At 48.9% G+C, this 237,895-nt stretch overlaps 9 protein-coding genes across 23 annotated transcripts; 5 read left to right on the top strand and 4 right to left on the bottom strand.

The window, feature by feature from the left end:
• Positions 1-35,782: 35,782 nt before the first annotated feature.
• Positions 35,783-53,128, top strand: LOC102456152 (epoxide hydrolase 1-like). Its single transcript, XM_014577631.3, has 9 exons — positions 35,783-35,940; positions 37,409-37,619; positions 39,704-39,884; positions 40,571-40,798; positions 43,353-43,482; positions 47,427-47,641; positions 48,749-48,857; positions 49,592-49,717; positions 52,807-53,128. Exons 1-9 carry the CDS (start codon positions 35,912-35,914, stop codon positions 53,006-53,008), a joined length of 1,431 nt encoding a protein of 476 aa, XP_014433117.2. The 5' UTR covers positions 35,783-35,911; the 3' UTR covers positions 53,009-53,128.
• Positions 53,129-55,698: 2,570 nt separating this feature from the next.
• MAD2L1BP (MAD2L1 binding protein) lies at positions 55,699-60,069 on the bottom strand. The gene is made up of 2 exons (XM_075925022.1): positions 59,491-60,069; positions 55,699-58,183 (listed from the first exon to the last, which is right to left on the bottom strand). The coding sequence occupies exons 1-2, from the start codon at positions 59,884-59,886 to the stop codon at positions 57,647-57,649; spliced, it is 933 nt and encodes a 310-aa protein (XP_075781137.1). The 5' UTR covers positions 59,887-60,069; the 3' UTR covers positions 55,699-57,646.
• Positions 60,070-64,307: 4,238 nt separating this feature from the next.
• Positions 64,308-79,621, top strand: GTPBP2 (GTP binding protein 2). Its single transcript, XM_075925017.1, has 12 exons — positions 64,308-64,534; positions 69,993-70,019; positions 70,757-70,941; positions 71,365-71,473; positions 72,055-72,252; positions 72,737-72,911; positions 73,574-73,793; positions 74,531-74,666; positions 75,134-75,192; positions 75,993-76,164; positions 76,495-76,659; positions 77,115-79,621. The coding sequence occupies exons 1-12, from the start codon at positions 64,364-64,366 to the stop codon at positions 77,310-77,312; spliced, it is 1,815 nt and encodes a 604-aa protein (XP_075781132.1). The 5' UTR covers positions 64,308-64,363; the 3' UTR covers positions 77,313-79,621.
• A 3,480-nt stretch (positions 79,622-83,101) lies between these two features.
• On the bottom strand, positions 83,102-96,680 carry POLH (DNA polymerase eta). The gene is made up of 10 exons (XM_075925018.1): positions 96,167-96,680; positions 95,952-96,086; positions 94,658-94,884; positions 92,244-92,413; positions 90,963-91,066; positions 89,576-89,695; positions 88,511-88,634; positions 86,234-86,299; positions 85,646-85,818; positions 83,102-84,038 (listed from the first exon to the last, which is right to left on the bottom strand). Exons 1-10 carry the CDS (start codon positions 96,301-96,303, stop codon positions 83,207-83,209), a joined length of 2,088 nt encoding a protein of 695 aa, XP_075781133.1. The 5' UTR covers positions 96,304-96,680; the 3' UTR covers positions 83,102-83,206.
• A 123-nt stretch (positions 96,681-96,803) lies between these two features.
• XPO5 (exportin 5) lies at positions 96,804-139,723 on the top strand. Of its 4 annotated transcripts, none has more exons than XM_075925015.1 (33): positions 96,804-96,996; positions 98,450-98,571; positions 99,239-99,311; positions 100,919-101,056; positions 101,321-101,503; positions 103,512-103,553; positions 104,582-104,608; positions 105,054-105,239; positions 105,907-105,983; positions 108,558-108,657; positions 109,430-109,513; positions 114,231-114,356; positions 114,606-114,696; positions 115,277-115,405; positions 116,557-116,672; positions 117,537-117,692; positions 118,361-118,402; positions 119,175-119,264; positions 120,913-121,046; positions 122,166-122,265; positions 123,435-123,616; positions 129,397-129,497; positions 130,977-131,073; positions 131,494-131,630; positions 132,447-132,544; positions 133,439-133,485; positions 134,120-134,214; positions 135,104-135,169; positions 135,773-135,855; positions 136,595-136,702; positions 136,900-137,037; positions 137,232-137,396; positions 137,977-139,723. In XM_075925015.1, the coding sequence occupies exons 1-33, from the start codon at positions 96,892-96,894 to the stop codon at positions 138,118-138,120; spliced, it is 3,582 nt and encodes a 1,193-aa protein (XP_075781130.1). In that variant the 5' UTR covers positions 96,804-96,891; the 3' UTR covers positions 138,121-139,723. The 4 variants fall into 4 exon arrangements, with proteins under 4 accessions (XP_075781130.1, XP_075781131.1, XP_075781128.1 ...); XM_075925016.1 differs by lacking the exon at positions 123,435-123,616 and adding an exon at positions 122,397-122,464 and having other exon boundaries at positions 120,847-121,046; XM_075925013.1 differs by having other exon boundaries at positions 96,805-96,996; positions 120,847-121,046.
• A 1,588-nt stretch (positions 139,724-141,311) lies between these two features.
• Positions 141,312-148,979, bottom strand: POLR1C (RNA polymerase I and III subunit C). 2 transcript variants are annotated; one of them, XM_075925020.1, is made up of 9 exons: positions 148,696-148,979; positions 147,914-147,985; positions 146,591-146,698; positions 145,587-145,719; positions 145,302-145,421; positions 144,722-144,874; positions 143,894-144,043; positions 143,242-143,358; positions 141,312-142,172 (listed from the first exon to the last, which is right to left on the bottom strand). In XM_075925020.1, the coding sequence occupies exons 3-9, from the start codon at positions 146,672-146,674 to the stop codon at positions 142,054-142,056; spliced, it is 876 nt and encodes a 291-aa protein (XP_075781135.1). In that variant the 5' UTR covers positions 146,675-146,698; positions 147,914-147,985; positions 148,696-148,979; the 3' UTR covers positions 141,312-142,053. The 2 variants fall into 2 exon arrangements, with proteins under 2 accessions (XP_075781135.1, XP_006131388.4); XM_006131326.4 differs by having other exon boundaries at positions 148,700-148,800.
• A 165-nt stretch (positions 148,980-149,144) lies between these two features.
• YIPF3 (Yip1 domain family member 3) lies at positions 149,145-158,235 on the top strand. Its single transcript, XM_075925019.1, has 9 exons — positions 149,145-149,345; positions 149,577-149,777; positions 150,136-150,242; positions 151,082-151,127; positions 151,931-152,023; positions 153,069-153,200; positions 154,122-154,235; positions 155,161-155,284; positions 157,779-158,235. The coding sequence occupies exons 1-9, from the start codon at positions 149,262-149,264 to the stop codon at positions 157,898-157,900; spliced, it is 1,023 nt and encodes a 340-aa protein (XP_075781134.1). The 5' UTR covers positions 149,145-149,261; the 3' UTR covers positions 157,901-158,235.
• Positions 158,236-167,494: 9,259 nt separating this feature from the next.
• On the top strand, positions 167,495-174,789 carry LRRC73 (leucine rich repeat containing 73). 4 transcript variants are annotated; one of them, XM_075925011.1, is made up of 6 exons: positions 167,499-169,029; positions 169,775-169,950; positions 170,976-171,098; positions 173,043-173,143; positions 173,851-173,962; positions 174,526-174,789. In XM_075925011.1, exons 1-6 carry the CDS (start codon positions 168,758-168,760, stop codon positions 174,594-174,596), a joined length of 855 nt encoding a protein of 284 aa, XP_075781126.1. In that variant the 5' UTR covers positions 167,499-168,757; the 3' UTR covers positions 174,597-174,789. The 4 variants fall into 4 exon arrangements, with proteins under 4 accessions (XP_075781127.1, XP_075781126.1, XP_075781124.1 ...); XM_075925009.1 differs by having other exon boundaries at positions 167,501-169,029; positions 173,851-174,034; XM_006131325.4 differs by having other exon boundaries at positions 167,513-169,029; positions 169,790-169,950; positions 173,851-174,034.
• Positions 174,790-182,525: 7,736 nt separating this feature from the next.
• Positions 182,526-236,736, bottom strand: TJAP1 (tight junction associated protein 1). 8 transcript variants are annotated; one of them, XM_075925007.1, is made up of 13 exons: positions 236,618-236,736; positions 235,292-235,372; positions 225,969-226,124; positions 206,942-207,035; positions 202,470-202,522; positions 201,163-201,321; positions 197,526-197,554; positions 195,285-195,446; positions 194,597-194,663; positions 194,119-194,148; positions 192,705-192,812; positions 191,071-191,154; positions 182,526-186,751 (listed from the first exon to the last, which is right to left on the bottom strand). In XM_075925007.1, the coding sequence occupies exons 6-13, from the start codon at positions 201,286-201,288 to the stop codon at positions 185,435-185,437; spliced, it is 1,923 nt and encodes a 640-aa protein (XP_075781122.1). In that variant the 5' UTR covers positions 201,289-201,321; positions 202,470-202,522; positions 206,942-207,035; positions 225,969-226,124; positions 235,292-235,372; positions 236,618-236,736; the 3' UTR covers positions 182,526-185,434. The 8 variants fall into 8 exon arrangements, with proteins under 8 accessions (XP_075781122.1, XP_075781119.1, XP_075781118.1 ...); XM_075925004.1 differs by lacking the exon at positions 225,969-226,124 and adding an exon at positions 230,478-231,874 and having other exon boundaries at positions 236,517-236,733; XM_075925003.1 differs by having other exon boundaries at positions 236,517-236,733.
• Between the last annotated feature and the right edge of the window lie 1,159 nt (positions 236,737-237,895).

Genomic DNA, 237,895 nt, shown 5'->3' with positions numbered 1-237,895 from the left:
TTCAGTCCCATGGAAACAGTGTAGAGGCAGATGTGGCACCATGGCAACAGCAAAGCTCATGATGCCATGGCAACAGCAACAACCATGGGACTAAGGGACACCTGGACAATGGCAACACCCCATCACAGCCCCATTTCCTCTCCAAAATAGCTGACTTGAAGACACATACATACAGGATATATTGTGGCTTCCTGCCTTCATCTCAGCCAGGGGCAGCCCACACCTCACCCACAAGAGACTGTTATACCTAGTCCTGACACCCCTCCACTCTAGCCTTCTGACTTGGAGCATTCATAGTGTGGAAATGGGCATTTCTATGTAGTGTGAAATGCTCTAGGGACAGCCTCTGTCATCCTACAATAAGGGACAAAATGGCCAATTTGCTTAATAGCACTAACAAGCATAACTAGCCTGGGGATTCACAGGTCCACATGCAAGAGCTAGGGTCCAAGACCCAAAGGATGGCAGGGAGGTTGGGAAAACTCAGAGGCTGTGTCTAGACTGGCCAGTTTTTCTGGAAAATCAGCCGCTTTTCCGGAAAAACTTGCCAACTGTCTACGCTGGCCACTTGAATTTCCGCAAAAGCACTGACTTCTTACTGTAAGAAATCAGTGCTTCTTGCGGAAATACTATTCTTCTCCTGTTCGGGCAAAAGTCCCTTTTGCGCAAAGCTTTTGCACAAAAGGGCCAGTGTAGACAGCTCAGATTTGTTTTCTGCAAAAAAGCCCCGATCGCGAAAATCGCAATTGGGGCTTTTTTGCGGAAAAGCGCATCTAGATTGGCCACAGACACTTTTCAACAAAAGCACTTTTTGTGGAAAAGCGTCTGTGCCAATCTAGACACGCTTTTTCACAAAAAAGCCCTGATCGCCATTTTCGCGATCGGGCTTTTTTGCAGAAAACATATCTGAGCTGTCTACACTGGCCCTTTTGCGCAAAAGCTTTGCGCAAAAGGGACTTTTGCCCGAACAGGAGAAGAATAGTATTTCCGAAGAAGCATTGATTTCTTACAGTAAGAAGTCAGTGCTTTTGCGGAAATTCAAGTGGCCAGTGTAGACAGCTGGCAAGTTTTTCCGGAAAAGCGGCTGATTTTCCAGAAAAACTGGCCAGTCTAGACACAGCCCTGTAGTAAAGGCTCCCAAGTACTGGCTATACTAGCACCTTCGTGTCTTGTGTGGGTGAGTCCTTCATTCCACTGGCAGGACTGGAATTCTCTCCAGCCTCAACTCCCACTCCCATTATCAGGCAGGGAATGAAATCCAGACATCACTTAATCATCTGTAATCATAGCAGGGAGTTGCATAGAGACCTGTTAATAGGCAGCCCTGTGATTCTCCTGTAGCTCCACCTTTTGATGAAGGAGACAGCAAGGATTGTGAGATAGTCTACAGATGGCAGCCTGGCAGACCTCTGTGTGCTGTTCCTGTGTAAAGTGGCGCACTCCCTGAGCCATGGGGGGCAAACAGTCTCAAGAATGTGGTTGGAGCAGATTGCCTTGCATGGATATACAAGATCTCCTCCTCAGACAGTTGTACACCTACCTACAAGGTAAGTCTGCAAACATGCAAGATAGCTAACTCTACAGTCAGAATGATAACCCTGGAGTCTAACAGCCTCTGTTTACCTTCAGAGCACTAACACTAGCAACTCAAGTTTTTCATATGTGTTGTGTGTCTTGTTTGGGGTACTACTAAGGACACCTACCTTCCCATTTCATAAGAACAGCTATATTGGGTCAGATCAAAGGTCCCTGTAGCTCAGTATCTTGTCTTCTGATAGTAGCCAATGCCAGGTGCACCAGGGGGAATGAACAGAACAGGTACTCATCAAGTGGCCCCGTTGCTCATTCCAGCTTTTGGCAAACAGAGGCTAGGTAACACTATCGATATCCATCCTGGCTAACAGCCATTGATGGACCCTATCCTCCATGAATTTGTCTAGTCTCTTTTAAGCCCTGTTATAGACTTGGCCTTCACAACATCCTCTGGCAAAAAGTTTCACAGGTTGACTAAGTATTGTGTGAAGAAATACTTCCTTTTGTGTTTTTTTTTAAACATGCTTTCTGCCTTTTCATTTGGTATTTTTAGTTTTTAATGTTATGAGAAGGCTTAAATAGCACTTTCTTATTTACTTTCTCCACACCAGTCATGATTTCAGAGACCTCAGTCATAACCTCCTCTTAGTCATCTCTTTTCCAAGCTGAAAAGTCACAGTCTCCCCTCATATGGAAGCCATTCCATACCATAAATCATCCCCTATATAAACCAATAAAACCCTGTGAATCCCACCCACTGTGGTGTAATTTTTATTGATTTTGTTATTTATCTTGGCTAGTAGGGGAACATTTGAGTGAAGCAGTCAAGTTTGGATGCCCATTGTATTGGACACTCTACAGACAGAAGATGCCCATTAAGCTTACATTGTAGTTTTAAGACAAGAAGCAATAAGTGAGTGAAAGATGAGAGTAAAGGTAATGAGATCCTGTGCTGCATATGGATTTATATCCACAGACTGACAACTCAAAATTACTTAGAGAATTTTTAATTATATGTAAAAATTCCTTACCAAATATAACTTCCTGGATTCCCTGCACATGTCCTCTCCCACTCATGCCTGGGTAAAAAATGAACCTGGGATTGCTGCCTATCACTGTTATATTTGGTTGGTCTGTCCCTTCTATACAAATAAACTATTCTCAATTGTCCCTCTACCAAGCATTATTAAATGTAGCATTAGCCCTGGGATGCACTGTCTGGTGAAAGGAATCAGATTGATAACCCTGGACACTAACAGCCTCTACTTAACTTGAGATCATCACAGGCAGTAGCAACTCACATTTTTCATATGCATTGTCATCTCATTCTGAGCTTACCTGTAGGAGTAAGAGAGACATTCAATAGCCATAGTACATTTAGTCTTTGGTTTCTCTGCTGAGACTGCTAGCTACACCAATTGTTATGGTGATTTTTATTATGTGGCCACCTGTCCACTGGGAATTGGACTGAGACCTCCAACTCAATTCACAAGTCAGTCACCCGAACGTGGTAATGACATTCTGTCTCTATCCTCCACAACTGGATTCAAACCAGATGCCAAAAGCTGAAAGACTCTTTAGCCTATTACTGATCCTCTAAGTTACCTAGTCTCCCATCGCGGCCTGTCTTGACTGAAGATTATCGAAAAGGAAATCTATAGCTTAAGAAAATTCTTCCAAGTTCAATAAAGCCTGATGGGTAACTGTACTCTGCCTTCCTTTGTCCTGACCCCAATTACTAAACACTGATAAGGATCAGGAAGTAAGTGGCTGTATTATTTAACAAATGAAAGGTCAAAAGCACTGCCATTCAGCAAGGCCAAAGGTTACCATCACTGTTATTAAACAATTTGAAAGCATCAGTTGCTGTTCCAGGATAAAGCAGCTGAGCAGCCAGGCAGGCTGGGGGAAAGCATGGACATCCAACATAGTTCAGTCCAACACTTGATTGCAGGCTTAATTTCTAATACTTCTTCAAAGAGGGGAAGTTAAGTGTTCCAGGAACACACACACATCTGTTATCAGTGCAGCTAGCTCTCTTAGCTCTACCCCAAATGAGATTTCAGATCCTACCACAGGTTAACAGGATGGCTATCCTGTTAGAGTTACCGTTCATTGTCTGGTAAGATATTAAACTGAGGTCTCTTCTATCCATCTCTGGTGGGATATTAAATATCCTATGGAGGTTTTCAATAAAAAGTGCAAGGAAGATGTCAGTGTCAGGTCAAACATTTCCTCTTTGATTAGCTCAGTTCTAATGCTGAAGACTGTGTGCGGGCTATTGATGGATGCAGAATAGGCACTGCAAGCTTTACACTGCCAGTATCACTTGACTGTATAAAGTGCTTTAAGATACCTTAAATGTTAAAGGTGTTAGAGGAAAAAGGGTTTCACTTGTATGGTGTTTACTTAGGGCATCACAACTCAAGAGGAAAGAATAGATGTTGACCTCATGGGAACCAGCTGGAGAGATCATTTTCATGGTGGCCAGGTCAATGTCTCCTCACCTCCTGGAATAACTTTGACCGCATTTTATGCCTCCTCTGCCCTTTGCTGAGGTGACAGATATACACCCCCTGCTCAAGGAAAATCCCACTCAGGTTGGGTGGCCAAGAAGAGAGTCTGAGTCTTTCAGAGCTCTAGAAAGGCCAGGAGGAAATACTGGCAAATCTAGAAACAGCAGGCCAGTTAAAAAAAGGCAGAGCTGAGTAAGAGTGGGACAGACTAGAGGTTCCCCAGGCAGAACCCTGAGACCTTATATTTTGAAGATTTTTTTTCTCTCTTTGTTTAAAGGTACAACCAAATCTTGAGTTGCTATTTTGCTACCTGACTGATAAAAGACTGATGTCAAACTTATGTCACAGGCTATCCTGCCCCATGCTGGTGGCCAGTTGACAGACAAAAGCAGGGAGTGGCTTCAGTACCATGCATGGCCAGGAAGGGGGCACTGCAGAGCAGGCAAAGCTATCACAGTTGCCTATGGAGGCCTGCTCTAAAATGGACTATGGGGGACATTTCAGCCCAGTCCAGTGTGTCTAGTAGGCCATCATTACTCTCAGATTATACAATTAACAGAGGCAGGATCCGAATAATTGGCATGCCATGGGTTATTTCCTGGAGATGAGACTGAAGCTGGACTTAGTGGAGTGAGATGCAGGCTGAAGTTACTCATCCCAGAGTATAATGCCAGGCCTTCCTCTTGGCTGTCTCAGGAACCTAGGATTGTCATGGAAGTTTAACAAACATCCATGACTTTTAGGAATGTTTATGCATAAGTAAGCATTGGAAAGGATGAATGGGGCTGTGCATGTTAGTAAGCAGGAGAGAAGGGTACATGGCATTCTAATTAACTGGTGGTGGATGGATGAATAAGGGGGTTCATGATTGGATGGACTAATGTGGGAGGTCTATGTGAATGATGAACAATTGCACATCATCAAGAGCTTCAAAGCCAGATCCTGAGCTATGCTGAAGATGAACAGGGAACTGACAGCATAGTAATGACAGCAACAAGTGGAGATGATCCTTCTTATCACAACACAGAAGTTCTGCTCTGGCCTGGAGTTTGAATTAAATACAGGAAAACACAAGTTACTTTGTGTGCAGAGTGAGTATTGCCAGAGATTGGCTGTTTCTTTTAACTCTTTGCATGACTGTTGCCTGTATGGCTGTGAAAATTCCGCACACCTTCCAGCCATTTAAGTTTCCTCATAGATGAGACTGGAGCCTGTTCACTGATCTGTTTCTAGAATTGGAAAAGAAGGGGAGAGAAATTAAAAGTGTTCCAGAGTCTGGTATTCATTTCACATGTTTCACATCTGGAATCCTGTAGTAGCATTTTCTGTAACAAGATAGGAAAAAAACCAGGCCAGTAGGTCATGATAGGAACAGCTGTGCTGAAATAGAGGAAATCTGTGGGATAACTGTGGTCATCTTTCCCTGGAGACTCTCTTTGGCATGATATTGATAACTAATGTGCCAAGACAGCATGGTTCTCCTGGCCCAATCAGGAAGAAGACAGGCACCAGGGCCAAAGAGCTGTTTTCGTTATATCACTTAGTTACATATAGTTTTCTGTCTTTTGGCTTCATTCCACATTTTTCAGCACTTCTGTAGTGGTGTCCTTCTTCCTGCCTCCTGCTGGATCAGAGGGATGGTGAAGAATTTGCGAAAGAAGTGCCAGTGTGTTGTTTGTATTGTCCTGAAGAGGGCATCACATGAACAGGGCAGTCTCCATTACCCTGAGAACAGACCCATTGCCAGCCAGTGTCCTCTGTAAGCTGTGTGCTTATGCAGCTGCTCAGGAGAGATTCAAATGCTGCCCCGCTGATTAGCAGAGCGCCCACAGTTAGGTTTTTTGTTTCTACTGGTGGTGCATATCCCCGCGTGTCTTGTAACATATAACATTTTATTCTACACATGGATGGAAAGATTAGAGGGAACATTGGTGCAGACTCCTTCCCCTGTGCTCTCCATGCGCCCAGAGCAAGAAACATAGGCTTCTGTGGGATGCACTACCCATCACACTGCCAACCAAGCTGCCCACAGTATGTGGGAGAGTGTATTTGTTAAAGTGCTTCAGGGTGGGTAAATATCAAAAAGAAAGTCTTTTGTGGAATCACAGTCAGGATTCCCAAATTAAGCTTGTGGGAGGACTCAACATCTGTATTTATTTATCTGACACATTTCTAAGGAGCCCATCACCCTGGTATCTTGGGACTTTTAATACATATAATTTGAGAAAATACATTTTTTTTCTTGAATTAGGAAATAATATTCTGCTTTTCCTCATGTCACCCAATGCTACTTTCTTAAAGGATACTACAATCAAAAGAGAAGCAGCCAGGGGGAATCTGTTGTTAAGCTTTATCTTACACAAGGAGATGCGTCTCCCATCATGTCCTAACAGTGGCAAGATGTGAATTTCAGAAGATTTCTGTGTGGCGGCGCGAATTCCTGATTGAAGAACCTGCTGTCAGTAATGTGTGACCCTCCCTCGCTCGCGCCAACGACCAAAAAATCAACCCTAGGAACTGAACAACAGCCAAATCATTTCTGTGGGCTGCAACTGCTGCAGTGGGATGCAGAAAGATAAGTACTCTCTTAAGATTGTCAGCGTACTGGACAAATTAGGGCTTTAAATATCATGATCAATTGCATCCAGAAGTGAACGGGCAGCCAATGGAAAGCATAGCACTGCTCTGACGTGTCTCATCAGCCTGTCCTAGAGAAAGCAGGCCAACACATTCTGTATCTTCCAGTTGGCTCCAGGTAGAATACATTGTAATAGCTTAGCATGGAAGACAGAAGTCTGGAGGACTGTTGCTATCCACACAGCTGAAAGGAAAGCACACGATCATTTGGCCAGTTGAAGAGGATAAGGGTATTTCTGGCCTACCTTTGGAGAATCCTGAGGAGAAATGAGTCTACAAAAATGCTGGGGATCACAGGGCAAATTCCATTAACTCAAAGTGATGTGATGCTTTCTCAGAATGCTTCTTCTAGCTAACTGTTTTGACACCCTTCATCTTTCTCAGGAAAACTCTTTCTAACCTGCTCAGTCTCTGATATCTGGTGATAAAAGTTTAGGCGACACTGGAACTAAGAGTTAAAGGGAGCTCTGATACATCAGTCTGCACTGCCCTTCTAATTATGTGTTTGTTTCTGTCACTGAGGGAGCACTGACAGACTGACAATGTGTTTCACCCCCAATTGTGGTACACCCCGCCCTCCCCCAGTAACCATGCAAGGTTTGTGTGGTTTCATCATTGTCACCAAATGCCTCATAACAACATGTTCAACCAACCCAGTTATCTTGTATTGTGTGGCTTCTTCTTCTGTCTGTCTTCCAATGGTACAGTCAGTTCAGGTAAATGATTGCAAGACAGGAATGGATAGATTGATAGATAAGAATATTCATTGTTCTCTGAACATCTGCTGCTGAGCAGAACCCTGCAAATCCACAAATATCCACTTTATATTCATGGCTATATGCATCCATGGATGTGGTTGTGGATATCCATGGCTCATTTGTGAGGATACAAATGAGTATCTTGCAGGACTCTACTGATGAGCCCATTCCTTCTTGTTTCTCTCATATATTTACAAATATACTGCACAGGCCTTCGTCAGTGTAGCCTTAAATTTGCATTAACGGAAGGGTTATCTTTGTTGTTGCTATGGCTATGTCTAGACTACATCCCTCTTTCGAAAGAGGGATGTAAATTAGACATATTGAAATTGCAAACGAAGTTGGGATTTGAATTTCCTGTGCTTAATTTGCATAATGGTGGCCACACATTCTTTCAAAAACAGGTATTTCAAAAGTGAAACTGCCGTCTAGACGGGGTTCTTTCGGGGGAAAAAACTTTTTCAAAAGATCCTGTAAACCTCATTTTTTGAGGAGTACAGGATCTTTTGAAAAAGGGGGTTGTTTTCGAAAGAACCCCATCTAGACAGCGGTTTCACTTTCAAAATACGCATTTTTGAAAGAATGTGTAGCCGCCATTATGCAAATGAAGCACGGAAAATTAAAATCCCGGCTTCGTTTGCAATTTCAATATGTCTAATTTACATCCCTCTTTTGAAAAAGGGATGTAGTTTAGATATGCCCTGTGGAATTGGGGGAAGTGCTTTCTCTGGTTCTAGAGAAAGTTTTGCCCTTCTGAAATCCTCAGTCTCTCTTCTCTGCCTCCATTCAGAGCTGAGCTGTGACTGAAGAAACCTGAGATGGCCCAGGAGAGATCAGCAGTCTGCCTAATCTGTTTGAAGAGTTAATACTCTTTCCAAATGCTGGCACCTGGGAATCCTTTAATGACGCCTTAGGTACTTTGAGCAGACTGAATATCTCCTTTCAGCAACAAAGGCCTTCAAAATATTATTTATTTATCTGACTTAAATACTTAAAGTATTCCTTTGTAGTGTCCCACCTCCTGCCTTTCTTCAGGACATCATGAGACCAAATTCTGGTCTCAGTGATACTAGTTTTATACCTGGGTAATTTATGTTGATTGACTTTAATAGAGATAGTTTTATATCTGCTTCTGAGAGCAGAATTTATCCCAGGATGCATCCTATATCATGAAAGTTTAAACAATCATGCTCTCTGCTGAGGAGGAGGGTATTCTATATGAAATATTTAAAATATTTAATGGATTTCTACCCCCAGCATAGCTATTGAAAATATAAGTAGACACTTGTAGCTGGGACAGAGGTGTCACATAGAGGGGTGATGAACCACCATGCTGTGTTTCACATCTTGTGTAGGGAAACTGTGTTAATCAAGTGAGCTTTTATTAACAGGGCTCTGTTAGGTTGCATTTTTGTTTCCTCTCATTATCAGTATCCCACTGGTCCCAGACAGGGACATAGGCTGAGATTTCATGAGTGTAAGAGAAGCCTCACACCACCTTTTTAATCCCCAGATCTAGACTTATACTCCTCTGAAAATTATTTTCATCTCTCTCCTTCCCTCCTCAACTTGTCTGTCCTCTCTCTGAATCTCTCCCAAGTCTATGTTAACCCTATAAAGCACTGATCCATAGGAAACCCCTAAGCCACCCTTTCCTGGTTTGATACATTTTCCTATGCCAGTTTCTAAAAGACTGAAAAAATTACAGCCCCCCCCCCAAAAAAAAGGCAAGCAAATGCTGCCCCTTCAGAAATCTCAGCCCCAGGGAACCCAGTTTAATCTGTTTCATTGTATGACTAGTCTCTCGCTGTGAGTTTGTACAGCATCTAGCACAAAGGGGCCCCAATCTCAGTGGGAACCTCTGGGCACTGCTGAAATACAAATAATAAATCATATATTATAATTAATGAATGAATACAGATTTGCTTCTGGAGACTCCTCTGTGGTGCACCTCGCTTCTTCCCCTCTGCCTGCTCCACCCTCAAAGTCACTTGAATTGCAATAACAATAAAGACCTCTGTGGCACCTTAAAGACTAACAAATTTATTAGGGCATAAGTAACAGACTCCCCTTTCCCAAAACCTCAAATTCAGATGGTCTCTGCAGCAGAACAAAATGCTTACACTAGACAGCTGGCTAGGCCCTATATACAGCACTCTTATGGCTTTGCATAGCAGCTTCAGGGCTTTTAAATTTTGTCATATACATTTTTGGGACATAGACCGGTCATGATAGATTACAAGCATATAGTGCCATAGACTTACCCTACGATCAGCTGTGGCATCTATGACAAGTAACTCATGTTGCCAGCATATGAAAACATGAAGCATCAGGGCTTAGTCTGGTACAATGCTCTTGAATGGAGGTACAGGTTGGACCTCCCTGGTCCAGCATTGTTGGGACCTGACCTGTCCTAAACAAGAGAATTTGCCAAACCAGTGGAGGTTCCCTGCCATCAGCATACAATCTCATTGTCTGCTGCTGGCAGGCTGCCCCAGCAGGCACCCTGCCTCATTTCACCCCTTTCCTCCAACATGGCTAGACATCTTGTCCAGCTGCTGCCAACTCTCTGGATGGTCCAGGCTCTGGTTCCTACTGCAGGGCTCTGGCCCTACACTCCTGGGGGCTACCAGCTGGACCACAGATATTGCTGGACCAAAGAGTGCCAGTTTTCGGAGGTGCAACCTGGACTGCTCTCACAGTCACCATTGTCTTTCAGAGACATAGGTGTGACATTTCATTGGTATGAGCCATACTTCTGGTTGTATGGGGAGCCTGTCTCAGCACAGAACTCCAGTAAGATTTCTGGCGCTGCTGAGCTGATTGACCTGGAGCTTCCATAGCTATGTGCTTGCAAAAAAACAGACACTTTGATTTCAAAATGTGGAACCATTTAGAGTTTCCTTTTCATTTGACCCTAGCTTCACTTCTGCCCTAATGAACCCATTATGACATCTTGCAGCATGAGTCTATGTATCTTTGGAGTAATCAGATGCTGGTCACTGCTTTATGAACTTCACTGGAGATAAGCCAAAGCTGCAGCATTGCGCAAAACATGATCCATTTGGTATCTGCATCTTACCAGAAACAGGAGCTCAAGAGCCTGTTTATATGCGGTAAAATCCTGGTGCTACTGAAATCTATGGCAATACCCCTCCCATTGACTTCAGTGGAGCCAGAATTTCATCCATGGAGTGGGAACATTAAGTGGTAATGAAACTATTTAACAGGCATGTGCCAGTCATGAATTGACTGACAAATACAGTTGTGCATTACTGTCTCTACATTACCTTAGTTTAAAATTCGCTTTAAATATTTCATTAGTTTGTTGCTGAAGATTATAAAATCACATCTCTAAAATATTCTTGCATGCTTTGGGCTCTTGCAGGGGTAAGAGGTATAGAAGAGGGGGGCACAAAGGGAGAGGTTGAGGGCTAAGCCTCCCTGGGTGGCCAGGTTACTGGCCAGCCATGCGCTATGGTAACTCTAATAGTACCATCCTTGCACTGAGACTCTAAAGGAAGCTGTCTGCCAGGTTACTTCCTGTGAGAGCACAGAACGGTGCAGGGCACGTGTAGTTACAATTATACAACTATGCTATTGTCTATTGAACTGATTGCTCAAGCAAGTGGTAATCTTAGCTGATGACTAGATACCTTTATGTCCTTTAATTCCTGGCTTGTCAACATTTCTAGATTTTCTACTCCACTGAGCAGCTGTCTCATCTATGTAAGAATGTCAAGCAGGAAATTCCTGCCAGTCATTAGGAATCTGATTTTGGAAACGGTGTTTTGCAAGAGATATTAGCTTTTGATATAATGCAGTATTAAAAAGCACCTCTCGGGTGCTATAAACCAAACCTAATGTTTTCATTTCTCCTCTCCTCTCGCCCCACATTGCTTTTAGACTGTGTGATTCAATCCAGTACAACCCTCAAGGAAGGAGGGGCTGTTACTAGAATAAGAATAAGCTTGCTTTTAAAAAAAAAAAAAAAAAAAAAAAAAAAAAAAAAAAGCTGTCTTTTCTTGAAAGTTCATTATATTTTGTAGGGTTTTGACCTTCTAGAACACATCTGGGCTGGACAGAGAGTTTTCTTGCTCATTCTCAGTCACTGGGGATGGTGAACAGCTGTGTACTGTGTATGAGGGACAATTTATGTGCACTGAATGTTTCATTGTTATGGAGGCTGGATCATAATTTAAGGGACTGGTGGAGGGAGATGAAGGAGGCAAAAGTCCTGTGAACCAAGAGAGGAAGATTTCTGAGCGGTCTCAAATTGGGAAAACTTGGTAAACACTGCCCTCTTTGTACCACAAACAAGATTGCAGCTTCTGTACCCTCACCACTGCTAATCTCACCTGACAAGAGATGCTGAGCAGATTCCAGCAATTCAGCATTGACTCTTCTAGCTAATCTTTGTGCATGTGGAAGTCCTGTGCAAGTCAGAGATCTTAACAGCCACAAAACAAAGGATAGCAAATATTAATTCAGGGGTATTTGTTTATTTGAGGGCATTTGTGCTCATACTGGAAAGCCCTGCAAACATGAGCACAGGAGGATCCCTTGTGTCTCTGAAAACATCTGTGCAGGATCCTCTCACCTTCCACAAGTCTATTAGAATTACATCCACTTTAAGCTCTACCTCCTTTGAGGCAGGTAGCCAAGGGGAGCACCTCTGGTTATAGCAGAGTATGGAAGGCACTGAACATGTAAATTCGGTCACACAGACCCCCATTCAGTCACCCTGTTCCTTCATAAACATTTCAGTGCACACATGAACTTTGTCACTGGAAGCACTATCACAGGATTCCACATTCCTCCTCAAAGAGCCACTCTTTGGAGCGGCATTGGAGCATCCTCTGAAATCCCTCTGAATCCCAGAGAGGGGGCAATAAGGACACAGTTGCCTGTCAGCACATTTCTTGCAGAGTTGCCTCAGTACTGAAATTACCAATGGGAATAGAGAGAACAATGGTGTCGGATGTTGACAGGAGAGTTTTCATATGTAGCAGAAGACACTGAGATGGGTTCCGTGCTTGGAAATGAACATGGCTGAAGCAGAGCTTAATGAGACACCTGTTTGCATGCTGGAGCCTGGAGACAAGTATGGCTGATGGAACACATTCAACAATGGGGAATCATGCAGCTGCTCTGCCTGGCTTACGCACATAGGTGCCTCAAAGGTCCAGAGACCTTCTCAGTTCCAGGAATAAGGCACAGAGGCAGCCAAATAGGAGCAATGAACATACAAATTAAATAATAAGGGAAAGAAATAAACTGTTCTGAGTGGCAGCTGGTCTTCAACGGGTGAGCTGTGTAAATATCACAGGGGTCTTGTGAATAGGCCCTGGGAATCCAGTCCCTGGAGAGGGACTCACTTGTGTCAGAATATTGTCCTCACAGGAGGTATGTTTACTGCTGCACAGTACTGGGTGTCTGCTGTGAAAACATTCCACTGCTGATCTCCAGTACACTCTGACCACTCAGCCAAGAGACGTTTCCTCCCTGTGTCTGAGCACATCTGTCTGTGCAAATTTCTCTGTGCCAGAGAAAAAACCTGCATTGGAAATACGCAGCTCAGACCCCAGACAGGAGTGCACTCCAGCCCCACTCTTGTCATGGAATGACCCAGAACCAAATATGGATATTTTCCATTTTGTCACTATTCCATCTGTTTGGTACTTGTATGGTACTGCCTTTGTACCTGCATGCTGGAAGTTCTTTGAGGCAAAAGCCCATTATTTGTTTGGCACAGTTCTCCTACTGTGCAGCATCAAGTACACTGAAAATACCCTAAAGAGATACCATCATATCCCATATAGAAGGACCTGCCAGAGTGGATGACCTCCTCTGCAGAAGATTCCAAGAGCTTGCCAGCCCCATGAGGTCTCCATTGCTAGTGCTATTGAAACCCAGGCACCTAGCATGAGTCACTGTCTCATGTAGTGGCACTTAGCCCACTTACAGAAAGTGATAAGAACAAGGGAGCTCTTCAGCCTAAGCTGCGAGTCAGCTGGTTTTTATCTCAAGCAGTAGAGGCTCCTGCACTAAGCTCCAGAGGTCCCATGTTCAAATCCACCAGTTACATTATCACTGCTCTAGAGTGATGCTGTATGAACAGTCATTCAGTAAGTAACCAATCAACCAAAGGTGTTATCAGTCAGTCTGTCTCATTAGTGTTCTTCCTTTCTGCCCTTCTACTTTCTATCTATACACTTTGTCTTCCTCTTTTTATTCTTTCCTTGTCTCTCTTATGTCTACACTACAAAGTTAATTCGAACTAACAAACGTTAGTTCGAATTAACTTTGATAGGCACTATACATACAAACCGCTAATTCGAACTTAATTCGAACTAGCGGAGCGCTTAATTCGAACTAGGTAAACCTCATTCTACGAGGACTAACACCTAGTTCGAATTAGGCAGTTCGAATTAAGGGCTGTGTAGCCACTTAATTCGAACTAGTGGGAGGCTAGCCCTCTCCAGCTTTCCCTGGTGGCCACTCTGGGCACCACCAGGGAAACTTGTCTGCCCCCCTCCCGGCCCCGGAGCCCTTAAAGGGGCACAGTCTGGCTACGGTGCCCATGCCAGGTACAAGCCTGCCAGCACCCAGCCAGCATACCCTGCACCTGGCACAGCACGAACCAGCTACCCGCTGCCACCAAGCCCTCCGCCTCTTCCCGGGACCAGGCTGGCGGCTCCTGGGAGCCTGCCCGGGGCGCCCACCTGGTCTAGTGCAGAGATCGTGGACCTCATCCACGACGTCCGCACTAGGCACAGGAAAGTGGCCGTCTAGGGCAGGATAGCTGCCAGCCTGGCCACCCAGGAGCAGGTTTGCATGAAAATCAGGGTGGTCCAGTGAGACCCCCGACCCTGAGCACTGAGCTTAGAATGGCCGTACTGGGTCAGACCAAAGGTCCATCTAGCCCAGTAGCCTGTCTGCCAACAGTGGCCAACACTAGGGACCCTGGAGGGGATGGACCGAAACAATGACCAAGCCATTTGTCTCGTGCCATCCATCTCCAGCCTTCCACAAACAGAGGCCAGGGACACCATTTCTACCCCCTGGCTAATACCACTCCATGGACCCAACCTCCATGACTTTATCTAAATTCTCTTTAAACTCTGTTATAGTTCTAGCCATCACAGCCTCCTGCAGCAAGGAGTTCCACAGGTTGACTATTTGCTTTGTGAAGAAGAACTTTCGCTTATTAGTTTGAAGCCTGCTACCCATTCATTTCATTTGGTGTCCTCTAGTCCTTCTATTATGGGAACTAATGAAGAACTTTTCTTTATGCACCCTCTCCACACTACTCATGCTTTTATAGACCTCTATCATATCCCCCCTCAGTCTCCTCTTTTCTAAGCTGAAAAGTCCCAGTCTCCTTAGCCTCTCTTCATATGGGACCTGTTCCAAACCCCTGATCATTTTAGTTGCCCTCCCCTCTCCCACCCTCTCTCTTCCCCTCTCCCATCTCCTTTTCCCAGTCTCCCCCAGTTTTGTTCAATAAAGAGAGTTTCTATTTTTGAACACGTGTCCTTTATTTTGTACATCAGGAAGGGGGACTAGGGAGGGGTAAGTGGATGGAGGTGAGGGAGGAATGGGGTACGAGCCCCCGATGGGGAGGACTGGGGTGGCTCTGCGGGCTCCTCGGGGTGGAAGCTCTCCTGCAGCCTCCCAATTGATCCCCCCCCCCCCCGTATGGCAGCCTGGGGCAAGTGCAGCTGGGCTGATGGCCAAGTGCTGTGATGTGTCGAGTGTGGGCACTCAGGGCACTCTACGCCAGGACTGCTTTGCAAGCGGGGAACCCCTGAGAACTGTCTGTCCGGGGTGGGGGTCGGGTCCCTTTAAGCACAGCCCTCGGCTAGCCTGAGACAGCAGCTCCACGGTCTAAGTCCTAATCTGATGCCCTGCTGGCACTGCTTCCAGCCAGCCTTAACCTCGGTTCAGGGTCCACTCAATGTGGATATGCTAGTTCGAATTAGCAAAATGCTAATTCGAACTAGTTTTTAGGTCTAGATGCACTAATTCGAATTAAGTTAGTTCGAATCAGTGCTGTAGTGTAGACATACCCTCTCTGGCCCCTCCCACTCTTCAGTTCTGTGGCAATGTGCCTCGTTATTCTTATTCTCTGTAACTCTGTTGGGATGGCAGATGTATCTTAGCAGGAGGCCCACAGCCACTTTGGCACTGGTTCCTATGCAGGATCCAATAATCTTAGCAGAAGAATTGGTGTGAGCCTAGAACCACTGGAAGGTGCCAGAGGTTTCTATTATAGGGTCCTGGAGAGATGCCGCAATGCAGACAGAACAGAGAGAGAAGCAACTGAGATGTTTTAGGGTTAATCAGGTTTCCTTGTAGAAACTCAGGTTTAAGTCAGAAAACTAATATTTTTTAACAATGGGCACTTTGGTAGCTTCCAGTTCTGCTCCCTGTATCTTGTAGCTGTAGTAGCATTGTGACATTTGACATTGTAACACTGGCCAAGGCATTGTGCCTCGCCACACCTATAGCAGCTCTATATCTTGTCCCCATGCTATGGCTCTGCTGTTATTCACAATTTGCAAAGTCTGGGGTGGCAGGGTGGAGGACTTTCAGCCCTCATTTTAAAAATTAAGCAGCTTGTAAGGGTAGCCTAACTGGGGGGCAGGGAAAGCTAACACCCCTGTAATGGAAGCATCATTGGAACTGAAATATGTTTCTACCTGGTATATCAAGGCCACTCAGGTTGGCTGTGGCCCTGTGGCTGCTGAGGGCAGAGGTAAGAGTGAGACCCAAAGAAGGGGCTGGAGCAGCCACCACAGTGCCCTCAGCAGGTGATCAGGACAGGAGCAGCTATTCCGGGTGAGAGGCCCACACTCCATCCCACCCCCATTTCAAGTGAGCGTCTGCCAACTCTGGTGGTGTGTTTCCTGTGAGTAAGGATACAGCATTGGGCAGGGGCCACACACCATTACAATTGCTGTTATAGTGCTGTAAGTGTGCATGGAGCTATGGAAGACGTCACCAACACCGCCCCAGGGAACTGATAGTCTGAATTTGAGTGATAACTCTGAAAAAAGGACAACAGAGCACAGAGATGTAAGGGGACCATCTGGCTTCAGGGTAGGGAGCTGCTCTCAGGAGAGCTGTCTTTGCAAAGTGCTTGCAACAGTCAGTGTGTTTGTTTCCTTCATACACGGGGTAGGGAACAGGTAGCTTTGTCTTTATCTGCAGGGAGCGAGGGAAGCGGGCAGTGGGCCAAACTGAAGGGTGGGAAGCTGTTTGGAAGAAGGAATTTTGAGGACATTAAAGAAGGAAAAGGAGGCAGGCTGCCATGAGCCACCCCCCAAGTTGGTAGCTCTGCTTCTTGCCCTTTCATCTGAGATCACTTTAGCATCTGATCCATGCTCTTACCATTCTTTATTGTTTGGTGGCAGTGCATGGGGCCTCAACCAAGAACAGGTTATGATTTATTATTTGTATGTCCATAGTACCTAGGAATCCCATTCATGAACCAGGACCCCACCATGCTGGCTGCCGCACAGACATAGAACAAAACCTAAGTAAGCAAGACAGACAAAGCGCAGGAAAAAGGAAGTATTTTTGTCCCTGTTTTATAAATATAGACCTGGAGCACCAAGAGATCTAGTAATTTATTTACATCACCTCCGTCCTGATCCAATATCTCAACCATAATTCCATCTGGTCCTCAGTGGGAGAGTCTGTGCAGTCTTTGCAGAGGAGTGGGGTTCCTTATCAAACCGGAAATAGTCTGAAAAACCCTCCTGCTCTAGGTCATAAGTCAACCTCTATTTGCCAGGGATTAGGAAGACGCTTCCCCTAAGTGCACATTATTCCATAATGGTTCACATTAGAATTTCTGAAGTAACTGATATTGGCTACTTACAGAGACAGGATACTGAACAGGATGGACCACGGGGCTGAATCAGTCTGACTTTTCATATGGCCTTACACACTTCCTTTGGTAACCTGGGACAGGGAACCTGGAAGTCAAGATTGCTGGTGACTGAGGGTGAGACTCAAAGCTGCGCAGGGTATTTGCTGGGGCAATTGTATATTGCACATACTCTTCCAACAAGGCCTAACCTCTGTCAGTGGTTGGAAATAGCCGTTTGATGGACTCAGCTGGGAGAGACAGAAACACAGTTTGTTTTTCCAGAGGCTGAAGTGGTTGCAGCCACTTGTTGTGCTGCAGGTGGGCAATGGGCACCCAACTGGTGACTCACATGAACCCATCAATTTGCTGTTGTCATCACAGCTGCTGGAAACCCATTCCTCCATCCATCTACTCTGTAAACAGAGGCTCATCACTACAAAGCAAGAAGCTTCCCCCGCCCCACATCAGCCTAGGGAGCCCGAAAGCTGCTTGCTGAAAGCTGCCTTCTCTTTGCTTTCAGACTTGTCAATATTTACTTTTGCCCAGTTGGAGCGTGACAGCTTTGCCACTCTTGCACTCAGGGCCTGGACAGTGCAGCATTAGCATTAGGAGGTGATGAGTGACTGGACTGGCATGATAAATGAGAATAGATCTGTAAACAGAGAACAGCAAACACTTCCTGGGGGGGCTCAGGACACCTGCTGGGAAAGATGTTCCTTTTGCTGGAATCAGGTGGCATATGAGGCTGTATTAAATCTCCAAGAACTTGCAGTCCTGGAACTGCCTAATGGGGAAGGTACAGACTCAGATGGGGGAAAACAGTGAAGTGATAAGGTGGCACTGAGAGGAAAGGTGGGTGGCCCTGAGGCTGAGGTAACAGGAAGGTTGCAGTACAATCCTGTGGGTGTGCTGACATGGAAAATACTTTGGCATGACTCCCAGGATGCTACAGTGACACTACAGTAAAGCTAGATGGAGTGGATTAGACAGAATTTGGCCTAGCTGCTCTGACCCATGAAAACCCATTTATGTTCATTGATTCCAATGGCAGAATGGGAGAGTGAAGGAACAAGTGAGAAGTGAGTAAGTTGTTCGGTTTGGGCTCAGTTTTGTAGTTTTGCTTTTTAATTTCCACCACCTCCAATAATTTCTACTTCTTTCAGTGGGAGGTTCCAACTGAAAGGAGGGGTTTTCAAAAGCCTCTCCATGACTTAGAGGCACAGGTCCCATTAAAAGTCACTTCAGTGCTTTTGAAAAGCCCACCTGCAATGCACACATGGGAGGCAGCATTATCAGGAGGAATTAGAGGGAGGAGAAAGTGGGTGACAGGCATATGAGGGGAAGGAGTTTTTCTTTTGTACAGGCAAGGGGCAGCATGGAGCACACCTGAAGCTGCGAGTGGGAGAAGGGTAGAGGGAAAATGAAGAGGGAAGGCCTGAGTGAAGTAGAAGAGGGGGAGGGAAGAACAGGCAGAACGCATGCAGAAGATGAGACGAAGCCAGGACAGGGATTTGACTAAAGGACTGACAGGGCCGGGCAATGAGGGAGGAGACCAATTTTGGCAGTTGAACTCTGCATAGCATGAAATGAGGTGAGACTTGGGGAGACCAGATCAGTCAGGAGGCTGTTTCAACAAGATCCAGGAGAAACATGGGCAAGGCTTGGACAAGGGTTTGGGCAGTCAGCATGCAGAAGGGAAGGTTATTTTAGAGAGCTGGTAAAGGAGGACACCGCAGAAACATTTTGCAGATCAACTGGCTTTAGGGCTATTTCATTTTGTACCAGTAACCAGGCTCTAGGAACCCAATAGAAAAGTCTACTTCAATTCACTACAAATCCAAATGTCAAACAAGTCGGAGGGCCGAGGCATTAAGAAGTGTAAAGGCTGCTGGTCCACTTTCTCTAGAGTTATTGTGTGCCTGGCTTTTGGTGGAGGAAGGCTCGAACCTCTCAGTCATAGTACCAAAATCCCTTTCTTCTCTCGCCACCTCTCTACAATGAGGAAATGTTCCCTTGCCTGGTTGCAGAGGTTTCTCATGTGGGACAAGTGGCAGCTATACGTTCAAGATCATTGTCAGGTTATTGTAAACCAAAAATACCTGCCAGCTAATAAAACTCCACTGGTGATGACCAGATAACTCAAACATCCAGACTGTCTGCAGGGTGATCAGCAGGAACTAAATCTGCTGATTTACGGGCTAGAGCAGTGTTTCTTAAACTGTGTTCCGGGGCACACCAGTGTGCCACGAGGCAATTGGAGGTGTGCCGCAGAGAACAACAGAGTTCAAAATGGCGTCCCTTAAAGGTGTAGGCAACCTTTATTTTTGCTCAATAACTTTCCCCCCAAAAAATGCTTGGTGTTCCTCATAAAAAAAAATTGTTTGGTGTTCCTTGGTCTTAAAAAATTTAAGAAACACTTGGCTAGAGACAGATGCCTACAGGCCACCAAATGGCTTCCTGATGGCAACAGGTTTCAGCCACATTTGCCCTAGGCTGGATTGGAGCCGGTGATGTGGTCATACAAGGCCCCTCTCCTGGAACAGATCAGAAGGCTTCTCATCAGTGGGAGTCTATGTCCTGGTTTTCAGTGTGTCAGCAGGAGGCCAGGGTTCTACAGCACATATCTTATGGTTGGAGATTATTTAAATGTAATGTTGATAAAATGAGTCCTCAGAAAACAAGCTACCAAAGGAAGGAAACCCTTTAACCAAGGGCCCCAAACAGCAAAGCTCTCTGGAAGAACAGACTGTCTGAGAAGGTCCCACCCCGGCTGGCCTGAGCTGACAGAGCCCCAGGCGGACACCAGCTGCAAAGAGCTGCCTCCCAGGAGCAGAATGGGGAGTCTCAGCCAACATCTGTTCCCCTTTAATCTCTTGTTCCTTTGTGTTTTGATTTGGAGCTCTTCTACATAATGAGCTACACTCCCTGGCTCACCCACAGCCATCACCCTGAACTGCAGCTCTCTGGGACTCTGCTAGGACAGAAGAGCTCTTCCAGCACTCACCGTCAGACCTGGGATGCTTTCAGAGGCTTCCTGGGGTACCCTGCTGCAGGTGCACTTCTGCTGGTCGTACCTCTTCCTATCCTACCAGAATTCAGCAGTGTTCCCTGGCCATTTCAAAATTGCTCACATGCAAGAGACTGGAGAGTTGTTTCCATTTCACTTCTCTGACCTCACCGTTTCCAGTTCTGTTTATAAGAGACTCATGTCAGGACAACCTCCTGGGCTTCCTTTTATTCACACCCACTTACGCAGTCTATGTCTGCTACTCCCACATCTGCAAGGCCCCTGCCTTCAGGACACTGGTTCTTTTAATTTCTTGTGTGTGCTGTTTAGTATACTCCTTTACTATAGCTGACAGGTTTTTAGTATACTCCTTTACTATATCTGTACATTGAGTATAATGAATCCTAAAGATCAACAAAGGCCGTGTGCTTGCTCATCTTCTCTCCTGGCTGTGGGAGCTCAGTGAGGCACTGGGAGACTAATCAAGGATGATGTTCCGCTGAGAGGAGACAGTTAATTTGTCACATCTAGTCCTTCCCCATTCAATTCCCCACCAAGGTGGCTCACAAAGGAGCGCACAAGGCTAGGATTTGAAAAATGAAGGTCTCCCAGTGATGCTGAGACTTTCTACAGGACCTAGAGGGGGCCTGGGAGAGGGTCTCTTCCCCAGATAATATGAGAAACCTCAGCTAATACTATCATTTCCTACTTGGCACTTCATGCTGTCCCTTCTGATCCTCTGGGATCAGGAAGCAGAGAAGGATGAAATAGCTCTGCCTTCCACCTCCAGTCCTTCCCCAGAGTGATGCACTAGCATCATTGCTAACCCTCAGCAGTACCCCAGGAGCTAAAGTATGCAGGGACACTGAACTCTGCAATGATGCAGCGAAGTGCCTTCCTCATGCACAACGCCATACTGCAGTCAGAAGCAGTAACACCTGGCAAAACCCTGGATGGGGAAACCATTTCAGATGGGAAGGGAATGTGAGCAATACACAGTGGGATGGATTTCAGAGGCCAATGAACCCAGAGCAGCTCCAAAGAATTGTGAAATTACCTCTTCCCATCCAGCTGTACAACAAAGCTGTCAGGATCCAGAGTCCCAAGTCCCAGAGCAGGGGAGGAGGAACAAAATATGGGGCCCCACCCAGAGCAGGGGTTCTAATCTCTAGATGCACCACAACAACACCATCTCTTGTGGACCTGGTTCTCCGCTTTGGTGAATGTACTCTAATCCTCCCTAAGAAGAGAAGGAAAAGGAGAAGGGCAGCTTGCAGCTTGACAGGGTTGGGGAGAGATCTAATGGAAAGCTAGGCTGCTGTCCTGAGAAGCAGAGATTTCCTTCTGGTAGGGTGGCAGCATTTCCTCAACCTGGACTAGCTATGGATCTTCAGTTAAGAACTAGCAGATACTTCTGACAACTTTCTCTGCCTAACCAGAGGACACTGCTTCTGCAGAGCTCTTTGTTACCCAGCAGAAGCTACTCCCTCAGAGCTTCCAAAACTCAAAGGAGGCTGGTGCTGCTGTTGAGTGAATATGTGAGAATTTTTCCCTTTTTCTCTCACACTCTCAATAGCTTAATTTTTAAGAGGCCGGTAAAAACAGGATGTGTTGAGTTCAAGTGATTTTTTTAACTGCTTTCTCCCAAGAAAATGGCCTGTGGGCAGAGACCCTGCACAGCTAGGAAAAATAAACAGGCACCCAGCTGTGGCTGCCCCTTCTGCATCTCTCTCCTCTCCAGTTGTGCATCACCTCTGTACTCCTGAAGCAAAATGCAGGACAATGTAGCACTTTAAAGACTAACAAGATGGTTTATTAGATGATGAGCTTTCGTGGGCCAGACCCACTTCCTCAGATCCACTTCCTCTGTACTCCTGTGATCTCTATTCAGGTTGGGTAGATGAGTCCCACTAGGCATAGCTCTGTAGCAGTGGAATGGGGAGGGGCGCGCGAAGTGCTGGAACCCTATACAAAGCTGTGAAGAACCTCTTCCTCAGCCCAGTTCCCTTCAGTTCCTTTCCTCCCCTTGCTTGTCTCTGTAATACCTACTGCTGAAGAGCCTGGAACCAATGGAAATAGAGATGCTAGTAAATAACAACCAGAATCATTCCAAACACATTAGAAAGGCAGAGGCTTGTGAGAGGGGTTATGTCACATCTGTTTGTGTGTAGCAGCTCCCTCTTTCTGGGCTGAAAGAACTGCTATTAAGCTTGGATGCTAGAAACCCGAATTGTGGGATTAAAGGCTTGGATTCCATCTATGTAAGGGCCGGAAGACCTTGAGGCTCATACCTGCCACAGAAACCATCCAGAAGCTGAAAGGAGAGAGGGGTTTGTTTCCTTTACTCAGAACCAGCAGTTCCCACAAAGAAAAGTGCCCCTACTTGTTTTGTTCTTGCTCAAACATGTATCCAGGCTAGAATTAGTCTTAAAACAAAGCCTTCTGAATTTTACTTAGTAACCTACTCTGTTAATTCTGGGCAGTGGATCTTACTCTTAAGGTGTTTATGGTATGGATCCTGCTGCATTCAGAGACTGAGATGGATTAATACCCTTAGCATGGATCTGACTTGTCCTCACTATGAAGAAATGTGGCAGCAAACAGAATGAGGGGTTAGAGTTAAACCCATATGCACCTGGCATAGGGGTAGGTCTTAGTGCTCAACCTGTCCCCTCTTCCTATCTCTATTCTGATCATCTCTGTTGCTTCTTTCAGACTGGTGACTCTTCCCCTGAAGTGGATCTGCTAACTTAAAAGTGAAAAGCCTTCCAGCTTGCCACATCTAGTTTCATAACATTGGACCTGTAAAAGAGCCATTAAGTGGTAATGAAACCATTTAACAGGCATGTGCCAACCCTGAATGTATTGACAAAAACAATTGTGCATTACTATCTCTACAGGACCTTAGTTTAAAATTTGCTTTAAATGTTTCACTAGTTTGTTGCTGAAGATTATAAAATCACATCTCTAAAAATCCTTGCATAGATATTTCAATGTGCAATCTGATTAGTCAGCTTTAGCCTTAAATGCTTAGATCTTCAGACATAATTTTTTTAATAAATTCTTCAAAAGTCCACCCTTCTCTAAAACATGCATTTTAATATTAATTACTATAGTATAAAAACTCGCTTTCGAAATCTTCCTGTCCTTTTTATCTATGCCAGTGTTTCTCAAAGTGGTCCACAGACCCACTCTGAGAAAACTGCTACCAGGCTGCTCCAGTTTGTTTACTTACCGGCTCTGCAGCCACGGAGCCTCATAGCTCCCATTGGCTGCAGTTCGCCATTTGCACCCAAGGGGAGCTGTGAGACTGTGAGCCATTGGCGAACTGCAACCAATGGGAGCCACAAGGCTCCATGGCTATGGAGCGGATAAGTAAACAAACCAGAGTGGCCTGGTAGCAGCTTTCTCAGAGTGGGTCTGCGGACCACTTTGAGAAACACTGATCTATGCCTACTCCCCTTTCACCTCCTGTTGAAGACAGCCCTTAATGCATGGATTCCCAAACTGGGGGGCGTGAAGAAATTCCAGGGGGTGTGAGGTGGCCCAACACCCCTCTCCCCACCCCGGTCAATCCCCTCCCCTTAAGTTTTGCTGCTATTTTTGTTTTTCAGTCCCAGTCAGTTCCTTTTTTTTTTTTTTTGCTCAACAAGTTTTGCTGCTATTGGGGAGGTGGGGAGGGAGAGGGTTTCTCAAAAATAAAAAAGGGGGCATGATGCCAAAAAGTTTGGGAACCCCAGCCTTAGTGGGACAACATTCCTTTTCTTCCAGGTTGCTGGACAAATGAGTTTCCCTTTTACTTCTGACTATTTGATGAATTAGTTGTAAGAGAACCCTTCACCAATAAAATCCTTTATTATGCCTAAAATCTTTGGAAACATTTTTAACGTAAACACATAGAGAAATTTCATTCACGTCTTGTTATGAAAATCAAACAAAATAAGTTAATGTTCCCTTTTTCTAAAAGCAATGAATTTTGTTATGAACACACTAAACCACTCTGATTAATTTAAAATAATGTCTTTGTTTCTTTGAGTTTTAATATATAGTAATCAGGAATGATTGTTTTATGAAGGCTTAAGTGTATATTTAAAATATAAAATCAGCTTAGAAATACTGGTGAAGGAAATGTAAAACAGAGAAGGGCTGCACCATGAATGCCATAATATTGAATGTTGTATTCAGCAGGACAACTCACTTGCCTTTACTACAAAGTTTTTGAAAATAAATCTTTGACAAACTTCAGGGTATATCAAAAAACCTGTGACTGGTATTTTTTAATTCCCAAATTTAGTGCTTTTAATTAGCAAATTAAACAAAACAAATACATTGTAGATTTTTTTAAACAAAATAATGTTCAGCTTTTCAAATAACCTTCATCCAACATCCCCGGACGCCTCGCCTCCAGCTTTCCCCGCCTCCCTGCAAAGCAGCCGAGGGTTCTCCACTCACCACACCATTCCCCACCAACCCCCCCCCCCCATCGCAGGACGCAGCGCAGGTCCTGGCAGACCCGTCACAGTCGCCTTATAGTACCTTCCAGTACGCCGGATTATCAGAAGTCTACTGTATTACTGCTGTTTTCACAATTTATACTGCCACACAAAGTAGTCCACCACTTGATTTTTTTCGTGTTATTTCGGGGATGGTCATTTTATTCAAAAAAACGTTCCCTAAAAATAATAGTGCTATTGCTCACTTCTCCCCAAAACACTGACCAAAATGTCATTCTGAATCTAGCTGCCATCCATGGCCCACTGCCACCTATAAACCTGTACAAGGCTCAGTTGAACCAGATTCTCCTATATGCTCTGAGGGAGAGAAGGTGGAAGGGAGGAGGCAAGTCACCTTGTCAGTATTGGGGGAAGAGGTTACCATTCTGAGGGACAGCTGTGAAAGTAACTTACAATGTCTTACAGGTACTGTCCTATTGCAACCCAGGTCCCTGCCAGCTCTTTAAATAGCTCCCTGCTGGCTTTTGCCACAGCTCAGCCAGCTCTTGCAGGAGCTGTGCACCAGGGTGCACCCTCTTACTCTCATCTCTGCTGGGGGAGGAAAGGTGCTAACTGGGTGAAAGTGTCACAGCTTTAGCCGTGCAGCTTAGGTCAGCCTTCAGTGCTGATGAGGTATAATCCTGCCAACTATGTGAGTTCCTAAGCTACTGAATCCACTCTTTGTCTCAAGGACTCAACTGTGAGGCTAAGGTTTAGTTAGCCAGGGCTAATATTCTGGGCTTCTGAGACACTGCCATGCTAGCCTGACCCCACACAGCACATTAGCCTCTGAGCCTTCCCATTCTATCTCATCTTCCACATCTGCATGGGCTCTGGGGTTCAAGGTGAATGCCAGAGAGGCAGGGAGATCATCAAGGCAGATGATATTCAGATTTAGATCAGAAGTTTAAGAGTTAAACAGGGCAGCAAAACTATAGTGTAACATAGCACGAGGTGGGGTGTCTACATGTAAGAATGGAGTTTTAGCATGATGCTAGACACCAAGCTTAGGGGAAGAATGAGAGGGCAACACAAGAGCTTACTGTGATCAGCAGGGTGTGTAGGTCCTGGTGCATTCAGAAGCTGGGAGTGTGAATTCTGGTGCTAGTCTCCTGAGCTAAGGATCCCATCATGTTTAGAGGGTGGAAGAACTGATGTTGGCACTAGTGCCCTGGGCTGTGGACCATGCAACCCTGGAGCCGTTGCTTATGTGCTCAGAGGATGGAGGATTTAGCACAGTGTTTCTTAAACTGTGTTCAGGGGCACACCGGTGTGCTACGAGGCAGTTGGAGGTGTGCCGCAGAGAACAACAAAGTTCAAAATGGCTGCCCTTAAAGGGGTAGGCAACCTTTATTTTTGCTCAATAACTTTTCCCCAAAAAAATCCTTGGTGTTCCTCATAGAAAAAAATTATTGTTTGGTGTTCCTCGGTCTTAAAAAGTTTAAGAAACACTGATCTAGCACTTGTACCACACAAATTAGAGTAGAAGACTCCTATTATGTCATGCAGGCCAATGCTGAGAGAAATTTTCCTTTGTTTTGTCCAATCTTTGAAATGTCCCAGGTGACAGGGCTTCTGTCATGTTCCTTGGGAACATGGCTGACTTCTGCTTTTCTCTAAACTCTTTGTTTTATCATTCCCTCCTCCTGCTCCCTCCCTCCCACTACATTTCATGCACATTCTGCATCTTATCTGTCATGCAGATTGGGAGATCTCGTTCTCTCTCAGGCTGGGCTGTTGGTCACTGGTCTGTAGCATGCTTCCCACACTGGAGCCTTGTTCTTTGACTGGGGTTCCTAGTTAAATAATATTAAAACTCAACATGAAGAGGAGGAACATTTTCCTGTCTTATTTCCTCTAATTACTCATAGCTGTACTCCTTTCATTACACAAAATAATCTCCCTCCAGAAGGGCTATTTGCACATTACAGCTATCTGGGGACTGTTATTGTGTCATTCCTAGGAAACTAGACAGATTTTGATACTTTTAATGTTTTCCTCATCAGTTCCTCCAGCCTTATGGTCATTTTTGGAACTGTTCTTTGAACCCCTTCCTATTTATCAATACTTTTCTGGTTATCGGGATGCCTGGAACTAAATGCAATTCCAGTCATGTGGGCGTTGTGTGCATGACCCTGAGTACGTGAAATTGCCATCAAGTGGGTAGTACAAAGAGTATGTGAGTTAGGTAAGAATTATAATACATCTGTAGCATATAGATTTACTGGTGTGCCAGAGCTGTGGTGAGAATGATGATTACTATTTATTATTTGTATTACCATAATGCCTAGGTATCCAGGACTCCACTGTGGTATGTGCTGTACAAACACCAAAAAAGCGGGGGGGCAGCTCCTGCCTCTCTGCCTTTTTGTATGAAACCCAGTTCTTGCTGTCTATTCTGATCTCCAAGTCTGTGCATTGTGCCTTTTCAGTTTCTTCTTCCTACTGAATAATTTGTGAAACCTGTTTTACTTAGATGGTAGGAGAGTGAATCTTGTTTCTAGTGCCCCTAGTGTATGTTATCATGGTGGCGTCAGAGACTGAGTTTATGAATCTTAGACTAGCAACATTGGAATTACCAGACTAGAACAGACCAACAATGGTTGGTTGCACAAAAAATAAAGCCTAGCAAGGGAGGTGCTGCATGGAGGTGCTATGAAGGCAGGAAATGAGGAGCAGATGGGGTTGAGGTAGGAACTATGTAGTTACTTGTTTGTCTGTAAAGTATGGAGACACCTGTGGGGAACTGGAAGGCTCTTTCAGGCTAGGATGGTGCCAGGGGAGGGAATATATTTTAGACACAGTATTTAAGCAAACTTCTGTGGCTGATCCTGAGACAAGGAGTAGAAACTAAATCTTTGGGCAGAAGCCCTGGCAGGTGAGGCTCATTACAAAGAGCCCAGCAAGGGTCTGGGGAAAAGGACTGAGGAAAGGAGTCCAGAAAGCAGTGGCTATGTGTCTGACCAAGCAGACCAGGGCTGCTTATCCTACAGTCCCCGGACAGGTACCTGGAGTAGAAGTTTGGACCTGAGTTCTTTTCTCAACCAATTGGGAAAGTAGTTGAAAGCCCCCCTGACCTGAAGAGATGAGGGTGATTTTTAAAAGAGTGAAAAAGGGTCATAAGGATCACTGAGCTCAGAGTCTGAACCTGGAAATCTGAAACAAAGCCTTGAAATGATTTGTTGGACTTTCTGGCACCCTGGAAAGGGTGGGACTAAAAAGCTGAAGTGCTGAGTTATGAGATGAGGCAGACCACCAGAGCAACTGCTGGCAGGGAGTGTTAGACAGGAAGGAACTGCTACAGTACACCCAGCCACCTGCAGTGAGTCAGCCCTTCTAGCCAATTGTTAAATGTTTTCTTGTTATTAACCAAGTGCCCCCTAGTTCCTGCATTATATTTCTAGCAGATGGTGCAGCACCTGGCCCCCTGGCAGCAGTGCTGGCTGCCCCACTGCATATTCATGTTTTGCCCATGTCCCCTCTGTCATGATGGGACCAAAACTGAGTGAGCAGGGTTGCATCCTGGTACTGGTGAGTTGCAGTGCAGCTGAGACTTGGCCCTGTGCCGCTGCCCCCCATCAAAACAGGAGCTGTGGGGCTAAATGTGCATGGGGCTGTGACAACCCCATGCACCATTCACTCAATTGTGGCCCCATGCTCCTCCAGTCATGATGTAAGGGCCACAAGGCCAAACCTAAATAGGCAGTGGGGTGGCCAATACTACTGCTCCTTGTCACTGCCATTGGGAGGGCCTCGTGCTGCTGACTTGGCATCTCCCTGCCAATGGTACACGTAGTGCTTAGTGAGCACACAGCTGTGTATATAACTGCTTTCAGCATGCTTTAACTTGAATTGGGCTGTGTAGAATTTCATCTGCTATCATGTTATCCAAACACCTAGCTCTATGCTCAGTACTGCTCTCATTGAAGAAAATGCCAAAATACCCATTGACTTCAGTAGGAACAGAAGTCAAAAGTCTTATTAGGACCTTTGGAAATTCTTCATGACCCTCCTCCATCTTGAATAACTTAATAACGTTCTGCCATAAACAAATCAGGCTACCTCACTAATCTCTCGCTCTTCTGGATCATTCATAGGAAGCCAAATCTTCATCCCACTGAAGTCCTGGTCAGCTGTGCCATTGAATTCAAAGGGGCTGTATTTGACTTATCTTGTGGTGATTCTTGGGAACACCACACAATTAACCTCTTCTTTTTGTTGAGAATTGATAATTTATTCCCATTCTTTCCCTCTCTCTCATTCCTCCAGCAAGATGGCAGTTGCACTAGTGTGATGTACAATGTTCTTCTATCCAGCCCATCACTGTGGTATCTGAAGGCAAGATCAGGAGTGAGGATTAAGTGAAAGGAGCTTGGGATCTGATGCGTGTTAGCTGTTGTTGTTTTTATTATTATTTTATTAGAGGTTTAGTCGCAGAGACTGAGGATGCTGTCCAGAGACGGTTTCTTTGCTGTGGTCATTGTTACTGAGAATGATTGAGAGGGTGGAGGGGGGAGATTTCCTGCCATTTCACTTTGGCTCTGCAGGCCTCACACTTGATGGCTGGGTTTTTTGTTTGTTGTTTTGTTTTTTATAGTTTGGCCTGAATGTTGGCTTGCCCATTAGCCATATTAATTTATACTGAACTCTGTTCTTACCTCTGACTCTTCTACAGGGTGACTCCACAACACCCTCAAGAATTGAGTCATCCAAAGCACTCTATTCCAGGAGACATTTGTTTGTTTGTTTATTTATTTATATCTATATAGTTTTGCAAATAACCCCACCACCACCTTCTTCCATCCTATGCCCCCAGCCTTCGGCCAATTGTGTAGGGAAGGTTCCTTTGCTCTGGTCATTGTTCCTGAGCACGATGGGAGATCCCCTCTTATTTCTACCCCACTGTTGTGTTGCTTCTCATGCGTCGGTGAAATGATATTGTAAGAGCTTTGGGGCAGGGGCCATGTGAGATGCCCAGTAAGTTTTGGAGGCAGAGAAACAATAAACACAGTAAGTGAGAAGAAGCTACTGCAAAAACCTTATTGAAATTCTAAAACCATTCTTTAGAAAAGCCCTTTCAGTGTGGTGCCCAGCTGTGATGTTCTCTCTCACTGAAGGTGAGTGCAGAGTTTACCCATGTCTAGGTGCCGGGGTACAGATCCCTGTATTAGCCTATTCTGCCTGCCTCAGCCACTCTCACTTCCTGACTCTGAGCTGATGTCTTACAGTGCAGTAGCATCTAGTCTCGTGTTCCCAGCATCTGAGAACAGGACTCCAGAATGCTAGCCCTGATTTTGCATCGCCGTCCCCAAGCACTCCAGGATCCATGCAGTCTCTTGAGCTCCATAAAATCCACCCCTGAAGGGCAATAGTGCCAGGACTCTCACACTCAGACTCTGAGTATGAGATTCCAGCCCTTACCACCCCTGGCTAGCAGTGACCCAAATAAACAGTCTTGGATCTGAATGTTGCTTTTGTTTTTTCAATGTTGCTGAATCTCTGAAACCAGCACATGTATCAACAAATCATCTGGTTCCACGTAGCTGTTGTGTAATTTCTCTCCCCCTCGACCCCATCACAATCCCACTGCCTACTGTTCATGAAATGGTCTCATTTTCATTGGGAAGTGCCCTGAGGACCCTCTTAGCTTCCTAATTAGCAACAAAAGAGGCCAATCCTTGCTGGAGGTAGCAGGGAAACATATGTGAATTCTCCTGAGAATGAAAAAGGCAGAGAAGGGGCCATCTCCAGCTGGGAAAACATAAACTTTTATTCCCATACTTGCTACAGCAGAGCATGGGAATGAAGTGTACGTGGGCAGAGAGGGGGAGAGTGCTGTGTAGAAGGGGTCTGGAGCTCTGATGACAGGATGTTGAGACAGTAGGTGTGGAGGAAGGAGCTCCTGAACTACCTGAACTTAAGTTTTATATGAGACATTTTGAGGCCTCAGCCATTGTGGAGGCCTCGTGCACAGACTTCCCATGGGACAAGGGAGGTGATGCCTCAAGCCACTCTCATATGTAATGATTTGTTTGCTGTTAATAAGATTCAGGAATTAACGGCTTGGAAGTGCTTAGGAATTCAATAATAATCAAGGCTGAGTACAGAGGCCACCATTCATCTTTGAGGCAGAATAAATCTCCTCTATACCAGCTGAATCCCTTGAGACCGCTATTTCCTTTGAGACAGGGACATCTTTTCCTGCCCATTGTTTGTGGGTCTTGAGGAGCAAACAGAGCTCTTCCTTGGGCCCCAGAACCCACCGAAAGGCCATAGACTCGCTGCTCAGTCACATGTGCAGTGCAAGAGAGATTAATTCTTGGTCTGATTTAAGCAATAACAAATGAGTTGTGGGGCATTTTGTTGGGATAGGGCCCAAGACAGAGCCAACAGGTCCCTGGGAAATATACTTTGCAGAGGCCCTTAGTGGTATTTGAAGGTGAGCGTGTGATATGTGGATTTTTCCTGTGTGAAGCCATTTCTGGGCAATGGTGTATTCAGGGCATATGAACTATGAATATGAACTATGTGTCAGACCTGTCTCCATTCCCCCTTATAATTATCTCTAGGCTTGGACAGATTTGGTCCTTGAAAGCAACTGGGAGACGATCAACAGATTCAGCCCTAGAGGGTGAAAAAATGCTTCCAAGACTTCTCTAGTGACGAGCATTGGATAGCCCAGGGAGCTTTTTAAATGAATGGAGATTGGAAGCAGGGGAGGGGGAAATGCTACGGTTCTAATGACAAAATGAATATAGAAGCCAAAACAAAAAGGCACGTACAAGGAAACTCCCAGGAACCTGCCAGAACATGCAGGACAGTGCCCCATGCTGCACAAATATACTAACCAGCAAGCCGTGAAGTGTCCATGTGAAGATGAGATAGTCTGGTCCTCAGCATGTCAGTGAATAAGGGCTCCTTACAATGTTGTTACACACATGAGAGAGATGTCCCCTTAGACTGTCTAAGATGCTGAGGCTGACTTAGTTCCTGGCTAATAGCCATCGATGGACCTTGTCCTCCATTAACTTCTCTATTTCTTTTTTGAACCTTGTGATATCTTGGCCTAAGGAGAAGGACCAAGCATGACAGTCACCTTCCCAAACTCAATCCAGAGGCTCACAGTGACTCTGAAATCACAATGATTGTTTTAGGTTTTACATAAGTTACTGTCTGACCCTGAGATGTAAAAGCACAAGGCTCTAGTCACTGACTCAGTGGGTAACCATGAAGAAGTCACCAGTTTCCCTTTCAGTGTCTGTTTTCTTTCCTCTGTAAAACAGGAATAAGGCATAAGGACTTGTGAGGCTTAAGTCACTGACGTGTAAAGGCCTTTGCCATCCTTTGATAAAGGCGCTAGAACAGAGGAAAGTACTATTTCTACTGACATTATGTCCTTATGTCCACCAGAGGGAGCCCAATACACACTAAATTATTGCAAAGTCTCAGAGGGGTAGCCGTGTTGGTCTGTATCTGCAAAAACAATGAGGAGTCCTGTGGCACCTTGATCAATTAGGGCATAAGCTTTCATGGGTAAACCCACTTCATCAGATGAATTGGAGTGGAAGTTACAAAAGCAGCCTGCAAGTAGGGATACATATAAGGAAGAAGTTGCTCATGTTAATTAAGCTAATCAAGTCACGGTGGAAGTGGGTCATGCATAGCATTTGGTCTGAGTATGTGAATATTCAGAGAGGGGAAATTGCCTTTGTAGTGTATTAACCAGATGAGGTCCTTATTCAGTCCTAGATTGATAGTGTTGAATTTGCAAATGAACTCCAGTTCAGATGCCTTCCTTTGAAACCAGTTTATGAAATTCTTTTGTAGAAGGATAGCTACTTTCAAATCCATTATAGAATACCCAGGGAGGTTAAATGCTCCTCTACAGGTTTAGCTGTGTTACCCTTCCTGATGTCTGATTTGTTTGATTGCAGTTTATCTGGCTGCTTTTTGGCCAATAGCATAGGAGTTACTTTTATAGAAAAATCCAGTGCTTAATTTGTGCCAGGGCTTACCAGGGCTGAGCCCCAGCTCCTCTGGGTTTGCTGTAACCAGTTATGAATGTAAAAAGAATTGCTTGAGCTCCAGCGCCTCTTTCATTACAAACTGAGCACTGGACAAACTCAAGGTATGACCAGGTGCCTTTTCAATCAGCAAGGCTCTGAACTGAACTGAAGCTAAAATACATTCAAATGTTTACTATTACTTTGCCACGCAAGTGTTTGCTACTGTCACTGCTGTATAAAAGTGTGAATAAAATCAGTAGGAGCAAAGTCCGATAGCAAATGGGAGGGAGATGTCCAAGAAACTCTATTAAAATGTGGTTTGTGTTCTTAAGAGGTTTGTGATCCTCTGTAATAGATGCTGGCTGTGAAATGTCTACAGGCTGCCAGCACCTCTTAAGCCCTGGAGTTATATCTGTGCAGCTAGACTGAAATATAGTAGCGCAAATTTCTTTGCCACCCTTTCCTCCCACCTCCGAAAGATATAAAAGCAGCTGGATCAAAGGAAGTGTGACAAAGTCACAGAGCAGCAAGTCTTTTGCTGCACGCAAATAGGTATGGTTATCAGACAGCTTTAAAAAGAAAGCATTGTTAGTGGAAGCCTACCTGCTATGAAGATTATGAATTCCACAGCTAAAGTAGTCAGAGCCACTTGGGGATTGTCAGCAGGGTGAGTGGGGAGTTAATGTTCTTGTTAATGAGCACTGGGTGAGTTACTTGCCTGTCCTCTCCTCTGCATATTCCATCCGATCAAGTATGGCTTTAATAACACTCACATTTTTTATCCCCTTAAACACCAGATTGAGAAGGGAATAGGAGCTCCAGGGCTTCTCTTGAGTTCCTCTTGCAGCTCCTGAGTGGAATATTATCCTGAGAATGTATGTACCTGTGTGTATGCCCTAGAAAGATGGAGACAATTCCCTTCTCTTTGCTCCAGGACATGTATTGTGCCTGAGAATCAATGGGACAAGTTCTGTACCTCTCATTAATGAAAAGCAATGACATTAACAGGCTATTGTAAAGCCATGCTATTAATAGCCACCTATCCTGCTCTTCCTTATGTCACTAATGATTCCTGGGAGCACTGAAATAATTGTAAAGACAGAAATGACTTTTCTCTATGGATACAGCTTGTTTGCATGCTGCTTGTCATTCAGTTTGAACAATGAAACTGGAGAGTTTTGCTTTAGAGTCTTGTCAATTTCCTGTTTGTTCCTACTAGTTCCTACTACAATCATGGTCATGGAAGATTTCCCATTTGTAAGTAGTGGAGGATAATAATCCATTGTCCCTTTCCTTGGCATCCTCTCCAAATGAATGAGTTAATGTTTGCAAAGTGTATTTAAGATGAGAAATCTAATACTGCTTAATTTAATTTTGTTCCAAATCAAGGCAAATTGTTTTGTTAAATGTTCATCATTCAAACTCAAAAGTGCTTTCCCTCTTACAAAGGGGTTATTCTTCAGTAATCTAAGCAGGCATTACAACTGATGGTGTTTAAACCCACAACTCTACAGAACAGTAGCATTGTCATTGTTAGAAGGACTGGTCAGCAGTAAAGCTCTCCAGTAAAAGTACAGAGAAGTCTGCCAGTAGCTGAATTAATTTGTAGCTTATCTGGAGAAAATCAGCATATTTCATGTTGTCAACCTCTGTTCATTTCAGATGTATCCAGAAAAATGGGAATAAAATATCTAGTAAAGAATTTTATAGTTAGGGCCAGACATCTCTCTGAGAAAATGAGAGGACTTAGGGCACACATTAAAATATGAAAATCTTGTTGAATTCCTATAGCAACTCCTGCCAGATGTTCTGCATTTTGACCACTAGAGGTAGGAATATGACAAAAAATCATTCTTGTTTGCTGAGCTGATACTGCTGCAGTCCAAGAGCAAATGATTTCCCAGGATTCCCTTGCACTCTCTTTCCCTTCAGGGTTTCCTCTTTTCCTCACATACAAAACTTCAGTGTTTATTAGAGCCCTATTTAAAATGCAGTTTTGGTATCTCAGCCATACCAGAATCATCACTTATTTATCTCTTTTTGCCTCCATTTTATGAATGGCTCAACTGTCTCCCTATATCTTATCTGAAGTCCATATGATTCCCCTTAGAAATTTGACAGCAGTAACTCATTCATGTCTTATGTCTGCCTCTTTGCAGCCATAATTATCTGTGCTGGTTCTTTTCCAGCTTTCTTTGTACAGAGGATTTTACCTTGAGATCTTTGCGCCTTTTCCTCATCAAACTGCACAAGCCACTTCAATTGTATCTACTGCTAAGTAAGAAATAATAAAGATTTCAAGTACAAGGTGTTGCTTGAACTCTCCTTCATTTCAGAGAGAACACAGTCTGTTGCACTTTAATTAGTGTTCTTGCCAGATTTCCCAGCTGCCTTCCACACTGTCGGGTTCTAATTCTTTGTTCTGTTGCTCTTCATTCCTTAATACCGTCTCTGCTTATGAACCCAAATTCCCAGCTCTGTTTTTTAATGCCCTAGTTCAAACAAGAATTATTTCAAAGGAGGTCTCTGGCCTGTGTTACATAGGAGGTGATCACAAGTGGTCACAAGGTGATCACAGTGGTCCCTTTTTGGCCTTGAAATGTATGGATTGTTCCATTTCACATTGAACACTGTTTAGACACAGGAATTTTCTTCCTTCTTTGCCGAAGCACCAGCATCTCAAGGAAGTGAAATACAGCAGCCATTCTGGACCAATGATACTACAGGGCAGTTTAGGACAGGAAGTGAAGGAGAATCCTTTATCCGAATGAGACCTCAACAGAATGTTAGGGAAGCAAAATATGATTCCCAAGGCTAGAATGCAACTAGAACACCCTATTGCTTAGGACAGAGCTTGGCTTTTTGGTCTCCTCCAAAAGCACAGGTGAATTGCAGAGGTGCCCAGGCCATCTGCAATTCTAGACTAACGCAGCAGGTGGCATTATCAGACTATATATAGGTTGTTTGCATCGTCACTGAGAAAGCAGAGAAGGAGGTAGCAGCAGTTGGGGCCTCTGGTTTTCTTAGTGCAGCACTACAGTTGGGCTGAGTTGGATTCAAGTCACAGGCATCGGCACAGACATGTGGCAGCAAATCCTTCAGAGTGTCCGGTGAGTGCGGCAGGTGCAGGAGAGCCCTCGGAGGGTGCGGGGGGGGGGGGGGGAGAGGAGTGCTATGGGATTATACTGTTAGTCATCTAGAAACATGGCCGAGGGGTGAAGTCCAATATGGCCCTTGGTCCAAGCTCCGGCACGAACTTAACTCTGGGGACAGAGCATTATGCAGGGTAGCCATTCCAGTCCTTTTGGAAGGGTCACCTGGGGGGTGGCTGACTATGTACCCTCTGGACTGTGGTCACAGAAAAAGCTTTGCTGGTGAACCCTGCTTTAGGACAGCCAAGGGGCCGCTGCTCTGAGCCACTTGATGTGGATTAGTGGCATTAAAGCTGCTCAGTGCTGAATTGGTACCATAACCTGCCACGATACTCTGTGTTTCAGGACTCCTGGCAGCTAAACCCTTTCGGATTTAAACACAGAGAGAGGGATTCAGTTACCTGTTGCATAAACTGCTCAGCACCCAAAGAGCACTGTGAAGGGGTCTGCTTAGGCTATTTGTTCTCAGGAGCCCTGCTCCATCTCAGCAGTCAGGAGCTTCCTGCCCAAGAACTTGGCTGGGGCTCTTTCCAAGGATGCTTCCCCATTTCAGACACAGGGGTCTCCAGTAACTAAGGATACCATCTGTCTAGGTTTTCCCAGCACTGTCCCTTTTTTGAGGTAGCTGTCCTGGGAAATCTGTCAGGATGCTCGGGACACACTGACAGCTGGCCAGTCTTATTCCTGATTTTAAAAGGAATAAGGGACCTTTCGGAAAAGGCTTTATTTTCCGAAAGATCCCCGTCTAGACTGGCTCTTTTTTCTGGCAAAGCCCCGAGCTGGAAAAAAGCGGCAGCCATGTTCATGCAAATGCAGCGGGGAAAATTTAAATCCCCGCTGCATTTGCAATTCCGACTTGTCTCATCTGCATCCCTTTTCTGGAAAAGGGGTGCAGTGTAGACACAGCCAAGTACTCCCCACTGCAGTGCTGCTAATGTCTGAACATTAGGCCCCAGTCTCACTGATATTTTTTCTGCTGTTGAGAATATAGGATTGCTGGTCACCACACGGAGAGGGCCTGGGTAGGCTTGTGACCAGTGACTAGTGGCCAGGCAGGTGGTGATCCAGGCTTCTCAAATCATGTTTCATTAGTTGCAGGTGTGGTTGTTGGTGGACCTCTATGGAACCTTAGAAGCTTGTCTCCAGCTGGTGCAGTTCAGTTCAGTTCTTGCCAAAACTGATATTCTGTTTCTAACCTGCTTCCAGGTTCTTAGGTCGACACCTTAAGAGCTGGACACTCATTCTGGGAGAGACACCTAGGGCCTGATCTCCTAAGATGATGGGAACTCATGACTCCTGTTTACTGAATTATGGGAGTTGTGGGTGTTCATCTCCACTCAAAATCACCATATATGTATACAGGTCTTGGAGAATTCTGTGTCTTGATGCTTTTGTTCCTGAATTTGGGTATCTTGTCCCTTCCTAGGTCCCTTGACTATCCCCGGAGGAGTACAGTTCTGGCCCCTGCTGCTCTGGGAGCTGGAGGGCTCCTGGTTTGTTGGCTCCTGTCTAGACGGAAGATCAAGACTCTAGAAATGGGAGATGGATGGTGGGGCTCAGGTGAAAGGCCTTCAAGAGAGAAAGAAGATGAGAGAATCCGATCCTTCCAAATTGAAACCTCGGACAGGGAAATTCAGGTATCACTGGCTGAGGAAAAGGGAACCAGGAGAGGTATCTAAGGAGGGACAGCTGGTGGGGAGTAGAAACAAGAGAGGTAGAGCTAGCCAATCAGGTCCATCTAACTGCTTCAAAGTGATGTCCTTAGTACTGTACTCAAATAGCTCAGCACAGCTGTCTGGCACAGTGGGAAGATGTACTGATTATCCATGCCTATAGACTTGAGTTTTAGTCCAAATTAGATCACAGACCAATTGAGTTTTCTGGGTCCCAGTCTAAGGAAAATGTATCAAAATCTCAACAGAGTCCAAGACCGTTTCTGCTGAGAAGCCTATACCTAGAACAGCAGAAACTGCTAGTGGACACTGAGATGTACTGAATAGTGGAGACAACAAGAAGTCCTATGGCACCTTATAGACTTATAGACTTCTCGTTATTTATGCAGATTCAGACTAATACAGCTACCCCTCTGATACTTGAATAGTAAAGCTGTCTGTCTGGGTTTAAGAATAGCAAGTACTGCAGATCAGGATTGAGGGCTGTGTGTGGGGAGCCCAGGTCTGGGATAGTAGGGGGCTGCAGGGCAGGGGGAGGGGCACTGGCAGAGCTGTGTGTGGGGAGCCCAGGTCTGGGATAGTAGGGGGCTGCAGGGCAGGGGGAGGGGCACTGCAGAGCTGTATGTGGGGAGCCCAGGGCTGGGATAGCAGGAGGCTGCAGGGCAGGGGGAGGGGCACTGGCACAGCTGTGTGTGGGGAGCCCAGGGCTGGGATAGCAGGGGGCTGCAGGGCAGGGGGAGGGGCACTGGCACCACTGTGTGTAGGGAGCCCAGGGCTGGGATAGCAGGGGGGGCTGCAGGGCAGGGGGAGGGGCACTGGCAGAGCTGTGTGTGGGGAGCCCAGGGCTGGGATAGCGGGGGGCTGCAGGGCAGGGGGAGGGGCACTGGCAGAGCTGTGTGTGGGGAGCCCAGGGCTGGGATAGCAGGGGGGGCTGCAGGGCAGGGGGAGGGGCACTGGCAGAGCTGTGTGTGGGGAGCCCAGGGCTGGGATAGCAGGGGGGGCTGCAGGGCAGGGGGAGGGGCACTGGCACAGCTGTGTGTGGGGAGCCCAGGGCTGGGATAGCAGGGGGGGCTGCAGGGCAGGAGGAGGGGCACTGGCACCGCTGTGTGTAGGGAGCCCAGGGCTGGGATAGCAGGGGGGGCTGCAGGGCAGGGGGAGGGGCACTGGCACAGCTGTGTGTGGGGAGCCCAGGGCTGGGATAGCAGGGGGGGCTGCAGGGCAGGGGGAGGGGCACTGGCAGAGCTGTGTGTGGGGAGCCCAGGGCTGGGATAGCAGGGGGCTGCAGGGCAGGGGGAGGGGCACTGGCAGAGCTGTGTGTGGGGAGCCCAGGGCTGGGATAGCAGGGGGCTGCAGGGCAGGGGGAGGGGCACTGGCACCGCTGTGTGTAGGGAGCTCAGGGCTGGGATAACAGTGGGATCACTGATCACTGTGAGGGATGCTGACAGCTATTATGGGAATGCACAGACTGTGCCTACCACTGTTTCTAATTGACTAACAGTGGGTTGAGCAGGTGATAGGATTGAGCAATGGAGACTTTAGGTCACCAGTTCCACTCTAAACCCTGGCATTTCCATGCAGCAGCCCTTTCTACACCACCATCCCTGCTTTTCCTCCAAGTAGCTTAGAGCCCTTTACAGTCATTAACATCCCAACCCATATTCTCCATTAGGGCAGTAGGATAACCCCACTGTATACACAAGGGAAACTGAGATACGGAGAAGGGAAGTGTTTTGAACAAGGCCACGTAGCAGGTCAGAGCCACAGCCAGGAATAGAACCCAGTTCTGTCCTCAGTTTCCAATTCTAACCAGTAACATGCAAAACATATTTTCACTGTGTATCGGATCCTGGAGGCATGTGGCTTGCTGGACAGTGCCCTTTGAGCCCCAGGGAAGGATAGAGAAAGAAGGGATACAGAAAGAAGGCTCCTTAAGAGCCTGGGCATGCAGGAGACTTTATTCTTGGCTTCTCTGTGGAGTGATGGGCAGGGAAAGCAGCCTCTGAGAGCCAGGCCTGAGATGGAGCAGTGTGGGAACTCTCCTTCTGCAGGAACTGCATCAGCGCCTAGACCAGGCCCGCTACACACCACCCCTGGAGGGAGCCGCCTTCCAGTACGGTTTCAACTCCACCTACCTGCAGAGAGTTGTTGCCTACTGGAGGAACGAGTTTGACTGGCGGAAGCAGCTGGAATTTGTGAACCAATATCCACATTTCAAAACAACCATTGAAGGTGCCACTCAGTTGCCCCTGAACGCTCTCTTTTTCTCCTCTTGCAATCCTGGTGCCTCCTCCTCCGTGGAGCCCCATTTACTGCTCCTCTAGCAGCCATAGTGCTCCCAGCAAATTACCGCTATTTCCTTTGTCTAGCTGCCCCATTCTCCTGTCCCTTCACTCATGAATCACCCCCTCTCTTCTTTACCGTCCCAGCATTTCACCCGTGGAGTACCCACATTTTTCTGCTTTGCTGCCTCTCATTTGCCTTCCTCTGCTGGGAGTATGTCAAAGTTTCTCTGGAACCCACAATGATGCAGCTTGTTCCATGCTGAGCTCAGCATTGCACTAAGATACAGGAAAGCAGGCTGAAGTATCCAAGGCATCCATTGTCTGCTAGGGCCTCCACCTCACGGACATCAGATTCACAAAGACAAATTTAGGGTGCCTTGCCCAACAGATGTAGTGCTGGGGGGGTCTGGGTCTCTCTCACCGTGGCATTATCCCTCATCCACAAAGAAGCAAACAAAACTCTTAGGGGTACAGGGCATCTCCCTCCCAACTCCAGCTGGGAAACTTCCTCTCTATGCTATGCTGTGGGTCTCTGTAAACACTGGCTAGGATTTTGCCTCTCTCCTTTAGGGTCTGGGCCAGGAGCAGAGAAGCAACTGGAGCATTAACTTGTTTCTCTTGGATTCATGGCAGGGATTGAAGTCCATTTTGTCCATGTGAAGCCCCCTCACATCCCCAGGGGCCAGGCAGCCAGGCCTTTGTTGATGGTGCATGGCTGGCCTGGCTCCTTCTACGAGTTCTATAAGATCATCCCACTGCTCACTGACCCAGCTGGGCATGGCCTGAATGAGGATGTGGTGTTTGAGGTCATCTGCCCATCCATCCCAGGCTATGGCTTCTCCGAGGCACCTCACCAACAAGGTGAGTAATGGGCAGGAGAGAGTTAATTAGAATCCCAGTGCTTTCTGGAATAGAATCTGGGAAACATCCCTGGACCCATGGGTCAATTTCTGAACACTGGGAGTTGGATTCTGTACCCATTCTTTTTATAAAACAAATCTGGGGGTGGATTGACAGCCCTGGAGACTGGTATCCACAGAATAAGTGTGGCAGGGGCAAGGCTAGGGCAGACTTTTCTCAGCCTGCATCCCCTGACCTCTAGGGATCACACCTTACTACGTGAGGGCAATTCATGGTTCAGAAACGGATCAGTCCTCGGCATTTCTGCTGGGCTGGAGAGGAGCGGTCATTTATTATGATGATCGTGTTGTTGATGTTGTGGCAGGGTGCGGTCACAGATGACCCCTCGGGGGTGGCTCCCAGGGTGCTGATACGAGCACTGCCACTCGCATTCCCGCTCTCTGGGGCTCCTCGTTTCCTGGTCCTGCTGGGCCAGCTCCACTGGTCTCCCCCAGCCAAGACCCTGAGCTGAGATCCCTGTCCCCCTCCCCCTCCGAGAAGCAGTACAGACACTGAACCTCTTCAGGTCCAAGGAGAGTGCAGTTTAGGGCCCAGCTTCCTGTAGGTACAGCTAGACTGGGGGAAGGGAGTTCGGGATACCAGAGGTATCCCGAAAATACTCCGCTGCGTCCAGGGAACGCGTTTGCTTTTCTGCTTTTTTTATAGGGAAATAATTTGCTCAAAGCACCTTTGAGTTATATACATTCATGTCCATAAGTCCATTCATTAAGTATGGGGGGGGGGGTCCATCACAGACTTGTTCAGTGGGAACTGGACTCACAGCTCAAGTCACACAGACCACTAAATGGTCTGAAAGTAAAAAGCTCTGTGTCCCAGTCCTGTGAGACAGGTCATTATTGCCTAGGTAAAAGGCTCCCTAGCTCATTTTCTACACACGCCCCCAAGACAGCCAGTCACCCCAGTCTTGGGCTGAAGTAGAGCTGATGTCCCATAGACAATAGGCCCCACAGTCCATTTCCCATTTCCCTGAGACTCCCAACAACCTGGAACCAGAAAGGAACCAGGGTCCTAGAGGTGAAAGACTCTGTATCCTATTCTGTGACACGCCCCTCCCCAATCTTCTATGCCAGTGTGAACACCATGCCGTACAATGGGGTGATGTAGATCAAACAGCTCCCTTCCCCAAAGGAATAAGAGTGCAATAGAACATGGGGCAACATGAGATGGGTGGTCATGAGAGCCAGGACACTTCATTGATTGGGGGAGGGGGTTCCAGTGGTTGTCGGAGGAGACAAGGAAAGGTGCTGTGAACTTTGGTTGGGAGGCTGTTACAGGCCTATGGCCTGTCCTGAGAGAAGATGCAGATAAATGAAGGAGGCAGTGGGAGCAGAGAATAGGGAGCAGAAGGGGAAATGAGGAGGGTGGGCCTGGAGACTGAACAACCTTAAAGGGGAAGAGCGGGGATGTGAACCTGATGCTGGAGAGTGGGAGCCCGTGGAGGGATCTGAGGATGGAGGGTGCCCATATGGGGAGAAAGATTAATTTGGATGAACTACAAGGTGGAGAAGGCAAAGGTGAAGAGGGGAGGAGTCTGTGCCCTATGTTGTATCCAGGAAAACACCCTGCATGCTCAAAGTGCTTCTTAATGACCTAACAGATTGGCTGTTTACAGCTTGGGACCCAATCCCCCATATTAAGGATGAAGGCAGCTGGTATCCATTTCATTGTAGGCTCCTGGTGCCTTCAGTGCTTGTCTTCCATGGGCCATTGAAATGGTTGCAGTGCACTCATTTCTTGGCCTTTTTATCACAGTGTGTGCTAGCTGCTTTGTGATAATGAATCAGCTCCATCTGCCAGATAGCAGGTAGTCTTTTGCAGAGATATCGGGAAAGTCATGGGGATGAGATCACAAAGCTCTAGGGCTAAGTGTAATATAGAGATTTGTAATATAGAGGTAATTAGAAGCCTCCCAAATCCCCAACTCTCCCTTTCTTGTGACCCAGAGGACCAGTACCAGGCAATACCCAGAAGAACACTGACCTGCATCTTCTTTGGCATCAGTGATGCCTGGCTGGGGGAGAAGAGGGCTGTTTCTAGACTGGCCAGTTTTTCCGGAAAATCAGCCACTTTTCCAGAAAAACTTGCCAGCTGTCTACACTGGCCGCTTGAATTTCCGCAAAAGCACTGACTTCCTACTGTAAGAAATCAATGCTTTTTGCGGAAATACTATGCTGCTCCCGTTCGGGCAAAAGTCCCTTTTATGCAAAACTTTTGCGCAAAAGGGCCAGTGTAGACAGCTGAGATTTGTTTTGCACAAAAAAGCCCCGATCGCGAAAATGGCGATCGGGGCTTTTTTGCGCAAAAGCGTGTCTAGGTTGGCCACAGACACTTTTCCGCAAAAAGTGCTTTTGCGGAAAAGCGTCCGTGCCAATCTAGATGCTCTTTTCCGAAAATGCTTTTAATGGAAAACTTTTCCATTAAAAGCATTTCCGGAAAATCATGCCAGTCTAGACGTAGCCGAGGTGTTTAGTGATAAGTTTCTCCTTATGCACAGGTTTTGACACGCTGGCTGCTGCTCGGATATTTCACAAGCTGATGCAAAGATTGGGCTTCCAGGAGTTCTATGTACAGGGAGGCGACTGGGGCTCTCGGATCACCACTAACATGGCCCAGATGCTGCCAAAGTGAGTGGCAAAGGGGGTTTGGAGAGGAATAGTTGTCTGGTCTGGTTCCCACAACACTCCCTGCCCTCCCCCCTTGCATTGTTGCTAACTCTTGTAGTTTTATCCTGAGCCTTGTGATATTTGTGCTCCACTACTCCTACAGTCATGTGACTGTGCGAGACTCTCATCATTCATTTGAAAAATTAAAAAAAAATTCTAGTCCTTGTTGTTGAAGAGAGAAACTGAAAAACATGGACCCTAAAGGCTCAGAAATCAAAAGGCAAATGGAAAGAATCCCTATAGTATTGATTTTTTAAAAACCATGCTTTGTAGGGCCTGACTCCTGATTCTGGAATGTTTGGGGTTGGCAGTAGACACATTGCTAACCAGACTGTGACGCCTCATCACATTCCTCTTTAACAGGAATGAGATAGGGTGCCTGCAGACTGCACATCCAAGCAAGCAGCTAGGCTACCCAGGATGAGATGGAACATTACACTCCAGGAGTTGTCTCCTCTGCAAACTGCGCCTTTGTATTAAAGATTCAGATACTGGCCATCTTCTTCAATGAAAAGGGATTAACTTCAACCATTGGACTCCTGCCAAGTTATCTGTACAACCCTTTTTGGATAGCCATGGCCCACAGAAACTTTACCAAAATACAGATAATGAAGGATAGGTCCATCAACAGCTATTAGATAGGATGGGCAGGAATGGTGTTCATAGCCTCTGTCAGAGGTTGGGAATGGGTGACAGACATAATTCCCTGTTCTGTTCATTCCCTCTGGGCCATCTGGTATTGGCCACTGTCAGAAGACAGGATATTGGACTGCTGGACCTTTGGTCTGATCCAATATGGCTGTTCTTAAGTTCCTAATGAGCTCTCTCCATGGGAACAGGAGTCAGAAGCATTCTGAAACTATTTCTCTTGACTTTTCTGCATCCTTGTTAGACAGTGGTCTGGATTCTAGAGCAATTGGCAAAGCTGCAGTCCTTTCAGCTTCCTGACCTAGCATAATGTGCCAATTAGAAGCATAAACTGGCCCAAGAACAAGCACCAAACTGGAGCCAGTGAAGCTGAATGAGAATTGGTCCCAGTCCTCTTTGCCTTTGTATTGTCTCCTTGTCATTTTGAGTCAAGGGCTCTGCTTTCCTCTGATCTGGCCATACTTGCCTCTATGTACACTGCTGTCAATTGAACTCTCTCCAGGGAGTATCTTTTAAAAAAAAAGAAATAGCATAGATTCACATTTTTTAAAAGCCCATTCATGTTGGGTGTCCCAGTTTTTGTATTCCTCTAGTTTGGCACCCAAAATTAATGGCCAATTTTTAAAATATTTGCCCCAGTGAGTGCCCAAGCTGAAAATAAGGCTACAGCTGTAGAATCATAGAACTGGAAGAGACCTCAGAAGGTCATCAAGTCCAGCCCCCTGCAATAGGCAGGACCAATTCCAACTAAATCAACCCGGCCAGGGCTTTGTCAAGCCGAGACTTCAACACCTCTAGGGATGGAGACTCCACTACTTCCCTAGGTAACCCATTCCAGTGCTTCACCACCCTCCTAGTGAAATAGTTTTTCCTAATATCCAACCTGGACCTCTCCTACCATAACTTGAGACCACTGTTCCTTGTTCTGCCATCTGTCACTACTGAGAACAGCTTCTCTCCATCCTCTTTGGAACCTCCCTTCAGGAAGTTGAAGGCTGCTATCAAATCCCCCCTCACTCTTCACTTCTGCAGACTAAACAGACCCAAGTCCCTCAGCCTCTCCTCATAAGTCATATGCTCCAGCCCCCTAATCATTTTGGTTGCCCTCCACTGGACCCTCTCCAATGCGTCCACATCCTTTTTGTAGTGGGGGGCCCAGAACTGGACAATACTCCAGATGCGGCCTCACCAAAGCCAAATAAAGGGGAATGATGACATCTCTGGATCTGCTGGCAATGCTCCTCTTAATGCAACCTAATATGCCATTAGCCTTCTAGGCTACAAGGGCACACTGTTGACTCATATCTGTCACGTTGTAGCTTCACCACTGATCAACACAGCAACCCTGATAATGCAAAACAGTACAGGCATGCATTGCTGACTCCTGTTGAGTTTATTCTGCATTCTACCCCCAATTCCAGATCATTTTTGTGGGTGCCCTTCTGCTGTCTAGCTCCTCTTTTCCATTCTAGCTTTGTGTATTGGATTTTTCCCTCTGATATATCTCCCCAATTTTTTTTGCATTCATCTTTATTAATTTCAGTTTCATAGTTCTCAGCCTTTTTCTCAAGCTTATTCTGTTTCATTCATATTTCCATATTATCTAAAGTTTTTGTGATCACTCCCAGCTTTCAGACGATTGTGAATGTGAACTGTGCCCTCTACATTCCATCATCTCAGGGAGCCTTAAGGATTAGAATAGGCCCACCTGATGATCTCTTTGGCTGCATCTAAACTACGATCCTCTTGTGGAAGAGGAAATACAAATGGAGCACTCATTTGCATATGTTGCACTCTCATTTGCATTTCCTCTTCCTTTCCCTTTTGCGCAAGGTTTTTGTGCAAAAAAGCGGTGTGTAGACAGCACCTTTTTGTGCAAAAGCCCCCTTTTGCACAAGAGCGGTTCTTCCTCATTTGAAGAATGGCTCTTGTGCAAAAGGGAAGGGAAGAGGAAATGCAAATGAGAGCGTGACATATACAAATGAACATTCTATTTGCATTTCCTCTTCTGCAAGAGGATCGTAGTTTAGATGTAGCTTTCCGTATCAGAAAGGAGATAATGGTGAGATTGAATTCTGGTTGGGAAACCTATGAGAGGCTAAAAGGCAACATGATATATAAACTCCTTCATTGCCTAAAATGGAGGTTTAGAACATATTAGATGGAAGAAAAACATGCAGCTACTTTTAGCAGATGTAGTTAAATGTTAGTGAATTATTGTAAAACACATGCTCCATGTTAGCCCCTTAGGTGAAAAGGTGAGCTTGGTATTGTCCCCATTGCAGGAGGCCGATGGGACCAAATGCTCCCATTGGCTTTCCTTATTCCTCGCATCTGTGAAGAGTACAGACACCGGCCAGAGCTGCCTTCAGCATTCAATTTATGGGTCTATACTAGACCCGCTAAATTGAACGCCAGAATATCGTTCTCCAGTGCAGCAAGTGAAGACGTGCTCTGAGAGTATCTTGGCCCCTGTAGAAGAAGAGCTGTGAGGTGCAACTAGCATCCAGGGCAGGGAGTCTCTGGAAAGCTTATGATCATGTGTAATCCACCACAGGCTTCTCAGCCAATGCACAATGAAGCCCTCATTACAAAAGGGTCAAAATGAAGCTCTGAGGAGAACAGCCCATCCCACAGTAATGAATCTGTCATGCCAAGTCAAATAGGAGTCTAAGGATATGTCTACACAGCGCCGTTATTTCAAAGTAACAAAATGCACATCTACACAGCAAGCCATTATTCCAAAATAATGTCAGACTGGAGGACTTTTTACTCCGACTGCTGTAAGCCTCATTTCACAAGGAGTAAGGGAAGTCAAAGGAAGAGTTTTCTTATTTCAACTTCTTGTTGCATAGACAGCCCCAAAAGCTGAATTAAGCTATTTCAACTTCAGCTACACAATTGACGTAGCTGAAGTTGTGTATCTTAATTCAATTTTTGCTCTGCAGCATAGACTTACCCTAATACTGCTATAGTTCTTCTGTCCTCCCCAGCCTGTGCTAGTGCTTGTATCAGCTAATTTCTAGGCTATTTGCTACATGTCATCACACAAGGAAATTGTGAATACACATGCCTGAAGAGCTATGTATGGTTAGGAGAGAGACTTTTTCCAGAAGTACCAATGGGTCTAGTGCAGTGTAAGTGTCCTCACAGTTCTGTATATCAGAGGAAAGCTGGAGACGGGACCCCTTTTCTTTTGATAGTGTTAATCCACTAATGCTGTTCCTTATTCTATTCCTTAATACCATTGATTCCAGGTCCGTGAAAGGGCTTCATCTGAATTTCGTCTTCATCTTCTCAGGAGGGTTGGGGAGGCTGATTTCTTTACTGCTTGGGGCCTACGTACCATGGCTGGTGGGCCTCACCAGGGAAGATTCCCGCCGCTTATTCCCATATTTTGAGAAGAACGTGTATGAGCTTCTGCGGGAGACAGGGTATTTGCACATCCAGGCCACCAAGCCAGACACAGCAGGTAGGTCTCTGCGGGCATGTCTAGACTACATTGTTTTTTTCGAAAAAACTGCCCTTTTTAAAAAAAAAAAACTTCACCTGCATCCACACTGTAATCACATTCTTTCAAAATTAAATTAAAAGAATGCAGGGGGTTTTTCGTCATTGGTAAACCTCAAATTATGAGGAAGAACACCTTTTTCCAAAGAACTCTTTTGAAAAAAGGCACATATGGATACAGAACAGGGACAGTTTTCGAAAGAAGAGGCAATCAAAAAAAGCATAGGTTCCCTAGTGGCCATTCTGTGAATAGCAATCAGGACTTTCTTTCAAGAGCGTGTCCATGCAGTCTGGACACTCTTGAAAAAGCAAGTTGCTTTTTCGATCCGGTTTTGAGGTGTGGATGCTCTCTTTCAAAAGAAGCTTGCAGTCTAGCCATACCCTGCATGACTAAGGAACTCATATTATAGACATGTGTGATCCATGAGATACCCATCCTATCTGGACTGAGGCCTAGAATGTTTGAGGAGCAATGTGAACTGAGCAAGGGCTGAGAAACAGGAACTCCAGCATTCTAGTCAAGTTCTAACAATGATTTATTGCACGTGACTTTCAGCAAGTAACTTTATCTCCATTTCCTCAATTGCCAAATATTTACTTATTCCATGAGGTGAACAGATAATCCTTTGTAAGTACTGTATTTATTATGTTTTGGTTTGCAAAGCATGGGTAAGTACAGGCTAGCCGGTGCACAGAATTCTCATCCTTCCACTTCATAAACATATTCTAGGACCTGTTTCATCCACACCGTTTGAGAATGCTATTCCCTTTCCCTGCCTCCTTTACAGTTTAGTTTCTTTGGACACTTTCCTACCATTCCATTGCTGCCACCACCAGGCCTGTCCTACTCTTGGTTTCTGTCTGCATTAAAAAAGTAGCAGACAGGGTCTTTTGTTAACTGGGCTCTGTTAGTACTAAACTGTCTCAAAAGGAATAGCACAAAGGTGGTAATATCCAAAGTTTCTACTTGATCCTTAAACTGGATTTCAAGGAAATCTCCCATATCCTTAGTGGAGGTAATACAATCCTATGTGAACCTGAGAACAGTTTTCTTCCTTTCCTGAATTAGGCTGTGGACTAAATGATTCCCCTGTGGGACTTGCTGCATACATTCTGGAGAAGTTCTCTACCTGGACTGACAGATCATTCCGGGACATGGACAATGGAGGTCTGGAGAGGTATGGAATAGCAGCATGCCAATGCATAGGTATGAGGGAGAAACGCAACTGAAGGAAGGGATGCTCACAAGTAGGGAGGTGAGACCATCTACTACTGAGACCAAATGTAAGTAGAGGGCAAGGGAACATACACAAGGCAATTTGCAGTTTAGAATTGTAATGAATTGGCTGCAGTGCCGCTGTGCCAACACTCAGTACAGTGCACAGGGTTGCCAGGTGTCCTGTATTGACCCGGACAGTCTGGTATTTTCGCCTCCTGTACGGTAAAAAAATTCAGAACATACCAGATACCTAAAATGTCTGGTATTTTCTGATTTTTTTCCCCCCGTCAGGAGGCAAAAACACCAGGTGCTTACCAGATTCTGCAGGGGAGCTGTCTGGCCCGGAGCGGGAGACAAGATGGCAGATAGCCACCGGCAGCCTGTTAGGGCCAAAAAGCCTCAAAGACATTTCTTAAAGGGGCCATGCTGGGTTTGGTTTTATTTTAAGTCTCGGGGTCCTTGCCCCCCCCCCCAACAACTTTGGTCTCCCCCTTTCTTTTTCCTCAACAGAATTTTTTCCCGGGTGGGTTTTTTGGGATGGGTGGGGGGGTTGTTCAGTATTTTTAGTTAAATCATCTGGCAACCCTATCAATGTGCCGCAGCTTAGCTGCGCACACTTCAGGGCATGTCTCTGATAACGTGCAGAGAGCAGCCCCTGCGACAGTGATGCTTCTCTGGTTTATCCCTCGCTAGGAAATTCTCTCTGGATGACCTTTTGACATATGTGATGATTTACTGGGTAACTTCGTCCATTGTGCCTTCAATGCGTTTCTACAAGGAGAATATTTCCAAGAACCCCAGTACTGCTCCCGATGCCAGGTAAAGAGGGGCGGGGTGAGATGCAGGCTAGATAACATTGCAGACATCTAGGTGCTTATATGGCTCCCATCATTGTAGCAGCTACCTCCTCCCACATATTTCAAAAATAAATCAGATTTTTATCTAGGTTCTATCATGGTAACAAAAAAGGTACCTTCTCTCTTCCCCCTCCCCAAAAAAAACTATAGGAAAAATAGCTTAAACTAATTTTTGTGTTGAATTTCTTGAAGGAAAGTGAAGTCACAGCAACGAATTTTGTATGCCAGTTAAAAACAGAAACATGTAGTCATTCTTAGTTTCTGCTGGGAGTAAGTTTAGTCTGAGGCTAGGTCCTGGAAGAGTTCTGTCTCCTACACTCATAAGCTGCTCTCCACCTTTTGGGCAACAGTTTCACTGCATAAGTAAAGCAGCAATCACTTTTAGTCAGACAACAACTAGAAGTCCCCGATATAACTAAACATACACACAAGAAGAATTTAGAGACAATATTGCAAAGGGCCTCGAGGAAAGAAAATAGTCATCCACATATTGCTGAAATACATTATCTGGAATTTGATACACTGAACAGGGATTAACTTTGGTTAGTGAAGAGCTTACTGCTACTGATGAGGCTAAGCAGGGAACACTTTGCTGAGCAGGATTCCTTTCCCTTCTCCCTTCCCTCCCCCCCCAAGACTGACTACCATTCATTCCATGCACTACTGGGAATCAGAAAATCGTCCTTTGAGATGGAATTGATTGTTTTATATTTGTATATGAGGCCTCTGTACAACAGCAATAGGGGCTTAAAAAGCCAGTCACTTATTGAGAGGGATCGATTGCATGGGAGAATAGTCAGCTCAATTCAGTTTATGAAATCAATTTACCACAAAGAGATGACCGCACACACATGGAAAGGCAAAACGTATCAAACTAGAGTGTCTGCACACACTGAGCCCATTGGATTTATGATCTACACAGGGTTTGTTCATTTTCTAACAAATTATTTTAATTTGCTGCTAGTTCAATTTCAAATGACCCTAAGATAGACAGGTAACGGTTAGACTGTTATATCACTATTACCTTGTAAATTTCCAACTACAGACAATCAAACAGCTTTAACCTACTTGAGAGTTTAGTTTGGGTTCAAACACTATTCTCAGACATCCCATTTGTCCTTTGTGGCTGACTACAAGATGGGTGACTGTACCATAGGACAAAACCATTGGGCCACAGTATGTATTTCTAAAAAGGGTTTATAGCTAAATACTGTGTATTGATACTAGCCAGTGGTAGCCATACAACTTTCTGATGTTCATCTGAACATTACAGTGCAGTATATCACTGCAACCCTCAACTTGATCACCAACATCTTGGCTGCTGTTGCACATTGCTCCCCCAACCGTTCACCATGATGCCACAACGCTTTGGGAATACGGATGTCAGCGTATAGTTGTTTAAAAAATTAACCGATAAGTCTGGGTTTATCAGTTAATCCAAATGACTACACACACACACCCTCTTGCTGCCTCTTTATTAGAAGCAGCAATGGGGAGGTGGGAGCCAGTGTCCTTGGGGAGCCGGCTGCAGGCAGGAGGTGGTGTTTGGTGGGAGCCAGCTTAAAAGTCAGCTCCCCACAAGTGCTGAATCCCGCAGAGCCACCTGCCACCACACACACTCTCCCCTCCCCCCACCATGCTGCTGCCTCTCTATTAGAGGAGGCAGTGTAGAGGGTGATGGGGCAAGTGGGAGCCAATACACACACGGAATCAGCTTTTAAGCTGGCTCTCCACATATGCCAGCTCTGCAGAGCTACCTGCCGCCACCTTGCCGCCTCCCACAAAGGCAGCAGTTTGAGGAGCAGGCAGGAGCCTGTGCTTGGGGTGAGCCAGCTTAAAAGCTGACTTCCTACCCCCACAAGCACTAGCCTTCCACCCTGCTGCCTCTGTATTAGAAGCAGCAGCATGGGGGGCAGGGCAAGCTGCTGCAAAGCAGCCTCCATCTGTGGCAGGAGCTACTGCCACCCCACACAGCCTCTGAATCAAAGACAAAAGAGCAGGGCAGCAGGCAGGAGCCAATCTGCACGGGGAGCCTATTTTTAAACCAACTACCCCTGCAAACCCACTCTAGAGGCAGCAGCGCAGGGTGGCAGGGAGCTCCCGCACTTGCTGCCAGTCCCACCCCAAGGAGTATTTTAGTAACCGTGTAACCAATAAAATTGTTTGCAGCTACACGATTACTAAAATAAGCCTTATCCCAATTTAGGAACTCTAGTGGATTATGAAAAATGAATGTCTCCCGCTGCAGCTGAACCTTCCTTCCTTCCTTCCCATCACTCAGTCTTGTTAGCGCTTTTAGACCCACACATTTAACCTTCACTAATGCAACTTCAACTCTGAAGCTTGGAAGGCTGAGTGGAGCTCACAGAAGTCAAACACCTCATGAAAGGGCTGTTGCAAATCCCTGGTTTTGATCTCCTGTGAAGTTCATGGGCAACCTTAAACCACACCTACACATACCATAGCAAATGAAGATACTTGCAGCACAAATGTAGTCACCCCAAAGAGGCCATGGAACAACTCAATGTCCAATTCACAGATACAAAGAAGGTGTCACAGAAACACACCCTCTGCTATTCCTGGCTTAACTATCAATGTAAAATTAGAGTAGGATAGTGTTAGTCAACTATTTTCCCCAATATGTTGTATTGAAATATATTAAACTGCAAGATTGACCTTTTTTTCCTGGGTAGGGATTGCCAAGATTCAAATAACTGTTCTGCTGAGGTCTGTGAAACTAATATGCAAACTGGCTGAACTGTTGCATCAAACTGCATACACATTTCTAGTAACCTTGAACAACTAGTACAAACTGCATTGGAAGAGAAATACAAGTGTACTCCAGATACAAATAAATGTAGAGAGAGTTTTCTGTCATGGTAACATACTAAGATATCCATGCTACCTAGTAGTGAGTATATTTCCAGAACATTTTACACTGATTTTCTGACATTTTATTGATAAGAGAAACAAATGCTTTAAACAACCTGCCTCCACAAAGATTATGCACTGATTAAAAAACTGCTAACTTTTTGTTTTTGTTTTTTTAAGGATTGGAGTTTATGTACCCACTGGCCTTGCTGCTTTCCCCAACGAACTTGCACATACCCCACGTTCCTGGGCAAAGAATTTGTTCAAGAACATAGTTGTCTACACCTACATGCCACGTGGGGGGCATTTTGCTGCCTTTGAGGAACCAGAGCTCCTGGCACAGGATATCAGGCAGTTGGTCAGAAAGGTGGAACATCTGTGAGTCATGAGCTAGGGGCACTATGCACAGATAATGGGAGCACATTGCTAGACTTCCAGTCTGAGGTAATTAATAACTGCATTTCTGTTAACACTTTATAAAGCCAAATAACCATTTGCTTAATAGCTGCAGTCACTGGCCTCCTTTAAAAAAAAAAAAAAAAAAAAAAAAAAAGATGAAGGTTAAATCAATTACTAAAGCTTTTAATTAAAAAATTACATCTCCACTGAAAGTTAGGGATATTTTGTCCTGTTTCATTGTAGGAGCATTTGAGAGAGCAGACTCCTGCTGCATGTGGACTTTGGCCATTACAGCAGAGAATGGATAGTTGCTGTTTAATGTGTGACAACATTGCACTACACTTTGGCTTTTTAATGACCAATAGTCACCTATTTCTGAGCAAGGGCAGCAGCTTCCACAGAAAAGCCCACTCAAGTTGTCTTCATCGCTGGAGTGACTTGATTTAGGTTCACTAGTTGAGGTAGAAGTGACAGGTGTCAAGTTCTCATTCTTCCAGGCATTGTGTCAAAGAGCCTTCTGGATGGCTACAGAGTATCACATGGCAAAATGTGCCACAAAGGTCAGAGATCACAGCATGTTAGAGTGCACCATTCAATCTCAAAGTCTGGATAGCCCTGCACAAGATTGCAGCTTTCCAACCTGATTTACAGTAATTGTGCCTCACTGTAGATTAGTGCATTTTGTTGTACATTACAGCACTCACCATTGTCTCTACATCAGCTAAAGCACTCACTCAGCACATGGAGAAGGAATTAAAGCTGGGTCTCCCACCTAATACGAATAGGCAGAGAGGTTACTGAACCCAGGGTTCTCACATGGCAGCAGTCCCCAAACTTTTCAGGGTCATGCCCACTCATCCTCAAGTCATTCCCAGCTGTGGCTCCCAGGGAAGGGGGGAGGGAGGTAAAGGCGGCCAAAGGGAACAGTTTGAGGCCACAGCGAGGAATGGAGCTGCAGGGAGGGCTAGAATGCAGAGCCACAACTAGACCTCAGTCTGGCAGCACCAGAGCAAAGCTGGGAGAGTAACAGGGCTTGGTGGCATTCCCTACTCACTTCTGGTGAGGGTTGGCACAAGCCCTGCCATGCCCACCAGTACATTCATTCCCTACCCCACAATTTGGGGACCTGTCATATAGGATATGGTATACCTAACCAGTGGGCTAAACAGATGATGGAAGCCACCTCTCTAGCCCTCTGCTATTTTGTGGAGTCTGGTATGGTCCAAGGACATGTACTAATTGAGGGTCCATAGCGGAGAGGTGCCAGTCACCAGGAATGAGGCAGCAGCGCACATACCCAGCAACAGAAACTTAGCTGACTTAGAGACTTTAATAGTAGACATTTAGATGACTTAAATTAAGTAGCTGCTGAGCGGAGATTAAGGATCTCAGTAGTGCCTAAAGTGTTGGATTTAGACACCTGCTTTAGGATATTTGACCTTAAATGACTTTGCCCACAAGAGTTCACTTAGTTCTCTATACAGAGATTAGGAGGCATTTGTACAGCTCCAGGACATACTCCAAAATTGGGTAACAAGACCCCACCTGGTTGCATTACAATAGGATCAACCCACCCACTGACTTCAGAACTAGCTTGAGTGCTTTGGATCCAATAGGGCTTGCTTTCATAGAGTATTCAAAGTCAGGTAGTGGCTTTCCATTTCTCTACCCTCTGTTACTCCCAGATAAGAGAGAGCCATTTAAGTCACAACACAAGTAATCAAGAATCAGGAGAGCTTTGCTGCTGTACAAGGTCACAGAATTGGAAGGGACCTTGAGAAGTCTTCAAGTCCAGTCCCTTGTACTCAAGGAAAGGACTAAGCACTATCTAAACTAGGTGGCCAACCCATTAAACTAAGAGCTGAAACAGTGGTGGAAAAAATGCAACGAGGCACACCAGAATTTTTTTTAGCAGTTTTTGTTGGGGTGAGGGAAAGGATACTGCCCCTTTAAGAGAAGGCTTTTTGGCCACATCAGGCTCCCATCAGCCACTGCCATCTTGGTGATGCCATTCTGAATCACTGCACCGGATAGCTCCCCGGTCCTGGTGAGCACAGGGAGCTGGGGGTCAGGAACCATTTCTAGGGGCGCAGGGGCAGCTTCTCAAGTTACACTTCAAGGGGGCTGGGGGGGGGGGAGGGAGAGAGAAGAGCTGCATGCGGCTCACGAGCCACAGCTTGGCCATCCCTGAGAGGTGTTGGTCTAACCTGATAAATTTTCAATGATAGAGCTTCCACAACCTCCCTAGGCAATTTATTCCAGTGCTTTAACTATTGAGATAATTAGGAAGTTTTTCCTAATGTTTAACTGAAACTGCCTTTGCTGCAATTTAAGTCCATTACATCTTGTCCTATCCTCAGAGGTTAGAGAACAATTGTTACTCCTGCTCATTGTAACAACCTTTTATGTACTTTTAAAAGTATCAGGTCCCCTCTCACTCCAGATTAAAACTCAGTTTTTTCAGCCTTCCCATATACATCCTGTTTTCTAGACCTTTAATCATTTTTTGTAGCTTTTCTCTGACCTACCTCAAATTTGACCACATCTTTTCTGAATTGTAGAGAACAGAATTAGATACACTATTCCAGTTAAGGTGTAATCAGCACAGATTAGAGCAGAAGAATTACTTCTTGTGTCTTGCTTACAACACCATCGCTAATATATCCCAGAACATTTGCTTTTTTTTTTTTTGCAAGTTTCATGTTGTTGACTCTCATTGAATTTGTGGTCCACTAGAACCCCCACCTCCTTTTCCACAGTATTCATTCCTGCACTATCACTTCCTCTTTTGTACAGGTTTAATTCACTACCCCTTCTTAAACAAAGTACTTTGCATTTGTCCTTATTGAATTTCATCCCATTTACTGCAAACCATTTCTCCACATCAGTCTGAGTTTAAATCCTATCTTCCAGAACACTTACAGGACCTCCCAGCTTGATATCATTTGCAAACATAATAGATGTTTGACACCATTATCTAAATCACTGAAGTGTACCAGACCCAGAACTGATCCCTACAGGACTCTGTTCCCACAGTAATCATCAGTGGTTCAAAGTCATGCTGGAAATGTATCTTAAGCAATTTTCCAACCAGTTGTGTACCCATCTTGTAACAGCTCTAAGTTGTAATATCCCTTGTTTAGGAAGTCATGGAAAACCATATCAAAAGCATTACTAAAATAAAGATGTCTTGCATCTACCTCTTTTCCCCCATCCAGAAGGCTTTTCGCTCTGTCAAAGACACCTATTAGGTTATTTTGACACTATTTGTTCTTGACAAATCCATGCCATTATTTACCAATTTATCTTGCAGGTGTCTGCAAACCAAACTGCTTAATTATTTGTGCCATTATCTTTCTGGGACTGAAGTTAAGCTTACTAGACTGTAGTCACCTGGGTTGTCCTTATTTACCTTTTTATAGATGGCCACTATTGTTTACCCTTTTCCCATCTTCTTGAATCTCACCAGTCTTCTGACTCCTCCTTCTATTCCTTGCTCAGAAGTCACATACAAGAAATTACCAAATCTAGGGCTCTTTAATTACTGAGACTCTGGAAGTAGGGACATGAGATTCAAATTTGTGCTGTTGCCTTACGGAATCTATGGGTTAAGGAATGGAATTTATCTCCTTAGACCAAAGCAGGAAGGTTATGAATAGATATGCTAGTTCTAGAATGTACATCTTTGACAAATTGTGTCTAGGGAAAGAAGAGTAGCATAAATAAAGTGAAAAACTTCTGGACCTTTACAACCCATGGATTTCTACTGAATTTTGGGGAGAAGGAAGAGAGGAACAGGCAGGGCTGTGAAGCATGAAGATCTTTATATATCTAGTTTAAACTAGGCATCAGATCATATGCAATTTAAGAGATAGGGAAGCAGCCCTAGAAGAAATGAAACACATCATTTGATTTTTTCCAACTATCAGTGAAACAATACAAGATATTCAGAGCCTTCCCCCCATAAGTGCAAGTGGCATTGCTCAGACAGATTCTCACAAGCATAGAAAACAGTCCTGAGCAAAAGACTCTTGTTTAGAGGTCTTCTTTAGAGCATCCTTTGTATAAGGGATGCTAAGTGGATTTTCTTATAGCTAAGCAACTTCTCAGCTCTCTCTCTAATCTTTATGATATTGCCAGACTGTAAAGGAGATGAGAGACCAAGTTGCTTAGTAAAACCTGCTATATAATCTTTGCCACACCCATATTAAGCATAAATTTAGATTATTCAAGTCCCAATCCATTCATTAACATTGCACATTGCTCTTGCAGCAGCTAGAGAACAGCTGTATGAATACCTTGATATTCTTGGGGGTGAGTGGGCATGCTGCACATAAATTGAATTACTCCCACCAACTCTCTAGGGTTCCTGACTCAGTTTCACCAAGAAATTGACATCTGTGAACAAAACTGCATTAGTGCTTATCCCTTGCATGGGGCCATTTAAAGCTTTGTTTTATGGACAGTGAAATACACCCCAGCTGCACGTAGGTAGCACATTCCCTGGATATAGGATTCTGAGGAGAGAATGTATAGTTACAGATCATAAAAACATTCTTACGTATTAACTAAAGTAGCACCAGATTATAAAATGCCCTATTAAAATGCTAGAGAGCATGAGTCATTCATGGAAGCCCTTAAGTGTCACTGGTGCTTGGAACCATATGTAGCTGTCCCAGGCAGAAGTCATTCCCTGCTGATTAGATGGATTTGTACTGCTGTTTCCACCACAGGACAAGTTGACAGTCAGCTTCCTCCCTCGTGTTGGCACTTTGTAGTTGAGCTTTGGTCGGAACCAGTCAATGCCACAGTCACGGTGCCCCTGTACCATGACAATGGTGCCCATAGCAGGAACAACCTGTAACTCACTGAAGACATCTGCAAGGAAGAGTGAATGGAAAAGCTTACGAACACAGGTCGGTGTTTGCAGGCTCTCCTCAGCATTGCCCACAGAGATGCCCTCCAAATTGATCTCATAGAGCTCCTTAGGGCTCATGGCATTTCCTCCAAGCAGAATAAGGATCCGGGGAACCAAGGTCAGATTGAATATGGCTTCCAAATGCCGGAACACTCCCTCCAGCTCCATTAGCACTTGCTGACATTTCCTGCTGCTCCCTCGGTCTGTAGGCTGTGGCTTCTTCTTAATTGCATCACCATCCTGCCAAGGAAAAAGTATATTCTGAAATATTAGGCAAGTGGTGGTGTATTTGACTGCATTTAGCATCTTGAACCACCAGACCCAACAGAAGAAAGAACAGATATTTTAAGAAAAACTAAGGGTTTTTTTTCCTTAAAAACCTGAAAAAAGGAATCTTGGTGTCTTGGTGGGACCCAACATTGAATGAGTTCATTACTAGTGTTTCCTGAATTTAAGGTCAGTAGAAATAAAAGATATCAAGATGGATATAATGAAGCTAGAAACCTCTCACAGCTTGGCATAGCTCAATGAGCATTTTAGTCAACATTCAGCCTCTCTGGATTTTCTTAGGAGGCCGATGTTCTGCTGTGCTCTAAGATCTGTAGATAAAACTACTTGACCAGCCAGAGAGAAGTGTATTCTCTTTAGGATATTGTGTCACATTAAATATAAACACTGACTGCATTGAGAAAAACAATGCATGCAACTGGAAATACAGAAGGTATGTTGATAGAGGCTACAAATCAAGACAACAGCTATCCAGTAGATTAGCTATCCAATTCTTGGAAAAGGCTGACTTGCCTTGGGAGCCAGTGCCACTTTATTCAGTGAGAAAGATTATGAGCCACCTGATCTTTTTTCAAAGTTTTATTGCCCAACAGACTAAATAGCTCTGAAACGCTGTCCATATACCCTGTGTTGCTATCCTGATGAGTTTAATAATCATCTCCATAACACATGGAAGTTTCTATTACCAATAGCCTATTTCAGTTACATGATGGACTTCCCCTTCTCCCTGTTTCTGAGACGTCTGAAGGTCTATCCTAGTTGTGCAAACTTGGGAGCTTAGACACTTTCATGTCCCATCTCCCACTGGTTCCTAAAGATAGCCAGTCCAGCCAAGACCCTGCAGCCAGTCACTGCTGGGCCTGAACCAACCAGAAACCTTACTACTTTGATCTGTAACTGCTGTCTCTTGAACCAGTGTATCAGATCATCCTACCTCGGGAGGGTGCGGCTGGGAAGGCCTATCTGGCCTGGCACAGTAGGCTGACTTTTGCAGAACATGCAGGGAACGGTCTCCAGCCCTCCTCAGCCCAAGGCAAAGTCACTACAGCGCTGGGGCTGGAGGCAGAGATTCCCGGAAGGCAAAAGCACCCGCAGAGATTGACCTGTTGCGCAGGCAGAGGAATGAAGCAGATTTGCTGGAGGGGAGGTAGCGGCCAGCAGCCAGCCCAGGAAAACAGCGTCTCACCGGGCAAGCGCGGAACGCACCCGGCTGCCAGGATCCAGGGCTGGCTCTCGCTCGGCCGGCGGCCCAGGCTTACCTGCGGCGGGCGGGGCAGCGCCCGCCGGTAGAAGTAGGCCAGCTGCTCGTAGGGCAGGGGCAGCTGGTGCCGCTGGTGCAGCACGTGCTTGAGGAGCTCGCAGGCGAAGTGGCAGCAGCCCTGCCGGGTCACGGGGCCGGGGAACACCACCGAGACCGAGCGGCAGCCCGGGGCGCGGCCGGCCGGGCCCTGCGTGGGGAGAAGCGGCGCCGCTGCCGCCCCGCTGCCGCCCCATCCCGCGGCGGGGTCCGGAGTCAGCGTCGGGGCCTCCAGGGGCTCGGTCTGGAGCAGGTCAGCTGCGTGGAGAGGGGAGAGGTCGCTCGGCGCGGGTGGGGAGGGGAGAGGAGCCCGGGCCCGCCCCTCACCTGCGCGCTCCTGGCGGCCCATCCCCGCCATCTTCGGCCTCACGCTCAGCTGCCCACTCCCGGCCCCAAGTTGAATGGCCGCCGCCCCGGGGCATCACGGGACATTCACGTCCCTGCTCCTTCCGGTGGCCGTGACCCCGCCGGCGCCATCTTTTCTTAGGGCACATTAGTGTTCCCTCCGCCCGCCTTGTGGGGACATTTTATTTTTGCACAAAAACCGCTTTTTTCGCAGGATCGGTAAACCTCCTTTTTTCGGGCGTAAGAATCTTGCGCAAAAAGAAAACGTAACGTCCACACTGTTTGTTTTTGCGCAAAAATGGATTGGCAGAAAATATGCAAATGAGATTGTAACTCATGCAAATGAGTCTCTCATTAGCATATTTTTTGCCAAGCAAACTGATCGTGTAGACGTAGCCACAGTGATGTTGTTGTAGAGTGGGAAGTAAATTCCAGGAGCCCTGCATTTCAATCTCTCCTCTGTGCTAATCACTAGACAATGCTGCCTATAGCAAACCAGCTGGAAATGCACATTAAAAACAGGGAAATGGTGTGTTATGGAAGATTAATCCCCTTCTTCTCACAAGTTAGTTTCATCAATAGTATGAGAAAAATAAGTCATTGTCTTTGGTCCACACCCAAGGGTCCATTGACAAGATCCTGTTCCACTCAAGCGGATCTCAACACAGAACAAAAATAAAAAAGACCCTGTAGCTGACATCTCTTCCTGTTTTCAGTGAGCGATCACTAGAAAGACCTCTACCTGGCCTTTAGTTTGTGGCATGATGGTAGCCAAGATCGGTTTGTTCTCCTAGCCAAGTTAAAAGGTGTCAGAATAAATCTATCTGCCTTGATACTATGGTATACAAAAATGCAAGGGGGGGATCCAATTTATAAGGAACCCATTTAATTCCCTCCCTTGCTTTTCCCCAGGGGCTGCATCTAGACTGGCATGATTTTGCACAAATACTTTTAACGGAAAAGTTTTTCCGTTAAAAGTATTTGCGCAAGAGAGCGTCTACCCTGGCACGGATGCTTTTGCGCAAAAAAGATGTCTTTTGCGCAAAAGTATCCGTGCCAGTGTAGACGCTCTCTTGCGCAAGAAATTAACTTGCCTGTCTACACTAGGCCTCTTGTGCAAGAATACCTGTAGGCTGTGTCTACATTGGCACCCTTTTCCGGAAAAGGGATGCTAATGAGACCAGTCAGAATTACAAATGCCGCGGGGGATTTAAATATCCCCCACGGCATTTGCATGAACATGGCTGCCACTTTTTTCCGGCTCGAGGTTTTGCCGGAGAAAAGCGCCAGTGTAGACGGGATCTTGCAGAAAATAAACCCTTTTCCGGAAGATCCCTTATTCCTACTTGCAAGTAGGTTTATTTTCCGCAAGATCCCATCTAGACTGGCACTTTTCTCTGGCAAAACCCCGAGCCAGATAAAAGCGGCAGCCATGTTCATGCAAATGCCGCGGGGGATATTTAAATCCCCCGCGGCATTTGCAATTCCAGCTGGTCTCATTAGCATCCCTTTTCCGGAAAAGGGTGCCAATGTAGACACAGCCGATCTGTACAAAATCAGTGGTTCTTGCGCAAATACTTGCGGCCAGTGTTGACAGGCGGCAAGATTTTGTGCAAAAGCAAATGCTTTTGCGCAAAATCTTGCCAGTCTAGACGCACCCAGGGTGTTTCAGGTTCACCTATATATATAGATTCAGAAGGACTGCCATATTAGTCTGTAACTTCAAAAATGACGAGTAGTTGGCACCGTAGAGATTAACTAAAATATATACAGTATCATGAGGTTTGTTGAGCAAAACCCACAGTAGACACACACTAAATAGTCAGGATTCCTGAGTTCTAGTTCAGAGAGCTTTTTCATCTTCCTTTCATTGCCTTTTATATAAATTCCATTTTTATAATTAGTTATAGTAATCATCGTACTGGTAATATATTAGTCATGGCTAAAATATTATCATCACAGTGATTAAATACCACATTTTGTGTCCGTATCATCCACAACAGATATCATACCACAATTGTGCAGAGGCAGTAGTATACACTGCTATTCTAGCTGAATGAACTGCTCTGACCTGGTTTTCTGTTCTCAGCTATTTGTAGTACATGATGCAATTTGTTTCCTTTGGAGGTCAGCCCTGAAGGAGGAGGCGCCCTGAAGCACTGAGAGTGTGTGGCTACAGCTAGTTTTTGAAAACAAAGCATCCCTGATTTATCATTGGCTGCAATTTTAAAAATCAACATGGGGGGGGGAGGAGTCCAATTTGTATATTTCAAATGCATGATGGGATCTGTAGTTCTGTGGCTTTGCATAGTCTTGTGTGTAATATGGTTAGTGTGTCAATGTAATATATTTAGATTGCCTGTTAGTCTTTAAAGTGCTACCAGACTATTTGTTGTTTTTTAAGTTTATCCTAAGTCTTCTATTAGTTTCAGAGGAGTAGCCATGTGGTCTGTAACTTTAAAAACAATGTGGCCCCTTAGAGACTAACAAATATAGATATAGATATATATAAACAGAGAGAGAGAGAGAGAGAGAGTGTGCATCACATGAGCTTTCATGAGGAAAACCCACTTCTTCACTCAAGATTATCTCATATGAAGAAGTGGGTTTTGCCCACAAAGGCTCATGATAGTGTGTGTGTGTGTGTGTGTGTGTGTGTGTGTGTATATATATATATATATATATATATATATATATATATATATATATAAAGTGCCACAGGACTAAGTCTAAGTCTTCTATAGCACTTTTCATCAAAGAGTTTCAAAGTGCTTTACAAATGTCAATAATACATCCTCAATAGAGACAAAGTGACTTGGTCAAAACTATACAATTAGTGGGGAAACTGGAAATAGTACTCAGGAGTTTTTTCAGTCCAAAATTCTTGCTTTATTGTTAACATGTGACAGTATGTTTGATATAAATATATTTTAGCATATTGTCCTTATAGAAATGTATTTATTATATGGTAACTTGCTGAAACTATACAATGTACTGTTTTGAAGTGCTTTATCAAATAACATTGCTCTTTATTATTTTCCATTAAACTTCTATTATGTGTGTCTTGATATATATTGGTTTGAATGTATTATATGGTGGTAGCACCTGTATTTCTCTCTTATGGTACATAGGACCAGGATATCCAGAGGATGGGAGGGGTTTTATGCACATATATAGCACCATACACACAAGCACTGTGTGCAGCATGTAAATCTATAGATTTTAGAAATTGGGTTTCAATGTTGTTGCCCAAACTACACCCAACCATGAAACTGCATCAGCAGCTTCCTGGGTTTTGGTTGACATAGAATGATGTCAATCACCGCTATAGTACAGAGAAACAGCCCGGGGAGGCAACAGGCCCCACCATCAAATGTTACCTTGGAAGCACTTTAAGTAGTCTGGGAAGAGAATGGTACAGGTGTAGGGTTGCCAGGTAGACCCCACCAAAAAAACGGACACACTTGATCGTGGGCGGGCAGGGGAGGGGGAAAGAACCTGCTGGGACAGGGGTGAGGCTGGCCGGGAGGTGGGCGGGGTGGGAAGCAGAGCTGGTGGGGGGAAGCCAGGGGTCGTGGGGCTGGCCGGGCGGAGAGGGGGGCCCGGAGGAAGGGGGGTGGGAAGCAGACTTGGCGGGGGGGGAGGGGTGCAGGCACTGGCTACAGCCAGAGTCCTTTGGGCCATGCCCCCAGCAGGCACTCCCTTTAGTTGCGAGCAAAAGCCAGGCAGGGGCGGGGGAGGGGCTGGGAGCCACTCCCACCACCCGGCTTTTGCACACGAACAAAGGGTTCCCAGCGCCAATCGCAGCCCCGCCTCCCAGTCACTCCCCCGCCCCCAACCAGGCTTCCGTCCAGCGCCCAGTTGGAAATTCAGAAAATACCTGAAAGTCTGAATTTTTCTACTGGACAGACGGTGCAAATACCAGACTGTCCAGTAGAAAACCCGACACCTGGCAACCCTACACAAGTGATGCTATTCTGTCTCTCTCCAGGGGCCCCAGTTCCACTCATGAAGACAGGCTGGTGAAAAAGCATACACAAGAAATGGGCCTGTCCTGAAACCATCGCAAAATGGTAAGCTAGCAGGGAACCAACAACCTCAATAAACTGGAAAACCACAACTCCCGGGAGTCCCTGCTCAGCAGCTCCGGAAGGAAAGGACGCTTTTTTCTTTCGTGCATGCTGGGAGCTGTAGTCCTTTCTAAGTGCGGTAATTCTGCGTGTAGAGACTGCTGCGCCCGTGGGCCTTTGCGAGTCAGTGTGACTGGCGCGGTGCATCATGGGAAGTGCAGTTTTCCGAGCTGCGTGTGCTGTGCAGCGTGGTGCTTGCTGGGGGTTGTAGTCCTGGGCAGCTGTCCGGACTCGGTTTCCCGTGAAGCCCCGCGGGTGTTTCTGACGCCAGAGGCCGGAGGGAGCTGGAAGGGCTGGAGCCGGGAGCGGGGCCGGGGGCGGCGGCAGCCGGGGAGGGAGGCGGGGGCGCGCGGGGCCGGGATGGACTCGCGGGTGTCGGAGCTGTTCGGGGGCTGCTGCCGGCCCGTGGGAGGCGGGGGGGCGCTGCGCGGCCGCGGGGGGGCGGGGGCCGGCGGGGGCTCCAAGGGGAAGAAGAAGAGCGGGCGGAACCGGGGCGGCAAGGCCAACAACCCGCCCTACCTGCCGCCGGAGGTGAGCGCGCCGGGGGGCACGGCGGGGGGCGTGGCGGAGGAGGGGCACGACAGGGGCTGGGGGCATGGCAAGGACTGGGAGGGGATGGAGGTTTGCTGGGGGCACGGTGGGGAGGAGGTGGGGGGCTGGGTCGGTGATGGGGGGCACGGTGGGGAGGAGGTGGGGGGCTGGGTCGGTGATGGGGGGCACGGTGGGGAGGAGGTGGGGGGCTGGGTCGGTGATGGGGGGCACGGTGGGGAGGAGGTGGGGGGCTGGGTCGGTGATGGGGGGCACGGTGGGGAGGAGGTGGGGGGCTGGGTCGGTGATGGGGGGCACGGTGGGGAGGCTGGTGGGGGGCATGGCAGGGAGGAGGTGGGAGGCTGGTGGGGGAACGGCGGGGAGCAGGGGAAAGGTAACCTGTCTCACAAGAGCTTTGATTACTTAAAGGGGTTTCCAGTGCTCAGGGATGTTGTTGGGTCTAACGCAGGTGTCTCCAACCTTTTTGAGCAAGAGATCACTTTTTGCATTTAAGTGCAATTCAAAATCTACCTCAAATGTAAATACCCTTGCCCCACCTCCTTCCCGCCCCTTCTCTGAGACCCTGCCCCTGCTCACTCTATCTTCCCTCTTTTGCCCTTCCTCACTCACTTTCATCAGGCTGGGGCAGAGGGTTGGGGTGCAGGCTCTGATCTTGGATTAAGGGATTTGGATTGTGAGCAGGGCTCTCAGCTGCCCTTGGGGCAGGCAGTTGGGGTGTAGCGGGGTTTTAGGTGCAGGCTCTGGGAGGGTGTTTGGATTCAGGGATGCTCAGGGCTAGGATAGGAGCTTGGGGCACAGCAGGGTATTCATGACTGGGGTAGGAGTTTGGGATGTGAGCTCCAGCTGGGCACTGCTGGTGGTTCCTGGTTGGCGGTGCAGTGGGGCTAAGACAGGCTCACCTCTGCCCTGACCCTGCACCACTCCCTAAAGCAGCCAGCAAATTCCATCCCAAGTCCTGTTGTGCCCCCTTTCTGCTCTGTGGAGAAAGGATACAGAGTGGGAGGGGGCACCTTGACATGAGTTCCCTGCACTTTCTCCCCTTCCCTGCACAGAAAGCAGGAAGCTGCCCAGTGGGGGAGAGAGTTCCAAGGCAAAGAGCAGGAGAGGCGCAGCAGTGGGGAGGAGCAACTGAAGTGCTGGCACTTGATAATAGCCTCTTGGCCAAACCAGTCAGGATCACCTGTCAGAGGCTCCAAGATCTACTAGTAGATTCCCCCCGATCTACTAGTAGATTCCCCCCGATCTACTAGTAGATTCCCCCCGATCTACTAGTAGATTCCCCCCGATCTACTAGTAGATTCCCCCCGATCTACTGGTTGGTGACCACTGGTCTAAAGGGCCCTTGTAGCTGTGAACTGGTGTGGGGTGGATCAGTAGGACCAATGTGGGGCCACAGGGCTAGAGTGTCACCATCTCTGCATAGAGAGTTGTGGGTTCTTGATCTCTGCGTGCAGCTGTCTTGTGCACTGTATCCTGGAGTCACAGAAAGGCCTTATCTCACTCCAGTGCCACTGGCCTGATGATATATCAGCCTCTGGCTAGTAGATGCCTGTACTTGAGGCTTTCAACCTTCTCCACCTCACGTTGACATAGAATTCCAGTTCCTGCCTTGGCTCATGCTATAATTTGCCAAGGAGCAAGAGAGTTCTAGGTCCTTGTTTATTTCAGGGTTTCTAGTAGAAGTAGGGGGAACAGAAAAAGGCTGTATTAGTTTCTCACTTTTTTTGAGCTCTGAGCTATGATAATCACTGAAGCTGGCTGCCTGCCTTTGTTAAAACCAGTTCACATTTGGAAAGGCCTTTGCAATTGTAAGGCTAGGGAAGCTTTTTAATTGACAGGTTAGATTCTCTGTAAGTTGAATGCTTCATTTCCTGCCATGGAAAGCTTCCAATAGCCACAGGCAAGTGAAATTTTCAAGCCTCAGTGATGTAAGACAGTAACAACAAAATAATATGATGCAGAAAGAGCTGAGACTTGGAAAAGCTAGGGGGAAGAGCTTTTCATCCCATAAAAGAAGCTTGTTCTGCCCCTCTTTGTAACCCTAGTCTCTTGCTGTTTCTTTCCTAGCCCTCATTCTTGTAGGTGTGGAAAAATATAATAGGTTTTCATGATGATTAACTAGGCTAGAAACAGTTCTAGAGGGTGGATCCTGTGTTGGGTCAACTGAGAAGATTGTGTTTGTGTGTACTTGTTGTTAAGGCATAGGGTATTAGTGTAGCTGTTGGTTAATGAGGCCATATTAAAACCTTTCCCCCACCCTGGCCACATCCTTAGTATGTTGTTAGTACATTTTTCCTTCTCTACCTTTCTCTCTGATAAATGAATACTAGTAGCTTCTCCTCTGTGGGGGAGAGACACCTGGATAATCCCTCCTTAGAGCTCTTATGTGGTAGTGCTCCACTTGTGCTGTGGAGGTACTCAGCTCCATTGGTGTTGAGTGAGATGGCATTGTTGGTACACAGTCTGACTGCCTGGCATGGCATTTGGGTGCTCCTTGCTGTCTTATAGCTACAGTCTTGGGAATAAGTTCTGACATACAGCTCAGCACCCAGCACAAGATGCTCCATTCCCTTCCATTTCTGAGATCTGATTGGACATATTCTCTGAAAACACATTCTCAGCAGGCCCAGTGACACCCCCGTCTTTCATGAACTGTTAATTTGATCTGGGAGATATTTGCTGAGTTTGGAGTTCTGGTCTGTAGAGCAGGGGTGGGCAATAATTTTCACAGTGGGGCCACTTAATGAATTTTGGTACATGACCACGGGCCAGCTCCTCCCCAGAAGGGTCCTGGCTGGAAGGGGCAGGGCTGGGGACTAGGCACTCCCAGAGTTGTCTGGGACTGGAGACTTTCAACTAAAAACACAGCAAAGGGCTTGTAGCTCCCGATCTCACCACTACCGTATTGCCTGGCAGCCGCCTGGGGTTCCTGCCACTATTTAAAGGGCTCATAGTTCTGACTCCTTCCTGAGCCATTTAAATAAGATCCTGCTGCCTGAGTCACCACCTGGAAATTCAGTGGCACAGGCAACAGGATATAAATAGGAAGTGCCCAGATGCAGTACACAGGCCAGATCAAAGTGTTAGGCTGGCTGGATTTGGCCCCTGGTCCGCATCTTGCCCAGCCCTGCTGAAGAGAGTCCATACCAAATCCTGGGTAAAGTGAAGGGCAGTTCCTAAGCAGTGGTGCCATGCGTGGTAGGGTTTGCCTGCTGTGTTGTGAAAATAAGCTTGATAAGTGGCCACGTTAATTGCTGGAGCTCAGACAATTCCCACGGGCATAGGGCTGATGGATACGATGGCTTGAAGAGCGCGTAGATTGCTATGACCATTTATAGTCTAGCCCTGTGTTTCATTACAGGATGTTTACAGCATCCTCAAAAACATCAGAGTGTTAACTCCCATTTGAGAGTTCGGGACAGATATTTCTGTCCAAGGCAGGATGCCTTGCTTTTGGGGATGAGGACTTGAGAAGCTAGAACAGGCTAATCCCAATTGAGTCCTAAATAGTCCATCCTCAGGATTGTTCCCTGCGGTGACTTGGGCCTTGTACCTTTCAGCTGCAGGAGAGAGAGTCCTCTAAAGCAGAGGTTCTCAAGATTCATTGCACCATGACTCCCTTCTGACAACAAACATTATTTCATGACCCCAGAAGGAGGAACTGAAGCTTGAGCCTGCCAAAACCCCACTGCGGTGTGTGAGGGGGCCAAAGCCTGAGCCCCACTGCTCAAAGGCTTCAGCCCCAGGCAGGGGGCCTATAACCTAATCCCCAGAAAGTCTAAGCCAGCCCTGGTGATCCCACTCAAAGGGGGTTGCAACCCACACTTTGAGAACCACTGCTTTAAGGCTTCGGTGTCAGTTTCTTCCTGTCCTCTGACATCCTGCCTGTACCACTGTCCTGCAAGTCTAGACTTGTCACTGTCCTTGTACTGTTTGCACTAGAGTCTCAGTTATTGCCATGAGATGGGCACAAACGCTTTCTTCAGCGGTCAGGGGACAACATGGATACTGACAGTCTCTGGAGCTGAAGGCTGGATGGGAGGGGTTACCCTTGCTAAGCAGGACTTTTAAGAGTAGAGCTACTAATCCCAAAGCTTGGCTACTATGGCCCTTTGCCACCACGAGCCATTTATTGTGGGTTGGGGCTGAGTTAGAATTCAAGGATGGGATTTACCTTTCCTTGCTGGGCAGAGCCATGTGCTAGCAGAGGGAGCTGTGTATATCTAGAGAAACCAGCTGGCAAGAAGAGGTGAAATCCAAGCAGGTCAGTTTTCACCCTGCTGTCAGTCTGATTTATTGTGCTTTCCACTGGAGTTCCTGGCTCCCTGCAAGGCCTGGCCCTGGCTCTGTAACCTTTGGACAGAGATCAGTGGGAGATCCAGTTTAGTATTGGACACGTCTTCTCTCTGGAGGCAGGATCCTGCCTTGGATGGAATGGAATTAATAAACTAATGGGTCTTTTTGTTTCTGCCTACAATGAGCTGGCCTAGGGAAACCCTTTTGTGCCAGGGAAATTTCTGGTGCTATTTCTTGGAACTGTCAGGCCAGTGAGTAATATCAATAGCACTCCCTTCCTCGTGGCTATGAGGAGAATCCCCAGGGGAGGGGGAGGCAGCCTTGCATGCTTATGGAGCCAGATCAAGGAGAGGAACACTTAGCAGTGTGTGAAATCACTGTCAAGAAAGGTGAGAGAGTCTCTAACAGACCAGCTCATTGCTGGAGCGATTCTCAGGCTCACTTGTTTTGAATGCAGGTTTTAGAGCAGTATAATGTACATAGGGTTGGAGGGCCCTAGATGGCTTAGGCTTAACAGAGTAAAGAGCCTTTTCCTTTTGCATTCCCCTACCAGGGCTGTCTCTGTTGTGGACAAAGAGGTCTTTAGGACATTTAACTGGGCACTTTCTTTTGCTAGCACTAAAAATATTATCTGACTCCAATATAACCCCTTTTAGCTTCCAAGCATTCATACTAGAGTGTTCCAGCTGCTTGGTAAACAGTAAGATTCCAGTACGGCATGAGAATATGGCCTGCAGCTCTCGCTGGGGAGTCTATGACTTAATGTATATGTTGATTCCCCTGCCGCTTCCTCCTTGCGAAGCTGGCAGCACACCGGATTATCCATGTGACGTTTAGGGATATTAAAATTGCTAACCTGTTAAATGATAGCACATAACTATTTTAACTTAGGCCCCGCCGCGCGGCCTGTTTCTTGGATGTACCGCTGTGGTGGGAATTGCTTCAGCCTGGCATGGCTGGTTGCTGCCAGAGTTAATTGGCAAGGGCTGGTTAACATGCCTAGTGTCGTTCCAGCCTATCCAGAATGGTGTGTGGGCTCCATGGTGTTAGGGAAGCCATGTAGAGTGTGCAAGGGTCACCTGGGAAAAGTGCCTGGGTGTTATGTGTTGGTCGCTAACCCATGTTTCTTGTGGCTTTCAATCAGGCAGAAGATGGGAACATAGAATACAAGGTGAGTCCTTAGGGGATTGCAGAGGGGGCTCCTCTTCTTGGAGAGTTACCCTGAAACCTTGGGCCCTAGGGGTTGAATTGAGCAAAAGGGTAAATGGGGCCCATGCCCAGGGGTATACCCCAACAGGAATCGTCCAAGCCTTGCCTGTGGGAGGGGGAACTGATTAGGGCACTAACCATCTCACTTTGGGTTCTCTGAGTCCAGTGGGAGAAACCGGATGCCAGAGAACATGCAGTGTAGAATCCCTTGGAACTGTATCTGGTGGGGACCTCCCAGCCCCTCAGGTATGTTTCATCTCCCATGTGCATCTACCAGTGTAGAGGAGAGTGTACACCCGTCTAAGGCCCCTCTCCTCACCCCGCTCACTCCTTCCTTAGGACCCTTTCCCGCTGTATTTTGGAGGCAGTCCTGCCATTCTTAGTTATTCGAGCCAGAGGACCAATGGTTTGGGCCCCAGTGGCTCCATGACCCTGGCTCCCTAATCTAGTGCATCCCTCCTACGAGTTCTCAGATACCATCTGTAAGATGCAGGAATGTTCTGCTGCAGAAGTTCTTGTCTCCATGTAACCAGCTCTCTCCTATCCCACTGGCTCCTCTGCAGGTGCTCACTTGGAGCGTGTTTCCCAGAGGTGGGTCTGCTGTGGGGGGCATTGGAGTGTTAGGGAGTCACTGCCCCAGGGAGATGGGATTCTCTCTGCCCCCAGGCAGCAATTGTAACTGCTCCCTCCTTCGAGCAGCTGAAGCTGGTGAATCCCTCGCAGTATCGCTTTGAACACCTGGTGACGCAGATGAAGTGGCGGCTGCAGGAAGGCCGGGGTGAGGCTGTCTACCAGATTGGTGTGGAGGACAATGGGCTACTGGTGGGCCTCTCCGAGGAGGAGATGCGTGCCTCCCTCAAGACATTGCGCCGGATGGCTGAAAAGTACGTGTCTCAGGATCTCTCACCCATGCTGGACCAGAGAAACCCAGCTTTGTCCCATTCTCCCCACAACCCCCCAAAAGATCCTGGGAGCTCCTTCTTCCTCTTCACCCCTCCTCTGAAAGGCCTGTCGATCAAGGAAGCTCATTTCCTAACCAAGTGCATAGGACCTCTTCTAGCTCACTCTCAGAGAGGCCCCCGGCCATGGAAACCAGCCATGCCAAGGCTCTGGGGTTTTTGCTGCTAGAGAGTCTCCTGTCTGAAGATCTGAGGCTTCTGCCCTATGGCTCTCAGAGCCTACAGCCTACCCTGCAGTTTGAATCCTGTTCCTAGCTCCTCTGTGGTGCTCTGGCCAGGTGATCCCCTGGATAAGTGACCAATCATGCACTCGCTCAGGCAGACTATTCCCTCTTGCACCCCTTGCAGGGTCGGAGCTGACATCACCATCCTGCGAGAGCGTGAGGTGGATTATGACAGCGATGTTCCCAGAAAGATAACAGAGGTTCTTGTCCGGAAAGTACCTGATAACCAGCAGGTAGGGAACCCTTGGCTGCATCGTTCTCCTTGACCTGGGAGCCCTGTGGTACCAGCAATTCTCAGACCACATTCCTCTGAAAGGGAAACTTCTTGAGATGGGAACCCCTACCCTGGAGTCACTTCACAGTAGAATGCTTCACAGGGCACCCTTTGAAGAGCTGTAGGGCAGTAAGGGAAAAGAGCCTTTCATATTCAGGTACCAGCTACAACCCACTACAGACAAGGGAGACTGGGTAGTTCAGGGGTCAGGGACTGAAATCTGAAGCAGCCTTTCGCCTCCACAGCACCAGTTCTAATCCAGCCCGATGTAGCAGTAAGTGTGTAGATGACCTTTATTGCGACGTGCTAGGCCTGGCATAGGACATCATACTTGCCATGGTGACGGCATAAACCCTGGTCTGTGACATCCTGGGAAGGGCAGAATCTAATAAAAAGTTGAGCTGCATGGCGATCCCTGCCTTTCCCAGCCCAGTCTGGAGGGAACAGGGTGAGCAAGTGCCAACCACAGCTGTGGGGTGTTGTCCTTGCGCCAGGAGCAGGCTGCCCCATGGTTTTTCTGTTCTGACTCGTTTTCTTTAGTTCCTAGACCTGCGAGTGGCTGTGCTGGGGAATGTGGATTCGGGCAAGTCTACGCTGCTGGGTGTCTTGACTCAGGGAGAGTTGGATAACGGGCGGGGCAGAGCTCGCCTCAATCTCTTCCGGCACCTCCATGAGATCCAGTCAGGGAGAACATCCAGCATCAGCTTTGAGATCCTTGGCTTCAATAGCAAGGGAGAGGTATGGCGTGAGTGCTGTTGCGGCAGTGTGGAGGGAGTGACAGGCCCTGCTCCCTGTGAGGAGTGGGAGGAACACGTCTGCCCCCCGGCTCTGTGCTACCTGTCGCGGCAGAGGGCAGAGCAGGCCTGCCTCAGAAACAGGAAAGGAGTTCTGTGCCCCCCACTGCAGCAGCAGAGAGCCTAGGAGAGATCAAGTTGTACTTGGAGGTTTTAGGAAAAGGTGCTGCTTGTCCACTTGGAACAGGCATCTGCTCTGGTGTCCTGCTTTTTGCCTCCAGATTAGTGTCCTACAGGGTTGGCATTAGAATACAGCCAGAGCAGTCTACAGGCTCTATAAGGCATAATCCCTTTCCAGGCACAGAGTCTGATGCTCTTTGGCACTTGTTTCTGTTTAGATGGAGTTGGTCTGGTCGAGGTTGTCTTTTCTGCCCTCTGCCACCTCTTTTGCATATGCCATCCCTGTCTCTGGGTCCTCTTCTTCCTAGGTGGTGAACTACAGTGACTCGCGAACAGCAGAGGAGATCTGTGAGAGCTCCTCCAAGATGATCACCTTCATTGACCTTGCTGGCCACCACAAGTACCTAAAAACCACCATCTTTGGCCTCACCAGCTACTGCCCAGACTTTGCCATGCTGGTGGTGAGTGCCAACACTGGCATTGGTAAGTGTGCTCTGACCTTCCCTGGGGAACGCATGGAGAGTCTGGCAGGATGCTTTGGAGCACTGGAGTGGTAGATGCTAGCTAGTGGGTGGTAATAGTCAGAAAAAATGATCCTGACTCCACTTCCCTCCTGACACCCAGTGATTCCAATGCAGCAGTGAGCACAGCAGATGAGCTGGGAGTTTGGCTGCCTTGTACACCTTGATTACTTAAGAGATGACTATCTTACTGAGTGTGGTGTCCATGGCAGGAAAGTTTTGAGTAGCATTTGAGGGCACTTTGAGCATGTCAGGGAGAAATCCCCTTGATATATTAGCGGGGTATCTTGGATCCCAAAGTAAACTATAACCTTTCCCCGTGCCATTTGGACAGCCACTTTTTTGACTAATCTCTTAGCTCTTGGAGAGATACTCCTGGGTCCTAATGGAGCAGAAGCATGTGCCTTGGCCCTGAAAAGCCCTGATGTGTCTTTCTGGAATGATAATTATAAAGCTGTGTCCCTTGCCATTGCCTGACATGCTGAGCAAAAGCGTGACACAGCACCCTCATCTGTATGATGGCCTCCTTGGGCACTTCTTGAGCTGGGAGATGGTCACATCCTGTGAGCATTTGTCTTTTGTGCCCATGCTCCTTTTAGCTGAGCTCTCTCTTGTCTCTTGTAGCAGGTACCACGCGGGAGCACCTGGGTCTGGCCATGGCCCTCAAGGTTCCCTTCTTCATCGTCATCAGCAAAGTGGACTTGTGTTCCAAAGCCACCGTGGAACGGACAGTGAAGCAGCTGGAGCGGATCCTGAAGCAGCCAGGCTGCAACAAGCTGCCCCTATTAGTCAACTCGGATGATGACGCTGTCACGGCAGCACAGCAGTTTGCACAGTCTCCCAAGTAAGAAGCCTTCATCCTTTCTGCAGGGGGAGTCAGCTGAGCTTAGGGTGTGTCCACACTGCACCCTAGAATCAAAATAAGAGACTCAATTTGGTATCTTATTTTGAATCTATTTTGAAATTTGGCTATCTACACGGTGCCAAATTTCAAAATCATGTGCTATTTCAAGACATCCCTTAACCCTCATGGAATGAGGGTTAACGGACATGCTATGTTGGCATCCCAGTATTTCAAAAAATATTTCAAAATAACGGGCGGCTTGCGTAGATGCGGGGTAGCTATTTCAGGATGCCTCCAGTATCCCGAAATAGCTGTGCAGTGTAGACATACCCGTAGTCTGTTGGGATTTTACTAGCTCCATTCACATGGGGGGAGACCATATCTTTAGGAGGCATTAGCTGTCTTCTCCCCAGGTTTCACTCCCACTCCTTTCTTGCGTGGCCTCCTCTCCCAGGCCTTTTCTGGGCACCAGGAACAAGTGCCAGTGACTGATTCGAGGGTGAATGTGTTCCTGGCTTACCTTGAAGACACAGCTCCAGGGAGGAGGCCTGGATTGGCTGGGTACAGATGGTGTGGGCCAAGCTCTGGAAAGGCACTCATAGTGCTGTCTCTGCTAGGTCCCATCTAGCTCATGTATTGTCCCTTTGGGAGCCAATTCCTTGCAGTACTTTCCCCAGGATGGGTTTTGCAGCTGTATTGTGGCCCCCTGCTCATTCCTTTCTGTATGTGTTTGGCAGCATCACCCCGATCTTCACTCTATCCAGTGTTTCAGGGGAGAACTTGGATCTCTTAAAAGTTTTCCTCAACATCCTTCCTCCTCTGACCAACAGCAAAGAGCAGGAGGAGCTCATGCAGCAGCTTACAGAGTTCCAGGTACGTGCGAACATTGGACTGAGGTTCTTTCACTGAACCCATTACCATGGCATTATCTGAGCACCTACCTGAGGGAAAGCTGCACGAGGGTCCCTGTGTCTGGTGAGGGGAGTAATGTGCTGAACCACGGGAGTAATGAGGAGGTTGGGGAGCTGGAATACAGAGGGGAACCAGCCCCATATCCGTGTGCTGCTTCTGAAAGGGCCTGCCAGGTAGCTGAGTGTCCAGCTTAGTTCAACCCAAGAGAAGTGCTGGACACATCGCTGACCTGTATGGTGTCGGCTTTGCTCTGGGACCCTTCAGAACTGCCAACAGTGGGAGCAGGAAACAGGTCTGTTATGGCCCAGGGCAGAGAAGGCTCGTCTTTAGCCTTTGGTGGGTGGCTGGTGGCTCGTTCCAGCTCTGAGGCGCTAGTCTCCCAGGTGCACAATGAATCTAAAGAGCTTGCTCCTGTTGCCCTGCTGCAGGTGGATGAAATCTATACCGTGCCTGAAGTGGGGACTGTTGTTGGAGGAACTCTGTCCAGGTGAATGCTGCTGTGAGCGCAGTGACTTGGATGAGCTCAGAGGGATCAGGGTTTGGGGGGAGAGAACGTGGGCTGAGCATTGCCAGATCTCGCAGAGAATTGAGTTCTCTTGTATGGGCAGGGCAATATTGGGGAAAAAAAACTGCATGTGAATGGGAGTGGGGAATGTGGAGGCTGAATTTACCCTTCTCCTAGGTGGGGTGGGGAGCAGGGTAGGGGGAATCTCCACCAAGAGGCTGGGCTGTCTCCAGAGCAGGGCTCTAATGTGTTGGTGGCAACCCGAGGCAGCTGCTTTGCCCTCTGATAGGGCTGTGGTTAGAGCGTGGCTGGCCTCATGAAGGGTGTGTCTTTCATTAGACTTTCAGAAACCCTTCATCAAGCAGCAGCTGAGTAGTTTGGGAGGAGGGACAGCAGGTCAGCACTCCTGGGTCTGCTCAGGACAGTGCATACTCCCCAACGTGTGGGACAGCTTTTGTAGTTGGTGAGGAATCCAGGGCTAGTCTAGTGCATCCCGTCTCTTGGGGATTCCAGGCAGTGCTAGCACTGACGCAGATCACCTCTCTGCTGCTTCTGCTGGAACAGACAGAGTGGAAGAGCAAGTGGACACTGGCTGGTCAGGCTCCTGGGGATCTCAGAGGGTTGCATTAGACAGCTGAGTTCGTTGGCCAGACACTGGGGAGGGAGAGTCCTGGTAGACCCTTTTTCCAGTGGGATTCAGAGAAGCTATGCAGGCTAATCTCATTGGGCATCTTCTCCTGTGGCTCTGATTAAATTTGGTCCTGCTCTCGTGCCCCTGGCAGTGGGATCTGCAGGGAGGGGGAGAGCCTTGTGGTTGGCCCCACGGATGATGGCAAGTTCCTCCGGCTGAAGGTGTGCAGCATCCAGCGGAACCGCTCCGCGTGCCGTGTGCTCCGCGCAGGACAAGCTGCCACACTGGCCCTTGGGCCCTTTGACCGCTCCCTGCTGCGCAAGGTAAGACTTGCTCCCATCTGCAGGGAGCTGCTGCTTGCCTTGACTGCATTGGCTGATCAGCCCCTGGGATCCTGAGCAAGGAAGGAAGGGACTAGTGTGCTTACTCTGAGGTGCCTACTTGAGGGGATCCCCAATAGAAACTCCACCCCACTCCTGTCCTACTGCCAGTGGTGGGGTAGCTGGCCTCAAGGCTTGAGATGGGTGCATGGAGCTTTAAATGGGGTTCAGATGATGGGATGGAAGCAACTGGGGGGGAAGGCCTGTGGGGCTCAAAAACAACAAAGGGCTGTTCTTGATGGTCTGTGTTTTGAGCTTGAAGTTGTTGTGCAGGGCATGGTGATGGTGAGCCCGGAGATGAACCCCACCATCTGCTCAGTATTTGAAGCTGAGATTGTGCTGCTCTTCCATGCCACAACTTTCCGGAAGGGATTCCAGGTGACAGTGCATGTGGGGAACGTGCGGCAGACGGCCATTGTGGAGAAGATCCATGGAAAGGTGAGATTCTTACCACTCTGGCAGCCTCTCAGACCCCAGCCTGCTCTGGCTCATTAGATTTCCTTAGCTTCATTAGAAATCACAGGAAGTCTCACTTCACTCCTTCCTGCTAATGCCACTCGACTTGTATTGGGTCCTGCCTTTCCTCTCTTCCCAGCAAGCTCCCTTTGTCCCACAGGTTTCTGGTGTCACTAGAGCAGGGCACAGGAGTAGCCCCCTGGTTTCCAGAGCTCTTTGCTGGAAGTCAGAGTTCCTTTCCCACAGTCTCATGACTGTAGTGAGGGGGCCTCAAGCTGTGCCACCTTAAATGGTGGCTTCTGGAAGAGACTGAGGGGATCTTGTTTTGCATCCTTCCTATCTTCTCTGCCTTGGACTTTCCACGGCTCCTGGATATGGAGGCAGAGGACTGGGTGGGCATGCTCCTGTTTGTGAGACTGTTCGCTCCTCTCCCTCAGGACAAGCTGCGGACAGGGGAGAAGGCTGTTGTGCGTTTCCGGTTCATCAAACACCCTGAATACTTAAAGACTGGTGCCAAGCTGCTATTCCGTGAAGGAGTCACCAAAGGTATTGGGCACGTCACTGACCTCCAAGCTATCAGTGCTGAAGAGAATAGCCTGGAGGAGACTCTGGGGCCTGGGCATTTGACCTTCTGACTCCCACTTAGTCTGTGGGAATCTCCAGACACCAGCAATGAAGGAGGAGAAAGATGGGAGAAGTTTGGCCCTTCACATGACTGGAACTGCTGCTGTCCGGGTCTGGCATGGGCTTCTCCTCACACTGTGTGATGGAGCCCAGGAGAGCTCCCTGTGTTCAGTACCCCTCCTGGGGCAAGTTAAGCATGTTGTCTCTGCATCGTCTGCTGCTTTCATTATCCTGCCCTCCACAATAGACCAGAGGCAGCCTCGGTCTGGGCGGGTGAGTCCTGGCTTTGTTTACTGTACTGGTGGGAAGTTATTGGCTGACGCAAAGCTCCTGAGGTGCTGAGCAGCAGTGAAGGGATCCTGCCACCTCTGATCCAGAATCAGTTCGTTGCATCTCTGGCAGTATTGAGCCTGACCCAACTGTGTGTGCCCATTTCCCAGCCTCAGGCTTTCCCTCCAGAGCAGAGACCTTTGGACCAGCAAAGGAGGCCTAGCAACCCAGAATGCAGGGGCTTGGTTAAACTCGGGTTCACAGGAACCCATCAAGAGTTCAGGACACTTTTAGCCCTTTTAATCTTGATTTTAATCCCACGTGTGCCCCATCAAAGGCTCCTACGCACCTCCCCAAACCAGTGCAAACAGGGACCTCCTCTCTGGACTAGACCTTGCCAGATGGTGACGAGGCATGTGCCCCTCCTAGTGGTCATGTCTTGTGTGTGAGTGGGGCTGCCCCACTCTCGCTAGTGCAATCAGCATCTTCAGGAACCTGCCTGAAGCCAGAGTCTGTGCTCCTAGCCCTCTGCTCACTGTAGCAGCCGAGCTGCTCCAAGCAGGAGGCCATTTGGGGTAACAGAGGTGGCCCCACAGCTGGGCTTGTCTGCTGTTTGCTTCAACTGAGCAGGAAGTCCCCTTTATCGAGTTTGTGGCAGTACTTTTGTGATGATTTCCCTGTGGCAATCAGTCTGTGCTGCAGCCCAGCTTGCTCCTCGGGGACCTGCCTTAATTCTCGAGGAGAGGCAGAGGGGGCTGCCGTACTGGCCAGGGAGGAAGATTACCTGTTGGGTGCAATCCGACAAAGTTATTGCAGTGATTTTTTTTTCTCACATTCTACTTAAGGGAAACTTCCTGTTTTGTCTATGAGGTTTCATTGGCCATGGGGAGCTGGTGGGTACCAGCACAGCCAGAGGCTCTGTAGGTGCATGGGGAGATGGAACACTTGCTGCTCTGTTTCCCCAGCTGTCCCCTTCAAGTATCAAGTGTTGAGTACTGGCCTGTACAGCTGCTGCTGTGCTCTTCAGCTGGAAACGGGGGACAGGGGAGGCTGCATAGCTGCACACAAGGCTTCTGATTGCACTGGTGATATCGAATGGAGCTGGTCACGCACTGCTGCCTGAGCAGGGTAGTGTTCTGTCTGGACAGGGAAGTGACTGTGCTCTCTGCTCCAGGTGTGGTGATGTCAGTAATGCTCAGTCTATGCTGCCTTCCACGCGGTGTCTTGTGCTAGGGTGATCGGCATCCATAGTGCATGCAAGACTGAGCTTCTCACATCAGTTTGGTGACATTGTCACAGCAGCTCTCCTCACCATAGGCCATGCCCTTTGCTGTAGTGGAGAACCTTGTGTGGGGGTGGGAATCCCTGCCTGCAGACTGTTAAAATGCACCAAGCTGATCTGCAGGGAGAGAATTGTTCCTCCCCTGTGAAGGGTTAGCTCCTTTGCTTTCCCTCCACCATGTTTTGTGCTTGAATCCTTCTGGCTTAGACTAAGAACTGTAGGTCAAGCCCATCTTGTTATTGCTGTTAATAGCAGCTGTGAGCAGGTTTTGCCTCTTCCCAGGGTGTGGTAATGTATCCACTCTCCTGGCAGTACCTTGTGGGGAGGCTTGGTCTGTTTGTTTTCCCTTTCAGTCACTGCACACATCATCTTAGAAAAGGGGACCCTTCCCCTTTCAGCTCTGGCACGTAGTACTGGGTTCCATTACAGTGTGTGCCCCTGCAGGGAGGACAGAGTCCCAGCAAGCACTTCCTCTCCTGTGTTATCCTAAGTACAAATAATGGTGCCCTGGGAGAAGGCATCTCCTCCTGCTGTTTGCAGTGATCTTGGAGTAATCTTCAGCAGTGACACACATTTAAGGTGCTGCTCCCTTCCCTGGGAGAGCTGATGGGACTGAGCGCTTCCTCCCACCTTCTGTGGCGTGACTTTTCTCAGTGTCATGCTCTTTGTGCTCACTGTTGTCCTGGAGTCTCTAATGCAGAGGGACGGGTTCCATCTCCTTGGCATCTATATATAATGTACAGAATAAAGATGTTTTATTGAGAGAGACCTTTGGTTGAGTTGTGACAGGGGATGTTTGAGCGGAGCCCTCTAGCCTCTCCCAGCTGCTCTCTATTTCCTGGTAAACAAACTGTGCTGGGCCCTGTAAGTACTGTGGAGGACTGTACACGTCACTGCTTATAAGCACATATTGCCTGCTGAGCTGGGCCTGATCCAATGTGTGGCTAAGGTAGCTGACAGCCACGTCACTCTGAGCACTGTGTTTATTGCAGTGGGTGGGGCTGACTTTCATGTGTCTGAAGCCACATTCCTGCTACCCTGGAGTTTGATTATAGAGAGACGCCATGTGACCTTCACTGGTGCTTTGACCTAGCTCAGGTTAATTTAAAAGCCGTATGTAAAGTTGGGGGGGAGGGGGAGCAGCTGACTGCAAACAGACAATTGCAGCACTAGACTTGGCAGAATGATTCTTTAATTCAGATGGATAATATCAATGTAAGCATTTTTTATTGATCTATATTTTTACAGTGGTGAGCGTGTGGGGCACACTAACTATTTCATGACAGATGTTGTGATTCTTAAATCCTCAAGTAGCATTCTGACTTGCTTATCACTGAACCAATGTTTTCATTTTATAGTGATGTGGATGTTTGAAATTTTACTTGCTCAAGCAATCTAATCCAAACCTATACACAGGAGACTAAACAAAACTGGAAATGCTCCAGTGCTGCTCCTTGAAGGGACTGAAGTACAGGACAAATTTCTGCACTCTGCATCACTGAGGGTGGCTTGCTGGACTTGTCTCCACCCTTTATTATTTGACAACCTGTCAGCTGATCCCAGCTTAGATGTAGCTTTTCATTTATTCAGTTTTCTGTTTTATAGACTTGGCCACCACCTGAGTCATTTTCATTTCCTGATGGCCCTGTAGGACAGCAAAGTGATGCAATCCCACCAAACAGGTTGTAATGTCTGTGGGGAGGGGGCACGTTTCTTTCTAAAGGGCAAACCTAACTTTAGTGGGAATGTCATTTTAATTCTGTCCCTCCCAAATGACTACAGGCAGTTCTATGAGGCAGAATCCCTTCCTCCAACATCTTCAGAAAAGCTACATGAGTGAGATATGCTGGAAGGTACTGGAACTGCACTAGCAAAGGAGTAGCCCAGAGCAGATCAAAGCAGCAGGCTCTGGTTAAGGCAGAACTAGCAGCTGATGCAAGAACTTGCTGCTGTAGTTGAGCTGGAGGGGGAAGGGAAAGGAAATAGTCGTGCTAATACAGCTATAATGGCTCCCTACTATCTACAGCCAGCAGTAGGAGCTTGAGGCTGTCCCTCTGCTCACTCTAAAGGGGGAGGGACGGGGGGGAGGGGGGGAATCTTACAACTGATGAAACTGCCTGCAAGGCTAGAATTTCCAAACCACACCCAGAGCTGCTTTTCCTACACAGTGCTCAGTTCAGTTGTGTGGCAGTGACTAGTGCTTTGACACGAACCCAAACCTCAAGGAATCACCCAGTGGGAGGGTTAGTTCCCTCTGAACTGAACTCTGTGCAGACTGGAGGCTCTTCAGTGACTGAATGCAGTTCGGCTCCATTCAGACTTGTTCTCTATACACACCAATGCTACCTGCAAAGGTAGTAAATGCCAGGGCAGCCTATTCCATCCCCGCAAGGTGAGCTATCATTCTCTAGGCAGGCAGCAAGAATCACAAAGACCATTGTCATACCTGTGTCACAGAGAATTGGTCCAGTGACAAGGGGAAGTAGAGCACATGACATTGTTTGCATGTGTGGGTAGAAGACAAACCATTAGAATCAAAATGCAGGACAATGTAGCACTTTAAAGACTAACAAGATGGTTTATTAGATGATGAGCTTTCGTGGGCCAGACCCACTTCCTCAGATCAAATAGTGGAAGCTTTATGGTTGATGGATTTCCATTCCAAACGGCTAAATGTAGTGCCTTGCATGTAGAATAGTGATAGAAATGTAGCCGTGTTTGTCCTGCATTTTGCTTCAACTACCCCAGACTAACACGGCTACATTTCTATCACTATTCTACATGCAAGGCACTACATTTAGCCGTTTGGAATGGAAATCCATCAACCATAAAGCTTCCCCTATTTGATCTGAGGAAGTGGGTCTGGCCCACGAAAGCTCATCATCTAATAAACCATCTTGTTAGTCTTTAAAGTGCTACATTGTCCTGCATTTTGCTTCAACTACCCCAGACTAACACGGCTACATTTCTATCACCATTAGAATCAAAGTAGACTGGGTGATGGGGACTCCATTAGCCCAGTCTCCTCTTCCCTTGCAACCCCCTAGGATTGATTCTGGGAGACAGGATTCCCAAGGCCTGTAGGGCTAGACTTTAACTATACCCACTTCATTACCAAGGCAATAGAACAGAGACCCATTGAGCTGTGACCTTGCTACTTAAGGCACCTGGGAGGAAGCACAAGTTTGTTACACATGAGGGTTGCATCTAGACTGGTGTGATTTTGCAGAAATACTTTTAACAGAAAAGTTTTTCCATTAAAAGTATTTCTGCAAAAGAAAGTCTAGATTGGCAGATGCTTTTGCGCAAAAGCATCTGTGCCCAATATAGACACGCTTTTGCGCAAGAAAGCTCCGATGGCCATTTTAGCCATCAGGCTTTCTTGTGCAAGAGGGCTTATCCCTGAGCAGGAGTGTCAAAGTATTTGCACAAGCAGCACTGAATTCTTACACTAGAATGTCAGTGCTCTTGTGCAAATTCCAGCGGCCAGTGTAGACAGCTGGCAAAATCTAGACACACCTGAGGGCTACAGCAGTCTGCTGTGTGTGCACTAAAGCCCAGTTCTGAGCCAGTACTAGATTCTGCAGGTGCAGTTTGATCCTCTTCACCTGTAGTGTTCAGCCATAACTCTGCCACAGCCATGCACTCTCCCAGGCCTTGATCTCTCTGCCCCAGGAGGAAGAAAAACCGGCTCAGTATTATGGCAGGCCTTGGGTTCAGAGAACCTCCCTAAAGGGGGCTAGAGCTAATAAAATCATCTCTCAGTGCATGAGACCAGGACAGCAGAACAAAGCTGCAGAGACACACCTTAGCAGTGATGGTAGCTTCTCTGCCTTATCTCAGACAAAGACTGATCAGAGGAATTCTGTCCCTGCTGTAGGACTAAGCTACCCAGGCAGCAGCAAGGAGTATTAGACAGGAAGGAAGATCCTGTGGTTAAGACAGTGCAGGGGTTAGGGCTCACTCCTAGACTGTACTTGAGCCTCCTGTGACATCAGGCAGTCACCATCATGCTATACCCTAGCCCCGCAGCTGTAAAATGGGGGTGACATCACTCCCCAACTCTCCAGCACATTGCATGTGCAATATCCATTACTGTTTGTGGCGCTCAAATGCCCAGGGATGGGACATGGGAACTTGCTGAGCATTACCCAGGATACACTATCCTGACACTGTTTCTGGAGGAACAGTACTAGGCAGTGTCAAGTGTTAAGCTGGATGCATTTCTCTGCCATGTTTCCCCAAAAGTCTCACTCACTGCAGACATTTATTATGCAATCTTTGGATAAGTTCACAGGAAGGATAAAAACTTCAGAAATCACTCAACTTCACACTAAAATGGTCCTGGGGGTCCTAAGGAGGGAGCCGTTTAAAGAAGAATTCTAGAGTCCTGGTCACTCCTTGCCTGGGGCGCTTTGCATTGGAGCCTCCAGGGGTCTTGGCTTTGCTTTTACCCTTGGCAGGAGAACTAGAAGTAGCTACAGGAGTCCTGATGGGGCTGGGTTCTGAGAAGGAGCTCTGCAGCTCCACAGCAAAGTGATAGTCCATGTGCTCCAGGAGCTCCCACACTGGCACCAGCTGCCCACACTTCTCACAGTGCAGCTTGTCAGCTGATGAGCTGGCAGGGCCTGGTGCAAACTCAGCAGATGGTGGCAGACTCTGCTGCTTCCACTCAGGTAGCTCTGAAGCAGCTGGTTCTGCTTCTAGGATGCTCCCAAAGGGTGGACCAGCAGAAGGGGTTTCTGCATGGTCAGCGAGCATCTCCTCAGGGGGAAGCCATCTGCAAGGGGAGGGAGAGCTGCAACGCGTGGGACTGTGCCTCACAAACATTTCCAGACTCTTGCCAAGGATGGCACCGTCTCTCGCACTGTGGACACAGGGCTCAGGCACTGACAATTCTGCCCCTGCACTAGGGACGTCAGGCAGGCAGGGGCCTATAACCACATGAGCTTGTTGCCTTTCTGCTGCCTTCCGGAAAAAGGACTCAATAGCATTTGTGGACTTCTTGCTGGGATCTTTTCTTGGGCTCCCAGTGCCTTTGGCATTTGGGCTGGATGGACCGGTGCCCACTGGTAGCGTACACTGGGTGTCACTAGTCAGGAAGGCAGCAATGCCTGCAGGAGAGAGCGTTGGAGCCTCCGAAAACTTGCTCACAGTGAGATGCAGAAAGGTGAGAGGAGGGGACCTGTCAAGAAAGCAGATTAGCAGCAATTCAGACTCAGCCCATGAAGTGAGAAGCCTTTCAAGGCACAATTTAAATAAGTGTGTCTAGTTTCACTGGGCATGGGGACAGTGTAGCAGCTGACAGCTGGGACAGGACACTTGTGGGCTGGGAGAGCAGTGTGTCTTAGTCATGCCTGTTGGCAAAATGCTAATACCCCTCCTCCCCCTCTCACTGCACTAAGCGGCCTGGGCAGTGCAGACTGCCTGTGTCACTGACCGGAGCAAAGCGGTGCTTCCTTGAGGAAGCTAGGCCAGGCCCCTTTGATAATGGCAGGGAGCCTGAATAGCTCCCTACCCATGGTACAAGGGCCCAGCCCTCCAGGGTTAACTGGTTACACATACTGTGTAACCAGTTAACTTTTTAAATGGCATCTTACAGCCCTAGCAACTCTCAGGCTCCCAGTCAGGAGGAGTTGCTGCTCTGAGCCCAGTATACTGCATCCTCCTGCCTGAGCTAGGAGATAAGGGTTGAAAGAAAACTTGTTGTGGTTAAAATGCATTTATTTCCCTCAAAGCCTCTCTGCTCAATTAACATCTTGTCCCCATACAACCAGAGCACAGCCACTCTCTTCTGGTTGGCCCAGGGATGGCACCCTGAGCTCAAGCCAGTCAGGTACTCATGCTGCAGCAGGTACAGCTCAGTTCATTCCAACTCTACAGGAGCACAGTCTTGGGTGCAGCCTTGCCCCCTTTTCTACTGGCACCCCCGCATGCTGAATGTGGAAGCTGGCACTGCATGGCAGGAGATGGGGGAGGATAATGCTCCTTCTTGATAGGTAGTGCTCTCCTGCTGCTAAGCACAGGATAACATGCACCTTGGCTCTGCTAGGGATGTTAGATATTTTATTTAATAACAGTGTTAACTGCACCAAATCTCAGTGGTTACTCCATTATCTGATGTCCCCCCAGGGGGAGCCAGTTTGTGAAGGGACCCCCAAGCACCAGCTCCCACCTGCCCTCCCCGCCTCTGAGAGGTAGCAAGGTGGTGGCAGGTGGCTCCGCAAGAGCAATAGGCATGGGGAGCCAGCTCATACCAGCTCCTGACTGCCCCCCTCACCCTCCATGCTACTGCCTCTATTAAAAGCAGCAAGGATGTGGAGCAGTGTGTATAGCTGTTTCGATTAACCAATAAGGCCAGGCTCATCAGTTAATGGTTAACACCAGTAGCACACAACCCATGGGTCACAACCCCCAAAGGGGTCACGGATGTCTTCCTGGGGGGTGGGGTCGCTGCATAGCCGCCAACAGCCAGCCCCAGTCTCCAGCTGCCCGGATCTGAGCCCTGCACTGCGCAGTTGCCAATAGCTGGGCCCAGCCATGGGGGTTGCGGTGGAAAAGAGGTTGCGCACCACTGGTTTACACAACTATATGCTAACATCCCTACTTTCTTCCGACTCCAGGGGCCCTCAACTCCCTCTGCCAAATCAAGCTCCTTCTTAAGAATTCAATCCCTTTTCCTGTCTGTACTCAGCACCTCCCCTTTGCCCTGCATGTGTCACCTCCCAGGGCACAGCCCAACCCCCCTCCTCCAGCACACCAACCCTGACGCCAGAAAGAGAACTTGCTCACCATGCAGCCTGTTGAGATCCTGCCATGTTGCAGTTTCGGATGATCGCGAAGGCATCACTGCTGATCTTATGGGCATCATAGCGTGACAGGGCACAGTGGCGTGACAGGGCACTGGCTCGCTGATTGCCCTGCATGCGGATACTCACACTCAGCTGTTTGGCCACCCGGCAGTTCTGCAGAGAGAAGACAGCTGCTGTACAGGACAAAGCAATAAATGCCAGGATCATGCTCAGCCTGAGCACTACATGGCCAATCAGTAACTTTTCAATCCAATGCCACAATCTGTCCTGGTAGGACAAACTGCCATTCCATCACTATCACAGTCAGGTAAATACAGTATGTGAGGGCTCACAGACCTAGTGCATGTGTGTGCTTCTAGCCCTACAGGTGAATCTTTCCTTCTCTGGGTCCTTCCGCACCTCTCAACTCAAAGTCAGCCAGCAGATGTGCATTTAAATGCAGGGCAACTTCCTCTGCCATTCACCACCTCCCTGAGGCTGGTGTCAGCTCAGTGAGCCAAGACCCTGTAGGCTCTGTCCCAGCCCCACAGCAAGAGAAGGCAGAATACCCTCTCAAGCCCCTCCTTACTTGAACTCTGTCCTTGTTCAGTCTCCCCGCCAGCTCCAAGGCCATCTGCAGGAGCCAGTGCTGCACCTGCAAGAAGAGCACATAGCAACAACTGATACACTCTCACACACATCCAAGCAGCTGCCTTTACAGAATCTGGCAAACAACCCTGAACAGTACCACACTCAGTAAGCTGCAGACATCCAGAACCCAAGGCAATGAGGAACACTGAAGGGGCACTTGGCTTTGGCGAGGACCAACAGGTCAGTTTCACACAAATCCCAAGATACCACAAAAGCTTCCAGGGAATCATTAAACCCTGGGGAGACAAGAGTTTGGATTTAATCTGAGAAGCCATCCATGCCTCGGAAGCTAGAGCATGCCAGGCACTGCCGCACATGCCAGTGCTGGGAATCCAAAAAGAATAAGGCATCTTCTAGTAGCATTGTCCCAAGCCCAGGGAAATGCAGCAAGTGCAGAAATCCTATGGATTTTTAGAGCCCTCATCACTCCTGCCCTCTCACTTGTTAGTAACACAAGGAAAGGTAGAATTTCTAACATGAGAATGTCGACATAAACCTAATCTGAACTCAGGCTGGTAGATTAAGAGTTCAGCTTTGTACTGCTCTATCATATGGGTGCTTAGAAAACCCTCTCCCACCCTGCCCAAAAACAGGTATTCCCCAGTAGGGGCCCAGCTGACTTTGATGGCATTTGTGTTAGCAGATTTACCATCACTTGCACTGCTGCAGTCACACAAGGACTTTCACTCCATCCAGGCATTTAAAGGCTCTTTTCCAGAAGGAAGCTGGATTCTCGTTGAAGAAGAGGCTTAGTAGTAACAAATAAAGGCCAGCAACTGTGACAGAGGCAGCCAGATGACAGAGGGAATCTGCCTCCAAGCTCCTGCCCAGTCTGCCTTGGTTAAGTGCAGCTCAAGGTAGAAGAAACAGTCTGATGATGAAGATGCTCTAGCATATCTGACAGCAAAGGCAAAATATAGTGCACAGGACATGTTCCTCCTGAAACACCCAGTACCATGGTGCTCCCTCAGGCACAGCAAGAATAGGATTTAAAATTAATCAGTGCCAGGAAGGTATTGGGTATGCAGCTGAGGAGAGGGCAGGACAAAGGAACATCCCTGACCCTCTCTTCACACTGGTCAGCACGCTCCAGTGTATGAAGGGCTGAGAGGCTTCTGTTCTCTGCTGACTGAGGCTGTGTCCAGACTCCATGCCTCCGTCGACGGAGGCATGTAGATTAGCCAGATCGGAAGAGGGAAATGAAGCCGCGATTAAAATAATCGCGGCTTCATTTAAATTTAAATGGCTGCCCCGATCTGCCGATCAGCTGTTTGTCGGCAGATCGGGAGAGTCTGGACGCGATGCCCCGACAAAGAAGCCTTTCTTCATCGACACAGGTAAGCCTCGTGAAACCAGGTTTACCTGTGTCGATGAAGAAAGGCTTCTTTGTCGGGGCATCGCGTCCAGACTCTCCCGATCTGCCGACAAACAGCTGATCGGCAGATCGGGGCAGCCATTTAAATTTAAATGAAGCCGCGATTATTTTAATCGCGGCTTCATTTCCCTCTTCCGATCTGGCTAATCTACATGCCTCCGTCGACGGAGGCATGGAGTCTGGACACAGCCAGAGGGAGAGGTTTCTCTGCTGAGTTACATAGCTGCTGTTGAACAGAGCCTACAAAGCCTGAGAGCTTGATATCAGGGCACTACATTCAGCACGGTGAGATGGAGCAGCTCCTGAGCCCAAGGAGAGGAGGCTGTAACCTATAGAGTGGTTCAGCAGCCATCCCATTGTCGAAGCAAAAACACGCTCCTCTGTGTTTAGGCAGCTAACAAACAGCTTTATTAATTAATAAAGCACAGCATGAGCCAAACGTGGTCACAGCAGAGCCGGGCCCAGTAAGGCTGCTAATACAATTAATCCTAGTATCTTTATACCCTTAGCCAAACAGTCTGACGTCAGGGCATCCAATTACAGAAATCCTTAATTAAATTTGGAAAAACAAAGCCTTATCAACAAGATGGCGGACAGGTACAAGGGAGTACATCTCCTGTCCCAACCAGCCCAATTAACACATACCAATAGCGCATCCTGTAGGCCTCTTCTCACAGGGTGACAGAAAGTTCACTCTGGTCTACGTGCTTGAGAGAAAAGCTGAAATGGTTTCTGATATACAAGATGGCTTCTAGCTAAATATGAAAATGGTTTCTACAGCTTCTACAACATATACTAGGTCTAAACCAGTTCCGCTGCGGCAATCTATCACACTCCTACCTGTTCCTGAGTGGCCAAGGCTGCTTTCCCAGGGAAGTTCTTGCTGCAACCAATGGACTTAGGCAACTGCCGTGGTTTCACAGGTTCCTGTTCGATTCCTCTGCACATATCATAGAGCCAGGACCTGAAAGTCCCCAGGGGAGGTCTGAGATTAAGACTGATAATGTTCCATCTCGCCTCCTCACCTCATTTAGGATCACTGAGTATTTAGCCTCAGGAATGCAGCAGCACAGGGGGGAGGAGAAGGCAAGTAGCTCCACAGGAGACAGTCTGCATAAAAACTGGTCCCCCCCCCCCCCCCCATGAGCACCAGCTCCTGCCTGCTTCTCCTCCCCCTCTACCTCTGATACAGATGCAGTAGTGTGTGGGGAGGGGAGTGGGGGGAGGTCTTGCATGTAACCATGAAGGCTCACTCAGTTAACCATTTAATCAAGCTACTAACGTATCCCTCTCTCATACTGGCTATGTCTGGGGCTCCATAGTTAGGTGACCTCAGCTAGCTGAAGCAATGGACTGCTTCTCAATTTGACAAGGATAACTATACTCAGATGATGGTTTTACCTCCCCAGACAGCTGATTTCATTCAGCTACAGTCACTGCTCAGGTTCCCCAGCTGGCTCCCTCCCTTCAACAGCAGCTTTCTCTAGAGGTTCCCAGCCACTGCTCTGGGCACTTGGCATTTCAGGCTTGGGACTGCTATTCTAAGCTCCCAACACCTAGGTGATCAGCCAGTGCTATGCCTGAGCACTGCCTGCCTCCCAATCCATTCCATATTCTCTAACCTGCTTGAGAGCTTGAGTTGCATCTCTAGAACAGCAAACAAGGGCTTAATCTTGGGAGGATGGACAAATACCTGGAAAGATCAGAAGCCACAGCATGGGCCTAACAGACCATTATAGCTCACTGCTCATGACAATGAAACCCTCAAAAGGGCCTTAGCAAATTGTCCAGAGCAGCAACCTGAGCACTAAGGATGGCCTAAGGATCTACTGCTGAAAAGGAGAACACAAGCCTAGCTTCTTATGGAGATCTAGAAGACCTGAGGGAACCCAGTGCATCACTTACCCAGTCTTGTCTCCAAAGTGAGTTTGGAGCTGACACTCACTGAATAGGGTCAGCTGTCCCATGTACTCCACTCCCAGTATATCCGTGATAGAGGCACCCAGCTTCCCTCCCAGGTTCCGGCTGCAGAAGGAGGAAACATAGAAGAGATCCCTCACATGCATTGTTCAACACATCCTAGCTTTCATTCACTGGCTAGGTCAGCAGGAAAGGTTAGGGAGCAGTGCTGGCTGGCCAGACTTCTTGACAGAAGAGCAAAGCATGACGATTCCAGTGAGGATGGGACAGCTCATCAGTCCCTAGCCAGAGACATGGTTGCATAAGAACAGAAAGAGACAAGACAAATGCACAAAAATGACACCCACCTTTGTTTAAAATATCTATTTGCTTACCCAGGCTCCCAGCCCAACCTTGAAGACTTTTGCTGCCCCTTTACATGGGCAGGAAACCTCTCCCGTGTTAGTGATCTGAAGGCAGGTGCTAACTTTGCACCTCCCGAGTACAGGCTCAGACTGGAAAAGAATGTGATGGTACATTTTCCAAGCTCCACTCAAAATATACTTTGAAAAACATTGTTCATAGCAGACTGTGCAGATATTCAGAATATGACTGTGTTCTCCAGGTGCTCAGCTCCCCATCACTGAGGTCTGAATACACAAAGCACAGGAAGTCTATGTTTCTACTTACTGAGCCTTGCACATTGTCCCACTGTGCTTCTTGAATTAAATTTAGGGGAGAGGTGCAAATGACACCCACTGGACTTTGGTAGACCATTTGGGTTTGCCTCCTTCATTGGGGCAGAAGGAAGTGGCAGCATTTCCCAAATCTACTGACTCATGTCAGAATGGAGCTGTCACTCTCAGTAAATCGCACAGATCTTCTCAATAGAATCCCTCTTCTCCCTTTTTGCATGTTTTAACAATAAGTATTTAACGTTTTCAGGGCCTGTCTCCTAACAATTACTTCTTAGCATACCAGAGGGGGGGGAACTGACCCTACAATTAGCTTTCCATGCACTAACTGTCCATTAATATGCTTTGAGCTAGTCCCATTTCAAAGTGCACTACAGAACTGTGAGTGTAAACAGGACAGCCAGCTGCAAACTGAATGTTCATGTAGATAAGACCAAAATGTCTACGTCATCACTGAATATCTGAATTAGCCCTCATTCGGATAAATGGGGCAGTTCATACTTCTCCAAGTATTCAAGTTCTGCCTGCAGGGCGAGCCTGAACTAACACAGCCATCTCAGCAACAGACCAGTTAGAGATTTTTTTTTTAAATGAACGCTTAGATTCTAGTGAACAAAGCAGCAGCATGAAAGAGGGGATGATGCACTCTACTGCCAGATCCCAGGGTCAAGAAAAGCACACAACTCCCCAATACTTACATGCTGCTGATGGGCATGTGGCTGAAGAGCTGTGGGACAGATCCCTGGGATACCAGCGTCTGGCGGTTGGGCTTGTTCAGCCCACAGGCCAGTTTTGCCAGTACCTGGAATATGGAAGAGTGTGGAAACCCCATTACTGCAAACCCCATATGCTCAGAGGACCATAGGCTTCTAAAAAACTCTGCCTCCTAGGTTCTGCAATACAGCCCGCAGCTAAAGGCTGCAGGACTTTGGGATTTCACAGTGTTTTCCATGGGCAGAGCATTGCTGAGAACAAGATTCATGTTTCATCACTCTTTATTCCCAGTTATTAACTACCTCAGTATCTGAACAGTGCTGGCTAAACTGTCCTTAAACACAATGTTGTGTGAAAGTCCAACTCTGAGAAAGAAGTCAGAGCCCCATTTTAGATAGTCTAGAAGACTTAGGGTGTTTAGCATGGATATGTTGGCTCAGTTTTGGTCAGAAAACTTTGCTAGAGCCTCAAGAGCAGCCATCACATTCCTGCCCTATTAACTATCCCTGCCTCCTTTCTGTCTGATCTTCTCTTCCATCCTCTCTGCTCCTGTCTTGCTCTGTCTTCTCTCTGCAAGGTCAGCAGCAACAGAGTGCTACAGAAGGAAACCCACAAAATGCGAGTCAGTAAAAAGTCACATAGTTGATGCAGCAAAAAAAACCCAGAGCCGCAGTATCAGAGTGAGTCAGTTCCCCTTCACAGCTGGCTGCACGAGTGTGGTTATGGTTGCTGCAAGCAGCTGGTTGTACATTATTCAAAGCACATCCACCAGACTGCAAGATAGTGAGTCTCAGAGTGCCAACCTAATCCATCTCACATCCAGCATTGATGGAGGGAGGGGACCACAATGACCTAGGGTATGACAAATTAAAGAAGAGTTTACACCAGTAAATACCTTCTACAGGCATAGAACATGCCTCCTCACTGTAGGAAAGAAACACTAAGATCAGTCATTTCTAGAGAGGACTCTCTCCTGAGCACTAGATCTTTTCCACAGTAAGTTGACTGCTCAAAGTGTCAGAAAAATCAGAGTCCTGGCCAGTAAGTGAATCCAGGTCCAGATAGTTTACATCTCCATGGTACTGGGCAAATATTATAACCCATTCCTATATTTAATGTTATTTTCAACTACATATTTAAATGTGACCATGATATTCCATTCTACTCAGATGCTATCAGACAGGGACTCTGACAGTTTCCTTTATTTTCCTGCATAATCAGAGTTCACCATTTGAAATAAAATCACCCCATTGTGTTACACACACCTTGTTGTGTGAAATCCCAGCTGAACACCTCAATCCTGTAACTGCTTCTACTGCTGCCCTCATTTCCTCCACAATTACTGCTCCGACTGTCAGCTGCAGGTCTGGACAGCTGATGTCACCAAAAGGCAGTGATTCAAGCCACTGGCGCAAGCCACGCTGCCGCAGCGCCTCTGAAAAAAAGAGCACAAAGGAGATTAAAACCCAACACAGCAAGGAGTGTGGGGGTTCTAGCAAGCCAGAATGAATGGTGGCCATATGCTTGTCACTGCACCTTTACTCCATGGTCAAAAGTTAAGCACCCTGCACCAGTGCATTTATAAAAGAAAAAAATCCTCTTTACTAAACATATCCTTTGGAAAAAGGAAAGCAAGTCTCTTTGCTATCATATTACTAAAACAGACACAACTATTCTCCCAACTGCACCCTGGGCACCCAAGGTGAACAAGATGAAGTAAGGTTTCAGAGAGCTAGCTGTATTAGTCTGTTTCAACAAAAAACAAAGAGTCTGGTGGTACTTTAAAGACTAACAAATTTATTAGGGTATTAGAGCATAAGCTTTCATGAGCTACAACTCACTTCCTTAGATGCTAACAAGAAGACAGGCAGAAAGAGAAAAAAACCACACTTCCACACACAGATCTGTGCTGCAGAATATCTTGAAATCAGGGGTGTAGCCACGAATGGGCCTGGGTGGGCTGCAGTCCATCTACCCCCAGTCCTACCTCTGCTCTTGCCAGTGCTTGTCTGGCTCCACCCAGTGCTCCAGCTGGGGCAAGAGACAGGTCGGAGCCCGGTCCCACTCCATTGCTCCTGACAGGGAGAGGAGTTGGGGGCTTGCAAGCCCCTTGTGCCCTGACCTCACTCCCTGACTGGAGTGCTGGGTGGGCAGGGGAAGCGAGGCAAGCCCATGATCCTCATCAGTAGCAGAAGTGCCCAGCAAGGCAAACCCAGAGCACCCATCGCTGCTCAGCCCCACCCCCCAGACCGAGTCCCTGTGAGTGCAAAGCCCCAAAGGATCCTGAGCCTCCACCTGCCTCCTGTGTGTGCAAGGTCCTCAGCCCCAGCGTTGCCGCCTCCTCACTACTGCGGTTGGAGCACAGCCCAACCTGCTGCCAGGATAGCGATGGGGCTGCTCACACACCACGAGAGCCCACCCTGCCGAACTCCACACAGCCCAACCTGCTGCCTGCCCCACAGAACTAACTGAGGGACATGCCCTCTTACCATGGCAGCGGCACTCCTCCACGTATAGCTCTGAGGCCCGTGCACCTGGGGGCGGGGGTTGCTTTCTTTACCGCCCTGCCTGCTCGCTGGAGCTGGTGCTACAGCCTTGAGGCTGCACACCAACCACAAGGCTGCAATGGCAGCATGGGCTCCCCGCTGCATGGGGGAGGGTGGGAAGAGAAAGCTCCCGCGATGGACCACCTGGGAGGCAGCCACAGACCACATTTTGAAAAACACTGCTCTAAATAGACCACAGTCGGTACATACTTTTGTCTCAGTCTGCAAAGTGCTCAAGTACGTGCACAACAGCGCTCCCGAGTGGTTGTTTGTGAATGTTTGGACTAGATCTTAGTGGATTTTGAAACTGTCTGAATTTGACCTTCAGCCCATGGATATCAGCGACCTGGGTGCAGGCATTCTGCATGGCAAGTAGGGATGAAAGATTGGTAAGGGCCAAGCAGGGAAAGGAGATGCTAGAATTCTTCCCCAGACTCTATTTGCAATGCTGGCCTTTCACAGTCACAAGTAAGTTGCCTTTCACCTGTTACTAAGGAAGCCTTGTTTCCCTTGTGTTTCCACACTGAGGCTATGTCTAGACTGCAAGCCTCTTTCGAAAGAGTGCATCTAGACTGCACGCGGAATTTCGAAAAAGCAAGCCGCTTTTTCGAAAGAAAGCACCCAGTGAGTCTGGATGCTCTCTTTCTAAAAAGCCTGTTTGCTGTCAAGAACGCCTTCTTTTGAAAGTGATAGAGATGTAGCCGTGTTAGTCTGGTGTAGCTGAAACAAAATACAGGACTATGTAGCACTTTAAAGTGCTACATAGTCCTGTATTTTCTTTCGAAAGAGCACTTTTGAAAGAAGGCGTTCTTCCTCGTGGAATTAGGTTTACCACCGTCGAAAGAAAAGCCGCATTCTTTCGATTTAATTTCGAAAGAACGCGGCTGCAGTCTAGACGCAGGTGAAGGTTTTCGAAAAAAGGCTACTTTTTTCGGAAAAAACCCCTGAGTCTGGACACAGCCTGAGAGGCCTCCTTTTTTCCTCTTTCTTTGATTTAGACTGCAGTGTAGGGCAATTACATTGTAACCTCACTTTCTTTAGAGATGAAGGAAAATAAACTAAAATGAAGAGCAAAAAGAAACTGTTTAACACCAGGAACAGGAAGCAGCATCTGCCTGGTGGCTTGGCATTACCTTTGTGATCCATATTCTCTTTCTCTGCTGCTGTTGTAGAGATGTTGGGCAGTCCCTGGACGTAGGTAGTTGGCAGCAGCTCTGCTAAGATAGGTTTCCCTTGCATCTTCTTGAGCCTCTCTTGTACAGCACTAGTCAGGTCCATGTAAGCTTCATCAATGCTGGCACGCTCAATCACAGCAAAGCGCGACATCACTTTCATCACCTCTACACTGGCCTCTCGGTACCTGCAGTGAAAAGACACAAGCAGTTTAGTCTTTGTCATGAACATGGGGACTCAAGGGCCTCTCAGCCTACGGTCTCTTTCCTTTCATCTCTCCATACAACTCCTCTACTGGATGGGAGCCTAGTAGCAGGACGGCAGGTGACAGCAGGGCCCAGGCCAGCATCCAAAAGCCCACCCAGGGCTGGAGCTGGTGGCTGCAGGACCAGCCGGGGTAGAAGTGGAATCGGTAGCAGGGAGGGTGGCAGACTGAGGGGCTGGTGACAGGGGACCTCTTCTGATCCAGCAAATTCCCAGCAAAAAACCTGTAGTTTGACCCTCCTGTGGATAAACTCAGAGGCTGAAAGGCAAGGCAACACACATTAGTCACCTTTTCTGAATCTGTGTAGTGCTAGGGAAGGGTCTGGCTTGACAGAACCAGACACTTAAGGCTAAGCTACAGATGGCTAAGCTACATAACTGCCTTAAGGCTAAGCTACATAACTGCCTCTCTCTCAGATGATACTATGTCAATCTAATACTTGGTGTAGACATGACCAGTTGATGGAAGGATTCTCCCAGCAACTTAGCTACTACTTCCTGCGGAGGTGGATAAGGACACTGATGGAAAAACTTCTTCCATCAATACAGGAAGCAGCTAGAGCAAGACTATGATCACCTTTGCTATGGCTACGCTACAGAGCTTACAGAGACAGGGACACATCAAGCCCATAGGAAAGAGCTCTCCTATCAACTTCATTACTCCAGCCCCAGTGATCAGCTAGATTAGCAAGAGAAGTGCCCCTGCACATATAATGTTGTCCACACGGCCCTTAGCTTGGTGCCTTTTATGCGGCTCACGAGGGTGGCTTATTCACATCCCAGAGGAACACAGATGATACCAAGCCATCCGGGGCTACCACTCTGTGCCTAGGCCCTTGCACAGACCTGGCCTGCAGGCTGGTGAGGGGCAGGTTTCCCGCTCCCCCCTCGCAGTTCTCCTCGGGGCCGGCGCAGAAAGGTGGCTCCTCAGTCCCTGTCCCGGGCGGGACGGAGCCGGGCGCTGCAGACACCCAGCGGGGCTCGCCTCACCTGCTCAGATCCGCCTTCCCGTAGGCCTGGGGGATCCGCGCCAGCACCAGCTCCGGGCAGCGCTTCTTGGCCTCGTCCGCCCGCATGCCGCGGCAGACCCCGAAGGCGCGCGCCTCGTAGCTGACGGCGATGACCCTGCGGGGAGAGAGCGCGGCGCGTGAGGCGGGCGGGGGGCGCGGGAGGAGGGAAGGGGGTGGGGAGGGGGCAGCACGTACCCGCCGCCCCGCCACGCGTCGTACTGCACCACCGCGCAGGGCCGGCCCCGCAGCCGCGGCTCCCGGCGCTGCTCCACCTGCGCGAAGAAGCAGTCCATGTCCGCCAGCGCCACCACGCGCTCCCGCCCGCGCGACATGCCGCCGCCGCTGCAACCGTCAACCAACGGTCGCAGCTCCCAAGCCCAGCAAGCCGCGGGCGAGCGCGCGCCGCCCAACGTTGTTTCGCTGCCCCGCCCACCGCTGAGGCGCCGCGCTGCGCCGGCTGGGAGCTGTAGGCGCAAGATAAGACCCGGAGGCCCGCGGTGCACGCTGGGAGTTGTAGTGCCCGCGGAAGGGGCTGCGGGTGGGTCGGTGTTAAAAGCCCCCTTTTTCCGGTTCAAAGAACTGGCGCGGAACGTGCGGCTACTTCCATTGGATCTCCGGGTATTAAGGAAACGGGACGTGGGCTAGCGCATGCGCGTCGTCATGTCCTCGGACTCGCCGGCGCCGTTACCCTCCCTTTGCGCATGCGGTTTTCCTCCTTCAAGCGTCGCGCGGGTCCACTGGCTCATGCGCAGTCGCCTCCCGAGCCTCGTGGCACATGCGTACTACGTAGAGCCATCTTGGTCCCGGGAGCGCCTGCGCACTGCTTCTTCCTTTCCCCGCCCCCCTGGTGCGGTTGCCCCCGGCCCTCGCCTGCTCCGGTCGCCCCGCGCGGCTCCTCCCCCCCCCCGCCCGCTACCGCCATGTCCACGGAGCAGGTGAGCAGCCTGTGCGAGCAGCTGGTGAAGGCGGTGACGGTGATCATGGACCCGGCCTCCACCCAGCGCTACCGCCTGGAGGCGCTCAAGGTACCGGGGCAGCGGGGTCCGCGTGGCCCGAGGGATGCTGGGCCCCCGGTCCCGGGAGGGCGGTGACATCCCCCAACCCCTCACCCCCGCTGCGCCCTGCGCGGGGGTTCAGCCCGGAGAGCTGCTCCGGGGTCCTCTGGGCTCTGCCCCGCCTGCGCCGGGTTCCCCAGTCTCCTGCCCGGCGGGACGGAGAGCGGGCAGCCAGCCCTGCCTCTCGTCCCCTGCGGCTCTTCGGGGCTCCAGAGAGACGCTGCAGTAAAGGTCTAGACCAGGGCTACTCAACTTTGGAAACCCTGGGGCTACAATGATCCTCACAGCACGTGCCCAGGGCCGCAACTTAAGTGTGGTTGCATGTACATGCAAATAGCGTCTTTCACACTGACGGGCATGAATACAAAGATGAAGGTAAGTACACATTTAAGTCAGGCCTGCTGATATTAATAAAATGCAATATTTACCCGATTTCCACCCAGATGACAGCACTTTCAATGAGCAATGACAGTCCAGGAGTTTAACTACTAAAATGCACATCAACAGAAGACCATTAGATTGATTCCATTTTTGTTTAGGCTCCCACCTGCAGGCTACATGTTGAGCCCCACGTAAACCCAGACTGCACTGTGGGCCACAAACAAATGGACTGTGGGCTGCATGCGGCCCACAGGCCACCTGTTGAGTAGCCCTGGTCTAGAGAGAGGCAATCCCCAGGGCTGGGCTTTACTGCAGCACTTTTCCCAGACTGAATAGGAATGACTGGGAAATTGGTGTCTTTTCGCATGGTTGGGGTGGGAGATCTGAAGTGCATCAGAGACTCATTCTGCTGCTCAGGAGTCTCAGAGCAGCATCAGAGTGGCTCCTGTAGTCTGCAGTCTCAGGAAGGCACCTGGTGGTATTGAGCCTCATTGGGAAAGTACTCCCAAGTGGTGAGGATCTGAGCTACTAGGTAAAGTTTAAATTCTACAGAAATTAGTGCAGAGCCGCCTGTGCTTTCCATAGAAATTTCCCTACTGGCATTGATAAATTAGCCACAGGGCCAGTGGGGTCCATGCCCAGGAATCCTGGCCTGTTGGGAAGGGCTTAGAAAAATGGGTGCCTGACCGGCTCCGCCTGACCATCCAGCGCTCCTGCCAGTGTGGTGGCTTCCCGCATCCCAGCAGAAGTGCCAGGCAGGCAGAGTGGGCAAGCCCCCACTTCTATGGTAGGAGCACAGGGGATGGGGAGGCTGTAGGCAGAAGTGTTGGGGCTTTTGTGGGGCTCGCAGTAGCCCCCCAAAAAGCCTGTGGAGCACACATGGCCCCATACAAGCTTCCATCTGTGTCTGGCCACTTGCAATGGGTAGCTTTGGAGCTCCGTTTTTCTTCTTATCTGCAAATAGCCCTAATGTTTCACTTTTCCCATGTTCGTTTCCATGCTACCACAGTTTTTGGCTCATGTTTTCCTTGCTTCTTTTCAGTTCTGTGAGGAGTTTAAGGAGAAGTGTCCCATCTGTGTCCCCTGTGGTCTGAAACTGGCAGAGAAAACCCAGACAGCCATTGTCAGGCATTTTGGTCTTCAGATCTTGGAGCATGTGGTCAAGTAAGGGAGCTCATTTAGACTGCATGGATGTAGTGATATCCCACACTCTGGAGAGCTTTTTATGGAGAGAGAACAGGACTCCCCTGTTGTCAGTTCTGACTATTTTTTCCCAGATGTTTGTTGGTTACAGCAGTGGGCTGAGTATCAGGATATTGGGTTCTATACTGAGCCCTGTCACTGACTCAGTAGAGGACTGAAGGGAGCAAGTCACTTCCCATTGCTGTCCTTTCTCCTTGTCTCTAAAATGGGGCTAATAGCAAAACACTGCAAGAGAGGCATGCAGATTAATTTCTGGCATAGATCTTGGACAAAAGACAGATACATGAAAGTACCTCTCCACTATATAGCTTGGGGATTCTGCTCTGTTGGCGCCACAAACCCAGTATTCTGTGTTTTTGCTCCTTTTCCTGTAGATGTTAATGAAGCCTGCCCATTCCCTGAACTGTGCTGTTCTCAATGGTGCAGATGATCTAACTGGGCAATAATTGTACCTTTGACCCATGACGTTGCTCAGTCTTTTCACTAAGGGCTTGGGTACTGGCAGACCAAGTGAGCAATGCAGCTCCAGCCTCCCTAGCCTGGGAAAAGAGCTGATGGTTTACTAAGACAAGTCAGTGATCTGTCCCAAAATGTTGACTTGGTGTCCTCTATGTGTATTGTTGGCCAGGTTTCGCTGGAATGGCATGCCTCGTCTCGAAAAGGTCTATTTGAAGAACAATGTCATGGGGCTCATATCCAATGTAAGTGCTAGCTGCATTCAGGTAGCATATGGAGCACGCTCATAGACATTAAAACCAGAAGGGATCAGCATGATCATCTACTATGACCTCCTGCACGCTGCAGGCCACAGATGATCACCCACCTGCTCCTGTAATACACCCATCATCTGTGGTAGAGTTCTGTCACTTCGTAGAGGTGACACATGGCGGTGAGGAGGAAGAATGGCCATTGTTAAAGTACAGAAGGCCCAACTTCAGTTTCAGGCTATCCCATAAACTTGCTGTATGACCCTGGGGTAGACACCATTTCCTTCTGCACCCCAGCATACTGCTCTGTAAAACGTGGCTAGCTTAATCACCTCACAAGAGCTGGGGGTTGTGAGGTTTGCTTCAGATCTACAAAGTGCTTATGCAGTCCTTGGATGGACGGTTCTATAAATGCAGAGATTGTCACTTGTTCAGGTGACGTATAGTGCTCAGTGCTACAAAATGCATCTCTGAAGTGAGGATTTCCTCCGCTCTTCTCATGAATGCTAGATATTGGCATCAAAGCCATATCCTTGAATCCTGTAGAGAATGCGGTTTGGTCTGGTACTGTAAATTATAGTTTATGGAAAAGGAGAATTGTGGCTTGAACCCAAAAGTGCTGTTGAGTTCTAGACTTCCCATTTTGCCACTGTAGGCAATTTCCTGGAACTTTCCACCCCCAACTGTCAATCCATCCCATGGAGGCAATGGTCCTCAAAGACCCACTTCTCTTCAGCTGACAGTTGTCTGGTGCACAATCTGCCAGCTGTGAATGCCTGGAAAGGTGGGAGTTCCAATCAGGACAGGGACAGCTGGGATGAAAGCTTTGTTGTTTTTTAACTGTCCAGTGGGTCTGCAGCCAGACTTAGGGAAGTTAGCAGGTAATAGAATAGTCGACTAACTGCATGAATTCTTAATGGTTATTTGACTAGTTTATAGTCCCCTGGGGGCAAGGCTGGCAGCCAGTGCATTCCTTCCCACTCCTGGGGAGCCCCCCCACCCTGTGTTTCTGCCTCTGTATCAGGCAGCAGCGTGGAGTGCCAGACGGGAGCCAATCCAGGAGGGGAGCCAGTTTAAAAACCAGCTCCCCTTGTGAACCAGCTGCCTGCTGCCCCACGCTGCTGCCTCTCATACAGAGATAGCAGCACGGGTGGCAGCAGCCTCTGCCCATGAGGGGTCCAAGCTCCCCGTGGACAGAGGTTGTTGTGTGGGGAGAGGAGGTGGAGGAGGCTACCAGAAAGCAACCTCTGTCTGCGTTGACCTGGGCTGGCCGCAGACAGAGGCTGCTCCATGGGATGCAGAGCAGCCTCTGTCCGCAAGGAACTAGGACCTTCTGTGGACGAGGCGAGGGGGAAGCAGCACCGCAGAGCCAGTGTAGGGGGAGCCTGCTTTCCCTACCCTCGCTGCTTCTGACAGAGAAGCAGCAAGGTGGGGGGGAAATGGGAGTAGTCAACTAGATTAACCGATAAGCCTAGGTTTATTGGTTAATCGTCTAGTCAAATAACTTGTTTGCATCCCTCACCAGACTTACCCATGGTGTTAGCGACTGTTCTTGGGGCACCTGACTCTATTTTATATGATGATTCTTCTTTCTCTCATAGGGAACACAGAATATTTTAGAGGAGGAAAGTCACATTAAGGATGTTCTGTCTCGCATTGTGGTGGAGATGATCAAGCGTGAATGGCCTCAGCACTGGCCAGATATGTTGAAGGAGCTGGACACACTGTCTAAACAAGGGGTATGAAGCACACCTACCTGACATACTTGTCTTTGCTCTTCCAGTGGCTCATAGATCTCCTTTCCTTGTTTCTTGGTCAAACAAGTTGGCATTACAGTCAATCACAAGCTGTTACCGTGATCTAGAATAATGACAACAGAGGTTAAATCGCCCTAGATACTTCTCTCAGCCTGTTCCCCAGAACGTGATTTGTGTCTCTAAACACTTTAGCGAGCAGCTCAGTGTTACGGCAAGACTGATGGGTTTGTTTATCTGGGATGCTAGGAGACACAGACAGAACTGGTGATGTTCATCCTCCTGCGTCTGGCGGAGGACGTGGTGACCTTCCAGACGCTGCCCACCCAGCGACGACGAGACATCCAACAAACACTTACCCAGAACATGGAGAAGATCTTCAGCTTCCTGCTCACTACCCTGCAGCAGAATGTCAACAAGTATAGGCGCATGGTAAGAGGCTCTTTCCTGGGAGCCCAGTCAGCACTGGGTTCATGGACATGATTCACACATTTTGGGTGAGTCAGAGGAGAATCAGTCTGAAATCAATTGCTGTAGTTAGACCACAGAGCTCTGCTATGAGCATGGGAACCCCTGATGGCTGATAAGAAAGTCTCAGGGTTCAGGAGACAACATTGGTGTCAGCAGTTGGATTTGTTAGTGTTGATTACCTGTGATAGATGAGAAGTTGGTGCTGGGAGGTTCATTTAGTTGGACTAAGGCATCAGTTTGCATGATGCACTGTGAGCTATACCAGGAACTATTTATGCTCAGTTCAGAAACTCCTCCCTTCCTAGATATGTTATGGGGTACTGCTATCTTCCACTTGCAGATGCCCCATCTCCTCCGATAAACAGAGCAACATGGGCTATAGTTTATTACCATATGATACCGGAGATGTGCAGGTTGCTCAACACACATCATAATGGCAGATCTTTGCCCCAAGGAGCTTGTGGTCTGATCCAATGAAAGTGAAGTGGGGTTGTGAAAGTGAGGGACACATCAGTGACCAATCCAGAGACAAGCTTCATATCTGCACATCTTGTTCCCTTTTTATGCTGTGTTAACATCTAAAGCCATGCTTAGCATGACAACCGCATGGTGGAGGTAGGGCAGCGATGGGCTGGATCCTATTCACCAAGAGCAGTGGTCTCCAACCTTTTTAACCACAAGATCATTTTTTCAATTTAAGTGCAATTAAGATCTACCTCAAACCCAAATACTCTTGCCCCACTTCCTTCCCGCCTCTTCTTTGAGGCCCTGCCCCTGCTCCACCCCTTCTCCGAGGCCTCCCCCTGCTCATTCTATCTCCCTTCCTCCCCCACCCTCACTCACTTTCACCAGGCTGGGGTCTTATGCCAAAGGGGTTTGGCATGTGGGAGGGGCTCCAGGCTTAGCCCAGGATGGGGAATTGGAGTCCAGGAGCGGTTTCAGGGTACAAGCTCTGGGAAGGAGTTTGGGTGCAGAAGGAGGTTCAGGGCTGGAACAGGGGTTCAGGAAGCAGGCTTTGGCTAGGCACTGTATAACTGAGATGGCTTCCAGGTGGTAGAGCAGTGAGATTAAGGCAGGCTTTTTCCTGCCCTGTCCCTGCACCATCCCTGAAAGCAGCTGGCATGTACAGCAATGGCTCCATGGCACCATGTGCTGCCCCTCATCTACAGGTACTGAGCCCATGGCTTCTACTGGCCACGGTTGCCCATTATTGGTCAATGGGAGCTGCACAACAAGCAGGAGGCTCCTAAGGGGGCAACTCAGGATCACCTGTCAGAGGCTCCAAGATCTACTGGTTGGTGACCATTGACCAAGAGGGACATTTCAACCAATTTCCTTGGCATGTACACTGGCGCATAGCCCATTCTGTAGAGCTGTGTATTTTTGAACCATTTATAGTTGAGCTCTGGTGGGTGGGAACCCTTGGCTGTGTCTAGACTGGCCAGTTTTTCCAGAAAATCAGCCGCTTTTCCGGAAAAACTTGCCAGCTGTCTACACTGGCCTCTTGAATTTCCACAAAATCACTGACGATCTCATGTAAGATTGTCAGTGTTCTTGCTGAAATACTATGCTGCTCCCGTTCGGGCAAAAGTCCTTTTGCGCAAAACTTTTGCGCAAAAGGGCCAGTGTAGACAGCTTAGATTTGTTTTGCGCAAAAAAGCCCCGATCGCAAAAATGGCGATCGGGGCTTTTTTGCAGAAAAGCACGTCTAGATTGGCACGGACGCTTTTCCGCAAAAAGTGCTTTTGCGGAAAAGCGTCCTGCCAATCTAGATGCTCTGTTCCGAAAATGCTTTTAACGGAAAACTTTTCTGTTAAAAGCATTTCCGGAAAATCATGCCAGTCTAGACGTAGTCCTTGTGTTTTGTCGTTCGTCTGAATACATTTCTTGGTGAGGTATGAATTACAATGCTGAGACCCTGACAGGGTGGGTTTCTTCTGCTAATGGTGGAATCCTTCTGCTTGGCTAGGTTGGAGCACCCCAGGAGCATGATGCCCTCACCATTCTACAGGTTAGCAGATCTTTGAGCTGTTTGTGCACAGGCTGGATTCTAGGGATTGGGTGTCCAGCGACTAGTCTGCGCACTGTGTATTGAGAGGAAGGGAATTTCTAGGCCTGGCAGCTGTACTCTGCAGAGTGGTTAGATATTCAGCTGTGGTGTGGTGGGTCAGTACTTAGGCATTTGGGGTACAACTGGCTGACCTGAGTCATTGCCTTCTAAATGTCGACAGAATGAAGCTTCCAAAGCAAAGCCTTGCAGTGGAAAGTGATGCTTGCAACCTCCTTGCATGCAGAAAAACAGAACATCTGCTCCGATCAGATGCAGCTGTCAGATATAATTTAGGCAATAAGTTGGCCCACACAGCGCATTGTTGCTGTCAAGTAGTTAGAGTTGGGGACTAGAAGTCAGGACTCCAGTGTGCCATTTCTAACTCTGCCACTGGCTTGCTTTGTGATCTTGGTCAAATCACTTCTCCTTTCTGAACATTAGTTCCAGAATGATGTGGTCATGTGCTTTGACCTTCCCAGAGGTTGTGATCCTTGAATGTAAGATTCTTTTAAAAATGCTTCCTGGGAGTTTCAAGGAAATATTGGAACCCACCCACACCCATGCAGAGGAACCTGCTGCCTGGAACGTCGTCTTTTCAGTGGCTTAACTTCCAATGGAAAGGAAGCAGTAATGATAGCTGGAGTAATATCCTGAGCTGGAAACCTTCTCCCTGGGTTTATTCTTAGTTTATCTGGTTGAACAATGGTAATGTCAATCCTTTATCTAAGGAATTAAAAGTCATCTGCCTCTTTGGCTGCCCGGGCACCTGAGTGACTTTTGGGGGTTGCTGCCCCAGGGCAATTGGCAGAACAGTTTCTGGAACCCACCTAGGCCCCATTTTCTCTGTATGCTTTTGTCACTGGATGTCTGTTCACTTGAGGTTTCTCTTGGCTGTTCCGTCTTGAATGTGCCAGGGCCTACCCAGCAGTGGCTGGGAGGAGAAGTGCACCAGAGCAGCTCACTTACTGTCTCTTGTTCTCTTTTTCCAGAAGACTGACCTGGCTCAAGAACCAAAGGTGGGTATGGCTGGGGAAGCTGTGCAGACAGAGGCTGTTTAGAACCAGACTCGGGTTTCCATGCCCCAGCCTATCACCAGCCAACAAGTTGCTTTTATACTTTGGTTAAATACCTTACTATTTAGAAAGGAGGAAACTGCTCATTTCAAGCAGCCCTGCTATCAGAAGGAAAAAGTCAGAAATATTAGGGGGGCAGGCAGAGCATTACCCCATTCAGAACTGATAGTTTTAGCCCAAGGACTTTGCCTCACTTCTCCCCACAACTACCAGTTACTTTCTCCGAGAAAGGTATTTCAGAAAGCAGCTGCTGCCATATAATGCATGTGCAGTTCCTCAATGGAGAAGTCTGCTGTGGATGAGGCTGCATTTGGCAAAGTTCTGCCCTAAGATTTTTTCCATATAAATCCATTCTCGCTCTGAACTGTTGGTTATGGTCTGTTCACAGGCCCAGGCGAACTGCCGTGTTGGAGTAGCTGCACTTAACACCCTAGCAGGCTACATTGACTGGGTGGCTATGAGCCACATCACAGCAGATAACTGCAAGCTCCTGGAGATGTTGTGTTTGCTCCTGAATGAACCTGAACTACAAGTAGGAGCAGCAGAGTGTCTTTTGATCGCTGTCAGCAGGAAAGTGAGTTCTTCTTCATGAGCTTTACTGATGCCTCCTACCCTCCACATTCCCTTCCTTCCTCTGGGTTTATTCTTAGTTTATCATAAAGTTGATCAATGGTAAGGTTTCTCCTTTATCTGTCTCTGGCTGCCCAGGCACCTGAGTGACTTTAGGGCAGATGCTTCCCAAGGGCAATGGATAGAGCAGCGTTGGAACCCATTCAGGCCCCATTTCCTCTGTATGCTCCTTCAGACAGCTTGAAATCCCTGCTTGAACAAAAATCACAATTCATTCCTGACCCTTACAGTACCCAATGCTCTGCCACGGAGGAGAGTTGAATTATTACTATCCAGTTGTAAAACCCAGTATATTCTGCTGCCATGTCCACCCTGGGTGTATTTATTACTGATCAATGGCACAAGCACAGTATTCATATTCAACCCTACAATAATAAACCAGTACAGCTGCCTTGCAGTGACAAACCAATAGAGTTTTTTGGGTTAAGGCTCCCCATGGGGTTACTGGAAAAAAACACTTCAATCACCAAGAGTGTGTTTTTTAGTTTCTCTTGCTGTATTTGATTCTGCTTAGTGGTGGAATGCCTGCCCCAAAATGGTAGCACAGCTTCCCCTTGCTGGTGGGATGTGGTGCTGTCATGTGCTTTGACCATTGTTTCCTTTATGTTTAGGGAAAGCTAGAGGATCGGAAGCCCCTGATGGTCTTGTTTGGAGATGTTGCTATGCACTACATACTCTCTGCTGCCCAGTGAGTACTGTCCAGCTGCTGTGGGAGCATGTCATGGCTTTAAGTGGAAACTGTCTGCTGGTGACCTATATTAATAAGTAACTCCCTGACCCAAGGTGTAAAACTAAAACTGGGCTGTTGAAAATGACCTTAGCAACTGTTCCCATCATGGCCTTGGCTCAGGTGTGGATAGAGTTCTTAGCTTTGTACCACTGCATATTAAACCACTGCTATACGTAAATCCCAAGCATGCACACTAAGAATATGAAAATGCATTTAAGTAAGTAACTATGTAACTTCTGAAAACTTCAGCGGTTACACACGGGGCAGCAGTTGGCTCGATGGGAGCCAGTGCACATGGTGGACTGACTTTTAAGCTGGCTCCCTTGTGCATGCTTGCTCCCACCTTCCCGTCCCTCCCCCACACCAGTGTTCCCTCTAAGATTTTCCACCAATATTGAGGTCATGTGCACTTGTTCGGATGTGTGCCACTGTTGCACCCACCAGTTACTAACAAATATATAGATAGATATTAAATGATATGGAAGAGAGAATACTAAACCAGCCCTTTCCCAGTCACATTCCTACCCATCCTGGCTAATAAGTATTGTTGGACCTAACCTCCATGAATTTATCTAGTTCTTTTTTGAACCCTGTTTAAGTCCTGGTCTTCACAACATCCTCTGGCAATGTTATTTGTGTTCTGATTTTCTATTACCAGCTATGCCTTCCCCTTCCAAAGTCTGAGATTTTTCAACAGCTGGGGCAATAATTTTGCATGCCTACAATGCCTATACTCCCAGTTCCATCAAACTGGAAAGATTGCACTTTAAATGCATTAATGTATCATTTGTAAATTGGATTTCCTTTACCTAGCTATGCTGTACTGATATGGCCAAGATGGAATTGGGTTTTGTGTTAATATAGCCTCACTGCCTACATTGGAAAAACATGGCTTACAGAGAGATCTACTGTTCTCCTAACCCTGATCAGCTTTTTTCTTCCTGTCCACATGTTTTAAGTATGGCAGTGTATGATAGGGCATATTACTGCTTTGTTTATAACATTAAAATGGTGCTAACGAAATTAGCATTCCCACCTCCTTCCAACAATACATTATTTTTTATATAGTTCCTAGCTAGATGTTAGATGACCACAAACAGTCTAGAGATCTTAAAAAAACCACAAGCAATTCATAACCAGGATCAAGTCAATAGTGGTTATTTGGAAACCTCTATCTTATCTTCCAAGGTCCCTATCATCCTGCAGCCCACCTATCATATTAACCTGCATTTACGAACATGCTGAGCCCCCAAATTGGAAAGGTGTAGGCTTCACATCAGGGTAAGCCAGAAGCGACCTAGAAGCTTATTTAAAAGCAGATGAGTGTTTCCAGCCCTTCCCCTCTGTGGGGATTCACCTGTGAGCAATGACAACCTAAGCAGCACCAGCATTACTCACCCTCCAGACAGGTGCCCTGAGCAAAGCACAGTTCAGATGGGGGTGCAATGCCAGCCACGTCCAACCCAGTCAGGTGACCAGAAACCTCCAGCTGCACATCACTAGCCCCCAGTCTATGGAGCCCCACCCCTGCAGCCAAGACCTCCTGGGGCCTCTAAGCCCCATGGGGGGCACCACACCCATCCATTGGCTGTGGAAGGAGTGCACCAGCCTGGGCCTCGCCCACCCACTGTCTCACCTAGAGAGCGAGGTTGAGGACCGTTTTGGAGGAGGTGATTTTGCACTGCCCCAAAGCTCTGGCTCTTGCGCTCTGCTGCTGCCTCTGCTCTGCCGCCGCCTGTGGCTTTTTCCTCCCGGGGCTGCTGGAGGAGCAGCTGTCACTCACGGCACAGCTCCCGCTCTCGCTCCAGCTGGGGCCACCAGAAGAGCAGCTACTGCCAGCCACCCACAACATGCCACCAGCGCTGGCCCCGGCCAGGGAAGCCGCCACACGGCCCGCAGCTCCAGCTCTGGGCAAGGGCTGAAGCTGGGGCCAGGGTCACTGATGGCTGCCCAGCTACTCCTGAGGTGGGCCAGCTGCCTGCCTTGGAACAGCTGAGCAGCTCTGTGTGGCTCTGCTGACAAGGTGGGTGGGCCTCAAATTCTTGGTGCACACATGCAGGCATGTACCTTAAAGGGAACACTGCCCCACACACAATGCTGTGTCTCCTACAGAGACAGCAGCACATGGGGATGGGAGGGGCACGCAGCATACCAGGAGCCTGCATGTAACCATGAGCGTTAACTGAGGCATCCTGGCTCATCAGTTAACTGTGTACACACCATCCAGATCTGGCCTGGCAGTAGCAAGAGGCACTGAATTAGGAAAAGCCAACTATTTTCCTAAGTCCCACGTCTTCAAAAGAAGCTGTTCAGGCTAACTTTGAATGTCCTGAACCTTTTTCTTTTGGCCTGAGCCTGATCAGGAGATATTCGGGGAAAGTCCAAAGGGTTTAGACTAGAAATACTTCTAATCATAATGGGATTCCCTCATAGCAGTAACGTTAGTAATGGTGAAGGGAACCAAACCATGCTTATGTAAAATTGTCTTCCCAGCTTACTACTCTGACCTGCCCTTTCTCATCTCTCTTCCAGGACAGCAGATGGAGAAGGCCTAGTAGAGAAACATTATGTTTTCTTGAAGAGACTTTGCCAGGTCTTGTGTGCTTTGGGCAGTCAGCTGTGTGCATTAGTGGTGAGTCCTCTACAAACATTAGAATCAGTCCTGACAGGACTGGATGATTGGGGTTATAGATGCCATGATTCTTGTTTGTACCAGTGATGTGGAGTAAGGATGTTAAGGACTAGTCAACTATCTGATAAGCAAGACCTTATCAGATGGTCAGTCAACTAGTCGATCTCCCCACGCCCCCACCCCGCTGCCTTTATTAAATAGAGGCAGCAAGGTGGGAGGGAGGGAAGTGGGTACTTGAAAGGGACAGCCCTGCACAGCTGAGTCTAGGCTCAGCTGTGTGGTGCTGGTTTCAAAGTCCCCAGCTGATCCTGGATCCCACTGAAATGCCATGGGGAGCCCAGGGTCAGCTGGGGAGTCCCCAGTTGACCCCTGCTCCGTGCAGCATTTCAAATCCGCAGCACAGCATGGAGCCTGGAGTCAGTGGGGGATTCTGAGTCGCCTGCTCACTCCAGGCTCTGTGTTGTGCTGTGGCTTTGAAATGCACAAGAGCCCCAACTGGGGACTCTCGTACATTTCAAAGCTGGTACCCTATGTGCAGCCCGGAGTCAGTGGGACTTCCTGCTGGCCCCAGGCTGCATGTGGAGTTCCGCATTCCTCCTTCGAAATGTACAAGAGCCCCCATGGTGCATTCAAAGGAGGAATTCGGAACTCCGCATGCAGCCTCTTGACTAGTCGAGTAGTCGATAGAAATTCCATCAACTACTTGACTAGTCAATTAATGAATATTTAACATCCTTATTGTGTTTGAAATTACTTGCCCTTCTGTTGACAGGGCTCGGATTCTGATGTAGACACACCAGCCAACCTTGGGAAATACCTGGACTCGTTTCTAGCTTTCACAACCCATCCCAGCCAGGTGAGTGGAAGGGAGAGGAGGCTCTGAGTGTAGCATTGTGTAGTTAAAGTACAACGTAGGAGGGTCATGTCACTCCCGTTACAGAGGGGATCTGCTCGTGCCTGTTAGGTTTTTGAGAGCCAGCTGCCATTTTTCAACCACTGTCTCCTCTGAAGATGTGGAAGGTAATGCAGTCTGTGCTGCGTAGCCATCCAGTGTCCCATAAAACCCACACAGCATTGAAAGCACATGTTTCAGGGGCTGGAGCAAGCCCTGGTATTTCCTTGGTGGGATAACCCCCTTTGCCAGTGTAGCTTGGCAGTTTTAGCTGGGCCTGGACTGGAACTTCATTGTAGCTTGCCGGTCTTCGAGTGATGTCCCCGTGGGTGTTCCACTGTTGGTGTTGAGTTCATCCCAGAGCTGCAGATCGGAGTTTTTCTAGCAGTATCTGGCCAGGCTGCACATGCATGGCAGGGAGCTGGTGCCATTTATGCCTTTGCAATTCACGCACATGACCCAACCGCCCTCCCCCGCCTCAGTTCTTTCATTACCGCCCTCAGTCACAGACTTTAAAAAAAAAAAAGACTAACTACGAACAACAGGGGAAAAACTTTTAAATAAACTCAATTTCTAGCTATCGGTAACGGAAGAGGAGGAGCCGGATCGCCCGTTCCTCCTCTTCAGTTACCGATAGCTAGAAATTGAGTTCATTAAAAAGTTTTTCTCCTATTGTTCGCAGTTAGTCTTAAAAAAAAAAAAAAAAAAAAAAGTTCTCTCTGTATGTAAATAGTTTAACGTGGCTGAGGGACAGCGCACCGTGGTAGGCCTGGTGGTAGAACCAAAAATTTGAGCTGCACAGACTGCTGCACTGATGCCAATGACACTGAAGACGACCGAGGTCCAGGAACCTGACAAATCTGCAGCACCACCAGCACCGAACAAGGCCTCAGTGCTGACAAAGGCAAGAACTAAATCCACTGGGCCCTTGCCTTCACGCTGAGCCCGGAACCAGCACCCTTACAACCGGCACCGATATCTCCATCAGTACCGTGCTCAACAGCACTTCAGGAAACTTCCTTGAGCTGTCACTGTTCTTCCACATGCAGGCAGGACTACAATGTGCTGGTGCCGTCTCTGGAGCCGCGATCTAGATCTCTGCGCGATGCCTCTGTGAGACACCCATCTCACTCTCTTTTATCAGCCCATGGTTCTCCCCAGTTACCCGTGCTGTCTCAGTATAGCGACTATGACGATGATTGCAGGAGTGTATTCTCATCTCTACACTCCTCTCCTGTCAGAGCACATGCATCTTATGACAGACATAGACCACGATGCTCACAACACCCTCCGTGGTATCAGGGCTGATCCTACCGCTCTCATCCACCTCGCTAGTCTCCATATTGTCACTAGTCTCCCCCATGGCACCGTTTGACAGCCCTGTCAACACTGGCTCATAGATCGGTACCTGCTTCTTGTCCTCATAGTTCTCCGTTGGAGGAGGGGGACCTAGAGATTGAAGAGGGACAGATTACTGAGGATATTGATGCTGAACAACTAGACATTTCGCCAACCAATAAATCATTTTTCCTCACCCAATGAGGCGGTTATCCCAGACGATCCATCACCAATGAATGATCTGAACATTTCAGGACTTATTCAAGAGGGTTGCCATGAATCATGAGGTAGTTTTATCTGAGGTGCAAGAGAAACAGCTTAGGCTATTAAAGAACCTCCCAACTGTCTGCAAAATCGAAGATCGCGCTTCCAATTGATGAAGCAATCCATGAGGCAGTGGATGAGGTTTTGCAAACACCAGCCTCAGCCCCTCCGACCAACAAGAGGACCGATAGAAAATATTTTGTCCTCTCAAAGGGCATGGTCTTTTTATTCCTCCGTGCATAACCAAATTCTCTAGTGGTGGACGCAGCACAACATAGGTCTAAGATCCCCGATTTCCCCCCCCCCCCCCACACACACACCCAATATAAGTCCTCCACCCATGATAAGGGCCATAAGTGTTTGGACTTGTTCAGTAGGAAAATGTATTCCTCCTCGACACTGCAGCTTCAAATTACACTGCACTGTTTGCCAACTACGACTTCGATAATTAAGCTAAACTGACAGAATTAATGCAACATCTGCCAGACGAGAAACAGCCTATCCTGAAATCCATAGTACTGGAGGGTTACACCACACCCCATGCAGCATTGCAGATGGTGCTCGATTCTGCTGTTTCAGCTGTAAGCAACAGCGACATCCATAGGGATGAGATGGTCCTTGTGGTTACAAGTGTCAGGCATTCAGAAAGAACTGCAAACCAAGGTCAAGGATCTACCACTTGATACGGACAAACTCTTTGTCGCAAAGATGGATGAGGTCCTTCATTCCAGTAAAGACTCGCACCACCCTACTCACTTTAGAGATGTACACGCCTCCTTACCTCTGGAGGCATTGCACCCCCTATCAGAGGCAGAGATTTTTCTTACTTCAGACAACAACAAAGACCTTTTGACCAGAATCGCTCCAGGGCAAGAAACCAATGCCGACAGGCTCCCAACACCCGTTCATCCACGCAGCACTCCTCCAAACAGCAGGTCGAGGGCCTGCATGCAAGGTGATGGGAGATTGGGTTTTAGTTGATGTTTACCTATTTTTGGGGGGAGGGGAGTAGGATTAAAAATATATCTAACTCAAATGTCTGATATCCAGGACAAGTAATGTGTGTGTTTAATATTTAACACACCTATCATTTCAGTTAAAGTTTGAGCTTTCAGCCTGTATCTGAAACCTCCAACAAGTCTTGTCCTAAAAGCAGAAAAAGCTCATCTAACATTCTAGATTTCTTAAGATGATAAACAGGCACAAGTACTTGAGAGAGAACATATATTACCCATTAGATCCTCAGAAGAGAAACCTACATTTCTATTTGCTTTACATGATAGTTCTACTTAATGCATTAACATTTAGTAAGAGATTTAACTGTGTGCAATGTATGGGTATTCATGCAGGTTTGACTGAAGTCTGAACGTTCAGTCCAGCATGCACTGAGCTGAGAGTGAAACGGGGGGGGGGTGTTTTAAAGTCCTTGCGGTACATTTTCATGATATTACAAATAAGGATAGCAAAAATGTCTTTACCCTTAAGTAGCACCTAACATACTATTTTATTAAACATTATTATATTCTTTCAGAAGTTTTGCAGGCTAGTTTAAGAAATCAAGCATAACACTTGACTCGCTTGCTCAGTGTCAAGGATTCTCATTTTTAGTGTCATTGGAATGATTTTCTGAGAGCCCAAATTACCACTTTTTTTTTCTTCTAAATGGAGACTTGTTTTGTTGCAAGATTATCTTTACAGTAAAATGTTTTGTTTTCACACTTTTTCCAAAATATTGCCCCACAAACAAAACCCCACATACTTCTATATAAAAATCCAGTAAGAGTCTGTCAACAAAAGACCAAAATCACAAACAGGCAAGGCATAGAAGCCTATTAAAAATTCTTTATAATTTAAGAGAGGCCCAAATTAAGAGTCTAAAACCAAACACCTTTTACATTGGTCTAGGGGCCGCATGGTGACTTCCCAGCAGCTCCTCCTGCCCCGGTCCCCCAAACAGGCCCTGGCCCCATTACTATGCAGTTGCAGCAGGCCCTGCCCCCACCACACAGCCGCAAGAGGTTCTGGTCCCCAGCCACGCAGCAGGTCCTGGCCCCCCACTGGAGCAGGGCCTGGTCTCCGGAGTAGGCTCCTCACCATGGGGCCTCAGCTGCTCCCACTCCCCTGCGGTCACCCCACCATGCCGCCTCGGCAGGCCCCAGCCTGGAGGAGCCACCTGCTGCACCATTCGCCTTCCAGCAGGAAACTCTGCAAACAAGGTGGCTGGGCAGATAATTTTTTGTGCACGCTGCACAGGCGCCTGCCTGATGGAACTATGGACACGACCCTTCCGCAGATCACAAACGTTCTTTGTTCCAGTTGCTGAGCGCTCTCGGGGAACGCCATTTTCATCGCAACGTATTTCCAACTTGATAACATCTTGCATCATCCAATACTGCTTCCTTCAAAGTAGACCATTCCCTACACCCCCAGGGTGATGTCCACGTGGGCTGTAGCTACATCAGCAGCTGTCCTGAAGGGAGTCCCACTTAAGAACATCTGCACAGCCACTTGGTCATCCAGCCACACTTTCATGAGACATTATGCAATCTCCACATGAATGGAGACAAGTTAGTCTGTTGCCATTGTGGTACTTTCAGCTGCGCATAAGTGTTAATTCAAAGCCTGCCTACCATTTATTGGGTACCGCTATGTAGCACCCACAGGGACGTCACCCTCTTTCTTCTCAAAGAAGAAAAGGAAGTTACTAACCCTGTGCAGTAACAACGGTTCTTCGAGATGTGTGTCCCCATGGGTGCTCCATGACCCACCCTTCCTATCCTCTTCTTCAGCTTGACATTCATGCAATAGGACATACACAAAGAAACTGAGGGGAGTCAGGCTGTGCGTGTGACGTGCCCTCTACCGTGCATGTGCAGCCTGACCAGATATTAGTAGAAAAACTCTGATCTGTGGCATCGGGATGAGCCCAACACCAGCAGTGGAGCACCCACTGGGATACATATCTCGAACAACTGTCGTTACTGCACAAGGTGAGTAACTTTCTTTTACCACAGAGGTTCGAACTTCTGTGCCAGAGAGCCAACCCTGCTGAAACTTTGGTTCTTTCTTTTCCTCCCAGTTCCTGCGCTCCTCCACTCAGATCACCTGGGGAGCTCTCTTTCGACATGAAATCCTGTCCCGGGACCCTCTGCTGTTGGCTATGATCCCAAAGTACCTTCGTGCATCTATGACTAACTTAGTCAAGGTATGAAGAAGTGCTGCTCTGCTGGGTGTGAGCTGGTGGTGCCTTGGTGAATGTTTCATAGTGGTAATGCTGCAGGGTATTTGGCAGAGCAGTGCAGAGCAGTCTTTCCAGGCTGCAGGTTAGTAGTCCTAAGCTAAAGATGATGGTTCTTTAGCTCTTACCCTAGTGTGAATCCCCTTGGAGCAGGTGCTCAGGCAGAGGTGAGTGACTGCTCCACTTGCTCCTTCACCACATCCCTTCTGTTTCCAGGTGGGCTTCCCCTCTAAAACAGACAGCCCCAGTTGTGAATACTCTCGCTTCGACTTCGACAGTGATGAGGACTTCAATACCTTCTTCAACTGTAAGTCATCCAGGGGCCTCCTAGCAAGTCCTTCTACCTCTGTCTGAGATTTTCAGTCTTCCCCTCACTCTGACAGGGCTTGGGGTTCCTGACCTCGTATAGTGCCCCCTTGTCAGCTCAGCAGTGGGCTTCAGTTGCTCACCTTGCTGCTACAGCTCTTCCTGCTTGCCTTGTGCCTGGTGAACTTCTTGGCATTCACCTGTGGCAGCCCAGACATTCAGTTCAGTTTCCTCCTGGCCAAAAGTGGCAACTAAGGCTTTGTCGAGCCTTCATCAATCAGTCATCCAGAGTAGCAAGGGGAATGAAACTGTTTGTACCCCATGACTTGGACAGGAACCAGGTCTGGAGGCAAGGATCCAAAAAAGAGAGGGTTTGGCCAAAGAATTCAATTGTATTTTCCCAAAACAAAGCTGGAAGGCTCCTGCCTGATACTGCAAGCTAATCTACTAGCAGACTCTGCAGAACTCCACTGCCAGAGCAGCCACCACAGATGTTCCCAGCTGTGGAAAGGTGAAGAGTAAAACTGAGGGGGAGCCATTTCCAATATCTGAACCTGACTCATGTCCAATTCCCTTGGCAGCTTTCCGTGCCCAGCAGGGAGAAGTGATGAGGATGGCCTGTCGCCTTGACCCAAGGACTGGCTTCCAGATGGCCGGGGAGTGGCTGAGGTACCAGCTGGCAGCTCCTGTTGATATTGGAGCCATGAACTGTAAGTTGCCTGAAGAGCAGGAGAGACAAAGAGACTCATTCTCCTGCAGGAGCCCATAACAAGCTTTTGCGTGGGTCTCTTGAAACCACACCTCTTAAAATCAACCAGGTTCCAAGTCAGGCTTTCTCAGGTCCCTGCAGGAGAAATCCCTCATGGCTTTCTTAAATAGCCACTGGTGCAGAGCCTTTGACAGGAAAGCTTCCCTAGTTCCTCTCACTTGTATCTTTCCTAGGGATATTAACGGGTGATACATACTGAGTGTAACAGTTAACCAGTACCTGGGAGCAGCCCACGGCCCATCTCAGTCGGAGGGCTTCTCCAGCCCTGCCAGCCTCCCATGTGGGGCTGCTGGCTCTCGGCACACATGGTGCCAGAAGCAGCAGCAGCCCTATTTTGGCTCCAGCAGCCTCCACTGGCCACAGCACTCCACTACCGATCATTGGGAGCTGCAGGAGCAGCGTCTAGAAGCAGCCAGGTTGGAGTGGTTCCACGCCCACCTCTGTTTAATCAGTTATCCAGTTAAATTTAACATTTCACCAGTTAGCTAATTAAACAGCACTTTATATCCTTAATCTTTTTCCCATAAAACACAATTTTCAAACTGAAAGGCCGGACCTGTCTGAATTTGTCCTCCCTGTACAATGCGGCCAATCTCGGTTCTGAAAAATCCAGACGTATCTGCCTCTCCAAGGCCTTTGTCACTCACATCATTCCTCCTCCACACAGGCCACTTTCTGCCTTAAACGACCGATTTAGTTGAGTCCTTTTTCCAGGTGCCATTGCTGCCGAGATTGAGCAGTCAGCCCTTTTGTTTTCCCTTCTGCTGTGGTTTGTTGGAAGCACTTCCTCTTATCTCAGGGGTATTGTTTGTGATCCAAGAGCTTCCACCTCAATGACAAAGCAAACAGCCTTTGAGCACCATCTAGTACCTATCTCCCATGCCGGAAACCTTCCTACTGGCCAATGGAATAGAGGGAAAGGATAAGAGCACTTGTGAGGGGGTGATTCAGAGGTCCAGCAAGGTTTCCCTGAGCATGGGACTTTGCAGAGGACTTTCCAGGGTGGCATTGTGCTTAAGAGAAAAGGGAAAGCTAGATAGACCTCTCCAATGTCACAGGAGCTCCAATCTTCTCTTCTCTTCCCACTCACAGCTAAGACTGGAGAAGGTCTCTGCTCCATCTTCTCTCCTTCCTTTGTACAGTGGGATGCTATGACCTTCTTCTCAGAGAGTGTCATCAGCCAGATGTTCCGGACCCTGGATAAGGAAGTACATACCCCTAACTGCTGTTTTCATGATTTCTCTGTCTTGGGTTGGCATGGAAATTTGTTGGCTGTGTTGTCTTTCAGACAACGTGTTGCAAAAACACTAGCTTGCAGCCGCAAAATACAATAGTGTTGAAACTCCGGCTGCCAGGGGAGGTCATAGTTGCAGTGGGGAGTGATGATCCCTTAGGTCAGTAGATAGGGCCTCTTCCACTGAGGACTCTGAACATCAGAAAAGTGCTTTAGATTTGGAAGCTATTCAGTGGGGAGGCAATACAGAGACTAGAGGGTTTTTTTTTTTTTTTTTTTTTTTTTTTGAGGCAAACTTGTGCACACAATGGAAGAGAAGTGAAGAACAAAAAATGAGAATTGCATTTTTCTCTGCCATTTGCAGTGCATTAGCTGGGAAATCACAAGCACTGTGATTGCCATTTAGGACCTGGTTAACTTTTAATCGGGGTGGGGCTGCTTGGACATGTCATTCTGGTCACAACAACACATTGCAGTGGTTGTTAAGCCTGAAACTTTTAGTCTGGAGGCAAAAGGAGAACTAGAGAAGAGGTGGGAGGAAGCGGACGTGCTAGAGAATCAGTAAGAGTTGGAATCTCCGGTTGTTTCCAGACATCCATAGAGATCTCAATGCTGTCTGCTCCCTCTTTCTTCCAACAGCAATTGCACATAACATGCACATAGACTAAATGAGTTTTGCCACTTTTAACCCGCTTTGTGGAGACGTCACCAAAGGGTGCTGTTCAGCACAGCAGCTCCTTGCTTAGGCCCTGGGAGGAGACATTGGAGGTGTTGGCTTCATGTTGCGTCTCTAACTGTTGTTTTCTTTCCTTTTTCCCGTCCCCTTTTGTCCTTGCAGGAGATCCCAGTGAATGATGGCATAGAACTGCTGCAACTTGTCCTGAACTTTGAAACAAAGGATCCTCTCATCTTGTCCTGTGTGCTCACCAATGTCTCTGCACTCTTCCCGTTTGTCACCTACAGGCCAGACTATCTACCGCAAGTCCTTTCCAAGGTAGACCAGTTTTTAAGTCAAAGGTGTACACAGAGAGGTCTTGCAGGGGATATACAAACTCATTTAGAGATTGGCCTAGTTTTACAACAGACTACATAAAAACACTAGTAAACTTAGTATAAACTAAAATTTCATATCAACAAAATGAGGAAGTAAGCAATTTTTCAGTACTAGTGTGCTGTGACACTTCTGGATTTCTATGTTTTGTAAACAAGTAATTTTTAAATGAGGTGAAATTTGGACCACGTAAGACAAATTAGACTCCAGAGTGGGGTACAGTGGACTGGAAAGGTTGAGAACTCCTATTAGCCTCCGAGTATTAGTACTACACAGCCCTTACATATTGTATCTAATCCTTGTGAGACCCCCATCAGAGGAATTACCCTTCCTGTTAGAAATGAAATTAAAATTGAGGCACTGAAATGAAGTGATTTGCCTAGATAACCTGGATTTCTTGCTTCCAGCCCTGAACTTCCACCTTTAAATGACATCCCCTATCTCAATAAAAGCCTTATCTTATATGAAGGCCTCAGTGTAGTGGGAATTCACCCCTTCCCAAATAAAGGTGTTTCCACTGGCTAGATGAAGTCACACCAATATCCTGTTCCTAGTGTTTTGGAGTGAATGCCAGATATTGACAAGTGACTGACTATTCCCTTGTCCCACAGCTATTCTCCTCTGTCACTTTTGAAGTTATAGAAGAGAGTAAGGTAAGTCTATACTCCTTGGCCACAAAATGCAATAATAGCATTTTCATCAGCTGTACCCTTTTTAGGAGCATACTAATGCCTGAGACAAAGTCTAAAGACATGCTGCAAGTAACTTTTGAATCAGATCTGTCTTTGAGAAGGGAACATCTAGACCAGCAATTCCCAACCTTTTCCAGATGGGGACACATTTTGACAATTCAGGAATATTTGGTGACCCAGGGCAATTCAAAAATGGGGGGAGGAAAGGGGGCAGAGCCACCTGGGGAGACACTTGGCAACACTTTTGAAATATAATGGCGACCCATAGGTTGGGAAACCCTGATCTAGACACTTAAATCCCCTTTTCACTGTCGTAGCCAATAAGCCTTGGCTGATGGAAGCATGGGAGGCATTTAGGGTGAAATTCACCACCATCCCCCACTTGAAATAGTCTAGAGTATAGCTATTTGGGTATTTATGCAGCAACCTTTATTTGTGAGTGAATTTCACTTTTAGCTGCCACGCATGTGCTTCAGTGGTTGGTGCTTTTGTGGTTGGTGTTTGTATGGCTGCTATACCTGTGTACATGTAGGAACTGTAACGCGGTAGATATTCTCATCCCAGCAGTTGAATTGGTGCCCAGAGGCTTGGGCTTGCAGTGACTCCTTTGGGAACTGGCTTGTTAACTGAACTCTTGGAATGCATGAATTGAAGTGTCAGTTTCCCCTGGACTCTTGGGATGCTTTGGGTCTGTCTGGGTTTTGTAGCTTGACCCTGAATTTTATTGGTCCAGGCCCCAAGAACTCGGGCAGTGAAGAATGTGAGAAGACACGCATGCTCCTCAATCATAAAGATGTGCCGGGACTACCCGCAGCTCGTCCTGGTATGTATGTGCAGCTCTGTTCCAGAGCGCCACTATCCCATCTTCAGCAGCTTTCCTGAGAATTGGGGACTTTCAGCTCTTGTGCATCAATCCCTTTTTTTTTCTCAGATGAGTCTTCCTGTTTTTACTTTGATGTGACTAGAGCAGAGAGATTTCTGCTGTATAGACAGCCAAGCAACTTATTTTCTTTCTCAGCTCTTGAGGGATACTGACTTTTAAAAAATATATATATATATACATATAGCAGTAGCATCCAAAGGTCCTGATCAGGACCTGGACCCTGTTGTGGTGGGGCCAGTACAGATATGTAATAAGGCACATTCCCTTCCCCACAATTCACAATCGAAGATGCTGATCAACCTGTAAAATGGGAGAAGGAAATAGTCAAGTTTATAATCACTTTATAGGAACATTTGCTATATTTTATTTATTGGTGATGTCAGTTATACCCTTAGTTGAAGCCATTTGCCCTCTTTGCGTCAGAAGCGGGTCAGAAAAAGGGATGTGAAGGAACAGGGCTTTCTGAATCAGTCCAGGGGGAGTCAAAGAGAATATAGACACTGGTCATTCTGTTTGATCTACCAGGTCTGTCTCTTCTATTAGCCTTGCTTAACCAGTAAGCCCACAAACTCATTTTTGAGCTCTTGGCTTTAGCAGCCCTGGTATTTGATTGCTAGAGGACCTGCGGAGCTGTAGTTAGAGGGCATTGTGTTAACAGCCTGTTTAAGGAAGGGAGCCATTAAGGCTTGAAGGATAATGAATGGCATTCTACTCCTCTTGATGCTCCCTTCATTTGGTGGAGGCGTAGCAGCTGTCACTCACTTTGTGACTATAGATTAGTCTTCATGTTGTGGCAAAACACAAGCTGCTGCTTTGAAGGTGCTAACTTAGGTCATTTAGGATTCTAGCTTGTATTTCAGTACAGCTGCCAGGAAGGAGTGAGTTTGTCATCATCTATCCCAAAAGTAGCGAATGTTCCCTGATGCTTGTACAAACGTCTGTGCTTGTTCCTCAACACTTGGCTTAGGAGTAGAGTGGGCAAGCAAAAACTGAACCTCTCCAGTGAGGCTAGCCCATTTGCTTGGACAGTCAGGTTTTCCTGATTAGACTCAACGGTGGGAGCAGAGAGATGGAAAGTCCTGAACTCTGACATTTGAATGCCCATGGATGGAAGGAAGTAGCTGGTCTTGGAAGGACTAGAGCAATTTGGGATTTAGACCATGCTGTGATGGGGCAGCCTGCTGGAGCAGCAGTGTCTCCCCAGATCTCAAACATTATTTGCCATGGAAAGTGGAGGTCCTTGGAGTATCTGGGGGAGGAAGGGAGATGGATTGGCAGGGTAGAAATGAGGCTATGCCAGGCTTAAGGAAGAAGCTTGGAAGATCCGGGTAGAGAAGTAAGCCCTTGGGGGGGGGGGGGGGGGTAGGGAAGAGCAAAACAGGCCCCAGCTATTTCCTGTGTCTTTTGTGGGAATACGATGCATACCGGTCTCCCTACCCCCCCTCCCAAAAGTGAGTGCAGCAGCCTCAGTCAGGTACCCCTTGCCAAGTGAGTGAGGGTCCTGCTTGGCATTTTGTTGCAGCCTAATTTTGAGATGCTGTATAACCACGTGAAGCAGCTGCTGTCCAACGAGCTGCTTCTGACACAGATGGAGAAATGTGCCCTCATGGAGGCCCTCGTCCTCATCAGCAACCAGTTCAAGGACTATCAGCGGCAGAAGGTTTTCCTGGAGGAACTCATGTCTCCCGTTGCCAACCTGTGGCTCTCTGAAGAAATGCAGAGGTACAGACTCGACATTAACCATTCCTGAGCTGCAGCTAAGATAGTGCAGAGAAACCGGGGTTGGCACGTTCCTCCCTCTAGCAAATGTGTGCCCAGAGGAGTGTGGCTCTGTGGTGTCTGCTAGCCACAAGCCCTCTGTACTGTTTTAAGAAATTTGGCCACCATTTGAGTCCCTGCTAATAAGCCAGAGATGGAAAAGCTGCTTGGCATGGAGTATGCTTGTCTGGTAGCAGGTTAACCAGAGGGCCGGGCAGGAGCAGTCCCTCCTTCCCCCAAACTGCGGTGGCCTAACCAGCAAGACCCTAGCCATGGCAGGCACCACCAGCCTGGCTGGAGCAGCCCTACCTATGGAGGGCCGGGCTGGAGGAGCCCCCTTGCCTGTGGCAGGCTGGCCAGCAGGACCCCAGATGCAGCACCAGCCTTCCATGGTTAACCAGTTAAACAATTAAAATTCTGTCTTGTAACTAGTTAGCTTTTAATAGGTATTTACATCCCCAACCTGAACAGCACATGCTAAGAGCTGAGAAGGGTTATGGGGCCACAGCACTCTCCAGACCTCTGGCAAAAATGGGAGTCAAAACAACCACTTTGCTGACCTCTGGGAAAAGACCTGTCAGAAGACCACACCTGTCCTTTGCCAACATCTAGCAAAGCTGCCATCCAGCAGCTAGCAGAGAACCTACTGAGCTTTGGAAGATATACAAGGGCTTCTCTGGAATATTCCTTAACTGATTTGAAGAGGTGCTGGGCTCGGATGATTGGGGCACACTTTGCATGGGCAATTTGGAGAGGGGTTTATTGGCTTCTGCAATTCTGTGCCAAGTCAGCAGAGCTCAGCACAGAGAAGCAGACTAGGGCTCAGGGATTGAGCTTGTCCTGATCTCAGATCACTTGGCATTGATGAGGCCCCAAGAGCAGTGAGGGAGTTAATTTAATTAAACTTGAAGGGAAAGTTGTTCAGGGCAGCCACCTCCCGGCATCCCCCTGCGTTCATCTTCAAGGCGAATTGACTGATTGTGGGGAATGGAGTTTTGACCCTCTGTGCAGGGACGGCATTTCTCGCAGATAAAGTTCTTCAGTGCTGCTGATTATCCCAGGCTTACTTTTTCTGCCCCTCAGAGTCCTGTCAGATCCTGAAGCTTTCATCTCCTATGTGGGTGCTGATAACAAAATCACTGATCCCGTTTTGGAAGATCCCAGTGGCCTGAACCGCTCCAGAGTGAGTATCAATTACCTGGGGAGGCTCAGCCTTTGGAGAGTGGCGAGTAATTCCTCTGCATCCCCCATGCACACGTCCATTTGGGCCTTTTGCAAGACCTGTCCTAAACATACGCCTTTTGTTGGACCCAGATCACTGCGTCGTTCAAGCTGCAGAATGACGGATGGCTTCTGACGCTAGCTCAGTGGACATGGGTCACGTAAGAGAAGCAGGGTCATGTCTCCTATTCCCCCATCCCTGTGTGACATGTAGAATCCTGTAGCCTTCCAAGGCAGGGGTCTCGCTGTATTCCTCAAGCGGTACTTCATACGCCTTTGTACCTGGTGTATCTCAGGTTCTTTTTGAAGCAGTCTGTTTTGTGGATGCCGTTGAGTTAAGGCTGGATGTTTTGGGTAACGTGGTGCAATGAATTGTGATTCCCAAGGGAAGCACTCTGGAAAGCGTGAGACTGTGTGGTGTGGAGAATAAGTCAAATACTGGCCTGGAACCGGTGTGTCACGAGCGGGATGACTATCTGCAGGATGTCCTCACTACAGACTGGCGGTTGCTATGTTCGGGGTTGTGACCGGAGGAAATGCTGATGGAGGCTCTGCGGGTGGTAGATGGTAATGCAGGTTTAGGCTGTTGCAGGAACAGGGCGTTTCTGGTCAGTCCATGATGTGTGTGGGAGATGAGATAGCGATGACATAAATATTTTCTCTTAGCGCAGGGATGGGCAATAAGCCAGGATTAGCCCCTGGCAGGCTGCCAGACTCTCTGTTTACTTGCACGCCTCAGCTACGCCCTCTTGCAGCTGCCATTCCTAGCCCATAGGAGTATCTGGCAAACCAAGTCTGGCCCACAGGCTGCTTATTGCCCATCCCTGACTTAGAGGATGCCCTGTGTGGTCGTTTGGACTCAGCGAGACCTTCTGTGTTGACTGTGTCCAGTAATAAGCTTCTGTGCTATTCCTGCCTGCCAACGGGTTATTGCAAACCCCGGAGGGTATCAGAATAGTGTAAAGGATCTTCTCCGAGGCAGCCCCAACTGCAGGGTTGGGCAAGTGGAGTGCCATCTCTCTAAGCATCCCAGGACAAGGACCAGGGGAGAGGGTTCTCTCTGGCCTGCTATTGCTTTTCCTTGCGTCCTTGCTAAGAGGAGTTCTCTCCATGTCTTTTGTTTTGCTGTAGATAAGCTTTTGCGTGTACACCATTCTGGGAGTTGTGAAACGGGCTCGTTGGCCCACTACCCTGGAAGAGGCTAAGGCTGGAGGATTTGTGATCGGGTACATGCCCAGCGGCAATCCGATCTACCGTAACCCCTGCACTGAGCAGGTCCTGAAACTTCTCGACAACTTGCTCGCTCTCATAAGGTGGGTCGAGTTGACGTGATACCAGTTGTGCTGACTGAACAGTCTCCCGAAGTGAACCTGCAATGTATGTTGCGTGCTCCGAGCATGTTCTCCCATTGAAGTCAACGGGAGCCCAGGCTTGAGCACCGGCAGCAGTGTTGTTCCCGACTGTTGTCAGTGGGGAATGGGACCGGGGGAACCAAGCCTTCTCCACACACACAGCCCTAGCCATGAGATTCCACAAAAGCCAATGGGAGGCAGGCAGGGGTTGCCTCCCCCCCACCTCCATTTCCACCTGGAAGTAGGTCCACTCTAAAGCTGCCTCCATGACTAACCAAATGTGTTTCAACTAACATCTCTGCTCTGCCTTCAGCCCCCACCAGGCCACCTCTCCAGTCATCAGCAGAGCAGGGCCTGCTCTCATGGCGTCCAGTGGGAGTTTGCTTTGTTCTCTCTCCAGTACTAAGTTGAGCTGCTTTGATTTGCTGAGTGTGAATTCTGGCTGCCGGAAGCATGATCTGCCATTGAAACGAATGGGGGCTCAGGCTAAGGCTCTTTCTGTGCCCAGCAGTGCCGCTTCTCAGTCGACACTCTGGGAGCTTGCATAGTGTGTTGGCAGATTGGCCTCAGGAGGTGAGATGAAGGTTGTTCGGTTGGGGTGGGAGTGGGAATTCTGAACTGTGCAGTTCCCTCACCCGGCAATGCAGTGTTCGGAGAGTAACAGCTCTCTGGGCTACCCCTTCATGGATTCTCAGTGACGGCAGGCATGGAGGCATTGCTAGGAGTGGAACTGACTCTCAGCCTCCTGCTGGCAGCCAGTGATGTGTGCAGTGTATGAGACTTTGTCCTCCTTCGCTTTCTCTGCTGGTGCTGGGTGGTGGTGAACAGGTGAGAACTGTGTTTAGTGCCCACGTAGCTATGTTGGGCACTGACTAGTCAGGTATTTGAAAAATGTATCCTCAATTGATTGAGGACAGTGCTGCTGCCAATGGGAAGGCTGGGCTGGGTTAGGTGTATATGATCTTGGCCACTCAAGCAAATTCCTCTTTACAAGGTGTAGGGTGAGCACTAGCCCATTGACAGTGTAGAGCTATCCAGTTGCTATTAATGTAGCAGGACCTGCTGTGGTAGATGAAATTTGCCCTTGTGAAGTTGACAATCCCATGGGTCAGTTCTTTTGTGCAGGTTGTGAGTTCTCTGGGCAGAGATGGTCTCCTGTGAAGTCTCCTGGGTGCTGAGAATTTTATCAGTTTGTGTTTATCTGGCATCGTGTCTGGGCAGTCCAGCAAAGCAGCGTCCAACGGAGTATTCCCACACCTTGTGGCAGGTTGATGGTCGAGGCTGAGTGATCTGTTTGTCTCTGCAGTCGTTGCACTGCCAATACCAAGCTAAGGTGTGACGAAGGCTTTAGGACACCTGTATGACACACCTAGGAGATGGAATCCCCCTTGTACAGTAGCAAACATCCGCTGTATGTTTCTAAAGAAGCAGAAGCTCCCGAACTGTTCCTTAATCAGAATGTGCAGACCATGCTCTGTTGCTACTGTTTCTAGTGCTTCAGCACTGGAAGTGACTCGATGCCATTTTCTGGGGTGATGCACCAGTGTTACCATTAAGACGTTTCTGTCAAATACTGTTGGGACCACTAGTTTTAGGCATGTCGGAAAAGTAGATGGTAACTTATTGAAGTGGCCTGCACTTGATCCCCAAAAATAACCCTCCCTTTCCCAGTGAGTTCTTGGGGCTGATGCTACACCCAGAACAACGAAGTGGTTAAGATAATGAAAGTGACCAGCCCTTTTCCTCGCCCCGTACTTTGCTGAGCACAGGAGGTGAGATCCAACTCTGTGTGGCTGCTCCAGGGGCAGGAGGCAGGGATTTCTCTGTGCTACTCCTGATTTGCAAATTGGAGCTGCCAGGAAAGAAAAGAGCTTGTGTTGTGCTTCTCTCTGGAGTGGTTTCTGCTCTCCCAGAATGTGTTTCCCCTGTACTCGTCTCCTAGGGCAGCGGTTCTCAAACTGGGTCGTGACGCCATTTTAATGGGGACACCAGCATTAGACTTGCTGGGACCCAGGGCTGAAGCTGCAGTCTGAGTTCCATCTCCATCCAGGGCAGTGGGGCGTGGTCTGCAGGCCCCTCGCCACCCATCTAGGGCAGCAGATATGGGCTGCAGTCCCCTTTCTTCCCACCCAAGGCAAGAGGGTTTGGACTCCGACAACCTCCCTCGGGGTCATATAGTAACTTAATTATCATTAGAAGAGTGGTTGCAGGGCAATGAGGTTTGAGAACCCCTGTCCTAGGGTACCTGTTCATGTGGTCAGCATGAGGGGCTGTGAGCTCTGAAGTGGACTGTGTGGATGTGGGGAGATACAGGGTACAGCTTGGCTGCCTGGAGGGGTGATTGTAGAATCCGGACAACAGCTGCCATATTGTTGGGACTGATCATTGCTCATAGCACTGTGCCAATAGGCCAGCTATCTGGCAGAATCATCCAGCTCCTGTGTGGTTAATGTGCCCCCGAGGAGAAGGGGCTTATGTTTGGGGCTGGGAGCTCTTGCAGGATACATTGGCTGACTTGAGAGCGACGGGATCAGCAGGAAGCAGCCACACAAATTCTCCTGAGCAGCTAATTTGAACTGTAAGTAAAGAAGCCCCTCTGAAGCGGGACTGTTCTCTAGTGTAAATTGTTGTTTACTCCTTGCTGGGGTTCTTGCCTGGTCCATTGTGCCAGGTATGGGGATAGAGGCTGTGAAAACAAAGTAGTCACAAGGTCTGCTCTAAGGTAAGTATTATGTGGAGTAGCTCCTTAATCCTGGCCATGACTCGGGGAGCTGGCCAGTGAACTGATATGGGAAATAGGCAGTCTGTGTGCATGGATAGTGCAATGTAACCTCTCCTGCCAGACCTAACTTGCCTTTCGCTGTCTTGGTGGTTGTGTGAGTATTTGTTGAATGGGCTTGAAATTGCTCCACTTGTCGCTTGCAGCTTGTTGGCCAACAGTTTCCTTTATCCTGTGTGAGATTTCATTTTATCCAGCTGTTTTTGGTTCTCTTTATTTCCTGCGTTTGAGCCTGAATAATGGTGTCCCCGGCCTTGGACATGGTCCTGGAGTCAGCAGCTGCAAAGACTGACCCATCCAAGATCTTCTAGGCCTGAGATCTGTGCATGTTGCATTAGAAGCAGACCAAACAGGTTTCTCGTGTGCCCTGCACAGCCACAGGGCTCTTTCTTTTTTCATCTTGACAAAATCCTTTGGGGAACTCAGCTTTTTTCCAATGTGGTCTTCTGGGAGGCTTTGAAAGGCCCACCCTCCGGCCCAGAAGACTAAATTTCTCAGCCCTGGAGACACTACCTGCCTCTTGGGCAGAGCTGTAACTATATCTGTGAAAATACAACCTCCATACCCTGCCATATCCTTCCATTGGGTTTTTCCTGTATCTATTGGGAATGGCATTTGCTGTTTTTAATTCTTCTGTGCTGAATTCCTCAAAGGCCTCTTTGCCTCCGCAATTGTGCTCATTGTTCATGTGCAGAGCTGAGCATTTTGATCTTGCCAAAGGCAGATGGCACATGGTGGCTGTGCTTTCATGGGGCGCAGCAGATCAGCCCCTTTTATGTAACTTGCGTTACTGCTGTAGCTTTCCTGAGCCACTAGCTGGGGGGAGATTCATTTTTATCTGACTGGGCACCTGCTCATGCCTCGGCCTGTGATCTACCAGAGGTCAGACAAGATGATTTTGGGCTCCCTTCTGGCCTTGAACTCTGTGGATCATGCACTTCTACTACCAATTTAAGAAAATGTCCTAAGATAGTCCCCAAGATGGCGACCTGTGAGCTGTGGTACTCTGATCCTCACAGGACTGGCTATACAATGTCATGAATGTTCTAAAGCCACCCTGCAAGACTAAGACCCAGCTCTGTAATCCTGCATTTGGAGTGCTGTGCTATGGCTCAGTCAGTGTCCAACCATGTCCCCTTGCTCCATCTGTTGTTAGCATGGAACAGGCCCGGAGACACACTCATGGGAACTGCTTAAAGATGATGGAGCCTCTCTGGCTGGATGTGCCATGTGACATTGCATAAATGGGTCTGTGTAAGCCTCTCGTAAGGGTATGTAGCAGTCTCTGAGCCTGTAAGGCAGCATTCCCCAATTATTTGTGAAAGCTGAGCTCTTGTCAATACAAACACTTAGTATGCAGCGAGCTCTGGTGTAGATCTCTCCCACACACCCCAGTAGCCTGCAGCACACTAAATGTTCAGGCAACCTCTACTGCCTGGCAGTAAAAGTCCTGTGGTGCACTTTGATCTGTTCCTATTTCACACGGGGTGAGATCAAAGCACACGAGGGATCTTTTAGTGCAAAGCAGCAGGGTCCAAATGAGTAATTGGTGCACAGTGGGCAACTGAAGTAGATTCACGCTCCATGGACTAACTGTTCCTGTACACAAGCCTGGAGTCCCGTTTCAGAGACATAAAAGTAGTCACAGCTCCCTTCAGCCCCACTGCATGGTGTTGGAAGCCTACCCAAAATGAGTAGTTAGAGTAGATTGTGTCAACCTTTATATACTTCCTCTGCTCCCTTATATGCCTTGAACAGTGAAATAGTTAATAATGGTTACGCTTAAAATATCACTAGCATCTATATTTGTGAAGTGACTGGAATAGTTCACACCTCAAAGCTGTTATTGTTTCAAGCTCTCTGCAAACTCAGGCAGAGATCACTGCATCTCTTATATCTAAGGCATCTCTTTTGAAGGGTTTCTTCATGACCCTACCATCTAGAGACCTACTTTTAAAAAAATAATGAAAGCTGAAACTCTGGAGAACAGTCGAAGTTTGTCTGTGCCCCTGCCCTCAGCGAGTCCTTCATGCCCCCCAGAAGAGCGTCCCCCCCCCCCCCCACACACACACACACTTTGGGAAACACTGCTCTAGGGGGAGATACTGAGTTGCCCTTGATCACCTCTAGCAGCAGGTACAATGGCATTGCAGTTTTGGAGGAGGCTGTTGGGCGGTTTGGCTGCAGGATTTATGCTGTGTGCAGCTGTCGACACCCAGAGTGGAGGTCTGAGGTCTCAAAGGAGAGAGGTAGGTGAGAGAGACACCCGCTGCTGAGACAAGCTCTGAGTCACCACTCTGGCTAGTGAAGGGCCCTTTTTGGCCTGGATGGCAAAGAACCACCCATCCTTGGCTGAAATGGGGTCCATCACAGAGAGCTAACAGTGATGCAGAACTCTTCCCTGCTGGATGCATTGTCCAGGGGGCATGTGTCTCTGCCACACTGCCGCTTGTAACATGTATATTAGACTGTTACGCTCCCTAGAGTTCCTCCGGTGCCGCCTGCCACTCTGGGGACTGTGACCCATCCCTGAGGTGCAGTGTGTGTATTTCGGAGCTGGGACAGCCTCTCCCTCGGCCAGGCCATCGGAAGATTTTGCTGGAAACAGAATTCATGTCTGGGAGGGGTTTCAGTACATTCTCTGGCTGTGCTGGCCATGCTAATGAGCTGTTGCCAGTGTCAATTGGAGAATTGTTGGGAGTCTCTGCTGCCAGCGTTGGAAATGTCTGGGGGCAGCAGCTGGGAGCTCCAGGACAGGAGGTGGAGTCTCTCCATGTCTCTGGGGGATGAGCTTCCCTGATGTTTTCCCAGGTGGAGAAGGGGGATCCCATGCACAAGTGCTTGGTCTCGCCTTCCTCAGCTGCAGAGGAGCTGTTGACAGGCTGGAGGTGGAGGATCCCACTGCGAAGCAGCCAAGGGATGTGACTGGCATGAGCATAAACCACTCTCCCTTCTCTTTCAGGACCCACAACAATCTCTATATGCCAGAGATGGCGGCGAAGCTGGGAGAGCCATTTGTCAAGGCTTTAGACATGCTGGAGGTGGAGAAGAATGCCATCCTAGGTAAAGAAATCCAGCCTTTCTTCAGAGGAAAACATATAGGCAGCCTTACCAGGAGGGGGCACTTAACATTTAATATTAGCTGCTGAAGCTGAAAGGAATCAGGGTCTAGATTCTTTCCTGCTCTGCAGCTCTCTGCTCTGCTTTGAATGAATTTGTTTTAACTAAACCCCTTTAACCTAATGAAGTCTGACTCGAGCCTCCCATCCAGTTCACCTGAAGGAAGTGGTAGCACAGGTCCCCATGTCCCCAACCCCACTGGAGGATGTCACTGCTTCCTGGGACTGAGTGACTCATGTTTGTTTGTGAGCTGCATTCGTTTTTCACCTGGCTCTGTGTGCGATCCCATAACTAGAGCTTTGTTCCACGGTACCGCTGGCTGCCATAGCCACAGAACCCTGCCATCCTCAGTAGAAGTCTTGCAGTCTGGCCCCTGCCTACAATCATTATAAGTGGGTTTTCAGACCCTCACCCAATTGTTTTGGGATGTATCGGGCATGTGAATGAATGACGTGTTCCAAATAACCAGGGGTAAGGCACTGGCTTGGAACTCGGGAGATCAGGGTTCAATTTCGGTCAAGTCACTTTACCTTCTTGTGCGGCTGTTGTCTATCTGTATAACAGGGATAAGCTTTCCCCTCTTTAAGCTGAAAGCTCTTCGGGCAGGGACCATCTCTTCCTACATGTTACAGCATCTAGGATGCTAGGGCCCTGCTGGGATTCTAGAGGCTGCCATGCTACTAACAACAAGCAGCCAGTGAATCTGGCCAGCTCCCTGGATGGCCGTCTGTTAAAGAGCCCACAGGGGCTGTTGGCAGAGAGGTTGCAGAACTTGACAGTTCTCTTCTGGCCTGCATTGGAAGGCTGGCCCTGTCAGCCTATATGGAGTAGTGAAGGGGGGTGATGTAGCTCTTGGAAGTTGCTGGGACATGGTGGACTAGGCCCTGAACGAGGAGCAGATTCTTGGGGAGGTGGCCCAGGGAGCGAGTAGCAGTGGACAGTAAGGATGCTTAGCAGACTGCTGCTGTTCACAAGGTCCCTGGGCTGGGGCCCAGAGGAATGGGTGGGCCTGGGTCCTCCCCAGCCCCCCAGAAGGGAGCAGGAAAGAATCCTGGCAACTGAGATACCTCCACTACCAGAGCCCATCTCCGGAGTGGGAGCTTGTGGGCACACACCTTTGGCCAGAAGGGGGCGCTTGAGAGTGTGAGCCCTTTGCAGTTGTGCACTTTCTCCACATTTCCCTAAACTCAGAGAGCTGAGCGCACCGTATCGTGGGCACGCCCAGTGCGGGTTCAGCACTTGCCCACATGGGGCTTCTGTTGACTGTGGTATTAGTCCTATAAATGGGCTGGCCGGCTCCTCGCCTCATAGCTTGGTTCCAGAGGATCTTGCTGAGTCCCTGGCTCTGTGCCTTCCCAGCAGCCAGGCCTGAATTGAGGCTGCTGTCTGTGGCTGATATATTTGCTCTTCCTCTCTCCCTAGGCCTCCCTCAGCCTCTGCTGGAGCTTTACGACTCTCCTGTTTACAAAACCATCTTAGAAAGGATGCAGGGCTTCTTCTGTACCCTCTACGACAATTGGTAAGCCCTCCCCCACGCAGGCACTGAGCAGCTGTAACCTGGAATGAACCATCCCGTGGAGGGGGTGGCACTCACCTCAGCCAGCAGCCGCCGTTTTCTGTGTGCACGCACTGTGGTTTCCCTAAGACCCAAGCGACTGAGCAGTGATGAACTGCATAGAGCTCCTGTAACCCACTGAACAATCTGACGCACGGCTGCCAGATTAGCAACATAGGCTGGTGGGTTTCCTAAGGACTCTTCCATTGCCAGCTTGTACCCTGACCTAGTTGGCTGCTTGTATCCCATTTCAGTTAGTAACATCAACACTGGGTAATGCTTGGTGCTTAGATGCTTCAGGGAGGATCTCACTGCACATTCCTGAGAGGGATCCCATAGTGAAACTTCCTGTGAGCTTTACATACACCTCGCTTTTCATTGTAGCTTCCACATCCTGGGAAATGCTGGCCCGTCAATGCAACAAGACTTCTACACGGTTGAAGGCCTCGCCACCCAGTTCCTCAACTCAGCCTTCATTAACCTCAACAACATTCCTGACTACAGGCTGCGCCCCATGCTTCGTATCCTTTGGCTGTGGCTGAAGCCTGCCTAGGAACCACTAGAGAGTGTAGAAGAGGGCCCCCTTCCCAAAACTGCTCTGGCTTCATTGTCGCTCCTCCTCTCCCAGGTTGAGCCAGTGAAGGGAATAGGGAAGACAGACCAGATGAAATGCCTGCCTCTGTCTCCCTAGTCCTCTGTCGCTAGGACTCTCCCACTCTTTTTAGTGGCGCATCAGCCGGTGCACACGGAAAGGCACTGCAAAGAGCGAGGTCCGCACAGATTACGCATGCAAACACGTTGCAAGAAGGAGGGCCTCTCTGCCGACACGGCCAACCTCTGAGATCCTTCGGGGACTAGATTTCCATGGAGGTTGGGAACAGGGTATTCTGCTGACTGGCTGTGTGAAATGAGCTGGGGCATTCCATTCCCAGGGCACAGCGATCTACACCTTGAAACTACCCTGCCACTTGGCATCAATTGTCCCTTCTGGGCAGTCTCAGTTGAACAGCCTTCCCACACAGAAAATGAGGTCTGCAAGACCCAGTGCAGGGAAGGTGGGCTAGATGCGCCTGCTGCACTTCTCTCTGTGTGGTTCCTGCTCTGACTTCACATTCTGGCACTGTCCCAAGTGCTAACATTGCTATGGTGTGAACAGATCACTGGTGGTTGTTAGTGGGTTTCAACTAAGAAGCAAAATGCATGGGGCTCGTCTGTGTAGGTGACTGAGCACTGCATGCTGGGACCTGCAGTCTCCATTGCTTTATGGTTGTCAGCTGTGTTGGTGCACTGCCGGCCTTCTTGGCGTGCTGCAAAACTTCCTTAACCAGCCCACCCAGGTGTGTTTGTGAAGCCCTTGGTTCTCTCCTGTCCCTCTGAGCACTACGAAACCCTTCTCTGTCCTATGCTCGGCCCGCTCTTCACCTATCTACATGTGGTAAGAAACTGCTTTTTCAGTGCTGCTGGCTGCTGTGAAGACTCAGGGCTCCTGTGTCAGTGGAGACGTCCCTGCAGCCTCAAACTTAGCAGGGCTCCAAAGCCCAGTTACACAGGGAGCAGAGTCTAGAAATTTGATTTTGGCCACTTCGGCATGTGGTGTATGGATTCCAGGCATTCTTGCCCAGTTACACCCTCTCTGCCCCCAGGGTTGTGTGAGATTGGCTTGCTGTGAATTTCCAGGCTAGGGGATGTAAGCCCCTCGTTGTCTTCAGTCATTGGAATCTCTGTGGTCTTAGGCCCTGGCCTCTGAAGCTTTAGGCCCTGGGTGATGCTGGGCCCGTATCCCCTCCTCCTCCCTTTCCTGGTGGGATAGCTCTGACACACCTAGAGCCAATACAGCCATCCCAGCTTTCCAGCCATCACTGAGCCAGTGGTTCCAAAACAATGAGTCGTGCCCCAAGTGGGGTTGCTCCATCAGCAGATGGGCTTGCAGTGATCTTTAGTGTGCTCTAAATGGCATCCTCTGGGCAATAATGGCATCCTTCGCTCAGCATGCGCTCCCATGCACACTGCATGCAAGACCTTGCCATGCGTAGAACGCCATTTTCATGTGGCGTCCTCCGTACTGCCTGGGATCGCAGGAAACAATGCGTCTGCAAATGGATTCATGCCAAGGGAAAGGTTGGGCACCCCCCTTGCAGGAGTTTTTGCTGGTCTCCTGTTCCGTGGGCCTGGAGACAGGTATATTTAAAGCTCTTTTGAATCAGACCAGGTTCCACACAGAGCTGTGCCTAGTGCCCTTTTGGCTCCGTTCTGGTGAATGGTGTTCAGGACTCTACAGCGTTTCTAGAGTCACTCTGAGGGTGTTAAGTCCTATCTGGTGTTTTTGCAGAGGCTGTCCCAGAAATGGCAGGTCATCAGCCAGCGGAGCTTACTTTGGTAAGGGACGTGGACTGAAGGGGGCGGGAACTACAGCTTGGGATTCTAATCTGGCCTTTTGCCCCAGCTGGCAGCACTGTGGAAGAGAGTAACCCTCCAGTAGAAAAATCTGATTGGGATGGGGGCAAAGAGGACCAGCCCTGCCCCAGAGAGAGGAAACCAAAATGGTCCTGCTGCTGCTGGGCCTGGGGCTGGAGTCTGTATCTCCTTGGGCTCCTTGTCTGTGAGGCCAGTGAGCTGTTGAGCAGCTGCCTGAGGACTGACTGTTCCCTCCAGTTCTGGAGAGCTGTGAGGGAAGATGCCCTGAAACGGGAGACACCACCCCCTGGGGTGCTTCTCTGTGACGCGGAGTCTCGAGAGGAATTGAGCAGGGAGACCTGTTCATTACCGCAGTGTCTCTCCCACCCTCACTAGGGGAGTGAAGGTCTAGTTGCTCTGTGGGTGTGGGAAGAGTTTCTGCCCTCCCCCTTCTGTTAATCTGGACTGTGATCCAGCCAGAAGCTTGGCCTGGCCAGCTGGGCTGTTCACTCCACCTGTACAGGCAACGCTAAGACACTAAGATGCCACCTCCCTGATCTCAGTGCTCCTCTAAACTCCACCCCCATTCCCCCACACACCTTATTTTTCTTATCAGTGAGGAGGACACAGCAGATGACAACCCGGAGTCCCAGGAGATGCTTGAGGAGCAGTTGATCAGGTTGCTGACCCGGGAAGTCATGGATCTAATCAGTAAGTGAAGCGAGTGGGTTGCAGGGAGAATCATGCCCTGGGCAGGAATCCTGGCAGGGTTGTCAGACTGCATCATATTTGTGGTGTAGTGGCCAGCAATGGAAGGCAAGTGGGAGAGAGACTGTCCCCAGGAAGGTCCCCTCTAATCCCTAACAGAGATCAGTTTACATCCGGAAGCTGGAGGCTTATCTTCCTTCCACTGTGTTTTTCTGTTCAAACCCTGAATATTCTTAGTATTCATGTCAGAGCCCAGCCCATCTTTGAATCTTGCTGGGTTATCCATTGGGTTATGTGTAGGATTGGGGGCATTAGCCTACGTGTCTCCAGGAGCAGAGTGCAGAGGCTGCTGGTGATTACCTCACTTCTCGCTCTGTGGGAGGAGAGCATCTCTCGTTAGCTCCCAGGCTTGCACATGCCCCAGTGCAGCTTCATGCCCTGAGTTCGGGGCAAAGTATTTCCACATAAGAATGACAGGAATGCATCAGAGCCTGACCTTGTGATTCATTTCCTAATTAGCTTCACCTCCCTAGGTTGCTAAGCCAAAGTCTTGACACTGAACAAACTTGCTCCAGTGCCCTCTTGGCTGCTCAGGATTTGAGACAGCCACATGCCCTCTCCCATCTGGAGCTGCAGCAGATTTGAAGAAAAAGCTGCTGTGACCAAGACACTTGAACTTTCTGCCCCTTAGTCCAATCTTTGGCCTTACTTCCCGGATTTCTATGTTGCATTTGGTGTTCTTCAGCCTCTGTGTAGGGAACAAAGTTGGGGAATGCGGGGGGGGGGGGGGGGGGAACAAAGCAGCAGGGCCCCATGAGGGTGCGCAAGATGATCCAGGTAAGCTCCATGCTGGTGTCTCCCCTGCCTGCCTGACCTGTACTTGTCTTTGCAGCTGTTTGCTGTGTTTCAAAGAAGGGCGCTGCTGAGCACAACAGCTCTGCTGCTGCAGACGGAGATGGTGAGTTGCCCTGCTGTATCCACTCACCACTGCTGTGCATGCAGACAGACCCTTTCCTTCTTCAGAGACTCGCTGGCTCACATTTGAGGCTCTGTGCAAAGTCTGACCAAAGTCGCCAACTCTGGCCCTGGTGAAACTCCTCTCTAAGGCTCAGGAGCCCAGTCTTAGTCCCATGAGTGAGCGTGTCCCATGCCGACTTTGCTGATAGCCCTGCAGGAACCCAAGCACTGGGGAACTGTCTGTGGTATTGTCCTTTGATGCTAAGGCTTCCTCCTCCCAGTCCCCTCTTAGCAGCTCTTCCTTTTAGGATATAGGATGCTTTTTCCACCCTCATATGAAGCAAGCCATGTTCTCTAGGCCTCGTTGGCATGAATGGGACAGTGGTAGTTGACCCCAATGACCTGAGCTGAAGTGTCAGGGGAGGGAGATGATCTAGCTGGGTGAGCCATAGCTAGGGGCATGCTCTCACCCACTTAGCCTAGCTTGGAGGTGTTCTCTGGTGGGATTGACACTTCAGCCCAACGTCAACTGACTCTAGAACCAGGGCAAGCCTTGCTGGGGTAGCCTGTGGTGTTCATGTGGATCTCTTTCCCCTGCCGGTAGATGATGAGATGATGTCCACAGAGGTGACCCCACCTTCCAGTGCAGAGCTAACTGAGCTGGGCAAGTGTTTGATGAAGCAGGAGGTAAGGGAGTGGAAATGCTGGCCAGCCTCTCCTGCTTTCCTTACCCCTGAAATGAGCGTGCCCTGCATCAGAGGGAAAGTCTGTCTTAGGACCCCACCAATCATCCTGGAAAGTGCAAAGGGGGAGGAGGGAATAAGGCTTCTGGGGCATTTCAATCTGAGTTGCCGAGTGGTCCATGCTAGGGGAAGGCCTTTCCTGTAGCGTTGCTTGCCTGGTCCCGCCCCCTTTCCTAGCCCCTGCCTTTTAGGAAAAACTATCTGTAGCAGGAATGCCAGGCTCATAGGTGAAGCGTTTAATCGTGGGAGCAGAGGTGTGGGTGCTGGGAATTCTCTGTGCTTAGGCACTGGCACAATCCACTGTACTCGCGTCAGACTCCTCAGAGATGCCCCAGAGTTCTTTGCACCAACTCCAGCAGTGTTTGTTCCTGTCCACATGCATCTGCCTGACACCTTCAGCAGAGATTGGCAAATAGGAACAGCCCCAGGCATTGTGGCTCTTGCAGGCTGACTGCTACATGCTGACCCTCGCTCACTCACAGTGCCCTGCAGTGCTGCATGTGGGGGTAGTCTGAGACCTCAGCATGCTTCTTGCCTTTTGTAGGAGCAGTAAGGAGGGTACCTCTGCTAGGCAGAGAGCCCACATGGGTTCTGGGGAATGCCCCCCCATCAGGAACAAGCCCTTCTCCGCACTAGGAAGTGCTTCCACTGACTCACTCTTTTCCCCCGCCTTCCCTATGCAGGATGTCTGCACTGCTCTGCTGATCACGGCCTACAGATCCCTCTGCTGGAAGGACACCCTGTCCTGCCAAAGAACCACCACACAGCTTTGCTGGCCACTTCTCAAACAGGTACTAGAGGAGACCATTGATGGAAGAAGGCAGAAATGGAAGCTCTGGGTACTGGTGTCTCCATTCCTCCTGAGCCTCTAACCTTCATGGACGGGCTCTGACTTTGGTCTGGATGGGGGCTAGATGTTCTCTCCATCTGGAGCAGGCCTGGCTTATATTAGTTGCTCAGTTCTATACTGCTGTTGCCTCTCCCACAGGTGCTTACAGGGAACCTGCTCCCTGACGCAGTGACCTGGTTCTTCACCAGTGTGCTGAAAGGGTTACAGACACACGGACAACATGATGGCTGCATGGCAGCTCTTGTCCACCTGGCCTTCCAGATCTATGAGGCTTTGGTAAGGAGCTGTGGAGGGAAAAGGGGAATTTTTATCATGCCAGGTTTGATATGTTGTAATGAATGAACTGTTCTCAAGCCTAAGTAGGGAAGGAGTGGAGGAGGTAGCAGCCCCTTTCCTCTGTGCTATCAGGCCAAGGTGAAGGCTTCTGTGGTAGAACTTCTATTGACTGGTCTCTTCCCTTCTCCTGGTAGCGTCCCCGCTATGCTGAATTGAAGGCAGTGATGGAACAGGTCCCAGAAATCCAGAAGGATGCATTGGAGCAGTTTGACTGCAAACTTCTCAACCCAAGTCTGCTGAAAGCAGCAGACAAGCGCCGGAAGGACAATTTCAAACGCCTCATTGCAGGCTGCATCGGGGTAGGTGACTGCGGCGCTTAGATTCCTGGGTTCCTGAATCCTGCAGAAATGGCCCTAGCCATCCTGCATCTCCCCTTAGCCCGTCCACCTCGCTGATCCTGCTGGAGGGTGGCCGCAGTACATCTTATATAGTGTTTGTGTTGCTCTGGCTCTCTCTTCAGCCTTGGCCTGGGTGAGATTGTACCTGAGCACTCAGGGCACTTTGTGGGAGCTCTCAGGAGGGGCTGCTGGCACATGCAGAGGTGGTGTAAGCATTACTGGGCTGGGCCCACAAGTGTGTGCAGAGCCTTAGTCAGGACGCTGCCATTGGGCTCTAATTATGTGGTCACAATCAAGACCCCCTTGTGACAGTGTCACCTGCTTTGGCATGTACAGCAGATGCCAGGCTACTCTTCTGGAGGCAGAAAAGTTGGGAGATGTGAACTGAGAGGTAGGGGTGGAGCATGGCGCCTCAGCTGGGTGGTGACTGCCATAACATCGGAGAATGCTTATGGGACACTTAAGTGACTCTGGGATCCTTAGGCTGAGTGGGTCTGTGGGTGCAGTAACTAATCTAAACCTGTCCCGCTGTCCTTTGCAGAAGCCTCTGGGGGAGCAGTTCCGCAAAGAGGTTCACATCCGGAACCTCCCATCTCTCTTCAAAAAGGTGAAGCCATCACTGGAGACAGACGTGCTGGAGAACAATGAGGCTGGAGAAGGTCTCACTGCCCTGTTTGAGCCCTGAGCCTGGGGCACCTCAGTCATCCCTTCGCCCTTCATATTTTCCATCTCCTCTTTTAGTAACCACATTAGATTCCTCTTCTCACTTTTCCATGGCCCTTTGCCCAAACAGAACCCTCGTTGGTTTCATCCCCGTACCTTTTCCTGTGTGGGGATGTGGCCTGGGTTTGGACTTGATCCAGCCTGTCCAGCTTTTCCTGATTCTCTTCCTCCTCCTCCATCAGATTTTCAGCTTTAGGCCTCAGCTTGTGTACAAGATGAGAGCTGAGCACATAGACTTCACTAGGTAGAGCCTAGTCATATTGGAGCCTTGGGTCACTTGAATCCCACCTGCTTCTGAGCTAGCCCCTCAGGAGTTTGATGTAATGAGGCAGAATGGTATCCCAGCTGAAGATGGCACTCCCAGCCTTGTGGAGGAAGCCAAGCTTCACCTGATATGCATTACACTCCTATCATGCCCACCACTGGCTACTCCCATTTGGCATCATGTCCAATGTGACGGGGGCTTGTTTTCTGGAGAATCTCTTTCCCTTTCAGATTACTTGAAAGCAGCCCATTTTCTCAGCGGTGATTGTTCTCCTGGTTGGGGACTGCCTGCTTAGGAGTGTTACAGTGCCCTCAAATCCCCTTGGACTCTGTTCTTCAAAACACTGTTCCTCTCTAGGAGACAGATCTTGTCATTGTATGTGTGCTCAGTAGATCTTACTCCACAAGGAACCACACACAAAGCTGCCTTAGCCTTGTGGCAGTTTCTACCAAAAGCCCCTCAGGACTGGGCCAGGAATCTCTCACAGCATTCCCTGTGGACTGGAACATGACAGGTGCAGGGTATGGAAGATCAGAACCAGTCTGCCAAGAGCCTGTAAGCCCTAAAGGGTATCAGCCCTCACGAGAGGGGGGCCTGCATTCTACTGTAGGGGTATGTAGTGTCCAGCATCACCATTCTCCTAAGCTCTTGATATCCAGGGTTGAGGAAGATGGGGATTGAATTTCTTATGGACTGTTTTAGCAGAATAAGGAAATGGGGACTGATATTTGGGCCCTGTTTTGGTGGCAGACACAGTAGTTTAGAGTCTGTTATTGGAGAATCAAGTGTTGTGGCAGGAATTGGGTTCTGTGATGCAAATTGCATGACGGAGGAAGGTCTTTATCCAGAATCAGCTTCTATGGTTTGCCATCCATGGAACTGCAAAAGAACAGGTACTGAACCCACTGCGAAGAGTACTGTCTAGGCTGTGACATGGACAAGGGGCAAAACAGAAATCTTAGAAAAATGGAGCTGGAGAGATCTGCAGGCATTGGGAACACAGCTTGACCATTTTGGCCTGAGCCCATTCATCCTACTGCCCTTGTTCCATAGTCCCTTCCACTCTTTGCCTCATATTTTTACTTACTCCTGAGCTGAAGTGGCTCCTGGCCTCAGCAGAGGCTATCTGTATTTATTGTGTTGTGGTATTTTTAACATTGTGACTTCATGCTAGAAACAAAGATTTTTTTTAATGGTTTTTAGAGCCTTCTTTTGTAGGACTTATTAAAAGCAAAGCCGTCTCTGGATTGGTGGTTAAACCTCTGAATGTCAGTAAAGGTATTTCGGTTTCATACACAAAGTATCATGTCTGCCTTTATTCTGTGGTGGTCTTGTCCATTTGATGCTGAGGCCTCTATACTGTGTTTCTCCTTACAACACCCATGTTTTACTTCAGTGACAAAGTCAGACTCTCAGCATTGTATACTCTCTGGTTTGACTTTGATCATTAGACTATGCCAAGAACTAAATCTGTGTGAAGATCAACTCAGAAGCTTAAGAACTGTAGTTTGTGTTCAGAGTATCTAGTTAAGGAGGAGTCATGCATGACCTTTTGAGTCCAACTGCTGAAATCAGGCAGGCAAAGAAACTAGAGTTTCACTTAAATAAAATATGGCCTCTTTCATGCAACCACCTCAACTATAACTCTGCCTACATTGACATACAAGAATGTATCACCACCATGAAACAACGTAAAGGCTGGGGTGACTAATTTACCTTTTTGGAAGGACTTCCTGATATTGAGCTATGGAAACTGATTTCCATTGGGTGAAGTTGTCTAGTCTGAATTGTTTGAGGGATTAAGATTAAGGCCTGAAAACAAAGTTCAGATTTGAAGACTAACAGTGGTCAAGACTAAGGATGTTAACTTGGTTAATTTACTAGTCAAGTAGTCGATGGAAATTCCATTCACTACTCAATAAGCACTTGTATATTTCAAAGGAGGAATGCAGAACTCTGTGTGCAGCCAGGGCTGCTGACACTGACGTGCTAGCTTTGAAATGTACAGGAGTCCCCAGCAGGCCCTCACTGAGCCCAGGGTCAGCACTGCCAATTTGAGACACTGAGGCAGCATTTCAAAGGAGCAATGTCACAGCTGAGCAGATCAGTTGTGCAGCATTCCCCCTTTTAAGTAGCCCCTCTTCCAGCTGCCTTTATCTGAGAAGCAGCAAAGAGGGGAGAGGGACCAACTAGTTGACTGATAAACATTTGCTTACCAGATAGTTGACTAGTCCTTAACATACTTAGTCAATACTTTGCTAATATAAAGCTAATCTGTAAGCAAGAGACATACCCCAGCTCAGGGCTGAAGGTAAAACACTAATTGATAAAAGACCCAGGTGTAGAACAGTAATTGGTACTAGGCATTGACTCTCAATCCATTGCATTGGTCCTGGCCATAAATTTTAAACACATTCCAAAAGGATGGTAACACTAGCTTTGTTAAAAAGGATCTTGATACCTACACTGCCCACAGATACCAACTCAGTTTCAGGAAAGGATTTAAAACCATGGTGTCCATTATGTTAGCCATATTTGGCTAGTTGCAGGTAGCTAGTTTGCTATAGCAGTAGCCAGTATAGTGAAGTACAGGATTCCAGCAGTCATCAGATGCCCTGTATTATGCTCCTACTATAATAACTTTAGATGATTAAAATTTGGTTTCAGAAGTTAGCAAGTTACTATTTCAAGTTTTTTCCCCTAGGTTGGAAAAACTGGGCAGCCTTACTTTTAGTTACTTGAGTATTATACTTTCCCTCTTCATAGTTTCATTAGGTGTGGTGAAATCTGCAGTCATATTACATGCCTACATTTAGCAAGATGAGACTCCATAAGAACAGGCTAGTGTCATCTTCTAACATTCTGGAGAAGATTAAGAATGTTGAAAATCCCTTTTTTAATGTTTATTTATGGATGAGGAAGCTTGAGCTGGAACATGCACTCCTCTATAAACAGTACTTCTCCAACTGTCACAGCAGACCCCCATCTTAATACAGATGGACTTAACATCATTCTTCCCCTTGGTGATCAAATAACTACAGCAATAGCTCACACTGGATGAAAAAAGGCAAGAGGTGTATTGGCCTCAACACTCTAGCCCGCATCTTGAAGCACCAGCCCAAGTATTGTGGCACTAGCATTTTTTTTGTTAACAAATTAGTAGTAGTAAGTGATGCCTTTTCCCACTTACCCTAGCAAATCAAGCCGCTCTAAGGTTAAATTTACTTAAGTCTGACATTTAAAATAGCCTCTTATTAAGAATGCCACACAATTTGCCTTGAGCTAGAGCTGGCCCTTCTCCTTACTAAGGTTTCGGTTAGCTCTAGGACCTTTAGTAAGGCCCAGTACAAGCCTCTGCTGTGCTTTACTGGTAGTCCTCTGCTAGTGCTGCACATTCTTAGAAAAAGAGCTTTAAGATTTTGCTAACTCTTGCTAGCATGTAGCACCTCCACTTTCAGCTGTGTATATCACTCCTGAAATTTAACAGCACACTTTCATTTCTAGTGTGTCCATCTGGATAGCCCCAGTGCTTAGCAACCTTGAAGCAACACCTCCCCCTCTTTACACAGATATGTGGGCTGGAAACAATTCCTGCAAATAATCAGTCTATACTACTCAGATATGAACTGCTCAGTCCATATGGTTGGAGTCCAGCTCATCCAGGAACCGTCGACATTTCCCTATCAGCACTTTGATGGCTTCACTCATCAACACATCTGGAGGTAGGATACCTGTTGACTCCACTGAGACTGCAGAAATAGAGACAAAGGGCAAGTCAGCTATTACCCAACATAAGATCTTCCATGTTCATGAATAATTTAGATAATGAAGTGGAGAATATGTTGACAATGTTTGCAAATGACACCAGGGGAGGAGTTTTGAGCACTCTGGAGGACATGATTGAAATTCTATCAAGAGAAGTGCAAAGTACTACACTTAGGAAGGAATGCACAACTACAAAATGAGGAATAACTGGCTAGGGTTATAAAAGTTAATATTCTGAAGTGTATCAACAGGAATGTAAGAAAAGGTAACTGTCCTGCTTTACTTTGGTGAGGCCTCAGCTGCAGTGTTGTGTCTGATTTTGGGCACCACACTTCACGAAAGATATGGAGAGGCAAGAGGAGAGCAACAAAAATAAGAGGTTCAGAAAACATTAACCTGTGACCAAAAGAAAACTGGTCGTGTTTAGTTTTGAGAAAAAAAAGACCAGGGGGTGAGGGAGGGAACCATCCTCAGATATGTTAAGTGCTGTTACCGAGACAGTGATCAGTTCTTAATGTCCACTGAAGAAATAGCAGCTTAATTTGTAGCAAGAGATTTAGGTTAGATACTAGGAAAACCTAAGCGTAAGGGCAGTTCTCTCTGGAATAAGCTTCCAAAGGGATTATGGAATTTTTTTTTTTTTTTTTTTTAAGAACAGGATGAACTCTGTCAGGGATGATTTAGCTTCCTTAGTCCTTCCTCAGTGCAAGGGGCTTGACTTGATCACATTTCAATGTCCATTCCACTTTTATGATTCCATACTCCCCACCATTCTGTCTGTGACTACAAGCAGAAAGTGACCTGTACACAGTGACAAATTAATCCATTGTGGGCAACAGAACAGACACTGCAGGGTTTGTTTAGTACAGGGAGAAGTAAACAGATGCTTCCTGCCCCAAAACCAAAAGTCAAGTTCTCATGAGGCACCTGTTGTAAAATGAATGTATGAAAGTGTTGGACAAACAAGTTTAGAATAGCATGATGACAAGTTTCTGCAGGGTGAGAAGCCAAGGAATGGGCTGAATAATGCAGCAGCAGAGAAAGATTACTTACAGATGTAATGATCTCGCACTCGTGCCAGACGCACAAGGTTTTTCAGATCATCATGACGAAAGATCTCTCGGCTAAATGTATCCATCCGAGCATTGGCCACTTTTGCCACCTTCTTCCCTGCAGAAGATGGGGTATGTATTTATTTATCCCTCTCTCCACACTGGTGGACCAGCAATCTTCTCCCTGCCAGTTCCGCTCCCAAAATATACAGTTCTCCCCACCAGGCAAAGGCACTGAAGTCCTACATACAAACTACCTTACTCCCCAACACAAAGTTCAGCAAAGCATAAGCCTGAGTGGGCTGCTCCAGCTGAAAAAATATACTATGTACCCTGTTCAACATTGGGCACAGGTCCACTTGAGGCCTCAAGACTGCTGAAAAAGGCACACTCAAGAGTCCACAACAAAACCCCAAAAGAGCTAAGTGGATAGGTGAATCCTGCCCTAGCATCTCAGGGAGAGAACAGGGAGGCCTTAACCATCATATTTTACACATGACAAACCCATTCATTTGTAGAGCCCAAACCCAGAATAGAGATTTAGTACTGAGGGCCATTTGGAGAGTAGGCTAGGTTTGTAATACGCCTGGCTCTAGCCTGTACTCAGTCTCATCTCTGCAAATTCAGAACCCCTGGGATAGAGTGAAAGGTACCTTTGATATTCTGAATCTCAATAACTCCAGGGGAGAAGCACTTCTTCAGTGTCTCAGCTGCCTCACCCTCAATGGGTTGCAGCAGAGTGATTTCAGGCAGCAGCCGGTAACTAGCTGTAGCCACTGGAGAAAACTTGGCATGGTCTTTACCTGAGACAAGACATAAGACAGCTGGTGCACGTGTATTTGTCTGAGTTTCTGTAAAATCTCCCAGCGGGCTGCTATTACTATGGCTCTTCCCAGCCCAATATTCCCTAAGCAGGCCTTTCACAATGGTACAGTTGGAGGCAACAAGACATCACAACCTGTTCTGATGTTACAATGCTCCTTTGTGCAGCCAGAATGGAAGCCCAATTTATAGGTGATGGATGATAATTGCATTCAATTTAGTTTAGGGATTCCTCCTAGGATTGCTTTGGGCTACAGTAAATATGAGCAGCACCCACCTCCATTCAGTGCCCACTGATTCCCCACTACACATGGTTAAGCTCTGAACATAAAAAACAGCCAAATTGGGTGACCAAAGGTCCATCTAGTCCAATGTCCTGTCTGCCAACAGTGACCAATACCAGATGCCCCAGAGGGAGGGAATACAGCAGGTAATCCTCACATGATCCCTCTTGTCACCCACCTCCAGATAAACAGAGGCTAGGGACACCATTCCCTGAAGAGCTCCTTAATGCGTGCAATGTGAGACAGAAGAAGCTAAGAGCCAAGCCGCACTGAAGGCCACACAGCTCAGGGACCTATGACCCTGTGCCCCTACACACACTGTACCAGAGAGACTCATGTTTTCTATCTGCCAGTTCCAATGAAGTCTCGACTCACCTATGCCTTTGACACAGTGCATGAGCACATCAATTTCCTGGCCAGGCCGCAACTGGGCAATAAGGATGTCATCATGAACAGGACGCAAATCTGCATCTGCGAACAGGTCTGCTTGATTTCCCAGGGGCACCCATGTCATGTGTTTGCTGTACACTGGAGAGATTTATCACAGGCATCAGGCCAAGCCACCTGAGCACCCAGATAGATGGGGCAATACTTATGCAAGAGGCTGCTGTTCCCAGCAGGGCAGGAAAATACAATGCTGAACAGGGCTCGACAATCTATGTAATAAGCGAGTAAGATTACATCCCGGAAGACCCGGGTTCAGGTGATCTGCGCATGCGCAGAACGCCAGACAGCACGGCTGATGAGCGGGGCTTGCCGCAGCTCGGCGAGCCCTGATGATGAAATCAGATCTTGCAAAAGGGAAGTTTCATAGAAGGAAGGGGTCAGTTTTCTTCATGCCTGGGTATAGGAAGGGGAAGGGGAAGAGAATTCTCTTTCTGGTTAAGGTAGAGCTCGTTGGAGTCAAAGTCCTAATCTATTTAAGAGAATTTACTTCCAGAGCAGATGGTTTTACCTTTGTGATTAATGTAGAGCTCGTTGGGATCAGATGAATCCTTAGCAGCACGAGGATTCTGTTTGCACTTGATTTTCAGCTGGAACTGCAGTGTGTCAATTTCTGTGCCTTCCTCATCATCTACAAAGGGATGGGGAAAACAGAATGAGTCCCTGCCAGGCCATCTCTTCACTGATCAGATTCTCACTCACTCCTGGAACTGCAGATTTACTCAAACCATCTGGCACCATCAGAGCAGCATCCAATATGTCCATTTATCATAAGATCCTCTGCACAGAGTCTCACCTTGGTTCTTATATTCAAAGAGGCGTGGGTCAGCTCGGATGGGGATGAGGCCCAAGCGATGGGCCAGGATCTCATCCTGCACTATTGACGTGTTGTTGTACACAAAGACCTTCTCTACAGCTATTGTTGGCACCTGAGGGAAAAGGAGACAGGCAGTAAGTACCCCAGCCATGCACTCTTTGCTAAGCACCATTCCTTAATACCCAGCCAAAAGTTTTTTTGCTCCACCCCACCCTCTTTGGAGTAAGTCAAACTCTTGCCCTTCACAGATACCATCACCAAAGGAGGATCTAGATCAGGATCCTGTATCTTCTTCATTCCCTGCTTTTACCACTTTCCCTCTCTCTGTTTGCTGGTTCCCTCCCAATAACTGTGTTGTGTAATTGCTAATAATTTGAATGTTACCACTAACTTTAATAGGATTTAGTATTACCCATTATGAGCAGTTGTAGAACATGGCCCTATACCAGAGACATAGATCTGTGCATAGGCTCTTTAATAGCTATTAGCAGCTGGACTATACTTCTCATCCTAGAAATGCAACAATTTCTGTTTTAGCACTGGTGCTCTCTTACACAAACTCATTACATAAACTTCTAGTTTACAGGGTCAAAGACTGTACTACCTGGAGCACACTGAGTTCTGTAGTCCATGGAATATCCTCAGTGCACTTCAAGCCTATTCTCCACCTCACTGAGTTCGGAGATTCTGCCTTCTCTATACTCTTCAGTCACAATCTCACCTTTCCAAAGATCTGGGTCTCACTCCCCCCAACACTCCCAGGAGCTAGTGCCCCAGCTGGCCTGCCTTCAAACTTCTTTACCAGTTAACACAATCTAGCTTCTGGGCAGAGAAAGAGAAGGTTAGGATACATTTTTTGTCTATCGCAAAGATGCTCAACATTAGCCAGGTCTAGCAGTGAGAAAAGACATGACAGGATTTGATGGGACTAGCAACTGGGTCATGCAGCCCTGGCATGAAGATCCGGAAGCCTCTGTGGGTACCTCAGCGAGCAGGATGCGCCGGAAGGCATTAGCAATGGCTGCGTCAATCCCCACCATGTCGAATTCCAGCGTGTTCTCATCCATGTGGATCACGTCCACCCGGAAATTCTGTAGGGCACACGCAAGGGAGCAGTCACCAGGTACCAATTCACGAGGAGGGGCTCAGCCTTGTTGGCTGCTGCCAGGTGCAGAGGGGTATTGAGCAGGTGGCTAATGGCCACCTGCTATGGGGCTGCAGAGGCCAGCCACAGGAGACCCCAATGTCTCTCCCCCCCCAACCCCCGCCGCTTGCAAGGCCTTGGTCCCTCACAGGTTCCCTGCTAAGTTCCCTCTAGGGTGCATGCCTGCACAGGCGTGCACAAAGAATTTGAAGCCCGCCCACCTCTTCATCAGAGCCACTGGAAGGTAAGCTGCTGGCGGTAGGCTCTGTGGGAGACTGGAGGGATAGGGTTGCATGGTGGCTGCCCAGTTGCTCCTGGGATAGGCTGTATGGTGGGTAGCTGCCCTGTGTGCTGGTGCTGGAGCCAGCTCCAGCCCCAGCCCCAGCCCCGGTACACAGGGTAGCTACCAGCGACATAACCCACCTAAGAAGCAGCTGGGCAGCCACCATGCAGCCCTGACCATAGCTCCAGCCCTTCCCCACAGCTGAAGTTGTTGGCCACGGCAGGCCATGTGGCAGCATGGAGGGTGGCTGCTTCAGGGGCTGGGGCCTGCTCCTGACCTTCCCCAGAGCTGGAGTTGTTGCCAGGGCTGTGTAGTGGCTGCCCAGCTGCTTCCTGGGCAAGCCATATTGCAGGGGAAAGGTGGGCTGCTGAAGCTGGAGCCGGGTTGCTGGGCAGCGGTTGTTCCTGAGGCCAAGGCTGGAGCTGGGCTGTGGTGAGGCTGTTCCTGGGGCTGGGGCCCACTTCATCCCTCTTCCCACCCCCACACGTCTCTTCTCCCCTCAGAGTTCCCTACCCCTGCAACCTCCTGCCAGCCCCAGCACCTAATTCCCTGCAAACCCTGGGCACTGGCAGCAGCTTCCCTCAGCCTCAGGCAGGGACTCTCAGCCAGCCTGGGGAAGAGCAGCGAGGGGGCAGAGTCTGCCCTGGGAGCAGAGCTCAGGTCTGCATGCTGGGAGAGTCTCTTGAGAAGTATCACCACTGGTGGGGGATATGGTGACACACATCCGAACAAGTGCACGTGACCTCATTATAGGCACAGAAGACAAAACTCACTTCGCTCATGGAAGGAAAATATCTTAGAGGGAACACTGGTTCCCTGCCCCCTGCCTGCTCAGACCCCCTTTCTTCCCCCCATTAAGGGTCCCCAGTGGCTTCTTACCTGTTCGAACTTGGCTTGGTCCCAAGCGTCGTCATAGCCAGGGTAGTTGCCAGGAAAGTCCGTGGTGTGAACCTGGAGCAGAGGTGGGCAGTAATTTTTGGGGGTGGGCCACTTCATGAATGTTAGTCATGGGCTGGCTCAACCCCCCTCCGCCAGAAGGGGCAGGGCCTGGGGCAAAAGGGGAGACACTGGGGACTCGCCTCTCCCCGGAGTTGTCTGGGGCTGGAGGTTCTGAAGTAAAAACACCGCAAAGGGCTCGGGGCCCCGGCCCTGCTGCTACCACCACGTTGCCCGGCAGCCGCCCGGGCTTGCTGCGGCCATTGGAAAGGCTCGCGGCTCCGGCCCCTGCCGGGCAGTGCTGCGATCGGGAGTCCCGGGCGGCCGCCAGGCAACACGAAGCGGCAGGGCCGGGAGCTGCAGGCCCTTTAAACAGCGGCAACTTCAAGGGCTCCCGACGCTGCTGCTGCATTTGCCCGGCTACCGCATCTATTTAAAGGGCGCGCGGCTCCGGCCCCTGCCGGGGCAGCACCACAGCTCGTGAGCCCTTTGGACAGGAGCCTTCTGCCCGAGCCGCGCCTGGAAACGCGGGGTCAGGGCCACAGGGCGCGACTAGGAAGCGGCCAGACTCCCTCCCTGTCAGGGGGCCGCATCTTGCCAGCCCAGCCCCGAGCTGGAGCGAAGCAGGGGCCGCGTGCCAGGGGCAAACCGCCCCCAACCGCCGCTCACCAAGACCCGGGCGCGCGCCCGGCCCCCTCCTGCCTCGCGCGCGGCCCCCAACTCACTCACGTTGCGGACCCCGAACTCCCCCAGTATCACCCGGCTCCGCATCTCCTCCACGCCGCCGCGCGCCGCCATCTTCCTGGCGCGCCCCCAGCACGTGACACGGCCACAATCCGGCTCTTCTCTGCGCAGTCGCATTAGTGAATACCCACTGCCCTGTCACGTGATACGGACCTTTCCTTCCGCTTTGGCGGCGCCGGCGCCTTAGCCCGACTTGGTCTTCACCATATTGGGTGTGGCGTTGACCTAAGAAACAGCCACTACTGCTATCGCGGGGTTGTGGGTCTTCGCCGCTGGGTTGACGCTGTCTTGATAATAAGGCACCGCTCTCCCCAGACCCTTCTCCCAGAGGCGCCTTCATGCTCGCTCTTATGCCACAACCAAGATGGCGTCGAGACCTGGTCGCTAGTATGAGATCTCGCGAGAGCAAAGGCGCATCCACGTCCTCGGCCGAAGTTGCCGAGGCTTCTGACGTCAGTCACGTCAGTCTCCAGACTAGGCTCCCCGGAGCCCCTGCAGTGAGGCGCAGAGCGGCCGGGGGCCCCGGTGCCCCCAGCCAACGGGGAGGATGTCCGGGCCCGGGGGGGCGGCGGCGGGCGGCGGCAGGCCCGGGAGCGCCGCGGAATGGGGCGGCTTCGAGGACAATATGCAGGTGCGGGGCTGGGCAGGGAGGAGGGGGGAGCCGGGGGGGCCCTGCGGTTGTCAGCGGTGCGGGCCGCTGCTGTGCCCCCCCCCAACACAACACCCCCCCCCCGGCTCTGCGCTTCCCCGGCTTGGGAGCTAGGGTGGCGCCTGCCCTGCTGCGGGCGCCGCGGCGCTGGGACGGGCGCTCCCCGGCCCTGGCGCTGAGCCTGACTCCCCGACCCTTTGCCCTGGGGCGCAGGGAGGCGGCTCCGCTGTGATCGACATGGAGAACATGGACGACACGTCTGGCTCCAGCTTCGAGGACATGGGCGAGATGCACCAGCGCATGAAGGAGGAGGAGGAGGTGGATGCAGAAGCTGCTGCGGCAGACGAGGAGGATGGAGAGTTCCTGGGCATGAAGGGTTTTAAGGGACAGCTGGGCCGGCAAGTAGCTGACCAGGTGAGCAGAGCGCTGCAAGAGATGGGGGGCGGGCTGTGTTGCCTTCTTGTGTCTGGCTCTGACTGTAGTGAGCTATAGATGTTGAGTCCCATTTTAGGTCCAGGTAGCCATTTCCAATATGACCCTGAGCTATCTCACCTTTGGTTTCTGGGTGCTACAGCTTGAGTCCCATTCTGGGCTTGATGTCTTTTGTCCTACTTTCCCCTAGGCTTTGGATGGGATGCTGATCACTCCAAAGATGTTTAATTTTCATTCTGGTTATTTAGCCACTGGATGCTTTGGTTCCAGGAGATGCGCCTCAGAACGGCATTGCAAAGGGAATGTTTAGTCTGCTACAGTTACTGATTTCTCTCCCCAGATGTGGCAGGCAGGTAAGAGACAAGCGTCGAAGGCCTTCAATCTCTATGCCAACATTGATATTCTCAGACCTTACTTTGATGTGGAGCCCATCCAGGTTCGCAACAGGTGAGCAAACTAAGCACAGGGGCAAATGACTTAGGCCATGCAGTTATCTCAGTCTCGCATCCTCGTATGAGCAGCCCGGTCCACTACTATGGCCCCTTCATGGGGTACTGTGAAAGGCCTGTCATGTATTCCTGGTCCAGTATAACGGGGTAGAGATGCAACCTGAACAGGACAGAAGGGTCATGCCATAAAGTGAGGAGCATCTCCCACTGTTTCTCACATAATAAAGACCTGGATAGCTCCTAACTAATCCACGTCTGCTTATGGACTTGCTATGGAGATAGCCTTTGGGGGAAATTTGTCCAGGATCCTCCCTTGTTTACCCTTCATTATTCCTAAAGGGCTACCCTCAGTTCATCCTGAGATGCATGTTGTTTCATGTATAGCCTAGTGCTGCCATTCTAAGTGTAAGATACAGGGTTTGTGGAGCTGAACCAGCAGCTCCTTTAGCCTTTCATTGTTACTGCTCTTGCATACAGTGTGGGGAAAGGGCATACATAGCCCTACAAAACCTCATCTGTCCCACAAGTGCAACACTTTGCACATCTCCTTTATAATAGCCATGGTGTCACCCTGCTCTCGGGACACCAGGCAGAGAAAACTGTTTGTGCACAGGGGGATAGGATTGCAATACAAATCCTCTTCCCCTCTAAGGCACTGTTTCCAGTCTGGTGCCTGGCTGTTAGTGGGACTGGCTGGCTTTGTTGAGGGTCAGAGGGGAAGAGATATGGAGCTTTGTATCACTGATCAGGGAATGGAATACAGCATCTCCTGCTTCTTGGGTTTCTTGTTAACTTTTTCATTTCCTTCCTCACTCTTGATATTTCTGTGAGGTGCAGACTGCTGGAATCCATGATCCCCATGAAGATGATTAATTTTCCCCAGGTGAGTTCCACTGTGGAGAGCTTTTATTCTATATCCTGAGTAAATGCGCTTTAGAAAGTACAGGAGCACTTAATCGGTTGTTAAATATTTCTAACACACACATCTCTCTATCAGTAGGCTGCACACCTTTGCCTGAGGGGAGTTCAGAAATTCCAACCAGCACCAAGGGGACAATCGGGCCCTGCCCTCTACTCACATTCACCTCCAAGTTCAATGCTCTCTGAAACTGTCAGTTTGCTAAGGAATAAGCCTGTCAGCAAAGTGCTGCTGACACAGTGCTACAGACAGCTCTTGCTCACTTTGTCAAGAAGTGAATTACAGCTGTCTTGGGCCTGAAAGCAGGCTACCCTGGGCTCTGACTCAGACTCCTTTCATTTTGCCTTCCATTCTTTCTCTGCCCCCCTCTCCCAGAGTAGGGAATTAGTTAAAGCACTTTGCCATGCATGTGCCAGGGTGACTGATTATGTATGAATTGTGTGAGAGAGATGTTGTTGTATGGTGCCTCTGCTAGATTTTCTGGTTAATTCCCACTGTACCACACCCCGTCTGTACCTGTCTCTTGCAGTGGGACAAGCATGACTTTAGCTCCTGATCTGACTCAATAACTCTGTTAAGCTTCTTCCTCAAGTCTTACTTATGTGATTGTTTCTCTTTGGTAGCTATCACCAGCCTTTTGTATAATTGCTCAGGTCAGCAAGTGACCAGAGTATGAGCTAAGTCTGGGGTACTTCCCAGGTAATCTGAATGTGGTCTGGCTTTCTGCAGCACTAACCAAACCCCTCTCTTCTCTGTCACCCTTGTAGAAGATTGCAGGTGAGCTCTACGGCCCCCTTATGCTGGTCTTCACATTGGTGGCTATCCTGTTGCATGGGATGAAGACTTCAGACACTATAATTGTAAGGGAATATTTCAGTTTCAAATCAGGTTGGCACCAGGCTTTGAACTGCTGTCAGTTACATGGGGTGCTTCTATTTTGAGTGTGACTTAGAAATGCATTGGTGACAGGAACCTTGATGTGTGATAGGGCCTATTCTGGGGCTGTCTGGGAAGTGGGAAAAAGCCTATTGCAGTGGATGAACTAGCGTAGGGTGTAGTGCAGCTGGAGCATTCCAGAGATGCACCCCTGCATCAGAAATCCAGGACTGGATGGTGAGGATTGGGAGGAGCCACCCTAGCTTGGGACAGGAACAGGATGCTGTACTGGGGGTTACCAGGGAGTGGCTAGAAAGGTACCAGGGTGAGTTGTGAGTGGGATTGAGAGTGATGGAGCTGTGGAGGGGGCAGTATATTGAGGTGAGTGGGGGGCTAGGGGGGCTAAGGTGTTGGGCACTGCTGGGAGTGGGATGTGTGTGAGGGCTGTCAGGATAAGTTGGAGCTGGATGGAAAATCATTGTCAAGCTGGTCTGATCAGCCAGTTAAATTAGTTTTATGGGGCAGCACTACAAATATAGCTGGAACATACCTGTAAGCACTGCTTTTATTTAAAACTTGTAAAGATTATTGTGTGTCACCTTTGGGCTTTTTTACTGACTAAATGTGAGTTTTGGATGTACTTTGCTATTTATCTTTTATAAGCCAAACTTAAACTGAGTTATGCATGTTTTATGTTATGATACCTGTATTTATTACTGAAGTCTCATCTACTGATAGAGAAAACGTTAGGACATGGAGGCTTTCTGTGGTGATGTCACACAAGATCATCCCTAAAATCTGTCACGTGACAGAATTACCTACTTGAGGTCACTTCTGCAGGCCTCTTGTGCTATACAGTTTAGCACTGTATCACTGATCCTCCCTCTCTGGATGCTGCTAGGCAGGCATTAGCTAAACATTTGCCAAAGGCAAGGGGGAATCTGCTGGCGAGGGGGTAGCGATTGGCTTGTATCTGTTCTGTGAGATGTCTTCTCTGTCCTTTTCTTCACTGTCTTGCTCTCTCTGCAGAGGGAAGGCACGTTGATGGGCACAGCCATTGGCACTTGCTTCGGTTACTGGCTGGGCGTCTCCTCCTTCATCTATTTCCTGGCATACCTGTGCAATGCCCAGATCACAATGGTGCAGATGCTATCACTGCTGGTATGTATAGAGAAGGGTTTCCAGAGTGCACAGAACTTCAACAGGAGATGGGGGTTGGGAATGTAGCCCTTGCATAGCGGACTTTATTTTGGCTGTACTGTGTATGTATGAACAAGCTCTTCAGCTGCTTTGGGACAAGGCAGGAATTTACTTTGAGTCCCAAGCTGCTCTTCTTGCTACATGCTGCCTTGCCAGGGTTCCCTCTCTTGGGATTAGAGGAAGGGGCAGTTTCTCCAGACTGACACATTTGTTTCTTTCCTTGATTTCAATGTCCTTGGGAGTCCCATTTCCTCTAAACATAGGTTAGTTTTCTTCATCTGCAAGTCAGGCCCTTTAGGGTTATGTCCTTTAGTAGGCAACCTGCAGACCATTGGGGTTCTATGTGTGGCCCGCAAATACATTTTGATTACCGCTGCCCACCTGCAAGGTTACCAGATTCCACTGGTTTCTGTCTGCATAGTTTTTTTTTCTTACTAAAGTGACACATCTTTAAAGCAAGGCATATGACGTGAGGTGCGTGCTGATTGCATACAACTGTGTATTCCCTCCGCATGTAATCAAAGTGCTGCTACAATTCAGTTGGCACACCCTGCAAATTTTAGGTACACAAGCCCAGTTAGCAAAACTGTCCTATCCCAGGAAGCCGTCTTGGTTACTACAATCCTGCAGCCCACTCACTAGCCTAGATTGCTCATTGCTGCCCTACAGTTATACACACCTCCAGCATGCCCCAGCATTCTGGAATAGGAAGCCATACTTCCAGCCAGCACAGTAACCACAGCTGATTGCTAGTTGGCTGCTGCATCTCTCTAGTGTATATGCAGGTAGAGAAGCTTTGGGATGTTCAGAACGAGCTGCCACTGATCATATCCAGCCTCCATTCAGGGCTGCCACTCACCACACATTTTCTTTTCCTTTCAGGGCTATGGTCTCTTTGGACACTGCGTCACCCTGTTTGTTACCTATAACATCCACTTCCACTCCCTATTTTATATCTGCTGGCTGGGGATCGGTGGCCTCTCCACACTACGGATGGTAAGGGATGGACAGCAGAGCAGAGGCTTTCTGCTAAGCAGGTTTGAGAGCTGTAACTTTGCAGAGATATACACTTGCTGTCACACCTCCCTGAGGGTAGTAGCTAATGTCGGAGTCTCACTAGGCTGCTGGGAGCCCCACTACAAGTGGAACTAGAGGAGATAGATATGGGATGTGCTTTCTGCTCTGCAGGACTGGCAATAATTCCCATCACAACTGAGTGGGAGGTCGTGGGAAGCGGCCTGACTTTCCCTTGTAGTGGGGCAGCATGATAGGGAGTCCTGGAGGTCCATGCCCATTCCCTTGGATCTAGCAAGGGATATATTGGATCCCTGCTGCAATCAGGCCTCCTGCTATTCTGCCTGAAGAGGGGCTGAGGGATCAGCAAGCTCTTACAGCTTGTCCAATCTCCCATGTGCATCTCCTGCACTGGATTCAGAAATTAGAGGCGAGGGCTGTGGGGATTTTTTCTCTTAAGCCGGGGCTACTCAACATTGGAAGCCCCGAGGGCCACAATGATACCTCATAACACATGCTGAGGGCTGTAACTTAAGTGTGGTTGCATATGCATGCAAATATATATGCAAATAGTTTCACACTGATGGGCATGAATACAAAGATTAAGACAAGACTACACAACACACAGGCCCCATTTAAGTCAGTTCTGCTGATATTAATAAATTGCAATATTTACCCAATTTCCACCCATATGACAGCACCTTTAATGAGCAATGACAGTCCAGAAATTTAACTACTAAAACGCATCTCAACAGAAGACCGTTGTATTGACTACTTTTTTTGTTTTGGCTCCCACCTGTGGGCCACATGTTGAGCCCTGCGTAAACCCAAACCACACCGAAGGCCACATATAGCCCGTGAGCCACATGTTGAGTAGCCCTGTCTTAAGGCCATGTCTTTTTCCTAGGTTGCTGTGCTGGTGTCACGCACAGTGGGACATACCCAGCGGCTCATCCTGTGTGGAACCCTGGCTGCTCTGCATATGCTTTTCCTCCTTTATCTGCACTTTGCCTATCACAAGGTGGTGGAAGGTAAGCTGGTCAGGAAGGCAACAGCTCTTTAGTCTTGGGGTTACTGACTGGACACCTTGGGGCCCTGCTTTCTCTTCTTCCCAACTTGTAGCCTGGTTCTGGGCCTGGTAACATAGGAATTGCTGTATAGGATCAGATTGGAGATTCATCTCCTCTAGTATCTGGTCTGTGCCAGTGGCCAATACCAGATGCTCCAGAGAAGGGCCTAACATGGGGTGGGTAAAATATGGCCTGTGGCCCAGCGGGAGCCTCAGGCAGACTCCCTGCCTTCAATTCCCTGTACACCACAAAGTGTGGGGGGGTGGAGGGGAGGGAGGGAGGAGCATGTGCTCTCTGCATGCTGGGGAGAAGAGGATTCCATGTGTTGCCCCCACCCCAGCAGATGTATACAGCACAAGATGCATTTAGGTAAGCGCCTCTTAGTCAGTCTACACCTGACATCCCAGCCCCTCCTTTCCCCCAAACCTCTGCTCCTATCCTGCACCTCAATCCCATGCCCCAGGTCACAGACCGTGCACTACCTTCCTGCACCCCTTCTCCATGTCAGCATCCTCTCCTGTACCCCAATCCCTTGCCCCTGGTCACAACACAAACACCTGCACACTCTCCTCCTCCAGGTCAGAATCCTCACTTGCACCCATCCCCTGCCCCAGGTCACACCCCCTCCTTCACCCAAACTCCCTCCCAGGGTCAACACCCCCTCCTTCATCCCAAATCCCTTTGTCCTGAGCATCCTTCTGCACCCAACTTCCTTCCCAGAACCCACACGTCCTCCATTAATATCATGTAAAAGTGTGGCCCTTGACCACTTCCCAAATTCTTGGAGTAGCCCCCCCCCCCCATCAAAAATTCTCTCACCCCAGTCTAAGATTAGCAGTAGTCAGATGTGGGATAATCTGCTTCCTACATTAGGTCTCATTCTAATAGCTAGAGCCTAACAAAAGTCGGTATCTGTGGGGAGTGTGGGTACCAAGATCCTTTTTAACAAGCTGGTGTTATCACCTTTTTGGAATGTGCTTTTAACTTATGTCTAGTACCAATTACTGTTTTACAGCCAGTACTAGGGATGTGAATGACTAGTTGACTATCTGATAAGCAAATGCTTTATCAGTCAACATTCTAGTTGACTAGTCACTTTTCACCTGCTCCCCCACTTGCTTCCTCTATCAGAAAAAAGCAGCAAGGAGGGAGGGAGAAGAGTGTGCTTCAAAGTGGCTGTGCTGTGTGGATCCCAGGGCCAAACCCCAGGCTCTACATCGCACTGCTGCTTTGAAATGCCGCATGCAGCCCAGGGCCAGCGGGGTGTACCCAACTGTCACCAGGGTGCACAGGGTTTCAAAGCAGCAGTGCCATGTGAGCTCGGGGTCAGCTGGGGACTCCTCCGCTGATATTGGGCTCTGTGCGGTATTTCAAAGTGGCAACCCTGGGGCTGTTGCTACACTTCAAAGGTGGAGGCGCCCTTATTAGCCAGGTAATCTAAATTTAACGTCCCTAGCCAGTACCTAATACCAGTTGCTGTTCTACACCTGAGTCTATTACCAATTAGTGTTTTACACAACTTGGCACAAACAAGGCTGAGAATGCGAGCAGGGGCCTGCCTCTTGCTCACAGCTTAATTTTATATTAGCAAGCTTTTGACTATATTAGTTTTATATTAGCAAGTTAGCCCTCAAACCAGGCCTGTGCTACATAGTCTTTTGTTTCAGGCCTTCCTTTTACTGCAGTGATCAGAACAGTATACAGTATTCTAGATGCAGCCCCATTATTGACCCTTATAGAATAGTCTAACATTTTTTTGGAAGTCAGCACTGTCCTGTCATGGCTCTAGTCTCTCTGTCAGAGCAAAGGTTCCAAGCTGCTGGTGTGAGACTCACCTGTTGGGAAGAACATCTTCCAAAGGATTCTCCTTGCTTCCAGGAGCAATCACTTGCATTACTGGAGTTACAGGCAGGCCTGAGTCTGCACCTCTGTTCCCTGCCACACCAGGTCCATATCTGTACTGCAGAGTGATACAATGCCACACTCCCTCACCAGCTACAACTCCAGCTGTGAAGTCTATATGCGCACACAAGGATGAAAAGCAACATGAGATCTGTGGCACTGTCTTAGGGGGACAACTAAAGTCAAAGGGAGAGGGCTCTCTCAGGCTGAGGTTGTCTTGGGAGTCTCTCAGGAGAGCAGCATTTACTAGCTGTGACACTAGGATAGACAGCCTCAAGGCGAAGGGCTCTGTATTCCACTCTTTTTGAGACACCAGCACCCTGCCCTACTGCAGAGGTGACAGGCTGATGCGTGCAGCTGTTTGGCCATAGAACTCAGGGCTTGTACTGGAAGTGTTCCCATTTGTATGAACCTAAAGGCTGCCTGTCCTGGAACCCCTGCCTCCAGCTTAGATGTGCAACACCTCTGAGCATGTGCCCCATCTGCCTGGCCAGAGTGAAATAGAAACACTGTACCTTAGGATCTAACTCTCACTTTTTACCCTTCCTCACAGGAATCCTGGACACATTGGAAAGACCCAACATCCCCCCCTTTCAGAGAGTGGCCAGAGACATCCCTGTTGTTTCCTCTATTGTATTGAACACAACGGCCAAAGCCATTGCCTTGTCCCAGTAGCCTCATGGACTCTGACTCACTGCCCTCACCTCTTCTGGGGCTATTAGGTCATAACACCTGCAACTATTGGGGGGGGGGAAAGGACTTGGTTTCTTTGTACCTCTTTTGGGGAGAAGAGTGCAGGGCTCCCCATCGCGTCTCAAGGGAAATCAGCTCTTGCCAGTCTGCATCTGTACTGGTCAGAACTGTCCTCACAACCTTGTGCACACTTAGCTGGGATTCTACAACTCTGTTATTCCCTCCCCACTCCTTTGGCTTGCTTTTGTAATGCCCAGCCTATGTGCTGTGCTCCCCTCCTGAAGAGGGAGGAATTAAATGGATGTTGGTGCTGAGTATGTCTTGTGTTAGAACCTGCTCCTACAGGGGAGAAGAGGAAGAACTTTGTTGGGTCCCATCTAATCTTTCCTTTTCCCTCCTAGAGCCAAATGGGATTATACGTTGCAGTCCATTCCCTAGGCCTTTGTCCAGTCCGTTTTTAAATTGCTATGCGAGGGGGGCTTCTCTTGAGCAAATATTCAACTCAAAAGGCCCTTCACATTAGCAGAGGAGCCCTGATAATCAGCTGGAACATTGCACGAATGAGCTGAACCCTGTTCCTCCTTTATATGCCCCACAAACAATTCCTCTCCAGATCTAGTCAGATCTCACCCTGCTTCCTCTCTTGCTGCTGTTTGTCAAAGCCAGACTGACCAAGCTGTTTCAGTCTTAGCCCTGAAATGTGGTCCCTCCACGACTGTTCTGTTTCTATCCTCTCACCCACTGTGCTTTGTTTTATGGAATAGGGGTCCCCACCACCACCTGTGACTGCTCATCACCTTTGGCACAGATGCTTATTTACCTTCTAGATTAACCTAATAGGGGATGGAGCAGAGAGAGTACACTTATAAAGTTTCCTGATGATACAAAGCTGGGAGAAGTTGCAAGCAGTTTGGAGAACAAGATCAGAATTCAAAGTGATGTTGGCAAACAGGAGAAAATCTGAATTAGTGACAAATGCAAAGTACAACAGTTAGGAAGAATTAATCAGTCGCACAAATACAAAATGGGAAACGATAGCCAGGAAGAAAAGAATGTGCATTGTAGGAAATCACATTAAATGAATCAGTGTAATGTTACAATATTACTGTTAGTATTTCCCAGATTTTTTTTTGTAAGCGAGTAATGAAAAGGAATTCTACCAGTGCTCCAGTTGAAGTCTTGTATCAAGTTCTGGGCATTACACTTTGGGCAGATGTGGACAAAATGCAGAAAGTCTAGAGGAGAGCAATAAAACTGATTGAAGATAATTACTTACGAGGCAAGATTGGGAAAAAAATGGTTTACTTTGTAGTAGGCTGTCGGGAGACCTAAGTTTCCTTCAAGTTTGAAAAAGGTTGTGACAAAGGAAGGTGATATTCTCTTTAACTACTGATGACGGGGGTTAGACGCAATAGCCTTAAATTGTAGCAAGGAAAATTTTAGACTTTAAGAAAAAGTCTAAGAAAACCCCACTATTGTGAGGTTAATTAAGCAGTGGAATAAGTTACCTAGAGAGGCTGTAGAATCACTGTCACTGGAGATTTTTAAGAACTGGTTAGACAACTGACAGAGATGGTCTAGACAACACTAAGTCCTGCTTCAGCACAGAAGACTGGACTAGATGACCTAATCCTTCCAATCCTGCATTGCTGTGATTTTTGGTAGTAAGTGCCAGTTACTTACTCTGTCTCCTAGCTGTGGACATTGGGTTTCATTTCTGGCTCAGTGGAGGGGTTCCCTACTCCCCAGCATGCTTCATGAATTGTTTGCCCTCTGCCATCCAGCCTCTTCATTCCAAAGCCCAAGTAGTATTTCCCCAAAGTGCTTTTAAGCAGATCTGTCAGGCCTGCTGCACTCCATTTGCACTACTCTGATACTACCAGGGGAGCAGAGGCCACTCACGAGTCCCCTGTAGGGAGCATATAGCAGATGTATTCAGCTCATAGGCCTTCTGCTGCAGGGGCTATGGCAAGGTGCAGAGGAGCAGCTCAAAGTAGTCCTATCTACTGGCCAATCATCTGGCAGTCATATGCAGCTAGTGCAAATGAGAGCAGTCTCAATGCTATTCTAACTTGTAGGTGTAGGTGTAGCTGGTTCGTGGCTCTCAGCTTCCCTCCCGCACCTTCTCAAAGACTGCTAGGTTACTTTCTGTAAAAGAAGATCCCTGTTTCATATAATCTCCCCTAGGCTCAAGTAAGTGCTTGAATAGTACTAACTAGGTACTGCCACCTAGGGTTGCCAGATGGTTTCAATAAAAATACCGGACACACTTGACATTACATCACAATCTACATTATATCTTATTTAGAAAATACCGGACATTTATATTTTTTCAATTTGTTTCCCAAACAGAAAGCTCAAATACTGGACTGTCCGGTTCAAAACCAAACACCTGGCAACTCTACTGCCACCATGAGTGATAACAAGCTGAGGAAAGTGTGGGAATTATTTTACAGTATGGTAGTTATAACACTCACCTAGAACTGGGGAGACCCTGTGCCAGTATTTTTGAAAAAACAGCAGCTTCAGCAGGAAAGTCTGGTAGTCGTCTTGTAGCACCCATTCTAGATGAGTGCACGTAGGCTCCCGATCTGCCTCATTTCCATTCCCTCTTCCTGGTGTCCCTATGCAGGAGCTGCACAAGTTTCTACTCCTCTTACACCCTGGCTGGGTGTTATTGATTTGACTTGGGAGAGTAGTTAAGTCAAAGATCCTCTAAATATGCCCTTCCTCAAACTCCTCTCCGAGACAGCTTTATAAACAGTCCTCAGAAAAATCAATAAACCACAGATTTAATCTCTCTTTATCAAGTGATAGTCCCCTGGGCTCGGGCTCGGGCTCAGCTCCCTTTCCTAAGCTCAGAATTATCTTTCTTTCCCAGCCCAAGCTGCCATCTTCCTCAAGGCACTCCTTGCTGGTACTTCCTGTTTCCTGCCATTCTTAACAACAACCTGATTTTATATTGGGTACGAATGAGCACTATTGACTTTATTAGGAGGTACTTAACTGGCCATGGGTCCAGTGAGTGTCCTAAGGGGCTCATTCCAACTATGATAAGGAGTGAGCGAGAGAGAAGAGCCACATCAGATTATCCCATAGCCTGATGACCAGGGACTGCTCCTGTATTGTGGGAGAACTCCATTCAGCCCCTTCTCTACAGCAGGAAGAGGGCAAAACTGAACCAGGATCTTCCCCCAAGCCAAATGTGGGCCCTAAAGACCAAGTTCTAGAGATTTTTTTCCTTTTCCCACCAGGCCATTTTGAGACTCTTTATTTCAAAAAAGGAAGGGAGGTTAGAATGTTGAGTTGGGTCAAAAATTAAACTTTTGATATTTCCAAAACATTTTGGTTTTGTTTTGGTTGAAACTATTTGCTGAATGCACATTTCATGATGACCAAACCTCACACTTTTTAATGAATAAACTATTTGATAAACAATTTTTGCTTAGCTCTGCTTCTTAGTCACTTGTCTCTATATGTTGCTTGGTAACTTTCCACTCTCCAAACCCTCTCCCTGCAGACCAATGTGCTCAAACTAGTTTCCCAACCCTCTGGCAACCTCTTTCACAAAATTATTGTATGATCAGACTACAGTGAGTCTATTCCTGTTCTTCCTGAATGCTCATTCTTCCAACACCAAATGGAGCAGATACAGCATCACTGACTTGGAGATGGGGAAGGAGAGACAGACAGCCCTAGGCCACTGGGGTGATTACAGCCCAGCTCATCCCAAAAGTCATTTCCCTCTGCTACCTGGCCCATAGACACAAGCTAAATCTACACAGGCTGGTTATTGCACAAGTACGGCCGTTCTTGCGCAAGAATCCGCAGAGCGTCTACACTGCCCACCGCTCTTGCGCAAGAAAATGTACAGTACAGCATGGTAAGAGATGACTCCTTGTGCAAGAACTATGCTCTTTTCCAACAGGTGTAAGCTCTCTTGTGGTGGCACTCTTGCATAAGAGGGCAGTGTGGACGCTCAGCAGGGATTTCTTGTGCAAGAAAGCCCTATGGCTAAAATGGCTATCAGAGCTCTCTTGCACAAGAGAGAGTCCACACTGCCATGGATGCTCTTGCACAGAAGCACATCTTGCACATGGCAGTGTGGATGTTTTCTTGTGTAACCTTTGCGCAGGATGTTCTTGCACAATAAGCCACCAGTGTAGACATAGCCACAAGGTTCTCACTAGGGATGTGAACGGTTAAATGGTAAGCCTCACCCACAGGTAAGCTTTATTGGTTCTGGTTAACCAGTAGAGGCTGGAACAGTTCCCCACCCACCCCAGTTCTCAAGGGCCCACTGCAGGTAGGTGCTACTCTGACTGGTTGTCCAGAGCAGCTCTTGTCTGTGGTGGGTGCGGCACAGCCCCCTACGGCAGGTAGAGTTTGCTCCTACCAGCCAGCAGGAGCAGCCTTTGTTTGCAAGCAGGAGAGGGGCTGCTCCAGCCAGGCCATGGAGGATAGGGAGACTGCTTCAGCCCCCACTGTAATCAGTTAACTGGTTAAACATAATGTTTAATTGGTTAGCCAATTAAATGGGATTTTACATCCCTAGCTTCTACCTGCACTTCTTGCTAGGCCAGGTTCCATTACAACTGGGTCTGCTGGTCTCCCAACACAGGGATAAAGCACTCTGTCTCTGCTTCCACCCATAGAGATGGTCCATCCAGCTCAGGCCCACCGACTGGGTCCTAGCCAATTCCCTCAGGGTCACTGGAAGCACAGTGCATGTTGGTATGCAGGACTGTGGAGAGTGCCACACCCGAGTCTGGGATTAAACTCAGAGCCTGGCATAAGGTCTTACCCTCACACCCCCTGCTATCCTTGCTGCTAAGAGCTGCAGTGTAGCTTCATTCCTTTTTCCAGAACCAGTTTGTTCTACAAGCCCAAGTGTGAGTGTACAGTGGTATTTTCTGCCCAGTAGGATTTTATATTCTGCTGAACTGTAGATAGAGGTCAGCCAGTCATTTTGCATAAGAAAGAGTAATGTATCCTCTGCAGCGTAAGTCCCTTCCCTATGGCTCTCTAAATCTGATCTGGGGCCTGGATTAGGACCTGATTAGCAACCAGGCCTTCTTACCTAATGTATTGGCTGTTTTCACAGACAATGATGCAAACACCCAGGCTACATCTACATTGGCCCCTTCTCCGGAAGAGGCATGTTAATTTCCAACTTCAGAATAGGGAAATCCGTGGGGGATTTAAATAAACATGGCCGCCGCTTTTTTTCCGGCTTGGGGAAAAGCCGGAAAAAAGCGTCTAGACTGGCGCGATCCTCCGGAATAAAGCCCTTTTCCGGAGGATCTCTTATTCCTACTTCAAAGTAGGAATAAGAGATCCTCCGGAAAAGGGCTTTATTCCGGAGGATCGCGCCAGTCTAGACGCTTTTTTCCGGCTTTTCCCCAAGCCGGAAAAAAAGCGGCGGCCATGTTTATTTAAATCCCACCGGGGATATTTAAATCCCCCGCGGATTTCCCTATTCTGAAGTTGGAAATTAACATGCCTCTTCCGGAGAAGGGGTCAATGTAGACGTAGCCCCAGGCAGTGTCTACATTGGCACCCTTTTCCGGAAAAGGGATGCTAATGAGACAAGTCGGAATTGCAAATGCCGTGGGGGATTTAAATATCCCCCGTGGCATTTGTATGAACATGGCTGCCGCTTTTTTCCGGCTCAGGGCTTTGCCGGAGAAAAGCGCCAGCCTAGACGGGATCTTTCAGAAAATAAAGCCTTTTCCGGAAGATCCCTTATTCCTCTTAAAATCAGGAATAAGGGATCTTCCGGAAAAAGCTTTATTTTCCAAAAGATCCCACCTAGACTGGTGCTTTTCTCCGGCAAAGCCCCGAGCCAGAAAAAAGCGGCAGCCATGTTCATGCAAATGCCACGGGGGATATTTAAATCCCCCGCGGCATTGGCAATTCCGACTTGTCTCATTAGTATCCCTTTTCCGGAAAAGGGTGCCAATGTAGACACAGCCCCAGTCTATGACTACACTGTAGGCTTTTTGCGCAAGAACAGTTGTTCTTGCGCAAAAACTTGAGGAGTGCCTACACGGCACACGCATTCGTGTGCAAGTAAATTTACAGTAAGGCGTCAGAACAGAGGGCTTCTTGCGCAAAAGTTATTCCTCTCCCCACAAGAAATAAGCCCTCTTGCGCAAGAGCTCTTGTGCAAGAAGGCAGTGTGGATGGGCAACGGGTTTCTTGCGCAAGAAATCCCTATGGCTAAAATGGCCATCAGAGCTTTTTTGCACAAGAGAGCATCCACACTGCCATGGACGCTCTTGTACAAAAGCACATCTCTTGTGCAAAATCACATGGCATTGTGGATGCACTCTTGCGCAAAACAGTTTTTGCCAAAAAGCCTGCAGTGTGAACGTAGCCCCAGAGTATGTCTCGGGGGCTCTCCTCCCACAGCCACTCTAATAATAAAGAGAGTTTCCTTTTATTGGAACATGAGTAATTGGTGCTTGGAAGTAATTATGAGGGAGAATGCAACATGTCCCTTTCAACCTGTATTGGCCAGAGGCACTGAAAGATGACCTGGCTGGCTATCTAACCATCCTTTCCACTGGAGCTACTGTGTATCTGTCTGGGCTGTGATGACACACGGCTGTTCTACACAGCCAAGGGCCTAATTCTCACTCAGACACCTAATCTGCACACACAGGAGATTCTGCAACTCCCTGTTAGCAAAACATCACCTTTACTAGCACTAGACACCTGGATGCAGGGAGCCAGTGCTGGCATCACAATGGCCCCTCTCCTGTTCCAGGGGCCATGCAGTTACTTCTCCACAAACCCACTTTTTGCTTCAGTGAATCTTCTTACCTGGGTTTTTGAACCTTTTGGTCCCCCATCAACTCTCTCCATCACTATCCCACCTGCTGTGATATGGGGAGACAGATATTCACCTATCTCTATAAAGTGGTGGCAGGAAAGTGTTAGAAAACAGCTAAGGATTATTCAGGCACCTTCACAGAAAATTAGGTGCTGAAGTCAAAGTCTTGGACTTGTCACCTGAGCCCAGATACTTATCTGCCTTGTTCTGCTGCGTACCTGTATGCTCCCTTGTGCCACCACATGAAATGCAAATCCTGGCTCAAGTGACCCCTTCTCCATTCCATAGTGAAAAGCTGAATGGCTATTTAACATGCTCCCTGGCATCCTATTTCTCCTTCAATTTCCATCTTCTCTCTTCCCCCACCCCCATGCTTGATGCCCAGGAGCCTGGTTTTGCTTTCTTAGTTACTTATTAGATGGGATTTTGCTTCAGGGTTTCTATCTACAGCACCCAATCCTTTTCCTTAGCTGATTAGCTCTTTATAGAAAGCTGCCTATGTATGCAGTTTCCACATCACTCGCTGGCTGCTTTTGGTGAAATCTAGCCCTAGTCTCTCTGCTTCCTGTTTCCTACCACCTGCAAAATTCTCTTAGAAACCTGAGCTTTGAGTTTCCCCACTTCCCTCACATCTGCAGCCTGGGGAGCACTGTGAATGGAAGATGGTCAGGCCCCCTTTACCTATATTGGTCGTACTTAGTTCATTAATTTCATGGGAGTGGGCCAGAAAAGTCCTGTGCAGTGAGTGCTGCTGAGATATGCAAAGCTGGGACACTTCCCAACCTCCTTCTCTCCTTCATACTAGCTGCCTCCCTGCACTGAGCAAGGCACATGACCAATAGTCTGCACTAATTGAGACTGTGAGCCCTGAGGGCACTAGTGTACATCAAAGAAATTCCCAGGTCTCTGCTCTGTCAGATCATTTCCTGACGAGCTTTCATTCACTTCCTTTGCCAAAGAAAGGACAGAGAGGGTTGGAGGGTGGGGAACCTACCTGACCACCTTCATTGATACAATGTTTTCAAGAATCCTTCCTTCCACACTCACACACTATTTCTCCTCCTCTTCCAGAGAAACTTTCCTGGACTCTACAATCCCTGCTCATTTCCCTGCTTCAGCCAAGGGTCTGCTAGTCCCATGATACCTTAGGTTATCTCCTTAGCCTTTGAAATCCATGCAACTCTGTTATATGTCACTGAGCAGAAGAGAATGTGCTATTTCCTTCTCAAGCCTTGATTTATTTCCACCAGAGCAGCCCCAGGCCTTGGCCTCTGGGAAAACTCCACTGCACGGGTTTCTTCCATTTCTAGCTTAAACAGCAGGCCACATGCATAGAACTTGATCACACTAAACACAGGTGGCCAGAACCTTCCCAGAAGCAATTCCACTTGCAAACATCCCAGCTATGACACCTCTCAAAGGCTATGTCTACACTGGCAGCTTCTTGCGCAAGAACATCTTGTGCAAAGGTTCTTGTGCAAGAAGTCTTGCACAAGAAAACATCCACACTGCCATGTGAGAGCTGTGCTTTTGTGCAAGAGCTCCCATGGCAGTGTGGACACTCTTGCACAAGAAAGCTCTGATGGCCATTTTAGCCATAGGGCTTTCTTACACAAGAAATCCCTGCCGAGCATCCACACTTGCCCTCTTGCACAACAGCTCCTGCACAAGAGGGCTTACACCTGATAAAAAGAGAGTATAACTCTTGCGCAAGGAGCCCTCTCTTACCACGCCGTACTGTAAATTTCCTTGCACAAGAGCGGGCAGGAAGTGTGGATGCTCTGCAGATTCTTGCGCAAGAATGGCCGTGCTTGAGCAAGAAGCCGTGAGTGTAGACATAGCCAAAGTCTTTATCCAAAAAAGAGCAAGCTGTCTCTGTGATCTTGTGTCCAACTCAAGCAGCTTTAGCCCCAAGTCACTAGCCCTGGATCACATCAGGATGTTAAGTAGACCAAAGGAGAGTTGTCCTACAACACAAAAGGACAGACAGATCTGACTAAAGCAGGGTTTCCCAACCTATGGGTTGGGACCCAAATATGGGTCACCACTACATTTCAAAAGGGTCACCAGATGTCTCCCCAGGTGGCTCTGAAGGAGCTATTCACACATTTTTTGAATTGCCCAGGGTCGCCAAGTCTTCCTGAATTGTTAAAACGGGTCCCCATCTGGAAAAGGTTGGGAACCGCTGCACTAAAGCCAAGGGCCTCAGCAGCCACCTCCTTTGCAACTCCTCAATCAAATAAGAGAAAGTGCCTAGTCATCAGGACCCCAAACCACTATTTGGAAGCTGTTGCGGCAGCACAGATTCCCAGAGGGCAGGCCCCCTCTATTTTAACCCTTGCCTTGGAGGTATTGCGATCCAGTGCTCTGGGGCATTTTACTTATATCCCTGCCACAACAATATTACAGCACCCATCCACCACAGGCTTGGAAATTGGGTCCTTTTTACACACCTCGCCCTCCCAAATGTCTATGGTTTCCTGGCCCTTTGTCTGGGTGCTTCAGACAAGGCTCTGTTAGTCCCATGGCTCCCTGAAATATCCCCTCAGCCTTGGAAATCCTGTGACTCTGTCACTTGGGCCGCTGCCGTCTCTGCCTTCCCGAGCTCAGCGCTAGTTGCACTGGAGACCTGGCTCTGCATCGTTCTCCTCCGCCTCCCATTTGGGCGGGAACCTGAGGCTTCCCAGAGGTGTCTGAGGTACAAGGCCTCCGCCTGCCTTAACTACGTTTGCGGGAGAGGGGAGGGGCGTATCCCACACCCGAGTGCAGCCAGGTGGCCCTGAGGAAAGGGTGGGCGGTCCCAAGCCTTCCTACGTCCGCAGCCAAGCACCTGCTGCCCCGCACCCAGCAGGCTCCGCAGACGCTAGCGAGAAGCGGCGGGGGAAGGAAGGTGGCCCCCGCGGGGCCAGGCGAGGCAGGAGGCGGAGACTTGCTGTGACAGTCTGTGGCTATAGGAACCAGCCGGGCCGGCCCCCAACAAAGCCGGCTCCCGGGGGAGGGAGGCAGCAGCCCGAGCCCTACAGCTGCACCCTGCGCCGGTAGGAGGGGGAGGAGCAGCTCTGGCTCGGCTACACGGTGGGCTCCAGAGCCAGGTGCAGAGGGAGCCGGGCCCGGGCGGGGCCCCGGCCAGCTCCGCCCCGGGAATCCGGGTGCCACGGGAGCAGGTGCGGCGGCCGGCGGAGCCGCGTCCCCGGCTGGCTAGCGGGGGATGGGCGCTGGGCACCGGCATAGAGATGATCCGCGCCCGGGGAGGTCCCGGCCCATGATGCGGCTCTGAAGCTGGATGACAGCGCAGCTCCGTTCCCTCCCCTTCCCCGGTGTCACGGGCGCCGCGGCTGCTTCGGCTCTGTCTTCTCGTAGCATCAGCGGGCTGGCTCCGAATCCGGCGATCCGGTCTGGATATAGACCCTCCTTCGTGGTCATCCGGATCGCACGGTACCCCGTTCCGTTGCGGATTGCACACCTCTTTCCCATCCCGGGAATCGTACTCCAGCCGGACTGCACTCTTGACTCTACCCGTAACTGCATCGCATTTCGCAGCAGCTACAAGGATTGGAGATTATTTTCCTGCCTCTCTGGATCGCACACCGTTTCCTTGCACCTCTCCAGGTTGCAGAGCAGCGCTGCACTGACCCGATTGCACAACACGCCTGCAGGGCTCCAGATTGGCACTAGTTACTTGCCGGGATTAGAATTGTACAGAAGCTCTTGCACAGGTCCAGATTGCACATTATTTACCTGCACCAATTCAGATTGCTCAATAGACTTCAGCTAATCCAAACTGCACAAAATCCTTTACAGCTAATTAGATTTGCACAGCAGATCCCAGCACTGATTGCACTAATCCAGATTGCACACTACTTACCTGCACTGATCTGGATTGCACACTATTCACCTGCACCGATTCAATTTACACATTATTTACCTGCACAGATCTAGATTGCACAGCAGCTTCTGCAAGTGTCTGATTGTATTTGCTCTCTGCCAAAATTGTTAAAAAAATGTTGCCAGGGTCTATCCAGATCTCTGGGGAGACTTTATCAAGTGCTGAGATCCGGGATATTTGTGAGAGCCTGCGGGAGAACTCAGTGCGACTGCTGTCACTCCGGGGCTGCCAGCTTTCTGACCGGGATTTTGGGCGCATTTGCCGCGGGGTAGCAGAATCTCACTCCTTGGCTCAGCTCAATCTCAACCTGGGGATTGTCTCCAACATCAACCGAGTCAAGCAACTGGCGGAAGCCCTGAAGACAAACCGCTCTGTCCAGTCTCTGTTGTAAGTAGGGGAGACCTTGCTGGTGCCATGGAGATGTGCCACCCCCCTCCCCCAAGAGTGACCATCATGAAGGGAAATATCCCTAGTGAGCACATGTGCTTGTCTCCACTGCCTGGTCTGACAGGGTTGACTCACCCCATCCTCTGTTGCTTTGCAGTCCTATAAATTCATTCTTATTTGAAGGGGGGGAAAAGTTATTGATTTTAAGCATCAAGTGCCTCATCCCATGCTGGGAGGAGGTCACCTCTGCATCTTTCCCATCTGTATTTTCCTGGCATATACTCTACATTGACTCAGACCAAAGGTCCATATAGCCTAGTATCCTGCTTGCCGACAGCGGCTAATGCCAGATGCTCCAGAGGGAGTGAACAGAACAGAGATTCTTTAAGCAATCCCTCTCCCGTCGTCCATACTCTCTCCTATATTGGAAGGGGGATGCCTCTCCATCCCTAATTCCCTAGACCACCATCTGTCCCATGCAGGAGGGAGTTTTCTAAATCCCTTTTGTCCCCAGTCCTGCTTCCTCTCCCATGCTGAGAGAGAACTATCTGTTCTCTACCATCTGTCACCAGATCCCCTTTTTCCCAGTTTGTTCTAAGCTCCCTCATTCAGGAACACAGCATTAGGCATTTTGGAACTTTGCTCCTACCAGGCAGTGGTATTAATTATCTTCTTCCTGTTTCTTGGTTCCCATCTGCTGAGCCAGTCCCCTGTACCCTAAGGAAGGCACATTAATAATTCCTAGCCTTTACCTATGCAGCCTCCATGGGAGCCCCCTGACAGATGCCGGCCTAGCTCTCCTCAATCCAGCACTCTCCATCCATCCCTCACTGGTGGCTTTGGACTTGGGGGACTGCATGCTGGGTGACGAGGGCATCAATTTGATCTGTGGGCTTCTGCCTCCCGATGGAGCCAAGTCAGGTAAGCAAAAGGGTCTGCGGGGTGCATTCAGTGGCCAGTGGAACTCATATATGGCTCAGGCTCCTCTTGCTCAGAGCTAAACTTCCTTGCCTCAACACTGCTTCCTCTGCTGAGACATGCCACAAGGTTTCTCCTCCCAGCATCACTGCAGTTAAACAGTCCCTTAGTATAGGAGCAATTGCACTGGGTGAAGACTCTGCTTCCTCCTTGTGCACTTCTAAGGGGAGGAGCTGCGTCCCATGGATCATGGTTCCTGGTACAGCAGACTGTTCCACTGGCTCCATACTAGTGGGGAATGGTGGCCAGTTTGCTACTTCATGATAGGAGAATTCGAATCTGGGGAGAGGGCAGCGCAAGGCTTGGACTTCTGATTGGGTGTTAATATTTTGCACTCGTGAAGCCCGAGCAGTGATTGGTACATTTACACTGACTGCAGATCAATGCACATTGTTCCCCCCTTTCCCTACCCCCAGCACTGGGATTTACAGTAAATGCACCCCATTGGCTCCTCTGGAAATTAACAGTGAATGAGCTCTTGTGGCTCTTTTACAGGGAAGGGAATAACTATTTGCTGACTTGAAAGAGGATGAGGTCTGAGGCCTGGGCTCTGTCTCCAGACCCTCTCCCCAACATCCTAACCAGCTACTAACCACAGGCTTCCCAATAGACACAGCAGCTACCCCTCCTGGAACTCAAACTTCAGTGCCTGTCTGTCCTGCCCATCTCCCCTCCCATGCTGAGATTGATTCCATTGTATTTGCTGACTGGGGTAGGCAGGTGTCAGGTAGCCCTGCTTCTTGTGAGCAAATGAAGGGGCAGCACTGCAGGCAGTAGTGCTAATCAGATGATTAATTATAATCATTCTGTAAATCATACCCTGTCTACCAGTAAGGATGCAGGGAATTGTGAAACACCAATCCATGCCGCTTCCTTGCTGTGTGATTGGCTGAGTAGGTTCTCCTTTGGAAGGTTTGTTAACTTGTCTGTGTCCTTAGGGTGTTCTTTGGCTTCTCTCTCTTCTCCAGGCCTTAAAGAGTTAACTCTGAGCGCAAACCCGGGTGTCACAGCCAAAGGTTGGGGGCGCCTGGCCATTGCGGTGGCTCACAGCTCCCAGGTGCGAGTGCTGAACCTGGACTACAATCCCCTTGGTGAGTGGCACAGGCATGAGAGGCTCCAAACTACTAGCTTGGCAGGCTTTGTGCGAGTTTACAGTGCTGAAGGTGCTGTTTGATAGCTCTGGAGACTGAATCTAGACCAGGGACCTCCGGGGCACTGGTAGGGCAGGCTGCTCCACAGCGTCACTTCTACAACTCTGTCTCTCCTGCCCTGGGCTGGAGGTGAGGGGTAGGATGACCAGATGTCCTGATATGAGGAGCTTTGTCTTACTATACTATATCCCCCCAAAAAACAAGTGTCCCAATTTTTCATACATGTTATCTGGTCACCCTAGTGAGAGGGGAGTTCGTTCTTCATAGCCCATTCAGTCCTCTGTGCTGAGACGAGGGAGCCAGTTAATCCCACTTGTGCTGGTAGTTTGTGTGATGACACGTGTCCTGCTGGGAAATGCATGAGATGTGTTTCACAGAGGAGATGGCAGCTGCAGGCAACCTAGGGAGGAAAGACCATCCCTTCTCCGGGACTCTGGGCTTCACCTGTCCCACGGACTATGTGTTTGTCAGTCCTCCGCTCAGACCTTCCTCTACTCCCTCCCATTCCAAATCCCCTCCGCCTCCGCCACTGGTCTGCCAGATGGAAGAGTCCCTCCGCCCCCCAGTGTCTTCCCTGAAGATAAAGCATGGAGGAGAAGAGCCTGGCAATGGTTGCCATGGAAACCAATTCTCTTCCCATTTGTGCTGCTGGAGCAGGATTAGCAGCTGATGAGGCAGGGACCAGGCCATGTGGCTTTCACATCTTACCTGCCCCAGGAAACCAGGTCAAGCAGGTCTCCTTTCCCTCTCTGCCTCATCCCCCCAACACTCACCCCACCCTGGCATACTCTTACTGTGTTAAGAGTCCCTGAGGGTATGTCTACACTACCCCGCTAGTTCGAACTAGGAGGGTAATGTAGGCATACCACACTTGCAAATGAAGCCCGGGATTTGAATTTCCCGGGCTTCATTTGCATAAGCGGGGAGCCGCCATTTTTAAATCCCTGCTGCTTCGAACCCCGTGCAGCGCGGCTACACGGGGCTCGAACTAGGTAGTTCGGACTAGGGTGCCTATTCCGAACTACCGGTACACCTCATTTCACGAGGAGTAACGGTAGTTCGGAATAGGAACCTAGTCCGAACTACCTAGTTCGAGCCCCGTGTAGCCGCGCTGCACGGGGTTCGAAGCAGCGGGGATTTAAAAATGGCGGCTCCCCGCTTATGCAAATGAAGCCCGGGAAATTCAAATCCCGGGCTTCATTTGCAAGTGCGGTATGCCTACATTACCCTCCTAGTTCGAACTAGGAGGGTAGTGTAGACATACCCTGACATGGTAGTTCAAAGGACTGTGATTGGTAACATGGTGCCTCCTCCCTGAGGAGTGCTTCAAAGGCACTGGCTGCCAGCAGGGCCAGCACCAAAGCAGCCATCCCCATTGGCTAGGATAATAGACTCCTGAGATCTATTCCTGGGTCTGAGAGGTAGTGAGGACTAGTGGTCAGAGCAGAATCCTGGGAGCCAAGACTTGGGTTGTATTTCTGGCTCTGAAAAGGAGTGGAGGCTAGTGGTCAGAGCAGAAGGCAGGGAACCAGGATTTCTACTACTGACTGGGGCTAATCTCTGCATTTCCCCACTGATGATGACAAAAGGCTCTTGGGTGGGTGGATGGTAGGTGCTTTTGATGTACAAAGTCTTCTTGTAAAAGAGAATTTTGCTATGTTCCTTCAAGTTCTCTGTGTTCACTCCCAGATCAGCCAATCACAACTAACAGTCTGTTCCCCACAACTTCTCTCTTTTCACAACCAACAAAACTTCACCTCCTCCTCCAACGTGCTCTTGGCACATAGCCGGTAGCACTGGGACAGGGTAGTCCCAGGATCTTCCTGGCCCAATGGCACGTGAAGCCAGACTGTGCTGACATGCCCTGGCTTTCTTCTCCTCCAGGTGACCAGGTAGCAGGGATGCTGGCTGTTGCTGTGGCCTCCAGTCGTACCCTGGAGGTTCTGGACCTAGAAGGAACAGGACTTACCGACCAGTCAGCTCAGGTAAGGAGTGCCTGGTGCTGATACAGCATCATCTGCCCCTCCGGGACATCAGTTCCAACAAACAGTGGAGCTATACCTACTTCCACCTCCCTTTCCCCCATCATGGGATGTTCTCAGAGCAGTCTCTGCACCTATAAGTGCTGCTACCATCTGTTCCTTTCCTTGGTCTGGGGTTCTCAGCCCTTGGAGGTGCTGCTTAACCCTAGCCTGAGACTCCTGGCTCTGTCTCAACTCTAGTGAATGAGGCAGAGCAGATTTTTGTGCTTCTCTGGGTCTCTGGAAATATGAGGGAGAAGGTTTGATTTCTGGAACTAGGTTTATAAATAAGTATTGGAGTTTAGGGGCAGATAGGGCTTAAGGGTTGGGCAGTTATTCCTAGTGGTTTCCTGCAGTCCTTCTCTGAGAGAATCTTGGAGGTGCCAGGGGGTGTTTGCAGGTAGAAGACAGCAGAGTGTGTGGTACTTTCCTCCTTGGGTACAGCCAGAAAGTCCTGGCAATAATCCCATCTTCTCCCCAGGAAAAGGTGGAGAGTCCTTAGTGTCCCTAATATGTTGTAGGGGGCCAGTAGAGGGCAGATAAGGAAAAAAAACTAGGACAGGCGTTATGGTGGATGAAGAGAGTATAAAGCAGCTCTAAACCCCTTTTCTATTCATCTGAAATCTGTCTGTGCTGACTGTCCACCCGCTTCTTGCTCTCGTTCTGCTCAGACCTTACTGGACATGGTGGAGAATTACCCGACAGCCTTGCGGACACTGATCCTGGCAGAGAATAGTATCAGTCCCGAGCTGCAGCAGCAGATCTCAGACCTGCTCTCTGAGGGTGAGGAAGAGGAGGAGAATGAAGCTCAAGAGGTCACAGCCAGGGAGAAGAACCCCTGGATCTGCCAGAGCAGTAAGACCTCTGGGACCCCCGAGAGATGGAGAGGAGGCTGGCCAGGGGAGGCTTGCAGGAATGAGGGTTCTGGGGTGTTTGCTTCGAAGAGTATATCACTGTGGGGTTGGTAAATGGAGAAGGTCCCATCTCATTGTGGGCTGGAATATAGGCTAGCTTCAGGTATTAAAGATCCTAAGTGTCTTTTCATAAAACTTGGGGAGTTGGCCCTAGTGTCTCAGTTAAATTTCAGATCACATCATGGTTGGCTGCTTCCCTAAATTCCCCTCCAGTCTGAATGAGGTTAAACCTCATGAGGATTACCAGACACTATATTCTGTGTCTGGCTTCTGTCTCCTTTCATCTTAGCCATGCTCCTCCTTAGCCTTCATTTGCTCTGCCTCTCTTGTCATTTGTCCCCTTCTCTCACTCTCGACTGTGTGCCCAGTGTCCACACCTATTTTCTTCTCCAGCTCAAATGTCTAACGTTCTCTCTTCCTCCTGCTCCACAGATCCCAGCTCTCAGATGGTCTTGGTAACATCAGGTCTGGGTGAGAACCTCTTAGCAGAAACAGAGATGTGACTAGGATACTCCAGCGGCATCGCTGAGAAAAAGCATTGTTTGCCTATATGTGAGGGCCATGTGCAATGCGTGCATGGAGCATGTGTTTGTGTCTGCGTACACACCACACATACTGGGTGAATGTTTATGCTGTGTGCGTGTGTGCACGTGCCTCCAGCAGGCCTGTCCCAATTGTGCAGTCATATCCTTCAAGTCCTATCAATGCCACTTTTCAGCTCAAGAGTTTTGGATCCTACCCCGAGTGAATCTACATGAGTGTCTGTGTCACATGCTCTATCTGCTGCTTGTGCTTGTCCACTTACTGCATGTTCAAATCACATGCCCTCCCCTTCCTAGCTGTACATTCCTGAAGCACATGCTGGAGGCTGTATTTATTCAGAGGTGTATATTTGTGTATAACAGATATTCTTTCTATTGCTTGTACCAGTGTCTTGAGAAGAATTTTATAAAGTTCACAGACATAGCACAACTCATAGCTGCAAGAGGCTCTGTCATTCCTACTCCCACTGACAGGGAAGGGTATTGGATGGGCTGGGAGAGGTTGATTGAGGAGACAAGGAGAGACATGTCGCAAAGGGAGCCCTGGAATCCAGTAGAATCTCCGCAGCAGAGCAATGGCAAGGGACAGCTGTGCTGGAAGCTGCCAGCTGTGCTAGCAGCAGCCATCTGAGCTGCCCTCTACTAAGGTGCCTGCTGAGCTGCAGATGGAAACCACAGGCTACAGTGGTATCAGAGGAAGCCAGCCACAGTCCCCTAAGAGAAGCTTCTGGATGCAGCTTGGCAGGGACAAGAAGTGTCCCCAGAATTTATCATATATGTGCATTTATCCAAAGAAGGTAAGACACGGATAGCTGGGGCAAGACCAAATACTCCATGTCTTGGAGCCGGTTCTGGATAGGGTGTCTGAGCAAAGACCATGTAGCCAGACTCTACTTGTCTGTCTCTGCTATCTATGACCCAGAGCTGGCTATGCGGCTGGATGGGCTGCGTAGTTCTTGGTTCTGCCCTTATGGGAGAGAGCGGGATCTTGTGCAAGTATATAGGAGGCCTGTGTGTTCCATAGCTCACTCTGCTGCTCAGAGCAGAGCCCTGAAATCTTGCCCATTGATGGTATTTTCAAAGCATATGCTCCCACAGGGAATCAAAGCTGAGCCAGGTCTTTGTAGCCCCCTATTGTGGAAGGAAATTACAGTGAGAAAGGATGAAAGCCCTTGCAGTAACAGGGGCCTGCCCTCTAATCCTGTGGCACTTGTAACTAGTTCTTCTGTCAACAGCTGCAGAGACAGGCGGAGTAAAACCCAACAGGTCTGTGCCCCTTCACATCTGAGCTCAACCTTACATCGCCATTAGAGAGCTTCAAACCCCACTAGAAAAATGAACCCGCATCTGGATGTGGCATGGAGCGCTCACCCTTCCCTCACTACAGCGAGCCCTCAGGACACGGGAGTGAGTACACTACAAGAGCTAGAAGAGCCACAAGGAGGCAGCAGTGCTCTACAGTACCTAACGGCTTGGCTGGCTGCCGGCTCAACTCTTACCTTGCAGGGCTTGTGTGTGCTGCAGGGCACTGTGTGCACTTGAGAAAGGCTTTGAGGAGGGGGAGAGAGGGGACAGGAGTGACAAGCTGCTAGGTGAGTTGTGGGACACAGCAATCCATTCCTATGTGGTTGTGGTAGGAGCCTGTCGGAGGCCCAGGCTGGGCAAGTTGATACTGGGGAGAGCTCCACAGCTCATCTGGTGTGAAAGGCACGATGGCCATGGTGTCCAACCAGTTGTGTGGCTAGTTCGCTATAGCAGAACTAGCCACACTCAACCGGCCAAATAGCCACATGTGGCTAGTGTGTTAGACATCATGGCACTATGGCAATATCAGCACATTCACTTCTTTGCTGCTGTGTGGCTGTTTTTTATACCCAGGCTGCTCCAAGTCTGGCTCAGGACTGCCTTCCTAGGTACTCCCACCAGCACTAGTGGGGCCACAACAGTACAATGCATCTATGCTGGCTACACTTGTCACCCCCCAGCCTTTTCACATGACTACACTGAATGGGAAACTGAGAGCTGCTGGCTTCCGAGCGCAACCTAGATGTTGAGGTGTTCCTGTGTGCTACACAGTGAAGTGGCTGGAGCCCATCAGTGCCCTGGCCTCTGCTCTTGCCCCATTTTGTAATCTCTCCTTCTGCCTGCTGTTGAGATGAAATTAAAGGAAGGCATCACAACAGTGAACTAGCTAGGACAAAATGGGTAGGTGTTAACCTGGGTCTCAGGGAAACCTAAGAGCCTTCCTGTCTGACCTTGGGCAGTCACTTAAGAGCTGGGTTTGTAAAGTTATTCTGGGTCTTAAAACTGCAGCGAGGTGCCTAGCTGGTGTCAGCGGGGGTTGGCTGCTTTGGATAAATGCCACTCGCAGCATTTTTAGAACCTTTACATCACTGAACCTCAGCCTTTCTTTGCTTCAGTTCCCCATGTGTGACACAGGGCTAAGATCAGTGCTCAACCTTTCCGCAGTATGGGAGAATCAATACAGTAAAGATGGTGAGGTGCTCAGAATATTATGGTAATGGGGGAGGCAAAGAAATCTCTCAGAAGTTGGATAATGGGGCCTCAGCAACAACCCACACACAGCTCAGGGCAGCAGGGGCCAGGGGTGGCCTGTCCATATAAGCGAACTAGGCGGTCGCCTAGGGCGCCAAGTTAAATGGGGTGCCAAATGGTGGTGCAATATAATTGAGGGGTTTGGAGGTGGGGGTGCCGATTGCATGGTTTGTCTAGGGTGCCAGCTGCTGGCAGCTAGTCTAAGGCCGCCCCTAGCAGGGGCCTACCCTGTAGAAGCAGGCAGGGTGTGAGTATCAGCACCTATCTTTCTCAGGAGAGAGCTGGAGAGAAACAAGCCTGTCTACAAGGAGGGGCCAGAGGTTACAATTGGAGGCAGGCAGTTGCAAGTTAACTGTGTGTGGCTTCTCCACAACAACACTGCAGGTTTGATGTGTCCATTTCCCTTCAGAGCCCCAGCTGTTGCCATGTGATGAAGCCCGAATATGCCTATTGATTGCTGATCAGTGTGCAGTCCTCTATACGAGTGGGTGGGGGGAGCCCAGGCTGCTGAGAGCCCAGGCAGCAATGCAAAATGTTTGTCATTGCCCTTGCAAAAAAGCATTGCATGAGGTGGGCAACTGTGTTACTGCAAAGCGGGCAGGCTTTTGAGAGGTAGGTGGGAGGGGACGTAGGAGAGGCAGGATTTGCACAGTAGAGAATGCAGCGTGCACCCAAGTAACTGGGAGGTCATATGCTTAGGTTCTAGCCAGATTCTTGGAGAAAGGATGGGCTTATTGGTAAAGTACAGGACTGGGATTCAAGGCTCCAGGATTCTAGCACTAGCTCTGTGACCCTGAACAGAGTCTCAGTTTGCCTCAGTTTCCCTGCACCTTGCCTTAGTTTCCCCATCTATAAAAGTAGAGTCTCAGGGTCATTTCCTGCACTATCCTTGAAAGATGCTGCTGTATAAAGTTTGTGTATTACTGTAGGTCAGGAGAGTATGTAACTTATGGGGGAGATGTAACAAACAGTGCACTCCTATACAGTATCCTCAGGGATCCATTGTTTTAAATGACTGTATGATTTGTGTTTGCCTCCAGGAACTAACCCCAGGGGGTGCGGGATTAAGGTAAATCAAGGCAAACCCTACCAAGGTATCACTGCCTGCCAAAACTCACAAATACTAGTTCAAATAAGGTTCTTCACAGACCAGTAGACAAAGAAGAGACTTTTGGATAAATAGCCTAAACTTGTATTGACTCGGGATCTTCCTCCTGATCCAGCAAAGGAACTGGCCCTGCTGTCCAAGAGAGGCCCCTGGTCACTGTGGAAGGGCTGACACCTATCAGTGTCAGGGTGATTGCTCAAACTTTTTAGCATATGTGTAGGGGGTTTAAAATGCTTTTTTTCTGGAATACTTTCAGCTTATGAATGTGCTTGCTTCCCAAGAGCTGTGTGGTAATGCCCAACTGCTGGCTATACCACTGTTCAGAGCCTCAGAAGAGAGAGCCAAAATACTGGCCTTCTAGGCAGCCTGGCTTGTTGGAAACATCATCATGCAGGCTTGAGAGAAATCCCAGTCAGGAGGGCCAGAGACATGGATCTCCACCCGAGAGAGGTGAGGGCTAGAGTGGGGTCTCTTGGATGACTACAGACCTAAATTCCAAAATATCTGCAAAGCTCAAGCTCCTCCTGTGGAAGGTGCAAGACACAAGCTTCACACCTTCTCACATTAGCAAAAAGGGCCCACATGCTTCTGTTCCTCTCCTCCCCTCAGCCCACAGTAAGTCTCCCTCAATTCCTTCTCTCTTTCCCCCTCCCCCCCAAAAAAGCAGGATGGGCAGTGGTGGGTTATCCACCTCCAGATGAGGCCCAGGGACAGTGCCTTGATAAACCATCTCTCATTCCCCAAAAACTAAGCACCAACTCTATCAAACATGGCCTATGCCAGGCCTGGGCAAAATACGCTCCGTGGGCTGCCAGATTCCCTGCCTGCCCCCCACGATACTGAGAGAAGCTGCAGCAGGGCTCTGTTTGAACAGTGTGAGCCTTCACATGCTGCTCCTGCCCCCAGCATACCACCATTGGCCAGTTTCAGTGGAAGGCACCCTTCCCCACACCCCTCAGGCTCCTAGCTGTTCAGAAACCACATGGTCCTGCAGCTAAGTGTAGGGGCGGGGCAGGCAGGTAGGTCTGCTTTAGAAGACTGCTGGCTGGGAGTCAAGCAAGTAAGTCTCCCAGACAGCGCCTGCCTCTGATACCCCAACCCTTTGCCCCCCTACCCTACATAACCCAAACCCCTTGCCTCCTTTCTGCCTCAGATCACAACCCAAATGCTCTGCCCCTACCCCCTGCCCCTATATCCGCTTCCAGATCCTGCATCCCAATCCTCTGCTCCATGTCACAACCCAAACCCTCTGCCCCTCCTCCTGCACCTGCTACCCCACATAACGCAAACCGCCTGCCCCCCACTTCCATATCCCCTCCCAGATCCTGCCCCATGTCACAATCCAAACCCTCTGTCCTCCTTCCTGCACCCACATCCCCACCCAGATCCTGCACCCCAATCCCCTGCCCCAGGTCACAACCCAAACCTCTGCATCCTAGTCTCTTAATCCATGTGACACAAGGTGGCACTGCCCCGCACTGCGGCTAAAGGAGTTCAGTTGGCCCTGGGGGCGGAGTGGACCCCCTCCCTGCAGCCCTGCTGGGCATGATCAAGAGTGATGCCTCAGATAAAAGCCAGGGAAAGCAGGCAGTTGGGGGAGGTAGCCAAAGGAGGCAGGAGCACAAGAGCTGCCCCCCGTCTCCCCTGAAGCCAGGCCTGTCATCACCACCACCTCAGGAGCTAGGCCTGCTGATGCAGCTGCCTAGGAGCCACATCACTAGCCACAAGCCCGGGGATGTAGCCTCAGTTGGGGAAGAGGTAGGAAGCAGCCCAGGGTGAAGGAAGGGCCTCCAGGAGGTCAGCGTGTTCCAGCAGACATCCCCGCCGACCAGGCAGTAGATATTTTCACTACCAACAGGGCCCTGGGCTGGGACTTGGTGGAGTGGGAGGGCCCGGGTCTCCCTACCTCTGCAAACCCTCCCCCCCATAATCCAGCCTCCTGGACCGGGAAAAAGCCTTGACTTTAGAAACTAGGCCGGAGGGCCATATAACCCTGGATCGAGGGGCACTGAGGCCAGGCCAAAGAGATTGTGTGTTCCCAGAGCCAAGGGGGAATCTGCTCTGGGACTGGAGCCTACCCCATCACACCATGTCACAACTTCCTCCTTCACTCAAACTCCCTCCCAGAACTCTCTTCTACATGCCAGTCCATTATTGCAATCTCCCGTCTGCACCCAACCTCCATCCCAGGCCCTGCACCTCCTCCATTAACATGGAAGAGTGTGGCCCTTGACCACTTTCCAAATTCTTGAGAGTGGCCCCCATGAAAAATTATTGCCCACCCCGGCCTATGCTGTGAGGGAGGGTGATAGGTACCTTGGTAGAACCCTGCTGGGGAGGCAGGGCTAAGAGGAACTTGGTATAGAGCAGGCTCCCTGTGGGGAAGGCTCCAGACAGTGCCTGCCCAGCAGCATACATACAGTGGGCAAAATGCCCCTCACACCTTGTTGGAGCCAGGCAGAGGGAGATTGTGTTTCAGAGCTGGAATTAAAGGGCAGCTGCTTCCAGAGCACAGAATAAAATGATAGGAACAAAGGGAGCAGTAACCATAACTAAAATGGGGATAAGGGAGGAGAACACAGCAAGGAGGCAGCACTGGCTAAGTCCAAACTACCAGATGGAGAGGCAGGCAAGCCCAAGCCTTCCTCTGTTTAGCTATCAGGTCTTGGCCAGGGAGTTCCTAAAGTGCTCTAGAGAGAGCATCACCATGAGATCAGCAGCCCCTTTATCCCTCAGACTTGAGCAGCCTTTTCCTGAGGGGCTCACAGCATCACAAGCAATATTCAAAAAAATCACAATCCCCCCCCCCCAGACTAGTACAATTTAAACAGTGGGTTCTTTTTCTTTGCCTCTGGCTTTCTGAGCCTTTAGGTGCCCTTGGATCATATTTGCCAGCTTTTCTCCACAACCACAAGGGTTAGAAAGACACTTCTTTTAAATGAAAGCTGCTAGTCTCATCGAATCACATGGCTCCAATGTTTGGGGCTTTTAAGAAAATCACCAAGCAGCACAGTTGGCATCAAGAGTTTGGCACTGGTGGGCTAGTTAGAAAAGGTGCAAGACTGAGCCCTGGAATTACAACACAGGAACAATCAGCCACAAGAAGGTTCAGAGGTTTTCAGTGCCCTTTTCTTCCTTGAGCACTGTGCTGCTCTCCTGAGTCTTAGGGGCTCCATGAAGCTGGCTTTGGTTAAACGATGCTGGCTTTTTCCAGGACATCTATATTTTCAAAATATGAAAGCAGGACACTTTAGGCCAGCTAGTTTAGGATCACAAAACAGTCATGCAAAAGCACCCTTGATAAAAAGTGTGCCCCTGTTGGTACCACCAGCTTCTAAGTCAGTGACATGCAAACTCTGCTAGGAGCGACAATAATTCCAGAAACTTAATGGCCTGAATGAAACTGAACACCTGACAACATTCACCATGAGCAATGGAGCAGCTCCCACAGTATCTACGCTCATCTGACTTCTCCTCGGTCCATCACTGTTCACCAATGTGAATTCTCCATCCATTGTCCTGTTGCTCCATTCCTGGTGAGTGCCAAGTAGATTCTCTGCGTAACGAGACCTCTTGAACAAACAGGCTACGTCTAGACTGGCATGATTTTCCGGAAATGCTTTTCCGTTAAAAGCATTTGCAGAAAAGAGCATCTAGATTGGCATGGATGCTTTTCTGCAAAAGCACTTTTTGCGGAAAAGCATCCCTGGCCAATCTAGACGCGCTTTTGCGCAAAAAAGCCCCGATCGCCGTTTTCGCGATAGGGGTTTTTTTTTGCGGAAAACAAATCTCAGCTGTCTACACTGGCCCTTTTGCGCAAAAGTTTTGCGCAAAAGGGACTTTTGCCCGAATGGGAGCAGCGTAGTATTTCTGCAAAAAGCATTGATTTCTTAAAGTAGGAAGTCAGTGCTTTTGCGGAAATTCAAGCGGCCAGTGTAGACAGCTGACAAGTTTTTCCAGAAAAGCGGCTGATTTTCCGGAAAAACTGGCCAGTCTAGACACAGCCATACAGTGTAGTTCAAGTGCAGACAGGTACTGAAGGGTGAAAGGAAGAGCCAGGATATCGGCTGAAAAGATAAGCCATACACTAATTTGACCCCCGATGAGCCAGGGGGTGGCAGGCAGGACCTTGTCTCCCCCCATCCCAGCACAACAGCTTGTCACAAGAGGGCCTCCAATTTGGCTCCCACCCTGCAATGAAAGCAACCCACATCCTACCTTACAACTTTTACTACTTTTAAAATAGTTTATTTCTGGTTTTAAAATATACATCAGTTTGAAAATCTCAGAAAAAACCCCACATTAGTTGTAGATTAACAGGCTGGAATTAGGACACTGAAAATTGCCCCCCCCCCAAGAGTCAATACTGCTAGACACAAGTAGGAGTGCAAAGTCTGACGCCCCATGGATGCAGCCCAGAAGCAGGTTGTTCCTTCTCTCCTGGCTGCACAAAAAATTCCCCTCAACATTCCTCTCGTGGGCTCTGCGGCTGCCAGGTCACCCTCTGAAGGAGATGGCACTGCAGATTCAGGGCCTGGGCTGGGACTGTTCCCCTCCTCTTGCTTCTATCCTGCTGTGATCGAGGCAATAGAGAAATTTGCCTCACGGGGACCAGCTGCTTCAGCAATCAGGGGGGTTTCATTTGGGTCTGAACCACCTGTCTGAACTGAACAGCCAACTGCAGGACAACCAGAGTCCTTGGTGTTGAGCAGGGAGGGGAAGCACCGTGTGGAGAGAGGGAGGTGGATTGGGCCCACCTACACTGACCAGGAGCAGACACGGCCCAGGCCAGTCTCAGCCAGCTCCCGACATACATTTGCAGCTCGAAGCAAGGTCATGACACACAAATGAGGCCACCAAGCCAACCAGGAGGCTTGGAGTCAAGCTGCTGACAAGGGACAGCCTGGGCCCAGGAACCCAATCAACAGGAGAGGCCCTGTGGCTGGGGCATGAAGAGGGGGTGGGAGGCGGCAGCAGCTTGGACCTCAGCACTCATGTTGCAAGGAGGCTACAGCAGAGAGGAGCTGAGCTGGGCAAAGAACTCCTCCGCTACCCAGCACTGAGGATTAGTACCTTGCAGGCTGAGGAGAGGCTCCCACCATTAGCACCAATTTTTGAGAGTCGCTGCGCTGAAATACTGAGTCCTGACCCAGCTCCATGCTGAGCTGAGTGGCCAGGAGCAAGGCAAGTGTGCAGGCAGCGGAGTGCCCAAGCCAACCCACACAGGGAGCAACCCCAGTCTGGGTGGCCAAGAGACACTGGACAGGAAACTGCTCCCTTTCACAGGCCCTGCAGCCTCCAGGCTGGGTCTGAGAGCAAAGCTTTGGCCCTGGCTGCCAACAGCTACAAACAGGAAAGGACACTGCAACAGGGCAGCATCTCCTGCAGGGTGTTTGAATGAGGTTTCCTTCTTGCAGGGACAGGCCGCACGCTTCATACACAGCTGTAACACAGGTAGCTCCTGCTTCAAACCCTCCATGGCCGAGGGAAGGGGTCCTCCAGCCCAACAGAGCAGCACAGGGACCCATGCCAGTGCTCTGGGGTATACTTTTGGGTGCAGAGGTAAAAATACAGATAGGCAAGGGCAGGTCAGAAAACTAACTAGACACCAGGGCTCTATGCCCCAAATAAAATATCTACACTAGAGACCTCTCCCCTGCCCCTGGGACACTGAGCACACAAACACTGAAAGGAAAATGGTACCAACACAAGGAAAACCAAACAAATTTCCAGCCCCAAGGGGGGGGAAGCCTCGGAAGGGCACCAGAGTCAGTCCGGGATCCAGCCAGAAAAGGGGTGCATGTGCACAGGGGCCTTGCTCAGCTGAGGTACCGTGTCTGCAGACAGAAGCAATAAGCCCTGCTCCTCAGGTCTCCTGCTCTCCCTGGGGCCCTTGCTGGGGCCCTACCCAGAGATGGCTTGCTACTGTCCTGCATGTATTGCTCTCCTGGGGTAAATTCTTGCCCTGAAGTCCGTATGGCTCCACTGGAGCAGAAAAGCCAGAATGGGAAGAGAGGGGGTAGTTCCTAGGGCAGGACCTCAGACTAGATCCCTGGGCAGACAATGGGTTGGCTGTCAGCTGCTTTGTTCATGTATGCAGGAAAAGAAAACACTGGAAAAGCAAAGGCCTGGGAAGAAGAAAAATGAGAGGAAGACCCAGGAGCAGAGTAGAGACCCATTCAAACAAGAGCTAGGCCAGTGCAACAGCGCCTAGAGACGGAGACACAAACATTCAATCTAACCCACGGCATGGGGAACCACTGCCATGGGATTCTGTAGGCCAGCCTTGCTGAGCAACTGCAGGGGAGTAGCTATGGCCCAGTCCCACAACAGAGGAACCGGGGCTCTCCCAGTGCATTGCCTCTGCGTGAGTCATGTGCTAGGCCAGGCCCATGAGCTTAGCAACAGTGATCTGCAGAGGAAGCTTTGAAGGAGAAACAGCTACCGTTGTCACCTAGTTTCCATATAGATCCACATGACCGGGGGGGGGGGGGGGGGGGGGGGGGTTAGCAAAACAGAAGTCTCCAACTCAATGCTCCTGACCCACACCAGGGGGCCAGGTGACAAGGAATACTCTCCACCCCCACCCCCCCCAGGGCCAGGTGACAAGGAACACCCCTCCCCCAGGGAAGTCCTCATGCCCCACTCATAGCCTGCAGGAGCTCACAGGGATCAGACAAGATCAGGAAAAGATTTTCTACTTGTTGGCACAAGTTGAAAGGTAAACACAGCAGCCATGGGCATCAGCCTGCAATGGGAACAGGGACATGGGTGCCAGGGCAAGGTTGTGAGCATGAGTGTGAGGGCAGGCACGGGCACCAAGGTGAGGGAGGGCATCGGTGCCAGGGTGGGGCTGCAAGACTGAGGGTGAGGGCAGGTACCGGACTCATGGCGGGCGGGCACAGGCATGGGCACGCATGCCAGGGTGAGCGAGGCCCCAAGTGTGTGTTCTACTGTGATGGGCACGAGATCCTGGCTCCTCTGGTATCAACACCAGACTAAACATAAGGGGAGAGTGAAGCCTGGAGCACTCTGGGGTGAGTGGTGCCAGGGCCACCAATGCCGTGAAGGGTGAAGCAGCCCTGGCTGGGAGGTGACTGCAGCACTGCTCTGGGGCACTGCTCCCTGCTCAGCCTCAGTTCAGCAGGTTGCCCTGCTCCTGGGCCTGTGTCAGGCTATCCTTGCGATGGAGATGGTGAACACCCATCCTCTTGGGGCTGCGGTGTGGCCGCCCTGAGGGAGGCTTGCTCCTGCATTCCCCGCTCTCCTCCAGGGCTCCCCCCGCTCTGCTCTCCTTGCTTGCTTGCAGTAGCATTTCCCTTTCCTCAGCCGGGCTCCCAGGTGAGCCCAGGTCCACATAGTCCTTGTGCTTCTCCGGTGGGGGGCTGCTGGGCTCAGCAGTAACCCCACCGCTCTCCTGGAGCAGCTTCCGAGCCTCATCCTGGGAGAAGTCTGTGCCATAGTCGGAGGAGAAATGGCTCCTGCGGGCTCGGGACTCGGTGCTGTCTGTGTCCACACTTGAGTCCCGACTCACGGTCCAGCTGCAGCTCTGTGCAGACTCCTCACCGTCTGAGTAGGCCGAGGCTGCCCTGCCCAGCTCCAGCATGGAACGGCTGAATCGCTTCTGGAGCTCGGGCGCCATGTCACGGCTGAAGGAAGTGCGGCTCACCAGCACCTGCTCCGAAGTGGGGGGCTCCTTGTCCACAAACATCCGCTGCCAGTTGGCCAGGAGGTCCTCCTCCGAGCTGGCCGAGCTAGCAAAGGCGCTGGGGATCTGGGGTGGGCTGCTGAAAGGGCTGCTTTGCGAGGAGCCATGTGCCCGAGCTGCCTTGGGAGATGGCTGGTAGGAGCAGCTGGAGGCGGAGTGGCGGCCCTCTGAGCCAGGGCTGTTAGGGAGCGTCCGGTGCCGGTCACTGCTCTCATCCTCTCCCTGCACCAGGCTCAGGGAGATGGCCTGCCGCGTGGCATAGGTGCAGTTGGGTAGGGGGCTGTTCTTTGGAATCCTCACCTTGTCCTCAGAGAACTCAATCACCTTGCGCCCTGGGTACATGGGGTGGGGAGGGGAGGGAGTGGGGTAGGGGCTCAGCTTCTCAAAGGCTGGCACCTCCTCTGACAGGCTCTCCACACTGCTCTGTGGCTTGCAACCCCCATTCTGCTGCTTCCCCACCTCCCCTCTCTCCTTCCCTGGCAGCCCCGGGCTGGGGCAGGCATCTGGCAGAGCTCCACTCATATCCACGTGCACAAAGACGTCCTCAGCCATGGGGCAGCTGCCGCTGCTGGACTTCGCTGAGTTCAGGACCAGTGACTCTGGCTTCTCCAAGACTCTGGCAATAACTGAAGTGGGCACGACATCGGATGGGGCTAGGGTATGTGCAGCATCCTGCCCAGGGCCTGGGGACCCCTGGGTGCTGTGCAGGTGCTTATTGACCATGTCCTGCAGCTCATAGGGAAGCTAGGGAGAAAGCAAGAGAGCATTAAGCAGGATCTCAAATGGCCCCTCAGCAGAGCCAGGAGAGACTGGAAAAGAGCCACAAGCAGCACTTGGGACCCTGCTCCACCCAGCCCTAGCAAACACCCCACACTTGCCTTACCCCTAACGTCCACAACTGCTCTCCATCGCCTGGGTATGGGCCAGCCACTGGCATGTCGCCCTCCCCATCCTCAGAATAGGCCTGCCCCACAGGAGGAGTTAGAACTTTCCCAGCTCTAACTTCCGGCTGCAGGATGCTGCTGCTCTCAGAGCACAGGGGCCTGCCCCACACCTGACCGAAGGGCCCCATTCGGAAGAGGGAGCGAGGGAAGACTGCTCACAAGCCTTAGGCCTATGGCTTATGAGTGTGGAGCTGAGGCCTAGCTGGGGTATGCTAGGCTAAGGGGCTATTGATCAGTGGAAAAATCAGCTGGTGGTTGCACAGAAGTGACTGAAAAGCCCCCACTGACAGGATCTGCAGCTCCCAGGGAGCACACAGTAATTACAACCCCACTGCCTTGGCAGCTTGCCCTGGGAGCAGTATTGATGACTGGGCTTCCACTTGCCAGTTGCTCTGCCTGACCCAGCTGTCTCACTGGGGCATTAGCAGCTGGGACAGAGCTTTGGGGACCCACCACCACCACCACTTCACTGAGGGTTTAGCTCAGGCTTGGGCAAAATACAGCCCACAGGCTGGATCCAGCCTGTGGATGCTGCGGGGAGCCCCAGGCAGGCTTCCTGCTTGCCTCGCCCCACCCGCATTTCACTTTAAAAATTCATCCCAGAGGGGAGGGGCAGAAAGCTTTAGGAGCTGCTCCCGCCGCCAGCACAATCCCATTGGCTGGCCGGCTGGCCAGAAACTGGCCAATGGGAGCTGCCTGTTTCAATAACAGGCAGCTATAACGCACAAGGTGCTCCTAGTTATTCACATGTCACAGGGCTGCAGCTTGTCAGGGGGTGGAACAGGCAGACACGCTGATTCAGGAATGGGCTGCTGGTTGATAAGTTTCCTGGCCAGAACCTGTCTCTGGCACTCAGCCCCTCCTTTCCCCAACTTTCTGCCCCCTACTCCACCTACCCAAATCTTCTGCACCCCTCCTGCACCCATACCCCCTCCCAAACCCAGCACCCCAATCCCCTACCCCAGATCACAGTCCCTTCCTGCCCTAGCTCACAACCCAAACCCTTGCATTCCCCTCCTATACCCCAATTCCCTGCCCTAGGTCACAAGCCAACCCCCTGCACTCCAGTCCAGTGCCCTCGGTTACAACTGCCTCCTTCACCCAAACTCCCTCCCGCACCCAAACTCCATCCCAGACCCCACACCTCCTCCATTAATATCATGGAAGAGTGTTGGCTCGACCACTCTCCAAATTCTTAGAGTGCCCCCTCCCCCCATACAAAATTATTGCCCACCCCTGGTTTAGCTGCTGGGTTCGAGCTCAACAGCAGGCTGGCAACAATCAAGGTGTGCCAGGCATTTCAAACTGGCTGCAGAGCTGGGGTGAGCACTGACCCTGCCACTGCCAGCCAGGTAAGCACCTTGCCCTATTCAATCCCATGCTGCCCTCTGACTAGCCACACAACCACCATGGCAGAAGATTGGGGTTGGGCTTTGTGGACTCCCACTTGAAACCTCCAGGTCCAGAGCCATGGCACAGGCTGCTGCAAGAAGGATCCTGCAGTCAGACAGGTGAGCCCAGGGCGCACAGAAGGGGAGTAGTGGGTGGATGGGAGACAGAAGGTCCTTGCACAGCTGCTCAGCTGCATTTTGCCTTGGGTGGCATCCAAGTGCCAAGCCCTTTGGGGGCAGAATTCAAAGCTCCTGTTTGGAGTCAGCTGGGAGGTGACGGTTACACCAGCAATAACTGATACATGCCCTATGGAGTTAATGTGACATATGCCTGGGGGTAACATACCAGACAACTGCTTGCTCACAAAAGACAAGCACCAGGGTTGGATGTGCAGGGCGCTGGGAGCCCTCTAAGGCAGTGGTTCTCAACCGCTGGGCCGCGAACTGCTGGCTGCCAGGCCGCAACCCTGCGGTAGGAGTAGGGGGTGTCGCAGTAGGATCCAGCAGCAGCCAGCAGGAGTCTGGAGCCCGGTGCAGCAGCAGGAATTGGGGGAAGCCATCACTGGCTTAGGACAGCAGCAGGGAGCAACTTGCAGCCTCTGCTTGTGGGGACTCTGAGGACAGGCTCCAGGCCAGATCCCTGAGCCACGGCTATGGAGGTGGGAGGGTGCTGCTGGGCAGGGGATCTCCCACAGCGCCAGTGGTATATAGAAAGCTGTTCCCTGGGAGCCGCTCCCAGGGCAGCGTCCCCAGTCTGGCCAGCCCCTGCTGCAGGGCAGGCAGCACTTGAGTGCAGGTAAGAGACCACCCTCCCCTTCTACTGGGAGCAGGGCTGCAGGGGAAGGGTTTGGCCTCGGGCTGCTCTCAGCAGAGCTGGCTGTGATCCCTGGTTGGGCCCAGAGGAGCTGCCACCAGCTCCCATAGTGTACAGGGTGGAGGGAGTGAGAAGGGGCTGAAGGGGCGGGGTGCAGATAAGCAGGCTGAAGGGGAACAGGGACATGTGAGGCATGAGCAAGATGCAGTAAGTGTTGAAGGGATGTTGGGGGGGATTCTGGGGAGATGGGGTGGATGGGAGCAGGGGTGCAATGGAGGGAAACTCTGAGGGAGGAGCAAAAGGGGGAGTGGGGGAAGATAGGAGAGTGTGGGAGCAAGAACAGCCTGGCTGGGGAAGACAGAGGTGCAGAGGTTATACAGAAGGAGATGGGGAGATACAATGCTCTCCCCACCTCCATTCCATGGGGCGGGAGTCAGGGAAGGCAGAGGTTACCGGGGGTAGCATTTGGGGTGAGGGGGGGCACCAGCTCCTATACATCTGGCAACATTTCTAAAGTTTCTAAATAGGGTGCCCCTCCCTGCACCCCTTCCTCTGCAGGCACCAGTTGCCCCTGGGGGAAGGGCTGCCCCTGCCAGCAGCCAGAGAGGAACTTTTTCTGTGATTTCTTTTTTCAGTGTCGATATCTGCAAAGTCTGATCTGAGAGGGTATGTCTACACTACCACCCTAGTTCGAACTAGGGTGGTAATGTAGGCAACCGGAGTTGCAAATGAAGCCCGGGATTTGAATTTCCCGGGCTTCATTTGCATAAAGCCGGGCGCCGCCATTTTTAAATGTCCGCTAGTGTGGACTCCGTGCCGCGCGGCTACACGAGGCACAGACTAGGTAGTTCGGACTAGGAAGCCTACCTAGTCCGTGCCGCGTGTAGCTGCGCGGCACAGAGTCCGCACTAGCGGACATTTAAAAATGGCGGCGCCCGGCTTTATGCAAATGAAGCCCGGGAAATTCAAATCCCGGGCTTCATTTGCAACTCCGGTTGCCTACATTACCACCCTAGTTCAAACTAGGGTGGTAGTGTAGACACACCCTTAGGGACTGGTAACAGTTTATTTGCATATTCATTATTTGTATAATTAATATGCAAATATGAAAATAAAATGTTACCAGTCCACCAGAAGTTTGTGAATGGGTTTGGAGGTCCACAGTGTAAAAAAGGTTGGGAACCACTGTTCTCAGGGGCCCACGTGACAAGACTTTATAGAGAGGGCACGAGAATTCTGGGGTTGGGGTCAGACCCCCTTCCAGGGGACGAGAGGAACAAGAAACGCCATCACAAGCATGGGTAATTCCCTCACCCGGGGGACAGGACAGGACAGGACAGGACAGGACGGCCTCCCATATTCCCAACCCTACTGTGCACCCACAAACTTGCTCTCTGCGAGCCTGCAGGCATGGTGAGTGTCCCCAGACCTGCACGGGTAGCCCCATCAGTGGCAGATGAGTCAGACCAGCTGCATCCTCATTCACCTGGTCCCTTAGTAGGCAGGATGGGCCTTGCACACAGCCAGGTGCAAATGGGGGAGAAGACAAGGGGTCAGTGAGAGGCCTGCTCCGCTGCTAGCTGACTTCAGGCACCCAACAGGCTATCAGATTCAAGGCTACTGTGCTGGAAACACCACCCCTCCCTTCCTTGGAAATGTAGCTCAAGGCTCTTTTAGTAACAACCTCCGACAGATGTCAAATGCAGCCAGTCTGAAAGAGGAGCAAGCCAAGGCCTTGCACAGAGGGTTGGGAGCTCCTTACACCTCTGCCCAATGCTCTGGGGAAGGGAGTCGCTGAGACACAAGGCAGCTCCTTTCCTGCTTACAGAGGAGAGTGGCCAGGCATGGAGAAAGGGCCAGACACAAAGCAGCTGTGAGCCCCTCCCCAGCCTTGCTGCAGAGCTGGCTACTCACATCAGCAAACTTGTGGTTCCTGAAGTGGGACTTGTTGCACTTGAGCAGCTGCACTGCGAGGTTACAGTCCTGCCGATAGCGCTCCTGCAAGAGACCGCACAGGAAGAGGGAGGTCACCCTGGCATCGTCTCCCCCCTGCGCCACACAGCCAGCCAGCCAGCCAGCCAGCCAGCCAGCCACACATGCAGGCCCCGGCCCATCCTGAGCAAGCACCTCACTTGCATGGGGGAGGGGAGGTCACCCCACACCATGGGGCTCCCACTGCTTCCCTAGGGAGACTTCTTCACAGACCAGTACCTCTCCGCCACACAGCTAAGTGCCTTTCAATATCAGCCCCACGCTCCCGCTTCACACCCAGCCTGTAGGAGCTCCTCACCCTCCAAATATCTGTGAGGGTCTGTACCTCTCCCTCTAATGCTGTCAGCCAATTGGGAGAGATCACCACCAAACAGGCCCTCACTGCCCTTCTCCGAACTCCAGCCGACAGGGTATCCAGAATCAAGTGCAAAGTCTCAGGTACTGCTGCAACAAAGCTGCATGGAGGGACCATCCTCTCCCAGCTTTGCACCCCAAACTCAGATGGGCCTTTTTTTGCTGCCATTTCATATGGCAAGCTTAGATTTTGTTTTCTACTAACTTTCTAGGAAGCAGGTCAATGGAGCTATTTCCTGCTTCCCCTGTCTGGCACCCCTTAGCTCCCCAAAATTAGCACAGATGAATGCCAGCCATGTGCTGCTCACCCCTCGCCAACCCTTAGTAATTAAATTATAGACCAGACTTTGGATGACTCAGCCACGGTTCTTCTACACCAGGGGCGGGCACTAATTTTTGGTGGGGGACCACTCCAAGATTTTGCAAAGTGGTCAAGGGCCACACTTTTCTGTGGAGGAGGTGCAGGGTGTAAGATGGAGGTTGGTTACAGAGGGCGCACATGGTAAGGGAGTGGGGTGCAAGAGACGGTGTGGATCTGAGAGGGAGTTTGGGTAGAGGAGACGGTTGTGACCTGGGTCAAGGGACTGGGGTGTAGGGTCAGGGAGAGAGTGGGAGTGCAGGAGAGGATTCTGGTCTGGGGAAGGGCATAGGAGGCGGTACAGAGTCTGGGAGGGAGTTATGACCTAGGGCAGAAGGGTGCAGAGGGTTTGGATGATGACCCGGGGGATATGGGAGGGGCAGAGGTGCCAGAGGTAGGCTCTGGCTGGGAGGTGCTTACCTAAGTGTCTCCAGGCCTGCAGCATCCCCCCAAGGCAGGCTGGGCTCCCTGCTTGCTGCAGCCCCAGACTGCTTAAAAGTTTGGGATGCTCCCTCCATGTGGCTCTCCAATTTCTCAGTTCCTGTTGGTTGGTTGTTTCCAGCCAATAGGAGCTGAGAGACTGGCTGGGGTTAGTTCCTATTGGCCAGTTGTTTCTGAGGCTTGGGCTGGGAGATCACCCTCCTTCCAGAGTAGAGAGTCTCACAGAGCAGCCTTTGCTTCAGACCACAGCTGCATGGCTGAGGGTCCGGGCAGGGTGGTCTGTGGGCCAGATCCAGTGGCTTGGTGGATCACATCCAGCGTGCAAGAGGTTTCTTGCCCATCCCTGTTCTACAACCTCATTTCCCCACACTGAGCAGACAGAGGCTGTGGACTGGACACTTACATTGAGTTCCTCAAGTTTATTGATGGTGGTTTTGGCATCTAGTAGCTTGTTAGTAAGCTCCACGATCTCCCAGTCGAGGGTTTTCCGGTCCAGCTCTGCCTTTTTTATCTGGGGCACAGAAATATAAGGCATAAATCCCCCCCCAGCACAGGCTAGCCTGGCCTCTCACCCACCAAGCCCTCTGCATAGCACAAGACCACATTCAGCTTGGAAACAAAACCTTCCAGACAGACAAGTAACAAACAGTCCTGGCTCTTCATTGAGGGAGGGTCTCTGACAACACAGAATTCTTGCCATATCTGTTAGGTATTGAAGTGAGGTGAATCTGATCCTTCACAGTACAGCACAGCTCCACTCCCTACTCTTCCTGCAGCAGGAGCATGAAGCGACAGAACTCTCTCAGCTTTAGAGCCACAAGCAGATCACACTGGCAGCAGGGAAGAAGCTTGCACTGAAGCTTCTCTGGAAATACGCAAAGGATTCAGTCCCTGTCAATCAAACACCTTTCACCAGCAGCAAAGGCCCCTGGGTTTATGACATCCAATCCTCTCCACCATGGCAACAGGAAGATGTTGCTCAGAGAGGCATGGGAGACAAAGACGGATGCAGCAGTTGATTCAGCATCGAGAAGCTTCTGCTTTTGAATAAGAGCTCTGGGAAGACTCTAGGGCTTGCTCTGGTGTGAAAGGATCTGTCTGGGCAGTTTCTTCTTGGTTAATTCTCTTCCCAAAGGACACCCTTTGGGCTCCTGCTTGGAGCAGACAGACATGGAGGCTACTAGCAGTGGCAGGTAACAGCTCCCAAGCCAGATCCTTTGCCTGTCCCAATTCGTCACGGCCACTGGAATCTGCTCCAAGTGTGTAACTAACCCAGCTCACTTGTGGAGCAGCAGTGGCAGCAGGGCCCAGTGTGACAGGTAGTGCTGCATGCACGGACAGGGCATTTCTGAAACATGGACTGACTTTTGGGCAGCTGTAGAAATATAATGAATCCAGAAAGCTCCTAGTGCCAAGGGAGAGAACTGACCCTGTATACTTTTTTATGGGCAGGTGACTTATCACAGCTAGAACTAGCATCTGTTTACTTACAGTATGGGTGACCAAATGGGCTCTCAGCCACCCACCACCATAACACAGTGTTGCCGGCTGTAGACACTATGCTGTCTAGCAGGCAATGCTCCATTTGGATCAGAAGCAAATGTTCACATTCTGACAGAGCACTGCATGCTAGGACCTGTCATCTTTGTGGGCAGCTGCTTTGTGCTGCAGAGGTGGAGCCCTGGGCTGGACAAGGTTTGGGGCCCCTCAAGCTAGGATGGTGCAAAAGGGCCAAGTAATGTGTGACTGACAATGAAAATGACAGGCTGAGACATGTGAAGAAGGGGGAAAAAACCACATAAATGAAAAGACGCAACTGCAAAAATCCAGCTTTGGCTGAGAGAGGCCTGAGAGGTGAGTGCACCCAGCGTGTGCCAGCAGCAGCATGGGGAGGAGAGAGAGAGAGGGAGGGAGAGAAAAGAAACAGCCATGAGTGTTATGAATGCACACAATGCACGCACACAATGCACACACACAGGTTCTGCTCCACTTGCCTGAGCCCCCGAGGGTGATCCCCTGGAGTCTCTAGCGCCTTTCAAAGAGGCAGATGCAACATGACAATTACATGCAACTATATTGTGGGCAAACCAAGTTCTTGGGCATGATAAAGTGGGAGCTCGGCAAAGTATTCAGTTCAGGACACCAGGCTAGGCCTGGGGAGGGTCATGGCCAGAACTTCCCCCCACAATCTGTTGCAATGCCTGACCTGTCAGCCAGAGTCCCCCACCCCTCCTTGCATCCCAACACACCAGATTCCTCCACTTCCTCTCCCCATTGGCTCAGTGCATCAGTTACCAGGGCATGAAGCTTCTCCTCCAGGTCCTGGTTGGTTCTCTGTGAAGCAGTGTAGCTGTTCTGTAACCTAAGCAGAAGCACGAATGTCCAGGTGAATAGGAAACCAGGCCATTAACTCAAGTCCTCTCCATAGCTTGGGAAGTGAGAGCCCCCCCCAAGGAAAGACTGATTGCTGCAGAGTGCACAGACATGTTAACTCCTTGCTCTGATACTCTCACTTGGTAGCTGTGATCAGTATTTGGCTGGGATACTTCCAAGGAAAACACAGTCTGCTTCAGAGAGTCTGTGAGCACTCTACAGTACTGGGTTCAAACGTGATGACAGTGAGCACTGTTCTTCCTAAGGGGTTGCTTGTCAGGTGAGACGTAAAACAGATCCCAGATACCTATGGCCACTGTTTTCCCATTACATTAGTCAGGGTATTCATTTTCAAATCCTGGGTAAATTCCAGCTTAGACAATACCATTCAGCCTCTGAACGAGTCACATTGATTAAAAATCGCTTCTATTTCCTGCCTTAAATTTCTGGGTAGCACTGCTGTGCTCCCTCCCATGGGCAGCTGCATTATTACAATGGGTGCTGAGCTTTCTCGGTATCTCTGTGTCCTTCTCCAGGCAGCCAAGTGACCCCTAGACAGAGGTTCCCTATCTCCCCACAGCCACGTTCTCTCCTCTGGCGTTTGCCATACCTGCGGAATTTGTCCTTAAATTTCTCCAGCTCTTCACGGTTCTGGCCCAGCTCTAGCTCCAAGTAGTCTTGGCCGGACTCCAGCTCCCTCTCCATCGCCTCCATCTTGTTAGTGACATAGGCCAGCCGCCGGCGCAGCTCCTCGTTCTCATGCTGCAGCAGCCTGAGGCACACAGAGCAACACCCCTCAGTAAGTGGTGGCACTTCAGGGCTCATGCAGACACCCCACACCTAAGCTCACTTCAGGATCCTGAGAAGCAGAGACCCCACACAGACAGTGAAGAGGCTCCCAGGTGGTTCTGGTGGCATCATCTAAACAGCTGCCAAAGGCCGCCATTCCCTTTCCGGCTCACCTATTGGGGAGCATGCAGGCATTTCACACACAGATGTCCCGTGTGACTGAGAGGGGATTCTTTAGACTCAGATTTCATCCCTCCTCACACACCCACAATGGAGTGAGTCTGATGGTGTCTGAAAAGTGGCTGTGTGTGTACGCTGTCCCCACAGGACCCAGTTACTCCTCTGGACCCAGAACAAGGACTTGGGGGGGGAGGGGCTCTGCAGACTATGGGCACTGAAAGAGCGGGGGCGGGGAGGGAGAGCAGAAGTGGACTAGAGGGGATGCAGAAGAGGATAGGAGTGAGATGCATGGACAATTTGGGGGCAGTTGCAGATCGGCTCCTGCTCTGGGTTGCTGTCACTCATGCCATGGGTTTTGTTTATGAGCAGCCAGGGCCTGTAGCAATAAACTAAACTGATGGGAGGACCAAATGCAGCACAAGGCAGCTCTGCTCAGCTCAGGAGGTGAGAAACTCAAACCCTTGCTTCCTGGCAGCACAGGTTGCTCTCTACTCTTGGAACAGGGGCCGAGTAGTGCACAGTAGCCTTGCTATCTGTGTCACCAGCTCCCTCTCAGGTTACAGCCTTTGGATATAGCCCACCAGCCAAATAGGCTGCACAGCTCAGGTGTCCCTCCCTGGAAAATGAAACCCACTCAATAATTTATCCCAGCCCATGCTGCAGGAGTTGGAAGTGAAGGAAGCATCCAAATCCCCAGGCCCAACCACAGCCCTCTAACCCTAAACAAGCAGTGGACAGGAGTCCCTGTAGTTTCTGGACCACGTGGGGGGTTCAGGCTGTGCAGGGAGGCATGGGCAGCATACACATTCTGGGGAGATGCTGTGACAGCCTCCAGCAGGCCCCATTCTAACACTAAGAGCTACATTCCCCTCACAGGAACACTCACTCCAAGGGATGCTTGCCACCTTCCTACACCAGTGGCATAGCGAAGGTGTTATGCGCCCAGGGGCAAAGGCAAAATTTGTGCCCCCCAATCATTTTTTTCCTGCCTGGATACACCCAAATGTGCGTGAACTGAGGTGACTGGGTAGAGCGTATTCCTGCCACTATTTGCACTAATATGCATGCAGTATAACCTCAGCGCTTGTAGTACAACATAACTATCATCCTATTTATGAAGGTTTCGCTGAAACCTTTTCACAGTCGACTGTTGGAATATATACAAAATAGGAAATAATCATAAAAAAGGCAACAACAATATAACTTTTGGCAGCTAAATTGGTGCCCCTCTAGCATAGCGCCCGGGGGCAACTGCCCCCCCCCATACCTCCACACTACGCCACTATCCTACACATGTGCTTTCAATGCACTCAGATGTTCAGAGAACCCTAGAAAACACAGCCTCTCTCGAGTTGCATCAGTTTGTCCTTCACTGGGATTTTGAGGGGAGTGAGATCCACAGAGCTGCAACCTGCTAGTTTGTTTGTACAGCAAATTTTCATGCAGTCAGCAAGAGGACCTCACACACTAGTTAGAGTGGGTCACCCCAAAATGGTAGCGCTTTTTTCTCCCTTTGATGGTGAAGAATAGATGCTTACAATTAGGGGTGTCTGCCCTCCCCTTCCCTCAAATTGCAACAGGATATGAGGCACCCTGAGCTGGGTCTCCTAAAGAAATCCCATCTATATCAGCATTAGGGACCATTCCCTCTTATGGGGACAGCAGCTCTGAAACTGTCCTTTCAGGGAACACAGGGAAGCCTGGCAAAATTTGGTAAGCGGAAGCAGAAAGAAATCAGCCCTAGTCTCTCCCCACAGAAGGGAAACCCACCATGCAGATTTGAAAGGCTAAGCACTGTGGTGGGAAGTGAATAATGGGAGATTGGAATCTGCGCACACAGCGGCAGTGAAACTAGTGCATGAGAAGGGAGCAGGACACTTACTTCATCCTCTCTGCATCGGTCAAGGGCTCCTGTGGTAAGAAGAAAACAGCTGTAAGAATCTCTCAAAACAGGTGTCTGACTCAAACAAGCACCAAAGGGCAGGATGCTGAGAGGTGAAGGGTACCCACTCCCAACACTTCTGGGCAGGCCATGTTGTGCCTGGCTAGCAAAGCTGGGCTCTATATTCACTGCTCAGATACTGCATGCGTGTGACGAAGTGGGTCTCTGCCCACGAAAGCTTATGTTCCAATATATCAGTTAGTCTATAAGGTGCCACAAGACTTTTGGTTGTTCTTGCTCAGATACTGCTTCTCAAACTAGTCAATATCAAGACATACCATGTGGTTCACTTCAGGGTCAGCACTAGTCTGGGTGAAACCGGAAACTGTCACATAGCTCCTGCAACATCCCTCCCCCCATGCGACAAGTTCAGGGACTCTGCAATGTGGAGAGCACCTCAGAGCTGCTTCCTTAACCTTTAGCAGCCCCACAATGTCTGGGTGGTGAGAATGGGAGTCTCCTGGGCCTGCACACACAAACCTATGCACCCTTCACTATGGAGGTGGCTGCAGCCTCCCCGGGATAACAAAAGAACTGCTCTAAGTGGCTGAGGAAGCATCTTTTCCATTTGTTTCGCCCAAGCATGTCCAGATGAGGGTTCCCTGGTGCTCAGCTTGAGCTGGTTATAGGTTCCTAGGTGAACCTAGACATAAAACACAGCAGGCAACACCTCTCCAGCAACCCGCCCCCCACAAGAGCAGAACCCTTGCACGTGAGCAGGGACAGGGGAGTGAGTAGGAGCAGCTTAGCTTCCCCACCCTGTGCATTTGATGTGCTAGCCCAGGTGACAGCAGCTGCCTCTCAACATGCCTCACTTGTGGCTGGGAGGAGAATGCCATCTCCAGGGATGGCCCTTTCTGGGAAGAGGAGGCCAACCCAAGAAATTGGAGGTTTCTCTTTGGAAAGCCCAGCTTGTTCTCAATGGCTTGAAGGAGCAGATTAGGGAAATACTGGACGGAGCCCTGGAGCTTAGCTAAGCAAAGCACACAGGTCACCAAAGAGGACGCTGCACCTTAGAGAAGTACAAGGTCCCCTGCCACAGAGATTTCCTTGGAAGAGATTCAGTGCGAGCAATACCACAGTGCAAGAGCTGACCCAAGCATGGCCTCATTGCAGTGGGGCCATTCCCTGCTCCCAACAACCCAGTGCACTGCCATGGCCCACGCAGTACAGGGGGGTCCCCAAAGCTCCAGCTGCACTACACATGCTATGTTATGTCCCTGATGGTAAATGCAGTGCATCAGCCTGCACTGTGTACACCATGATTCTGTCCCAGTCTCAAGTGCACTATATTAACTCAGACCACAGGTAGCATCACCACCCTGCAACTGCCTCTCCTCTGAGGGCCCAGATGACAGCAGGCAGGCAGGTGAACAAAAATCAGGCCAGGAAATGTTCCAGGAGCCCGCTGGGTGCATGGAATTGGAGGGTTTGGTAGCTCTTGCAGACAAGGACTCCTTCAGATAGGTAAGGAACTTCTCACATAAATATAGGTCTGATTTACCAGGGTATCCAGGTGTGTGGGGCACCCATCTTAAAGCACTAGGGGGATTCAGAGGTCTCCTTCATGGACTAGACCATCCTGCTGTGCCCAGCTCTGCATACTGGTACCCTGTAGTCTGCTAGGCAGATTCTAGAAGCCTGCAATGGGAAAGAGGCACCAGCTGCTGCTTGTATGGCTAACAACTCCTAGGAGGAGCTGTTGCCTTCTCCTCTGTGAATAGGGGCACTCCACCTGGGAGCAACCCAACAAAGGAGCAAGATCTGCCACTGAACAGGTTAGTGGGGAGGCTGGAGGTCCTTTAGCACCATGTGTGTATAGATACATAGATGGGCTAGGTCTGGAGAGTCACAAGGGTGATGCTCTGCCCCCACTGAGGTCTCAGAATTTTGTTCTTGGACGCCCCCAACTACCAGTTCAGGAAGAGCCTCCCAGTAGGGAACATTGGGGTGATGTGAGGGGGACTGGGATGAGGAGGGTACCTTATGTGAGCTTCAGAGAGCCCATCACACCACTTGGAAAAGGGAGGTCAAAGTTCTTTGGCCAGGCCTTTCTGGGGCAATGGAGACTACACGATCCATAGACCAACTTCCAAATGGAATAATGTGAAAGTTCAGCCATGAATGCCCCTTGCTCCCCACCTGGGCACTAAGGACACCTGTGGGAGCCAAGCAGGATAGGCTTGGCCTTTCAGAGGCCTCTGTCCCCATCCTGGGTGAGGGGCCTGTGCTCCAGGACTCTGGCACCTACCTTGTTTAGTGCTAGGCTGAAGGAAGGGGAGGTTCTAGGTGAGCTAGTGCTGTCTTCCTGGCTCCAGTGTGTCGGAGGGGAGAAGGACGCTCTCTCCAGGTAGCCTGGCTCTGTCATGGGCTTCTGGCAAGGTTTGGTGCCATGATGCTGCGACCGCACTTGCCGTACCTGGTGCTTGCTTCGGTCCCTTTCTCTGCCCTTTCCTCCCTCCTGACTGGTTTTCCACAAAGGCAACAACTGCTGCTGCTCAGAGGACACCCCTGCCAAACCCAGTTCTGCCAGCTGTTGCAGCTCATGATGGCATAGATCCACTACCCGCCTCTCCACAGAGAGGAACTTCTCCTTGCTGTCCTTCCTCACCAGGACAGGCTTTCTCCTCATCCTGGGGGCCCTCGCAGCCTCCTCAGGGGGCTTCTTCCGGCAGGCAGCCACTTCCAGACCCTCACGCTTCTTATCTGCTCTTCTCCTGCTCAGGCGGGGACTCTTCTCTGCTGCTCTCTTGGCCCCCTCAGGCTGGCTTTCTTTCTGGCCTTCTGGAGTGGAACCTCGTGGTGAAGAAGGAGAGTCCTGGCCTCCCCCTCCTGCTCTGCCCTCGCCTAGGGACTGCAGGTGGACAGGGCTCAGCACGCGGTGAGTGATCTCATCCAGGAACTTGGAGAACTGCAGCTTCTCCTCAGTGACCTTCTCCTGGCGCTTGATGGCATCGGCAGTGCTGCTGCTGCACTCTAGCGAGCGCCGCTCCCTCCGGCTGAGGCACAGCTGAGGGTCACTGTACTTGCGTGAACTTTGGCCATGGGCCAGCATCTCCACCGAATGGGACTTGCGCAGGCTCTCAGGGTGCACTTCCAGCATACCTGTCTGCTTCAGGATCCCTTTGAGAGGCAGAGGAGTGGCAGAGGCCTGGAACTTCCTGGGGGCTAGGACCTCAGCAGGCTCTTTGAACATGAGGGAGCGCTCTAGGCTCCTGCTTTTGAAGGAGCAGGTGGGCCTCTGGCTTTCATCTCCAGACACCACAACCGTCTCCACACTGCGGCTCATGAACTTGCTGAGACGCCCACGGCTGGGGTGCCGGCAGTGCTTCCCGCTCCGCCTCCCTGCTTTCCCGCTGTGCAGCAGCACAGGCGACAGAGTCCGGCTCCTGAAGTTTAGCTCTGCTCGGCACCCTGCTACCTCCTTGTCACTGCTCGACTCCAGGGACCAGGAGGAAAAGTTAAGGTTGCACACCTCAAACCCATCCACCTGTTTGAACTGGCCTGCCTCAGCGTAACTAAACCCCGCCTGCTGGCGTAATGGCACCAGGGCCTTAGCTGCCCGGTTATCCGTTACCTGACTCTGCTCAGCCAAAATCACACCGTCTTGGTCGTCTCGAAGGATGGGAAGGTCATGGCGGATCTCACGGTGCTGTGGCGGAGCCTTGCGGTAAGGCTTCTTGGATGGAGCTGTGCTTGTCATCCTCCTTTCTGCTTGGGCGCAACAACTGGTCACCTGCCAAAAGCAGAAAGGCAGAGAGCAGAGGGTCACCAGCGCCCCAGCCAGCCCAAATAACTTTCCAGCAAGAGGAGATCCAATACTCTATGCTCCCCAGCAGCTCCCCATCCAAAATGCTGAGAGAGTAAGAGGAACTGCCAGCCCAGGATCATGGAGCAGCCGCCGTGGCAGGAAAGCGAGACAGAGAAGAATTTAGCTTTGTCCTTCTCCCAGCCAGCGCAAACAGAGAGTTGGCACATCCTCCCCCCGCCGCCCGCGCACACTCACGTACAGCGTGTGTCCGGATTATATATAGTACATGAGAACAGGCCTCAGAGCAGCATATTGATTGGGCTCTTTAGGAAAGGCCTTTTCCAATATGGAAACTGCAAGCCTTACAGGCAGCAGTGACAGTCAGGGTAGGAGCTATTGATCTCGCATTGTCACTGCCAACAGGGGTTACAAGGGAAGGGGTTGCAGTCACTACATGCACAGCCTGAGCCAACTTACACTAGTTACAGTCAGATCGTCCCCACAAGCCCTCTCAAATGCATGGATTGCCTTCCTTGAACCCATCTGTAAGGTCACTATCCCTTGTTCTAGCAAACCCTTGGACTTCACCTTTGCTGCCACACCCTGGGAAACAACAGGTTGTGGAACAGATGGGGGCAGATGGGGCAATTTCTAACAGCTCTGATGAGCAAGTGTGAGGTATAGAATGTGTAGAAACACACGCACTGTATTCCTCTCCCTCGCTGCCTGGGCATCCCTTCTCCTTCCAGTGTGTGAACTCTTTGGGGCAACGAGCAGTGCACCTGTGAATATGCACAGCACCCTGTACAACTAGGCCCCAGGCCTGAGTAGAGGGTTATGCTGCAGAACAAACACCAACTCTGCTGGGAGATCACCAGTGGGGCCTGCTCCTTCTGCAGCTCATTGCGTGAGGTGAGGCACCTCAGCTGGGTGACAGAGCTACCTTGCTTTCTCCTCAGAGAAAAGTGCTAAGTCCTGGCTGAACAGCAGCTCATGTGAGCCAGGCAGCAGCTAGGTGATGGATAGGGGTCTCCTTGTAACTCCTCCCACAGCTAGGAAGCATGGACAGGATGGGTTAGTGCAGGCATCACCCCACAGCAATCTTGGTACCCCATGGCGGGTGGAGAACTTACCAGCCTGCACTCAGCGCTGAAGTCTGATGTTGGGGGACACTCACTCAGATATCCTACAGGTGAGAACACAACGAATTTAAAACCCCCAGAGACCACTTGGGTGCCCCACTCAACCCTGTCACGGGCACCATGAGTAATACTACACTCTCATGTGTCTGTGGAGGGCAGGGGGTCACTCATCTCTGCCTGCGAGCTCAATGGGAGCTCCTGCTTCAATGCATATGTTCAGCCAGAGGAAGCTGGTCACTCCTTGCTCCCCAGTCCCCAGACTTTGAGAGCCCTTGTCACTGCCCAGTCACAACATTGTTTTAAAATAAAGCAAATATAAATTTCTCAGGTGACAGGCCCTTCTCCTTTACAACCCAGAATCTCCTTGCCAGGCAGGAGGCCCCATGTCCAAAACAGTTTGGCACAATCTACACTTGACGTTGAAGGTCCGTTTCTAATTCTTTGGAGCAGTGGTCTCCAACCATTTTACACCCAAGATCACTTTTTACAAACCAAGATCTACCCCATCCCTTCCCCAAGCCTCCACCCCTTCCTTGAAGCCCCACCCTCTCCATTCCCCTCCTCTCCATCATTTGCTGTCCCCAGCCCTTACTTACTCTCACTGGGTTGAGACAGGAGGTATGGTCTCTGGGGTGGGAATGAGGGATTTGGGTGTGGGAAGGGGTGAGAGCTGCAAGCTCTGGGAAGGAATTTGGTTGCAGGAGGAGGTGGAGAAGGGGATGCTGGTTCAGGGAGGGGGCTTCAGGCTGGAGAGTGTTGGGGTCAGGTGGAGGGTTGGGGTGCTGAGAGCAAGCCAAAGACTTGTGGATATGGGAGTGCAGGAGTTTGGATTAGGAGGGTATTTGAGGGGCTCAGGGCAGGGGGTTCAGGTATACGATGGGCTCAGGATTGGAGTGTGTGGGGGGTGCAGGAGTGTGATGATGCTGCAGCCAGATGGGGGCTGGGCCCGGCTTAATTTTTAAATAAAATATTATGTCCAACACAAACATTTCAGCGTTGTCTTTATTTATGGGAGGGGCGAGGAACCTGTTTTGGGTCAGGGACCACTGACCCACAGAAAAATCAGTCGGGGACCACACAAGTGAGATGCAAAAAACCAACCCCACCAAACCCTCCTTCCCCCCAAGCCTCACTGATGTGGCCCCAACTGAGACACCTCCCCCCCTTGGTACTCCAGCCCCACGCGGGGAGAGAGTGTAAGTAGGACTGAGGTTCAAAGCCTCAAGCCAGATTAACTCTTCTGGGGTTCCAGGGATAGTGGATTTTTTACCTAGGTTCTGGGGTGGGGCCAAAAATGAGGGATCCAATGTGAGGGACAGAGCTGCCAGTGAGTGGGATAGGACTGGGGCTGCAGAATCTGGGTGGGAGGTAGGGTACAGGAGCAAGCTGGGGGTAGGTGTCTGGTCAGGAGGGAGAGGGAAGAAACAGGGTGGCAGTAGGTTTTGGGGTGGGGGGGCAGGAACAAGGTGCTGGAGGGTATCTGGCCAGGGTGCTGGTGGTCTGGGCAAGGGAGAGGGGGCAGGGACAGGGTGCTGGTCGGTGTCTGGCCAGGGGAGAGGGAACAGGAGCAGGTTGGTCAGTACCTGGGGGTCTCCATGGATCAATATCTCCCTGGATCTGCAGGAAGCACTGGAAGAAGCACACGTGTGGCTCCTTTAAGCAATCCAACTGCTCCAGATCCTCCACCGCCATCTTAATCCCCACTCCCACCCCAACCCCGACCCAGCCTCCCCAGAGCATGAAGGAAAGACAAGAAAGTGCATGTGATGCTGTGGGGAGGAGCAGTGCGCGCGTTTCCTAAGAAGCTGGATCTGGCGCAGAGCCTCAGGACTTTTCTCCCTAGTGCTGCAGGAAGCCGGCGCTGGCTCCAATTTTGCGAGGGGCAGGAGGCTGTAGCGCCAGCGAGGGCTCCTTGTTGCAGGTGGGGGAGGCAAGGGGAGCACTGCATCGAGATTGACTGGCAGTGTGGTCGATCGCGATTGACTGGTTGGTGACCACTGCTTTGGAGCGAAGAGGACGCATCCCAGTATGACCCTGGTACAACACTGCCTTTCTCAGAGCCAAAACAATAGCTTTGAGGGCCCTCTCCTGCTTCCACTGATGGCAAAAGAAAGCTGCTAGCAAGAATGGGGCCTTAGAGAGTGATACATTCGCCTCAACAGGATGTTAGAACCCTCAAAACCACAGATTTGGCCATGTTAGTTATTTCCCTGCTGAGCATTTTAGCAGGAACATTTAGCTAATGCACGTCTCCAGGTTGGTGCTTGTAGTGGTGGCACCTACCAGCCCAAGAAGGGGCACTGCATACTGGAGCCTATAGGCTCCATAGCCTCTGTATTAGAAGGGCAAGCTACAAAGAAGTTTAGACATGAGACGTTGCTCTCTAGCTCAGTGGTCCCCAACCATTAGAGGTTGCCGGGCGCCAGGGGGCGTGGCCGTTTGCCCGCTGGGCACCAGGGGGCGGGGACACTTGCATGCCTGGGGGCGGCCCCCCCCCATAGCCACATGCCCGGGGCCGGCGCTCTCCCCCCGCCAAGCGCAGCGTGCCCGGGGCTGGCGCTCTCCCCCCCCCCCAAGCGCCACGTGCCTGGGGCTGGCGCTCCCCCCCCCCCCAAGCGCCGTGCGCCTAGAGCGCGGGCGGCCAATCCGCGGTGCTCCCGGGGCCGGCGCTCACCGTGCGCCATGTGCCCAGGGCCGGCTCCAGCACCGTGCATGCACCACGTGCCCGGGGCCAGGCCAGCCCCGTGGGCGCCATGTTGGGGATCACGGCTCTAGCTCCTGGCAGTCACCACAGCGGCAAAGCCTGTCCAACTCTACAGGGGTCTCCTGAGGTGAAGTGCTCCCAGACAAATACACACAGCACAAGCGTAAGGAGACTGACTGACAGTCCCACTCTGAAGGCCAGCACTCAGGGTATGCAACCACCACAACAAAACACAATGAGATATTCCGGTGATGGGAGCCAGATAAGACCTTAGACAGACAGCCATTTCCTTCCACTGCCTGAGGCACTCCAGAAATTCCATGGGGCCCTCCCTTCCCCATCCATCTCTGCTGCAGACCTTTCCCTCTCCATGGCACCCAGCCCAGGAGGTGGGGACTGGAATCTTTGTACACATGCAGAGAGTCATACGGAAAGTGAATGGAACAGGCAGGCAGCAGCGACTCTGCAGAGCTCTGCTGAAACAAGTTTAAGAGATCCCCTGGCACTGGCCCTGCCCCAACAAGTTGGCTGGCCGACCCTGTTGACTACTACAGCGCTGTCTTTGTGTCTCAACGAGTACAAGAAAAACAGCTTCACAATGACATAGCTACCCCTCCTCAGGACCCCAGCAGAGCTACAAAACAGAGAGATCTGCTCAGCACTGCTTGTACCTACTCAGCCACAGACAGGGGACTCCAAGCAGGGATGGAGTGTTCCCATCTAATTTTTCCCACCCCTGAGCGGAATGAATTTTCTTATATACACCAATGTGGAGGCCCATAACAAGTCATGTGGCAGGAGTGGGGCCAAGGGGTTCTGTATAACAGTGGGCTCAGGGCTGAGGCAGAGCATCGGGGTGTAAGGGCTCTGGCTGGAGGTGCAAGCTCTGGGGTGTGGCTGGGGATGAGGAGTTTGGAGTGCAAGGCACGGGGGAAGGGTTCCAGGTTTGGGAAGGGGATCAGGGATGGGGGTTGGCATGCAGAAGGAGGTATGGGCTCTGGGCTTGAGGAGCAAGAGGAGGTACAGGCTCTGGGCTGGGGGTGTAGGCTTTGGGGTGCAGGAGAGTATTCAGAGTCAGGGAGGCTCAAGGGGGGGCAGGAGGCTGGCGCTCAGGCCTTCCTGGGCAGCTCCCTGCTGGGGTTGGCGAGGAGGGGTCCCTTTCCCCCAGACGCAGCAGTTCAGCACTGGGGCCAGCAAGGAGGGATGCCCCCCTGCCAGCCACAGCTGCTCAGTGCTGGGATCGGTGGGAGGGGGCTCCTTTACACCATCTCTGGAAGCTTCAGGGCTGTAGCTCCGAGTCCCTGCATGGGACTTAATGGTAAACTGCACAATCATGCAGTTTAGGGTAAATTTAGCTTAGCACAGCTCCTATAGGGTCAGCTGTGGCAGTGACTGCTGGCAGACAGCAGCTCCCAATGGCTACCATCAGTTTGGCTCAGACAGGCTCCCTCTCACCTTACCTGGGACAGCAGCTATGAATGCCCCACAAGACTCCTTGCTGAAGTCTCCACTGCAGGGACATTCAGAAGGCACAAGCTAAACATCGTCCCTCTCTCAGTTGGCAATTCTTCAGTCTCACTGCAACTACCCTCTTCCCTTCTGTGCTAGCTAGGACCTTTGCCATTCCTCACTCTTACCCCATCTACATTGCCCACAGGGAGGGAGGACAACCCCACTTCACATTCGTAACCTGCCCCATAATCTGAAACTTCTAGAGACATCCCAACACTCACAGCAACCCCTCCAAACAAGAACTCACAGATCCAAAGCAACGTCCCATCCAAACATCTCCCTGTCCGCCTGTCTCCGAGTCAGCTCTCCCTTGGCGGCATCTGGCAGCATCTGAACGGTCCCTGAAACATGAGAAAGGAAAATTGAGTCAGTCCCCTATCAGTATTACACATGGAAACACACACACATACAGTCCAATACCCAACTATACACCAGGACTGGCTGAAGTCAGCAACTTCCCCATGGCAGGATTTCACAGTGCAACAGGCTCATTGCCTCCACTATGTCCTGGAAAGGGAAGGGCAGGGAATTTCAGGCAGACCAGGGACTCCACTGCCCCAGGCCAGGAGCAGGATTGCTAACTGGCCTAATGCATCCTTCAGTACAGCAGCAACTTATGGCAGGATCACTCCAGGAATGACTGTAGAGTTGCACCTTCCCCCTGGATTTTATTCCTATATAGTGTGGTGTGTGTAACCGCACTCACTCTAGGAAGGTGGTAATTGCCACAGCAGCCCAGCTCACTCAAAGGACTTTCCTAGTCCTTCACCAGCAATACTGCTGGGACCCCAGAGTCATATCATCTAGGTTGTCCCTTTGTTCTGCTAGATTCAGAAGACCAGCTCCAAAACAGGTCTCAGTTCAGAGTGGAATGGAAACATACATGCCGCCACATAGAGCTGTTTGTTCAGAGGGAGAGAGGGAGGATGGGTCACTGAAAGCCATGTAGATAACATCCAGAACTGGGTACACACGGCACTGATTCTGCCCCATACTCACCAAGCTGTCAGCAACCCTATCTCATGTGCAGCCCTGGCATTGCAGTCACATCAGTCAGACATGAAGCACCACAGCTCTGACGTGAAGCCACCAAAGGAGGTGGTGGCTACAAGCCAGGTCTCTGGCCACTCTAATTAGCTCTGTATTGCAATACGAAACTGAATCGCTCAGTCCCTTTTATCTATCCTCGATATCTCTCATCAGCAAGCAATGCTCCTCCAGAATTAAATCCCTCCCCTTTTCTGGGCTGTGGTCTGCAAAGGATTCTGATAAATGCAAAATATTGGGAAATAGCCTCTGGGGCTGCCGCTTTTCCAGGAGAGTTTCCTGGTGACCAGACTCAGTGGTGGGCATGGTCACCTGACACAGAGATGGGCAGAAGACAATAGAACAAGCCATTCCACTTCCACACACTGCTGTGAAATAGTTCTCTTTGCTCCTCATACACATGGAGAGGTGGGGCGTAGGGGAGATGTACCTTTTCCCCTCCAGGCACAGGGAGCCCCACTCTCTGAAAAGAACATGCTTTGTTTTCTGCCTTAATCGTCATAACTGCTTCCACTGTCCATGCTTAAATTCACAAGTGATGAGGTCCAATGCCTGGCTTCCAGCGTTAGTGCCATTTCCACACCAGGTACCCCCTTCCTCCTCCCAAACCCATTACTATTTGCCCAAGTGACACCCCGTGATGATGCTGTGCAGCATCTCACAGCTCCTGCTTTCCCTGGGCATAGAGAAGTGCCGATCAGCTTCACTGAACAGTCCCTCTCTCCTTGACATGTACGATTTGGAGAGGAGAAAGATCTTCACCCTCATCAGGAATGGACAGAGAATAGAGAACTGCAAGAGCAACTGATCATTGCATCTACTGTGCAGGCTCTATAGAACTGTATTAACTTTGTGTTACTTCATTTACAAGTTTGATTCTTATCAGAGAGGAATGTATAAAGATATTGGCTGGCTCACACACTACCTTCCACATCCCAATGACTTCACCACCAACCAACCAACGGGTACTTATAGAGGTACAAATTGTTCTTATAGCCTCTTGTAACTGGAACAATCCAATTCACTATTTTTTTCTCCCTTCCGCCTCATCACTCTCCCTCCTTCCCCCCCCCCCCCCCACCTTCTCTTATTTATTCTTGGATCTGGACTTCAGTCATCTGAAAAAGTAGGCTGTGCCTACGAAAGCTCATGATGCCATCTACATGTTTTGTTAGTCTTTAAAGTGCTACTAGACTATTTGTTGTTTTTTAAGCTTTCCCAGTTACAGACTAACTCGGCTCCCCCTCTGAAACCTTTGTGTTTATAGTGCATTTGAGCCACAAGGTCTATCAGCATCACTCCTATCAGCTCCGGTAATGAAAGAATAGACACACATTGTAGTATATGCTCAGACCAGCAAATTCAGAAGGGGTATGTAAAAGGGTGGTTGGGGAGAAAGTTCCAGAGTTAAGAGGTGCCCTGCTAGTAGTCCCCTCTCTTTCATACTAATGGAGCACCAGCTCAAGTACCTGTGCTGGTTACCATCCAGTTTTCTCTTGCAGCAATGCTTCAGTAGAGAAACATTCCTGGGGCAGCCAGACACAAGGGGCTAGGGTATGGTACACTGCAAAGTCCAGAACCCAAGATACACCAATGAAAACTACCACTGCTGCTGTCCCAGGCATTTGGTTACTACTGTTAAGCCAGTAGTTTCACTCAGTTTTGAAGTGAATTCAATGAGATATGACTGACTTGGTCACATTCCACTCTGGAGCATAACAGTTTCACTCTACTAAGATCATGGAAAGTGAAGTCTCTCCCATCTGCAAGAGAGCCAGAAGATCCCCCTCTCCCTATCTCCTGAATATAGTCTCATTATCATTTCTAGCGTCCATCTGTGTCAATAGTGGGACTGGGAGTCTGTGGAGACACTGAAGCGCAAAACAACAGAGCAATCAGACAAGCCAGATTAAGAGCTGATCAAATTTCATTACGAGCACCTGACCAGGAGTCTATATTAACCTGACTGAGGCTAAAACAATCACCAGATTGTTCTACAATAGCCCAGCCATCACAGGAGAGGGCAGAAGGATATTAACAACAGGAAGTTTTAGCATGGAAAGAGGAAGGCTCTCTTTGGAAGCCAGCTAATCTCTTCAGTCAACCAGGGAAACACAGGTAGAATTAGGTTGAAAATTCATTCTGCTACTAAGTAGCTTGTAGCTTTGCTCTATAGTAAAGGATAGCTGCTCTCTGCACAGAAACATTCATCTCTACTATGCTGGCTTTGCATATCCTAATGCTCACATCATAGGCTGGACTAATAATATTATACTATCTTCCCAGAATGTGGATGGAATTCCAGGGATTTTTGCACAATCCTGGCTCTTTTGTGTCAGTAAATCTTGATAACTAGGTAGACACTGCTTCAAGCATGTGATAGGTCACAAGAGGGATCAAGACAAAGGGATCAGCCTGGCCATTAAGCAATGAGCCCTACTTAATAGTTAACATTTTTCAAAGTTAATGGGATCAACAGAGCCCTCAGATTGAAAGCTTTTAATGTTGCGGAGTATAAGAAGGATCAGGAACATTAATAGGCTGCACAGCTAACCTGTCCCAGAAGAGCACCTCCCTCACAATTCCCCTCATCCCCTTCCTCCCAATCACAGGGTTTTTTTGTATTAAGTTTTAACGAGTTTGCAAATCCTTGCCACGTAAATATCAGAAATAACACACTCATTACAACAATTGCTTTATTTAAAGAAACATTATACAGATCTGATTACTATATTCCTTTCCATTTACACGGGTGTTATCATATTACAGAGTGACCACCATCAGTAGTCCCTTCCTATAATATCTCATTTCAAGATCACAGGTTTTCTAACTCAGATGTACTCCATTCACTATGAACATATCTTATTACTTAATGCACTGATTGAACATCATCATCAGTTTCTACAGCACCTTATCTCCCAAAGTCTTTTATAAACCTGAACTGATTAACAGTGCACACTCCATACAATCACCCACTATTGACAGGCAGCCACCTCTGGAGTGGAATGCAACAGCTGGTTAACAGCTGAAGAGCAACAATACACAAAAGGTTAAGCCAGGAAGCAAAGAACCTGATACCCAACCAAACTGTAGAGAGAATGTTAGTGGGGCAAGTTAGAATTTGGAATTTTAGAACTAGCATTCCAATCCTCTCTCTCGTTTTTATTCAAAGTACAGAAAGAATCTTTAATGGTCACAGACTCAGCATTACCTCAGAGAAGAGCGCCATCTATTGAATTATCTGCACGGCTTCCTGCTATATAAAGTTTGCACTGAAGAGCACCCACCAAACACTGACCCTGCACAATCCTGCTTGGCTTAGGCTGTGCTCTCTTCATATCTTACAAGATGGACTTGCTGCTGGCGCAGCAGTTCTCTGCTCTGAGTTTCCAGTTTACATTTGTTTTCCCTCCCCTCACACGTGCCCCTGATTTTTTTTATCCCCTTCCCCAAATAAATCTCCTCTTACCTGTTCTATCTTTAAAACGTCTCCTGGGCAGTCAGAGCTAAAGAATCATTGCTAGGCCTCATGCTGAGGCAGCAACAGCAGCAAGGCAGGGATACTTAGCCGTTTTGGCATAAAACCTCTTGAAAGAGACACTTCCAAGCATTCCAGTCCCTTGGCGAATAGCTCCCAGCGAACAGATGAGCTGTCAGAGGTTCCACAGGATAACAGTGATGGCTCTGACAGCATTAAGTGAGTGCTGATCTGAGGCCTAGTACTCTAGGCATGTGTTGGCAGGACACAGGAGGAAAGTTAGGAAGCCATTGTTTTAAAGTCTCTCACAGTGAGCAGTGATGGAACAGCTGCAGCAAGCAAACTGTTAGGAGAACGGTGCGGGAGTGTGGGTGAACATTTCTTTAAAAAAAGCAACAAGCAGGAATCCCCTTTCCCAGGGCCCTGCCAGCTCTGTGCTGTGTGGGTGGGCACCAGTGTTTCCTTTAAGATTTTCCATCCATGAGCAGAGTGGGTTTTGTCCTATGGCGCTGTTCCACAGAGACTCTCCTAGGTAGCAATCCCCCCCACACCTCTTGGGGAGGTGGTGAGATGTGCCCCTCCCCCCCGGGAGCACTGCTCCCTGCGTGCATGGCAGGGACTGCCCCTGGCTGCTCCTTGTGGTGCTGACTAAGAGTCCCCACCTGGGGCAGAGGAAAGCTGCTGCCAGCACCCAGGGTTTGCAGGGAGTGAGGTGCTGGGGGTGGGAGTGGGGCAGTGACATGTGGGGGGCGAGAGACATAGGGTTGGGGGGCAGGGGGCTTTGAGGGGCAAAAAAGAGGTCTGGGAGGAGGGAAGAGAGATGCAGGGGGTCCCAGCCCCAGGAGCAGCCACACCACAGCCCAGCTCCAGCTTTCAGCAGCCGCCACTCGGCCAGCCCAGGGAGCAGTCAGGAAGCCACTTTGCGGCCCTGAACACACCTCCAGACCTGGGGAAGGGCTGGAGCTGGCCCTGGCCACCAGAGCAGCCACCCCACCATGCAGCCCCGGCTGCCTAAGCAAGTCTCCAAACTCCTGGCCCCCATAGCAGGCCTCTGGCCCCCGGTCTCTCAGCAGCCCTGGCCCCCCCAAGCCAGCCCTGGACTCCCCTCCACGCAACAGGTCCCGGGCCCCTCCCGCCACACGGCAAGTCCTGACCTGGGCCACCGGAACAGGCACCCCTCTCCCCGCCCTCCACCGGCCATGTGGCAGGACCCAGGTGCCAGAGCAGGCCTCATCCCCCACCCCTCGCAACACAGCAGGTTCTGGCCCTGGCCGGAGAAGGCCACAGCCTCTTCTCCAGTGTCCTCCCCCCACAAACAGCCTCAGCCAGCCCTGGCCCGGAGCAACCGCCTCTTGCGCCACTCACTTTCCAGCAGGTGAGTGGCTCTGCAAAGTAGGTGGACGGTTGGAGAATTTTTTGTGCGTGGCCACACAGGCGCGCACCTTAGCAGGAACTATGGTGGGAATGCGAGGGGAAGGAGGAGAAAGAAGAAATCAGAAAACTGCCTTCCTGCAGTATGGAATCCAAAATAAGTCCTTAAATCAGACAAGACAGGAACAGGTTAAGCTTTGCCTGGTCTTTCCTCGGGCAGCATTAATATTCCCTAATTCTTGTATAATCCCCAGCAATCTAGATCGGTCTAGTCTCACAATCCTGAGATCTCTGACAGTCATAGCCTCTCACTCCATAACAATACAGAGGACCAACAGGACCTTTAAGACAGCCCTCTCGCACATAAGTTATCACAACATGAAGGGATGCTTCATACTCCAGGTCTCTACATAGTCACTGTAATATGCCACCTCAAACATCCCCAATTCATGTTCTGCAGCTACACAGAAGGCACCACAGAATTAGCGCACTCTGCAGTGTCATCTGGGACTAGTAAAGGAGCCTCTTCTCCCACAACCAACACAAAACATAAAAAATAGCAGCTTGTAGCAATGACCAGCCCAAAGTGAACATTACCGATACTGTGGAAGCCTTAAATCCAATGGAGATGCTGCCAGGTGCTAAGCACTGCCTGGCCAAGGCAAAAGCAAATGTCAGGAAACAGAACTGCTCTTAATGGCAGCCAGCTTCATTCCACAGCAGTGGCACTCCAATGAGCCTCATTCACTGGCTCAATACAAGCCCATACAGCCCTCACCTGCATACAGAAATCTGGGCAGGTAGTCCTAATTGGATATGACACATATTATTGCCATTAGCTATAGAGGGAATTTTGAGGCCTTGATAACACAGTACAACACAACTAAGGTACACAAGGGGAAGAATTCCAGTTGCTAGGCGACGTACATTTGTCTAATTCCTGACCTGTTTTTTTTTAAATCTCAATCCTAATAATGCCGCATTCACTTTTGATGATTAATGTTTTAAGTATTTTGTCTATAACCACAGATTAACAAGTGTTTTGCACTTTAACAGCACATCCTACCTGAGTACTTGAACATTATGAACTTATTCATGGTCACCATTTCTACCCACTAAGAAATGTCTCCATTTCACAGGTGGATAAACTGAGACACAATGAATGGAACTGGCTTCCATAAAGTCACAAAATGAGTCAATAGCAAATTTGGGAATGGATTGCAGGTATCATGGCTTCATTCAGTGTTTTTACATCAAGAGAACACCCCATTTCCATGAGGTTTGGCTTGGAAAAGGGAAAAGCCACAGTATTTTGAAATTAACCTCAGGAAATTCAATCAAAACTTAAGATGTAATGTTGCATTAGTGTAGGGTTTTTTACATGTAATAAAAACATTCACATAGACACACATCTAAGGTAAAATGCATAATCTAAGGTAAAGGAGAGAAGGCACATTTGCATGGTGTAGGCACATAACTGAACTGTAAAGCAACAAATCAGAAATGCCTTGGAATCCCAAACAAGCAAAAATAAAGCATCAACTCTGACTCCCAAGCAGGAGAAAGATATTTATACCAGGTTTAGTTCTCTCTGCTTCTAGGCTTTAATCACAGAAAGACTTGTTTTGTTTTAATTATCCTTTCTCCAGCAGCTGGTCACAGAGATGAGAAGCAGAGGATGGAACAGACCTAGCTGTTCTGTGTAAATTTGCAGCTATATCCATACCTGAACTATTAGGTACATGCCCATTATTGCAGCTGTAAAGTTTACATGGTAAGTTCCATTTCTGGCATGATGGGAATGTCATACACCTTTGCTCCAGATTCCATGCTGAGGAAAAAGCACTATCAAGAAGCAGGTGGGAATAACTAAAATGCAGCCTCAATCTAGTTGAAAGAAAAACTCGAAGAACAAGTCAGCTAACAGTCTTTTATAGTTCCTAGATGACATACAATCATATTTAAAAACATTTCTATGGAAACTTGAGCTATCCTTTTGACTAGCCATCAAGGAAAGTTTTTCAAAATGGGGCAGTTGCATGGTCTGTGTTAGGGATGTAAGCAACTAGCTGAATAGTGACTCGACTAGTTGCTCCCCCACCCTCTTGCTGCCTCTATCAGAGAGAGGCAGCAAGGGGGGAAGCAGGAGCTAGTGCTAGGGGAGCTGGCTTAAAAGCCGGTTCCTCCCAGCACTGTCTGGGGGGCAAGGAAGGCAGAGGTGTAGCAGGGGACTGGGCACGAGCAGGTGCAGTTAGCTGATTTCCCTGCTTTTTAAATGTATTAAGAGCTGACAGGCTCTAACACATTTAAAAGGTTAGTTCCCATGGCCTGGAACTAACCCCATTGCGGCTCTGCAGTTCCCACCTTATTGACTAATTGAGTAGTTGATGGAAATTCCATCAACTATTCAATTAGCTGATTACACGCAATTTAACATCCCTAGTCTGTATTAGGGATGTTAGCGTATAGCCGAGTAAACGATTAACTGATAAGCCCAGTTAATTATCTACTACACACTCTAATAAGCCTAGTTAATCATTATGTACTACACACACTCCCCCCTGGCCACAGATGCCTCTGAATCAGAAGTAGCAAGGGGGGGGGAGAGCAGGAGCTGATGCCGTGAGAAGCTGAATTTAAGCAAGCCCCCCCAGAGCACCAGATCCACCTGCCCCCCCATCCCCATACTTAAAAGCAAGTTCACCCAGCACCAGCTCTGTGGTCCCACCTGCCCCCCTCCGCGCTGCTGTCTCCGTCCATGGGGAGCTCAGACCTGCCACAGACATGGGCTGCTGCCACCCACTCTGCTGCCTCTGTGTCAGAGGCAGCTGTGCAGGGCAACAGGCAGCCGGTCCACGAGGGGAGCTGGTTTTTAAACTGGCTCCCCTTGTGGGCCAGCTCTCACCTGCCACCCCACAGTGCTGCCTCTGATAGAGAGGCAGAAGCGTGGAGTCGCAGTGGGCTCCCCGGGAGTGGGGTCAGGAGCACACTGGCTGCTAGCTATTACCCCAGGGACTATCAAATAAAATTTCACCGCTAAAATTACACGACTATTCATTTACACGATATCTAACATCTCTAGCCTGTATAGCACTGAGCATGCAGATGGCAGACAACATATTGTAGCTATAATCTACAGACTTCTGTGCTGTGTAAGGACAGAGGTGGGCCTGTCTGCCCCCCAACCAGCCTGGACATCTGTTATGAAGGCTCAATTTATGTATAGCCAGTAATAGTTCTTGATGGGCTCTTCTGAGTGGAGATGTTGCCCAGTCTTCCAACGGAGTGGGCTGGTGACCATCAACACACCACTCGCACCCATACCTCTCTTCAGTCAGGAACGTGTCCCTCAACACCAGATAGGCTCTGCTAGGTCTTCACAGCAGGGGGTGGCCATGTATTCCTCCAACTTGTACAATGCAATCCATGGCCATGCCTTTCTCTGCTGCTGGGCCAATTCATTGAATGCTGTGTCCTACATCCTCAGTGCTCCACTAGATCACAACAGTCTGACCTACTTGCTGGAAGCAGTAGTTTCTATGTGCCATACTCATCAAGAATGAGGAAAAAAGAGTCTGCTTTCTAAGATATACTCTGAGTGCAGCCAATTCAGGGCACAGGACAAGGGCTGGCATGGGTACAAAATTTCTCCCCTGCCTTGTACCTGGTGAAGCAGCAAGGTTACTGTAGCAGGGTGCAGTCCGTCAGTTTCCCTTTTGTGTTTTTCGGTGACATTCTGCTTTTAGGCAAGTTCAGTTGCTGAAGTAATTTAGCCAGAGGCCAAAGTCACAAAAGTCCACCCCTTCCAGGATAAAGTCGAAAAGAATCAAGCACACAACTGTCTTCAACCATTCTCATCCTGGAGTCAATTTCTATCCCTCCTGGCTCTCGTTCATCCCTTCTTCCTTCCCTTTACAGCAGGGGTTGCTACACCCCATCCAGGGTGGCAGCATAAGAGGAATTTGCTGCCATCCTTTACCAGAAACTCTTCAGCTCTGGAAACCCTAAATAATGGGGCTCTCTGCTCCCTGTAGCCACAAGCCATCCTGATTCTCCTTCCTAGGGCCTTTTCCTATTGTTTCTCTCCTTCCTGGGCTCAAATGTCTCTTTCCTTGGGATAGGGTAGCCACAACCTTCCTTCCTGGCATTGTGCTCCGCAGCCCTTCTTCCGTGGTCTGTGCTGTAGGCATCACTGATTCCTCAGCTCACCCACAGCCGGGATCAGGTTCTGCTCCAGGGAGTCTCCTTCCAATTTTCTCCAGACTCTAAGATCCCTCAAGTGAGCTCAGTACAATCATTTGCCTGAAGAGCAATCCTTGGGTAGGCACTTGGCCTCCATTCCCAATTTGACTACTGTGTTTCCCTCAGAACACATATTCTTAACATGGCCATGTCTTAGAAGAGGGACTGATACGCCCCAGACCCCAAAAGAGACAGACCATTCAGTTACAGTTACCTTTTCTGTTAAGGGTCAGAGTGTAAAGCATTCACAGAACTAATACTCCAGTAGTCACATGAGGACTGAGAATAGGTGGATGCTGATGTCTTGCTGAGATGCTGCAGTGTTGTGTTGGCCAAGCTTGCAGACATGTTGTTTGCTTTCATTCCCTCTGCTTAGTACAGGCACCATGGGCAGGGCTCCAGGGTCGCTACAATTCTGGGCTGAAGAATTTGTTGTATGGGGAAGCAACCACCGCAATACCAGTGGCTGCACAAACACAGGACAAGCAGCAGATTTTATTGCAATCTATAGCCATACTGGGCTTCCAGCTCTCCTCTCCCTCCCCCACAAGAGGGAGCTGTAGCTATTTATGAGAGTAGCTTACCACCTGATTCACAAACAGGAGCCTCTCTAGGCACCTACGCTTTGGATCAGAATGCTGAACCCCAAATCCAGCAGACCAGCACCTGCTAACAAAGTGAAAATTAGCCTAGAAACTGAATTTAAGAACTGACTACGTGCTCCCTACAAGCTGTCTGAACTACGATGGATGGGGAGGGAACAGGATAGAGCCTTCTTATACTGGCTCTAGGGCCATGTCCTTTTCACTCCAGCCCCCTCCAAACACCACCCAGCAGTCAGGAGATGGGAGGGGGAACACAGTGACCCTAAATTCTACTACAAGACCTCCTGGTTTTACTGTCATAATCTGTATCCCAAAGGAAACTGTCAGTAAGCTGAAAAGCCTGGAAAATAAATGCAAGGTGTTTATTTCCTGTTAAAGGATGATAAACAAGGAACTACCGTGTTTTAGCGTATATATCCCACGTCCATGTATAACCCACGCCCTTGTATTACCCGCGGTTTTTCTATCCTGTGTAAAAAATTATTAGATTACCTGCGCACGTGTATAACCCGCAGAGACTTCCTGCTGTCAGTGAGCCGGCTGGCCTGTGGGAGGGGAGCCACGCTCATGCCCAAGACCATCCTGCGCAGCTGCAGCCAGGCGCCACCCACCCTCCTCCGGGCAGGGGGAGTAAAAATCAATTTATATAAGACACAGACATGTATACCCCGCGGGGGGGGGGAGGGGGAACATGTATAACCCGCAGGTTATATACACTAATTTACAGAAACTACGCAGACATATGATGGAAAAGTTGGGGACAACTTGTTTCAGAAGGTGGAATAAGTAAGGAAGAGGTCTGCCATTTTAGACTAGATTCGGACCACAAAACGGCATTGGTTGCCCTTGCTGAAGCCTGAAGATAATTTGAGGAAAGTGATCACAATGATCAACTTCATGAGTCTAAGCAGAGAAGGAGTGAGAGCAACAAAATAAGGACAGTGGACTTTAAAAAAGCAGACTTTAACAAATTCTAAAGATTGGGAGGTAAACTCTTCTTCCATGGGAAGGAAATCTAAGGGAAAAAAGAATTCAAGAAAGCAGGCAGTTTCTCAAAGAAACAAAATTAAAGGCATAACAGCAAAGTATAACGATATGAAGGAAAGACAGAAAGAACAGTTAAAAGCCAAAATGGCTACATCAGGAGCTTTTTAATGACTTAAAAATCAACAAAGAATTCTACAAAAAGTGGAAGCATGTACGAATTGCTAAGGACGAGTACAAAAGATTAGAAAAAGCATGTAGGAACAAAATCAAAAAGGCTATGGCACAAAATTAATTACACTTAACAAGGTACATAAAAGACAGTAAGAAGAGGTACTTTAAATACTTTAGGAGGAAAGAGAAAGATGAAGGAAAATGTAATACTCTTAGGCTATATTTACACTGCAATGCTATTTTCGTGTCTTCTGAGCGCACCCATTATTTCGAAATATAACGGGCTCGCTATTCCCACATCCCTGTAAACCTCATTCCACAAGGAGTAAGGGACGTTTTGGAATAGTGATTTATTTCAAAATAAGTGCTGTGTAGACATCACCAAATTTCAAAATAAACGCAAATTTGTGTAGCTCAAATTGCATATCTTATTTCACCCTACGGTGCAGTGTAGATGCACCCTTAATCAACAGGACAGGCGAGCTAATAATTGATGACGGATATGTCCCCCAGGCCAACGTCTGGGCAAGGAAGGGTTGAACATGGCAGGATACTGAGCAGTGGGGCAGATGACTTTATATTTGTGCCCTACGTCCATAGTTATCACCCAACTTCCAGCCTTGGAGTTGTCATTATCAGTGAAAGTGGCTGGTCTCTTCAGATGTGCAAAAGAGAGTAGTAGCAGGAGTAATTCAACCCAATGCTCATTTTGAATATTAAACCATGTGAAGACTGGATGAGTCCTCGATGGAAGACTCACGGGAGTGGAAGAAAAATGCTGACATGGTTCCACTGATCACAGACTCTGGAGCCTCTACATCAAATATGCATGACTCTCTCACAGTTTGTACAGACTACAGCTTTGGGGGGGCTGACAGACTTGACAGGCCCCTGAGCAAGGTGGGAGGGGGGCCAGCTCCACACTCTTGGAAGGGGAGAGGCACTGTCCAAAACACACCATGCTTCCTACCCATCCCAACCCCGCCAGCCCTGAGAGATGCCCATAGCATGCTGTGCAGCACCTGGGCCGTGACTTAAAGGGCCCAGGGCTCTGGCTGCTGCTGCCGCTTTGGGCAGCTGGGAGCCCTGAGCCCTTTTGAGTTACCAGGTGCCAGGGCAACTACACTCCCCCCATCAACTGATGGGCCTCTACAGTAGGATGGCATTAGCCACCCAATCACCAGTGACTTCGGAAGCATGCAGGCCACAGGGAATGAACCAACCTTAGCTGCCTTATTGGTGTAAGTTAAACCCCACCCCACACACAATTCTTTTGGAAGGAGCAAGCATGAGTTATTTTGCTGCAGCTATTTAGGCAATGTTGCTGCTAGGACATGCCCCTGGAGTGACTCTGTTCTGCTCTGCTCTCCCCCTGCATTCCTCAGGTTATTTAACATGGATTTGGCTCCTTCCTTTCCAGAAGTAAGGAGAAGCCTGAACCCTGAATGCCATCTACAAACACAGCCCAGGCTCCACCCCCAGGTGCCTGCAGGCTGCCAGGTGTGGCCAGAAATGGCACAAGCTACACACCAAAAACACCTTTGATGTGGAGCTGAAAGCAGGTAGCCCCAGGGCACAAACAGCACGCCGCCTGCCGCCGAACTGACTCGCTGTGCAGGAATGCAGGCTGCAACCACAGGCCAAGACAGACAAACAGGGTGCATTCCATACGGAACAGGGAAGGAAAACAAGCAGCTGAGCTCACATGCCCTCTGCATGCCCACATGCCCTCCACCCACAGCACATGCCACCTCCAGAACTAACACTAATACCTCTGTCCCAAACCCAATCAAGTAACAGGGAGTAGGAACCCCGTGGAGCTGCAAAGCAAGAGAAACAGCACAAGACAAGAATTAATAAAGCAGCCCACAGAGAAAGAGAAGCGGATCTGTCTGGGCTAGGTAGTGACTTAACATCAAAGTTTGTGGAGTAGCAGCAGGGAAGGGAATTTCCCTGTTTTCCCTATAAATAAGTCAACGTACAAACCTACAAACCTGTAAGCAAGTCTTGTTAACAGGAGCAGACAGAGCTGGACTCAAGGACAAAGCCTGAAGCTGAATTCAGGTATGAAACTAGTCAGAAGGGCTGGGCCTTTGGCCTCCCAGAAGGGAGATTAATTTCCTTTTTCTAGGGTCCACTATCATACACATCCTTCCCTAGAGATACAAAACTCCTCCCATTCACTCTTACATAGACACCCTGCCCTCACATCCATTTATATATACTGCCTGCAGAAACTGATCTAATCTCAGTTCCACTCCAACTCCTCCATCTCTGGGTAGGCATATGATCACGCATACTATGGTGAGGAAGAGAATTCAGTGAATGCACACAGATGCCTAGAAAGGTAACCTCTGCCTAAGGTGATTCCTTCGCATAGAACCATACCTTGCTGAGTAGCGTTATAAACAAAGCCCTGGCCCCCTAGCTAAAGAACTGCTGCTCTTGCCCCTCACCTGAAGCCACTGCTCTCATGATAGGAAGCCATTCCAAAGGAGAAAGCGATAGGAATGATCTCCAAAAGGACACGAGTGGGTAGTGTCCCCAAACATCCCAGGTTAAGCCTGGGTCACCTGTAAATGGTTAACCAGTAGGGGCTGGAGCAGCCCCTTCGCATGGCGGGCTGCCAGGCCCTCCCGCCGCAGGTTACACACTGCCCTTGCTGGCCCTGTTCCCTGGGAGGCTTCGCTGCAGGCTCCGTAGTATAAAGCTTATTTAAACTTTATACTGCAGAGCCTGCAGCGTGTGTGACTGTTAGGGTTTTTAGCAGTTATACAGTTACATTTTTAATGACTTTTTACATCCCAGTCATGTGCTGAATCTCACGTACCCTGCTTTTCTGTTTCTTTTTTCTAAATTAAAAAAAGAAGTGTCTATTCAAGCACTTAAACGCAGTGCCATGGGCTGCTATGGAGCTTCATGGTCAGTGCTCTCACTGCCAGGGTGATGACCAGATTTGGAATCTCACAAGAGCTGGCCAGGATCAGGCTCGGCATTTACCAGAGACAGGACACTGTCACAGACCTTTCAGTACCTGCATTCTGGTTAGCGTATGCTTCCTGTGACACTCCTCAGCAACACCCACCCATGGGCTCCAAATGGAATCCTAGCTAGTGCTCATTAGCATGTGGGCTGGCAGCAGCAGTAATGCAAGGGGATTTTAAGAAGGGCTGGGATTTCATAACATGCATAGGGCAAAACCAGAGAAACTAGATCACACAGGGATATAGCAGAAGAGATATTCCCCTCTGCTCATCAGCATCAAAGGGCATGGTGAAGGGGAGCTGAGAAGAACAGTATCACTACCCAGTTACAACTGAGGGGAAATAACGTTGCAGCAATAGTACTGCATCCTAACACTGGGTAGAGCACTACTTCTCCCTAAGCCCAAAGAATTCACAGAAGAGCAACAAGGATGATCAGGTGGCTGATACGCAGTATTCACAAGGGGACGTAGCTGGAGAGTTCAAAAAAAAAAGGGGGGGGGAGAGTGGGAGAGACAGGACTACTACCGACAAGCACTGGAAGGGTGCAAAAAGAGCCCAGTGTGCCACCAGGGCTTAACCAGGAGAGAGTGATTCTAGGGAACTTGAGAAGGTCCATCGGGCTGTGGAACTAAGATTGGTAGGCCCGGGGTAACTATTCCCCAAAACGAACCCTTCCCACACAATACGGGCACTAAGGACCTGATTTTCAAAAGGTATTTAGGCACATCAAGGTGCAGATAGGCAACTCATTGAATTTACAAAAGAACCTACATAGGTTAGACACCTAACTCCCATCAAATGTAGACAGCTTGCCAGATGAGGAGCTTTTGTAAACCTCATTAGGCCCCTAACACCTTGTAAACCTGGGCCTGAGAAGGCATAAGGAACAGATGTGCTTTCCCAGTTACAACCACATATGTGCCACACATACCCAGCTCAGGTTCAGAGAGAGGAAAGAAGCTCCTTTCCACCCCACTTAACCCACCCCCATATCTGCCCCAACTCTCAACAGTGCAGAGTGCCATGTCTGCAGCTCTCCCAGCATTCACATCTTCCTGCTTCCAGGAATAGGTGGTGTGTCTGCAACTTTCCCTCTTCCTCTCCTAACCCACACATATACTTTGTATGTTTAACACTGTCTCCTGGTACAGCCCTCAGCCTGCCACCGGTGGGCGGTGAGTGGGGGAAAAGGGCCCTTTATAATTGTAGTGTTGCAATCTGCCAGCTCGGCCAGGCGGCCTGTTCCCGCCTGCACTGTATTAAATACCTTATAACTGATTACACCCCCATGGGGCATGATTAGCAGTCTCCAGAGAACAAAGTCTACTTTCAGAAGAATAAGAACAGACACGTATTGCTAACTTACTACACAGCTGGGCAGGGGAGCAAACAGAGGGAGCTTAACTCCACGCATTCCCTTATTACTCCTCTCCTTCCCTCCACTCTCCTCCCCCCTCCCCGCCCCACAAAGAGCTACACTAGCCAGTGTGAGGTTTCTGCCACACTGGATTATTCTCTTCAGAATTCTACTGAAAGATTCAGGAGATACAGCCTCACACAAGCAAACTGCTGCCTGTGAAACAGATTCCTAACCCTAGGGACAAACAGCCTCAAGGCAAGATTTTTTGGGTGTGCTGAGGTTAAACTTGTAGCTCCACTCTGGCTGACAGAGAAGGTAAATCCTTGACACTGATTTCTAGGGTGGAGAAGGGGTCAATTCCACCAACAGTACCAGGAGGACCAAGAGAGCTATAAATATGATCACACCCCTCTCTAGTCATGTTATGTACCTGCAGGGCTCTAAATAAAGAACAGTAACAAATCGGATTTACTCATTTGGGTTAACAGCCATCCAGACCTAGATTTTTAATATTCTGTGGCTTAGAGCCACTCTCCCATAGAGATGGATTTTAGGGATCCTGCAAAATAGTAACACCAAGCTACCTCTTATATAGAACTTTTCCTCTATAGAGTTCAAAGTGCTTTACAAAGGAGATCATAGAATCATAGAATAATAGGACTGGAAGGGACCTCGAGAGGTCATCGAGTCCAGCCCCCCGCCCTCAAGGCAGGACCAAGCTCCGTCTACACCATCCCTGACAGATGTCTATCTAACCTGTTCTTAAATATCTCCAGAGAGGGAGATTCCACCACCTCCCTTGGCAATTTATTCCAATATTTGACCACCCTGACAGTTTGGAATTTTTTCCTAATGTCCAATCTAAACCTCCCCTGCTGCACTTTAAGCCCATTACTCCTTGTCCTGTCCTCAGTAACCAAGAGGAACAAATTTTCTCCTTCCTCCTTGTGACACCCTTTTAGATATTTGAAAACCGCTATCATGTCCCCCCTTAATCTTCTTTTTTCCAAACTAAACAAGCCCAGTTCATGAAGCCTGGCTTCATAGGTCATGTTCTCTAAACCTTTAATCATTCTTGTCGCTCTTCTCTGTAACCTTTCCAATTTCTCCACATCTTTCTTGAAATGTGGCGCCCAGAACTGGACACAGTACTCCAGCTGAGGCCTAACTAGTGCAGAGTAGAGCGGCAGAATGACTTCATGAGTTTTGCTTACAACACACCTGTTGATACAACCTAGAATCATATTTGCTTTTTTTGCAACAGCATCACACTGTTGACTCATATTCAACTTGTGGTCCACTATGACCCCTAGATCCCTTTCCGCCATGCTCTTTCCTAGACAGTCGCTTCCCATCTTGTATGTATGGAACTGATTGTTCCTTCCTAAGTGGAGCACTTTGCATTTCTCTTTATTAAACCTCATCCTGTTTACCTCTGACCATTTCTCTAACTTGCTAAGGTCATTTTGAATTATGTCCCTATCCTCCAAAGAAGTTGCAATCCCACCCAGTTTGGTATCATCTGCAAACTTAATAAGCGTACTCTCTATCCCAATATCTACATCATTGATGAAGATATTGAACAGTACGGGTCCCAAAACAGACCCTTGCGGAACTCCACTTGTTATCCCTTTCCAGCAGGATTTAGCACCGTTAACAACAACTCTCTGACTACGGTTATCCAGCCAATTATGCACCCACCTTATCGTGGCCCTATCTAAGTTATATTTGCCTAGTTTATCAATAAGAATATCATGCGAGACCGCATCAAATGCCTTACTAAAGTCTAGGTATATGACATCCACCGCTTCTCCCTTATCCACAAGGCTCGTTATCCTATCAGTATTACTACCTTCCGTTTTCAGATGAAGAAACTGAAAGTTGCACGAAGGTGAAATGGCTTGTCTTAAGTCAGTAACAGAGCCAGGACTAGAACTCAGGTGACCTGAGTCCCAGTCCAATGCCACTAGACCTCACTGCTTCCCCTGCTTTTGGGTGTCTGCAACATAAACAACTCCCAATATATTTTACATTAACTGGCCTCAGTCTCAACTGAAGTGCCAAGGGTCTAGTCAATGCTGGAGACGAAGCACCTTTACCCAAAGAAGTTAGGGACTTGGAGAAGAGACCTCACTACTCTGACAAGGACATGAAGAGCCATGCCCCCCTGCATGTATAAGTGCAAGCGTAAGGAAACAAAGGTTGTGAGAAGCTCTTCAGCCCTTTTACTAGACCCCAATGGGTGTAGGGGTTGCCCCAACCATGGCCAGATCAGTGAGGAAATGTCAATGAATGACAGCTGAATTTAAAAAAAAATAATTGAGGGGAAAACATTCCTACTCCAGCGTGTGCCATCTGTACAGCGGCTCAATGAAACAGACTGAGAGGCTGTCTGCAAAGCAATGGAATTAGAAAAACTATTTGCTTAGTAGCTTCCAGAACCCATCTGTCTTGCCCTTGTCCATGACCCTTGCTTTGCCTGACGTGTGCAATGACATAGCGTGGTGTAGTTTGAAGGCATTGATACATGGTCATTATGTTTGAAGGATGCAAAAATCCTGCTGAAAGAATTCCATACAGATTCTCAAACCAAACAACCTACAGAAGGATTTGCTCAAGGAGACACTAATCCAGCTACAACTAACATACTAATATATGCATCACATGTGTAGAATTTGTCTGAACATAATGGATGGTCTCATTTAGACTGTAAGGTCTGAGTATTCTTGTATTATGGTAACACAGAGACACCAACTAACACAAGGGTTTTGTCGTGTTAAATGCTGTACAAAAAGAGTGCAAACACATTCACAGTTATGAAACAGCTTACTGTTAGGGCCTGAAGAGAGAATTTACCATAACTAGTCCCCTCTCCCATGTGTTAGTCACTAGAGACATATTGAGATGATTCACAACCACTCTTTGAATACCCAAGACAGCATGAAAGAAATAGACCCCAGTTCTATTTAGGTTCTTATACTGTAGCTATCACCGAGGTATCTTTAGCATTATAATATAATTCTTACTGAAACGTGTAATACAGTTCTGAAGCCCAAGGTGGAGTCATACAACTTCCAGTTCTGCTGACATTCAGGAATCTCTGGGTACGTCTAGACTGCAGAGTTTTTCTAGGATATTATCCCGTAAAAGCTCTGCTGCATCCAAGGAACACATCTGCTTTTCTGGAAAAAAAAAAATCGGAAAAGCAGACATGTTTTTTTCGGCATCCCTGTAAACCTGGTAGTAAGAGGAAAGAAGGGATGTTCCGAAAGAGGCTTTTTTTTTTGACATTTGGCCCAGTGTAGACGGGCAAACTGTCGGAAAAGCCTTTTTCGGAAGAAAAGCAGAAAAAGTATCTTCTTCCGATAAAACTTTGTAGTCTAGACACAGCCTCAGAGAAATTATATCATGGTCAGGGGCTGCCTTTCTATTCCCTCAGCTTCTCTTTGGCAGGAATGGCTGATCCACATTCTGACTATTGATTAGCTGTTAAATGTAGTCAATCCCCCCACTTTACAGGATACCCATCAATCAGGTATTCCATATTAGTAATAAGCATGATATAGCTACTATGACAGCCTGAAAGACCACCATTTCCCTTTCCCTGCCTCTTTGCCTGTCACGTGAGCCAACAGCATGGTGAATTGACTAAAATGTATTTTAATCAACTTTTCCATTTGCACCTTCATTATTTTCTGTTGATTGACATAACCATTAAAACACACTGTTTTACAACCAAATAAAGCCTTCACACAAGATTCAGTACATCTTTTTGCTATTTTGGAGGGAATACTAAAACTATATACATATATTTAAGCAATTATATAGATTCATATTTCTACATTTTTATTAATCATATATTTTAGTATACTAGAAAATGGTGGATTTGTTGCTTACTTAATGGAAAATTAACTTTTTGCTCACAATTTGTGTCAATTGCATTAGGATAGTAACTGAAATTTAATTAATCACACAAAACAGCACGTAACATTTATTTTATTAAAGCTTTGGATACATAAACATCCAATCAAATCATGTTTCACATTTACAATTAAATAATTTATTAAACAGAGAGATTAATTGTTTCATGTCAATTTAGGAAAATTTTCCAATATGCCTAAGTGAGCATGACAGGAGCTTTAATTGACTAAGTTTCTTAAAAATGCAAGTCCCCTAAGTTATTTAGATTGTTCTTCAAGTTTTAAAACTAGTAAATCTCTTCTCCTCCCTCATCATTCTATTCATAGATTGGAAGAGAAAGACAAGTTTTCCTGCTTTTCCAACTCCCAGTTGATCTCTCAACTTTGAATGAACTAGTGCAGGTGAAAAAAAAAATCTCTTTCTGGGTCTGCAAAAGAGACTACTATTGTCAATAGCTGGTTTAGCACTTCAACAAACTGGTTGGTTGGTTCCAGTTGCTTAGCTAATAACTTATACCAGTTCTGTGGCATGACTTCCTTTAAACTGAAATCTGAGCCAGTCAAAGCTCACCTAGGGAACAACTGTAAAACAGGAGCACAAGTCTACTCAGCTGGGATCAGTGGATGATCCTAATGAGCTATATATGATGGTTTCTCCTTAAGTCAGACTTCAGATTCCCAGTGCCTATGGTGACTTTGCTAGTCTCTTGCACCCAGTAGCAAAACTTCTGGGACCCAAAAAGGATCAAGTCCTTAATACAGTACATGACCTATTACGCCACATTTATCAATTTTTACCTCAAAAATTAGATTCTACCCCCCTCACACACACACACACAATTGTTTTTTTATATAGAAAAACAGCTTTTAACACAAAGTTTTTGATAGAAGGCCACAGATTCAGCTTTTTTTATGTAAATGTTTTAAGGATTGTAAGATGTTTAGGCTTTAATATAATCTGTATTAAACTCAGATTTCATTTTAAACAGGTTTATTTTTAAAAAAAGAAAATGTATTTTAATATTTATATAAAACATCTGATTTAATATTTTTTAATGTTGATTTCTATCCACCCTGGCTAACAGCCTTTCTAATTGAAACTGCACTCTATTTTCTCCACTACCCGCATTCACCACTGGGACAGTCGACCCTAATTTAGCCTAGCACAGGCCTTCTGCAAACTGCTAATCCCAGTACACAGCTGTTTCTCAAATGCACTGGCATGAGCAAACCATAAACGATTTATGGCGCGTGGCAGGAAGATTCCTACCTCCGTGCGTGGGCGGGATTTTGGTACAAGATCATGCTCAGGCTAATGTTTATATTGTGAGTTGTCAGTCTAGCAATAAATCATCTCCTGTACTACATGGTAAAAGAGCTCTCCCCACCCAGTTGGCACCTTGAACAGTGAATCCAATTAGACCATTTCAGACACACCTGGGAGGCTTTACACAGAAGCACCAACAAGTCAGGGGAAAACTAAGACATTTACAAATATAATCTGTAAGGATTCTATAGTCCTGCAGGTTGCATTTATTTTCAGGAATCAATCCTGCCTGGTGCAAAAGGCTTCATCAAATTACATTTCCCAACCTGCCCCAAGTGATCAGATCTAGGACATATATAAACATCTGCTAGTACAATGTTATACTTGTAATGAAGAGTTACCATCAAGGATATCCTTCTGAGTAAAGCTAGTTTTCAGGAACTTACACAGCTAAACAGAAGACCCGCGGAATGTTAAACTATGATTATGGGGGCACAAAATGTATTTTTCATACATTAATCACACAGGCACTATCTGCTCAGAAAGTGCGAACAGCTTAAAGGGACATTGGCAATTTGAAAAATCATACTTATCTAATATTGTTGCTCAAAACAGCTCAGATTAAAAATATTTTTAAAAAATAGGACAATGAGATTTAAAACTATAAACCAGCAGGGAGAAACTGGGGCAGCTGAAGCAGCTGCAACTACTTTTAGCCCATTTTGTATCAACGGATTTCAAGTTGACAGCATCCGTTTCATTTTAAATAATATTTAAATAAATAAATACATAAATATTTTTTTAAGTTTTCCTCTTGGCAGGAACACAATCCTTGCTAAAAAACAGCAAGGGTGTTTCAAATACTCTGGTTTTAGGGGTATTTGAAAATTTGAAGATTGGCTTTAGAATGCAACATATACCAGGGAAACGACGTCAAATTTGCACATGATAAATGGATGCAAACCAGACATCAGAAATGGTAGCACACAAACTTGTAGGGGAACATTTTAACTTGCCTGAGCACTCAATCATGGATTTAAAAGTAGCCATTCTTCCACAAAGGACTGTTGCAGCCAATTACAGAGAGAGTGTACAGAATTTGTATTCCTCTGCAAATTTTACAGTTACTCTCAGCTTGAACAAACACATTATCTGGATGTTGCATTATAAAGCCAGTCTTCCTTGCCTTTAACACTGGATTTTTACATCAAAAGCTAAGTATGAGACACTTGCAGCCCTTTTAATTAGCCTCACTAGCACTGGCCCTACAACTGACAGGTACTTTTTCCCCCTCCCTGTTATAAAATACCTGCTACTTCATCATCTAATAAAGTGGGTTTTGTCCACGAAAGCTCATGATACTAAATACTTTTGTTAGTGTTTAAGGTGCCACAGGACTATTCATTTTTATAATCTAACTTGTTCTTAAAATCCTCTGCACACCTCTCAGGGATATACATCGTTCTGCCTCAGCCCAAGGGGCTGAGCTTGATGACTTCTTGTGTTCCTTTCTAGCCCTACATTTCTATGACTAGTCTAATTAACTTGGAAAAACATTTGATCTTCACTAGAAACAAATGCCACAGAGTCAAGTTTTCCTACAGTTTTATACAAGTTCAAGTACAATGCCCCTTTACAGATATAAGCACATCCCCTTCTCCTGTCTTTAAAGAAAATTCAGTAAGTTACATTAATGACACATTAGAGTTGAGACGTTACATGTACAACAGCTGGAAATGTCAGTTATGGATTCTGCAGCATTGTCAATTAACCTCACTTCATAGATAAGTTATAACAAGATAGAACCTGGCCCAAGACACTGTTGTTGTGAGATCCACAGCTCTAACTATAAGCGTAGTTAAACACTGGAATGCTGACCTTTGGGCATTTCAAATTGTTATATCAAGGCATAGCACTGAGCTGCCTCCTTCATGAGCACAAAGTTCCATACTGCTGATGAAGTGAAGCAGTCAGAGATCAGATCCCACACAGGAGCCCACAACAGTCTGCCTTAAGGTCCCTGCCTTAAGTCCTACTATCTGATGCTGAACCATTTCACTTCTCAACATTATTCCCTCAGAATCACACAGACAATTGCTCAGAACTAGGTGGGGAAATCACTGTTTGTTCACGGAACATGATTACACATAAATGGCTAAATTCTGCCCTAGATGTGTGCATAGTATCCAGTGAAATCCATGGGACTGTGTACACAGATCTCATACCTAGAATCCATCCCCAGTTCTGAAAATTCATCCATTTTGCCATGGCCCTTGTAACTGACACACTCCAACATACACTGTTACCAAATGCCCTCTTACACACACTTCCCCTCCACAATCACTTACAAGGACCTTGCGCCTTATCAGTCCATCCCTCCTTCCCAATTCAGTCTGCATGACCACATGAACAGGCAGCATCCAACCACCTCTAGGTCCTCAGCAGTGACGGAGGTGGCTAATGGGATGATGGAAAAGTCTTGCAGCACAAGAAGGCTTTAGCTGGCACACAAACATACCAGATTTCACTAGAATGTCCTTAGAAGAGTTCCATCCCCCAGTCAGCAAGGCTTCCAGCAAGCACCTCTCAGACTAAAGTTCACTATAAGCTTGAAACGTGGAGGGGCCAAACTCCACACATTCCTTTTCCTTCTAGCAGCAGCTGAAAGAAGCACAGAGTGATGGTGTCCCCTAATAACCAGGAGTAAGGAGGCCATACCCACAAGGCAAGTGAGGACCCAATCATGTATAAGAGAAAACAAGACTGCACTAATCCTCAAGATTTCCCCCCTTCATGACCCTCTAAACCCCTAAAATGTTAGGACCACAAAGAGTGATCTTTAAGGGCATTGATCATCAAGAGGAAGATTTAACAGGCAATCTGATAGGGCAAAGATATACTGTACTTGAAGAACTGTCAGGATGGATCAGATATGGGGTCCATTTGGGTCAGGACACTGTCTCTGACACTGCCCAGTACCAGATGCTTCAGAAGGAGGTGCAAGAAAATCCTAGTCAACAGTTATGGAATAACCATTTTCTTCCTAACTCTCAGTAGTTAGAGTGGGTTTATGTGCTGAAGCATAAGGATGATAATCCCTTCTAAAATACATATTTTATTATATAATAAGAAAAGTAAATCTCTGGATCCTCTCATTCATTTAACTGTCAGACCTATTCTGAAACTCAGTTAACTCTTTGCCCCAATCCTATTAATTGCTTGTGAGTTCCACAAATTAATTATACATCACGTGAAAGTATTTTTAAACCAACATTACATTTGTTGCTCATCAGGAACTTTAGCTTCTCATACGAAGTCCTTCCAGGACTCAGCAAGTAGCACTGTGCCAGGCCAGAAATACAGAGCTGATGCAAGTCATATGGATAAAGCATTCCAATTAACTCTTTATTCCCATTCAGGCATTATGGGACTCACATCCCTCTGAGGCAAAATGCAGGACAATGTAGCACTTTAAAGACTAACAAGATGGTTTATTAGATGATGAGCTTTTGTGGGCCAGACCCACTTCCTCAGATCAAATAGTGGAAGAAAATAGTCTTCACAGCCATTTGGAAATCCTTAGTGATCCAGTAACCACAGCTTTCAGTAGGACATTCCAGAGTGTATCATGTCATTTCAGACACAAGACAGACTGAGATGCTGCTTCTGGGGCATCCCTGTCTGAGCACATTAGCAATAAGACAGTACACTGACATGCTAGCAAACAAGAGAATGGTTTCCTGATCTGAAAGAGAGGAGGAGATAAAAAGAGGGAAATATGAGCCACGTGTAAAGACACAACCATAAAAGAGAGCATGTAAAAAGTGGAAAAAATGTACAGTCCAGAGACTAGGAATTTTCTTGGAATGCCCTCCTCCTTTAATTGTTGCCCTGTTTTACAGCAATTTCATTATTCCATAGACTGTGAAAGACAGTGGACCACACGAGTTCCTCCTTCATTATGAGCAACAGGCAAGTCACACTTTAGTGTATTTATTTATTTGTAGGTATTTCTGTGGAGTTCATCTCCAAAATATCTGAGCACCTCAAAGACACTATTGAAGGAATCCTCAGCTCCCCAGTGAGGTAGTATTAGTCCTATATGTTAATGAGGAAGGAAGGCAAATCGAGGGGAGGGGAGCAGTGACTCACACTAAGTCTATGCAGAGCCAAAAACAGAATGCAGTTCACCTGTGTCCTAGAGACCTAGACCAATGCACTGACCACAAGATTGTCCTTCCTCTCAAACCAGGCCATAAAGACACTTTACCTGAGAAAAGTTATATTTCTCCAATTCAGTTACAGATCTATCTTGGATAAAAGAGCAGATTTTATGCTGGGGGACTGGCAGAAATCTACATTCACAAGTCTTTACTGGTCTCTGAATGCTATCAGTTTAGGAAGGGGCTAAGTTCACTCCCATTCTTAGTGAACACAACATACTTGGCACTAACTGAACCCTAGCTAATAGTCTGAATAGAGGCCAAGGATCAAAAGGGTGGCAGACTGAACTGTCCTGTTCAGGCATTTTATCTGAAGAGAATTCACAAAACACTTTCTAATTATTAAGGGTCATTAGCATTAAGGAAAGTCAGTTTTTCTTTATTAATTAGTCTAGTAGCTAAAGAAAACCATATCTGCTCCCCCATGACAATTTCAGCTCCTGCCAGCCTCAGTCCTGCTAACAAGACTACAGGATACATCCCCCTTCTTGTAGTGGGCATCCTACCTTTCCTTCATTCCCTAGACCCCAGCCTAAGAAGTGACTGTGCCTGTGGGTCTCCTGCACATAGTACAGCAGCTTATGGCAGAGGGAATTGGACCAGTATTAGACAAATCTTGTCATACACTCAGAGTGTCAGCCCTGTGCTTATAAGGAAGCAATACACAGACTGGCTGTGCTTCTGCCCTACTACATGTAGCAATGTCTGAAGTGTGGCAACAAATGGAGCCACTACAACAATTTTAAATGCCCACTACCTAAAAATGAGTAAGATATATTAGCAAGATGGGGAGCCCATCTGCTGTTACCCAGGCTATACCTCCTGATACACAATATCAGTCTCCAGGGCAATCAAGCACTATTTTGAATGGAGGTATCTTTAGCCTAGCTTGTGAAGGCCTTATACTTAACGATTTTCCTGTCTATCTGTAATGCAATAACTTTTGAAGGTTGCATCTGATCAACTCCAATATTTCAAGGAATATTCTAGGTATCAACGCCCAGAAACCTACTAAATGTGGATAAAATCGGAAGACCAAAAGGGGTACAATGGAACACACATGAAGCCCTGAACATCTGACTAGCACAGCCACACCTGCAAGCACCTCTGCAACTGTCTACAGATCAAATTACTGGTTGATGGCACCCATTAATACATAACAATATTCTTATTTCATATCTGCCAATAGCTTCAATAGTTTTACATATTATCGCTATCAATGACATTTGATAGAAAAAAAACGGTGTGGGAAAAGGGGTAGTGGGAAATGGGGATGCCCACAGAGCTTCTGGTTTCAGAAGAAAACTGGGATCACTGATATGAGAGAGGGAGAAATGGAGCTCACAGAACACAGGGCAGGGAGAGACTGGTGGACCTTGGGGGGAGAGGTGCAGGGGGCACATGAGAATGGGGGGAGATTGGGAGACCTTGGCACATGGTTATAAAGCACCTCCTGTGGGGATAAGGGGAAAATGTGGGTCACTAACAGCTGTAAGCTTGAAGAAGGAGCTGAGGGCTTTGCAGAGTGTCCCTGGAGTAGAGGCGACAGGAATGTGGCACACAAAGAGCTTGTGGGAGGAAAAGGAGAGATGCAAGAAGCCCCTAGTATGTGTAGTAAGTTCGGCATGCACAAATTAAGAAGCCCGTGATTTGCTAGTTACTGGGTAACACACAATCATAGTTTTAGTCTGTCCCATTTATTCTGCCATTATTGAGCAGAACGTCTTTTCTCACCCCTTAAAAGTGCCCATAAGGCAAGGCCAACAGCACTAATACTATATTATGTGCAACTCCTGATACCATGCATTCTCCAGAGGGTACCCACCACAATGCCAAAGTGTGCTACATCAGTAACCCACCATGAGCATGAGAGGCAGACCCTCAATGAGGAATACACCCGTCCCAAATTCCTTGGCCTTTTTACACTCTGTGCCATCCAAGTGCTATTCAGTAAGAGCGAAAAGAGAAGAATTCAGGGATTGAAAACTGAAAAACAAGCAACTTGCAGAGGACCACAGCTACTTAGAACAGTCAGTAGAAAATTGCAATGCCATCTTTGATACAGAGGGAACTGGTTCCAGCAGTAACATCCACTCTTGATGTTACTATATAAACACTGAACAATCCATCCTTTCAACTTGGTCTCCATACATTCCTCATCCAGCTGCGGGCAGGCCCAGAAGTGCACTTGCCTTGGCATCAGGGAATCACCTAATGCACAGATGAAATTGATGACTTACTAGAAGGAATTTAATGAAATTACCCAATATGATACACCACAGTTCTCACAATAAGCCACATCTGCACTACAGGTGCTATACAGCACAGCAGTAGCTGTGCCACTATAGTGCCTTAGTGCAGACAGTTCCTGCACTGACAGGAGGCATTATTCCATCGACTAAGCTGCATCTACATTTGGACGAGAACTACATCACTCATAGATGTGCTAGGCTGCTTTGCATTTAAGCACAGAACAGTCATCAGAGTAATCCTGAGAAAGTGTGTTGTGCAGCCCCAATGAGGCAGATTTTTTAAATAAGGCAGGGATAGCTCCAGCACACCCTGGATCTGCCTGTAACCAGTTCATACTGACTCATTTCAAGAGATATACACACAGCTGCTTCAGCACAGAGACAGGGCTTTAAAGTGCTCCTTTCATGGGGCACAAAAAGCACTGACACTGCCTTGGCTGTTTAGTTTCTGATCTTGAATTCAACCCAAAACTCCTTATCTCTTGTATTAGCACCCTGCAGTTACCATCTCTCAAGTCTACCCTCTCACACTGGGTCTGATTTATATAATATGGATCTAATGTAACAAAGAGAATACCTGGGCATGCAGGACCCACAGATGGCTCATTTGCTAGTTACATGCCTCTCACATTTTTCAGGAATTTAAACACTTTGGGTGGAGCATCATCTCATTCCTGGCTTCCTTACCTGCTCTCTGACGTTTGTAGCCAATGGATTCACTTTCTCCTTCCGTGCAGTCCCTTTACATCAGATGTCTCTGGACTGATTCTGCAAAATACAGATCTGCAGCTTTGACTGATAAGCCCTGTCAGGCAAGAAGCAGTCTCATTTTGCCAGGCTATCTTTTCAGTAGGCTCATTCCAGCTGGCCTCTCTCAGACCTGATCCATCCCCAGCCCAGAGAAATGTATAGCTCTCGTTCAACCTTTTGCCTATTAATGCAATTTTATTTGGAAAGATTTTTTTTCTCTCTCCCATTTACAAATCCAAGTGCCAGTCCTCAGCCTTTCACTTCTTTCATACTTCATTGTCTCCCATTCACCCGGTCAAGCTCTAGCCCAGATCCAGATGTGGTTCAGCTCTACTGATCTCTAAACCTTCCTTGTTCTTAGGATCTGTTCAGATTCACTGGCTTCCTTGCAGAAAGTCTCTTTGATGCTGCCTGGTACTGGGGAAGGGGGGAGGGGGGGAGGAAAGAAACTCTAGTTTGGTAAAGAATCCTTTCTCCTCCCCAGCACAGTGTTTGTTCCCTTTCCTCACTCTGACTTCTTCAACACAGTTTGGGTCTTGATTACACAAACTGTCTCAGATTTGCTTCACTTATTTTCCAATTTGAAAGTTGTGGCTATCACTGACTCACTCCTAAACGTATGTAGTCCCCGGACTTTCACTCAATAAGGATCTGGTTCTGTTCAAACTTAGTTTAGATGTCTCTGGCCCATAAGCGCAGAGAATTCAGTTCTGGGATCAGTTCTTATGGACTCCCCTGGGTTTAAACTGGCTCAGTTCCAGACCCAGGCACCTCTTCTGCCCCAATTCAGTTCTGGCCTGTCCCGGTCCCTGCAGCCCAGGATGATTCTCTGGCTTTGATAGTTTTCCTCCCTTGGCTCACGTCCCCAGTGCTGTTCTGATTCTGCTGGGCCCAGCTCCGCTCAGCAGCAATGTGACTTCACAGCTAGTTCTGAGCGTTTCCCTCCCCTTTGGCGCCAGGGCCACAAGCCAGGGCAGAGCCGAACTGCCTCCCTTGCTCGCGGGTCCCGGTTCGGTTCTGGATCGGACGGGGCGCTCTGTGGGCGGGCGCAGCTCTGGCCTGGCCGGACCCTACCCCAGACCAGCTCTGACCCAACTGGGACCTGGGAACTCGGGGCCAGGATCGGGGCCGGCCCCCTTCCCGCCCCCGGCTCGGTTCTGACCTGGCTGGGCTCCCTCAACCCCCCCGGGGTCCCGGTCCGGCTCTGAACCAATCGGGTTCCGCTCCTCCCGGCCTCCCGGGGACTTTACAGCCGGTTCTGACCCGGTTCGGTTCTGTCTCGGGCCCGCCCCAAACTTTGCCCCCGCTCGGCCCGGCCCCACACGCTCGGTTCAGGCCACCATTTTGCCGAGGGGTAGGTTGGGTAATCCGGTGGAATCCCCACGCACAGGCGTAGGTGCGTCATTGAGGAGGGGCGGAACCACGCACGGCGGAAGGGGGGGGAGGCGCGTAGTAGATCGCCATAGCAACGAGCAGCATGGGAGGCTGCGCGGTTCCTTGTAGCGCCCTAGCGCGCGAGACCTGCTCCCGAGAGTCGCCGCGCGCGGGGGGCGCGTGCTGTGTAGGCGTCCCTGGAAGCGCCGCTCTCGCGGCACAGCGCTGCGCGCGGGGGGAAGGGGGGGGGTTTAGATGTTAGAGCGTGAGGAGTGTGCGCGGGCCTCGGGGTGACTAAAACGGGGTGCGCGTGCCCGTGTAGACGCGGCCTGGCGGGGGGCAGCGCCGAGCAAGACTGGGCTGTCCCACGTGTCAGGGCTGAGGCGCCCCTCGGGGTCACGCACGCGTCGGGAGCCCGCCGCAAGGAGAGAGGGGGTGTGGGCTTTCGGGGGCAAAACCCGCTTCCTCGGATGAGCCTGAGTGGTAACTGCTTAAGCTAAACCTCCTTCCTTCATGGCTCTCTACCCAGCGATAGCTGGTCCTCTGGAAGCTCTCACCACCTTGTCTCTGATAGCCTGGGCCCCAATACAGCTACAACGATACTGCAGAGGGGACAGGTTGCTTCATGTACCTTCCCCACCAGGCTCCACCAGTAACCCACCCCACCCTGGAGGAGGGAAAATTCAGTCCATGCGTCCCAAGCTTCCGCCCCTACACCTCCACTTCCCTGTGACTAAGAGCCCTAGCTCTGCACTGGAGGCACTGCTCCCGAATGGAGAAGAGGGAATGCAGTGTCACTAAAACCTGAAGAAGTCTTTCTGCTTTCACTCCAGGGCCTTTTCCCAGCTCAGAGAGAGGGGCTCACATTAGGGATGCTCAGAGGGTCCATAAATCAAATGGGAAGCGACAACACAGATACAATTCTGCTGCACTAGGACGGTAGTCCTGGATGGTACCACAAGCAGAAGTTAAGGCACTGATGCTATGATTTGTGTGTACATGCAGGAGTCTTTTCTTGGTTGATTGCAGGACACTCTGGGCTGCATCACAAGAACAAGAGCCAGTTCTCATCTTCCTCCTCGGATATTTCTCAACTGCGTCACTTTGGCAGATGCCTGGGCCCAGATCCACAGCTTCTTTCATGTTAGGTAACTCATTTCCAACAAA

This window comes from Pelodiscus sinensis, chromosome 3, assembly GCF_049634645.1.
Source record: "Pelodiscus sinensis isolate JC-2024 chromosome 3, ASM4963464v1, whole genome shotgun sequence".
Classification (NCBI taxonomy): domain Eukaryota; kingdom Metazoa; phylum Chordata; order Testudines; family Trionychidae; genus Pelodiscus; species Pelodiscus sinensis.
The sequence above is the reverse complement of the archived record's forward strand: the minus strand, read 5'-3'. Positions and strand labels throughout refer to the sequence as shown.

Bases quoted from the DNA above. Each gene is read 5' to 3' on its own strand.
- XPO5 (XM_075925013.1), top strand. From the start codon at position 96,892: ATGTCCACGGAGCAGGTGAGCAGCCTGTGCGAGCAGCTGGTGAAGGCG. The intron at 123,617-129,396 runs GTGGGTCGAGTT...CTTCTCTTTCAG, and splicing joins AACTTGCTCGCTCTCATAAG to GACCCACAACAATCTCTATA. The intron at 133,486-134,119 runs GTAAGGGACGTG...TTTTCTTATCAG, and splicing joins AGCCAGCGGAGCTTACTTTG to TGAGGAGGACACAGCAGATG.
- TJAP1 (XM_075925007.1), bottom strand. From the start codon at position 201,288: ATGACAAGCACAGCTCCATCCAAGAAGCCTTACCGCAAGGCTCCGCCA. The intron at 194,664-195,284 runs GTATGGCAAACG...GCTTCTGCTTAG, and splicing joins TTTAAGGACAAATTCCGCAG to GTTACAGAACAGCTACACTG. The intron at 194,149-194,596 runs GTAACTGATGCA...CTCACCTCTCAG, and splicing joins AGGAGAAGCTTCATGCCCTG to GCCTCTCTCAGCCAAAGCTG.
- LRRC73 (XM_075925009.1), top strand. From the start codon at position 168,758: ATGTTGCCAGGGTCTATCCAGATCTCTGGGGAGACTTTATCAAGTGCT. The intron at 169,030-169,774 runs GTAAGTAGGGGA...AATAATTCCTAG, and splicing joins CGCTCTGTCCAGTCTCTGTT to CCTTTACCTATGCAGCCTCC. The intron at 171,099-173,042 runs GTGAGTGGCACA...CTTCTCCTCCAG, and splicing joins CCTGGACTACAATCCCCTTG to GTGACCAGGTAGCAGGGATG.
- GTPBP2 (XM_075925017.1), top strand. From the start codon at position 64,364: ATGGACTCGCGGGTGTCGGAGCTGTTCGGGGGCTGCTGCCGGCCCGTG. The intron at 75,193-75,992 runs GTGAATGCTGCT...TGCCCCTGGCAG, and splicing joins GTTGGAGGAACTCTGTCCAG to TGGGATCTGCAGGGAGGGGG. The intron at 76,660-77,114 runs GTGAGATTCTTA...CCTCTCCCTCAG, and splicing joins TGGAGAAGATCCATGGAAAG to GACAAGCTGCGGACAGGGGA.
- POLH (XM_075925018.1), bottom strand. From the start codon at position 96,303: ATGTCGCGCGGGCGGGAGCGCGTGGTGGCGCTGGCGGACATGGACTGC. The intron at 96,087-96,166 runs GTACGTGCTGCC...CTCTCCCCGCAG, and splicing joins GACGCGTGGCGGGGCGGCGG to GGTCATCGCCGTCAGCTACG. The intron at 94,885-95,951 runs GTGAGGCGAGCC...TTTTCACTGCAG, and splicing joins GGGAAGGCGGATCTGAGCAG to GTACCGAGAGGCCAGTGTAG.
- LOC102456152 (XM_014577631.3), top strand. From the start codon at position 35,912: ATGTGGCAGCAAATCCTTCAGAGTGTCCG. The intron at 48,858-49,591 runs GTATGGAATAGC...ATCCCTCGCTAG, and splicing joins GACAATGGAGGTCTGGAGAG to GAAATTCTCTCTGGATGACC. The intron at 49,718-52,806 runs GTAAAGAGGGGC...TGTTTTTTTAAG, and splicing joins AGTACTGCTCCCGATGCCAG to GATTGGAGTTTATGTACCCA.
- YIPF3 (XM_075925019.1), top strand. From the start codon at position 149,262: ATGTCCGGGCCCGGGGGGGCGGCGGCGGGCGGCGGCAGGCCCGGGAGC. The intron at 153,201-154,121 runs GTATGTATAGAG...TTTTCCTTTCAG, and splicing joins TGCAGATGCTATCACTGCTG to GGCTATGGTCTCTTTGGACA. The intron at 155,285-157,778 runs GTAAGCTGGTCA...CCTTCCTCACAG, and splicing joins CTATCACAAGGTGGTGGAAG to GAATCCTGGACACATTGGAA.
- POLR1C (XM_006131326.4), bottom strand. From the start codon at position 148,768: ATGGCGGCGCGCGGCGGCGTGGAGGAGATGCGGAGCCGGGTGATACTG. The intron at 145,720-146,590 runs GTACCCACAGAG...CTTTTCCCTCAG, and splicing joins GGCGCATCCTGCTCGCTGAG to GTGCCAACAATAGCTGTAGA. The intron at 144,044-144,721 runs GTGAGTCGAGAC...GTCTTGTCTCAG, and splicing joins GCACTGTGTCAAAGGCATAG to GTAAAGACCATGCCAAGTTT.
- MAD2L1BP (XM_075925022.1), bottom strand. From the start codon at position 59,886: ATGGCGGGGATGGGCCGCCAGGAGCGCGCAGGTGAGGGGCGGGCCCGG. The intron at 58,184-59,490 runs GTAAGCCTGGGC...TTTCCTTGGCAG, and splicing joins CGCTGCCCCGCCCGCCGCAG to GATGGTGATGCAATTAAGAA.